Source organism: Oncorhynchus mykiss, chromosome 12 (assembly GCF_013265735.2).
Source record: "Oncorhynchus mykiss isolate Arlee chromosome 12, USDA_OmykA_1.1, whole genome shotgun sequence".
NCBI classification, from domain to species: Eukaryota; Metazoa; Chordata; class Actinopteri; order Salmoniformes; family Salmonidae; genus Oncorhynchus; species Oncorhynchus mykiss.
This window is the reverse complement of record NC_048576.1, coordinates 60,396,235-60,625,202: the sequence shown is the minus strand read 5'-3', so window position 1 is coordinate 60,625,202 and position 228,968 is coordinate 60,396,235. Positions and strand designations below refer to the sequence as shown.

General features: G+C 43.4%; 8 protein-coding genes and 1 non-coding gene across 20 annotated transcripts; 3 read left to right on the top strand and 6 right to left on the bottom strand.

Annotated features, from left to right (window-relative positions):
• Nucleotides 1-28,981: 28,981 nt before the first annotated feature.
• scaf1 (SR-related CTD-associated factor 1) lies at nt 28,982-48,242 on the bottom strand. 3 transcript variants are annotated; one of them, XM_021624377.2, is made up of 9 exons: nt 47,765-48,242; nt 46,843-46,957; nt 46,670-46,749; nt 45,735-45,838; nt 41,689-45,604; nt 41,466-41,548; nt 33,412-33,630; nt 31,889-32,017; nt 28,982-29,571 (listed from the first exon to the last, which is right to left on the bottom strand). In XM_021624377.2, the coding sequence occupies exons 5-9, from the start codon at nt 45,491-45,493 to the stop codon at nt 29,422-29,424; spliced, it is 4,386 nt and encodes a 1,461-aa protein (XP_021480052.2). In that variant the 5' UTR covers nt 45,494-45,604; nt 45,735-45,838; nt 46,670-46,749; nt 46,843-46,957; nt 47,765-48,242; the 3' UTR covers nt 28,982-29,421. The 3 variants fall into 3 exon arrangements, with proteins under 3 accessions (XP_021480052.2, XP_021480050.2, XP_036793841.1); XM_021624375.2 differs by having other exon boundaries at nt 33,412-33,696; nt 47,765-48,241; XM_036937946.1 differs by lacking the exon at nt 46,843-46,957 and having other exon boundaries at nt 33,412-33,696; nt 47,765-48,241.
• A 23,729-nt stretch (nt 48,243-71,971) lies between these two features.
• Nucleotides 71,972-78,853, top strand: si:ch211-195b15.7 (synembryn-A). 2 transcript variants are annotated; one of them, XM_036937944.1, is made up of 15 exons: nt 71,972-72,050; nt 72,345-72,441; nt 72,649-72,696; nt 73,535-73,552; nt 73,946-74,044; nt 74,139-74,881; nt 75,081-75,216; nt 75,377-75,565; nt 75,830-75,924; nt 76,171-76,321; nt 76,540-76,635; nt 76,876-77,020; nt 77,264-77,396; nt 77,615-77,749; nt 77,873-78,853. In XM_036937944.1, exons 2-15 carry the CDS (start codon nt 72,346-72,348, stop codon nt 78,000-78,002), a joined length of 2,214 nt encoding a protein of 737 aa, XP_036793839.1. In that variant the 5' UTR covers nt 71,972-72,050; nt 72,345; the 3' UTR covers nt 78,003-78,853. The 2 variants fall into 2 exon arrangements, with proteins under 2 accessions (XP_036793839.1, XP_036793840.1); XM_036937945.1 differs by having other exon boundaries at nt 71,996-72,067.
• Nucleotides 78,854-81,173: 2,320 nt separating this feature from the next.
• prr12b (proline rich 12b) lies at nt 81,174-111,956 on the bottom strand. The gene is made up of 17 exons (XM_036937942.1): nt 111,665-111,956; nt 105,596-105,750; nt 103,902-104,063; nt 99,363-103,762; nt 97,964-98,164; nt 93,460-93,534; nt 88,726-89,521; nt 88,087-88,625; nt 87,708-87,824; nt 87,365-87,498; nt 87,026-87,196; nt 86,145-86,431; nt 85,002-85,121; nt 84,594-84,691; nt 84,273-84,407; nt 83,357-83,452; nt 81,174-82,530 (listed from the first exon to the last, which is right to left on the bottom strand). Exons 1-17 carry the CDS (start codon nt 111,745-111,747, stop codon nt 82,396-82,398), a joined length of 7,704 nt encoding a protein of 2,567 aa, XP_036793837.1. The 5' UTR covers nt 111,748-111,956; the 3' UTR covers nt 81,174-82,395.
• Nucleotides 111,957-113,902: 1,946 nt separating this feature from the next.
• Nucleotides 113,903-123,501, bottom strand: prrg2 (proline rich Gla (G-carboxyglutamic acid) 2). Its single transcript, XM_021624373.2, has 7 exons — nt 123,252-123,501; nt 122,637-122,741; nt 120,125-120,288; nt 119,959-119,992; nt 119,651-119,777; nt 119,103-119,246; nt 113,903-116,277 (listed from the first exon to the last, which is right to left on the bottom strand). The coding sequence occupies exons 2-7, from the start codon at nt 122,719-122,721 to the stop codon at nt 116,205-116,207; spliced, it is 627 nt and encodes a 208-aa protein (XP_021480048.2). The 5' UTR covers nt 122,722-122,741; nt 123,252-123,501; the 3' UTR covers nt 113,903-116,204.
• A 1,208-nt stretch (nt 123,502-124,709) lies between these two features.
• On the bottom strand, nt 124,710-142,313 carry LOC110537905 (RAS related). Its single transcript, XM_021624371.2, has 6 exons — nt 141,419-142,313; nt 141,139-141,226; nt 130,021-130,123; nt 127,565-127,673; nt 127,183-127,301; nt 124,710-126,990 (listed from the first exon to the last, which is right to left on the bottom strand). The coding sequence occupies exons 1-6, from the start codon at nt 141,503-141,505 to the stop codon at nt 126,903-126,905; spliced, it is 594 nt and encodes a 197-aa protein (XP_021480046.1). The 5' UTR covers nt 141,506-142,313; the 3' UTR covers nt 124,710-126,902.
• On the top strand, nt 140,261-140,332 carry trnaa-ugc. The gene has a single exon. It is a non-coding gene; the product is annotated as a tRNA-Ala (tRNA).
• An 868-nt stretch (nt 142,314-143,181) lies between the features above and the next one.
• On the bottom strand, nt 143,182-146,758 carry si:ch211-195b15.8 (tyrosine-protein phosphatase vhp-1). Its single transcript, XM_021624370.2, has 5 exons — nt 146,459-146,758; nt 146,013-146,129; nt 145,682-145,841; nt 144,986-145,109; nt 143,182-144,882 (listed from the first exon to the last, which is right to left on the bottom strand). The coding sequence occupies exons 2-5, from the start codon at nt 146,112-146,114 to the stop codon at nt 143,625-143,627; spliced, it is 1,644 nt and encodes a 547-aa protein (XP_021480045.1). The 5' UTR covers nt 146,115-146,129; nt 146,459-146,758; the 3' UTR covers nt 143,182-143,624.
• A 14,749-nt stretch (nt 146,759-161,507) lies between these two features.
• ap2a1 (adaptor related protein complex 2 subunit alpha 1) lies at nt 161,508-210,160 on the bottom strand. Of its 6 annotated transcripts, XM_036937935.1 has the most exons (23): nt 209,325-210,160; nt 201,001-201,212; nt 190,377-190,570; nt 189,940-190,069; nt 189,049-189,150; nt 188,635-188,894; nt 182,860-183,028; nt 182,588-182,725; nt 178,096-178,278; nt 176,098-176,195; nt 175,573-175,804; nt 173,457-173,636; nt 171,397-171,551; nt 170,889-170,948; nt 170,264-170,335; nt 168,593-168,675; nt 167,835-167,924; nt 166,030-166,153; nt 165,752-165,868; nt 165,602-165,671; nt 165,365-165,499; nt 165,180-165,191; nt 161,508-161,674 (listed from the first exon to the last, which is right to left on the bottom strand). In XM_036937935.1, exons 1-23 carry the CDS (start codon nt 209,389-209,391, stop codon nt 161,597-161,599), a joined length of 2,961 nt encoding a protein of 986 aa, XP_036793830.1. In that variant the 5' UTR covers nt 209,392-210,160; the 3' UTR covers nt 161,508-161,596. The 6 variants fall into 6 exon arrangements, with proteins under 6 accessions (XP_036793830.1, XP_036793833.1, XP_036793831.1 ...); XM_036937938.1 differs by lacking the exon at nt 170,889-170,948; XM_036937936.1 differs by lacking the exon at nt 165,180-165,191 and having other exon boundaries at nt 209,325-210,159.
• Nucleotides 210,161-215,988: 5,828 nt separating this feature from the next.
• On the top strand, nt 215,989-222,003 carry LOC110537902 (protein arginine N-methyltransferase 1). 4 transcript variants are annotated; one of them, XM_021624365.2, is made up of 10 exons: nt 215,989-216,059; nt 217,162-217,248; nt 217,506-217,661; nt 218,018-218,081; nt 218,213-218,355; nt 218,892-218,979; nt 219,659-219,774; nt 219,964-220,114; nt 220,296-220,417; nt 220,647-222,003. In XM_021624365.2, the coding sequence occupies exons 1-10, from the start codon at nt 216,033-216,035 to the stop codon at nt 220,728-220,730; spliced, it is 1,038 nt and encodes a 345-aa protein (XP_021480040.1). In that variant the 5' UTR covers nt 215,989-216,032; the 3' UTR covers nt 220,731-222,003. The 4 variants fall into 4 exon arrangements, with proteins under 4 accessions (XP_021480040.1, XP_036793829.1, XP_036793828.1 ...); XM_036937934.1 differs by having other exon boundaries at nt 218,892-219,003; XM_036937933.1 differs by having other exon boundaries at nt 215,995-216,059; nt 217,153-217,248; nt 218,892-219,003.
• The last annotated feature ends 6,965 nt before the right edge of the window (nt 222,004-228,968 follow it).

Here is a 228,968-nt window from a genome sequence, read left to right as displayed (position 1 = left end):
TGTATTAAACACATATTTAATTATAATTCGGTTTATAGGATATTTGAAAACTAATCTGCAAACTGTAGTGTTCTGTAGAGCTTAGACCGACATTGGAGAGAAGACAACTTTTTTCTCACACCAACACATCAATGTTAATTGATTTTAGAAGGGATTTGGCAAACTGGAATCATGAATCAGCATTGAAACTGCAGTAGGCCTCCAACTGGGCACAAGCTGGTTGAATCAACATTGTTTCAATGTAATTTGTCAACTTATTGTGACGTGGAATCTACTTGGAAATTAAACTGGATTTGAAAAAAGTAGTCAACCCTTTGGAATTACTTCGTTTTGAGGGTGGAATTTCAACCAAAAGATTATGCCATTGTTGTAACCAGTGGCGACCCATCATTCTGGGCAGGTGGGGCTTTTGCCTGTTTTGTATGTTATTTTGGCATTAATACGTGTCACATATCAGTTTGCAAACAATGTAAAGAAATATATATAATTGAGTTATTAAAGCCGCATACAAACATGGTCTCTTTTTTTGCTTTCTTGAGTAAGGCAGCTCCAAAATGCAGGTGTTTCAGCCAAGCTCAGTGCTTTCTGTGGTGGGGCAGCCAGCGGAAAATACGAAGCGTAAGGGTTGGTCATGTTCTCTAGTTGCGCCATGATTGGCTCAGTGTTCTGTCACTCATGGGGGACACTACGTCACTGCAAAATCTACTGGGAGAACTCGGAGATTCAAGCCCCTTGGGTGCTGCCATAGATTTACATTAGATGTGCCCATCCAAGAAGGCTCAAGGTCATTGGCCACAGATAAAATGGCAAATCACGTTATATCTACCGAAGCTTTGATGGGACTGATCATGTCAACATCATACCTTCAAAATATTAGCTAGCAAGCTAGACAAGTAGTCATCATCATGAATCAAGTCGACAATCTACTGGCAAATCTTTTTCAATGCAGTAGTTGTCATATGAAGATAAATTATAGATCAAACGTATCGGTTCTCACAGTCCATTGGACAAACATTACACAACAAGTTGGAAATCGCAAATTCAATAATGAGTGGGTTGGAAGGAATCAGTGTCTATCCCCTTCCTGCTATTCAGTGGAGTGGGTTTGTGGTCCAAGTCTGGGGTTAAGGGTCTCTTTTCCAAGCTTAAAAGGATAAACATTCACATAAAAGGTTCCATACATTGGCCATGCAACATGACTTCTGCTGCTTTCAAAACAACTGGAAACTCGGGACTAGGACATCTCAGACTTCAGTGAGTTCAAGACAACTGGGAACTTGTGAAAAAAATGAGCTTTGACTGGGAAAATGTGTTTTGAACGGTCATCCAACTAGGAATTCCAAGTCCAGAATTCTGGTCTCTTCCTAGAGCTTCGACCAGAAGATCACTGACGTCATGATTTAACCTGGTTTTTGTCATCAAAGTCTGGCATTCTCTGGATTTATGGTGCTTTCAAGTTTGATGACAAAATCGGACCACAAGAAGAACCGCCGCACCACTTTCCTGTTCAAGTGAGCACAGAACAACAAGGTGAGTCCAAAAATGTCTTGTATGTTGCTGCATAATGATGTAATATGCCAGGGAGATATGTATACTGTAGCTAAGAAAGTAATACTAAGTGTGTGTTGTGTAGTAGCCCATGTGCCTCACCCTAATAATTTGGTCCCTTTCCCCTTCGTAACTTAGCCTACTGTTCTGACGTGGTGGTGCGCATGTAGCCTATAGCCTGTTTTAAAGAAATGTAATCATTGAATATTGTAAGAGCTTTCATTGCTTCAGTCTGGTTTTAGACCCCATCATAGCACTGAGACTGCACTTGTGAAAGTGGTAAATTACCTTTTAATGGCGTCAGACCGAGGCTCTGCATCTATCCCCGTGCTCTTAGACCTTAGTGCTGCTTTTGATACCATCGACCACCACATACTTTTGTACTTTTGGAGAGATTGGAAACCCAAAATTGGTCTACATGGACAAGTTCTGGCCTGGTTTAGATCGTATCTGTCGGAAAGATATCAGTTAGTCTCTGTGAATGATTTGTCCTCTGATGAATCAACAGTAAATTTCAGTGTTCCTCAAGGTTCCGTTTTAGGACCACTATTGTTTTCACTATATATTTGACCTCTTGGGCATGTCAATCGAAAACATAATGTTAACTTTCACTGCTATGCGGATGACACACAGCTGTACATTTCAATTAAACATGGTGAAGCCCCAAAATTGCCCTCGCTGGAAGCCTGTGTTTCAGACATACAGAAGTGGATGGCTGCAAATGTTCTACTTTTAAACTCGGACAAAACAGAGATGCTTGTTCTAGGTCCCAAGAAACAAAGAGATCTTCTGGTGAATCTGACAATTAATCTTAATGGTTGTACAGTCGTCTCAAATACAACTGTGAAGGACCTCGGCGTTACTCTGGACCCTGATCTCTCTTTTGACGAACATATCAAGACTGTTTCAAGGACAGCTTTTTCCCATTTACGTAACATTGCAAAAATCAGAAATGTTCTGTCCAAAAATGATGCAGAAAAATTCATCCATGCTTGTGTTACTTCTAGGTGAGACTACTGCAATGTTCTACTTTCCGGCTACCCGGATAAAGCACCAAATTAACTTCAGTTAGTGCTAAATACGGCCGCTAGAATCCTGACCAGAACTAAACATTTGATCATATTACTCTAGTGCTGGCCTCCCTAAACTGGCTTCCTGTTAAGGCAAGGGCTGATTTCAAGCTTTTACTGCTGACCTACAAAGCACTACATGGGCTTGCTCCTACCTATCTTTCCGATTTTGTCCTGCCGTACATACAGTGGGGCAAAAAAGTATTTAGTCAGCCACCAATTGTGCAAGTTCTCCCACTTAAAAATATGAGAGAGGCCTGTAATTTTCATCATAGGTACAATTCAACTATGACAGACAAAATGAGAAAAAAAATCCAGAAAATCACACTGTAGGATTTTTTATGAATTTATTAGCAAATTATGGTGGAAAATAAGTATTTGGTCACCTACAAACAAGCAAGATTTCTGGCTCTCACATACCTGTAACTTCTTCTTTAAGAGGCTCCTCTGTCCTCCACTCGTTATCTGTATTAATGGCACCTGTTTGAACTTGTTATCAGTATAAAAGACACCTGTCCACAACCTCAAACAGTCACACTCCAAACTCCACTAGGGCCAAGACCAAAGAGCTGTCAAAGGACACCAGAAACAAAATTGTAGACCTGCACCAGGCTGGGAAGACTGAATCTGCAATAGGTAAGCAGCTTGGTTTGAATAAATCAACTGTGGGAGCAATTATTAGGAAATGGAAAACATACAAGACCACTGATAATCTCCCTCGATCTGGGGCTCCACGCAAGATCTCACCCCGTGGGGTCAAAATGATCACAAGAACGGTGAGCAAAAATCCCAGAACCACACAGGGGGACCTAGTGAATGACCTGCAGAGAGCTGGGACCAAAGTAACAAAGCCTACCATCAGTAACACACTACGCCGCCAGGGACTCAAATCCTGCAGTGCCAGACGTGTCCCCCTGCTTAAGCCAGTACATGTCCAGGCCCGTCTGAAGTTTGCTGGAGAGCATTTGGATGATCCAGAACAGAAGAAGATTGGGAGAATGTCATATGGTCAGATGAAACCAAAATATAACTTTTTGGTAAAAACTCAACTCGTCGTGTTTGGAGGACAAATAATGCTGAGTTGCATCCAAAGAACACCATACCTACTGTGAAGCATGGGGGTGGAAACATCATGCTTTTGGGGCTGTTTTTCTGCAAAGGGACCAGGACGACTGATCCGCGTAAAGGAAAGAATGAATGGGGCCATATATCGTGAGATTTTGAGTGAAAACCTCCTTCCATCAGCAAGGGCATTGAAGATGAAACGTGGCTGGGTCTTTCAGCATGACAATGATTCCAAACACACCTCCCGGGCAACAAAAGGAGTGGCTTCGTAAGAAGCATTTCAAGGTCCTGGAGTGGCCTAGCCAGTCTCCAGATCTCAACCCCATAGAAAATCTTTGGAGGGAGTTGAAAGTCCGTGTTGCCCATCAACAGCCCCAAAACATCACTGCTCTAGAGGAGATCTGCATGGAGGAATGGGCCAAAATACCAGCAACAGTGTGTGAAAACCTTGTGAAGACTTACAGAAAACATTTGACCTCTGTCATTGCCAACAAAGGGTATATAACAAAGTATTGAGATAAACTTTTGTTATTGACCAAATACTTATTTTCCACCATAATTTGCAAATAAATAAGTGTACATTACAGGCCTCTCATCTTTTTAAGTGGGAGAACTTGCACAATTGGTGGCTGACTAAATACTTTTTTGCCCCACTGTATGTACGGCAGGACAAAATCGGAAAGATAGGTACCTACCTACACGTACGCTACGGTCACAAGATGCAGGCCTCCTAATTGCCCCTAGACTTTCTAAGCAAACAGCTGGAGGCAGGGCTTTCTCCTATAGAGCTCAATTTTTATGAAATGGTATGCCTACCCATGTTAGAGACGCAGACTCGGTCTCAACCTTTAAGTCTTCATTAGGTCCTATGATTGTGTGTAGTCTGGCCCAGGAGTGTGAAGGTGAACGAAAAGGCACTGGAGCAACAAACCGCCCTTGCTGTCTCTGCCTGGCCGGTTCCCCTCTTTCCACTGGGATTCTCTGCCTCTAACCCTATCACAGGGGCAGAGTCACTGGCTTACTGGTGCTCTTCCATGCCGTCCCTAGGAGGGGTGCGTCATTTGAGTTGCTTGAGTCACTGACGTGGTCTTCCTGTCTGGGTTGGCGCCCCCCCCTTGGGTTGTGCCGTGGCAGAGATCTTTGTGGGCTATACTCGGCCTTGTCTCAGGATGATAAGTTGGTGGTTGGAGATATCCCTCTAGTGGTGTGGGGGCTGTGCTTTGGCAAAGTGGGTGGGGTTATATCCGGCCTGTTTGTCCCTGTCCGGGGGTATCATCAGATGGGGCCACAGTGTCTCCTGACCCCTCCTGTCTCAGCCTCCAGTATTTATGCTGCAGTAGTTTGTGTCGGGGGGCTAGGGTCAGCCTGTTATATCTGGAGTATTTCTCCTGTCTTATCTGGTGTCCTGTGTGAATTTAAGTATGCTCTCTCTAATTCTCTCTTTCTATCTCTCTCTCGGAGGACCTGAGCCCTAGGACCATGCCTCAGGACTACCTGGCATGATGACTCCTTGCTGTCCCCAGTCCACCGTGCTGCTACTCCAGTTTCAACTGTTCTGCCTGCGGCTATGGAACCCTGACCTGTTCACTGTGATTACTATTATTTGACCATACTGGTAATTTCTTAATATTTGAGCATCTTGGCCATGTTCTGTTATAATCTGCATCCAGCACAGCCAGAAGAGGACTGGCCACCCCTCATAGCCTGGTTCCTCTCTAGGTTTCTTCCTAGGTTTTGGCCTTTCTAGGGAGTTATTCCTAGCCACTGTGCTTCTACACCTGCATTGCTTGCTGTTTGGGGTTTTTGGCTGGGTTTCTGTACAGCACTTTGATATATCAGCAGATGTAAGAAGGGCTATATAAATACATTTGATTTGAAAATTTGATTTGTTAGAGGTCCTGGATGGCAGGAAACTTGGCCCCAGTGATGTACCCTCTGTAGTGCCTTGCAGTCGGAGGCCGAGCAGTTGCCATACCAGGCAGTGATGAAACCAGTCAGGCTCTCAATGGTGCAGCTGTAGAACTTTTTGAGGATCTGAAGACCCATGCCAAATCTTTTCAGTCTCCCGAGGGGGAATAGGCTTCGTCTTGCCCTCATCACGACTGTCTTGGTGTGTTTGGTACATGATAGTTTGTTGGTAATGTGGACACCAAGTAATTTGAAGCTCTCAACCTGCTTCACTACAGCCCTGTCAATGAGAATGGGGGCGGGCTTGGTCCTCCTTCTCATGTAGTCCACAATTATCTACTTTGTCTTGATCACGGTGAGGGTGAGGTTGTTATCCTGGCACCACACAGCCAGGTCTCTGACCTCTTCCCTATAGGCTGTCTCATCATTGTCGTGATCAGGCCTACCACTGTTGTGTCGTCGGTAAACTTAATGAGGGTGTTGGAGTCGTGCTTGGCCATGCAGTCATGGGCGAACATGGAGTACAGGAGGGGACTGAGCATGCACCCCGTGTTGAGGATCAGTGTGTGTTGTTACCTACCCTTAACACCTGGGAGCGGCCCATCAGGAAGTCCAGGATCCAGTTGCAGAGGGAGGTGTTTAGTCCCAGGGTCCTTAGCTTAGTGATGAGCTTTGAGGGCACTATGGTATTGAGCACTGAGCTGTAGTCCATGAATAGCATTTTCACGTAGGTGTTCCTTTTGTCCAGGTAGGAAAGGGCAGTGTGGAGTGCAATAGATTGCATAATCTGTTGATCTGTTGGGGCGGTATGCAAATTGGAGTGGGTTTAGAGTTTCTGGAATAATGGTGTTGATGTGAGTCATGACCAGCCTTTCAAAGCACTTCATGGCTACAGACGTGAGTGCCAAGGGTTGGTAGTCATTCAGGCAGGTTACCTTAGTGTTCTTGGGCACAGGGACTATGGTGATCTGCTTGAAACATGTTAGTATTAGACTCAGTCAGGGACAGGTTGAAAAAGTCAGTGAAGACACTTGCCAGTTGGTCAACGCATGCTCGGAGTACACGTCCTGGTAATCTGTCTGGCCATAGGGCCTTGTGAATGTTGACCTGTTTAAAGGTCTTACTCACATCGGCTACGGAGAGCTTGATCACACAGTCGTCCTGAACAGCTGCTTCTCTCATGCATGCTTCAGTGTTGCTGGCCTCGAAGCGAGCATAGAAGTCATTTAGCTCATCTGTTAGGCTTGTGTCACTAGGCAGCTCGCGGCTGTACTTCCCTTTGTAGTCTGTAATAGTTTGCAAGCCCTGCCACATCCTACATGCGTTGGAGCCGGTATAGTATGATTCAATCTTAGTCCTTTATTGACGCTTTGCCAGTTTGATGGTTTGTCGGAGGGCATAGCGGTATCCCTTATAAGCATCCGGGTTAGAATCCCACTCATTGAAGCGGCAGCTCTACCCTGTAATCTTTACCCTAATGTTGCCTGTAATCTATGGCTTTTGGTTGGGGCATATACGTACGATCACTATGCCAGTGACTGATGTGTAGTTCTCCTCAATACCATAGGAAGAATCCCGTAACATATTCCAGTCTGTGCTCGCAAAACAGTCCTGTAGCTTAACATCCACCACTTCTTTTTTGGCCGAGTCACTGGTGCTTTCTGCTTTAGTTTTTGATTGTAAGCCGGAATCAGGAGGATAGAATTATGGTCAGATTTGCCAAATGGAGGGCAAGGGAGAGCTTTGTTTGCGTCTCTGTGTGTGGAGTAAAGGTGGTCTAGAGTTTTTTCCGTTTGGTTGCACATTTAACATGCTAGTAGAAATTAGGTGTGCCGCCTCTGGATGAGCGTTTTTCTGTTTGCTTATGGCCTTATACAGCTTAATGAGTGCCGGCATCAGGTTGTGGTGGTAAATAGACAGTTGTGAAAAATACAGTTGAAAACTCTCTCGGTAAATAGTGTGGTCTACAGCTTATCATGAGATACTCTACCTCAGGCGAACAAAACCTTGAGACTTCCTTAATATTGGATTTTGTGCACCAGCTTGTGTTTACAAATATACACAGACCGTCACCCCTTGTTTTACTGGAGGTCGCTATTCTATCTTGCCGATGCAGCGTAAACCCCGCCAGCTGAATTTTATCCATGTTGTCGTTCAGCCACACCTCTGTGAAATATAAGATATTACAGTTTTTAATGTCCCGCTGGTAGGATATTCGTGATCGTAGCTCATCTATTTTGTTATTCAATGATTGTACGTTGGCTAATAGGACTGATGGTAGAGGCAGATAGCCCACTCGGCGTCGGATCCTTACAAGGCACCCCGACCTAAGCCCCAGATATCTCTGACTCTTTCTCACGCGAATGACGAGGATGTGGGCCTTGTCGGGCGTCTGAAGTAAAACATTCACGTCTGACTCATTAAAGAAGAAATCTTCGTCCAGTTCGAGGTGAGTGATCGCTGTCCTAATATCCAGAAGCTCTTTTCGGTCATAAAAGATGGCGGCAGAAACATTATTTACAAAATAAGTTACAAATGACACAAAAAAAACTGTGATAAAACATTAAATTGTTGTATAAATACCAAATATCTGACATTGTATTCCCATTTTAACTTTGTTGTGCTTTTAAATGGTTGAAAGCACAGTGATAATACATTTAAATGACAAAGAAACCAACAATCAGACATTGCTTTTCCATTGGAATTTGGTTGTGCTTTTAGACAGTTGAAAGCACACAATTCAACAAACTTCTGGCTGTCATTTTTGAGTGGGTGAATAAAGGTTGTAATCTCATTGATCAAGGTCTCAACCAAATATTACCCACATTTCCACGTTGAAATGACGTGGGTGTGCTTAGTGGGCTAGGCCTATAGTTGTCAGGAAGTCTGTTGGCATAAAGGCAGGTCTCTATTTCAGTTAACACTTAATGTAGAAAGGTGTGATAGTGGATTGGAAGAGAAAGGGTGGGTCCGAGGGTGGAGGGGGAGCAGGCTGGGAGATAGAGAAGATTGTCCACCTGACTGAAACCAGTTGGGTATGGATGCACTTGTTTTCATGGGCTGGGTTCCTTCCATTCTTTATCAAACAGGGTCAACGTTGGGTGGGACCTCAGGCATCCTGCATTGTTAGTCGCTAACTCTGGACTGGTTCCTTTCCTTTGGCGCCAAGCTCTCTACCCTTTTCTGTGTTCACAGATCTGATAGGTAAAAGCAATGCAATTGGAACTCCACAGGCTTTTGAAAGACTAGTAGGGATCCTCTCCGTATATCTTAAATTGATCAAGTCCTCTAGCTCAGATCTGTGAACACTATAGAGGGTTGGCACTAAGGGAAGGGGATAGGGACTGAAAGGGAACTGGGCCTTAGTCACGTCTTGGAGACCCATTTGGAGTCGTGTTATTTCCTGAACTCAAGGAAGTCACAGTACAATCTCCTGACGTTCTTCAATACACACATGTACACCGGACACACACACGTACACCGGACACACACACACCCTCTGTTTAGCACAACACACATCCCGTTGCATTGATGAATCACAGATGCAGTACATTACAATATATAATGGCTGATCTCCTGTGAATAACTACAGTCGAGAATGGTCTTGAAAAATAAAACATAGATTTTCCTTGGAAATGATGCCCATACTTTCCAATGAACCCACCCCAATGTAAACCTCCTGTTACTTTTCCAGGGGAAAGGTTCATTTTCCATTCCATACACGACTGTAGTAGTTATTCACAGGAGAACAACCATCATGTATAGTAATGCAATGTGTGTTGTGTTGAATCAGAGGGAATGTGTGTGCCATTTCCAAGGAAATGTTTGGTATTTTATCGGTTGCCATCTAGTCTCCCCTGACCCATAGCATAGCACACAAACATCCTGTCATTACAACTAGCATACACAACCGGTGTGTGTGTGTGTGTGTGTGTGATCTCTGCAGGCTCTGGGAGGAGGCAACATAAAGACACAGTACAGGAAACTGTAGCCCTGCATTCTGACAACTCAGGAAACCCACTTCCTGACAGTCATGACTAAGATGGGTGTAAAAATGAAACTGTCTTGATGACCTCTACTAAACACTATGTACTGATTCAGGGATGTGTGACGGACCCCAGGGATGCCAGGGTAAACACATCATCATTTTAGGTATTTTTACAACAGGGTATGTGCTTTATTATTTTACGCACACAGTGACACGGAAACAACTTCTTTGTTGCTAGTTCTGTTCCCTTGTGTCCATCTCCCTCTTTTTCTAAACCGGGACGTTGTAAACAACAGCCAATTCCAGGACATAGACATGTCTTATATGACCAGAAAGCTTCAATTCTTGTTAATCTAAATGCAGTGTCAGATTTACAGTAGCTATTACAAAAAAACAATACCATGCTATTGTTTGAGAATAGTTCACAACAACAAAACACTTATCACGGAAACTGGTTTGATACATTCACCTCTAGGTAAATAATGTACTTACATTCAGTGATCTTGCTCTGATTTGTTATCCTGAGGGTCACAGAGAAAAAAATGTAGTGTAGTTTTCTTTGAAAAAAATCTATTTTTATATTCAAATGTAGGAACTGGGTTCTACAATTTGACCCCACTGCGGTCTCTGGCGCCACACCCACCCCCCGCCCGGCCATCTAGATGTGTGAAGGTTAGTGTCTTTTCTGTAGGGAAGCTAATGATCCATCATGTATGACATTCCTGGGAGTGTGTAAACTTTATTTTTGTATTATCATAGCATTTTTATATGTTCTCTATAGTTAAGTACTTGAAAATGTATAAATTGACCAATCCGACCCATTTGGGCAAACTCCTGGCAGACTTGATTCAAAATGTTGTGTTGTGATGTAATTCTTCACTGGATCAGTCTGAAACTTTGCACAAACAATGTTTTCTTGGATTTCAGTTCAGATGGAACATAAAATAGAAAACGCATGTTTTTTTGTTTGTATTATCTTTTACTAGATCTAATGTGTTAATTTCACATTTCCACAAACATCAGTGTTTCCTTCAAATGGTATCAATAATATGCATATCCTTGCTTCCTGAGCTATAGGCAGTTAGATTTGAGTATGTCATTTTAGGCTAAATTGAAAAAAAGGGTCTGATCATTATTAATAGATTAGCCATGCCCAGTAGGCGGGTACCAGCCAGGTAATTAGAGGACACAAGGGAGCAGCAATTTGTTCGTTGGCAGGTCAATCATAGTCTTTAAAGGCCTTTTTAACAGCTGCCCAAAAATGTACACTATACATTTTAACATCTTGAAAAAGGTCATAAAACTAGGGACAGCTGACAAAAGCCTGTGTTGGACAGTCGAATCAATGGCAATAAAAAGGTCTCTCAGTCTAGGACACCATGGAGGTGCCAGCTCAGCTGTGCCTACAGGGCTCGAGGGCCGCCCCGTGATGGAAGAACACGGAAGTCAAGGGCATTGTATTCGGTTACCCAGTAAGGAATGTACATAGTCAAAGGGCACAGCATTTAGCCGCCCCATGGAGGGCCCACGTGTGTGGTGAATGTCTCTGTGGCATGGCTGTAGGGTCGCTGGGGCCCACCAATGGGAGCTGAGTGAGGTGCAAGAAGCTGAAGGTGGTCTCCTGACCATAGCTGAAGGAGTGAGGCGTGCTGACCATGGCTGTTGGGTGGCTCTCCTACCACAACTGAAGGAGATTACACCTGTGCTGGTGGGAACCCCTGTGCTGGGTCAGACAGGGCTCCATAAACTGGGGGAGGCTTGGATCTTAAGGCATGACTTGCCTGGGCCCCAGAGACAAGTCAGGTGGTTCCCCAGGTGCGAGGGCCAAATGGTCTTCCAGCCCAGGAAGCGGGTAGACCCCCAGATCTGCAGACAGCAGGACTCTCAGGTCAGGGAATGGTGGGTCCCCCAGGTCAGGGAATGGTGGGTCCCCCAGGCCAGGGGCTGAGGGCCTAGCAGGGTATGAATCTCAGGGCCTGATAGGGGACTTAGAATTTACTACTAAGGCTTAGAACCAAGTATGGCAGGAGACTGTGAACTAAGCTGAGCAGGGAACTTGGCGCCTGGCGCTAGGACAGGAGACTGGGCTCTGGCTATGGCTTGGGGCTGCTAGAGGCATGGACTCAGAGCCTAGCAGCTAAACTTGCTAGAGGCATGGACTCTGAGCCTAGCAGAACAGGAGACACAGGGTGTAGAACCAGGGTAGGAGGTTTGGTGTGTAGCACTAAGGGAGCTGACTGTTTGCCGACTGAGGCTGGGGGCTGCGGACCAACTGAGAGCAGAGGCTGCGGACAACCCAAAGCCTGGTGGAAACTGAATCTGAACCTGAGAGGGAGAACGACTCTGGACCTGACAGGGAAACTGGCTCTGGACCGGACAGGGAAACTGGCTCTGGACCGGACAGGGAAACTGGCTCTGGACCGGACAGGGAAACTGGCTCTGGACCGGACAGGGAAACTGGCTCTGGACCGGACAGGGAAACTGGCTCTGGACCGGACAGGGAAACTGGCTCTGGACCGGACAGGGAAACTGGCTCTGGACCTGACAGGGAAACTGGCTCTGGACCTGACAGGGAAACTGGCTCTGGACCTGACAGGGAAACTGGCTCTGGACCTGACAGGGAAACTGGCTCTGGACCTGACAGGGAAACTGGCTCTGGACCTGACAGGGAAACTGGCTCTGGACCTGACAGGGAAACTGGCTCTGGACCTGACAGGGAAACTGGCTCTGGACCTGACAGGGAAACTGGCTCTGGACCTGACAGGGAAACTGGCTCTGGACCTGACAGGGAAACTGGCTCTGGACCTAACAGGGAAACTGGCTCTGGACCTAACAGGGAAACTGGCTTTGGACCTGACAAGGATACTGACACTGGAGCTGACAGGGAGAATGACTCTGAACCTGGCAGGGAAACTGATTCTGGACCTAACAGGGAAACTGGCTCTGGACCTAACAGGGAAACTGGCTCTGGACCTAACAGGGAAACTGGCTCTGGACCTGACAGGGAAACTGGCTCTGGACCTGACAGGGAAACTGGCTCTGGACCTGACAGGGAAACTGGCTCTGGACCTGACAGGGAAACTGGCTCTGGACCTGACAGGGAAACTGGCTCTGGACCTGACAGGGAAACTGGCTCTGGACCTGACAGGGAAACTGGCTCTGGACCTGACAGGGAAACTGGCTCTGGACCTGACAGGGAAACTGGCTCTGGACCTAACAGGGAAACTGGCTCTGGACCTGACAGGGAAACTGGCTCTGGACCTGACAGGGAAACTGGCTCTGGACCTGACAGGGAAACTGGCTCTGGACCTGACAGGGAAACTGGCTCTGGACCTGACAGGGAAACTGGCTCTGGACCTGACAGGGAAACTGGCTCTGGACCTGACAGGGAAACTGGCTCTGGACCTAACAGGGAAACTGGCTCTGGACCTAACAGGGAAACTGGCTTTGGACCTGACAAGGATACTGACACTGGAGCTGACAGGGAGAATGACTCTGAACCTGGCAGGGAAACTGATTCTGGACCTAACAGGGAAACTGGCTCTGGACCTAACAGGGAAACTGGCTCTGGACCTAACAGGGAAACTGGCTCTGGACCTGACAGGGAAACTGGCTCTGGACCTGACAGGGAAACTGGCTCTGGACCTGACAGGGAAACTGGCTCTGGACCTGACAGGGAAACTGGCTCTGGACCTGACAGGGAAACTGGCTCTGGACCTGACAGGGAAACTGGCTCTGGACCTGACAGGGAAACTGGCTCTGGACCTGACAGGGAAACTGGCTCTGGACCTGACAGGGAAACTGGCTCTGGACCTGACAGGGAAACTGGCTCTGGACCTAACAGGGAAACTGGCTTTGGACCTGACAAGGATACTGACACTGGAGCTGACAGGGAGAACGACTCTGAACCTGGCAGGGAAACTGATTCTGGACCTGACAAAGAAAACCACGGAGTGCTAGGAGTGCGTTAGAGCTCTGGGCCTACTCCAGGAACTGGTAACTCTGAGCCTAGCCGGGCAGCCACCTGATAACCCACCTGGGCTAGGAACTGAGGGCCGACTAGTGCTGGAGACAACATATCTAGTACAGCTGGACACTGAGGACCTAGTGCTAGGGACTGAAGGCCTAGGAGGGCTGAGGACTGAGAACCTAGCACCAGCTACTTGTGGCCTAGCAGGGCAGGAGGCTGAAAGTCTGGTGGGCTAGGGAGCTGCAGGCTGACTATGTTTAAAGACAGTGAGCCTAGTGCAGCGAACTCTGGGCTTAATAGGGCAGGAGTCTAAACCTGGTGGGCTAGGCAACTGGCTACCAACTAAGACAGAGGGCTGAGATCTGAGCAGGGCAGGAGACAGCAGACCTGAAAACAGGGCAGGTAAGCATGGCAGGGGGCTCTAAGCATGGCAGGGGGCTCTAAGCCTGGCAGGATAGGAAGCTGCATACCCAATAAGGTAGGAGACCCGATCCGTACAGGGCAGGAGACTGTAGACCTGCTGATGGGGCAGCTAACTTAGGGCCTGGTAGTGTCAATTTCCCTCTCTTCATCAGATTAGCCACACCCACTAGGTAATTAGAGAACACAGGGTTTTATTTTTTATTTTTGAACCTTTATTTAACTAGGCAAGTCAGTTAAGAACTTAAGAACAAATTCTTATTTACAATGACGGTCTACCCTGGCCAAACCCGGACGACGGTGGGCCAATTGTGCGCCGCCCTATGGGACTCCCAATTACGGCCGGATGTGATACATCCTGGATCCGATTCATCCTGGATCCGAACCAGAGACTGTAGTGACGCCTTGAGATGCAGTGCCTTAGACTGCTGGGCAGGTCAATCGTGGTCTGTAAGGGCGTTGTCTGGGACATATTTAATATTCATATGACTAAGGCTACATTACTTATTCGATTTAGATCCTATTGGAGTAAAGTGCCTCTTGTCCGCTTAAACCTGTTTTGAGTTCTGTTTCTTGATTTCGTTCCTGGTTGTTCATCTCAAATATTTCTCATATCGTATAAATTAGACATTTCTGAGACAAAGGTCTAGTTCTATTTAATTCAGTGCCTGGTCAGCTGATCAGAGCTGCTGATTTTAAAATACATAGTTATTAGGGCTGTCAAACGATAACTAAATGTCATTTTGTAACTTACAGGATTTTCTGTAATTTAAAGGACAACTCTGCCACTTTTCAACATTATATTATTTATCTCCAGCACCAAACCAGTATTTACATTTGCAAAAACGACGCATGTCTAAGTTATGTCAAAAAAATAGAACATTCAAAAGTTCTACCCGATGACATCATCAAAAGTTGTAATATTTTAAAAACATTGATTTTCAAACACTATTACATTTGCGGTGACGTGGGGAGAAAATACCGTCGCTCTGGCTAGAAACTCGATGCAGATTTTGAAAATCCATTTTTTCTTACTTTACAGAGAAGCATTTTTTAAGGACCTCGTCTCGTCTTCGTCTGATCTTTTTAACCACAAATCATAGAAACGAATGGCGTCAGTTCAGCTAAACCTAGAGTATGGCAAAGTGAGGTCGTGTTGGGGTGGACGTTGAAGCTCATTTACTGCATTTCTACACAATTTAAAAACTCTAAAATGCTATTTGGAGAACAGCAACAACAGTAAAATGACCCCAGCCATTAATTATCACTGCAATATTAGGTTTAAAGATCTGTAGAACAGCATGTACAATGTCAACCACTACTCAACCTCTTCATAAATGTACTCATTTACTTGTGGAACAGCGCATACAGTGCAACATGAAATAGATGCATAATACACGCTATTAAGTCACAACAAGGTCAACTTCAAATGCTGACATCAATGTGAAAGTAACCAGTGTGTAAAACAGCTTTTTTAAATGTATATTCCTTATTTTAACAGGTAAGTTGACTGAGAACACATTCTCATTTACAGCAACGACCTGGGGAATAGTTACAGGGAGAGGAGGGGGATGAATGAGCCAATTGTAAGCTGGGGATGATTAGGTGGCCATGATGGTATGAGGGCCAGATTGGGAATTCAGCTAGGACACCAGGGATAACGCCCCTACACTTACGATTAGTGCCATGGGATCTTTAGTGATCACAGAGAGTCAGGACACCTGTTTAACTTCCCATCTGAAAGACGGCACCCTACACAGGGCAATGTCCCCAATCACTGCCCTGGGGGGAAAAGTTGCCTCCTACTGGCCATCCAACACCTGATATCCCATCCAGGGACTGACCAGGACCAACCCAGCTTAGCAGAGGCAAGCCAGCAGTGGGATGCAGGGTGGTATGCTACTGGCCACGAATGCTAACTTACTTAGGCCTACAATCGACAAAAACGCATGAAGAAAAACAAACTCAAACAAAGAATGACGAAAATCATGAAATACATAAGGAAAATCTACACATGCCTTTCTAAAGGGAGCTTTACATGTCACCTTGTCAAACCTATCCCACTGGGCACAGATGTTAATTCAATGTCTATTCCACATTGGTTCATGTAATTTCATTGAAATTACATTGAAACAACGTTTATTCAACCAGTGTGTGCCCAGTGGGTATGTATTTCGGTTAGTCAAATGTTCTCTGATTTGCGCTTCATTCAGAGATGTTCCTCCTAATGTGTGCACCAGACCCAGCACCAGGATAAAGTAACTAAAGTGGGAGTATCAGAACAACGGACAGTGCTCTTCACACTTATGCAAGGCCATTTAGGTAATGAATATAGGCTACAAAATAGATAGGGTAATTCACCTATGACAAACAGCCTATGTGAATGCAGCCGTACACACAGCAAAAATAACGCAAACGAAATGCTGTTAGTAGCAGGCTAGTTATTCATGCATGCAAACAAAAATACTGAATAGCAGGTTGGCTTAGAATAACGACACAACTGTGAATGCGAACAATTGAATAGGAACAGTACATTTAGGATAATTACATTAACAGTAAACAAAAAGGTGAATGGAGATCCAAATAACCAAACCATAAACTACAGCCTACTACAGTGAGATGCAGCCATGCTGAGCTGTCTTGCCAAAAAATTAGGCCTATAGGACAGCTTCAAACATGGAAAATCATGCCGCTGATGAGTACAGCAACACGTTGTGATATGGCACAACACACTTCTCTGGATACAATTCTACCCGCATAATCAATTAAGCAATACCAGCCTGCCATAAACACGTTTCCAGTTCCATTTACAACCACAAAAACCAATAGGCTACCAAGAAAGAAATAGATACATTCTATTATGGTTAAGATAAAACATGTCCAGCGCTATTCAGAAAGTATTCATACCCCTTAACTTACTCCACATTTTATTGTGTTCCAGCCTGGATTCAAAATGTCTCAGCTTTTTACACACAATACATCATAAGGAAAAAGTGAAAACATGTTTAGAAATGTTTGCAAATTTATTGAAAATTAAAAGCTGAAACATCTCATTTACATAAGTATTCACACCCATTTGCTATGACCCTCCAAATTGTACTCAGGTGCATCCAATTTCCTTTGATAATCCTTGAGATGTCACTACAAATTGATTGGAGTCCACCTGTTGCCAATTTAATTGTTTGGACATGATTTATAATGAAACACCTGTCTATATACGGTCCTACAGTGGACAGTGCATGTCAGAGCACAAACTATACCATGAAGTCCAAGGAAATGTGGCAGATATCTGTGGAAGGGTATAAAACAATTTCTTGAGTGTTGAAAGTGTCCAAGAGCACAGTGGTCACCATCATTAGGAAATTGAAAAAAAATATGGAACTACCCGGACTCTACATAGAGCTGGCCATCTGACCAAACAGAACAACCGGGCAAGAAGGACCTTGGTCAGGGAAGTGACCAAAAATCCAATGGCCACTGACAGAACTACAGAGTTCCTTGGCTAAGGTGGGAGAACCTGCCAGAAGGAAAACAGTCTCTATAGCACTTCACCAAACTTGGCTTTATGCTAGAGTGGCCAAATGGAAGCCATTCCTCAGTAAAAGGCACATGACAGCCCGCTTGGAGTTTGCCAAAATGCACCTAAAGACTCTCAGACCATGAGAAACAAGATTCTCTGGTCTGATGAAACTAAGATTGAACTCTTGGGCCTGAATACCAAGCGTCACATCTGGAGGAAACCTGGCACCATCCCTACGATGAAGTAAGGGTGGCAACAGCATGCTGTGGGGATGTTTTTCAGCAGAAGGGACTGGGAGACTAGTCAGGATCAAGGGAAAAATGAATGGAGCAAAATACAGAGAGATCCTTGATGAAAACCTTTCTCCAAAGTGCTCAGGACCTCAGACTGGAGCGAAGGTTCACCTTCCAACAGGACAACAACCCTAAGCAGACAGCCAAGACAACGCAGGAGTGGTTTTGGGACATGTCTCTGAATGTCCTTGAGTGGCCCAGCCAGAGCCCAGACTTGAACCCTATCGAACATCTCTGGAGAGACCTGAAAATAGCTGTGTAGCGACGCTCCCCATCCAACCTGACAGAGCTTGAGAGGATCTGCAGAGAAGAATGGGAGAAACTCCTGAAATCAAGTGTGCCAAGCTTGTAGCGTCATACCCAAGAAGACTTGAGGCTGTAATCGCTGCCAAAGGTGCTTCAACATAGTACTGAGTAAAGGGTCTGAACACTTCTGTAAATAAAATCTGTTTTTTATTTTGAATACATTTTTATTTATTTTTTTCCACAAAATGTAGAAAAACTCAAGAGGTCTGAATCGTTTCCGAATACCCTGTATACCCAGGGTTGTTATTTGGGTTCTTGCATTGGAATTATATTGAATGGTGCTTATATCATGCTACACCACAATAAACATAACAGTTCAAATGACACCACCATTGAGTGCTTTTGATCAAGTGACAAGTGGGCGTGAAATCTCCACTGCGCTCTATTAACGCCATGGACAGCACCCTACACACTAAAGCAAAGCCGATGAAAACCTATGCTGGTGTCATGATGTGGCCCTTTCTGGGTTTAGATCGTGGCTTCCCCCTCTCTCACTCTCTCCTACACCCAGGTTCGGTTGTCTCAGGTCATAAATTCCTGGCGGAGAGTCTCTCCACCTGGTCATGCAGAGAGACAGACCACAGAGTGAACAAAGGATTTCACGTGGCCGAACTCCTAAATCCCCAAAATGGGAAAATGAAACTATATGTCCACTTGTGAGAATGTGGGAATGGTCCGTGGACACTTAAGGGACAGTTATGTTGAGTGTGTTTCATTTGGTGACCTCACAAAGGACAGGAAACACACAACTATATCTCTGAATGTGTACATTTCTCAATTATGGTGTTTGCATCTAATTCTTGTATAAAATGAATGAGTAAAGATTAAACTATTTGTGAAATTATGTAATGTGATGTTAACCTTTTTAAGTTTGAGAGAATTGTATTCCCTGTAAAGTTTAACTAGTCAGCGGCCACGCCCCCTTGAGCACAGACATGATCTGGCATCATGGAACCGCCTCTTCTACTGTTACGAATACAAGCCCCTCCTAAGAAAATCCACTCCAGACTAAGCAAACCCAAAGCGTGAGCTGTGATTGCGAATAGTTAAGACCAAAAACCTCAGTGTAAGCTAAGGTTGCGATGGTTGTTGAATTCTTAACCATACCATGTGGAGCATTGGCTACATGGCTGGAAATGGTTCAACTTTGAGACTATCGTTCCCTACAGAATACGAGCAAATCTTAGATACGAAGTACTAGTCTGCAGCTAGAAATTACATAAACCGAGGACGAGAATACAGACAACCGCTGAAACATCTATTCTATGAGAACATTTCTGAATGGTACTCTAACCACAAAATACTTTGATCTTCAAGAAAACAGAAAGAGAGAGAGACTCGGATGAACTCTCCAGCAGACGGACCAGATTCCAACAGAGAAGACAACAATGATATACACCGTAACTATGTACTTGCAATTATTCTCGAATGAGCGGATTAGCATTTCAATGTACAGTCGTGGACAAAAGTTTTGAGAATGACACAAATATTAATTTCCACAAAGTTTGCTGCTTCAGTGTCTTTAGATATTTTTGTCAGATGTTACTATGGAATACTGAAGTATAATTACAAGCATTTCATATGTGTCAAGGCTTTTATTGACAATTACATGAAGTTGATGCAAAGAGTCAATATTTGGAGTGTTGACCCTTCTTTTTCAAGACCTCTGCAATCTGCCCTGGCATGCTGTCAATTAACTTCTGGTCCACATCCTGACTAATGGCAGCCCATTCTTGCATAATCAATGCTTGGAGTTTGTCAGAATTTGTGGGGTTTTGTTTGTCTTGAGAATTGAGCACAAGTTCTCAATGGGATTAAGGTCTGGGGAGTTTCCTGGCCATGGACCCAAAATATTGGTTCAACAATTGCCGCTCTCCTTGAAGTTCTTGATGATCCAATAAATGGTTGATTTAGGTGCAATCTTACTGGCAGCAATATCCTTGCTTGTGAAGCCCTTTTTGTGCAAAGCAATGATGACGGCACGTTTCCTTGCAGGTAACCATGATTGACAGAGGAAGAACAATGATTCCAAGCACTACCCTCCTTTTGAAGCCTCCAATCTGTTATTCGAACTCAATCAGCATGACGGAGTGATCTCCAGCCTTGTCCTCGTCAACACTCACACCTGTGTTAACGAGACATGATGTCAGCTGGTCCTTTTGTGGCAGGGCTGAAATGTACTGTAAATGTTTTTGGGGATTCAGTACATTTGCATGGCAAAGAGGGACTTTGCAATTAATTTCAATTAATCTGATCACTATTCATAACATTCTGGAGTATATGCAAATTGCCATCATACAAACTCAGGCAGCAGACTTTGTGAAAATTAATATTTGTGTCATTCAAAACTTTTGCCACGACTGTATATAATTATAGACTGTGTCATGAATCAATGTTGTCTTCCTCGCTCTCTCAGTCCACACCCCCTTCCCTTTGTCCACCAAGCCGTCATATCGGTTTAGCCCACTAGGGAATCTTCCCCATCTTTGTTAGTAACCAATATCTACTGTTTGTTTGTTAATGCATTTCTGTGATAATTTAGTTAGTTAGTAAATAAATGATTAAGCCAATTGGTGTATGGATGATTTATAGTAAAGGCTGGGTTCGTTCAGATAACCAACAATTTACGACGTTCAGATGAGACTGACGTGAGGTAAAGAATAATTCATTAATAGAAGACTAATTGATGAGATAAACATTTCTGAAGAGTTAAATTCGTAAAATTATAACTTTGTAATCTAAAGATTTTCCGTGGTGCCCTGACTTCCTAGTTAATTAAATGTACATGATTAGTTTAATCACGTAATAATAATTACAGAGAATTGATTTGATAAAATAAGAATTTTCACCTTAAATGATGCCAAAGACACGACACTGGCTAAGGATGCATTTTGCCATTCCATACCCTACATTTTTGCTGAAATGACACCACTGGATGTGCCACCAAGATTTTGATCAAAACCAACCAGCTAGATTGTTTCTTACCTTTTCAGAGGAGTTCCAGCCTCCTTGATGCTTTGTGGAACTTTCATTCCATTCTCCCCGAAATCTTCTTGTAAGATCTCCCTCAAATTCCAGTTGGATTAGTTGAGCTTTCCTGGTGTAGCATGCTTCTTCTGTGCTGACTGAACAAGTTTGTAAAAGTGGAAAATTAGTTCTCGCATGTAGCTGAGGATGCCTCACTCCTTTCATTTTGAATATTGTGGGACGTGTGTGTGGCATTGTTGGGTATGGTGCTAAACACCTTGGCAAACTCCTTGTCGTTTCAGAGAGTATTTTTCATCATAGACAGAAAAAGTCCACTGCCCCCCTCCCCTCTTGACTCTCGTCCAATGTCCCCCTTGATGATTAACACAATCGCAGACAAATACATGTGATTTCTTGCCAGCTGCCCATCATTAATAAAAGTTGACAGCAATTGTCCCATAGCACTTCGAACTTGTTTTTCTTTCCACATTGCATTGCATTTCAAGCAAAACAACAGCAGACTTAACAAAAACATGAACAACAACAGAGGTGGGCTCAAGGAAGGGAAAGAGTGTGATGTATCTGTGTTTGGGGAGGGTAGGGTTGGGGTTTGGATACAAACCTGATTTAAGGTAAGGGGTGGGTTAGGGGTAAGGATTCAAACCCAGTTTTGGGTAAGGTAACGGTTTGGGTGGTGTTCAGTATGGTGCAGTGGGGTTGTGTCTTTATAGTGTATTGCTTTGCTTGTATGTATGTGTGTATGTGTGGGAGGGGGGCTTATGGGTTGGCCTTGTCAAAGAGGTGGGGCTTTAGGAGGAACTGAAAGATGGTGATGGAGTCAGTCATGGATGGCTGGACGAAGGGTGCTTGGACCTGGGGATGACATGGTGGCCTTCTGTGGTGGAATGGTGTGCTTGTGTGGGTTGGTAGGGGATAATAAGGTCTGAGAGGTGAAGGGCTTAGTAGGTCAGAAGGAGGATCTTGCAATCAATATAGATATTGCAACATAGTAGCAAACAAGGGGGCAGCTTGTGCAAATGTTTCCCAGGCCAGCTTGCCCACTTCCAATGCTCCCGCAAAGCTGTGGGCATGTGAATCCAGGCAGTAATACAGCGCAGCTCCCCGGGACTGCTGTGCATAGCACAGAAGAAATTTCAGCCAACAGAGAAAAGCACGAAATTGAACTTCACTGGAATATTCTCTGTTAGGTAACACTATCAACATTTCCCTTTACTGTGTCAATTGTGATAGAATCAAAGCAATATTAGCCACTTTCAATGCAACATACCGAAACAAAACTAAATGTGCAAGAGATTTTGTTGTAGGCAGAAGAGTAGGATTCTATTGTGCATGAATCAGCCCATACTCGACACAGACCTGTGCAGCATAACCAATCAGAGCTGCAGTAGGCCTATATGCAAATAGACCATTTCCACATATGGATCTGTGCCATTCACGTTGAACTGGACTGTGTTTACAGCTGTCATGAGTAGATGTGCTTGTTTTGAGATCAAAGCAAGAGCTGCATGTAGCCGCATGTGCACATTTTGTTTGCTAGTCCTTTGCTAGTTTGAGTTATTAGACCAGTTATAGATCATTTGTAGTCAGCAATAGAGGAATGATTGCTTCCTACAAGAGCAGAAAACGTGTACATCTCTAGATATCTTTGAAAAGCCAGTAAAGAGGGTTTTTTTGTCTTAAAGGGTCAGTGTTGTATTTTGAGACACGCGTAGCCAATAGGCAAAGGGTAGCATCATTTGTAATAATGGTATGGGAATAATAATGCATTCTATTTTGTAAAATGATTTCTTGCATCAAACAATACGACAACATTTTCAGTCACCTTGTCTGAAGAAGAAGTGGAAAACAGGTTAATGTCAAGCCCTGCATGTTTTTTTCAAGTCTCATGGAATTTAGGCCTACATTGAGCACCACACATTGGATGCCAAAATGTTTTGGGATGCATTTTCTCCATTGTTTTTGTGGTAGGCCACTGGTAGGCCTACATTACGATCAAATAGCCACAGCAGCCTACCTGGCCACTGTTAAAACTAACTTAAAGTGGGTACAGACTCAGTGTTCAAATTAAACGTGTGCTGGAAGTTTCACAGAATTTTTGCACTCAGCAGACCTGAAATTTTTTCAGAAACCAAAAAGAGGGAACATTGCCCACCTCCCAATTCAATTAACCCTTGGCTATCAGATTACAATAAGGTTTACGAGTTCAAATGCAGACATCAAATGCGAAGCAATTTGCGCACTGCCTAAATGGCTGAAAGGCAAAACAAACTGGCAATGTCTCTAATTTCTAAAAGTGAGAAAAAAGGCTGCAAGCTGGCAGCTGCTCTCCGAGCGATGCTTTGCATGGTCCTAAAGCCAGCCAATGCTAAACAGCCATTTCATTTTAATCAGGATTGGAATGATTTTAGTCTACTTTTTTTGTTGTTGCTTACTTTACATTTTTGTTCTTGAGCTAGGGTATGGCGACTGCCCCTGATAGAATTGTGCGACGTTTTCACAAACTCAGCAAAAAAAGAAACGTCCTCTCACTGTCAACTGCATTTATTTTCAGCAAACTTAAACTTCTTATGGCTTGGGGGCACTATTTCGACGTCTGGATGAGAAGCGTGCCCAAAGTAAACTGCCTGTTACTCAGGATATGCATATAATTGGTAGATTTGGATAGACAACACTCAAAAGTTTACAAACCTGTTAAAATAATGTCTGTGAGTATAACATAACTGATATGGCAGGTGAAAACCTCAGGAAAATCCATCCATGAAGTCTGATTTTTTTAAAGTGGGTATTTTCAATTGAATGCCTATAAAGTATCTAATGGGTTAGGACCCAGATTGCAGTTCCTATGGCTTCCACTAGATGTCAGGTCTTTAGACATTGTTTCAGGCTTGTTTTCTGAAAAATGAAGAAGAATGAGACCTTTCTGTCAGTGGACTGTAGAATCATTCAGTGCTGGTTTGCGCGCATGACCGAGTGCGCGCCCTTCATTGTTTTTCCTTTCTATTGAATACGCTATTGTCAAGTTTAAATATGATCGATTATTTAGACAATTGACAACCTGAGGATTAATTATAAACATCGTTTGACATGTTGAGACGAACTTTACCGGTACTATTAGGATGTATTCGTCTGCATGTTTTGACCGCCTTTGAGCCAGTGAAATACTGATGAAAACACGCCAACATAACTGAGTTTTTGGGATAAAACGGGGGACTTTATCTAACAAAACAAACATTTATTGTGTAGCTGGGACTCTCGTGACTGCAACCATATGAAGATCTTCAAAGTTAAATGATTAATTTTATCGCTATTTTTGACTTTGACTGTAATTCCTTTACTTGGATGTAAAATGTTTGTATGCTTTTGTAAGCGGGGCGCTGTCCTCAGATAATCGCATGGTATGCTTTTGCCGTAAAGCTTTTTTGAGATCTGACAAAGCGGCTGGATTAACAAGAAGTTAATCTTTAAGCCGATGTACAACACTTGTATTTTTTATGAATGTTTATTATGACTATTTCTGTATTTTGATGTTGTTGAGGTGGGTCGCTAGCGGAACGCCTGCGCCAGAAAGGTTAACATGTGTAAATATTTGTATGAACATAACAAGATTCAACAACAGACAAACTGAACAAGTTCCACAGACATGTGACTAACAGAAATGGAATAATGTGTCCCTGAACAAAGGGGGGGTCAAAATCAAAAGTAAGTCAGTATCTGGTGTGGCCACCAGCTGCATTAAGTACTGCAGTGAATCTCCTCCTCATGGACTGCACCAGATTTGCCAGTTCTTGCTGTGAGATGTTACCCTACTCTTCCACCAAGGCACCTGCAAGTTCCCGGACATTTCTGGGGGGAATGGCCCTAGCCCTCACCCTCCGATCCAACAGGTCCCAGATGTGCTCAATGGGATTGAGATCCGGGCTCTTCGCTGGCCATGGCAGAACACTGACATTCCTGTCTTGCAAGAAATCACACAGAACGAGCAGTATGGCTGGTGGCATTGTCTTGCTGGAGGATCATGTCAGGATGAGCCTGCAGGAAGGGTACCACATGAGGGAGGAGGATGTCTTCCCTGTAACGCACAGTGTTGAGATTACCTGCAATGACAACAAGGTCGGTCAGATGACGCTGTGACCGCCCCAGACCATGATTGACCCTCCACCTCCAAATCGATCCCGCTCCAGAGTACAGGCCTCGGTGTAGTGCTCATTCCTTCAACGATAAATGCGAATCCGACCATCACCCCTGGTGAGACAAAACCGTGACTCGTCAGTGAAGATCACTTTCTGCCGATCCTGTCTGGTCCAGCGACGGTGGGTTTGTGCCCATAGGCGACGTTGCTGCCGGTGATGTCTGGTGAGGACCTGCCTTACAACAGTCTTACAATCCCTCAGTCCAGCCTCTCTCAGCCTATTGCGGACAGTCTGAGCACTGATGGAGGGACTGTGCATTCCTGGTGTAACTTGGGCAGTTGTTGTTGCCGCCATCCTGTACCGGTCCCTCAGGTTTGATGTTCGGATGTACCGATCCTGTGCAGGTGTTGTTACACGTGGTCTGCCACTGCGAGGACGATCTGCTGTCTGTCTTGTCTCCCTGTAGTGCTGTCTTAGGCGTGTCATAGTACAGACATTGCAATTTATTGCCCTGGCCACATCTGCAGTCCTCATGCCTCCTTGCAGCATGCCTAAGGCACGTTCACGCAGATGAGCAGGGACCCTTTTTAGTGCCCTAAGTTTTCCTAATTGTGCCCTTAATTGCCTATCGTCTGTAAGCTGTTAGTGTCTTAACGACCGTTCCACAGGTGCATGTTCATTAATTGTTTATGGTTCATTGAATAAGAATGGGAAACAGTGTTTAAACCGTTTACAATGAAGATCTGTGAAGTTATTTGGATTTTTACAAATTATATTTGAAAGACAGGGTCATGAAAAAGGGATGTTTCTTTTTTTGCTGAGTTTATGTAGACACTGGTTTAGTGCTGGATATTATAAATGAGGTTGAAAAGTGGCCGAGGCCATACAAAAGTGAGGTCTTGAGTTTGCCTAAAGTAATGGTTAGCAAATTAGGTAAATTGAGAAAGCTCACTTTATTTCAAATCAAATTTGATTGGTCACATACACATGGTTAGCAGATGTTAATGCGAGTGTAGCGAAATGCTTGTGCTTCTAGTTTCCGACAGTGCAGTAATATCTAACAAGTAATCTAACAATTCCCCAACATCTACCTAATACACACAAATCTAAAGAGGTGAATGAGAATATGTCCATATAAGTATATGGATGAGCGATGGCTGAGCGGCATAGGCAAGGTGCAGTAGATGGTATAAAATACAGTATATACATGTGATATGAGTAATGTAAGATATGTAAACATTCAAGTGGCATCATTTAAAGTGGCATTGTTTAAAGTGACTAGTGATCCATTTATTAAAGTGTCCAGTGATTGGGTCTCAATGTAGGCAGCAGCCTCTCTGAGTTAGTGATTGCTGTTTAGCAGTCTGATGGCCTTGAGATAGAAGCTGTTTTTCAATCTTTCAGTCCAAGCTTTGATGCACCTGTACTGACCTCGCCTTCTGGATGATAGCGGTGTGAACAGGCAGTGTGGTGGTTGTTGTCCATGATGATCTTTTTGGCCTTCCTGTGACATCTGGTTCTGTAGGTGTCATGGAGGGCAGGTAGTTTGCCCCCGATGATGGGTTGTGCAGACCGCACCACCCTCTGGAGAGCCTTGCGGTTGAAGTCGGTGCATTTGCCGTACCAGGCTGTAATACAGCCCGACAGGATGCTCTCGATTGTGCATCTGGAAAAGTTTGTCAGGGTTTTGGATGACAAGCCAAGGAACTTAAAACTTTCCACCTTCTCCACTGCTGGCCATTCTATGTGGATTGGCGGGTGCTCCCTCTGCTGTTTCCTGAAGTCCAAGATCATCTCCTTTGTTTTGTTGACATTTAGTAAGAGGTTGTTTTACTGACACCACACTCTGAGTGCCCTCACCTCCTCCCTGTAGGCTGTCTCGTCGTTGTTGGTGATCAGGCCCACTACTGTTGTGTCGTCTGCAAACTTGATGATTGAGTTGGAGGCATGCATGGCCACGCAGTCGTGGGTGAACAAGGAGTACAGGAGAGGGTTGAGCACACACCCTTGTGGGGCCCCAGTGTTGAGGGTCAGCAAAGTGGAGATGTTTCCTACCTTCACCACCTGGGGGCGGCCCAGGACCCAGTTGCACAGGGCAGGGTTGAGACCCAGGGCCACCAGCTTGATGATGAGCTTGGAGGGTACTATGGTGTTGAATGCTGTGCTGTAATAAATGAACAGCATTCTTACATAGGTATTATTTTTGTCCAGATGGGATAGGGCAGTGTGCAGGCGATTGCGTCATCTGTGGACCTGTTGGGGCGGTATGCAAACTGAAGTGGGTCTAGGGTGGCCGGTAAGGTGGCGGTGATGTGATCCTTGACTAGCCTCTCAAAGCACCTCATGAGGACAGAAGTAAATGCTTACAGGGCAGTAGTCATTTAGTTCAGTTATCTTTGCCTTCTTGGGTACAGGAACAATGGTAGCCATCTTGAAGCAACAGACTGAGATAGGGAGCGATTGAATATGTCCGTAAACACACCAGCCAGCTGGTCTGCACATGCTCTGATGACACGGCTAGGGATGCCGTCCAGGCCAGAAACCTTGCGAGGGTTAACAAGTTTAAATGCTTTACTCACATCAGCCATGGAGAAGGGGGGGGAATGCAGTCTTTGTTAGCGAGCCGCGACAATAGCACTGTATTATCCTCAAAGCGGGCAAAGAATGTGTTTAGTTTGTCTGGAAGCGTGACGCCGGTGTCCATGACACATCTAGATTTCTGCTGTATAGATAATGTATTTTGGATGTTTTCAATGTATTTTCTACAATTTCAGAAAATATCATTAAAATCGTGATAAAAAGAAAGTGGTACACTAAACATTACAAAAGATTTATAAAAACTGATCAACTCTGACAGCCCTAATAATTATATACTTACATAGTTCTGAGGTGCTCTTGATGTTGCTTGGAGTTAACTCGTTTGGGACTATTCCATTGGTTCCAATTCTGACTGCCTGACTTGTCAAACACTTGTAGAGATAAACTGACTGGCGTGTTCACCCACTAAGAGATTACAGGAGACCTGACAATGAAAGGAACAAGCGCGTTGATACATGCAACACAGTTCACACATCCCAGGCACCCAACATGCATTGACTCACCGCATAGCTTCAACTTCCAATGTGTAAACCCATCAAGTCACAGAAGACTTCATTTTCATGGTTGCTTTTAACGTGAGCTCAGATGTCACAAGTCACATGCTTTCAATGTTTCATTTGATGTCCATTTATTGACGGATAATGTACTAGAAAAATGACTCACTAACACTAATATAAACCAATGAAGGCTAACCACAGAGTAGTAGTGTCAAATTGCATCTCAAAACCAATCTAAGTTTTGCAGTTCCCTACTTTAATGGGTAGGGTAAGGATTGTGTGGCGGATAAAACTGATCCTAGATCTGCCTGTGTGTATGACAGAAAGGGATACACAGAGATACACGCAATTACTTTAAGCTTCAAAGTAGCTCTTTTAACTAACATTACCTACAGCATTTAAGCCCGTATAAAGAATCCATTACAAACAGTTCACTCAGTCAGTGACATGTCTGCTGCAAGCCTGTAAATCCATAGCTTGTAGGACAGTGACACCCTGCTTTCATTTATTTCTCTCTCTGCCTAAGCACTGATCAGAGTACACACACCTTCAGGGTTGGTTTCCCGGACACAGATTAAGCCTGGTCCCGGATTTAAAACGCAAACTCGATAGAGAATCTCCTGTGCTCAGGAAACCACCCTTCAGAGTACAGACTTCAAATAAAAGACAGGGACAGAATATCAAGTGTCAAATCTCTATATTTAAACCATCCATCCATTCAACAGACCAACCACCTGACTATGACAGGTTTATACCACACAGAGAAAGGAGAGAGTCAGTGTAGTGTACTTACAGTATATACAGTGTGTGTGTGCGCGCGCATGTGTAAGTGTGTATACATGTATTCTGCAATCTCTCCCACAACATTGTACTTTTTAAAAAATTCATATACTGCGTGTGTATATTTCGCAGATATCTACTCAACATTTCTGTACAGCAAGACACACAGGAGACGGGGGGGTGGGTGTTACGAGTTTACATGGGGACAGCAAATAGGGAGGGGAATAAAACAAAATGTCACTCTACGGCCTCATTGGGCCCAGTCACGTGCAAGGAGTGCGGGGCTGGTCCTTGGGTGGCAGGACCAATGGAAGGAGGGGGAGTGCGACCCCTGGTCCAATCAATAGGAGGAATCCATCTCTCTGTCCTCCCTCTCTTCCTCGTCCATCTTTCGACCGTGCTTCCTGAAGTACTTGTACCTCTGAACATAAAGCTTGACCAGGTTGCTCACCTTGACCGGGTTGATCTCTCCCGTTCGACTGTGGCAGATCTGAGAAGCAGACACAGGTCGGTATTAGTCATAAACACACTATATATCAAAGCGTAATTATATATTACAGCGTAATTACTGTGTAGTTACAGTTTAACTAGGCTGTAATTACAACTTCCAATTGTAACTGCTGGAACATAGTAACATATTCTGCATTATACACCGGTTAGTTTGCGTCCTGGATGCTGATTGGCTGAAACAGCATTTCAGCCGTGTGTATATTATACGATATACCAATGGTATAATGCAAAAATACTCCTTTTTATGTTGGAAACCAGTTTATAATTGCAATATGGCACCTCTGAGGTTTGTGGTATATGGCCAATATACAGCTCCGTGTTGTGCATAAGAACAGCCCTTGGCCATGATACACTGAACAAAAACATTAAACACAACAATTTCAAAGATTTTACTGAGTCACAGTTCATAAGGAAATCAATTAAATAAATAAATTATGCCCTAATCTATGGATTTCACATGACTGGGAATACATATACGCATCTGTGTGTCACAGATAGCTTCTTTTCTTTTTAAATACACGTGGATCAGAAAACCCGTCAGTATTTGGTGTGACCACCATCTGCCTCATGCAGCGCCACACATCTCCTTTGCATAGAGTTGATCAGGCTGTTGATTGTGGCCTGTGGAATGTTGTCACACTCTTCAATGGCAGTGCGAAGTTGCTGGATATTGGCGGGAACCGAAACACGCTGTCGTAAACGTTGATCCAGAGCAACCCAAACATGCTCAATGGGTGACATGGATGTGCAGGCCATGGAAGAACTGGGACATTTTCAGCTTCCAGGAATTGTGTACAGATCCTTGTGACATGAGGCCGTGCGTTATAATGCTGAAACATGAGATGATGGATGAATGGCACGACAATGAGCCTCAGGATCTCGTCACCGTATCTCTGTCCATTCAAATTGCCTTCGAGAAAATGCAATCGTGTTACTTATGCCTCCCCATATTATAACCCCATTGCCACCCCGGGCACTCTGTTCACAACGTTGATATCAGCAAACAGCTCTCCCACACAACGCCGTCTGCCCAGTACAATTGAAACCGGTATTCATCCGTGAAGAGCACACTTCTCTAGTGTGCCAGTGGCCATCGAAGGAGAGTATTTGCCCACTGAAGTCAGTTACGACACCAAACTGCAGTCGGGTCAAGATCCCGGTGAGGACGGCGAGCACACAGACGAGACGGTTTCTGATAGTTAGTGAAGAAATTCTTCCGTTGTGAATACTCAGTTTCATCAGCTGTCCGGGTGGCTGGTCTCGGACAAAATAAATGAAAGCAGGGTGTCACTGTCCTACATGAAGCCGCCCGGGCTGGCGTGGTTACACATGGTCTACGGTTGTGAGGCCAGTTAGACATACTGTCAAATTCTCTAAAACGGCATTGGAGGTTGCTTATGAACATTACATTCTCAGGAAACAGCTCTGGTGGACATTCCTGCAGTCAGCATGCCAATTGCAAGCGCCATCAAAACTTGACATCTGTGGCATTGTGTGGTGTGACAAAACTGCACATTTTAGAGTGACCTTTAATTGTCCCCAGCACAAGGTGCAACTGTGTAATGATCATGCTGTTGAATACGCTTTTTGATATGCCACACCTGTCAAGTGGATGGATTATCTTGGCAAAGGAGAAATGCTCACTAACAGGGATGTAAACCAATTTGTGCACAAAATTTGAGAGAAATAAGCTCTTTGTGCATATGTTATTTTTTTTAAATATTTTATTTCAGCTAATGAAAAAAACACTTAACATGTTGTGTTTATATTTTTGTTCAGTGTATTGGCCAATATACCACACCGCCTCAGGCCTTATTGCTTAAATATACTACACTCCCTCTGGCCTTTATGAAGTCTACTGCCAACAACTGTTTGTGGAAATTCTTTAAACCTTCACAAACAAGCCAAAGTAATTGTATCGACACCACACCACTCAGTCTAGTAATTATGCCAATCTTTTAAATTGTGTGAGCCAATATTTTAAAATGTGCAAGTCACAAACAGGTTGAACAGCAATTGTTATTCCTATGGAACAAAATGCACCTACACTCCGTTACTGAGAGACGCTACAGCCTAAATCCAAAAGCCTGACCATTGCAGAGCAGACGTTTTTGTTCCAGCCCAGCACTAACACACCTGATTCAACTGTTTATCAAGTCATAGAATAAGGTGTTTGACACCCTCGAATAACAACGTTAAGAACTCTGAACAAAGCGTTCGTAACAACGGCGCACTTAAACCATGTAATAACAATGTAATGCAGCTAAAGCAGGTTTATGGTTAGAGAGCTGGGTTACCTTGTGTACTGCCTTCCTCAGGATGTCCTTGTAGTCGTCCTTGTTAATGTCTTTACGCTGGTAGTACGGCTTAATGGCTAGCTTCACCTCCTCCACCGCACGCTCCTGAGTGTGGAGCTTCTTCAGGTACTGAGAGCGAGAGAGAGAAAAATAAAATTAGAGGTGCAGTACTAGGGTTGAAAGGTATACCGAAATGTCAGTACTTTTTAGATACCAGAACATGCAAAACTGTTTTGCAGTAGAATGCCACTTTCGGTACTTCTGTCAAATGTCCCTCACGGATCAAGCCATTCTTATCAGCGCAGCCGACCCCTTACTATAGCGCGCACAGTGCCTGCTCCACTTGCTTATTTCTAGCCTGCACTGGGAGTCTGGGCAACATCATGTTAGCTCCTCACTCATGCTGCACAGAAGTTAACAGACTTGAATAATGCGACACGGCATGTAGATGTTGAAACTGTTAACTACTGTGAGCAAAACAATGTCGATACCCTTTACAATGGAAGAATATACCCAGTGTCCAAGCGTTGCAGGCTAACTTTCCTGGCTAGGTGACAGCTAAAGCTAACATCAATTCACTATCCAAGACTTACTTTGGGATATGCAAACTACAAAAGGCATATGTTCATTTCAAAGCTGATTATCAATAAAAACGTTATTGTTTTTTATTTAACCTTCATTAAACTAGGCAAATCAGTAAGGAACAAATTCTTATTTACAATGACGGCCTACCGAGGAATAGTGGGTTAACTGCCTTGTACAGGGGCAGAACGACAGATTTTTACCTTGTCAGCTTGGGGGTTTTGGGATTCGATCCAGCTCTAACCACAAGGCTACCCATTGACCCAAGTTCTTTGGTGTCCTGACTGCCTCATTATTAATGACATCGTTACTCGTTAGAGACAACGCACATTTTTATGAAAAAGCTACTTCTACGCAAATGTTGTTGAATACAATTTGTCATCTGTAGCCCCATGGAATCACCCAAGAACAAGCCCAATAACTCAATGCATGCACACACTCCTATTGAATATGCATTCACCTGTATTGTCCATGTGCTACAGATTTATTTACCCAACAGATTTTCCATTCAAATAAATTATTACCATTATGTAGTTAGATTGGTAAAAACAAAGTCAAACTGATTGCATGATTGTATAATTGATTAATTAATGCATACATGGCTGTCTCTGAAAAATTGTTAGTAAAAAAATGCAAATGTAATGATATTGAACTCAAAAGATGCCCAACGATTGAACAGAGCAGTAGCTGAGTATATCTGTCTGGATAAAGTGCCATTCGGTGACTTTGGCTAATATGCCTTTTTTTTGTGCCATGGAACCGTTTTGGTATTGAGCATCGTGATACTAAACCTGGTATCGGTAATGAAGTCAACATTCTGGTATCGTGACAACACTATGAGGTACTGTACTGACAGTCAGATGACCTTCCTTTCCACACACACACATCCGTAATTGGAAGATATGGGAGTGGTAGAAAGACATGGTTTTTAATGGTGCTACCTTGTCAGGGTCCTTGCTCTCGTTGTCCCAGCCTATGTCACTGGAGCCCCCGGACCCTCCCGAGAACCCAGAGGGCATGGGAGGGGGCGGGGTCTGGGCGCAGCCGCCACCCATAGACATGCCAGGGTGCAGGTGGCTGGGCGTGGTTTTGGTGCAGCCCACCATTGGGAGAGAGTTGTGCAGGATGAACTGGGCAGGGGTGGGGCCAGGGGGAGGAACCTGGGAGGAGGAAGAAGAGGAAGGGGCATGCTGCGATGAATGGTTCTGATTGGTTTGGGAGAGAATCTGCAAGAGAGAGAGAGACGGAAGGTATGATGAGAAACAGAAGTGCTTGGTCAGATATTGAACACCTTCAAAACAATCCAAGACAAATATGTAACACATACAGTTGAAGTCGGACGTTTACATACACTTATGTTGGAGTCATTAAAACTTGTTTTTCAACCACTCCACAAATTTCTTGTTAACAAACTATAGTTTTGGCAAGTCGGTTAGGACATCTACTTCGTGCATGACACAAGTAATTTTTCAAACAATTGTTTACAGACAGATTATTTCACTTATAATTCACTGTATCACAATTCCAGTGGGTCAGAGGTTTACATACACTAAATTGACCGCGCCTTTAAACAGCTTGGAAAATACCAGAAAATGTCATGGCTTTAGAAGCTTCTGATAGGCTAATTGACATCATTTGAGTCAATTGGAGGTGTACCTGTGGATGTATATCAAGGCTTTCAAACTCGGTGCCTCTTTTCTTGACTTCATGGGAAAATCAAAAGAAATCAGCCAAGACCTCAGAAAAATAATTGTAGACCTCCGCAAGTCTGGTTCATCCTTGGGATCAATTTCCAAACGCCTGAAGGTACCATGTTCATCTGTACAAACAATAGTACGCAAGTATAAACACCATGGGACCACACAGCCGTCATACCGCTCAGGAAGGAGACGCGTTCTGTCTCCTAGAGATTAACGTACTTTGGTGCGAAAAGTGCAAATCAATCCCAGAACAGCAGCAAAAGTCCTTGTGAAGATGCTGGAGGAAACAGGTACAAAATAATCTATAGACAGTAAAACGAGTCCTATATCAACATAACCTGAAAGGCCGCTCAGCAAGGAAGAAGCCACCGCTCCAAAACCGCCATAAAAAAGCCAGACTACGGTTTGCAACTGCACATGGAGACAAAGTTTGTACTTTTTGGAGAAATGTCCTCTAGTCTGATGAAACAAAAATAGAGCGGGCCTAAGAACACCATCCCAAATGTGAAGCACATGGTGGCAGCATCATGCTGTGGGGGTGCTTTGCTGCAGTAGAGACTGGTGCACTTCACAAAATAGATGGCGTCATGAGGTAGGAAAATGATGTCGCTTCAATATATCCACATCTTAAGACATCAGTCAGGAAGTTAAAGCTTGGTCGCAAATGGGTCTTCCAAATGGACAATGACCCCAACAAAGTCAAGGTATTGGAGTAGCCATCACAAAGCCCTGACCTCTATCCTATAGAAAATGTGTGGGCAGAACTGAAAAAGCTTGTGCGAGCAAGGAGGCCTTACAAACCTGACTCAGTTACACCAGCTCTGTCAGGAGGAATGGGCCAAAATTCACCCAACTTATTGTGGGAAGCTTATGGAAGGCTACCCGAAACGTTCGACCAAAGTTAAAAAATGTAAAGGCAATGCTACCAAATACTAATTGAGTATTGAAATAAATTGAAATAAATCACTCTACTATTATTCTGACATTTTACACTCTTAAAATAAAGTGGTGAGCCTAACTGACTTAAGACAGGGGAATTTACTAGAATTAAATGTCAGGAATTGTGAAAAACTGAATTTAAATGTATTTGGTTGAGGTGAATGTAAACTTCCAACTTCAACTGGAAACCGTGTCCCTTGACTTTTTCCACATTTTGTTGCGTTTGTAGAGCCTTAATGTAAAATGGATTCAATTGAGATTTTGTGTCACTGGCTTACACACAATACCCCAATAATATCAAAGTGGAATTGTGTTTTTAGAAATTAAAGGCTGAAGTGTCTTTAGTCAATAAGTATTCAACCTCTGTTATGGTAAGCGTAAACAAGTTCAGGACAAACATTTTTCCTTAAGTCACAATCAGTTGCATGGACTCACTGTGTGCCATTTTTGAATGACTCATCTCTGTAACCCACACATACAGATAATTGTAAGGTCCCTCAGCCGAGCAGTGAATTTCAAACACAACTTCAACCACAAATACCAGGAAGGTTTTCCAATGCCTCGCGAAGGACACGTAATTGGTAGGAAAAAAAGCAGACATTGAATATCGCTTTGAGCATGTTGAAGTTGTTAATTACACTTTGAACGGTGCATCAATACACCCAATCACTACAAAGATACAGGAATCCTTCCTAACTCAGTTGCCGTAGAGGAAGAAGGCCAAAGGTGATTTTTTATTCAATTTTATTTTCCCCCCAGTCTGCAGGCACCCGGCCCGCCACAAGGAGTCGCTAGAGCGTGATGAGCCAAGTAAATCCCAATCATGGCCGGTTGTGATACAGCCCGGGATCGAACCTGAGTATGTAGTGACGCCTCTAGCACTGCGAGGCAGTGCCTTAGACCGGTGCGCCACTTGGGTGGCCCAGCCAATGGTGACTTTAAAACAGTTACAGGCTGTGATAATCCATTCCTTACTTAGATGTACATGTATTTAGGGAATATGTTGTGAAAGTGTTAGATATTACTGCACTGTCGGAGCTAGAAGTACAAGCATTTCGCTACACCCGCAATAACATCTGCTAAACACGTGTATGTGACCAATGAATTTGATTTGATTTAAAGTAAAACTGCAAACAATGTGGCAAAGAAATGTACTTTGTCCTGAATACAAAGATTTATGTTGGTGCAAACACCACATCAGAGTACCACGCTTCATATTTTCAAGCATGGTGGTGGCTGCATCATGTTATGGGTATGCTGGTCATCGGCAAGGACCAGGGATTTTTCTAATATAAAATAAACTGTATAGAGCTAAGCACAGGCAAAATCCTAGAGGACAACCTGGTTCAGTCTGCATTCCAACACACTTGGAGACATTCACCTTTCAGCAGGACAATTATCTAAAACACCAGGCCAAATGTACCCTGGAATTGCTTACCAAGACAACATTGAATGTTCCCAAGTGGCCTAGTTACAGTTTTGACTTAAATCTGCTTGAAATTCAAATAAAATCTTAATTATCACATCCGCCGAATACAATGGTGTAGAACTTACAGCAAAATGCTTACTTACAAGCCCTTAACCAACAATGCCATTCAAGAAATAGAGTTGAGAAAATATTTACTAAATAAACAAAAGTGAAATATTTGAAAAAAGTAACACAAAGTAACAATAACAAGGCTATATACAAGGGGTACCAGTACCAAGGGATACAGGTTAGTAAAGGTAGTTTGCACATGTAGGTAGGGGTAAGGTACATAGATAATAAACAGCGAGTAGCAGTTGTGTAAAAACAAAGGGTCCGGGTGGCCATTTTATTAATTGTTCAGCAGTCTTATGGCTTGGGGGTAGAAGCTGTTAAGGAGCCTTTTGGACCTAGACTTGGCGCTCCGGTACCACTTGCCGTGCGGTAGCAGAGAGAACAGTCTATGACTTGGGTGACTGGAGTCTGTCCATTTTTTGGGCCATCCTTGGACACAGCCTAGTATATAGGTCCTGGATGGCAGGAAGCTTGACTCCAGAGAAGTACTGGGCTGTATGCACTACCCTCTGTAGCACCTTACGGTCGGATGCCAAGCAGTTGTCATACCAGGCGGTGATGCATCCAGTCAGGATGCTCTCGATGGTGCAGCTGTAGAACCTTGAGGATCTGGGGACCCATACCAAATCTTTTCAGTCTCCTGAGGGGAAAAAGGTGTTGTCGTGCCCTCTTCACAACCCTCTTGGTGTGTTTGGACCATGATAGTTTGTTGGTGATGTAGACACCAAGGGACTTGAAGCTCTCGACCCGTTACACTACAGCCCCATCGATGTGAATGGGTGTGTTCGGCCTTCCTTTTCCTGTAGTACCCGATTAGCTCCTTTGTCTTGCTCACGTTGAGGGAGAGGTTGTTGTCCTGGTACCACACTTCCAGGTCTCCAACCTCCTCCCTATAGGCGGTCTTATAAGGCCTGCCACGTGTCATCAGAAAGCTTAATGAGGGTGTTGGAGTCATGCTTGGCCACACAGTCGTAGTTGAACAGGGAGTACAAGAGGGGACTAAGCATACACCCGAGGTGCCCCCTGTTAAAGATCAGCGTGGCTGATGTGTTGTTGCCTAACCTTACCACCTGGGGGCGGCATGTTTAGGAATTCCAAACAACACTTTATTGGGCACAGGGACTATGGAGGTCTACTTGAAACACGAAGGTGTGAAATTACAGACTCGGTCAGGGAGAGGTTAAAATTGTCAGTGAAGACACTTGGTCCACGCATGCTCTGAGTACACGTCCTGGTAATTTGTCTGGCCCTGCGGCCTTGTGAATGTTGACCTGTTTAAAATGTCTTACTTGCATAGGCTATGGAGAGCTTGATCACACAGTCGTCCGGAACAGCTGGTGCTCTCATGCATGTGTAACAGTATAGCCTCCTTCCCTCTCCTCGCCCCTACCTGGGCGCGAACCAGGGAACCTCTGCACACATCAACAACAGCCACTCTCGAAGCATCGTTACCCATCGCGCCACAAAAGCCGCGGCTCTTGCAGAGCAAGGGGAACAACTACTTCAAGGTCTCAGAGCGAGTGACGTCACCGATTGAAACGCTATTAGCGCGCACCCCGATAACTAGCTAGCCATTTCACATCGGTTACACATGCTTCAGTGTTGCTTGCCTCGAAGCAAGTATAAAAAGGCATTTAGCCCGTCTGGAAGGCTCGTGTCACTGGGCAGCTCTCGGCTGAGTTTTCCTTTGTACAAACGTAATAGTTTGCAAGCACTGTCACATCCAACAAGCGTCAGAACCGGCGTAGTAGGATTCAATCCTAGTTCCTGTATTGATGCTTTGCCTGTTTAAATTATTAATCTGAACGCATAGTGGTTCTTATACGCGTGTGGATTTGTGTCCCGCTCCTTGAAAGCGGCAGCTCTAGCCTTTAGCTCAGTGCGGATGTTGCCTGTAATCCATGGCTTCTGGTTGGGATATGTACAGTGCCTTGCAAAAGTATTCGGCCCCCTTGAACTTTGATACCTTTTGCCACATTTCAGGCTTCAAACATAAAGATATAAAACTGTATTTTTTTGTGAAGAATCAACAACAAGTGGGACACAATCATGAAGTGGAACGACATTTATTGGATATTTCAAACTTTTTTAACAAATCAAAAACTGAAAAATTGGGCGTGCAAAATTATTCAGCCCCCTTAAGTTAATACTTTGTAGCGCCACCTTTTGCTGCGATTACAGCTGTAAGTCACTTGGGGTATGTCTCTATCAGTTTTGCACATGGAGAGACTGACATTTTTTCCCATTCCTCCTTGCAAAACAGCTCGAGCTCAGTGAGGTTGGATGGAGAGCATTTGTGAACAGCAGTTTTCAGTTCTTTCCACAGATTCTCGATTGGATTCAGGTCTGGACTTTGACTTCTAACACCATTCTAACACCTGGATATGTTTATTTTTGAACCATTCCATTGTAGATTTTGCTTTATGTTTTGGATCATTGTCTTGTTGGAAGACAAATCTCCGTCCCAGTCTCAGGTCTTTTGCAGACTCCATCAGGTTTTCTTCCAGAATGGTCCTGTATTTGGCTCCATCCAACTTCCCATCAATTTTAACCATCTTCCCTGTCCCTACTGAAGAAAAGCAGGCCCAAACCATGATGCTGCCACCACCATGTTTGACAGTGGGGATGGTGTGTTCAGCTGTGTTGCTTTTACGCCAAACATAACGTTTTGCATTGTTGCCAAAAAGTTCAATTTTGGTTTCATCTGACCAGAGCACCTTCCTCCACATGTTTGGTGTGTCTCCCAGGTAGCTTGTGGCAAACTTTAAACAACACTTTTTATGGATATCTTTAAGAAATGGCTTTCTTCTTGCCACTCTTCCATAAAGGCCAGATTTGTGCAGTATACGACTGATTGTTGTCCTATGGACAGAGTCTCCCACCTCAGCTGTAGATCTCTGCAGTTCATCCAGAGTGATCATGGGCCTCTTGGCTGCATCTCTGATCAGTCTTCTCCTTGTATGAGCTGAAAGTTTAGAGGGACGGCCAGGTCTTGGTAGATTTGCAGTGGTCTGATACTCCTTCCATTTCAATATTATCGCTTGCACAGTGCTCCTTGGGATGTTTAAAGCTTGGGAAATATTTTTGTATCCAAATCCGGCTTTAAACTTCTTCACAACAGTATCTCGGACCTGCCTGGTGTGTTCCTTGTTCTTCATGATGCTCTCTGCGCTTTTAACAGACCTCTGAGACTATCACAGTGCAGGTGCATTTATACGGAGACTTGATTACACACAGGTGGATTGTATTTATCATCATTAGTCATTTAGGTCAACATTGGATCATTCAGAGATCCTCACTGAACTTCTGGAGAGAGTTTGCTGCACTGAAAGTAAAGGGGCTGAATAATTTTGCACGCCCAATTTTTCAGTTTTTGATTTGTTAAGAGTTTGAAATATCCAATAAATGTCGTTCCACTTCATGATTGTGTTGTTGTTGTTGTTGATTCTTCACAAAAAAATACAGTTTTATATCTTTATGTTTGAAGCCTGAAATGTGGCAAAAGGTCGCAAAGTTCAAGGGGGCCGAATACTTTCGCAAGGCACTGTAAGTACGGTCACTGTGGGGATGACATCGTCAATGTACTTATTGATGAAGCCGGTAACTGATGTGATAAACTCCTCAATGCCATTGGATGAATCCTGGAACAGTCTGTAGCGTAGCATCCGCATCATTTGACCACTTCAGTATTGAGTCACATACTTCCTGCTTTAGTTTTTGCTTGTAAACAGGAATCTGGAGGATTTAATTATGGTCAGATTTGCAAAATAGAGGGCGAGGGAGAGCTTTGCATGCGTCTCTGTGTGTGGAGTAAAGGTGGTCTAGAGTTTTTTCCCCCCTTTGGTTGCACATATGTCATGCTTGTAGAAATAACGGAAAATGGATTTATGTTTGCCTGCATTAAAGTTTCCGGCCACTAGGCGCAACACTTCTGGATAAGCATATTGTTCTTTGCTTATGGCCTTATACAGCTCATTGAGTGCGGTCATAGTGCTAGCATGGGTTTGTTGTGGAAAATAGACAGCTACGAAAAATATTGATGAAAACTTGGTAGATAGTGTGGTCTACAGCTTATCATGGGGTACTCTACCTCAGGCGAGCAATACCTCAAGACTTTAATATTAAACATTGCGCACCAACTGTTATTGACAAATATACACATACCACCAGCCCTCGTCTTACCAGACATGGCTGTTCTGTCCTGCAGATGCCCGGAAAACCCAGCCAACTGTTTATTATCCGTGTCGTCCTTCAGCCATGACTCGGTGAAACATACGATATTACCGTTTTTAAATGTCCCGTTGGTAGGAAAGTCTTGAACAGAACTCATCCAGTTTATTCTCCAGTGATGTCACGTTGGCCAATAGAACGGATGGTAGAGGCAGGTTACCAAATAGGGATATCTTCTGTATACAACCCCTACCTTGTCACAAGACAACTGATTGGCTCAAACTCCACAAATTAACTTTTAACAAGGCACACATATTAATTGAAATGCATTCCAAGTGACAACCTCATGGAGCTGGTTGAGAGAATGCCAAGAGTATGCAAAGCTGTCATCAAGGCAAAGGGTGGCTACTTTGCAGAATCTCAAATATAAAATATATTTAGATTTGTTTCACACTTTTTTGGTTACTACATGATTCCATGTGTCATTTCATAGTTTTGATGTCTTCACTATTATTCTACAATGTAGAAAATAGTAAAAATAAAGAAAAATCCTGGAATGAGTAGGTGTGTCCAAACTTTTGACTGGTACTGTACACACACACACACACACAGAGGAATATAATTACTCAAAGACACACACACACACCTGGCTTGTAGCATGAATGAACTCTTGGGCTTTGGCTCTACTTGCGATATTGGCCTCTTCCATCTTAAACAGCAGAGCTGTCACTGAAATACAGAGAGCAAGGGGTTAGTAAAACCTTATAGATATTATATACGTCATAGTAGCAACAGGAATACCCCCCAAAAAATAACCAAAAATCTACTAGTTGACATTATTATAACGAATGCTCGTGACAAAGACTTACATGCTAAAACTCCTCCGGCTGTGCAGTCCACTCCTGTCTGCAGACTCCAGGGGAGGGTAGGGGCAGCAGGAGGGGGAGGAGGAGGCGGTGGCAGCTTGTTGGCTGAGGATGAAGAAACAGAAGAAGAGGAAGAGGAGGAGGGGTCTGTGGAGGAAGGAGGAAGGGAGAGAGAGGCGAGGGCAGAGCCAGATGAGGAGGAGCAAGGGGGTGAGGCCAGGGATTTGGAGGCTTCTTCCAGAGGGAGGGGCTTTATGCTGGAGGGGCCGTATTGTGAGATGCCTCCCCCCTGGGAGGATGGTACAGACGTGGGACTGGAGGGGGGCAGGTTGGGGGTGCTCTGGGTCTGAGCGGGGCAGTCCTCGGATAGGAAGGAGGGCTCAGGGGTCTTACAGCTGCTGTCCACAGTCTGCGAGTCGGGAGACGACTCCCGAGCATCACGCGAGGTGGTGAAGGAGGGTGGAGGGGTGTGGGGGGGTGAGGAGGACGGGGGGAGGACACTGGTGGAAGAGGAAGATGATGAAGAAGAGGAAGAGGAAGGGGTTGGACCGGCTGGACCAGAGTGTGGACTGGATGGTTTAGTCCCGACTCCTGATTGGATGTCGGAGGACGGTCCACCCCAGCTGCCGCCCTCAGAGCTACAGTTGGCCATGGCGCCATCCACGTCCGTCAAACCAGCGGCTAAGCTTTTCTCTCCCCGCGTCTTCTTCGCCAGCCGCCGCCTACGCTTGGTTGCCAGGGACGATGAGGGCGAAGACGCCGAGGAGGAAGTGGAGGTGGTGGAGCTGGGCTTGGCCTTCTTGGACTTCAGTGTTGCCACCGTGGGATTGGCCAGCGAGGAGGAAGGGGGAGCGGCCAAGGAACTGCGTTTGCCCACCTTCCCCAGGTCCTTGTTGCGTCCACTCAGCAATAGAGGCTCAGAGCAGGGCTTGAGGAACGGAGACCTGCTCTCATTGTCCCTCCTAAAGACCACCGCAATGGAACCTCCCACCACCGGCATACCAGAGCCCCCTACTGACCCGCCTGCCCCGAGGAGATCCATGCCCAGCTTCCCAGAGCCCACTGGGCCCCCCGTGGTGCTGCTCACGCCCTCACGCACAAGCACTGACACTTTGGATTGCAGCTTGGCTTTCCTCCCACCACCGCTTAATTTCTTGGACCTGCCAGACCGACCAGACTCTCTCTTTCCCCCTTTTTCCCCACGATCTTTCTCCTTCCCCATCTTCCGCCCTCGTTTGGCCGAGGGGAGGGTGGCTAGAGCGGCCTGGGTTGGGGAGAGTGAGGCAGTGGAGAGACCCTTGCCTTTGGGTCGAACCGAGGAGGAAGAGGACGACTCGGACTGACCAGCTTTCTTGCCCGTTCGGGATTTCTTCTTGAAGTGGTGGCGTCCAGGTTTGGTGGCAGTCTTGGGTTTGGCGCTGGGGGCAGCGGGTTCCAGAAGCTGGGGAGGGGGTGGGGAGTCTTCTATAGAGGGGTAGTCTGAGTCCAGGGCCTCCCCGTCCAGAGAGTGCATGTTTATCTCCAGTTTGTCTGAAAAGTGGTCCGAGTCATAGCTATGGTAATGTGACGGCGGCGAGAGGGAGCGGCTCCCACGCCGGCCCATGCCTTCTTCTAACTCTTCGTCCGAGCGCCGACGCCTCTTCTTCTTCCTCTTGTGGGGCTTGTCCGAGCCCTGGGGGGGGCTGTGGGGGGAGGATGGAGCCAGCGGGGGGGAACCGGGGAGAGTGGTGGTGGTGGTCGTGGTGACCGTGATGGTGCGCTTGATGGCGAACAGGTCAGAGCCATTGAGATCCTGGATGGACGGTGGCACCACGGGACGACCGTCTCTACGTCTTTCCCTGTTCCCTTCTCTGACCCTGTCCCCTTCTCTGACCCTGTCCCTTTCTCTGTCCCTTTCTCCGTCTCTGTCCCTTTCTCTGTCCCTGTCCCTTTCTCTGTCCCTTTCTCTGTCCCTTTCTCTGTCCCTTTCTCTGTCTCTGTCCCTTTCTCGGTGCCTGTCCCGGTGCCTGTCCCGGTGCCTTCGTTCTATGCTTCCTTTAGACCTCTTGGAGCTGCCTCTTTCTCGGCTGGTCGATTCGCGGATGCCGTCTCGCTCTCTTTCCCTCTTTATCCGGCTCGAGTCTCTATCCCTCTCCCTTCTCCGGGTGTCATCTTTCTTTCTGTCCTTGTCTCGATCTCCATCTTGTTCCACATCTCGGTCTCTGTACCGGTCTCTGTTATTCTCTCTGTCTATGTCCCTATCTCTCTCTCTATGTTGGTCCTCTGAAGTTTTTGACCAGGAGCGACCCCCGCGTATTTGCCGCACTGAGGAGTTTTGTGAGCGGGGGCGTGCTGAAGATTCCGGGGTGCTCCATCGTCTCTTCTTCCTCTTTCTGCTATCGCTTCTGCTGCTCCTCCCTCTCTCCTCCACCTTTGTTTTCTTCTCTCTCTCACTCCGCCGCCCCCTCTCCCTGTGTCTTTCCTTCCTCTCACCACTCTTCTCTCCTCCGCAATCCTTCTCTTTCCTTTTCTTCCTCCTCCTCCTACTCTCCTCCTCCTCCTCCCCTACCTTTCCCTCCTTCCGCTTGCGCCGCTCCCTCTCCTTGGAACTCTTGGAGGACTTGCGGCTCTTGTCCTTCTCAGCAGTGGAGGGAGGAGGGGGAGGCAGAAGGAGGGTGTGAGGAGACGATGGGAGGTGCTGAGGTGAGAGGGAAGAAGGGAAGGAGGAACGGTATCTCGCCTTACGCCGGCTGACCAGCTTCCTCCTAAGATCTCCCACCCCGACCACCACCTCTTCCTCTTCTTCTTCTTCCTCCTCCTCCTCCTCCATGGGCTCCCCATCCTCCCTGCCAGGCATCACCGGCCCCGCCCAGTCCCCATCAGCCCGCACCGACACAAAGCTATCCCCATCCAACACCCTCAGGATCCTCTCCGGCTTAGCTCCCCCGTGGAGGAAAGGACTGCCGGAGGAGATGGGGAGGACGAGAGGAACGATTCCTTCCCGGCCTCTCTCCTCCCTATTCCCTCCGTCCCTCTCGGTGGCCCCCACGATCTCACCCTCCTCAATTTCAGAGTGGTCCGAGTGGTCCGCCTTCTCTCTCCTGTCCCGTACTTTCACCCGGGGCTCTTTGGTTCGGTCCAGCCTCCTCCGGAGGGGTAGAGGAAGGGAGCGCGGGGAGAGCGGGGGAACAGAGAGAGTGTCCGTGGAGTCTGGAGGAGCATTGTCCTTCTCCTCTCCTCCTGTCCCCCCAGTCTCTGCCTTCCTTTTCTTCCCTCTGGCATCACTCCCCTTGCTGCTCACGCTGTTCCCTCTCTCCCTCCCTCCCCCCATTGCTCGCTCCTCCTCCTCTCTCTCTGAGGGGGGAGAGCCGGTCGGATCAAAGGGATCGTACTTTTCCCCTTCTTCCTCCTCCTCGGCCGCTCCTCCCTCCCTCTCTCCTTCCGTGGGGTGAAAAGGGTCGTAGATCTCCGTCTCGTCCTCTTTTTGTCCGTCGGTGCCAACAGGGGGTGGGGAGAGACATAACAAGGGATCAGAGGAGGAGAAAGGGGGGTCAGCGAGAGAGGAGGGGGGAGCCAGGGAAGCGGAAGTGGAGGACACTACGTCACCCATCATCACGCTGTTGGCCCTTCCCTCTTGGATGTCATTGTGGTAGCTGGTTGCCACAGCTCCAGGAGAGGAGGATGAAGAGGAAGGTGGGGAGGCAGGAGAGGAGGAAGGAGAGGAGGGAGATGTGGAGGAGGGCAGGGGGCTCTTGGCAGTCTCTATGATCCCATGAGGAGGAGGGACGGCAGGCACCCCTTTAAGGTCTGGGATTCGAGTTAAATCCATGGCCAGGATGTGAGCTGGGCTTGGGGCAAGCTGCAGTCCAGTCAGTACTCCCTGGAGCCTGGGGTTGTGGCTGGAGGAGGGATGCTGAGGGCCGGGGATAAAAGAGCAACCCTGAAAGATGAGACAAGAAATGTTAGGCATTAATCAACCACCTGGGGTCCACAATCTGTGAAGTGTGTGTGTGTGTTTGGGGGAAGTAGAGTATTGTTGATGTGTATTTGAGTCGGTACCAATAATTTACCTGACTTCCTGTTGCCTATACCAGCGGTGACAGTGGACAAGATACTGAGCAGTGACGAGCCTTCCACTCTCACCTCAGCTGTCAACTCCACTTCAAGGTCAGAACTGGAATACAAATACATCACTCTGAGACCACGCACAGTGGAACTGGCACATCTAAATTCCCTGTTATGTCATTTATTATATTGGGTGTCTCCCTCTCCCATACATTTCAGCTTACTTTTCACTCTGACATCCTCTCTTTAGCCAGGCATATGATTTTGGCCCCAATTTAGCTGTCCCTGACAAGTTTGAGATTGGAGACAAAATACACGTCGTTGCCTACTCCGGGCGCGTAGCTGTCACCGATGCTTGTTTAAATGTGAGCGGGTCAGAGAAGAAATCTGAGGCCTACCGATCCCATCTTTGAGACGTCCCGATATTTTCAAAAAAATCTACAATGCTCTTGTAGTGTGAGATGTTTATCGACAAGTTTTGAGAACGGTGATCAGCAATAGCCAAAGATATCCTACCAGTGATGATGATGTATCGCGTCTGCCAGAATGTGTACTCTTAAACAAGAGCGATGACTAATACTTGCAATGCATTTGTACTTGCCTTTAACCAAAGCGTAAGATCATCACAGCTCTGAAGTTGACAAGCAATGTTATTCAATCCAAAAACGTATTGGCTTGATATTTCAACTCTGCATGGCATGCGTGAATGTCTGACTGAAAAAGTTTATGAGGCGGCTTTGACCCACAGCTCATTCTAGCTCATCTAATTACATAATTGTTTTTGCGAGACAGCGTGGTATTGCGAATCCTCACCACCAAGGGAAGAATTGTATAGCGTGTGACCCCGGTCTCTGCCACATCGTTTAGAGTGGCAACACTATGTTGACAAAAAAAATTACAGGAAAGATTTTAAAAGTAATGTAGTGTACGCCGGCATTACCTATCAAGGAGATGCTGTGGAGAGCAGTGAAGATAGACCAGGCAGGGAAGCGTTTCGGGGGTTGCAGTAATGACAGCTCCCTATACGAAGGGGACAGACAGACGAACACACACATTAATAGCTGCTACAGTCGGTGGAAGAGCTTTAAAAAACACACACACAATCACACTCACCAGCTCGCTAGGCTCGTCATCTGGGCTCTCCCTATCGCAATTGGTAACACCTCAACCTCGTCCTACTCCTTTCTTCATCCTTATCTGTCTCCTCTTCGCTGGAGTCTTTCTCTGTCTGAAGCAACATAAGGCAAATCAAATTGTGTTTTGAAGAATCTTGTAGTGTAGTGCAGTGTGACCCTCCCTCTGTGCCACATCGCTTATCACTTCAGGTATATTAGAAAATGTAGACCGTGAATAAATGTAAGCATTCCTCAATTCAAATCAGTTGCAGCATAACCATAAACAAAATGATTGAACCAAAACCTTCCCCTTCTACGGTACCCCCTCAATTATTTGGGGAAGCACAGTTACAGCACAATCCTTTGTTTCTGGGATTCAGGCTGTCTCAGTTTCTTCCTCTATGGCCATCTATGTGAGAACAATAGTGAAATTGTAGTCTAGCTAGTCTCGACATCAAGCTATCATTACTGATCGGGGTTAGCCGTTTAGCTAATTTCACAGTTTCCTGCGAAAAAACACGAAAGATAGACGATAATGACATTCAGTAATTGGGTCGTAACTATGTAATGCTAGCTGGCTAATAAGACCACAGATCTATAATGAACTGCAGCCAGCGAACGAGAGCGCTAACTAATGCTAGCTAACTATCTAATTAGCCATTGCATTAGTTATAACTGGCAGTGGCTAGCTAACGTTAGATGTTGCAAAATACCTGGATCAGGCCGCACTATAGTGAGTTGACTAGGCTAACAAACTACATCAACTTAACATCAACTTAACTAGCAAATACACTTGATCACTGAAAACTAGTTACAATCGTCACATGTTTTCAATGGAATAGATTCGTAGCTAGACAGCCAGACCTGCCAGAAATAGCATTAACGTTACTAGCTGGCCAGGAATGCTAATGTTAGCTCACCTCCTAGCTACACCAGTCAAATACATGCGCTAAATTCCTTAGATCCAGTTATATGTTTTGTCCGTGTAAATCCACAATCTTCAACTACCCTTTATTTTCTAAAACATTAAATTTACGTTTAAAATACAGTATTAAAGGTTGAGATATTGTTATTTTAAAAGCACAATAAGAGGCCCATCCCATCCATCGCCGACATTTTACTTCCCTTCACTTGAAACCGGTCAACAAGGGCCGACGGGAAATTAAGTTTTTCGTTGATCGGGCTAATGTTGGGTACGACAACCTTCCAAATGCTATTTGAAAGATCCTGAACAAAATAAATACTTTTCCCGGCTATACATCTAGATGTGTATTTATTACTGAAGATTATATTTTTTCACGTTTCGATGACTGAATATCAAGCCTTTATTATAACAAATAATTGCAGCGGTCTTAGGCACTGCATTTCAGTGCTTGAGGCTGGTTCGAATCCAGGCTGCATCACAACCGGCCGTGATTGAGAGTCCCATAGGATGGCGCACAATAGGATGGCGCACAATAGGATGCAATAGGATGACGCCCCGCGTCGTCAGTGTTTGGCTGGTGTAAGCTGTCATTGTAAATACGAATTTGTGCTTAACTGACTTGCCTCGTTAAATAAAATACACGATTTTATTGTTTACGTGTGAATTGTCTTTCAAACTTTTTATCCTCATATGTCGACCCATATCCTTTTAGTGTATATACTTCAGAAAATGTGAAAACTTTCCACTGGTGTAAACCCATGCTAAATCTGTCTCAAAGTGTTGTAGTTTTGTGGTTCCCCAGATCTTTGCTTGTTGGCCAAGGAACAGCAACAGCTTTCCTAACTATTGCAGTAGTTTTCCAGGTCATAGTAGTTTCAGTAGCCCCTCTTTAACAGTCCATGGTCCTGATCTCTCTTCATTCTCCAGCATCACCCTGGTTTCCATTTGGAAATGGGCTATGTCATGATGCCAGTGGAGGCTGGTGGGAGGGGCTATAGTAGGATGGGCTCATTGTAATGTCTGTAATGGAATTAGTGGAACGGAGTCAAACATGTGATTTCTATATGTTTGATGCGTTTGATACTGTTCCATGAAGTTCATTCCAGCCATTACAATGACCCCATACTCCTATAGCTCCTCCCACCAGCCTCCACTGGATGATACCTGTTTGGGTTGAAAACAGGGTACCGTTACACAGAAACAGGCACCTATAGACACACACAAAAACATGCACAGGCCTATGTTCTCCTCTCTGACCCGTCTCTCTGACCCATTCTCTCCACAGACCAACAGCAGAGCTTCGACCAGCTGGATGCCACATGGACTGCGGATCTCAAACGCTCACACAGGGATGGCACAGGGAGCAGGGCCAGGACAGGGAGACCAAGAAGGTGCATCCTTCTGCTACAGAGGAGGAGTACAGAGTAGAGAGGAGCTACACGGTGGGGAGACAGTTTGTGAGAGAGAGAAAGAAAGAAAGAAAGAAAGAAAGAAAGAAAGAAAGACAAAGGACTAGCTAGATAGACGTAAGAACAAGAGAGGAAAAGATGGAGAGGAACAATTTGTTAGCAAGAAGTGACAGAAAAAAAGATTAAGCAAGAAAGAGTAGAAAAATAAGTAACCTGACACAGAAAGGCAGAGAGAGAGAAAAAGAGAGATGAGATTGAAGGTGAGTGACAAACGCTACGAAGAAAAAAGTTGATGTGAAGGCAAAGACGGAAATGCAAGTAGAGCTTTAAGTAGTTTTAAAGTAGAGTTAACTTACCCTGTTGACTGGCTGTTAGGGCTTTTTATTTCGATATTCTCTCGCCCTCTCTCTCACACACACTAACACACAGACACACATTTCCATATATTTTTTTATAATTAACTCTGCATTGTCAGGAAATAACCAGAAAGTAAGTATTTCCCTGTTAGTCTACAGCTGATGTTTACAAAGCATGTGACAAATACAGTTTGATTTGATTTGACAAACACACACACACACCCACACACTTCCTTTCTCTCCATCTACTGTACATTAACTAATGCATCATGTTGTCTGACCAATGTCCGGGTCCATCAGAGACCAAATACCAGAGGCCTTCAATTAATCATCACTAAGAGCATTCCTAATTACAAACAGTCCCTGAGCAACAATCATCAACATTTTAAAAAGGTTTTAAAAACAATTATAATAAATGAAACAGTTGGACAATGGATGAAGATATTCCAAACAATTTTTTTTAAATGTTCCTCATTTCAAAGCATTGAAAATAATTGGAATTGAAATTTCAGTGTACTTCCTGAATTGACTGGAATTGAAAGGGAATAGACCCACACCCTGATTTGGGTTTTCAATTTATTGTAAGATTTCAACAACAAATTGTATAATTATAATATAATTGTATATATGAGTGCATTCTATCAGTTATCTAAAAATATACACTTCCGTTCAAAAGTTTGGGTCACTTAGAAATGTCCTTGTTTTTGAAAGAAAAGCACATTTTTTGTCCATTAAAATAACATCAGATTGATCAGAAATACAGTGTAGACATTGTTAATGTTGTAAATGACTATTGTAGCTGGAAACAGCTGATTTTTAATGGAATATCTACACAGGCGTACAGAGGCCCATTATCAGCAAGCATCCCTCCTGCGTTCCAATGGCACGTTGTGTTAGCTAATCCAAGTTTATAATTTTAAAAGGCTAATTGATCAGTAGAAAGCCCTTTTGCAATTATGTTTTCACGGCTAAAAACCGTTGTGCTGATTAAAGAAGCTGGCCTTCTTCAGAATAGTTGAGAATCTGGAGCATCAACATTTGTGGGTTCGATTACAGGCTCAAAATGTCCAGAAACAAATAACTTTCTTCTGAAACTCGTCAGTCAATTATTGTTCTGAGAAATGAAGGCTATTCCATGCGAGAGATTGCCAAGAAACTGAAGATCTCGTACAACGCTGTGTACAACTCCCTTCACAAAACAGTGCAAACTGGCTCAAACCAGAATAGAAACAAGAGTGGGAGGCCCCAGTGCACAACTGAGCAAGAGTACAAGTACATTATAGTGTCTAGTTTTAGAAACAGACGCCTCACAGGTCCTCAACTGGAATCTTCATTAAATAGTACCTGCAAAACATCAGTCTCAACGTCAACAGTGAAGAGGCGACTCCGGGATGCTGGCCTTCTAGGCAGTGTTACTCTTGTCAATGTCTTTTGCCCATATTAATCTTTATTTTTGATGGCCAGTCTGAAATATGGCTTTTTCTTTGCAACTCTACCAAGAAGGCCAGCATCCCGGAGTCGCCTCTTCACTGCTGATGTTGAGACGTTTGTTTTGCGGGTTCTATTTAATGAAGCTGCCAGTTGAGGACTTGTGAGGTGTCTGTTTCTCAAACTAGACACTCTAATGTATTTATACTCTTGCTCAGACCCCTAAAGAGTAAGAGGACAATGAGAAATGTAGGCTCTTTCAGTTATGAAATCAAATGTGCAATATAACACTAATGAGATTATTATTTATTTTTTATTGAATTGAATTAATTTTGAGCAACAGACATATACAACAAAAAGTACAATGTGGACAGAGAATATCACATGAAAGTATTCATTAAAACGCTTATTCCAAAGTGGTCCTCGATGGTAAAAACAATAACACATAATGAATAAAAGACCAGACAAAATTACAAACAACCATAAATACATTCATTTATATTGACACCCTAAAAAGTGCCACTTTTCACTGCACTTCTCCCTAACCTTAAAACAATCTATTAATCGCACATCATACCGATCCTTCAAATAAATACACCTGACCAGCAGTAGGGGGCACAAGGGTCAGTAGAGTGGTTTCCCTTACTGAAACAACCTTGTCCAAATGAAAACCTTGGCCTGTTTTTTAAAGCTATTTTTACTTTTTATTTGCTTGATCTCCAAGGGAAGTCTATTCCATAGACAAATGCCTGTATGGAAAAACATGCTCCTCTCAGTACTGTTTCCTGTTGGGATTTTACAAGACATAACACTAGCTCTGGTATTGTGACTGTTGGTTATAGACCATATCAATGTTGGAAACTTAGGGAATAGTGGTTTAAGAATAAGGTACTAGGTGAGAGTAGGAGGAAATGGTAGGGTGTAGGGAAATACTGATATGTCACCTTTCTGTCCAGGAACTTCATGTCCTCCTCCCATGCCAGACGCCTCTTCTCAAACACTAGTTTATAATCCCTCAACTCTGACACACAACAAACATGTAAATAGGGGAACATTCCTAATAGTGTGTCTGTGTACCTGTGTGTACTTTTGACAGGAGCAGCAGGAGCCATATGTTGATGGGAGAGCCCACCTGCACTCAGGTGTCCAGGTGCCTAAACAGGAACAGGATGTGACATTACACAGGGAGAAAGTGATGGCAGAAGCAGTGGTGCCCTGTATGTTCCGGGTTCCTCTGGTGTAGGCCGGGTTACTGTATAAGCACTTTGTGACAACTGCTGATGTAAAAAAATTAAATAAAAAATAGGAAATAAAGTACCAGTCAAAAGTTTGGATACACTTACTTTGGATACACCTACTTTTTCTTTATTTTTACTATTTTCTAAATTGTAGAATAATAGTGTAGACATCAAAACAATGAAATAACACATATGGAATCATGTAGTAACCAAAATAGTGTTAACACCCAAATATTATATACATACAGTATATGAGATTCTTCAAAGTAGCCACCGTTTGCCTTGATAACAGCTTTGCACACTCTTGGCATTCTCTCAACCAGCTTCACCTGGAATGCTTTTCCAGCAGTCTTGAAGGAGTTCCCACATATGCTGAGCACTTATTGGCTGCTTTTCCTTCACTCTACGGTCCAACTCATCCCAAACCATATCATTTTGGTTGAGGTCGGGTGATTGTGGAGGCCAGGTCATTTGATGCAGCACTCCATCACTCTCCTTCATGGTCAAATATCCATTACACAGCCTGGAGTGCGTTGGGCCATTGTGCTGTTGAAAAACAAAAGATAACGCAAATCATATGGGATGGCGTAAACCATATGGGATGGCGTATCGCTGCAGAATGCAGTGGTAGCCATGCTGGTTAACTGTGCCTTCTAAATAAATCACAGACAGCGTCACCAGCAAAGCACCCCCACACCATCACACTGTCACGACTTCCGCCGAAGTCGGTCCCTCTCCTTGTTCGGGCGGCGTTTGGCGGTCGACGTCACTGGTCTTCTAGCCATCACAGCTCCACCTTTTATTTTCAATTTGTTTTGTCTTGTTTTCCGGCACACCTGGTTCACATTCCCTCATCAGACTAAATGTATATTACCCTCTGTTTCACCCATGTCTGTGTGTGGAATTGTTCTTTGAGTAGGGTGTTATGCTACAGGCTGGCTTGCGCTAGGTTTGTTTCAAACCTAGGTTTGTTTGTTTTGTTTAATCCGGTTCATGTTACCATGGTTGTGCTTTATGCTGCCTCTCCTGTGCCTTCGGGCCAGGGTGTATATTAAATTTCTCCTGTTATCACCCATCTCTGCTCTCCCGCGCCTGACTTCCCGGCAACCAGTCACTCATCCCGTTACAGAATTCCACACCTATCAATGGAGGCAGCAGGAGCGGGGGTAGAGGAGCACCTCCGGATGCTTCACCATCTCGGCGCTGTCATGGACCGCGTCGTCCAGACTATGGACAGCTGGGAGACACAGGGAGTCCCTCCAGTGCCCCCACCAGCACAACAGGGGTTTCCACTACTCGACTCCCCTGCTCTCGGTCCCAGTGGGATTCGTCTCGCCCTTCCCAGGGAGTTTGATGGGACAGCGGCACGCTACCAGGGGTTCCTGCTGCAGCTGGACCTGTATCTGGGGACCGTCAACCCAGCTCCTTCGGAACGTGAGAGGGTGTCCGCCCTCGTCTCGTGCCTCTCGGGGAAGGCCCTGGAGTGGGCTAACGTCGTGTGGGAAGAAGGAGATGCGGAGCTGGACCACTTCGAGGAGTTCACCCACCACTTCCGGGCAGTCTTCGACAACCCGCCCGCAGGGTAGAGCGGCGGGTGAACGTCTCTTCCACCTGAGGCAGGGGACAAGGAGCACCCAGGAATTCGCCCTTGACTTCCGGACCCTGGCAGCCAGAGCGGGATGGAACGACAGGGCCCTAATCAACCACTATCGCTGCAGCTTGCGCGAGGATGTCCATCGGGAGTTCGCCTGCAGGGACACCACCCTCACCTTTGACCAGCTGGTGGACCTGTCCATCCGGCTGGATAACCTGCTGGTCACCCACGGACGGTCAGACGCGGCTCTGTCGGTTCCATCTCCCAGTACCACTGCTCTGGTGCCTATGGAGCTGGGGGGTGCTGTGCTCAGGGAGGCCGGGGGGGGGGGCTTCACGTGCACCATCTGTGGCCGCAGAGGTCACGCTGCCGGTCGGTGTCGGGTTGGTTCCTCTGGGGGTCGAAAGCAGCAGGCAGAGCGCTCTGGCGTCATCCCAGGTGAGCTTGCACCATTCTCACCCAGAGCCCTCTGTTGCCCACCTGTTTGCAAGCCAACTTTCCTGAGTTTTCCCCGCATTCCCAGCATAAGGCGCTCGTCGATTCAGGCGCGGCTAGGAATTTTATCGACAGAGCAGTTGCCCATAGTTTAAGGATCCCCATTGTTCCAGTGGTTAGTCCCTTTCCAGTTCACGCGTTGGACAGTCGACCATTAGGGTCCGGCTTTGACCAAAGGTCACTCCTTTGGTCATGGTGACGCAGGGGGTCACAGGGAGAGAATCAGTCTCTTCCTTATTGACTCTCCTGCGTTTTCCGTGGTGCTCGGCCTTCCCTGGTTAGCCTGTCATGACCCCACTGTTTCATGGCAACGGAGGGCTCTCACGGGGTGGTAGCGAGTGTGCTCGGGAGGTGTTTGGGGGTTTCCATTGGTGCTACTACGGTGGAAAGTCCAGACCAGGTCTCCACCGTGCGCATGGTCTTCAGCTTATCATGAGGTACCCCATACCGCAGCCGAGCAAAACCTTGAGACTTCTTTGATATTACATTTCGTGCACCAGTTCTTATTGACAAGTAGACACAGACCACCACCCCTCATCTTACCGGAGGTAGCTGTTCTGTCTTGCCAATGCACGGAAAACCCAGTCAACTGTATATTATCCATGTTGTTGTTCAGCCACGACTCGGTGAAACATAATATATATATCTCCCGCCTGTCCAGTGCTGCCGGAGTCTCCCACCTGTCCAGCGCTGCCAGAGCTTTCCTCCTCTCCAGCGCTGCCGGAGTCTCCAGTCTGCCCAGCGCCGCCTGAGCTACCCATCTGCCCAGCGCCATCAGTGCCGCCAGTCTGCAAGGAGCCGCCAGTCTGCCAGGAGCCGCCAGTGCCGCCAGTCTGCAAGGAGCTGCCAGTGCCGCCAGTCTGGAAGGAGCCGCCAGTGCCGCCAGTCTGCCAGGAGCCGCCAGTGCCGCCAGTCTGCAAGGAGCCGCCAGTGCCGCCAGTCTGCAAGGAGCCGCCAGTGCCGCCAGTCTGCCAGGATCCGCCAGTGCCGCCAGTCAGCCAGGATCCGCCAGTGCCGCCATTCAGCCAGGATCCGCCAGAGCCGCCATTCAGCCAGGATCCGCCAGAGCCGCCATTCAGCCAGGATCCGCCAGAGCCGCCATTCAGCCAGGATCCGCCAGAGCCGCCAGTCAGCCAGGATCCGCCAGAGCCGCCAGTCAACCAGGATCCGCCAGAGCCGCCAGTCAGCCAGGATCTGCCAGAGTCGTCAGCCAGTACGGAGCTACCCCTCTGTCCGGAGCTACCCCTCTGTCCCGAGCTGCCCTCTGTCCCGAGCTGCCCCTCTGTCCCAAGCTGCCCCTCTGTCCCAAGCTGCCCCTCAGTCCAGTGGGTTCATTTAGAGGGGTCGTCGTGGTTAGGAGGCCACGGAAGCGGACAATGGGGCAGACTAAGAATATGGTGAAGTGGGGGCCACGTCCAGCACCAGAGCCGCCACCGCGGACAGATGCCCACCCAGACCCTCCCCAATAGGTTCAGGTTTTGCGGCCGGTGTCCGTACCTTGGGGGGGGGGGGGGGGGGGGGGGGGGTACTGTCACATCCTGACCAGAGTTTGCTTTGTATGTTCTATGTTTTGTTTGGTCAGGGTGTGATCTGAGTGGGCATTCTATGTTGGATGTCTTGTTTGTCTGTTTCTGTGTTTGGGCCTGATATAGTTCTCAGTCAGAGGCAGGTGTTAGTCATTGTCTCTGATTGGGAACCATATTTAGGTAGCCTGTTTGGTGTTGGGTTTTTTGGGTGATTGTTCCTGTCTTTGTGTTTGTTGCACCAGATAGGGCTGTTTCGATTTCCATGTTTTCTTATTTTGTATTATACATTGTTCGAGTTATCATCTTTATTAAAGATGTTTATAAATAACCATGCTGCGTTTTGGTCCGCCTCTCCTTCCCAGGAAGAATCCCGTTACATGCTTATCCAATAGAAATGCACTAAATCACAATTTTGGCACATCTTTGATCACATTTTAGGCTACACATTATGAAATATATTGAGACAAATTAGAAACAGTAGCCTACAAGTAGCAACATAGAACTCAATTGATTGAACATGAAATATATTTCTACATGATTTAAATAGGCATGCATAGCCTACTGTTTATATGTTAATGCAGTCATCTCGGTTTTCATTTGAAGCATTTTATGTCCTTTGTTTGTATCAAATGCAAAGGAATTGGCAATTTTGTATTTGTGGTCAACTTTGTTCTGAAGTTATCATGGTCACAGAGAAATGGATAAACCATGTGATTCTATGTATAGCGGAGATCTTCTGGGAAAAAAGTGATGAGGGGGGTCAAAAAAGCATCTAACTACGTACTTAGCTGTTCTACGAGTGGTTGGACACGGAACCCAAACCGGCTGCGCGCGTGCACCATAGTGCATAAATGTATTTTGTCCACCCACAACAAACGCGATCATAACACGCAGGTTAAAATATCAAAACAAACTCTGAACCAATTACATTACTTTGAGGACAGGTCGAAAAGCATTAACCATTTATGGCAATTTAGCTAGCTAGCTTGCACTTGCTAGCTAATTTGTCCTATTTAGCTAGCTTGCTGTTACTAGCTAATTTGTCCTGGGATATAAACATTGAGTTGTTATTTTACCTGAAATGCACAAAGTCCTCTACTTCGACAATTAATCCACACATAAAACGGTCAACCGAATCGTTTCTAGTCATCTCTCCTCCTTCTAGGCTTCTTCTCTTGACTTTATATTGCGATTGGCAAGTTTCATAAATTAGGTGCATTACCGCCACTGACCTCGTTCATCTTTCAGTCACCCACGTGGGTATAACCAATGAGGAGATGGCACGTGGGTACCTGCTTCTATAAACCAATGAGGAGATGGGAGAGGCAGGACTTGCAGCATGATCTGCGTCACAAATAGAACTGACTTCTATTTTAGCCCTTGGCAACGCAGACGCTCGTTGGCGCGTGCGAGCAGTGTGGGTGCAATAATTGAATAATATAGATTTCTAAATGTATTTTGCAATGCTCACGCACGCAACGCGAGCGGTGTAGTCAGCATGTGAGGCAGACGTTAGATTACAAGTGTTTTCAAGTGCAACGTTAATAGCCTTCGCATATCTATTAGTGATCCAGACTGTTACAGAGTCTAGTTGATAGGTAATCGACTAGCCAAACTGTTCCCCGAACTCTGCTGTAGAGATTTTGTACAATGCTTGAACAAGGCTGTTGAACTTGACATTGGTGTCTGTCTTTATTCCTTTATCCAACATATCATACTGAAACACAGACCACTCGTAGAGCAGCCAAAGTGCATCTTTAGGCTTACTTTCTGCCTTACCTCACAATGATTCTAAAACAATTGATAAGTGTTTTGTGTGAATGTGTATGATCATACGATGATAAATGTTTAATTTGTGTAATGTATAGAATTGTATGTAATATTTGAAATATGTAGCCTTTGTAACATTTAGTCTAGATTCGTTTTGTCCCAAGCTGAATCTTATCCGGCGAAAAAAAATTGGCAACTCCTGGAACAATATAAATACAAAGCCATTGTCAGCCGTCGGAAGTATAACAATAAAACAGCTGCTTATTCAGCATATTGTATCTCTCCAACATCACCCGGGCAGCATCCGCCGCGCAGACGGTTGCATATTCTATAATGCTGCATATTCACAACAACCTGAGCCCCGTTGCAGACTCACAGTGATGGGACTATCCTTCTGAAATACAGGATCTCGCGAGAGGAGATACTCAGACCGCTTGACCTTTTCTTCCTCAATCAGCCGGCCAACCCCTTGCAACTTTGCGCTGAGTGCTGAGGTGCTGTTTCTTCCAGGTCCTTGGGGATGGACACGTATTCAGATGTATTTGTATTTTTTGAATGAAAAAACAAAATGTGTGCAGTAGAGGGTTAGTTAGTGTATATATTTCTGACCTGAAAGGAAACTATCTGAGACAGATATTGATTTCATTTGTACGTTTATTTGGCATTTGGCGTTTACAATGCACAACAAAAATATAGGCTAAGTCAAAGAGCACTAAGAAAGCATGTGTTGTACCACATTTAGCTGACAGCTAATTTCCATTTATAGTCCCTAAAACATATACATATGTGAACATCTAGACATGGAAACATTATATACAAAACAGAAAAACATATATACATTATACAGTAAAAAAATAAATATAGATCAGGGCAGGGTTTCCCAAAATCATCATAAGGCGTAGTTCACCATTAGAACCTTCGTAGGAGCATCATTAAATCTCAGCTGTTTCTGAAAACCATCAGTATTATGAGCCACGTTACTAACGAAGACTGGGAAACACCTCGGCCTACTAAAGATCCATCGTAAGACCGTTCTAACAATTATCTTAACACTACTAAGGCTTAGGAAAACAAAGCCTAGGGCCCGGTTTCCCAAAAGCATCTTAAGGCTAAGTTCATCTTAGAACCATAGGATGGGGAACCGTGCTCTGGTCTTTACGCACGGTTGCGCATCAGATAGTTTCAAATTACATTTTGTGCGCTTTGGACTGTAAACAGAGCCTAGTTTCTATATCATATGTTATTATTTGATGTAGCATATAGGCTTATCACAAATGGCCAGATCCTGACATAGGAAAAATTTGAAACCGTTCTCCTTGGGTCATGACTCATGAATTTCACCGGACAGCGGCTGCCTGCCCATATGGTTGTTGTCTAATCGGCTACCTGCCCATGCTCTAAACTAGTAGGAACTGAAACTTGTGGTAATTGGTGGCAAGTTATTGAACCTATCCACAATTACGTAGGCTACAGTTTAGTGCTCTTGGTGGTAACAGTGGTGGAAGTGACTGTCTAACTGACCTAGGAGAATTTGAACTCAGGACATGACCCAATACAGTGAGTGTCCATCATCAAATCATTGGAATGAGAAACAAAAAATATCAATAAATAATGTTTCTGTTTATTCGATTACATATGCAGATCAAAAACATGAGAAACTAAACATTTATCATTGTATGTGTTGTCAGGATATTAATTTGCCAAAACGTAAGGTGCAAGGGTTCAACCAGAACGAACCAATCATTAAAATCACAACATTTGAATAATCAAATCATTATTCCGTTTGCAATTATTTAATATTTCCTTCGGACAATAAAAACTCAAAACAGTTCAAATAAACAAGGAATGATCTTTTACTCGTTTTTTATCTGGTTATGTAATAGGAAATAATAATTGACCTCCTACAACACACCGATGAGAAGAAAAAAGCCTGTCCCATGACTGTAAGTATGCATATCTCGCTAACTCTGCTGTACCCTACTTTGCTGAGACAATCTGACACCAGAACAGTATTACACTATTTTTAAATTGAATGCTTAACAGTGATAATTGATCTCTCTCTCTCTCTCTCTCTCTCTCTCTCTCTCTCTCTCTCTCTCTCTCTCTCTCTCTCTCTCTCTCTCTCTCTCTCTCTCTCTCTCTCTCTCTCTCTCTCTCTCTCTCTCTCTCTCTCTCTCTCTCTCTCTCTCTCTCTCTCTCTCTCTCTCTCTCTCTCTCTCTCTCTCTCTCTCTCTCTCTCTCTCTCTCTCTCTCTCTCTCTCTCTCTCTCTCTCTCTCTCTCTCTCTCTCTCTCTCTCTCTCTCCTAGTTGATGGCACCTACAGGCCAGTTTGAAGGACAGCTGGACAGAACATACCATAATTCTTGGACCTCAGCTGAGCTCCTCCTCCCCTTTTCCTTCTTTCAAGGAAAGCCCCTTCTTTATGCTTCCTGATTGGCATGATGCTCTCAATGTGTGTCTCTTTCTCATGCTGTGTGGTATTACCTATAGATGACTCCTAGACACTTTCACATACACTACGTAATCAAAAGTACAGTTGAAGTCGGACGTTTACATACACCTTGGCCAAATACATTTAATCTCAGTTTTTCACAATTCCTGACATTTAATCCTAGTAAGAATTCCCTGTTTTAGGTCAGTTAGGATCACCACTTTATTTTAAGAATTTGAAATGTCAGAATAATAGTAGAGAGTGATTTATTTCAGATTTTATTTCTTTCATCACATTCCCAGCGGGTCAGAAGTTTACATACACTCAATTAGTATTTGGTAGCATTGCCTTTAAATTGTTTAATTTGGGTCAAACATGTTGGGTAGTCTTCCACAAGCTTCCCACAATAAGTTGGGTGAATTTTGGCCCATTCCTCCTGACAGAGCTGGTGTAACTGAGTCAGGTTTGTAGGTCTCCTTGCTCGCACACTCTTTCAGTTCTGCCCACAAATTTTCTATAGGATTGAGGTCAGGGTTTTGTGATGGCCAATCCAATACCTTGACTTTGTTGTCCTTTAGCCATTTTGCCTCAACTTTGGAAGTATTCTTGTGGTCATTGTCCATTTGGAAGACCCATTTGCAACCAAGCTTGAACTTCCTGACTGATGTCTTGAGATGTTGCTTCAAGATCCACATAATTTTCCTTCCTAGTGTTGCATCAATTTTGTGAAGTGCACCAGTCCCTCCTGCAGCAAAGCACCCCCACAATATGATGCTGCCACCCCCGTGCTTCACGGTTAGGATGGTGTTATTCGGTTTACAAGCCTCCCCCTTTTCCTCCAAACATAACAATGGTCATTATGGCCAAACAGTTCTATTTCTGTTTCATCAGACCCCGTGTGCAGTTGCAAACCGTAGTCTGGCTTTTTTATGGCTTCTTCCTTGGCGAGCGTCCTTTCAGGTTATGTCAACATAAGACTTGTTTTACTATGGATATAGATACTTTTGTACCTGTTTCTTCCAGCATCTTCACAAGGTCCTTTGCTGTTGTACTGGGATTGATTTGCACTTTTCGCACCAAAATACGTTCATCTCAAGGAGACAGAACACGTCTCCTCCCTGATCGGTATGACGGTGCGTGGTCCCATGGTGTTTATACATGCGTACTATTGTTTGTACAGATGAATGTGGTACCTTCAGGCATTTGGAAATTACTCCCAAGAATGAACCAGACTTGTGAAGGTCTACAATTATTTTTCTGAGGTCTGTAAACAATTGTTGAAAAAATGGACTTGTGTCATGCACAAAGTAGATGTCCTAACTGACTTGCCAAAACTATAGTTTGTTAACAAGAAATTTGTGGAGTGGTTGAAAAACGAGTTTTAATGACTCCAACCTAAGTGTATGTAAACTTCCGACTTCAACTGTATATGGAAACCTGCTCGTCGAACATCTCATTCCAAAATCATGGACATTAATATGGAGTTGGTCCCCTCTTTGCTCCTATAACAGCCTCCACTCTTCTGGGACGGCTTTCAACTAGATGTTGGAACATAACTGCGGGGACTTCCATTCAGCCACAAGAGCATTAGTGAGGTCGAGCACTGATGTTGGCCGATTAGGCCTGGCTTGCAGTCGGCGTTCCATGTGTCTTTTACTGAGGCCACCCTACCATAAAGGCCTGATTGGTGGAGTGCTGCAGAGATGGTTGTCCTTTTGGGAGGTTTTTCTATCTCCACAGAGGAACTCTGGAGCTTGGTCAGAGCCACCATCGGGTTCCTGGTCACCACCCTGACCAAGGCCCTTCTCCCCCAATTGCTCAGTTTGGCCAGGCAACCAGCTCTAGGAAGAGTCTTGGCGGTTCCAAACTTCTTCCATTTAAGAATGATGGAGGCCACTGTGTTCTTGGGCACCTTCAACGATGCAGACATTTTTTGATACCCTTCCTCAGGTCTGTGCCTCGACATAATCCTGTCTCGGAGCTCTACAGACAATTCCTTCAACCTCATGGCTTAGTTTTTGCTCTGACATACACTGTCAACTGTGGGACCTTATATAGACAGGTGTGTGCCTTTCCAAATTATGTCCAATCTATTGAATTTACCACAGGTATTATTTCAATGTTTTAAATTTGTAATACATTTGCAACATTTTCTAAAAACCTGTTTTTGCTTTGCTTTGTCTGTGTGTAGATTGATGAGGAAAAACATTTATTTCATCCATTTTAGAATAAGGCTGTAATGTAACAAAATGTGGAAAAAGGGAAGGGGTCTGAATAGTTTTCAAGTGCAATGTATAGTGTAGTTTGCCTCTGATTTTGTTGTCCACATCAGGTTATTTACTTGTTACCTGTGTGTTAGAATGCTGTGTCCCTTTCACATAATTTGAATGATCCCTTCACTGCCACGTTCTCTCTCTCTCTTTCTCTCCTGGATATACTAGGGGAAGTTACTTTGCTGTTGGCACCAATCCCAGGCTGTCAGACGACATCAACGACTTTATCCCCCTCATCCTAAACTTTACTGACTCTTGTTCAACTTTTCTTGAATTAAATCGGTTATATTGCGTGTTTACATTCGCTTCAAGTGGGCTTTTTTTTACTGAAGGTTGACAGATGACACTTGTATGGAGTATGACATTTCAAAGGGTAACTTGAAGCATAAAAGCCATTTTCCAGTTGGTTTCCTGTCCTAATTTCAACAGCGTGTACCAATGTGGTATATCTGGTATTTTTTTTGTAGTAAATCTCACTCATTTGTGCCCCTGGTCTGGAAACTCAGTTATATTTTAAGACCTATTTTCAACTTCAGTATCCAAATTCCTCTAGCTGCTCCCATAGGATATAGTAATTACAAAAGTGTACAACACAAAATTAGGGCTTAGTTACAAAAGCTCTCATATGGTGTTTTATCATTTGCATTTTAGTGGGCACTATGCTGGCCCAAACGTTCCATTGCCCCAATAAAGCTAAATTATGAATCAGAATGTCATGGGAATTTTCTACCACAAATAATTTGACTAGGATAACAGGGACCGACTTCCTGATGCCTCTGGATCTGGAGATAGATACAGAGAAGATATTGGCTCAATACTCCCCTTCCAAGAAATGACATCCTTCAAGTACTGAGCAAATGTCAAAATTAATGAAATTCCCTTAATTTGAATTCCGAATGTTACTTTGATGGTTGTGATCAACAGTATGACCGTAAGTGTTAATGAAATGAATTACAGCAGCAGTAATTTTATGATCCAGCAGGTGGCTTTACTGAGCAGCCCAAATGAGTAGGGGCAGAGAGCAAGGTGCAGGAGATTAAGGCCATTCTACACAAATCTTTGAGTGATATCAATGCTGTGAGAATACATCTTGATATGGCCTATAGTGGTGACAGACTGTACTGTCAAACAAAGCTGAGAGAGAGTGAAAGACTACTGGAGATGTAGCTTCATCCAAGTCACTGTAGTTAGCCAGTAAATTTGTTAATTGTTGTTAACATTGTTAATGTCACATGCACATGTAGTGAAATGTCTTCCTTGCAAACTCAAAACCCAACAATGCAATAATCAAAAACTATGTGTTACTAGAAAAAAATAGGGGGAAAAATAAATAAGCAATACACAATAAAGTAAGTATACTATATACAGGAAATATTTAAAAAGTAAGTTCCAATACTAACTGTAACTGTGCAGGGATACTGGAGTGACGGAGGTAGATCGGTATAATGGTAAGGTGACTAGGCAACAGAATATAATATAAAAAGAGTAGCAGCAGCTTGCATGTGAGTGGGTGTGCGGGTGTGTAAAGTCAGTATAAATGTATGTGCATATTATGTGTGAGTGAGAAAAATGAGTGTTTGTGTGTGTGTGTTGGTGTGACAGTGTGTAGGGCCCTGTGAGTGTGCATAGAGACAGTGCAAATAATGAAATAAAAGGCCAATAAAGATAAGGTAAACTCGGTCCATGTAGCTATTTTGTTAGCTATTTATCAGTCGTATTGCTTGGGGATAGAAGCTGTTCAAGAGCCTGTTGGTGTCAAACTTGATGCACCTATACCTCTTGCCATGCGGCAGCATAGACAGTCTATGGCTTGGCTGGTTGGGGTCTTTGACAATTATCCAGACCTTCTTTGCACACAGCCTGATATTGTGGTCCTGGATGGCAGGGAGCTCGGCCCTAGTAATGTACTGGACTGTCCGAGGAACTTGAAGTCATGCGTCCTCCGATACACAACCCAACCAAGCCGCACTTAACACAGCGCCATCCAACCCGGAAGCCAGCCACACCAATGTGTCGGAGGAAACACCGTGCACCTGGCAACCTTGGTTAACTTTAAGAAACATTAACAACGGAAAAAATGGTTTCTAAAAATGTCAAGGTAGGAGATCGTTCATCACCGCCAGGGCTTCCCCCAGAACCGACCACCCATTGGGTTAATGGTGGACCCTCTGCCCTACTCATTGCAGGGTTTTTTCTTTATTTTCACTATTTTCTACATTGCAGAATGATAGTGAAGACATAAAAACTATGAAATAACACATATGGAATCAGGTAGTAACCAAAAAAGTGTTAAACAAATCAAAATATATTTTATATTTGAGATTGTTCAAATAGCCACCCTTTGCCTTGATGACAGCTTTGCGCACTCTTGGCATCCAGAAAGTGCCTATGTGGTCCCAAGTCTAAGATTAAGGGTCTCTTTTCCTAGTTTTTTCCTAGTCACGCTGGTATAAAGGATTCGGAGACAGGCGCAGGAATACACAATAGGGGTTTTTAATACACCCAAAATAAACACATATACAAAAACACTGGGCTGTACCCAAACAAAAGAACGAGGGTAAACCTTGTTGAATGACACGGGACAATACCCGTAATACACAATATATAAAGCACACAGCATAAGAGCTTCACCAATGCATAGGTACTCACACGACCAACAGACATGGGAACAATAACCGACAAAGACAGAGTGAACAGAGGGCACATATATAACATGCTAATCAGGGGAATTTTTTAGAGAAGACAGTCCGGGGTTGATGATATTGAATCCCGTTCAGTGAAGCCTAGAAAGCTGGTGACGTAGACCTCCTGAACTGGTGAACAGCATGAGCAGCAGCGCCGGGGGGATCCGTGACAAACATTGGCCATGCTGTCAATGAAGCATGATTTGTGCCGCACTCAAGACAACTGTTAACTTGGAACTGCAAAATCTGACTTTGGTGAGTTCAAAACAACTGGGAACTCTGTAAAAACGAGCTACGACTGGGAAAATAAGTTTGTTGAACTTTCATCCAACTTGGAATTGTACATTTGGAACTCGGGCCTCTTTCTAGAACTATGACCTGAAGATCACTGACGTCATCACGATTCTACTTTTTCCCCCAGAGTTCCCAGTTGTCTTTAAAGCACCATCAATCCAGAGAATGCCAGACTTTGATGACAAAGTTGGATGACAAAATTTGTCCACGAAAGACCACCGCACCACTTTCCTGTTCAAGGGGAGTCCAAAAATGTCTTGTATGCTGCTGCATAAATGATAAAATATGCCAGGGAGATATGTATACTGTAGCTAAGCAAATAATACTAAGTGCATGTTGTGTAGTAAGCTGTTAGTAGCCCTTGTGCCTCACCCTAATAATTTTGTCTATTTTCACCTCTTAATTTCGCCTACTGTTCTGACTTGGTGGTGCACATGTAGCCTTCCTGTTTTTGAGAAATGTAATCATTGAATATTGTAAGAGCTTTCATGGTCTGCTTATATGCCCCCTTTATTTATCTTACGAACGGTTCTGACTTGGTGTACAGGGAGAACACTGTAAGAATTCAGAGTTCTGAATTCTGTTGCTGTACATTTCAAAAGTGCTGAACAAATAGTTATATTGACTATGTTCATCCTAGCTCGCTCATTTATGCCTAATCGAAATTACGGATTGACTCATCCGCTCGTCGTCCCCTTATGCCATAATTTGTACATCTCAGCCATATCAGCTGTTTTTAAAAGGCAGTAAATGAGGCTGAATGAACTGTTTCACTGCCCGACAAGGCTCCGCTGATACCAAGGCGTAGTAGTGGTAAGGTGTTGGGACTTCTATTGTGACTGCTGTTGGGAAAGCTTTATTTAGGCCATAACAGTTTGTGGGCACCGTTTGTCACCGTTATAGTGCAATTAATGTATTGTTTAGTGTTGTGTAGTGACTTTGCTGGCATACATCCCACATTCTCTTTTTTTTGCCCCACCAAGATTTACATGCTGAAATCAACACTGGAGCCATGCCTGTTAATGGTCCATTAATAATGGTCCTGTTAATAACATACAAAAAATCATCCATCTACCTTGCGTATCTATTTGGACAATTTGCACATGTGGATCAAAATTATTGTAATTAATATCATCACCCCCTTTTGAGTTTCTTTGCCCATGGCAGAAGTATATTTCACCTCACCAGTCCTTTTTCCACACAAGTTCTTCTAAAATGGTTGAATAAGACTTTCTCCATATCATTGATTTTCAGCCACTCTGAAAGGTGGTAGATATACATTTCAGAAAAGTAGGCCAATTGTTGTAGCAATTCATGTAGTATCCTCCCCATTATGCCTTTTCCACATTTGCCTTTAAGTAAGCAGGAAATGAGGTTTCAAATCAAAAGCAAAATCGACAATTATCGACAATTTCCTCCTGAGACTAGAGTCCTTTTGGATACATTTCTTCAACACTGTCATCAAGAGGTCTTAACAAGGGTCTAGAAATAAAACCTTTCCATAAAATGTGTTCTGCTCATAGGGGGCTGCTGTTTTCCCATTTTCGTCATCATATCATATACAAAACGATTGATGCATTTGTCTAACCCATATTGTATTTATTGCACACCTCCAGTGCATTCGGAAACTATTTAGACCCCTTGACTTTTCCACATTTTGTTACATTACAACCTTATTCCAAAATGTATTAACTTATTTTTTCCCCCTTATCAATCTACACACAATACCCCATAACGACAAAGCAAAAACAGCTTTTCATACATTTTTGCAAATGTATAAAAAAATGAAATAACGGAAATATCACAATTGCATTAGTATTTAGACCCTTTACTCAGTAGTTTGTTGAAGCACCTTTGGCAGCGATTACAGCCTTGAGTCTTCTTGGGTTTTGCACAACAAGCTTAGCACAAGTGTATTTGGGGAGTTTCTCCCATTCTTCTCTGCAGATCCTCTCAAGCTCTGTAAGGTGTTTCATCGGGTTCAAGTCTGGGCTCTGGCTGTGCCACTCAAGGACATTCAGAGACATGTCCCAAAGCCACTTTTGCGTTGTCTTGGCTGTGTGCTTAGGGTTGTTGTCCTGTTGGACGGTGAACCTTCACCCCAGTCTGAGGTCCTGAGCGCTCTGGAGCAGGTTTTCATCAAGGATCTCTCTGTTCTTTGCTCCGTTCATCTTTCCCTCGATCCTGACTAGTCTCCCAGTCTTTGCCGCTGAACAACATCCCCACAGCGTGATGCTGCAGCCACCATGCTTCACCTTAAGGATTGGTGCCTGGTTTCCTCCAGACGTGACACTTGGCATTCAGGCCAAAGAGTTCAATCTTTGTTTCATCAGACCAGAGAATCTTGTTAATCATGAGAGTCCTTTAGGTGACTTTTGGCAAACTCCAAGCCGTCTGGCCAATCTACCATAACGGACCGATTGATGGACTGCTGCAGAGATGGTTGTCCTTCTCCCATCTCCACAGAGGAACTCTGGAGCTCTGTCAGAGTGACCATCGGGTTCTTGGTCACCTCCCTAACCAAGGCTCTTCTCACCAAGGCTCTTCTTCTCTCTCTGAATGCTCAGTTTGGCCAGGCGGCCAGCTCTAGGAAGAGTCTTGGTGGTTCCAAACTTTTTACATTTAAGAATGATGTTCTTGGGGACCTTCAATGCTGCAGAATGTTTTTGGTACCCTTCCCCAGATTTGTGCCTCGACACAATCCTGTCTCAGAGCTCCATAGCTACTGTCAGCTGTGGGACCTTATATAGACAGCTGTGTCCTTTCCAAATCATGTCCAATTAATTAAATGTACCACTTGTGGACTCCAATCAAGTTGTATAAACATCTCAAGGATGATCAATGGAAACAGGATGCACCTGAACTCAATTTTGAGTCTCATAGCAAAGGGTCTGAATACTTATGTACAGTGCCTTGCGAAAGTATTCGGCCCCCTTGAACTTTGCAACCTTTTGCCACATTTCAGGCTTCAAACATAAAGATATAAAACTGTATTTTTTTGTGAAGAATCAACAACAAGTGGGACACAATCATGAAGTGGAACGACATTTATTGGATATTTCAAACTTTTTTAACAAATCAAAAACTGAAAAATTGGGCGTGCAAAATTATTCAACCCCCTTAAGTTAATACTTTGTAGCGCCACCTTTTGCTGCGATTACAGCTGTAAGTCGCTTGGGGTATGTCTCTATCAGTTTTGCACATCGAGAGACTGAAATGTTTTCCCATTCCTCCTTGCAAAACAGCTCGAGCTCAGTGAGGTTGGATGGAGAGCATTTGTGAACAGCAGTTTTCAGTTCTTTCCACAGATTCTCGATTGGATTCAGGTCTGGACTTTGACTTGGCCATTCTAACACCTGGATATGTTTATTTATGAACCATTCCATTGTAGATTTTGCTTTATGTTTTGGATCATTGTCTTGTTGGAAGACAAATCTCCGTCCCAGTCTCAGGTCTTTTGCAGACTCCATCAGGTTTTCTTCCAGAATGGTCCTGTATTTGGCTCCATCCATCTTCCCATCAATTTTAACCATCTTCCCTGTCCCTGCTGAAGAAAAGCAGGCCCATACCATGATGCTGCCACCACCATGTTTGACAGTGGGGATGGTGTGTTCAAGGTGATGAGCTGTGTTGCTTTTACGCCAAACATAACGTTTTGCATTGTTGCCAAAAAGTTCAATTTTGGTTTCATCTGACCAGAGCACCTTCTTCCACATGTTTGGTGTGTCTCCCAGGTGGCTTGTGGCAAACTTTAAACAACACTTTTTATGGATATCTTCAAGAAATGGCTTTCTTCTTGCCACTCTTCCATAAAGGCCAGATTTGTGCAGTATACGACTGATTGTTGTCCTATGGACAGAGTCTCCCACCTCAGCTGTAGATCTCTGCAGTTCATCCAGAGTGATCATGGGCATCTTGGCTGCATCTCTGATCAGTCTTCTCCTTGTATGAGCTGAAAGTTTAGAGGGACGGCCAGGTCTTGGTAGATTTGCAGTGGTCTGATACTCCTTCCATTTCAATATAATCGCTTGGGAAATCTTTTTGTATCCAAATCCGGCTTTAAACTTCTTCACAACAGTATCTCGGACCTGCCTGGTGTGTTCCTTGTTCTTCATGATGCTCTCTGCGCTTTTAACGGACCTCTGAGACTATCACAGTGCAGGTGCATTTATACGGAGACTTGATTACACACAGGTGGATTGTATTTATCATCATTAGTCATTTAGGTCAACATTGGATCATTCAGAGATCCTCACTGAACTTCTGGAGAGAGTTTGCTGCACTGAAAGTAAAGGGGCTGAATAATTTTGCACGCCCAATTTTTCAGTTTTTGATTTGTTAAAAAAGTTTGAAATATCCAATAAAAGTCGTTCCACTTCATGATTGTGTCCCACTTGTTGTTGATTCTTCACAAAAAAATACAGTTTTATATCTTTATGTTTGAAGCCTGAAATGTGGCAAAAGGTCGCAAAGTTCAAGGGGGCCGAATACTTTCGCAAGGCACTGTAAATAAGGTACTTCACTTTGTTATTTTTAAAACATTTGCAAAAAATTCTAAAATAGGCATTTTAGCATCATAGATTTAGCCTGTGGTAACCAATCAGCATTCAGGATTAGAACCCCCCATTGTATAATTAAGCAATAAGGCAAGAGGGGTTGTGGTACATCGCCAATATAATTTTTTTGTTATTATATATATTTTTTCTTCTCCCAAGTGTCGCAGCGGTCTAAGTCACAGCGGTCTAAGGCACTGCATCTCAGTGCAAGAGGAGTCACTGCAGTCCCTGGTTCGAATCCAGGGTGCATCACATCCGGCCGCGATTGGCCCAGGGTCGCCCTGGTTTGGCCGGGGTAGGCCGTCATTGTAAATAATAATTGGTTCTTAACTGACTTGTTTAGTTATATAAAGGTTAAATAAAAAATGTAATAATAATTAAATATACCACAGCTAAGGACTGTTCTTATGCGCAACGCAGAGTGCCTGGATACAGCCCCTAGCAGTGGCATATTGGCCATATATCACAACCCCCCCAAGGTGCCTTATTGTTATTATAAACTGGTTACCAACGTAGAGCAGTACAAATAAATGTTTTGTCATACCCGTGGTATATAGGTATATAGTCTGATATACCACAGCTGTCAGCTTTCAGGGCTGGAACCACCCATTTATAATGCGGTTTTGATCCTCTTGAACAAGGCCAACATTTGCGAGCAATGCAGTGCTTTGCGCTCTACCATGAGAAAAATATTTATATTTGGGCAAACAGAGATGTGCAAGCAAGGAGAGGGAGACTTGGACAATAGCTTCCAAAAAAGTTTTACAAAGGGCAAAAAAGCTGGCTAACTAGCCATATAAGAAAGACATTTAAACTTACCGCAATGACAAGTAACAGCTGCACTTTGGTGGACATTACGCAAGTGGTAACCTGGTAACGCACGTCTCGATTGACAGGTGGTTGCGCCAGACCACACGCCCATGTGAGCTGTAACCAACCAGATTAGAGTAGCCAAACTGGTCTATTAAAACCTAATCTGATTGGTTAGAAGACACAGGTTCCACTTCCAAGAGCTCCTGCTCTCTCTCTCTCTCAATTAAATGAAATGAAATGAAATGCAAAGGGTTTTATTGGCATTTGGAATCGTATTTTTACATTGCCCAAGCAAGTGAAATGGATAATAAACAAAATAATCAACAAAAAATAAACATTACACTCAAAACGTTCCAAAAGAAAAGGGACATTTCTCTCTCTAGCTCTCTCTCTCTCTCCCTCCTTCCTTGCAAATCGCTGTTTGCACCTCTACACATATTTTTGTCATGGTAAAATGCACTTTACCTACATATGTTCTTCTCTTTCGTGTAATGTAAGTTTCAAGAAGATGTGTTAAATCCTCAATGAAGCATTAGCGTTCTTGGATGCAACGGAAAGATTTCCACGGTCGTATTAGTTAACAGAAAAAAACGACAGGCACATGCAAGAGTATCAGACTCACAGGACTAAAATGAAAGCAAGCAATCTATCAAGGTTTACGTGACAAGTGGATTTTGCGCCACTCAAACACAGGAAATAGATGGCTGAAAAGGACAGATCACTAAGATCTGTCCTTTTCACTAAGAGCATTTATATTTCCCCTCATCCCTCCCTGCACCTATCCATGCATTTTTTAATTACCCTTATTAGTAAATAGGCTCACAGGCTTTCATCTCTCCAACTCCCTCTTTCCACAACTCTCTTTTCATCTTCGCCATTCTTTAACAGGTATGACAAACATCAGTACCTTGTCAACATGCACTCCTCTCGTTTTTTTAATTGTCTTTTCTCTTTTTCTCTGTCTTCCCTCTATCTCTTTGATGGTGACCACTTACTCTCCCAAAAGTCTGCCTGCCTGTCTCTCATTGCATGTCTGTCTGTTTGTCTGTCTGCCTGTCTATGAGGAAGATAAAATATTCAAACATTCTCATTTGTGAAGCATCTCTTCATTTCCTCATGTTTTTGCTTTCCTTTCACTACCAGGCTATCTTCTCTGTATTGTTCCTATTTCTAATCATTGAAACATTCCTTATTTTGCTGTATATCTCTGTCCATTTACTAGTCACTGTTCACAATATAAGCCATGGCCTATTGCACTGTGAAAAGAGAGAGAGGGGGAGAGAGAGAGAAAGAGGTGAGGGAGATTAGATTAGATTACATACAGGGTTTAGGAGACAGAAACTGCACAGAGAAACACAGGGAGACAAAGAGACAAGACCAAGGTTGCTGTATCCTGCCATTGTAGGGACACCAGGTTTGTGGGGTGTAGATGTAGGTAGAATGTGTGCTGCTATTGCATGACTGAAGGTGTTATTATTGAATATTGTACGTTAGGATGAAAAGTAATGCTTGATCACTCTGCATTGTAATTGTGTGTGTGTGTGTGTGTGTGTGTGTGTGTGTATGTGTGTGTGTGTGTGTGTGTGTGTGTGTGTGTGTGTGTGTGTGTGTGTGTGTGTGTGTGTGTGTGTGTGTGTGTGTGTGTGTGTATGTGTGTGTGTGTGTGTGTGTGTGTGTGTGTGTGTGTGTGTGTGTGTGTGTGTGAAAGCATGGATATGGATATGGACTTGGAGAGGATCATTCAGTGCATCAAACAAGGAGACCAGGACAGTGTCCAGATACACCTGGACCACTACAACACTCAGGTACTACACTGCCTGTGTTACTATGACTACCACACTACTGTAAACAACTGTCTGTAACCATGACTACCACACAGTGTGGCTGTCTGTTTCCATGACTACAATTCTCCACGACTGCACCATGTATCCTTGACTGTTTTCTTATACCCTCTCCTTCTCTTTCTCTTTCCAATTCTCTTTCTCCCTCCCTCCCACATATCTTCTCCACAGTATGCTGAATGCTTCTTCTTCAATATTGAGGAGAGGGAAAGAAGAAAGGTGAGGATGAGGAAAAGACTTGAACTACTCTTTATTTCTGTCATTCCTTTGCATCTTTTCTCCGTTGCATCTCTATTTCATTCTTCCATCATCCCTTAATTTCTATTTCTTTCGCCCTCTGTCCTTTCCCATCTCTCTCTCTCTGTCTATTCCCCTGGCCTGTCCCTGCCCTCTCAGTGTCAGGCCACCAGAGGCTCAGATTAACCATGTAATTAGACAAAATCCTGCTCATCCCCCGCCACTCATCTTTATCTCTCTCTTTCGCTCATACTCCATCCCTGTCCTTCTCCTCCCCTCCCTGTCTCGCTGTCCTATCTATCTCATGTCCTCTTTTTTTCTTTCCTTCTTTCTTTCTCTCTCTTTCTCACTTCCAACTGGGCACAGACGTCATTTCAATTTCCAGTTTTGATTTACATTTGGTTGTGTTGTCAAATAACGTGAATTGAATGTGACATCAACAAAAAAGATCACCATCTCATTGAGTTGGGTAAAAGAAAACACAAAATTCCCTTATGTTGATGACTTCTTGAAAATCCAATCAGTTTTCCATGTTGATTCAACGTTATCACATTGAATATTTTTTTTTAATGAAGTAGAAACAATGTTGATTCAACCAGTTCTTGTCCAGTGGGATGGTTCTTTTCCACCTCCCTCCCCTACAGTAATCTTCTCCCTATCATCCCCTTCTTTCCCTCTCTTCTGTCATCCCCTTCAGCTCCTCTCTTCTCTCTCTGTCGTATCTCTTCATAATGTTAATGATGTCATTATTCATCATTTCTATGTCTTCTTTCTTCCACCTATAATGGCTCTACTATAATGGCTGTGCAAATGACTGCAGCAAAAAGAGCTGGATGAGGTAAAAAAGACAAACTCATTACACCATCAGAAAGAGAGAGAGATAGGAATACAGGGGGGGAGAGAGAGACCGAGAGAAAAGAATAGAGAGAAAAGGGAAGAGAGAGGGAGGGGGAAGCTGAGCTGACAGGTCCTTACTCAACATTACACTAATCTCCATTCAGCGCAGTGTTTCATTAGTGGGTGTGTGTGGGTGGGTGTGTGTGAGTGCGTGCCTGTGTGTGTGTGTGTGTGTGTGTGTGTGTGTGTGTGTGTGTGTGTGTGTGTGTGTGTGTTTGTGTGTGTGTGTGTGTGTGTGGCCTACGCAAGTGTGTGTGTGTGTGTGTATGTGTGTGTACTCCAAAGCTAATTGTGTGTAATGACTCAACCTACTCCCCCCATTAACCCTCACCAGTTCAGGAAGAACAAAATGAGGGACTTTGTTCCCGACTCTGACTCTGATTTCAACTCAGACTCAGATGACGCTGAGGACCAGGATCTCCTTCTCAGACGGGTGAGTCAGGGTGTGTGTGTGTGTGTGCATGGATTTCTCTATTTCTACCTGTTGCTCTTTTCAGTTAAACTGAATTCTCCTCTCCTCTCCCCAGAGGCTGGCTGCAGCCCTGGTGTGGTTTATCCGTACCCAGCTCCAGCCGGGGGTTCTGAGAGTGACCCTGCGTACGCTACGTATCCTGTCCCGCGACCGGCAGGCTCTGGCGCCCCTGGTGACCGACACCGCCCTCCTCACCCTAGCCCACCTGGGCGGCATAACCTCCCTGCCCATCCCCGAAGGCCAGGAGGAAGACGAGGAGGAAGGTCATGATGCCGAGAGAGAAGATTACGGCTATGTCCCCTGTGACATCAGTTCGGATGCCTGTAAACAGAGCGACACAGAGGCCAGTGAGTGCAGTAGAGGCGCTAATGCTAATGCTAGCTTGTTAGCAGTTAGCAATGTGGATGCTAACGTTGTCGGTGCTAGCCCGACCCAGCACTCCTTGGCCCAGGCTTCCACTCAGACCTGTCCAGCCCTGGATACGGCCAACAACAGCCAAGGTGGAGCAACGACATCGCCATCAGTGACCAGGGACCCCTGCTGCACCCTCAGTACAGAAACCTGCCATGACAACCTGCGCTCTGTCTCCACGGAAACCTGCACTGCCGAACACCACTGCTCTCCGGGTCATGGAGCTCTGGTGCGCGGAAAGAAGGATGCCCGGGAAGAGATGGATGAAGAGGAGGACAAAGAAGATAAAGAGGAAGATGACCAGGTGGGGAGGAGGGAGGCCCTAAAAGCCCTTTGTAATATAATCTACAACAGTCAGAGGGCGCAAGAGAGGGTCAGCGCTCTGAGGTGAGGGAGAGCAACTGTTGGAGTACAGCAAAAACTATATCTAGTATGGCATCACTTCCCTCATCTCTCTCGCTCTCTCGCTCCCTCTCTCTCTCTCGCTCTTTCTCTCTCTCTCTCTCTCTCTCTCTCTCTCTCTCTCTCGCTCTCTCTCTCTCGCTCTCTCTCTCTCTCTCTCTCTCTCTCTCTCTCTCTCTCTCAGACTGCTCTCTGGTCTATCTGACAAGCTGAAGCAGGGGATCAGTACCAAAGCTCTTCCCAGTGGTCAGTTTTATGAACTACGGCTGCTCTTTCTGCTGACGGCTCTGAGACCAGAGCTCAGGGTGCAACTGCAGCAGGTAACAGCCTAGAGGAGGATGGAGTTGTGGTTTCCCTGCTAATGGTTAGGCGTATGATTTGGGATGGGTAGGTCTACTGTATGCCCCTCTCTCCTGCCATCTCTCCATCTCTCTTTCTTTTCTCTCTCTCTCTCCATATCCCCCTGTCTCTCTTTGTTAGGAGCGAGGGGTGTCCATGCTGACTGCAGCTCTGGAGCAGTGTCTGTCTGCGCGGTGGGGGGAAGAGTACGAGGTGCTGAGTGACCACAGTGCGCCCCCTATCTCTAAGGAGGTGTCACAGCGAGCTGTGGAGATCCTCAAGACCCTGTTCAACATCACATTCAGCTTCCACAGACAGGAGCCAGACGAGGTGGGTGGAGGAGAGTCCTATAGAATTAAAATGTGGCTTTGTCCCAAATAGCATGATCTATTCCAATATCTGTACCTTGTCCGTCTTCTATGGGGCATCCTTGGCTTTTAGTTTGTGAGTAGGTAAGAGTAGGTAGCTAGGAGCTATCTCAAAATACTAATCCAGTACTTTTTAAGCTAAGACTGGGGGTTAGTTTAAACTGATCCTAGATCTGTGGTCAGGAGGCCTTTTTAAAGTCACCTCTTTTCTTTGTGTCCCTCTCAGGAGGATGCAGCTCTCTATCGCCGCCTGGCTGCAGTGCTACGTCACTGCCTGCTGCTGACCTGTGACGGAGAAGAACTCACTGAGGAGATACAGGGGTATGCACGAGGGCTTCTGCTGTCCCCTCTTCTCTTGTATATCCATGCATTTGTATTTGCATCTTTATTTTGAAAGTAATGGTGGCCATTCTAGGTGTTGTCAAAATGTTTACTTTTTCATGGCGAAGTAGAAAAGATATGTTCTGAATAATTTTGAAATGGGTGCCATTTCAGGTTTGCCCCATGTCTCCTTACCTCTGATCCCTGACCCTTAACCCTTGACGTTTAACCTATAACCCTCCATAGGCACACAGTGAATGTGCTCTCTGCCCTACCCCTACAATGTCTGGACGTGCTGCTGTCTGTGCGTCTGACGGAGGGTTCACAGGAGTGGGAAGGGGTCAACATGGACACTGTCCACACCCTACTCACCTTCATGGAGAGACGCCTGGACAGGGTGAGGCAGAGGAAGAGGGAGGAAGGGACTGAGAGAGAGAGGAAAGTGGGGAGGAAACGAGGGAGGAAAGGAGGCACCTATCTCATATGAGGATGCTGTTTGCTTCCACATGGTGTACAGTGGAGGGTTGCATCTCAATAGAGCATAGCTATGGAAGCATACCGGGTGTGTATAAAGGGTCATAAGCTGACAAAATCACCTATGAATTTGTTATGAAGGGTCAGAAGTTGAAGGAGAAACTGACTCCAGTCCTGAATCTGTTGACTGAGAGCTGCCGCGCTCACCGCGAGACACGCCACTACCTCAGACAACAGGTACTGTTCTCAACTGTTGGGCTGAAACTCCAACTGATTATTGTGGCTTTAATACGGTATGAAAATGTTAGTCTGATGTTCGGTTTACATTGTTGTGTTGGAGAAGCCTGCTTCGACTTGTGATATTGGGGCCTCTGTCTGTCCCCTCCCTACATGGGTTCTGGATAGCAGCTAACTGGTTGAGCAGGTTTCTGCTCCCACCCAGCACTAACACCTGCCTCTGCCTGTCCACCGCTACAGATCCTCCCCCCTCTGAGGGACGTGGCCTTGAGGCCGGAGCAGGGGGCCACAGTGAGGGGACGTCTGGTGCGCCTGATGACCCACATGGACACGGACATCAAGCACTGTGCTGCCGAGCTCCTCTTTGTGCTCTGCAAAGAGAACGGTGCCCACATCATATCACACACCTGTCACACTTACTAGCTCCTCATTTCAAAGTAACTCTTGGTTAGAAGGACCCACTCGTATCACAGCATACTTACTAACCCCTCATAGCACATGTAGTAACTCATATAAACCCCCCCCCCCCCCTCCCCGCTTCATCTCCGTTTCAGTTAGTGACAATCCAAGTGTGTGAAATAGATGGATGTTGCCATCTTATGTTTCTCCCTCTCTGTCTGTCTCTCAGTGAGTCGTTTTGTGAAGTACACAGGCTACGGTAACGCAGCAGGTTTGCTGGCAGCGAGGGGCTTGCTGAGTGGAGGTCAGGTGACCCACGCCCAGTACTCTAGCGACTCAGACTCTGACACAGAGGAATACAGGTGTGTAAAACAACCATTGATAATGTCACAAACACAACACTTTGTAATACTGTTTAGGGACACAATGCATTTTTAGGCTTGTGTTACATTACTCTGACTGATAGATTGGACTTGGAACTATCAAAACGGCATAAATCGGAGTATGCAACAGAAGCAATTTTAGATTGTTAGGAGTGGACAGTAATTACAAGGGAGGTGTTTGTAACTGTGTTCCACAGGGAAGCTAAGAGGCGCATCAACCCAGTGACGGGGAGGGTGGAGGAGGAGCAGCCAGACCCCATGGAGGGAATGACGGAGCAGGAGAAAGAGCAGGAGGCACTAAGACTCATCAGCCTGTTCAACAGGCTCTCACGGTGTGTGTATTTGTGTGTGTGTGTGTGTCTGTGAGTACATATCTGTTTCAGCTAGTGACTATCCAAGTGTGTGATATAGATGGATGTTTCCAATTTCTCTCTTTCTCCCACTGTCTCTCTCAGGGACAAGATCATCCAACCCGTGGGAGTGATGACAGGGGGGGGACTGGAGCCCCTGTGTGGTCAGATGAGGGGGAGCACTGTAGAAGAGGTGGAATCAGAGGGAGAGAGTGAGGAAGAGAGGGAAAAGTAAGGAGGTTAGAAAATAAAAATGAGAGATGGGAGGGTGATTACAAGAATTTACAGCATAGGATGGTGAAGAGACAGAAAGAGTAAGAGAGATAAGAGGTTGGTTTGTATTTATATAGCACAGTTGTGGAAAAAGTACCCAATTGTCATACTTGAGTAAAAGTGAAGATACCTTGAAATTGACTGAAGTGAAAGTCACCCAGTAAAAAGTATCTGGTTTATCAAGTATCCAAAGTAAAATACAATGCTAAAAATACACTTAAGTATCAAAATTAAAGGGAAATGTTATAAATCCTTTCAAATTCCTTATATTAAGCAAACTAGACTGAACAATTGATTTGTATTTATTCATGGATAGCCAGGGACACACTCCAACAATCAGACATCATTCACAAACAAAGCATTTGTGTTTAATGAGTCCACCAGATCAGAAGCTGTAGGGATGACCCACTTATTTTCTTGATAAGTGTGTGAATTGAATTAGCATTCGAAATGTAACAAGTACTTTTGGGTGTCAGGGAAAATGTATGGGAGTCAAAAACTACATGTTTTATTTAGGAATGTGGTGGAGTAAAAGTAAAAGTTGTATTAAAATATAAAGAATAAAGTACCGATACCCCCCCCCCCAAAAAAAAATACTTAAGTAGTACTTCAAAGTATTTTTTGCTTAGTTACTTTACACCACTGATATAGCACCTTTCCTCCATTTACCTGAAAGCACTTTACTTTGGAGCGTGTGTCTGTACCCCACCTCATCTGTCACTATGTGTAGCGCTAGTCTGAATATACTGTATGCGGTAGCATCACCCACCAAAACACAACTCTTAGAATCACTGTTTAGCCAGGTACATTCCCTGAGAAGAAAATGTCAATTAAAAAAACACTAGAAAAGGGACAAGAAGCAGAGAATAGAGCCCTCAGATTCCTTGGCAATCGTAGTGTTGTTTTAGCTTCCATATCCTATATTTTCCCACTCTGGTTCCTCTCCTGGAGATACCCCCACTTATGTTCAAGGGTGCAATGCCATTTGCTTGTAACAGGGGATATATCTGGTTGAGTGTGTGGTATGTTTGTGTTCCTGTTCCTGTACCTGTACCTGTACCTGTACACTCCACCCAGCCAAGGAGCCAATCCACTCTGAGGACATTAATCCCAATGTGGAACAGATATCACAATTGGACTGAAGAGGGAATAACAGGTCCATAATGATTGTAATCAATGATGTGGGAGCAGTTATTGTGCAGGTGTCTGTCCCTGTCATGTGATGGTGAAAGGGTATCACTACTTTTGAGTAACATGCTTTTTCCTCGTCCAACATGTTGTCATTCATTCCTCTGCGTACAGACTTCCTTTCCCCTCCCACATTTGCTGTAGTGTAAAATGCATATGGTTTCTCATGTTGAAATATAAATAAACCATTCCTGCTGTACTGCACTGTCACCGTGGTCTGCCTTGGATAGGAAAAATAATCAATAGGGTTAAAAATCCTCTGAAACTCTTCTGGGGCAGTCAGAGAGAATATGTTTTGTCAGCATTTTCACGCAGAATAAAATATTAACTTGATTGGATCAGAAACTTCACAGGCACAGACTTTTAACTGACGGAACCGGGAACATTGCCGGAACATTAGCTAAGATTCCCATTAAGTTCTAGTTAAGATTTGATCTAACATTAGGATGATAACATACCAAAAGCATTCAAACAATGTTTTTGATAGCAAATTATTTTTGTCTTCCTTTAAATGTTTTAAATGAAATATCCTTGGAATGTTCTCATTCACTAAAATGTTGTGCACAGCAATCTGTAATCACTACCACCAAACATTCCCATTAGGTTACCAGTTCATGTCATAACACAATGTAGCAGTTACATCTTTAGAACATACTGCCGCAACTAAATGTGAAAGGGAACGTTAATGCGACATCAGGCAAATGTTTTAGACAAACATTGTATAATCATCCGCACAACTGGACAGTTTCTGATATGAGAACATTTGCCTCAACGTAACGAATGTTCTGGGAACTTTCAAATAACCAATTTTGGTTTGCTGGGGACTCACTCATACACAGCATCTCCTTTTACAGATTTTTTTCTTCTGTCTTTATATTCCTTTCTCTTGGATCAGTATGTACCTCTGAACTCCTACCCATTTTATTATATCCCCTCCTGCCCAATCTGAGCTGTTTCATTACTCTGTATTTTTTCAGACAATTTCAGGTCAACATACACTACATGACCAAAAGTATGTGGACACGTCAAACATCTCATGCCAAGATCATGGGCATTAATATGGAGTTGGTTCCCCTTTACTGCTATAACAGCCTCCACTCTTCTGGGAAGGCTTTCCACTAGAGATGTTGGAACATTGCTGCGTGGACTTGCTTTAACTCAGCCACAAGAGCATTAGTGAGGTCGGGAACTGATGTTGGGCGATTAGGCCTGGCTCGCAGTCGGCGTTCCAGTTCATCTCAAAGGTGTTCGATGGGGTTGAGGTCAGGGCTCTGTGCAGGTCAGTCAAGTTCTTCCACACAGATCTCAACAAACCATTTCTGTATGGTTTGGAGCTCTGTAGTGAGTGTTGCAACCGAGGACAGACACTTTTTTACGCGCTTCAGCACTTGGCGGTCCTGTTCTGTGAACTTACGTGACCTACCACTTTGTGGCTGAGACGTTGTTGTCCAAGACATTTCCGCTTCACGATAACACTACTTACAGTTAACTGTGGCACCTCTAGCAGGGCAGAAATTTTACAAACTGACTTGTTGGAAAGGTGGCATCCTATGACGGTGCCACGTTGAAAGTCACTGAGTTTTTTAGTAAGGCCATTCTACTGCCAATGTTTGTCTATGGAGATTGCTGTGTGCTTGATTTTATACACCTGCCAGCAACAGGTGTGGCTGAAATAGACGAAGCCACTAATTTGAAGGGGTGTCCACATACTTTTGTATATATAGTGTACTTAACAATAGTACATGTTGTCCAGGGTTGGGAAAATCCTATTTCCAGCCAAATCAAAAGGACACCAAATGTCCCTCATTGGAATTGCAATTTCAGTGTACAATTTTAATTGACTGGAATTGAAATGGATTTGACCCCAACCCCGATATGTGGTCAACCACACCCTTACTATAATGCATTCTCTTATAAAGTTGTAGGAGGAAAAACAAACATTTTCGCTGTCATTTTCACATTTTTATTTGCTTTTGTCAAATACAGGAATAGCATGTACAGAAGAGGAACTGGGCTTTAGAGACTCAAGTAACTGTACAATATTTACAGATAAGAGAGCTTGAACAAATAGGTAAACCTCCAAAATAATAATTATCATAAACAACAAACAGATCAAATAAAAACAGTCAACACAGATTTTATACGCGTTTTAACAGTTACACCTCCCTAAAACCACAGAGCTTTCTTTTAGAAAGCGAACAGATATTTATTTTAATTTATTAACTTCAGGTGTAAACTCTGCTCTCATTGTCTTTTGAAGAACAAACATAAAGAACACAGTTTGCTTAGGTTTTAAATACATTTTTCCCCCTCACAATTTATTTAGGCAGACAGAAAAAAGGGAACATCACACACTCCTCTAACCTCCCTCCCTCCCTCCCTTCACCTCAGTTTTTCTCCCCTCCACTCTTTTATACCTTCAGCAGTAAAAGGGGGACTGAGCAAAGGATTTTGGGCAGGCCATTTCATGTATACCCTAACAAAACATTATTATTTAAAATAACAACAGCAAACAATCCCAGCTAGGGAGGGTCATTTCCTTGTATAAATAATACAAATCATAATTATTAATACATATACGTATATATATATATATATATAGTGTTTGTATGTTGGCGTGTGTGTGTGCCCGTGCATGTTTGGATGTAGATCGCAATCGTTTCTGTAGTGCTGACTGATTCACCGTGGTCCCCTGCTTTCCCTGTTCAGGTCAAGTGGCAGACGTCGTACCCTTTCACACATTCACTATTTTCAATCCGCCTCCTCCGCTCTCCTCCGTCTTTCTCTTTTCTTTAGTCAAGAGATACTTTGTGAGAGAAAAACTAAACAAAAGCGCTAAAAACAGTTCATTGTAGCATCCATTTTAAGTTAAAACTCAACCGTACTCAAAGACTGAACATTGACTGTTCGGTCTTTCTCACTGGGCAAGAACTAGAGTGGTAGGGTCTGAACCCCCCCCCCCCCCCCTCTCCATCTTGGTACAGTCCAGTGTTCTCCACTCCAACTCTCTTGCTATGTCTCCCAAATACTGTATACCTCCTCCCTCCCCACCCCTCCCTTCTTCAACCCACATTCTGCTTTCCAAATGGCACCCTATTCTCCATATAGGCCCTATGGCTTAGGCCAATTGTAGTGCACTATTTCGGACTGTGCCCCCTCCTCCCTCATCAGGCTTTGGTGCTGAGGGTCAGCAGGTCGATGAAGGAGTTGAAGAGGGTCTCCAGCCAGCCCTGGTTGGCCATACACTGCTGCACCACCTCCTCCTGACCAGGGTCCTCCGCTGCCTGCTCTATACTGTCCGTCTGGAGGGAATAGAGAAAGAGAACAGATAATGTTTCTATTGAAATTAATTTGCTTATTTACAGTATATATACAAAAGTATGTGGATCTTCAAATTCAAATTAGTGGATTTGGCTATTTCAGCCCCACCCGTTGCTGACAGGTGTATAAAATCGAGCACACAGGCAGGCAATCTCCATAGACAAACATTGGCAGTAGAATTTCCTTACTGAAGAGCTCAGTGACTTTCAACGTGGCGCCGTCATAGGGATGCCACCTTTCCAACAAGTCAGTTTGTCAAATTTTTGCCCTGCTAGAGCTGCCCCGGTCAACTCTAAGTGCTGTTATTGTGAAGTGGAAACGTCTAGGACAACAACTCCATATGAATGCCCATGATTTTGGAATGAGATGTTAGACGAGCAAGTGTCCACATAATTTTGGTCATGTAGTGTATTTTACCATAGTACAAAACCTTTATTCTCAATTCTATTTTCTCTAAAGCTGTAAATAGATGTACTCCGTCTTCTAGGCCAGAGTATAGACATGTTGCATATACATCTAACATTAATCGATGTTATGCAAGTCAAATATCCACTCTAGGATGGATAATAAAGTTATTATTTTTATATAAGCACAACACAGCCACTCACAAATGACAGCCAACCTTCCACAACAAAAGGACTGAATACACAGTGCTCCATTTGAATTATTCTGACCACAATGGAAACAGAGAGAGGGGGGGGAGAAAGAGAAACAGAAAGAAAGTAGAGAAGAACAACAATGCCGTAGAGGAAAGAGGGGTGTCGGAAGGTCAGTGTTGTGAAAAGCGATTGTGCTACTGAGTCTTACCTCCTTCTTGCAGTTCAGGAAGGTGTGATACTTGTAGTGATGGAGAGAATGATAAAGGCTATAGACACGACACGTCTCTGTGGACAGCTTGAGGTCCTGAGAGTCGCAGAGAGACGGGAAAAGGGGATGGAGGGAAAGGAGAGAGAGGAAATAATTTATTAGGGAATCTCGCCGGTTCTCTTTGGCTAAGGAGGAACAGGGAAAAGGCCCAGTCTACTATGTATTCACAACTTCACACACTTTCAGAGGACCACTAAAAATACAAATGCACTTGAACAACGCTAAAATAAGAAAAATAGCCTCGTCGAAAAGCCGGTTTCCCTGATCGGGAAGCCTGGTGAAGTCTATGGCCGAAAGTGGCTAAATACGAGTGAAGACCCCGGTGTAAATCAGTGGCGCCTTGCAACACGTCAAACCCATCGAATGCATTGCTTGGGCGGGGCTTAACACACAGCACTCCTTCAACGGGCACGTGGGGGGGAGGGTTCTTGAAATGTAAAATCCCTAAAAATGTAGCCTCCGGAAGCCAATGGACCATTCAAACCGTTTCCAAAGGACGTGACAACAATGTTTTTTTTTGGGGCGGTGTGGCTACGCGAGACGAAACGAGACAACTCAAGAGTAAATAAGGATGGTGTCATGGTTTAGCTTTGTTTGTACACGGGGCAAACACCATCCGGGCCGAGTTAAACCCACCGAGATACACGTTTATGTACAAAGCAAAGTGACAAACAGGTCCGGACTTTATTACTCCAGTTTTTGTGAGACAGAATGGTCTCTTCTACTCGGCTTCTACAGCACCTAGACACAATTGTTCGAGGCCAGGGTTAGCCACGGTGCAGCGGATTGGATACACTGGCGTCAGCGGCGGGAAACTAAAGTCAAGGAGTTTCATGACTGGGCGTGGTTCACTCACCTGCTGTTTGGGCGCGGTGCTCTTCTTGACGCGGTTGAGGGTTTTACGGTTGTAGCACTCGCCGCCGAGGTGCAATTTGACCGCTCCAGAGTCCAGGGGGTCCGCCGTCATTTTGGGGAACGTATGTAGAGTCTCCTAGAGAAGAAACATGTAAAAGATGGAGGGAGCGAGAAGTAGTCATTTCGACTGTTTTCACTTGCCAATATGATAGTGAGAAAGTTGGATGAAGATTGGAATTGTACCATATCTCCCCTTCCAAACACATCAGGTACTTTTCATAATCAGGTTTCAGCATTTTTACAACTAAACAGACAGACGTACCTGGTGTTGGCCACTCATGTTGACTCTCCTTAACAGTCTCCTCTTTTGTTCGTTGAGGAGGCTGTCAATCTTCCTCATGGGCGGGAGGTACAACTCGTCTGGGGGCCAGAGTGGGAGGGACATAGAGTCCGTATGACTCATCTCATGACATCGTTCTTCCTCAATCCTATTCTCAATCCTTTACTTTTGATCAATACTCTCTTTCTCTCACTCCCAGGGCTGGGGCCAATTCCCTCGGAATTCAGTCAATTCACGAAGTAAACTGAAATTCTAATTCCAAATTATCATAGAGAAGCATAGCGATTGATTGATTTTTTTATTTTACTTCTTGAAATGACTGAATTGACCCCAAACCTGACCAAATCATCACCCACTCATTTGCTCACACCACGACCCCATCCCTCTCACCGTCTGTGTCCTCCAGGGCTTGAATCATGTCGGGGTCAAGTGCTGTACTGACCAGCATCTCTATGTAACTCCTGAACATCTCCCTCATGGCTCGACTGTTCATCCCCCCTCTCACCGGGGCTACAGGGGAGAGAAACAGAGATAGAGAGAGAGAGAGAGAGAGAGAGAGAGAGAGAGAGAGAGAGAGAGAGAGAGAGAGAGAGAGACATAGAATATGTCACTGAGTGGGTTTGAACCTAGAACCAAGGCATTACATATAAATATACAGTGGGGCAAAAAAGTATTGGGAGAATGTCATATGGTCAGATGAAACATAAATATAACTTTTTGGTAAAAACTCAACTCGTCGTGTTTGGAGGACAAAGAATGCTGAGTTGCATCCAAAGAACACCATACCTACTGTGAAGCATGGGGGTGGAAACATCGTGCTTTGGGGCTGTTTTTCTAAAAAGGGACCATGACGACTGATCCGTGTAAAGGAAAGAATGAATGGGGCCATGTATTGTGAGATTTTGAGTGAAAACCTCCTTCCATCAGCAAGGGCATTGAAGATGAAACGTGGCTGGGCCTTTCAGCATGACAATGATCCCAAACACACCGCCCGGGCAACGAAGGAGTGGCTTTGTAAGAAACATTTCAAGGTGCTGGAGTGGCCTAGCCAGTCTCCAGATCTCAACCCTATAGAAAATCTTTGGAGGGAGTTGAAAGTCCGTGTTGCCCAGCAACAGCCCCAAAACATCACTGCTCTAGAGGAGATCTGCATGGAGGAATGGGCCAAAATACCAGCAACAGTGTGTGAAAACCTTGTGAAGACTTACAGAAAATGTTTGACCTCCTGTCATTGCCAACAAAGGGTATATAACAAAGTATTGAGATAAACTTTTGTTATTGACCAAATACTTATTTTCCACCATCATTTGCAAATAAATTCATAAAAAATCCTACAATGTGATTTTCTGGATTTTTTTCTCTCATTTTGTCTGTCATAGTTGACGTGTACCTATGATGAAAATTACAGGCCTCTCTCATCTTTTTAAGTGGGAGAACTTGCACAATTGGTGGCTGACTAAATACTTTTTTGCCCCACTGTACATACCAAAATTGTATTAACACACAGTTTCACACACACACACAGTCCCTCACCTTGGTCCTCACTGGGCCCATCAGTGGAGGAGTCTGAGTCAGAGGGGACTTCCTTCTGCCACTTCTTCCTCTTCTTGGGTGGAGGCTCTGCCTTCACTGGCCTAGCCCTCGAAGGGCGCTCTGTCTTCTTCTCTCCTCCTCCTCCTCTCTTCTCCTCCCTCAGTCTCTTTCGGTCCTCTTCACTGCTCCTTCTCTCCACCTTCTCCTGAGGTGGTGGATGCCTCTTCTCTTTTTCTTCTCTCTCCTTCTCCTCCTCTCTCTCCCTTTCTCGCTGTTTCTCTTTTTCCCTCTCCCTCTCTCGCTCCTTTTCTTTTTCCCTCCTCTCTCGCTCCTTCTGCTCCCTCTCCTTCTCTTTCGCTTTCTCCCTCTCTTTCTGCTCTCTCACTTTGTCCTTTTGCTCCCTCTCTTTCTCCTTCTCTTTGTCCTTTTGCTCTCTCGCTTTGTCCTTTTGCTCTCTCTCTTTCTGCTCTCTTGCTTTGTCCTTTTGCTCTCTCTCTTTCTGCTCTCTTGCTTTGTCCTTTTGCTCTCTCTCTTTCTGCTCTCTTGCTTTGTCCTTTTGCTCTCTCTCTTTCTGCTCTCTTGCTTTGTCCTTTTGATCTCTCTCTTTCTGCTCTCTTGCTTTGTCCTTTTGTTCTCTCTCTTTCTGCTCTCTTGCTTTGTCCTTTTGCTCTCGTTCTTTCTGCTCTCTCGCTTTCTCCTTTTGCTCTCTCGCTTTCTCTTTTTGCTCCCTCACTTTTTCCTTTTGTTTCCTCTCTTTCTCCCCATCTTTCTCCTTTTGTTCCCTTTCTTTCTCTTTTTGCTCCTTTTCCTCTCTCTCTTTCTGCTCCTTCTCTTTTTCCTTTTGCTTCCTCTCTTTCTGCTCCTTCTCTTTTTCCTTTTGCTTCCTCTCTTTCTGCTCCTTCTCTTTTTCCTTTTGCAACTTCTCTTTCTGCTCCTTCTCTTTCTGCTCCTTCTCTTTCTCCTTCCGCTCCCTCTCATCTCGCTCCAATCGTGGTGGAGTTTGACTGATGGCAGGGGGAGGTGGCTTGGGGAGCGATGGGAGTGATTGACGCCTGTCAAGGTACAATTTTTGTTGTTGTAATTTTGCAGGTTATTGCTTACAGTTAATATTTTCAGATCTACACAAGTGCATGGGCGTAGGGGCTTCAGCTCTACATTGGGTTGGGCACGTATGAATCAAGATCCAGAGGAGTACGGCAAACACGCAGGGACAAACCTACCTCAACATGAGTCCAGGTCTGTGCCAGGGTTTACGTGAGCACACACGGACATAATCCTTTTTATTGAAATTCTCCAGGAACTTGACATAGAGACGTTGGTACCGCATCTTGGCATCGCCAAAGTAGCCCAGGTACTGTGAGAGAGAGAAAGGGAGAGAAATATTTATAGAGACATAATAATTTGAGTCATTATAAACAAACAATGTGTAGCTTCAAAATGTGTACAACTATCATGACGATCTCATGCTGGATTGTAAAATCCTTGCATCCATTGCTGGATTGTACTTTGAGATGAAAAAGAAGGAGAGAGTCTCCTGTCTTAAAGGGGATGTGAGTAACTCACATTGCTGGTGGCACAGAACTGCCTCTGTCCGTCTTTGATCTCGGGGCTGAACTTCTGCAGCAGGGCTTTCTGCACTCTCCAGATGGGTGGTGGCTCGCGGCCGGTCTGCAGGGCCATCTTGAGAGACAAAGAGAGTATGCACAGGGCCTTCAGAAAGTATTCATACCCCTTGATTTACTCCACATTTTGTTGTGTTACAGACTGAATATTCAGGATATTAACTTAATTTCTTTGCCACATTATTTGCAGTTTTACTTTCGTGTCTTACTGCAAACAGGATGCATGTTGTGGAATATTTGTATTCTGTACAGGCTTCCTTCTTTTCTTTTTGAGAAGACAAGACATACCACCTCCCACAGTAAATGCCAGAAGCCCTCACCTTGAGCGTGCCAATGTCCTCAGTCCGCACCACAAACTCATCTCTCTCCCGGAAGATGCCCTCGCCGCCACTCTCACTGTCCTCCTCCTCACTCTCTCCAGCAATGGCCGCATTGTCCTGCTTTTTGGCCAGGTGCAGAGAGGTGATCTTGGGGGCTGGCGCATCCTCAGGGGTGGGGGGTGAGTGTGGGGAAGAGGAGGGTGAGGAGGAAGGCTGGGCCAACTCTGGAGCATCCGAAAGGGGAGGGGAGGAGGAGGGAGGGGGGGTAGTGGAGGGGGGCATTGCAGGGGAAGGGGAGGGTGGAGAGGGCAGGGCAGGGGGAGAGGAGCTGGGGGGAGGAGAGGCGGAGGGGTGGTGGGTTTGTTGGGGGGACGGCTCCTGCTGCTCCTCTTCATCATCCTTATGCTGGAAGGGCAGAGGGGAGGGTGGGGAGAGGGGTGGGGGAGATAGGGGGGAGGGGGAGGAAGAAGTGAGAGGGGACGGGGAGAGGGATGGGGGCGAGGGGGGTACGGGGGCGAGGGGAGGCCCGGATGGAGAATCTGGGGGGGGGGGGGGGGGGTTCAGAGTATATTACATCTTTGGAAATGAACAACTGTTTGTCAGACCATTTCAGAACATCTGGGATTGTAGGCTACTCACCTTCCACTTTTGGAGCATCCAGCATCTCAAACTCAGGCTCTCTCTCCTCCTCCTCTTCCCTCTCCTCTACCTCTTTCTCCACACCCCTGCACTCTACATTCAGGTCTTCCTTTACCCTCTCTTCTTTCTCCATCTCCTCCTCTTTCTCCATCTCCTCTTGTCGTTCGTCCTCTCCGTCCATCCCTTTCAGTCCTTCCTGTTCTGGGGGCGGTGTATTTGGCTGTGCGTTGGCCTGTGTGTTGTGAAGTTGCATGTTTGTCTCTACGTCATCGTCCTGCTCCTCCAGATCGGCTACGTCCTCCTGCATTTGGGCCACGGGCGGCGGCGTTGGTGGCAGCGATGGGCTCTGGGGCGGAGATGGGCTGGGTGGGAGCGGGGCCACGGCTGCAGCCAGCGTATGGGGCGTGTCGTAAAGGGCAGATATGGCCGAGGAGATGCTCTTCTGCAGGTCCTGGTTCTTACTGACAGAGTCCTCCTCCTCGTCGGAGGAGAAGGACGGCAGCGTCTCCAGGTTCCTCTTCAGCTCGTCGTCCAGACGCTTACAGGGGCTCAGCCCGTCCTCGCCCTCGCTACTGTCCCCAAACGGAGGGGGTGGAGGAGGGGGCGGTGGAGGGGGAGGCGGGGACAGGATCCTACCCTTCAGGGAGGAAGAGTCTGTGGTTTCAGCTCCTTCCACTGGCCCTCCGAGGTCTTGGGGTCCACCAGGTCCAGATTCAGGCTGCTTCTTCCCCGTCTTGAGGAAGTCCAGGAAGGAGGCCATGAAATTAGACTTCAGCTCCGGGGGCTTGTCCTCCGTCTAAGAGGGAGGAGGGGGGGAGAGGAGATAAGGAGAGAAGAAAAAAGAGGGGAGAGGAAAGGTGAGGTGCAGATAAGACCGGGGAGGAAAGAAATAAGAAAATTAATAGCAGGAGAAATGAGAAAAGGGTGTGAATGGGAAAAGTGAAAAAAAAAGGGTATATAGGAGGGTGATTTGTATATATTATAATAAAGCTTGGACAGAAACCAATGGTAAAATCTCCCTAAATGCTATATAACTGTATTTTTCCATGCTTCGTGTTGGGGTGTACCTTTAGAAACCTTTCTCTTCCTCTGAATAGAGGTAGTTCACCTTACCAACAGCAGGGGGGGTCTGAGGGTGGTAAGAAAATATAATTGGGTAACCATGGCAACAGCTACCCTGGCAACAGCCTTCTCTCTCCTCTCTCCCTTTCTCTCCGTTTTATTGTCAGTCAGAGAGGCTGGCTGTCAATCACCTCAGACTCACGTCTCCGCTCCGCCCTCTATAGGCTGCCGATATGCGCACACACACACACAGCATTACACAGCCTCAAAAACACAGCTCTATGTTGATACACACACACACAGCCTCACATACACACAGTTCTAATGCATCTTCAAAGCAAAGCCAAATGGAGAGGTCATCTGTTTTGGCTGTCCTGACATTTTAAAAAAAAAATCACTTTGGGACCTTTTTCAGATGTAAGCGGTATCCCTCTGGGCACACTGCGTCATTTCAACGTGGATAATTGGCTAATATTTGGTTGAGACGTTGATCAATGAGATTACAACCTCTATTCACCCACTCGAAAAATAAATAAAAAGTTTGTTGAATTTCCAACGTGTTATCACCATCCTTTCAACCATCTAAAAGCACAACCAAATTCCAAAATAAAAAACTGTCTGATTTTTGGTTTAGTCGTCAAACAAATACCTATCCCCGCGCTTTCAACCATATAAACTGCACAGCAAAGTTCAAATGGGACTACAAAGTCAGATATTTTGTTTATTTATACAATTGTGATATCACTGTGCTTCCTCTAATGGCAGAACCAAATGACCTGGATTGCAGTTGAGATTACATTAAAAGTACATGGTGCAAGTGCTCAATGCCGTTTGAGATTCTGCTGAGATTATTACAGCAATCTCCACGGACGTGCAATGACCTATGCATGCCATCTTAAACATGCACACTTTATATGACTACGTAAGAAGAAATGTATAGTTAACCTCAACATTTGGCCATGGATGGAATGATAGCAACGGTGACTATTTAGTTTTTAAGCAGAGATCTCTCAACAATCACTCACAATAGCACATTGTTAATAGTCAGTGACAAATATAATAGCTGGGCTTTGTTAAAACTTTGGATGGGAGGGTAGCTGTAGCTAGAGCAATTCTCCAGTAGGAGGTGCTGCCCAGTCTATTGTTTTGTTTCTTCTGACAGTGGATATAACAGTGAAAATCTGACGTTGTTTTAAAGTTGCAAATTCAACATAAGGTTTGTCTATGTTGAAATGTGGTTACCATGATGACATAATCCTGTGGTTGATAACCTCAGAACAATAGTTGTGAACCTTTTTCATATCCATTGTATTTTCCACGTAGATTCCACGTCACAATACGTTGACAAATGACGCTGAAACAACGTTGACTCAACCAGCTTGCACCCAGTGGGATATTTTCAAAACTCTAAGTACAAAACTAAACTGATAACACTTGTATCTTATGTTCAGAACATTTGATTGTTCATTCATTGATGTCTCACGGTTTCATTAGTCTTACAGTCCCATTATCCTTGCACAGTACATATGTTTTGGCTCTGTACTCCAGCACTTTGGATTTCAAATGATACAATGACTACGAGGTTAAAGTGCAGACTGTCAGCTTTAACTTGAGGGTATTTTGTTTCATTTCTATTTTGTGCCCAATAGAAAGAAATGGTAAATAATGTATTCTGCCATTTTGGAGTCACTTTTATTGTAAATAAGAATATGTTTCTACACACTTCTACATTAATGTCGATGCTACCATGACTACGGATAGTCCTGAATGAATAATGATGAGTGAGAAAGTAAGACTCACAAATATCATCCCCCCCTCCCCCCACACACAAAAAAAATACTAACCTCCCTTGTTATTTTAATGGTGAGAGGTTAGCATGTCTTGGGGGTATAATATTTGTGCGTCTGTAACTTTCTCACTTATCATTACTCGCAATTCATTCAGCACTCTCCGTAATAATAGCAGCATCCATATTAACGTAGGATTGTTTAGAAACATATTATATTCTTACTTGTATTTACAATTAAAGTGACTCCAAAACGACACATTATTTACCAGTCATTTCTATTCGGCACAAAATAATCTGAAACAACAAAAAACAAACAGCAAATGCGTCCAACAAGTTTCTAGAGTCCCAAGCTTGATGTACACATTGCGTGCTAGGACTATGGGACCAAATACTCATCTTTTGACTACTTTAACACACATAAGTGAATCTGTCCCAATATTTTTAGTCCCCTAAAGGGGGGACGATGTACAACAAGTGCTGTAAATTCTAAATGGTTCACCCGATAATGATGAATACCCTCAAATTAAAGCTGATTGTCTGCACTTCATAGTCTCATATTCATTGTATCATTTCAAATCCAAAGTACTGGAGTACAGTGTGTAACTGTCCAAATAGCTTTGGAGCTCACTGTATATTGTTATATACAACCCAGGTATTTCAGCAGTGCATTGTACACTACACTATAATTCCAAATGGTAGCACAGAGTGACTCTTTCTACTTTGTCCTATTGAAGCACACTGGCTGATGGAATATGATGATGTAGTATTTACAGCCACATCCATATATATGATTCGGTTTTACCTTCCAACATAAATTTATGTCAAATTTGATACATTTATGGAGGGGAAAATATAGAAATGTAGTGCTCAGAAGTTATCAAACTATATACGTTACAGTAAGCAATCTTTTGGTTCAGTAGTTACGTTTGGAGCACTTCGATTAAGTGATAGTTGTATTGTTAAAAAATGACAAGAAAATCATTATCTAAAGGCAAGTGAACATTGCATTTTGAAAACCAGATACTTAGATTGAATGTGTCCAAATTGAAAGACTGATTTGGTGCAGTGAACAAGTGACTTTGTGAAGGTCTGTGTGGGACTCAGTCAATCAAAAATGCCTAGAGTTGTGAAAATGCCCCACATACTTGTAGAAAATTGCACCAAAATGTTGAAAATAAAACTAACACACGCCAATGTGTTCTCTTTTGTCTTTCCCCGACTTGAAATATCACTTGTGGAGCCTTATGCCCCTCTATCTTATTCGCCCCACTAACCACAAACTCTAACTACACACACAAGCTCTCCTCTGGATGTTTGTGTTCCAGTCAACGTTAGCCTACCACTGTTGTGACTGAGGTAGAGCCTACCCTGAAGCCTTCTTGCCTGACGAGTTACCCTGAAGCCTTCTTGCCTGACGAGTTACCCTGAAGGCCTTCTTGCCTGACGAGTTACCCTGAAGCCCTTCTTGCCTGACGAGTTACCCTGAAGCCCTTCTTGCCTGACGAGTTACCCTGAAGCCCTTCTTGCCTGACGAGTTACCCTGAAGCCCTTCTTGCCTGACGAGTTACCCTGAAGCCCTTCTTGCCTGACAAGTTACCCTGAAGGCCTTCTTGCCTGACGAGTTACCCTGAAGCCCTTCTTGCCTGACGAGTTACCCTGAAGCCCTTCTTGCCTGACGAGTTACCCTGAAGCCTTCTTGCCTGACGAGTTACCCTGAAGCCTTCTTGCCTGACGAGTTACCCTGAAGCCCTTCTTGCCTGACGAGTTGCCCAGCGCTGAAGGGATCTCTGAGTTAAAGGACTTGTGAAATATGAGTAATGAATTATAGATGACACTGTGAGTTATTTCGGAGGCGTAGGTAGGAACGGATTGAGGTTTCTCACCGTGTTGGAGAGCTTCTGCATGGCAGCCCAGGCCTCTGGGGTCAGCTGCTCATCCATGTCCCTTTCCCACGTCATCTGTGGCGGCCACAAAGCAAAGACATTAATCACATGTTCAAAAAACGAAACCCCACAATCAATTAAAAGCAGTGGTCCGGCCCGCTTGTTTCATGGGGCAACATTTACATTTCTGGCATATCGGCTCTGCTGTGTGCTACAAGAGAGGTTTAACGAATGATTCAATTGATGACTGATGAATTGATTGATTGATTGACTTTGCATTGTTGTTTAGTTGAGGTTATATTCCCTGTTCTATAGAGTGATGTGAGGAAACCGGTCGCCACCGTTTCGGCTGTTCAACATCAATATGGACATCTGAACACATTTGAATAAGACAAAACAACAGTCTCTGTTGCACCCCTGTGAAAATGTTCTCTCTCGTCAATTAAACTTACTGCATTATGTTAAAAGGGCATTACAGTCAATTGATACCAGTATATATTTGTAATTACAACCGCTTTACAATGAGTAAAAGGCAAGTGATGAGAGTTAGGAAGGGATTGAATTAGAAAATCGCACAGAAATCTACACTGTTCATTTCATTGGCCACTTTCCTGTGTCCACACTCTCCCTGTTGCTGAGGCAACAGCCGCCATTTTACTTTTACCATGACCAACCAGCAGACATCAACAGATGGAATCCAGAACATCAAACTCACACAAAAAGACTCCATCTTATCTATCTCAAGCCCAACATAAGAAATACATTCAAAAGCCCCCCCCCCACCCCCCCACAATACCATACATGGCTGGCAGCTGTTACACTTAACGCTCAGACTACAATCACATATTGATAGAGGATGAGGTGACTAAGTGCTTTGAGCACCGGGAAAAGGGCAGTGTACAATCTTAATGATTTCCTATGAGATTCCGACTATTATTATACAAAATAACGAATATAAATAAATATACAGTGCCTTCAGAAAGTATTCACACCCCTTGACATTTTGTTGTGTTACAGTATGAATTTAAAATTGATTCAATTGAGATGTTGTGTCACTGGCTTACCAACAATAACCCATAAAGTCAAAGTGGAATTGTGTTTTTCCGAAGTGTTTACAAATTAATAGTCAATAAGTATTTAAACTCTTTGTTATGTCAAGCCTAAATACTGCAAGTTCAGGACTACAAATGTGCTCTAAAAGTCACATAAGAAGTTGCATGTACTCACTCTGTGAAATAATAGTGTTTAACATGATTTGGAATGATTACCTCATCTCTGTACCCCACACATACAATTATCTGTAAGGTCCCTAAGTCGAGCAGTACATTTCAAACACAGATTCAACCACAAAGACCAGGGAGGTTTTCCAATGCCTCGCAAAGGAGGGCACCTATTGGTAGATGGGTCAAAATAAAATAAAAAGAAAGCAGACATTGAATATCCCTTTGAGCATAGTGAGGTTATTAATTCCACTTTGGATGGTGTATCAATACACCCAGTCACTAAAAAGATACAGGCATCCTTCCTAACTCAGTTGCCAGAGAGGAAGGAAACCGCTCAGGGATTTTACCATGAGGCCAATGGTGACTTTAAAACAGTTACAGAGTTTAGTGGCTGTGATAGGAGAAAACTGAGGATGGATCAACAACATTGTAGTTACTCCACAATACTAACCTAAATGACAGAGTGAAAAACAGGAAGCATGTACATAATAAAAATATTCCAAAACATGCATCCTGTTTGCAATAAAAGTTAAAGTAAATTAAAGTAAAACTGCAAAAAATGTGGCAAAGAAATTAACTTTAAGTCCTGAATACAAAGCGTTATGTTTGGGGCAAATCCAACACATCACTGAGTACCACTCTTCATATTTTCAAGCATAGTGGTGGCTGCATTATGTTATGGGTATGCCTGTCATCGGCTAGAGATTTCTTGGGGATAAAAATAAATGGAATAGAGCTAAATACAGGCAAAATCCTAGAGGATAACATGGTTCAGTCTGCTTTCCAACAGACACTGGGAGACAAATTAACCTCTCAGCAGGAGAATAACCTAAAACACAAGGTCAAATCTACACTGGGGCTGCTTACCAAGAAGACACAATGTTCCTGAGTGGCCGAGTTACAGTTTCGACTTAAATCGTCTTGAAAATATGGCAATTCTTGAAAATGGCTGTCTTTCCCAGAAAGACCCACAGCTGTAATCGTTGCCAAAGGTGATTCTAACATATATTGACTCAGGGGTATGAATACCTAATATAAATTAGATATTTCTGTATTTCATTTTCAATACATTTACCAACATTTCTAAAAACATGTTTTCACTTTGTCATTATGGGATATTTTGTGTATATGTGTGAGATTTAAAAAAAAGATTTAATCCATTCTGAATTCAGGCTGTAACACAACAAAATGTGGAATAAGGGGCATTAATATTTTCTGAAGGCACTGTAAATATTGAATACTATATATGCTGAATTTAAATTATATAAAGTCAGATGCAGATTAAAAACATACTCATTATCACATCTGGCAGATGTCCAAGTTATTTTTTGGGCCTAGTTGTTCATATCAGAAATATTTCAGTTTTCTTTGCAAAATGTTTGTCAGTTTTAATTTCCCCTCTGAAAGAGAGACAAGTGATCCATCCCTCCCAAGCTGCTGTGTATAATGTGACAGGAAAGAGGAGAAAACTCTCAGGTTTAGTCACACACCACAGAGCATCAATCCCCCAAAACACACATCAAATACCTTTGTCATTCTCAGAGACGAATCCCAAATTCACCACTTTGAAGTGAGAAGCTCTGCCGAACATGAATAATTTAAAAAGATATCAGGTACACCCACTAATGAGAAGGAATCTCTTTCGAAACCTCAGATACTGTAGCTACAGTGCATAACAACAAATCAACAGTGAAGTACTGACCAGGGAGTTCAGTAGAAAAATAAACATCATTGCTGATGAAATATATTTAAAAAATATATATTTTTTTTAATCAAAGCAATGCATCACTACTGATTCTCTGAAACTATCCCTTAGTGTCTTATAGAGAGAGGCCTACCTATCACCCTTGCCCAAGGATGTACATGTAGTGGTAAATAAGTTTGGATAAAGCTGAACACTGGTCAAAATGACAGATGGTGAGTGACGTAAACATTAAAGCAAACAATAACGTAATAGGTACTGTCATGACGTTGGCCTGGGGGTTGGTTTATGACAGTCATAAATACCTCTTCCCCCCTTTTTCCTCTCTCTACCCTACTAAGGTTACATTTGCAAAACCCCTTGGTTAACATAGAGATTCTGGGAACGTCAGAAGGTGGGGGGGAAATGAACTATATTCTGGTAATCCGAACAATTGAACATATGCAGTGGTACTTAATGAATATGATGTCAGTTTCGTTTGTCATCTGAGACATTCTCATCAATGATAAGATGACATAAGCTCTACAGTGGAAAGTCTATACATCAGAGTTATCAGAGTCACATGGAATTGTTGTTCAATTTAAATGTTTGAATATGAAATTATTTGTGATGGGATGAAATGTGATTTTAGCTTCTAAAATGTGAGATGTGGGTTTTCATTAAGTTAGGGCTGCTCACTCAGAGACAGAGGTAATAAAACTTTTCAAACACACCCTCCTCTTCCTTCCTATATAAGCTCTTGACGACAACAATGTTCCAATGAGGTAGGCTGATGATCCTATGTCAGAATGGTTCAGATAAAACTACAGAACGAAGCCAACGAAGCCAACATCAGCATGAGCTTTGGTTGCGAATGGTATGAACTTTGAACTCTTATTCACGACAGAAGTGATACCTCCTAGCCGTTGAGTTAGCGACCGCAGCTGCAAACGCAGGTTAGGAAGGAACAGACAGAGTATCCTTTCCAAATGGGAGGGTAATTTAGAATGCATAAGATACTGTATTTACGATAGCACAGCTTCTTCCCTTTGTTCCCCAGTCTCCCGCTCTTTCACTCAAACCCCGCCCCTTTTCCTTTGGGTAACAAGCTGTCATATCTGTTCCGCCCGCTAGGGACATTTTCCTATGACGTAAAGAATTATCTAGGTATAATTCATTCTTTGTATATGTAATTCTGAGTGATTAGTTAGGTATTTAGTAAATAAATAATTAAACCCAATTTTATATTGCTGATTCAAATTGTTAGCCAGGGTTCTTCAAGAATTTACAACTTTCAGATTATGAGACTGAAGTAAGATGACGATTAATGTTGACTGCTATTGATGTAAAATATTACTAAATCTTTAAGAGTTTATTCGGAAGATAACAGCTCAATAAATATTCTTTCATGATGCCCGTTTCTCTAGTTAATTACATTTACATGATTAGCTCAATCAGGTGATATTAATTACAGATAAATTATTTTATAGAATAGCATGTTATAGCAATTAATCCGGCATAGCCAAAGACACGACAGTACGATTTACCAAATAAAAAACAGCAGGTAGAACCCAAAAAAGACAAAGGCAGATGCACTTACCTCCTGGGCTTGAGCTTTCTGCTTCATCTTCTCCTGGCTCCTGGTGATGTTCATGTCCATCCCAGCAGTGGGTCCAGGACTCAGGCCCAGGGAGGGAGCCGAGCCCACCGACCCGTCAGAGAGAACCGGGTCGGTGCTGGACAGGGAGTCTGTCCTTAGCAAGGAGTCCGAGGGAGACATAGAGGGGATAGGCAGCTTGATCTGAGAGATGTAAAGAGGGGATGGAGGAGAGTGATGGGTGTAGGGAAAAGAGGAAAAGAGAGAAGGAGGAATGAGGGTATTAGGGGAATGGTGAGGGGAAAAAGAAAGGGATAGTTGAAGAGAGGGGTATAGGGATAGTAGTAGTATTGAGTTAGTGGGGTAAGAGAGGAAATAACACAACTGATTACTTACAGTGCCTTCAGAAAGTATTCACACCCCTTGACCTTTTAAAATGATGTTGTGTTAAAGGCTGAACTTAAAATTGATTAAATTGAGGTGTTATGTCGCTGGCCTACAGACAATACCCCATAAAGTCCAAGTGGATTTGTGTTTTTAGACATATTTACATATTAAGAAAAAATGAAAAGCTGAAATGTCTTGAGTCAATAAATATTCAACCCCTTTGTTAAGGCAAGCCTAAATTAGTTCAAGGGTAAAAATGTGCTTAACAAGTCACACAATAAGTTGCATGGACACAACACATCACTGAGTACCACTCTTCCTATTTTCAAGCATGGTGGTGGCTGCATCATGTTATGGGTATGTTTGTCATCGACAAGCACTTGGAGTTTTTTTAGGGTTAAAAATAAATGGAATAGTGCTAAGCACAGAGGAAAACCTGGTTTGGTCTGCTTTCCAACAGACATTGGGAGACAAATCCACCTTTCAGCAGGACAATAACCTAAAACACAAGGCCAAATATTTCCTGGAGTTACTTACCAAAAAGACATTGAATGTTCCTGAGTGGCCCAGTTACAGTTGACTTAAATCGACGTGAAAATCTATGGCAAGACTTGGAAATGGCTGTCTAGTAATTATAAACCAATTTGACAGAGCTTGAAGAATTAAAAAAATAATAATGTGCAAATATTGTACAATCCAGATGTGCAAAGCTCTTAGAGATTTTCCCCAAAAGACTCAGATGTAAACCTTGCCAAATGTGGTTCTAACATGTATTGACTCAGCGGTGTGAATAGTTATGTAAATTAGATGTGTCTGTATTTCATTTTCAATACATTTGCTAAGATTTCTAAAAACATGTTTTCACTTTGTCATTATGGGGTATTGTGTGTATAATTCAGGCTGTAACACAAAATAAGGAATAAGTCAAGGGGTATGAATACTTTCTGAAGGCACTTACGGAGTCCATACAACTCGCTATCTAAACATGATATCACTCTGCTCATGTCTCCCTTACCTTGATAGGCTTGAAAGGTTTCTGGTGCTGTGGATGCTGTTGATGAAGGTGTTGTAGGTGCTGCTGCTGTTGAGGTTGTATATTTTGCTGCTGTTGGAGGTGATGGTGTTGGTGCTGCTGTTGTTGAAAGTGCTGTTGTTGGTGAAACTGCTGCTGCTGTTGTTGTTGTTGTTGTTGTTGATGATATTGGAGGTCGGGTACTTTGTTCATTTCTCGGTGCATCTCTATCATCCCTTCCTCTTTCCTGCCACGCCCCCTACCCCGCCCACGACCCCTGCGGGTCTCCCCGCCTACATTTCCCATCAACCCCCTACAGTAGGGCGGCTCCGGGAGCGGGCGGATGCGAGGGCGCCCTCTGGGCCGAGGCGGCCCTTCACGTTTGGGTTTGGTCGGTTTTCTGCCCCTCTTCTTGGGCCCGTCGTGGGGTAGGAGCTGGGGAGGGGGGCCAAGGGAGGGGTAGCCGGACGGGTGGCAGAAGTCCAGGTCGCCCATCAGAGGGCTGAGGGAGCCCACCCCTGAGGCCCCTCCTCCTCCAGCCTTCCTGCAGCTGGACACCAGGTCGGGGAGGAGGTCAGGGAGCCGCCGGCTGTTCAGGCGGATGTCAGCGGGAACATCAGCCTTGTCCTCGTCATCCTCGAACTCATACTCCTGGGCGTAGTTCTTCTTGGCCTGCGGCTGCGGGTCGCGGCGCTGCTTCAGCAGGTGGAAGGAGCTGGTCTTCAGCAGCTTCTTGGGTCGGGAGGAGCAGAAGATGGGTGACGTCAGCCCGGCCAGACCAGAACCTCCACCCACGCCCGTACCCCCAATCATCTTGTTGGCGGAGCCGTCCCCAGGAACTCCCCCTGGAACCCCCAAGCCAAGGCCTGGGGTCTGGGACTGGATGAGGCCGAGCTGCTCTGTGTTCACAGTGGACGGGAGCTCATGGGTTTTCAGAGAGTCCAGGTCCAGATGCATGGTGCTGTTTTCTGTTTCCGTGAGGCTGTGGCAGTACCCATACCCCTGGTCGCCATGGTGACCCATCATGTCATAGCCACCTCCTCCATCACTGGTCTTGACGTCCTCCATGCTGTCTGGTCCCTGTACACGTGCCTCAGACATACCTTCCTGCACCCCTTGGCCTGCCCCGGGAACCCCGGCGCAGCTCGACTTGGAGTAGTCGTCAGAGCAGAACATATCCTCCATGCCGGGGAAGAAGGAGCGATCCTCATCCTGTAAGAGGGAGTCTGGGAAACAGATGGAGGTCAGAGGCACAAACCTTTGCTGCTGGCCTTGGATCTGGCCCGCTTTCCCCACAGGGCTCACAGTGTCAAACTGGTGCTCTTTGAGCTGGTCCAACTGGGATTGACAGAGCTGGGGCTCCTGGTCCCTCTGATGGGGCGGAGGCTGCTGCTGCTGGGGCCCTGCGTTGGTTGCCAGGTGGTGGGAGTGGGGGTGGGCATGGGTGTGCGGGAGGGGGTGGTGCGGGTGGGTCTGCTGTTGGTGATGTACGTGGGGGTGGTGTGGGTTGAGGTGGTGCAGGTGGGAGGTCGTGGTTATTCCCAGGTCTGGCTCGGAGAGGAAGTCGTGAAGCTTGGAGGCAGTTTGTTGGGAGTGGTGATGAGACGGCAGCCTGTGCTGCTGCTGTTGTTGCCTGTGTCCGTCACCACTGCCCCCATCTCCTCCCCCCACCCCACTTCTCTCCACGGCCCCTCCACTGTCTCTGCTGTTGGCACGAGACAGGGTGCGCTCCAGCATGTCCAGCGGAGAAACCGAGTTCTGGCTGGCCTGGCTGTAGTGGGCCTCCATAGCCTGGGACTGGAGTTGGAGCTGCAGCTGGGATTGAGACTGGGGCTGGGGATCCACCCCTGCTTGTCCCCCAGGCTCTGCCTCTCCACCTGCCCCCATCATGGCCTGCTGACTCATGGAGTGCTGCTGCTGCTGAGAAGCAGCTTGCTGGGTGTCCATCTTGTTGCGGGTAGTGTGGGACAGAACAGACTGGAGCATGTGGGCAGAGGGAGGCTGCTGGGGCTGGTTTGGAGGGGAGTCCATGAGGGAAAGGGAGGGCTGGGACTGTCGGGGCTGCTGCTGCAGTTCGGGTGTCTTCCGCAGGTATGGCAGCTCGGACGAGTCGGGAGGCTTTTTGAGCTCCATGTGAGGGTGGCCATGGGAGTGGGGGTGGGCGTGTCGGGAGTGCTGGGTGTGTTGGGGGTGTGAGGGGGCCTGCGAGGGATGGTGGGGGTGCTGGGAGTGAGGGTGTTGGGAGTAAGGGTCGCTCCTGCCGTAGTGCACCACTGAGCCGAGGGAGTCGTGTTGCTGCGGATAGGGGACGTGCGGGTTGGGGTGGGAGAGGGAGTCTGCCCCCCCCCTTCCTCCGCTGGCTCCTGCTCCAGACAGCCCACGTTCGTTCTTGGCCTGCTGCTGCTGTTGTTTCTTCAGCGACATCTCCAACTGGCTCTCCAGGCCACCTCCGCTGACGTTACCTGCAGTACCGGGGACCGAGCTGTTGGTGGCGCTGTTGGTGCGGATGACACTCTGCAGGTGGTAGCGCTCCTCAGAGGCCTTACTCAGGTCGTAGGCCAGACCTTTGCCCCCATCCCTGGCCTGAGGGATGGACTGTGGCGGCTGCTGCTGGGGGTGGTGCTGGGACGGGTGAGGCGCAGGGCTCTGGGCATGCAGCAAGTGCTGGATCAGGAAGTCATCGTCATCGTCATCCTCCTCGTCTTGAGAGCGCTCCACTCCCAGCATATCGGTGTCTGGCTTGGGCTTGGGGGGCGTGGGGTGGTAAGACTGAGGCTGGGGGCCTCGGGTGTCGGGGTAGCCCTGCGGAGAGGACAGGAAGGCAGGGGAGAGGACGGAGGATAGGTATTTGTTCCCCCCGGCTCCCCCGGGGGACTGGGCAGGGTGGGCGGGAGCAGGAGAGTGCAGCCCAGGTCGAATGATGCCAGAGTTGCTGGAGGGAGAGGGGCTGGAGTCAGGGAGGTGATATGAGCTGCCTCCTCCAGCTCCACTGCTACCACCTGATCCTGCACCCCCACCTCCTGAACCACCACCAGCCCCGGACCCTGCCCCGCTGCCGGCTGACCCTCCACCCCCCCCAGACCCCAGGTGGGCAGGGGAGTGCCTAGGGCCACCGTACCCCAACGAGGGACTGCCTGCTCCCCCGAGGGAGGTAGGCAGCGAGCTGTATCCTGAGTCCGTCCCGTAGACCACTTCGGCAGAGAAGGAGCGGCCTCCTGGCCCCAGTCCTCCATACCCTTTCCCAGAACTCCCAGGGCCAGAGGTCAGGTCCTGGGCCTGGGGGGAGCTGAAGCCCCCATAGGGCTGGTGAGAGGGGAGGTGTGAGGGAGGGGGCTGGCTGGGGGAGTAGGACTGCTGCTGGGGAGGTGTCTGTCCAGGGAGGCCTGCGGTGGGCTTGGCGGGGGCCACAGGGGACCCGTATGCTGACAGGCAGGGTTTAGGAGGAGGCTGCTGGGCCGGGGCGGAGGACACTGGAGGGGGAGGTGGGGGAGGGGGCGCAGACTGAATTGGGGGCTGCTGTCTGGATGGGGCTGACGAGGAGCTGGAGGAAGGGTTAGGGTTGGAGTTTGAGGAGGACGAGGAGGCTGAGGGCGGGGTGTGGGGGGTTCGGGAAGACGAAGAGCCCGAGGAGGAGTAGCCGCTACTGGAGCTGGAGTTCTTAGCCCCCTTCCCTAGACCTCCACCTGATCCTGAGGAGGAGGCGGCTGAGGAGGTGTACGGGGTCTGGATGATGGGGCGGTACACTTGGTCTGACCGGGGGGAGGGTTTGGGGTCTGCTGAAGGGCTCTGCTCTCCCAGCGGACTGCAGGACACCCCTCCATGCCGGTGGTGGGAGATCTGCTGGTAACCCGATGCCCCACAGCTGAGGTAGTGCTGCAGGGGGTGGGGGGCTGAGGAGGAGAGCTGGGACTGAGCCGGAGAAGAGCGCTGGTAGTGCTTGATCACACTGTCCTGCCGGGGGATGGCCCTTTCCTGGGGTGGCTGGGGCGGAGGGGGGGCGGGTGCCGATGAGAACACAGAGGCATTGTACAACTGGGAGGACTGGTCCTGGAGCTGGGAGGACAGCAGGTTAAACTGGGGAGGGGGTAAGTGGCGGCCTGAGGAGGAGGAGGAGGTTTGCGGCGGGCCTGTGGGGTCCTGCGACCCTCGGTAGGCGGCGCCCTGTGAGGAGAGTAAGCGGTCGAAGCCCAGGCTAGACTGCGAGGGCGTCTTGATGTGCAGCAGGGGGTCATGGGGGGACAGGAGGCCGTTGGACGTGGGGCTGAAGGTGGGGGAGTCCTGGAGGGAGAGCGAGGCGCCAGGGAAGGACCGCCCAGAGAAAGAGGCTGGGTGCTGGTAGGCCGAGAGGGAGGAGGAGGGGAAGGAGCCAGACCCGATGAAGAGCTCTGGCTGAGTGTGCATCGCTATGGGAAATGGAGATAGAGAGAAAGACAAGTAACAGATATTATTATAAATGTGCTGCTGTCCTTCATAACACTTAGAAAATGATGAACACGACTCAGTTGTACTTGAACATGACTCAAGACTGGCTCCTGCACTCACCAGTCTGCCAGGAGGGTGTTCGGAACTGGGAGAGGAGGGAGGAGGCTGAGGGGGGTGGCTGCCGACCCTGGGACTCCAGTGCTGAAATCAGGTTCATGACAGATGGGTCTGGACCAGAGGGACTGGCATGGTGTAGCCCAGTATCAAACAGCCCAGATAAGCCTAGAGGACACAGACACAAAAGCATTTACTCAACCACACACATTTTTCTGTTTATAGTGACTCATCTAAACAACAGTCTAGTCTAAACAAAAACACTTTGATAGAGAGAAAAATGTACATGCTCCCTGACTAGAGGTCGACCGATTAATCGGAATGGCCAATTAATTAGGGCCGATTTCAAGTTTTCATAACAATCGGAAATCGTCATTTTTGGGCGCCGATTTGCCGATTTTTTTACACCTTTATTTAACTAGGCAAGTCAGTTAAGAACACATTCTTATTTTCAATGACGGCCTAGGAATGGTGGGTTAACTGCCTTGTTCAGGGGCAGAACGACAGATTTTCACCTTGTCAGCTCAGGGGATTCAATCTTGCAACCTTACAGTTAACTAGTCCAATGCAATAACGACCTGCCTTTCTCTCGTTGCACTCCACAAGGAGACTGCATGTTACGCGAATGCAGTAAGCCAAGGTAAGTTGCTAGCTAGCATTAAACTTATCTTATAAAAAACAATCAATCATAATCACTAGTTAACTACACATTGTTGATGATATTACTAGATATTATCTAGCGTGTCCTGCGTTGCATATAATCTGACTGAGCATAAAAGCATACAAGTATCTAAGTATCTGACTGAGCGGTGGTAGGCAGAAGCAGGCGCGTAAACATTCATTCAAACAGAACTTTCATGCGTTTTGCCAGCAGCTCTTCATTGAGCGTCAAGCATTGCGCTGTTTATGACTTCAAGCCTATCAACTCCCGAGATGAGGCTGGTGTAACCGAAGTGAAATGGCTAGCTAGTTAGCACGCGCTAATAGCGTTTCAAACGTCACTCGCTCTGAGCCTTCTAGTAGTTGTTCCCCTTGCTCCACATGGGTAACGCTGTTTTGATGATGGCTGTTGTCGTTGTGTTGCTGGTTCGAGCCCAGGGAGGAGTGAGGAGAGGGACGGAAGCTATACTGTTACACTTGGCAATACTAAAGTGCCTTTAAGAACATCCAATAGTCAAACGTTAATGAAATACAAATGGTATAGAGGGAAATAGTCCTAGAATTCCTATAATAACTACAACCTAAAACTTCTTACCTGGGAATATTGAAGACCCATGTTAAAAGGAAGCACCAGCTTTCATATGTTCTCATGTTCTGAGCAAGGAACTGAAACATTAGCACATATTGCACTTTTACTTTCTTCTCCAACACTTTGTTTTTGCATTTAAAATAAGTATTCATTCAGTATTGTTGTAATTGTCATTATTACAAATAAATGTTTTTTTTTAAATTATTGTTATTTTTTTTAAATTGGCCGATTAATCTGTATCTGATTTTTTTGGTCCTCCAATAATCGGTATCGGTAGCGGCGTTGAAACATCATAATCGGTCGACCTCTATCCCTGACTGTGTGTATAGGTTAAGACAATATTGTACTGTAATAACAGGTATTCTAACATTCTATATGACAACCTTTTGGCATCATGCAGAGACCTCAATTTCACATATGAATCAAGGTTCATATTAGCCCTGCCCCTTACCTAGACTCCGCCCAGCCCCCCATGCCCCGCCCTGTCCAGAGCTGCCAGGGTGGTGATTGGTTGCGTAGCCCTGCAGAGGGTGGGGGGTGCCATAAGCCTGGCGATGGAGCAGCTCTGAGTCCGGATGGGAGGACCTAGAACTCCCATACACCAGGCTGAGGAAAAAGGGAGGAAGGGGTGAGAAATCATTAATTAATGAAAAGTTGGATTATTCTTCTATATCGGGGATATCTAAATCGAGATCTGCAGTACAGCTGTTTTTCTTGTCTCTTTGGTAGATAATTGATTGATTAATGTAGCCTAATTGATTGGCCAGAGAGTCCACTCACTTAGGTTGGAATTAGTCTCTGATTATAGGGTGAATGTATGTCAATTTGTCTCAGGCAGCATTGACTTTATATTTATTTTCAATCGTCAAATAGTCATTCAATCAATCAATTATGAAAACCAGAAGTGCTGCAGACTTGATACATCCGAATTGGGACGCTCATGTTGTATACCAGGGGTATTCAAATCTTACTCTACGAAGTCCAGAGTACTGCTGGTTTTATTGTCTACCTGATTGCACCGACCTGATGTCCCAGGTCTAAATCAGTCCCTGATTACTAGGAGAAGAACAACAAAAAAGCAGTAAAACTGACTGAGGTCAAGATTTGAATTTGCGGGTTGTATACGAATAGTGAGGCAAGAGAAGCATTGTGCATACAGGATATTACTGATAAACCCATCATCGTCAATTAGGCCTAGATAAGGCTATTTTCTTGAAAGCCTACAGAATTTTACATAACACATCCTGTTATCAAATAACAAAGAAATAGTTAATTTCCCAAACAAAACAACTGTCAACATCTAACAAAATGGTAGTAGTGTGAGGGAATCAGCAAATGCAAGGCTTTCTGCATCGATAAAATCCTGTTCTAACCACAAAGCCTAAACAACAACAATGCATTCTAGTCCGGTTGACAGTGTCTCCCAGGCTTTGGTGATGGATTACCTTTCTAATCTACCTATACTCTCTTGTAGAGTTGTTTACTTAGGTATACTCCATACTGTATAAGGTCAATATCGCCCTTTCCAGCCCACACCATAAAATATGAGCCAGTCTTGCACTTTACACAGGGCAACCTAACACTCAAAATAAGGTATTGCTCATCAATATCAGCCGCTAAATAGAACTGGGAGCAACATTCACATGAAAGTCTGAATGAAAAGAAAGATTTTCAACAATCACCCCCACTTCTAATCACTTACTCGCACAGAGGGGAAAAACAACACCCAAACAGAGACAGTGTCCCAAATGGCCTGGTCAAAAGTAGGGCACTATGTAGGAATAGGGTGCCATTTGGGATGCAGTAGGGTACCTTTTAGGATGCAGTCAGTGTCGGAGAACAGAAAATCTCCATAGAGTCAAGAAATCAAAGGTTGGGCAGTCACCACACTACAGTGCAGTGTAGTCTCTACATTTAAATTATGTTATTTCCTTAATTCATTCATGTGGAATACACTCAAAACGATTATGCATAAAGACAGTTATTATTAACTGTTTACTTATGAAGTCCTGTGATTCTATTGTTGAACTGCCCGATAACCATGGTCTTTTATCAATTAGATGTGCTCGCCTCCTGCGTCCTCTCTCTTCTGTCCTCTCTCGCCAAAGGTAATTGAGGAGAGGCGGCAAGGAGATGGAAAGTCGACGAAAATGGCTTGTAATGAAATGAGACTCCTTCTCCAATCGCACGTCATCAGGCAAATCAAGTTTACAGGTTGGAATCCGGAATCCCAAATCAAATGTATAAACTGACCAAAACGATTAAGCTAGTGCACAACCTTTTATCAATAAAAGGATAAGTATCATATTATTTTTAAATGTTTGCATGCTTTTTCTTAAAGGGGGTTTGGCAGATTTCAAAACATTTCCATGAAGGACTCAGGTAGGATACACTTGTGCTTCCTTGCCAAAAGGAGGACATCAAGGAGGGGAGGACTGTATTCTGTTTGCTTGCTAACGAATTTACACACTCTTCGACCACTCATCGGTTTCCGGGTCACGGAGGAGAGAGGACAGTCTTTTTTGCTCCAACGAGAAAACCGGCATATCACCCTTTGGTTATCTTCAGTGTAATGTGATGTTGATTGGCCACCACTCTGTCACCATTCAACCAATCATGTGACTGTGACTAGCCACCTTAGCTGATTGGAATTGCTGTTCCCCAGTCATGCATAGAAAGCTAGCAGCAGAGGCGAGCGGTTATGACTGGACAACAAAGGCGAGATGAGGCGAGACCCATAGTGGTTTCATTGATAAAAGCGTGGTGACTGTCTGAGTGTATCGGTCGCTGACTCCTCCTCCTCCTCTGCAGCCGTGCTAAGTTTAGCCACGGCTCGGTTAGCATACGCCTCTATCTGACTCAGGAATCAGGGGTAATTTTCTCTGAATATGACGCGTCAGCGTGTTCAGCATTCTTGAGTTTGACACATCCATATATTCTACTGAAATCTTTATAATATGTTAACAATTGAAATATTTATGGCTAAGAGCTAAAATATCAAACTAAACCATAATCCCTAAATGTCGATTTCTATGTTTAAGAAATTGGTTCCATTGAAAAGAATGGTTCTGGAACTAGACACTATATTCTAGAACCAGACGCAGTCAGGTTCAGTACTTCCACTTTCCCAGAATATATGTACATTGAGAATTCAATGGGCTAAGCAAATGAGTCAATAGTATGTATTTAGTTGAGTGCTAATCTCTTGTACTGCTCAGATGCAATTTTCAAATGAGCGCACCACCTCTCCATCTCTTCCCATCCTGTTCTCTCTCCATCACCTCCTCTCCTCCTTCAACCTGTCATCTTCTCTCCTCTCCACATCTCCTCTCCTCCAAATTCAACCATTCCTTCCTCCTTTTCTTCTCTCCTCTACATCTCTTCTCCCACCCCCTCCCCTCCTCTCCAACTCTCTGTCGGGCCATATAACCATGATGGAGTGAGCTGCAGTCCTCAAGATTGTGAAAGAGGGGATGAATAAAGGAGGGGGAGCTATTAATCCTTCATTAAGACTGCTTTCGCAATCAACCACTGTTCATTTCACCCTGCCTTTCCGTCCAGGCAGGTGTATGATGATAATAGGCTCAGTAGTTTAATACACTAGACATTTGTCTTCTACAGACATGCCTGGTACTAGTAAGAGCTGGTAAGAGCTTGGTATGGAGATTCTGAGCTAAACAAATGTATTCTACTGGTATTATTGCTATGGTTAGTTGAGTGCAGCAGAGGGCATTTTTTGGAACTCCGCTGTATTTACAATACAATATGATTCAGACTATAAATGGGCAAGACTACCAAAATGTGTCAAGGCTACCTGCAAGCATGTACAGGTATGATACCAAAATAGATGTAACCACTATACAGTCTCATATAATCATACAACTGATTAAATGACTCATACATATTGGAATATGTTCATTAATTGCACATTAAAATAAAAGGTTTCTATAAACGTTTTCACTTCAATTAATATGGCTGAAGATAAAATATTTTGTAACTGTCATCCAATGTTGGTTAGGTTCATTACCCTAGAACAGTAGTAGAACAGTAAAGTAGTAGTAGTTTCTGTTAATTTACCTTTTTCAGTAAAGGCAGCCAGACAATCCCACATTAAGGAGCATGAGGTCATCATAAGAACACCAGGACTACATCAATCTGCCTGTGGGCTTGGAGATGCCCTTGACTCTGGGATTCAGCCATCAAAAAAAAAAAAAACTGCTGGCTAGGCTAGATCAGCTGACCCACAAAAGAACATATGTGTGTGTGTGTGTGTATATATATATATATATAATATATATATATTATTTTGGGGCCTAAATACTCCTTGGTTTAAAGATAAAATACAGTAGTAGACTACATAAAACATTGTATGTATCTCAAAACTGTCAGTTACCAAGGTTACAGGTCTTGGTACAATAGTCTATTCTGCATAAGCAATTACTATAGCTTTGAAATAGTTTTTGCAGTGATTTGATCATTTGCATCTTTGTGGAACCAATGAGTATTCAGGCCCAAAATAGAAAATATGGTAACACTTTATAAGAACAATATAATAAGTGGCACTACCAGTGAATGACACTGTAATAGAGGGCACGGTTAGGGCTTTATGCAATTGCTCCATGCACACGCTCAGTCAGAATGCAACATTTATTTGCCTGTGGGACTAATACTTGAGAGTTATGTCCCTTACAACCATTATGCAATGGTATTTTGCTCATATTAAATCTTATCGCCAATCGGGAATTTCACAGTATCTGCGTTTTAAAAACAAATTATCCAAATAAACTGGTGTTTACTGCGAGCTACACTGTTGCTACATGTAAACGTACTCAGTAGCAAGATTGATTTGGTTGTCCCGGCGACGACTGGTAATGTGCGTAGCCTTTGAAATGTAAGTAGGCCCCAATTCATTAAAAACACAGGAGACGGGGCATTTTAAGACACACAATGTCAAACATGGTAACATTTCGTTACATTAATAACGTTCTTACATGATATATCATTCCCGTTTTAATTCATGCGTTAACGGAAATTAGAGATGATTTGAGATATTTTACCAGTTGCTAACGCGTTAATGTTATCTGGCTAACGTTCGGTTAAGCAACTGTCTCTCAATACCGCATAACATGAGTTAGCTAGCTGGGTAGTGAGTTCTGGCAAACATCACACAAGCCATAATTTTAGCTAATGACATTCGTTGGTGTTTATGTTCGATTCTTATACATTTTACTTTGTAGCCAAAGACCTGCAGCATTGAGTCAATGCAGAATCATTTAACTTGAACAGACCAACTAACGTTAGCTAGCAAGGACAACAGTTACATGTAACCTTTAAGCTAGCTAACTTTACCCCAAAATGGCTATAGCTAGTAGAGGTTTTTCTCGCATGAATGAAAATGCAGTTGGTGCACACAAAAAAAGTAATACACCTATCATTGCACCTGTTAATAATACGCCTATCACCTAAACTTGAGAGTGAAGTTAGACAGTTACTGTATTACTGTATTACATACCGTTACCAATTTATTCAAGTTTCCATCAATACAATTTCTAGGCTTAAAGCTATCTTGGAGTTATTACCCCTATATAGAAAAACATTTGCACTAACATCCATGCTGCAACTGCTGCTGCTTTAATAATGGGATTTAATGTACTCGTGCTTGCAGAGTGAGTTAATTAAAATACCTTACAATTCACTAGCTAGCTGTCACTAAATTGTCACTGTTATTAGCTTAAGTTATGAAAAGTGTTTACTCTTAATTGTTTGATGATAGCTGCATATCTTTATTTGATTTAGCCTACACTCATCCTACAGTGTATTTGCGAGAATGCGAGACGATGAAAAAGCAACCCTGCAGCACCACCATTTCTAGCATAAAGGCAATTTCATTTGTAGACAGTGTGCTAGCTACAGTAATCTGCCGACAGTAGCCTAGCTACAAACATTGCATTTTGCATCGTCAAATGCATTTGGTTTGTATAGCTAATTAGCACCAACCATTGCTTTGTAAACGTATTACGCAATCAATGCATTAGTAAAGACAACACCGTATGCATTCATATAATGATGGAATATTGTGAAAAATGCAAAAGTTCTTTGCAAATATCATTACATGATTATTTTTCTTCATTTCTGATTATTCACTAGCCAGCTAAAGCTAGCTGTATCCTCCCAAGCACAACCCATCCCCCCTCTTTTCGCCCCTCTCCCCCCTCTTTTTTTCTGTCTCGGTCTACCTTCCGTATCGCGTATTAACTCTCAATCGCGTTCCTTGCATCCTCAAGACCCCCCCCCCCCCCCCCCCCCCCCCCACACACACACAATCTTGCTAATGACAATACTGATAGCCTTGCTATAGCCTATCTGGCGCTTGCAAACAATGTAATCTATATATATAATCGGAGCGATAGAGGGAGCACAGATTGCATTGCCTCTATCGGCATGGGCATTGTTACAGCAAGCTAAGCATATTTATGCATCCAATGTATGAGGGCGCACATGTACGGGTACAAATGCTTACCTTGCCTTGGCCGATCTCTCGTAACTCCATCCCGTACCAGCGCCCAAATCACCGAACCCTGTACCAGGATAATTTCTTTCCATTAAAGAAAAGACGAGAGATGAAGATGGAGAGATAGTGAGGGGGTAGGGGAGGGAGGAGATGTCTTAAATTCTCGCACGCTATCACTCCCTGTGTCCTTTTTTCCCCCTCTGCTCAGTGTCTGTTTATTTCTCCCGATTCACTAGCAAGTCCTCAAGACTGAGACCAGCACGGAGGGGGAGAGGAATGGAGGGGAGGAGAAGGAGGAGGGGGATATGGAGGATACAGAGGGAAGGAGGGAGTGGGTGGGGGGGTCACACCAACCACCACCACAAAAATCCGGTTTCTTCCTTCCCTCCCCTCTTCAACTCGCTATATATTTCAATGTCTATTGTCCTTCTCGGCACCACCAGCGATTCAGCTGATGCTAGCGCGTAGCCTAAACCAGTCTGTGCAAAGCTAAATATTTGGTGCCCATGTTTCACTCTAGAATGATGTACGCTCTCTTACAATCCCCTGTCCCCTACGTTGTTGAAGTATTGTATTTCTAAATTTATTTGGAGGAAAAAAAAAAATATATATATATATATATATATATATATATAAAATGTGGCGATTCTATTATAGCGACAGTGTCTATTGTTTATATTTTGGCATGCCAGTTCCCTCTCCAAAATACATTTACACACACCCCCTCCCTAATATTGGTAGCATAGGCAGCCGATAGTGGGCGCTAGATCTGCACTATTGTGTAGAATTTATGTTCCCAGACCGTAATGCACTCGTATACACCGTGCGTGCCTGACGAATCAAATGGAATTATTTGACTGGTCTCTATTCGCAGCATACTTCAGTCGGAGACTGCCAGGCGTGATGGACAAAAAGTAATCAGCGATTGGATCATCTCTAACCGGCTCAGAAAGCCCGCCTACACGACCAATCAGATGAAGGACGGTGATAACCAAATACACAACGTCACTCAAATGCATAACATTGAGAAAGGACAAAAGTTTTGGGCAAAAGGGTAAATTGGCTTTTCTTTTTTAGATAACTAGTAGCTAACTTTTGTTACGCTCATGTAAAATGAGCTAGCTAGCAAGCATATGGAATTCCCTTCCAAGCACATAGAAGTTATTCTATTTGATGGAGTAACATTGCTAGTTTCCCTACAAGCCTTTCATTCTAATATTCTTGAGCTTCAACAGATGCACAGCCTTTGGCAGGGGAAAAAAAAACTCAGTTGGGAAAGTAAAAGTCTCCCAACTTGAAGTTGTGAGCACAAAGACATATGAATGCCACCATGGAAAAGACAGACAAACAAAAGCCAAATATAAATATGCTGCTGAAATGAACATGAAGGCAGTAAGTTCAAGGACCGATCACTGTCATTTATACCATACACTTTTACATTAATTTAATTTTAATAATGTTAAAGTACCAACCAACCAACAATGGAGTGTACCGCAATAAAATGTAAGATGGGGCTTTATGTAATGATGAGTACCATTTTATGTGTAATGTGTATATAAAACTGTATTCCTATCATGTTATACTGTGTATAAAATGACCATGTATATAAAGTTTATGAATAATGTACAGTATATGAAAGAATATCTGTACAATTAAAGTACAATTAAAAAGAAAAACAAGGTTACCTTTGTCATCCAAAGAGGGGAGTGGATGGGCCAATAAAATAAATACAAATAAAGAGTATGTACAGGGCCTTTAGACAATATTCACACCCCTTGACTTTTTCCACATTTTGTTGTGCTACAGACTGAATTTAAAATGGTTTAAATGTAGACTGTGTCACTGGCCTACACACAATACCTCATAATGTCAAAAGTGGAATTATCATAAATATATATTTTTTTACAAATTAATAAAAAATGAAAAGTTAAAATGTCGAGTCAATAAGTATACAACCCCTTGATTATGGCAAGCCTAAATAAGCTCAGTAGTAAAAATGTGCCTAACAAGTCACATAATAAGTTGCATGGACTCACTCTGAATGCAATAATAGTGTTTAACATGATTTTTGAATGACTACCTCTTCTCTGTACATCATATATACAATTATCTGTAAGGTCACTCAGTCGAGCAGTGAATTTCAAACACAGATTAAACCGCAAAGACCAGGGAGGTTTCCCAAAGCCTCGCAAAAAAGGGCACCTGTTAGTAGATGGGTATAAAAAAAAGCACAACAAAATGTGGAATAAGTCAAGGGGTTTTAATACTTTCTGAAGGCACCAAGTGGGGTTAGGGTGGTGAGTTTCCCCTTACACTGTAAAGAGCTTTGGGTGTCTAAAGTGCCATGTAAGTCCAATTAATCATAATAATTATTACATGTTTGAAGACCATGCCTTTGTACTGAGACAGAAACAGGTACAAAATACCAAAAAGGTGTACTGTCAAGTTAAATAAATGACTATAGTAAGTTCCTAGGTGCCAAATAAAGTAAACGGGTTGAAGTTTATCTTAAATCAGGCAGAAATAAACACATTTAAAATGAAAATAAACATTTATGTGAAACTGTGTACGTTTTCAAGGTGTGTCAATTTGTCTGTCTTACATGCCATTTTAAAAACAATGCTGATATTGGAGTAAACCTATTTTGGGTTAAAACAAGTAACTGAGTAAGGGAAAACATAATGATAAGCTTTCATGCTGAGTTTGAAAAAGACATCCGATTACCACTTTACATTTAGAACGGTTGGTTTTATTATAGCTAATAAATAAAGAAATCATTGTGATAAAAATGGTGCCGCGTTCACTTACTAGTCGGAACTAGAATTTCCGACTTGATGATTCGTTGAACGCGGCACGTGCAGAACTACAACCATTTAGCAAGCCAGAAATGTCAGTATCCTAGATCCGACTACCATTTGAACGCAGCATAAATGCATGTCTCTCGTCTGCCCCTGCAAACTGGTCAGCATACGCGTGATCCACTCCCTCATCTGATTGGTCAAGTAGGCGGGCCTTCTGACTTTGGCAACGACTACAATATTCGTACCGCGCAACATATATTGTATTGTTCCTCGCGTTCTTTTGTAAAAACCAATTACAAATAGACCTGAGAGAATTGAAGAGAGGTTTCGCGGCCATACTAGAATCTTGATGTGAGGGTTACACGTCATTTTCTTCTTAAGACGCCATTTTTTTAGAGCGGCTGGTTGGATCGCATGTTAGCACACTCCCTCCCTCTCCCCACTTCCTCGCTTTCTCTCCCTCTCCAGTGCGCACACACACACACATACGCAGTGTCTGCTAATCCAACTCTTTCTAAAAGCCAATTTATGTTTGATCCGAAATGTGGTCAGAGACTTCGTATGACGGGTGTGACGCAATTGCGGAGCCACCAGAGGAATGCAGAGGCCAAATCATGCGCTGTACCACATCGCCGTGCGCCTCTCAAATTTTGTAACAAAGCGAAGGGCTCTGTATAGCTCCGCATTGACAAGATTGGTTGAGGGTAGGTGGGAGCGGGAAGTCTAGTATAAACACTAACTCACTTCCTTGACAAATTCCTTCACAATAGCTCGGCTCAGCTAAGTACAAGAAGTATGAAGGCCCTGATGTCTGCGGAGGCAGCATCGTAGTAAATGCTATACGGCCACCTCAGATGCAGACTGACCAGCCTTTAGTCATATACACAGAGAACATTCTCAGACAGAATACAGTGTAGCACAGGCCAAAAGGGTACATTTGGGAGCAATGCAAGATACATTTCGATTAAAGAGTGCAGATATATGCAGGGTTGGGCGGATTACTTGAAAAATGTAACCGTTACCGTTACTCAATGCTGCAAAAAATAAAGTAATCAGTACCGTAACATTTTGGATTACTCATTTCTGAATCGGGAGAAATAAACAGACCCTGAGCAGAGGGGGAAAAAGAAACGTGCAACTCTATGGAATCTAGATGACTGTCTGATTGACCAGTGGGCTAGGTGCAAAACGTTTTATTCAAATGTTTTGACTAAGAAATGTGTATAAATATAGACTTAATTTCAGAGCGGTCTGTCATGTACCAATACAGATAAAAACAACCGAGATAAAACAAACATTAGCCAACATGTTGACCTAAATTCTATACCATCTGCTAGTTTATACATATTAAAGGACATTCCATTAGCCCATTGTTGAAATAGTCCCAAAATGTTTTGCTTGTCATCAATCAAGTTGTCAAGATATGTAACTTTGCAATCAAGGGATTGCTTCTCTTTCTCACAGGTAACCTCTTAACAAGTCTTCATCCCATTCCCTTAATTTCTCTATCTATAACATCCTTCAGCCTTGCCCCCCCTATGAACTCCCCTCTTCCCCCGAATAAAAAAAAAAAGAAATGCTCTCCTATTATATGGACATTTCCCGTATCTATTTCAACAACTCACAGGAGTTAAAATGTTCACAGCTGTGCTCACTTATAACTGTCCAGAACTCCAATTGATGCTTGTAACACACACACACACCCACTCTTCATGAATGGCCCTTTTTAAAATGTCCTTTCCTCCTTTTCACTCTGTGTCCACAGTATTTGCAGTAATCTCAGTATTGTCAGCTGGGTCAGGAGGTACTGATGGTGCCCCCCTGTGGAAAAAAGAGATAAAAAGAGAAAAAAAACGAGAAATAGGTTGTGACATGAATGAAAGATGCAGACAGACCAGTGATCTAAAGTACCCCTTAATTCGTTTTTGGGGGGGTATCTGTACTTTACTATTAATATTTTTGGCAACTTTTACTTCACTACATTCCTAAAGAAAATAAATGTACTTTTTACTCCAAACATTTTCCCTGACACCCAAAAGTACTTGATACATTTTGATAGGAAAATCGTCCAATTCACACGAGTGAACAGCCCTGGTCATCCCTACTGCCTCTGACCTGGCAGACTCACTAAACACAACTGCTTTGTTTGTAAATTATGTCTGAGTGTTGTAGTTTCAACTGTTCTGCCTTATTATTATTCGACCATGCTGGTCATTTATGAACATTTGAACATCTTGGCCATGTTCTGTTATAATCTCCACCCGGCACAGCCAGAAGAGGACTGGCCACCCCACATAGCCTGGTTCCTCTCTAGGTTTCTTCCTAGGTTTTGGCCTTTCTAGGGAGTTTTTCCTAGCCACCGTGCTTCTACACCTGCATTGCTTGCTGTTTGGGGTTTTAGGCTGGGTTTCTGTACAGCACTTTGAGATATCAGCTGATGTACGAAGGGCTATATAAATCAATTTGATTTGATTTTGATTTGATAGTGTGCCCCTGGCTATCCATCAATAAACATTTTTTAAATTGTGCAGTCAGTCAGTTTGCTTAATATAAGGAATTTGAAATTATTTTTACTTTTGATATTTAAGTAAATTTGAGCAATTCCATTTACTTTTGATACTTAAGTATATTTAAAACTAAATACTTTCAGACTCAATTAGTATTTTACTGGGTGACTTTTACTTGAGTCATTTTCTATTAAGGTATCTTTACTTTTACTCAAGTATGTCAATTGGATACTTTTTCCACCACTGAGACAGACACAGTTGACAGACATGCATATTACACATAGTACACAAAGCTGGAATACATTCACGCACAGTACACATTCTTAAACTGTGGTGGCACATACAGTGGGGCAAAAAAGTATTTAGTCAGCCACCAATTGTGCAAGTTCTCCCACTTAAAAATACGAGAGAGGCTTGTAATGTTCATCATAGGTACACTTCAACTATGACAGACAAAATTAGAAAAAAAATCCAGAAAATCACATTGTAGGATTTTTAATGAATTTATTTGCAAATTATGGTGGAAAATAAAAATTATGGTCAATAACAAAAGTTTATCTCAATACTCTTACCCTTTGTTGGCAATGACAGAGGTCAAACGTTTTCTGTAAGTCTTCACAAGGTTTTCACACACTGTTGCTGGTATTTTGGCCCATTCCTCCATGCATATCTCCTCTAGAGCAGTGATGTTTTGGGGCTGTTGATGGTCAACACGGACTTTCAACTCCCTCCAAAGATTTTCTATGGGGTTGAGATCTGGAGACTGGCTAGGCCACTCCAGGACCTTGAAATGCGTCTTACGAAGCCACTCCTTCATTGCCCGGGCGGTGTGTTTGGGATCATTGTCATGCTGAAAGACCCAGCCACGTTTCATCTTCAATGCCCTTGCTGATGGAAGGAGGTTTTCACTCAAAATCTCACGATACATGGCCCCATTCATTCTTTCCTTTACACGGATCAGTCGTCCAGGTCCCTTTTTAGAAAAACAGCCCCAAAGCATGATGTTTCCACCACCATGCTTCACAGTAGGTATGGTGATCTTTGGATGCAACTCAGCATTCTTTGTCCTCCAAACACAGCGAGTTGAGTTTTTACCAAAAAGTTATATTTTGGTTTCATCTGACCATATGACATTCTCCCAATCTTCTTCTGGATCATCCAAATGCTCTCTAGCAAACTTCAGACGGGCCTGGACATGTACTGGCTTAAGCAGGGGGACACGTCTGGCACTGCAGGATTTGAGTCCCTGGCGGCGTAGTGTGTTACTGATGGTAGGCTTTGTTACTTCGGTCCCAGCTCTCTGCAGGTCATTCACTAGGTCCCCCTGTGTGGTTCTGGGATTTTTGCTCACCGTTCTTGTGATCATTTTGACCCCACGGGGTGAGATCTTGCGTGGAGCCCCAGATCGAGGGAGATTATCAGTGGTCTTGTATGTCTTCCATTTCCTAATAATTGCTCCCACAGTTGATTTCTTCAAACCAAGCTGCTTACCTATTGCAGATTCAGTCTTCCCAGCCTGGTGCAGGTCTACAATTTAGTTTCTGGTGACCTTAGACAGACAGCTCTTTGGTCTTGGCCATAGTGGAGGTTGGAGTGTGACTGTTTGAGGTTGTGGACAGGTGTCTTTTATACTGATAACAAGTTCAAACAGGTGCCATTAATACAGGTAACGAGTGGAGGACAGAGGAGCCTCTTAAAGAAGAAGTTACAGGTCTGTGAGAGACAGAAATCTTGCTTGTTTGTAGGTGACCAAATACTTATTTTCCACCATAATTTACAAATAAATTAATTAAAAATCCTACAATGTGATTTTCTGGATTTTTTTTCTCATTTTGTCTGTCATAGTTGAAGTGTACCTAAGATTAACATTTACAGGCCTCTCTCATCTTTTTAAGTGGGAGAACTTGCACAATTGGTGGCTGACCTGATACTTTTTTGCCCCACTGTACATACACACCAGTGGAGGCTGCTGAGGGGAGGATGGCTCAATAATAGCTGGAACGGAGTAAATGGAATGGCATCAAACACATAGAAACCATGTGTTTGATACCATTCAACTCATTCTGCTCCAGCCATTACCATGAGCCCGGCCTCCCTAATTATGCTGCCACCAACCTCCTGTGATACACACAGACCTACCCAGAGTAAGGTGGCGGGGGCGCGTCATGCTGCCCACTGCGTGTCAGGGCTTCGCCGTAGGAGGGCAGTCCTGGAGCGATGATCCCAGCCAGAGGCACTGTCTCTGGGGCAGGCTGGCCATCCACAACTATCCTCACTGGAGCACTGAAACATTACAGAAAAGTCATACTAGGTTAGGCTACACACAAGTAATTTTGCCCACACACACACACCAAATAATGGGAAAACTCAGGGTCCATCGTTCATTTCTGAAATATTGTTTCTGCTATGTAGGGCTATCCAGGATTACATATGCCTATTTTATCATGTTGCTACCTTATATTGGCTACTGTAATTAAAAAATAATAAAATACAATGTACTTTATCATATATGTTGCTACAATGTAGTGCTACCAGGGATTACATAGGCCTACTTTATCATATGAAATTTGCTGACAGGTAGGGCAACCAGGCAGATGCCTTAGGTTAGGTAGGCTATACTATACAGACTTACACTCTAAGATCGACACAATAACATACATAGACACAACACACACACTCAATCTTACCTGCCTGCTGTCCTACCAGCTTTGTTCTTGTAACAGTAGCAGCCCAGCACCGTGGCTATGACAGCAGACACTAGAACAGCCAAGATTCCTGCCACTAGACCAGACACATCCACTCTGGGAGCTGTATCTAAAGAACCAACACAATAAATACATTTGCAATGTACATTATATTAATATTATAGCCTGTGCGATGATAAATCATCAATGCTAGCATCATCCATCGAAAAACACGAGGACAGTAGTGAGAATGTAAATGTCAACATTGACTTCGTATAGGTTTATAAATGACCCCCCACAAAATATCTTACTGTGACTGCTGGAATATGTGTTCCAAAATACATTCTGGGGAAAATAGAAAATTCAATTAGTCAATTAATTGAACAAGCTTACAGTATTCTTAATGTGTGTAAATAAAACAATTTCCAACAGACTTTCATGAAAGGTACCAACACATTCACTGCCCCCTTCCCTCACCGTTTGGGGTGTGTCCTCAAACACCTCCCTGGCCTCCTCGTAGGTGCACACCTCCTCTATGCACTCCCTCTCAAGGCTGTCTGGCGTCACCAGCTCCAGGTCCCATTTGTTCCAGAGCAGCGAGCGAGACAGGTACGAGGACGCAGACTGTTGTCCCAGGAACACTGGACCCAGAAAAAGAGAGAAAAAGAGAGAGAGACATTGTGCGAGAGACAGAGAGGGAATAAGACAGACCGAGAGAGGATATTCATGAGAATAAGATTGAGGTTGATATAATCGCAATGGTGTCAGAGATAGAGACAGAGCCTCTTTCTCACACACACACACTAGCAATCATTTATCACAAGTCTGACTTCGACAGACAAGAGAAAAGTCAGTATTGAATGGATAACCTCACAATCAGATGGAAATAGAAAGAGTGAAGCAAAAGAACAATTGCCTAACACAGTGGTTCCCAAACTGTTTCACTCTTCTATCATTGGGGAACACCTCCTCCCCTACACTGTCCATGACACAAACTGGTCACACCCCTCTTGTTTGAGAGAATTTTGCACATTTCAAACTTATTTCCTGTAATTCTATACATTATTCCATGGGGTGGTGACTTTTTGGACATTTTAAAGCACATTCTTGCAATTCTACACATTTTGCCATGTGGTGGAGAAAACATTTATGAGTTTTAAAGCAAGTTTCCTGCAATTCTACACATTTTGCCATGTCTTGTATGTGTTCATGTGATAACTGAGTGACAAACATTATAACAAAATCAATGGGCAAAAAAACCCTGTTTCTGACAATTTATAAATAGCTTTCTAAAGGTTTGCATGACTGACATGACAATAGGACAATTGCTGATTCACTATCCAATCACAAAATTGCACATTTTGCATTCTACCATGACAACTTTCAAGAGTAAGTTGAAAGCCCAACATAGTTCCTTAATGCCTCACAGCTTGGGAACCACTAGCCTAATATGACCCTACATGAAAATAAAGTGAAAGGGGGTAAACTTGCCTCCAAAATAGTTTGAACTGAATGCACATTTGGACAGACACATTCTCTCCCTCTCAGTGCTAGTGTGCACACTTGAGAGTGTTAAGGACAAACAGACTCAGTGGCATGTATTCATGGATGCCAAGGGAAACCAGGCAATCCCCCCCCAAAAAATGGACAAAAAAAAAATAAACATTAAATAATTCACCTTTAGTCTCTCTGTGTTTCATAATTCTTTCAATTTTGCAAGAAGAGGCTGAATGTACATCATCGGAGAAAGCATCAGAAACAGTGCCCCTTTGTCTCTGTATGTGATGCCCATCTATTTGATGCTGTCTGGTCAAAAAGTGTATGACATTGTTGCCGCCCGTAGCATTGAACGCAAGGGAAGCCAGCAAACATTTGTCCTCCCTTGAAAAAAAAAAGTTGTATAAAACAATAACAAATCAGCGCTAAGCTAAACTGAGTGAGATCAATTGTGAATGGTCCTGGCACACAAAAAAAGTGTCAAGGGAAGCCAGTTTGGATTTGGCTTCACACCAATCACTGACAGAAAAATGTGAATTGTTGTCGTTGTCCTCCAGTGGCTAGCTAGCTAAAATTGGCCCTTTCCTAACTTACCTATTGATGGAGAAAGGGATTTGGACTTGTGGTTTTACTTCATTCTCCGTACTGGCCAATGATTATGACAGAGATTCTGATCCAACTATAAATTCATACATTGTGCCCCTGGTCCGAGAGGATGAAAGTTCAATATGTAGCTAGATGTAGTAGGCTAATGTTAACTAGCTGGCTCATTGTTGCCCATGAAGTTAGCGAGCAAGCATTTTAGCCAGGTAGCCTAGAACAAAAACTAAAAATGTGTAGTGTATGACAAAGTCATAGACAATATCATCAACATCAAGGATGGCATTTTTCTACAAGTAGGGTGAGTCAACATGTTTTTTCTACTTACACCACACACACACACACACACACACACACACACACACACACACACAAATCAGAACCATCATATTTAGCTTACGTTGATTGAACAAAGTTGTTTATTGTTATCTTTTAGTTGTCACTGTATTAGACTAAGCATAGGTGATTTGATGATATTGAAGCTGAAATGGGCAGCTCCTGTTTCTTTGCAACTTGCGGTAACTGTTCGTGGTTCTAAATCAATAGTTGTTTAGTAGTCAGAAAATGTCGGAAACATTAACTTGCTTGACGATGCTGTAGGTCATGTAACTGTTTGTTACATGCAATATGCTTTGTGGACTTCATCAGACAGAGGTTACTCTCCGGGTTTGTGATGAAACAAAAGGTGTGGTCGAATTTATTCTGTCACTGTCTCCTTATTGTCTCAGCCCTAAGCCTATGTATCACGGTGGCAAGGCATATGAACTAACAGGTTATACAGCAAACAACACAATTATCACAACACATAGGTTGTAATATGGATTTTTTTTTTCTGGCTTGGCTTCCCCAGTGATTTTACCCACACACTTGTACTGAACAGATGTGTGTTTACCTTCATTGTGGCTGTAGACTACTCTGGCCCAAGCCAGGGGGAGCAGCGACAGCATGCCAATACATATCTCTGCCAAGCCTGGCATTTCTCAAGCAGGAGCGACAACTGAAACAACATGTATTTATTAATTATTGCTCTAAATTAATATCCAATACTCAACACATTATTCAGTGATTTTTTTTTAATGTAAAAAGGGCGCACACACACACCAGAAAAAGGTGATACTGAAAATCAGCCATTTTGTTTGACTATGTCGCCCTCTAGAGGCGCAGTTTAAAACGAAACAAGAGCTACTTTTAGAACGTTTCTATGTAACAAAATTGAATCACATAGGAACAAAAACCTACACTATAGCGTATCGTAGCCCTACTTATAGTAGGTAGGCCTACTTAATAATAAGAAATATAAAGAAATCACATTTTATTTTTCTATTTTAACAAAATATTTGTTCGGCTGCATTGGGAAAAGAGAAAGTACAATTAACGATAATTAACTAGCATAGCTGTAGTCATATCGATAATAAACAAATGGCCAGTGATGTCAGCCCAATAATTTTGGTCGAAAATAATTGATCGTTTAGCCTAATTCGTTAAAACAAGAAAATATTATCCTTACCTTGTGTCTTTGGTGTTTCCGCCTCGAAGCTTGTGAAAAACTGAATATTTAATCCTCTATTTACAACTCGCTCACCCAGGCTTTCCTTGACTTAAACAATTACTATGAGCTATTATATGCTAATTAAATTGTTTATTATAAGGTTTTTTTTTGTGCTAATTTACGACAGGTAAAACATCTACCCAAATGTACCTATCAGGCAAACACCCTGCCAAAACGTCACACGACATGACATACCTGTTTTACAACATGCCTTATGCTCATGGGGGTGTGAGGGCAGAAAGGGGGAGTTTCCTGAAATTGTGTGAGCGTCAGTGTGTGAAAGAGAGGAAGAGAGATCAACCAGGATCTTGGGTACACATATCCCACATGCAAACAGTTGCCATCATGTCACCTTAGCCTATGATAAAACTATAATTTTCTGTAAATTAAAACGTTACAGATTTGTTATGTTTACTATTGTAACGACATTCAATACTATGCTATAGCCACAGGCAGGGGGCTAAGGTGAGAAATGTATGACACCTGGGCCCTGTCATTGAAACAGGAGCCTTATCATCCATTCATGGGTATGATGGTAAAATAGATAACCCTTGGGGCAGTGGACTTTGGTATTGTATACTTAATACTTAGATGTTGACTTATATAAATTACAAGCAATATACAGCATACATTGTTAATATTTGACATTTACCTCGGCTTGATTACATTTATCAATAAAAGCAGCCTCTAAATGGCATAAGCTGCTCATCAACAGTAATGTTGGGCCCGGCGTTATAAAACAGGGGAAGGTGGTCAACCCCCTTGTCCCCCACTGACCTGATTGCAGCAAGCTTGTCTCTTTGCTGCAGAGCTGGTCTGGTGTCTCGATTATCAAAGCGGATGATCCTGGAAAGAATGGGGAAGTTTTCCAGAGACATTGTTGCACAGAAAAGTTCTCTGCCAGTTTCTGCATCCCACAGGGTTTCTGTGGATTCCCCACTGGATCTGAAAACACCAGCAAGGATAAGAACCCCAAAGTATGCATGTAAATGGTCCATATCCTTCCATCTCTCTCCAAAAACATGCCTTCCCTCCAAATTAGTGCAGTCCAGAAGTACAGAGTGCGAGAAAAGCGGGAGACAGACAGGTTCTTGGTGCTATGTTGAAACAGCAGGCCCAAGGAGGAGGAAGACAACCTTCTTGTTTAAGTATTACTTGTTTTCACCTACACACACCTACACTTTTATTACCCTCGGGTCCAGTGGACCCCAACACCACATATGTAATATAAATGTGCAGGGGGGTGCACTCAATGAAAATTTGTTATTTTGCATGTTCTTCATAGAAAATGAGCCAAGGTCAATGAGTCTCAGGTTGAAAAAATAAAAATGATACAATTAATTATTTTAGTAAACATGGAAAAATTCATCCCACAGACCCAAACACTACAAAAGGGTTAAAAGGTATTGTATTTGATATATTTGTTTAGCTTTTATTTAAGCATAGAACAATGTTGGAAAGACAGGGAAGATGGAGGGCGAATCAAAGGGCAATGGGCTGGATTCAAACCCATGAACCCCACAGGCTAACATACATCATATTTTTGAGCATGAACATCCCAATTCAAACAGTCCTTTTTATTGATCTGTACATTTACATGCTCCTTTTTCTCATTGCTTTCCCCTCGCTACTTTCCTGTCACCAAGCGTTCACCAATACTGTTGATGAGAAATAGTAAAGTAGAAAAATAAGTTGTGTCCAGACTTGATTAGAGTAATAATGTTTTTTTAAATTGTGACGTGTACAAAAGGTATTTGGTTTATTTCAGTACAAAATACACATGGCAGATACCGATGGATTACAGGGTGCAAGTTTGATATAGTTTGAGATTCATTGGTATAAGAATACAAACGGCTTTCTGCTGTTAAAAATAACTACATAACAGATTTAAGTACAATACTTTTTTGTGGTTTATTACACTGCATTAATAGCACTGAGTCAATGCATTATTTTATAATTAGGTAAAGAACAACGTGGGACAAATGTGGATCCAACATCAACACGGTTCTCGTTCACAAAGAAAATAAGATGGTCAGCTTTGAGAACCAATCATCAATAACTCAAATTATTAATCAAAACAGCTCAAATATTTTTAGGGTCAGAGTTGAGTCCGATTCAACTCACAAATTTGGAGCAGATTCAGAATATTTCAGAACGTTAGATGGCTATCCTGCTTTGTGTGAAATATCGCACAAGGGATAGTCGTATGTTAATTACATCTATATGAAGGTTTGCAAGACCAGTGCTACATATCCTCTCTAAACAAACAAGTTATTTCATGACAGACACATGCAGTTTACAGAAGTTAAATCAGGAAGGCTGGTCTGACTGTTCGGGTAACTTCAAGTAAGCAAAACATAACTTACTTAGCTTCCTATTATATGGACATAGTGGGAATGAATACGAACGTATTATCGTCAGCATAGCGTCATCTCTTTCCTATTAGCCACGTCCGGAATGTAATTCAACCATTTACCGTATAGCCTATCAGCACCGCACAGTAATGCCCATTCCACATGCTTGCTGTTCAGCCTATGGGCTCACTCTTGCAATTATCACCATCATCTCTCTCAACCAATGGGCGTAAATCTTGGGATGTATTTATATGTCAACTTACCCATGTTCTGTCACTTTCTGTTTTTCATCAACAGTTGTCGACAGTTGATGCCTTGTCTGAAGCTTTAACTCATTCATTTAATACCATTCAAAAACGAACTCATTGATGTACATGGTTGGTAGCGATGTGACATTTAAACATTTGCAAAGAGCATAACAATAAAAATGACTTAAAAAGCAGGTCTACACCTGAATGCATAGACAAAAGTACCTGGACATGCCTAAACATCCACCCAGTCATTTTAAAATAAACAATAGCACTTTAGTGTCAAACTACTTTTGCCTACGTTGAAGTTGTGCAAAAAAATATGATATATTCTGTGGTCATGGATACCACACTGTGAAAAGTACCAGTCTTTCAAACACATCGTTTCACTCTCATTCTGCTTCAGCTCTCCCTCTTTTCCATGCAGTCTTTTAAAAATCTAATTTGTCGATTCAGTTTAACCGGGCTTCTTTCATTTTCTGTTGTAGGTATGAATGATAGCGCCCTCTAGTTCCTAAATTATCCATTCCTTCCAGCAATGTCAAATCAGTGACTTCCATCAGGTTGACCCAATGTAGGAAGCTACCCAAAACACAGTATCTGTGAGATCTCACTCTTTACCATCCCTACTCTTTCTTTCTTCAGTCTGTAGATTCATCTCTCGCTCTCTTCTCATCTAGCCCAAGGCCTCTCCCTTTACATCCTTGCACAATGAAATAATACCACAAATACAAAAAAAAGTATATAAAAAAAGTTTGAAGACGCTAATTTATAAGTGTGAATGAAAACACATCACTCCACCACTTTGCCCACCATTGCCGTAAGCATCCCTGCCCAATTCCCCAAACCTCACCATACAGTTTTTGCATTTCCAAGTGTATATCTCTCCCCTCCCTTGCCAAATCCTCCCATTTCCCTCCAGGTAAGTCAGACAAGACTTGTATCAGTGGTGAGGTGAGGGGGTTTTGGTCTCTGTGACAACAGCGCTATGCCATGGAAGGGGGCAGTTAAAGGAGGGTGCAGGGGCAGCCACCGCTCTTCCGTTTTCCTGTGTGGTTTGCAGGTAGAGGGGGACTCTCAGTCTCCTGAAACTTTCTGTGTTTTTAAAAGAGAGAGAAAAAGAGAGAGAGAGAGCATTGGATACTTTGACTCAGGAGTAGGCTATAATGGACACTAAAATGTCTGTCCCTCAACTCTGCCTCTGGTCACCAACTCTTCTAATCATCTAGCTATAAACATGATGACCTATAATAAAGTAGCTTACAGCTTTCTAGCTGTTAACGTTACCTTATAGCTCGCACCACCTCCAGGAAGGCTTCATCTACGTTGTAGCGGTTCTTAGCCGAGGCCTCCATGTAATGGATCCTGTTCTCTCTGGCAAAGCCCTGGGCCTCCTCTCTGGAGATCTACAGACAGTACATGCACTCAGGTTAAAAAGCACCTGCCAGGCCAGCAGCAGTTTCATTTCCTTATTCCGGTAAACTGAGTTAAGAGTAAGGTGGTGGTATTTGATCTAGCCAAAGAAACACTTGTAGCCACTCGCCACCTGTTGGCAACTCAAAGGTATTTGAGGCTGGAGAATTTGAACCAGTAGGATCTAAATTGGCATTATTATAGCTAGCAGAAGATCTCCTTTAACATGACTGAGAGTGAGAGTGAAAGCCAGTACCGCTCTCGACTGGTCCAGGTCAGCCTTGTTCCCCACCAGCACCATGGGGAAGTCATCCCGGTCCTTCACTCTCAGTATCTGGGTGTGGAACTTGTGGATCTCATTGTAACTGAAAAAAGGGAAGGAAAGTGGCCGAAACGAGAACACATTAGGAACTGATCGTAAGTGCTTTATGTCCTTAAAAAGGTACTATCCATTAGTTCAATTTACTGTTAAAAAAATCATAATAAAAAAGCAGCCTTGTGGAGGACTGTCAGGAGAGACTCTTTGCGAGTGTATATGCCCCTTAAAGCAAATGGGCATATTCATTGGCATAAATCCAACTACTGAGTTGTTTTATTGTATACTCTTATTTTAAATGTACAAAGACAACAGCACAGTAACAAACATTCATTCAAACATGAAAACAAACAATAGAAGTGAGAGGGGTAGACTGGGTCCTACCAGGACACAAAGGACACCCATCGAGCCCTACCAAAGCAAGCCAGGCATCCTGTATAATCTGTCAGGAGTCAAGACTTGGGGGGCTACAGTTCATAAATATGGATAATTGTTAAATTAGGCTATGCTCTATGGTTTACATATGTTCTTAGAATGTGAATTCTGTTTAGGTGCAATTGCACCAATCCACCTTTCAATTCATAAAGAACTACTACAGCAGCTCATTATGCTGCCTGTATTTGACACCGTGTCATGAATGCAACTCTTATGAGGTGAATGCCTATAACAAGTCTCACATCCCCTAGTTACTGTAGCATCACTCTGTGATTAGGGTTGCACACAGAAAACACTAGTGTAATACTGACCATGGCTTGAACGCCTCGACACTTGAAGGAATGAATGATCATGAGCGTACCGCAAATAGGGACTTTAACGGTTAACCGTTATATCGGTTAGCTGACGAAAATTCATTTGACAAGGTCATGCTTATCAGGGATCACCAATTTCATCTTGAGTGGATGGTCGGGGGGACAGAACATAAAACATTTAAAAAGTTAGACTGCAAATTGATCACAAGAAGCCAAAACAGATATGTTTGACTAAAATAATAATTTCAAACCTTGATTACATTAGGGAACATTGCCCTGCGTAGGGTGCAGTCTTTTGGATGGGAAGTTAAACGCGTATCCTGACTCTGTGGTTATTCAAAATCCTTTGGCGCTTATTGTAAGAGTAGGGGTGTTCACCCTGGTGTCATGGCAAAATGTTCTACCTGGCAACACTCCATCATGGCCAACTAATCATCCCTTTCATTCCTAATTGGCATATATCACTCCTCACCTGATGTGTAGTGAGAGTTCTTGTACAAAAAATGGTCGCCTTGCATCACTGAGGTGGATGAGGTGAGTTTCCCCCTACTATAAAAAGCACTTTGAGTACCTCAGTTGGTAGAAAAGTGCTATATAAATCCAATCAATTATTAGTCATTATTATTATTTGAATACGATAACATATGTCTCTATAATGCAAGAGAATAGATTTCCAAAATTAAAAATCACTTGGAGCTGATTTCCTGGTGTTTTTACAGTCATGTCCAACAAAGATTTTTTTTTTTAAATGTATTTTTTTCTCAGAAAACTTGGGGGTGGGCAAATAAAAACACCCACAGGCCAAATTCAGGCTGGCAGTTTGGGAACCCAGGTGTTTAGGTTACTTTGCGTCATTTTTCTATATTGAAATTGTGCATGTGTATTTTCATTAGTCTTCACGCATTCTATTTATTACAAGTGCACAGCAGAGAGCCTACTTTGAGGAGAGGAATAGCCTACCAGACAGCGCGAGTGTAACTCCTCAAAAAGCCTGTAGGCTACTGGAGTGAAACCTGCTTTTGTGAGCCCAGTCAATGCACAACAAATAACATTTCTAAATGCAACCGCGTGTTAAAAACTTGTGGCCATGATTAAAAAGGAGATATTCTTTATTTCTCAATCTCAACTTGTAAAGCCTCCCATTCGCCATGAGTTCTTAATGAAAAATGCCTGTGTATGGTATGCATGCATGGTATCAGAAGAGGCGAAGCGCCAAAATCTGTCCAAAATACTGTCCAATGCATTTCTATGGGCTTATTTTGGGCCTAAGCTTGTCGCCTGCCTTCCTGGCTTGGGACGACTCCCCTTGTTAAAACAGAAACATACGCATCTCGTCATTACATACATAGATACTGATAGTTTCTGTTGGTCATTTTACTGTTTGGAAAAAATGTAACCGTTCGTTGACCGGTTAATGAGGGTCAGTTAGTCGGCAACTAAATTTACCAAAATGTGCATCCCTAATCACAAACAGTGACGTTGCCTTCCTGAAACCTTGATTACTGTAGCCCTGACAAATGCTTTAGCTCTGAGGACTTCAGAGTATGTTGTGTAGTTGGGAACACTGGTTTGAATCTACAGTTGCCTGTGACTTGAGATAAACTGTGTACATGCATCCACCCAAACAGACACACACAAAATTCTTACCTGCCAGTGTCATTCAGAGCGAACACCAGCAAGAAGCCTTCCCCTGAACGCATGTACTGCTCCCGCATTGCCCCAAACTCCTCCTGACCTGCTGTGTCCAATACTGACAGACACACACACACACACAAAGAGATTCAGATGTACATACACGGGGATGAATATGGATAGTGACAAAACAGTGCATTCTGAAAGTATTCAGACCGTTTCAACATTTTTGTGTTCCTCAATCTACACACAATACACCATAATGACAAAGCAAAAACAGTTTTTTTGTTGTCCTGTTGGATGGTGAACCTTTGCCCCATTCTGAGGTCCAAAGCAGGTTTTGATCTAGGACCTCAGTACTTTGCTCCATTCATCTTTCCCTTGATCCTGACTAGGTCTCCCAGTCCCTGCTGCTGAAAAACATCCCCACAGCATGATGCTGCCACCACCATGCTTCACCGTAGTGCCAGGTTTCCTCCAAATGTGACGCTTGGCATTCAGGCCAAGGAGTTCAATCTCGGTTTCATCAGACCAGAGTCCTTTAGGTGCCTTTTGGCAAACTTTTGGCAAACTCAAAAAAAGTCTGTCATGTGCCTTTAACTGAGGAGTGGCTTCCGCCTGGCCACTTTACCATAAAGACCTTTACCATTGGTGGCATGCTGCATTGTTGTCCTTCTGGAAGGTTCTCCCATCTCCAGAGAGGTACTCTGGAGATCTGTCAGTGACCATTGGGTTCTTGGTCACCTCCCCGACCAAGGCCCTTCTCCCCCGATTGCTCAGTTTGGCCAGATGGCCAGCTCTAGGGAGAGTTTTGGTGGTTCCAAACTTCTCCCATTTAAGAATGGAGGCCACTGTGTTCTTGGGGACATTCAAATGCTGCAGAGATTTTTTGGTACTCTTCCCCAGATATGTGCCTCGACACAAGCCTGTCGTCTCGGAGCTCTACGTACAATTCCTTCGACCTCATGGCTTGGTTTTTGCTCTGACATGCACTGTCAACTGTGGGACCTTATATAGACAGGTGTGCCTCTTACCAAATCATGTCAAATCAATTGAATTTACCACAGGTGGACTCCAATCAAGTTGAAGAAACATCTCAAGGATGATCAATGAAACAGGATGCACCGGAGCTCAATGTCGAGTCTAATAGCAAAGGGTTTGACTATTTAAGGTATTTCGGTTTAATTATTTTTTTTTATACATTTGCATAAATGTCTAAAACCTGTTTTTGCTTTGTCATAATGGGGTATTGTGTGTAGATTGATGAGGAAACAAAATAATTTAATACATTTTAGAATAAGGCTGTAATATAACAAAATGTGGAAAAGGTCAGGGGGTTTGAATACTTTCCGAATGCACTGTAGACGTGACATATTTGTTCCAGTGGAAATTACACTGACTCAGATTTTCACTTTAAAATGTATGCCAAACAACAGCCATTGATTTCAAAGTTCAAACAATACAACTCTATGCACAATTTACACAGAACATTTCATAAAAACACATTCACTGAAAGAACTGTGCGGATGCAAAGTTTCTAAAACAATTATGGTAAATCTGTTTTATTATGCAAATACGTTTTCCAAAAACTGTTAAATATCTGCTTCCAATTAAGATTCAAAGATGTCGGCTGAAAGAGTAGGGTGTCAAGTTATGACATGACACCTTGAGTTTAAAATAAATAAATAAATATTCAGGTTATTGAACTACAGTAGAATTTGATGTACATGTTTTAAAATGAACCTTTACTTAACTAGGCAAGTCAGTTAAGAACAAGTTCTTATTTACAATGACGACCTACACCGGCCAAACTCGGATGACGATGGGCCAATTGTGCGCCGCCCTATAGGACTCCAAATCATGGCTGGTTGTGATACAGCCTGGAATCGAACCAGGGCGTCTGTAGTGACGACTTTAGCACTGAGATGCAGTGCTTTAGACCGCTGCACCACTTGGGAGCCCTCTGATCTGTACTATACAGAAATACATAATTATGGATATAAATATCATTCTCTTCATAATGATGTATCCTGAACCACTCAGAGGTGTGGGGAACAAATATAGAACAAAGTGAGGATAAAACAACAGAAGAGGACATAGAGCGACAAAAGAACAGATCAAAAGAGGAAGAGCTTGTATGCAGTGGTGGAAAAAATACCCAATTGACATACTTGAGTAAAAGTAAAGATACCTTAATAGAAAATGCCTCAAGTAAAAGTGAGTCACCCAGTAAAATACTACTTGAGTAAAGTCTAAAAGTATTTGGGTTGTAAATATACTTAAGTATCAAAAGTAAATGTAATTGCAAGTATAAAAAGTAAAAAATAATTTCAAATTCCTTATATTAAGCAAACAGCACAATTTTCATGTAAAAAATAAATAAACGTATAGTGCCCCTGGCTCTCTCCAACACTGACATAATTTACAAACGAGGCATTCATGTTTATTGAATCCGCCAGATCAGAGGCAGTAGGGATGACCAGGGGTGTTCATGATAAGCGCATGAATTTGAACATTTTCCTGTCCTGCTAAGCATTTAAAATGTAACGAGTAATTTTGGGTGTCAGGAAAAACGTAGAGTAAAAGGTACATTATTTAAAAGTAGTCAAAAATATAAATAGTGAAGTATAGATACCACCAAAAATTAAGTAGTACTTTCAAGTATTTTTACTTAATTACTTTACACTACTGCTTGCGTGAGTGATTCCTGTAGCTGCGAGCCAAAGCTAATTTTTGCGATTTTCGAAAGGATCTTTGGTTTGTAAGTGTAGTGCTCTGAACCAGGCTTGGATATTGTTTCCCCTTTCTTGAAGCGGCTGAGCGCCATTCGATGAACATTAAATATAATTTAGATTTTTCAACTTAAAAAGCCAACTCTTCCTCTGTTTACACCACCCCTCGCTGCCGCATACATCGGAACCCCACTGGATCGATCACAGTGGTGGAGAATGCGGGCACCAGAAGTGGTGACAAATTGTTAAAATGGATGGCTATGTGCACCATTGCGCAAAAGGAAAGCACAGACATCGCGAATTTAAGTGGCCATGCTGGCTCAGGCAGGGCTAGGCTACAAGAATAGGATGATGACATTGAGGCCTATCTGCTTTCATTCAAGGAGGTCAGCAGTAAGAGGACTATGGGCCCCCGGAGCGGTGGGAAGGAATGCTGGCCACATTTCTGTCCGGGTGTGCGCAGGCTGCATATTTCAACCTGGATCCTGCAGAGGCAGAGGACTAAGAAACTAAAAGCCAAAGTCTTATCCCGGGTACTGTCTGAATCCACAGGCCAAGCGTTTCTTATCCCGGGTACTGTCTGAATCCACAGGCCAAGCGTTTCTACGAGTGGACCTTCGATAGCAACGAATCAGCAATAGCCCAAACGTACAAACTAACACGGCTGACCAAGGGTTGGCGAGAGATGGTGTTTCCGGTGCTGGGAGCTTGGGCATACATCATGGCAGTGTCCATTTAATGACGAACCCATGCCCACCAAGCCTTACTCCGGATCAAGGGGCGCACATCCATGTAATCTATCCCCGCAGTGTTGGACCATAGAGGGAGCCCCGGCCATAAAAGTCCAAGGAGAGGATGCAGAAGCAATGCTCGACTCGGATAGTAAGATTACCCTAGTTCGGTCACAGGAGGGAGATGTGTCAGGAACAGATGTCAGTCTCCTGTATCCATGGGGACGCAGTGGAGCAGGTTAAGTTAGTTACGCCGAGGCAAGTAGACTATGAAGGTGTGGGTGGTGAATCACTTACTGATATCGGTACTGCTATGGAGAGACAAATCTGTTTGAAAGTTCGTTGCGGATTAAACAGAACCGCCCCAAGCCCACACCGGCGAGCATAAGCAATGTGAAGCAGTCACTGGCACACTCATAGAAAACACATCCCCAAAAGGCGCACACCCGCCGTGCCCGACTGGCACTACTGGGAGAAGTCTCTTTCACCCAGATCGAGTGCAGGGGAGGAAGAAAAGGAAATTCAAAATCAGAGGCTCAGGCAGCTGTTTCAAGAAAATACAGAGGATACATGCTCAGGTCTCTCAACAGAGAGCGGAGGAGAACAAGGTCCTGCACGGGCCCTGGTAAGAATAGACAGACAATTCTTTCATTTACCTGATGAGTTGACAAGACCGCACAGCTGGCACCGCACAGCTGCAGGACCCGGTCTCAGCACAGCGCAGAGTGAAAGTGACGGATGGGAAGCACATGGAGGACATCAATTCCCCTTATTACTAGAGGGCTTACTGTACTGGTGGTTAAGAGAAGGGGCGAAGTGCTAGAGCTACGGTACTGTACCTGGCACATTCACGTGTTGAGAGGCCACTTGGCAGTAGACAAAACTAAAGAGCACATTATGAGTAGATTCTACTGGCCCTGCATTACAAGTGATGTAGAGAAATACTGCAAGTCATGTGACAAGTGCCAAAAGAATGCCCCCAAAGCCAATTACAGAAACACACTCATCCCACTCCCCATCATTGAAACGCCCTTTGAGCAGATAGTCATGGATCTGGTAGGTCCTATTTTGAAAATATCCTGGGGGCACAATTATATACTAGTTAGAAGTCGACCGATTAATCGGAAAGGCCGATTAATTAGGGCAGATTTCAAGTTTATATATATTTTTTTAAATACACCTTTATTTAACTAGGCAAGTCAGTTAAGAACATATTCTTATTTTTAATGACGGCCTAGGAACGGTGGGTTAACTGCCCCGTTCACGTAAAAAAACAAAAAACTGCATAGTTTCCTAGGAACGCGAAGCGAGGCGGCCGTCTCTGTCGGCGCCGGAAGTGTGCCACTTCTCTTGCGTTCATTGCACACAGAGTCAGTGTGTATGCAACAGTTTGGGACGCCTAATTTTCCAAAATTTTACGTAATTATGACATAACATTGAAGATTGTGCAATGTAACAGCAATATTTAGACTAATGGATGCCACGGTTAGATAAAATACGGAACGGTTCCGTATTTCACTGAAAGAATAAACGTCTTGTTTTCGAGATGATAGTTTCCGGATTCGACCATATTAATGACCTAAAGCTCGTATTTCTGTGTGTTATTATTAGAGGTCGACCGATTAATCGGAATGGCCGATTAATTAGGGCTGATTTCAAGTTTTCATAACAATCGGAAATCTGTATTTTTGGGCGCCAATTTGCCGATTTGTTTTATATACCTTTATTTAACTAGGCAAGTCAGTTAAGAACACATTCTAATTTTCAACGACGGCCTAGGAACAGGGGGTTAACTGCCTCGTTCTGGGGCAGAACAACAGATTTTCACCTTGTCAGCTCGGGGGTTCCAATCTTGCAACCTTACAGTTAACTAGTCCAACGCAATAACGACCTGCCTCTCTCTCTCTCCTTGCACTCCACAAGGAGACTGCCTGTAACGCGAATGCAGTAAGCCAAGGTAAGTTGCTAGCTAGCATTAAAAACTTATCTTATAAAAAACAATCATAATAACTAGTTAACTACACATGGTTGATGATATTACTATATATTATCTAGCGTGTCCTGCGTTGCATATAATCTGACTGAGCATACAAGCATCTAAGTATCTGACTGAGCAGTGGTAGGCAGAAGCAGGCGCGTAAACATTCATTCAAACAGCACTTTCGTGCGTTTTGCCAGCAGCTCTTCGTTGTGCGTCAAGCATTGCGCTGTTTATGACTTCAAGCCTATCAACTCACCTGGTTGAGGCTGGTGTAACCGAAGTGAAATGGCTAGCTAGTTAGTGCACGCTAATAGTGTTTCAAACGTCACTCGCTCTGAGCCTTCAAGAAGTTATTCCCCTTGCTCTGCATGGGTAATGCTGCTTCGATGGTGGCTGTTGTCGTTGTGTTGCTGGTTCGAGCCCAGGGAGGAGCGAGGAGAGGGACGGAAGCTATACTGTTACACTGGCAATACTAAAGTGCCTATAAGAACATCCAATAGTCAAAGGTTAATGAAATACAAATGGTATAGAGGGAAATAGTCCTATAATAACTACAACCTAAAACTTCTTACCTGGGAATATTGAAGACCCATGTTAAAAAGGAACCACCAGCTTTCATATGTTCTCATGTTCTGAGCAAGGAACTGAAACGTTAGCTTTCTTACATGACACATATTGCACTTTTACTTTCCTCTCCAACACTTTGTTTTGCATTATTTAAACAAAATTTAACATGTTTCATTATTTATTTGTGGCTAAATTGATTTAATTGATGTATTATATTAAGTTAAAATAAGTGTTTATTCAGTAGTTGTAATTGTCATCATTACACATTTTTTTTTTTTTAAATGTAATCATCCAATTAATTGGAATCAGATTTTTTTGGTCCTCCAATAAATCGGTATCGGCGTTGAAAAATCATAGTCGGTCGACTTCTAATACTAGTGGTAATTGATTTTGCCACATGCTACCCCAAAGCAATACCCCTGCATAATGCTTTGCGTAACTTTGGGTCTGCAGGTCGTCTAGAGTTAGAGCGTAGGGCCAGTAACCGAAAGGTTGCTGGATCAAATCCACGAGCTGACAAGGTAAAAATAAAAATAAAAAAGTTGTTCTGCCCCTGAACAAGGCAGTTAACCCACTGTTCCCCGGTAGGCCGTCATTGTAATTAAGAATTTGTTCCTAATTGCCTAGTCAAATAAAAAGGTTATATTTTAACATTAAAAAATTTAATAAAAATTAAATAATGTCTACTAAAAGGTATTGCTAAAGAGTTGTTTGATGTTTTCCCGAGTCGGCATACCCTCCTCTATTTTGACCGACCAGGGATTGTGTTTATGTTCCGCATAATGAAAGACTTTTGTGCCTTGTACCAGGTTAAACAGATACACACAAGCATATCACATCCTCAGATGGTTTATGCGATGTGATGGTTTATGCGAACGCTTGAATAAAACTGTAAAGTCGATAATAAAGAAGGTTGTGGAACGGGACGGGAGGAACTGGGACATATTATTACCTCACTTGTTTGCTCTTAGGGAGGTGCCCCAGTTTCCAACGCGCTTCTCCCTGTTTAAACTGTTATATGGGAAGCCGTGCCGAGGGATTCTGGACCTCGCCAAGGAGGCGTGGGATGCCCAGCCGTGTCCCCACAGAACTGATTGAGCATGTCATCCTAATACAAGAACGGATGGCCGCGGTGTAGCCAATAGTGGAGGAACACATGGAGAGCGTGCAGCAAGCGCAACAAAGAGCCTGCAACAGGACTGCCAGACCCAAAAGTAATGCAGGAGATAAGGTACTCCTTTTAATTCCGACAGCGGAACATCGGCTCTTTAGCGCACTTGAGGGGTCCATACGAAGTAATGGCAAGTGTATGCCCTGTAAACTACAGTTAGGCAGCCAGGTAAGAGAAAACCTGAACAGCCATATCACATCAACCTAGAGTACCATGAGATAAGTTAAGATGTGATGTTCTGCTCCCTACCCGCAGCCCAACAAGATCAACCCCCGCTAGAGGTGCAGGTAGTGAAGTCACTGACTCACCAGCAAGACCTATGGGCCCTTGTGGTCTGACACCGGGAAGTATTCTCTTCCCTCACAGGGAATATAAATCTCCTCCAGCATCATATATACACAGAGCCAGGCAAGAGTGAACTTAAGGCCTTACAGAATCCATGCTGCGGGACAAACAATAGTCAGAGGTGGTGAGAGAGATGCTGGGTTAGGGAGTTAGAGGCATCTCACAGCGCCTGGTAAAGTCTGTTAGTTCTCGTTCTGAAGCCAGAAATTCTGTAATCTGTAACGACTTCCGAAGCCTGAACAACATCTCCAAATTCGAACACAATGCCCAGGGTAGATGAGCTGATAGAACGATTGGGAAAGGCGAGCTACAAAACTATGCTAGATCTCACGAAAGGCTATTAGCAGGTGCCCCTGGCCACAGAAGACAGGGAGAAAAAGGCGCTCTACACCAGACGGACTTTTCCATTACACTAAATTACTCGTTGGGTTTCATGGTGAGGCCGCCATGTCACAGAGGTTAATGGAACAGCTACTCAGACCCCACCAAGCCTACGTGGCCACTTACATCGACGACATAGTGAAGAAAGGGAGATGTACCTACAACAGGTATGGGCCGTGCTGGGGAGCCTAAGGAGAGCAGGCTTGACAGCTAACCCTAAGAAATGCAGGTTCGGGTTAAGTGAGGAAGAATATCTTGGGTACACTATTGGGAGTGGTGTCATTCACCCCCAGACAAAGAAAGTGGCGGCTATCCGGGAGTGGCGAACGCCGGTGCGTAAAAAGTAGGTGCGCTCCTTCTTAGGGCTCACAAGTTACTATCGGCGCTTTATACCCAACTATGTCTTTATAGCCGCTCCATTGTCCAACCTGACCATGAAAGACCTACCCGCACAGGTGAGATGGACTCAAGCAGCAGAGCTAGCTTTCCAAAAGCTAAAAGAAGCCCTGTTTGCAAAACAAGGACTAAGAGCACCAGACTTTGGACTTCATTGTCCAGACGGATGCCTATGATGTCGGCATCGGAGCGGTGCTCTCCCAGGGAGTGGGAAAGGTCAAACACCCAATAGACTACATCAGCTGTAAGTTCCCAGAGAGGGAAAATAAGTTGACCGAGAAGGGCTGGCTATAAAATGGGCACTCACCTACCTCAGATATTATCTGTTGGGAAGAATATTCACTCTCGTGACTGATCATGCGCACTCACCTGGATGGCAAGAAACACAAAGAGAATAACAGTAGGGTATCTAGATGGTTCTTGAGCTTGCAATCCCTCCATCATCCACAGATCCGGGGTCCATCACGGAAATGCATGCGCGCTATCCTGCCGCAACACAGTGGATTTTGAACCGGCCGAGTGCCATTCGGGGAACATTAAATATATAATTTCTATTTTCGCAACTTACAAAGCCAACTCTTTCTCCATTTACACCACCCCTCGCTACCGCATAGATCGGAACTCGACTGAACCGATCACAGTACACAAAAAGTAGAAATATTCAATATCCTTATTTTGCATTGTTGGGTATTATCCTACACACTGGGTATTATTCTAATGAGCTCTACCCCCCAAACAAGACCAGATTTGATTGGTCCGGACCAGACCAAATCTGAACCAATCATAGACGTCTATTTTTCTCAAGTTTGGACATTATGGTACAGCACAGTAGATATGTTCAGTACAGTATACAGTACTCTAGTGTGCTCTGCTGTACTAACTTTTCTGTACTGTACTGTCAAAACTTGTGAAACATAGACGTCTATGATTTGTTCAGATTTGGTCTGGCCAGGGTGGACTGACCAAATTTCAATTACTTTTCAACATCCACAAAGGTCCGATATCAGTTGGTGTTCAGTGGTTGAGGATGCTTGTTACAGTATATGGAAAGAGGGTAGGTGGTTAGGTGTCAGTAACATGCTGACCAGACCGGACACATCGCGTGCGTGACCATTGCAAAATAAATATACACATACATGTTATTCAATCATTGCACCCACACTGCTCGCGGGTGTCAGAGAGCGGCTGGGTGGCCAGGCTCCAAAATAGAAATTGGTTCCATTTGTGACACTCCCATCTCCTCATTGGTTTTTAGAAGCATATACCCACGTGCCATCTTCTCATAGGTTTTTAGGAGCATATACCCATGTGGGTGATTGAAAGATGAACTTAGGTCCACACTCCAGTAGGTTGTCGTAATGCTGTAAAGTTGGTTGCCAAACGCGATATTAAGTCCAAAATAAGAAGATGCCTGAGGAAGGAGGAGAGATGACGAGAAATGAATTTGGTTTACTGTTTTATCTGTGGACTAATTGTCGGAGTAGAGGACTTTGTGCATTTCAGGTAAAATAATAACCCAACCCAACACAAATTAGCTAGCAACAGCAAGCTAGCTAGCTAAATTGCCATAAATGGTTAATGCTTTTCGACCTGTCCTCAAATTAATATAATTGGTTCAGAGTTTGTTTTGATATTTCAACCTGCATGTCCTGATCGCTTCTGGTGTGGGTGAACAAAATCAACATGCGTGCGATGGCGGACGTACACGCAAGCCCAGTTTGGTCAGCATGTAAGAGTTGTGAGAGGTGACATTAACTGTAGAGAAAGAAGAGAGAGTGTGGCAGAAAGATAGAGAGAGAGGGGTTGTCCAGACTGTTTACACAGTCTTGCTTTGACCACCAGACAACAGAAAGAGAAATAAAACAGTTGAGAAATAAAACATCAGCTGAAGATAACAGTATGCCAGTGGAAGGGAGGACAGTAGCAGGTGACCCAAATGTGGACCCAAATGTCCCGTGTGGCTCAGTTGGTAGAGCATGGTGCTTGCAACGCCAGGATTGTGGGTTTGATTCCCACGGGGGATCCGTATGGGAAAGGATAAAGAACGTCTGCTAAATGATTCAAATGTGAAAGGTTTGTGACTTCTATTACTTCCCATTTTAGCCAATTCAATCGCAGTAATTCAGTTACTGATTGTTCGGATTTGGTAACAGAATTACTAGTTTGAATCAATTAATAATTCATAAACAAACTTGATAGCAGTAAAACCCCAATAACTCATTATTAGGTCTACCTCTGCTTGTTACTTATGTGAACTTTCATTATCCTCCTTAGAAAATATCTTAAAGATATGTGGGTTTCTGGTAACGAAATTACAAGACAAGGCAAATAATTTATTGTGAACTAAATATAATTGTTGATATTAGTTAGCAGGGGTCTTTACTTCAACGTTATTGGGTTTTGATATATCAATAATACCTTTAAAAAAATCTGGTAGATGTTGTTTAAGACCCCTTTTCCATCTGTTCGACCAGAAATCAAAGCCTTGAATATTCCTTATTTTTAGGAAAATAGTTAAATGTGTATATGTCTTCATTCAGAAAAAAAGATGTAAATGCCCAGGGTTAACTGACTCGACAGAGGCCATAGTACACTTACATTGTTATATCCCTTGAATATGAACACAAACACTTTTTCTATGGCATAGTGAAAAGACTACACCTTGGCTTAGAGCATCAACATCTGCCAACTGCAAGTTATAACAGAGCAGATGTGGGTGAATCGTACAGACAGATTTGGCCTTGCTCGCTCACTGGCTCAAGTAGTTTACGCTTTCCCTCTATTCTTGGAGCAAAGAACGTCAGTAAACCTACATACAGTATGACTTACTGTCTAATCGTGTCTCTTTCCCATCCACTGTGCATATTTTGGTGTAGGAGTCCTCGATGGTGGGGTCATAATCCGATACAAAGTATGACTGCGAAAGAGATAGGAGAGCATGGGTGAATAGCCTACACAGCCAGAATAGTTTACACTATTTGGCCTATATGGGTTAATATGCACATATTCAATTACCACTATAACATACTCGTCATGTCAGAAGATATGACAAATTCAAGACAAACAACACACAGTTGACAATGTCCAAACTGTTGGGGGATTCTCTCACCTGAATGAACTGTATGGTCAAGGCGCTTTTCCCCACACCGCCCCCGCCCACGACGACCAGTTTGAATCTCTCCTCCTCAGCAGACATGATTAGTTTCGTAAAATACTTTCAACGGTTGTCTATCTTTTGAAAAACGAAATGATAAAACTGAGTAGCTGATAGGATCTATTTATGACGTGAAATTTTGTAATACACAGGGGGGGAAAAAAATGAAAGTCCACTTCAACGATTGAGCAAACTACTTTTATCAAAGTAGCTCAAGGAAAAGTCCGAGAAGGAAGCAGAGTTTGGTTTTACCTCGGTGTTACGCCAATATATTTAACTTGAATTACCTACGATAGGTTTACAATATCTCAAATGTAAAAATGTATAGTTAGTTTTCTGATACTATTTCATAACATTGAAAAGCTTACGGTTGTAGTCTGGCCCAGTGTTGTAAACTATCCTCAAAAGTAGTCTAACCCCAATAGAGTTTCGTACCACTGCTCCTAAAATGTATAGGTCGCTACATAACCCGGTAAAATATAAATAAAGTATTATTGTTAAAAAATCTAATGGTTTATCGGACTCTTATAATTTTTGTCGGGTGAAAAGCCTTCCGCACCCGCCTCAAGTAAATTAGGCTATCGATGCCAACTTTGACTCCAGAAGAAGAAAAAAAATATGAGCTTGATTATCAACTACCCCGTCAAACTTTAACACGCGTGTCTAACTTTCATTATCTCTAGATTGATTAATCTACATATCTCTGCAGGAGCATTATATAACAGCTTTTGTGATATCTAAGTTACTGGGTTATTCTTGGCGACGTCTTCATTTGTTCCTCGTCTTCACTGACTTATTTTTTCATCGCTCCAAGGCAACTTTTTTTTCTCAACCAAGAAGGGTTTCTCGAAATCTCATGCGTATGTAAAACCAGGCGTGTCTTAACGACACAGTTTCCTCATTGTATACATTTTCACGCTTCTCCCTCTTTTCATTAATTAACAAAGGCTCTATTAGAATGAGATACATTCTAAAATGTGTCTTTAATCAACACTGCACGTTTATTCATTAAACTGAAACAATATGGTTTAACCAGATTTTAAATGAGTGAACCATAGTATTCATACATTGTGTACTACCTTATTTGGCCATTGAGCCCAGTTGTATGTAGGTCTAGTCAGTCATTTGATTAGTGGGGAATTTTACAGCAGGGTGGACATATAGCTAGCTAGAGCAGGGGAGTAGACCTATAAAGCTACTTTTGCAATGTATTGTGGGGTGTATTGATCCTTGGCACATGGAATGTTTTATAACCCCTTTATTTATTTTTCACGTTTAGTACTTTAGCTTATGCATTTGAGTGTATTGTATGATTACCCTCAAACGACTTTAGCCTACCTGTTGAGAATATGAGGAGATATTGGAGGGAAAACTCCTAGTGTACAGTATTTTATACTAATAGTTTATGACAGGTAAAGCATTCTTGTCTTCCTTTCTCTTCCTGATTTGCCCATCCCCTCAACCGGATGTGACTCATTTACATGGGCATGTTGCTCATTTTTACCACACCCACATTCACCCACAACCCCTCCTTATTAACCCAAACAATTTGTTGATGTTCAAGGGCAGACTGCATTCTTGTAATATTTTATAAAATAAGTGAATAACCATATCAGTCTGAATTGTGAATCAGATGTTTTCCTCATAGGTCTAAATATTGTGAATGTCTGGTGAAATTCATCGGAGATTAGTCAGAATAGAAAAGCCAGGAGAGAACATGAGTAAAATATGTACTTTAATGAACACTATGATCCCATTACAAACAACAGTGCCAAAATACCATCCTCAAAATATTCATTTTATAAATAACAACAATAAACTGATCACTTTATTCACATCAATCAATAAATAAAAATCAACATAATCAAGCCGAAATCCATGAGCATTGTGTTGGAGGCATAAACTGCTCCTATATGTAATATATATAGTGCTTTTGAAGGAAGTCAACAATAAATTGGTATTTATAGGACAAAGCATTCACTCAGAGCTCTGTGAACATGGTATGGGCAGACAAATATTTTACATGCAGTTATGTTCTTCAGTTCCTCACATGCATGCGCACACACACTCACACACACACACACACACACACACACACACACATCAATCTCCTGGCATTTACCAGCCCTCTCTCTGTCCTCACCAGTGGTCTCTTACCGCATCAGCACCTATAGGGCAGAACAGCCTGTCCCACTTTGATCCGGGGGCCAAGCAGAACCCCCAACAGCATCTTCTCCCCCCAGCCCAGCAGCTTGTTGACAGTCAGGTTGAGAGGAGACAGGAGGCCCTGTTCAGCATCCACTCCTTCCTCAGCCTCCACTGCAGATGCAGACAGTTTAGCTGCTGGTGACACCTGCTGGTCAACTATGATACTGAGCTGATTCAAAACAGAACTGCTGCTCAGGCTCCCAGTTAGCGTCTCCCTCTCTGCTCTTCCCTTGCTGTGGTCCTTCCCTGTCTTTGGAGTTGAGTTAGGCCTCCCCTTCTCCACGCTCTGACTGCGGCTGGGCTCTCTTTTACCCTGGCCTCTTCCAGCTCTCTCTACTTTCACCTGGGTTCGGGAGGAGCAGTGATTGGGCCGACCTGCTGCTTTGCCACAGGATGTGCTCCTCTCTCTCTGTTGTACGTCTGTCTGTGAGGAGGAAAGGGCCACCCCCGAAGGCTTTCTACCGTGCCTTTTTGAACCACTGGTGCCTTCTGACTCCCTCTTGTGGATGGTGTTGGAAGCGCTGGAGCGTGTTGGCTTGTGGCTAATGCTTTGCCTGTTGTTGCTTTGTGGCTCATTCTGGTGGGGGGTTGGGAGAATTGCACCAACGGGAGACAGGGAGAGGGTGAGGCTCTTGCGCTTCTCAGAGAGAGACGCAATGCCTGTTGGGATTTGTAGTGTGTTGGGCTTTGGTGTTGGTGTCGCTGGTTCGTTGGGGCTTGGAGTCATTGCTCCACACGAGTTCTGGGCCTCCCTCTGGTTCTGGTTGTGGTTATGGTTCAGGTTGAGAGTGAGCGTTCTGAGTTTGCTGGAGAGAGACAGCGTCAGTTGTGAAGGCACACTCCTCTGGTCTTGCTGTAGCTTCTCTGATAGACTCTGAGTTTCACATGAATATGAGCACCTTTGCTCTATGTTCTCTGTGTTACAAGTGGAAATCTCATTGTACATATTATGCACTTTAGCAACCCCTAAAAAGTCCTTAGCAACATAGCCATTGTCCTGAATATTCATGATCTGATTGGCTGACAGGGGGACAGAGGAACCGCAGCTAATGTTTTCATTGCTTGACTGCAGACATGTGTCCAGTGATCTGATTGGCTGGATAGTGGGGTTGCCATTAGAGGCCTTCTGAGCGAGGGTTCCCTGGAAGTGTTGTAGCTGACCCAGAAAATTGAAGTTAGGGGAGATTGAAGGCCTGCGCTCTTTCACAAACCTGAAAGTGAGGAACAGACAAGATTAGATTTGGATGCTTTATATACGCATACACACACACAATCATTAAAATGCATGAATACATATAGCACAGACAAACACACCTGTAGGCATGGTCAAGGTCCATCCCCAGGTTGTACATAATGTAGGCCACAGCCAGGGCAGGGGAGCGAGAGATTCCTGCAGCACAATGAACTATCACAGATCCACCTGATGACATAGCCCCATCTGAGAGAGCGAGAAGAGATAGATAAGGATTTTTTTTTATTTTTTTAAATCACCCATACTGTATTGCATGACATCATTAAGCCAGACTGCAAACTGTGCAAAGGACACACAGCTTATATCAACTGTCATGAATGGGCTTCCTGCAACAGTAGGCTTGTATCAATTGTCCGTGATACTGAATGGGCTGTAACAGCATTCAATATTTCTGAAACCATAGGAGCATAACTGGCCTGCATGAAACCCTGATCAATAACTGCTCATCACTTGAACTGAGTCATCTGCGTTTCTTCCAGACAGACAGTCGCCAGTGTGTAATGCATCCATGATGATGCAGACTGTGGCATAATGATGACATGCAGGAATGTCCTATCACCTAACCTGTAGGATTTGCCCTGGTAAAATCTCCAATGACGCCTATATGTTCCCCTTATAGTGCACTTTCCCCTTATAGTGCACTAGCTCTATAGTGCACTAGCTCTCTGTCTTGTCGAAAATAGTGCAGTTGTACTATATGGGGAATAGGTTGACATCCATTTGACACATAACTGACCCAATCTCATCACTATTCTCACCGATAAAACGCAGTGCCTCCGGGATATGGGGCAGCAGGTCATCTCGGAGAGAGTCGTCGATGGGGATGCGAAGGTACTGGGAACGGGGAAGGAAAGTAGGCTGCGGGCTGCAGCGGCTCACGCTTAGCACGTAGGAGATCCCGCGAGCGCCGAGGCAATCCTGCAGCCGAGCAGGGATAGCACGGGGAAAAGACAGGCAATATTAATACATTCTAGTCCTCTGGAAGAGCTGCATTTTCGGTGCATTGTGAAAATACAACGCTTTGGCCAATGACGAGAGCTAGGCTATCAATTATATAGACTGACCTACTGAATGAAAACAGTATTATACCTGCGTGACGTCCGTCTCTGCACCTAGGTAAAGATGCGGTAGGATGAGAGACAGCGGTGGACGTTCGCGTGTCCCGTTCTCTCTCTCCCTGTAGAACACCATCTCTGTTCTTTGTGTCTGGAACCGAAACATGAGAGAAAACTTTGCTCATTTCAATATCAAGGGATTACAATTATGTATTAGGGTACAATACATAGGAATCGAAAAAAGAATGCATGTAACTTTGAAAATCATTTTAACAGTTGCATGAAATATATTAGCATTATTATTGCCATGAATGTTAATTAAGAAAACATTACTTTGGTCAATTGCTGCTGCAGAATGATGTTGTCTTTGCATTACGTCATGGCTTTTGCAAGTTCACATACATTAGATGATCATAAGAGAATATAAGATCAGACATAAATGATGCAAGCAAAATGCAAAAAATATTACATTGTACTTACAGTGACGATTTTCAATCCAAACGAAGATACTGGAAATATCGCACAAATCAACTTGCACACCAAATAATATAATCAAACGAATGGTCTCAAAGCAAATGGATGAAGATTCCAAAAGGATATGTTATGCTTAACTAATAATCAGTAGAGTACAGCTCTCTCTCTCTCGACTTCTAATCCCGTCCTCGTCCTGTCTGCGACTGTAACATTATTTGTTGTTGTATGTCTATACCTGCGCGAGAGGAAAAGGATGAGGTAATGCGTTTTCTACAAGCTAAGAATAGTACAATTGTATGTGATGTCATTTTCAACCAATCAGCGCCCATGCCGGACTCTGACGCGTGCGCGCGCACGCGCTCCATTTGTTCATCATCATCAATTCGCCTGAAGACCTTGGCTTTTTATTGTGATGAATCGTACCTTTTCTGACGCTATTGTTGCAGAGCCGTTTAAAAACAACACGCAGCTGCAATGTGTGTGCGAAAAGCATTTATTTGTCCAAAATCCTATAATCTCATCCAGTGGCGATTTTAGCATGTACATCTTGGTGTGGCAAAAAAAAAGTGGGATGCATGCCAGCAAAGCCACTACACAACACTAAACAATACATTAATTGCACCATTACGGTGACAAACGGTGCCCACAAACGGTTAGGTCCTACATAAAGCTGTCCCAACAGCAATCCCAACACATGTCCACTGCTACACCTGGCTATCAGCGGAGCCGTCCTTGTCTGGTAGCGAAACAGTTCATTCAGCCTTATTTACTGCCTTTAAAAAAAACAGCTGATATGGCTGACTTGCTTAAATAAATGCTGTTTCTAATGACAATTGAGATGTACAAACTATGGCATAAGGGCACGACAAGAAGAGGCAATCCGTAATTTCGATTAAGACCTTAATGAGAGAGCTAGGACGGACGCAGTCAATATAACTATTTGTTCAGCACTTCTAAATGTACAGCAACATAATTCAGAACATGGGCGATCTTACAATGTGCTCCCTGTATACGAAGTCAGAACCGTGGGATAAATAAAGGTGGCACATAAGCAGACAATGAAAGCTCTTACAATATTCAATGATTAAATTTCTCAAAAACAGGTTATAGGCTACATGTGCACCACCAAGTCAGAGCAGTAGGCGAAATTAAGAGGTGAAAATATACCAAATTATTAGGGTGAGGCACATGAGCTAATAACAGCTTACGACACAACATACACTTAGTATTACTTTCTTTGTGGGCACCGTTTGTCACCGTTATAGTGCAATTGATGTATTGTTTAGTGTTGTGCTGTGTTGTGGCTTTGTTGGCATGCATCCCACTTTTTTTTTGCCCCACCAAGACTTACATGCTAAAATTGCCACTGCTTTTAGAACTGCCCCAGTCAATTGTAAGTGCTGTTATTGGGAAATGGAAACGCCAAGGAGCAACAACGGCTCAGCCGCGAAGTGGTAGGCCACACAAGCTCAAGCTCACAGAACTGGCGGATGCCAGGACAATGCTACCTGCCCGAATGCATAGTGTCAACTGTAAAGCTAGTTTGAGGAAGAATAATGGTCTGGGCTGTTTTTCATGGCTCGGGCTAGGCCCCTTAGTTCCAGTGAAGGAAAATCTTAATGCTACGGCATGCAATGACATTAGACGATTCTCTGCTTCCAACTTTGTGGCAACAGTTTGGGGAAGGTACTTTCCTGTTTCAGCATGACAATGCCCCCAGTGCAAAAAGCAAAGTCCAAACAGAAATAATTTGTAGAGATCAGTGTGGAAGAACTTGACTGGCCTGCAGAGAGCCCTGACCTCAACCCCATCAAATCTTTGGGATGAATTGGAATGCCGACTGCGAGTCAGGCCTAATCGCCAAACATCAGTGCCGACCTCGCTAATGCTCTTATGGCTGAATAGAAGCAAGTCCCGCAGCAATGTTGCAACATCTAGTGCAGGGCTGCCCAACCCTCTTCCTGGAGATCTACTGTCCTGTAGGTTTACAGTCCAACCCTAATTTAACATATCTGATCCAGCTAGTTAAGGTCTTGTTGAGCAGCTAATTAGTAGAATCAGGTGTGTTAAATTAGGGGGGGGGGGGGGGGGGGCAACCCCATATTAATGCCCATGATTCTGGAATGAGATGCTTGAAGAGCAGGTGTCCACATACTTTTGGTCATGTAGTGTATGTGCGAAATGCATGATAATGTATGTGCTATCAACAGAAAGTTATATTTTCTGGGTGACATTAATATTGATTGGCTTCCATCAAGCTTCCCACTCGAGAAAAAGCTTCAAACTGTAACCAGTGCCTGTAATCTGGTTCAGGTTATCAGTCAACCTACCAGGGTATTTACAAACAGCACAGGAATTAAATAATCAACATGTATTGATCATATATTTACTAATACTGCAGAAATCTGATTTCAAGCTGTATCCATATCCATTGTATGTAGTGATCACAATATAGTAGCCATATGTTGGATAACCAAAGTTCCAAAGGCTGGGCCTAATATAGTTTATATGAGGTCCTACAATATGTTTTGTAGTGATTGCTATGTTGATGTAAAGAATATTTGAAGGTCTGTGGTGTGTAATGAGGAGCAAGCAGACACTGCACTTGACACATACAGTGCATTTGGAAAGTATTCAGACCCTTTTACTTTTTCCACATTTTGTTAAGTTACAGCCTTATTCTAAAATGTATTCAATTGTTTTTTTCCCCTCATCAATCTACACACAAGCCTTATTCTAAAATGTATTCAATTGTTTTTTTCCCTCATCTATCTACACACAATACCCCACAAAGACAAAGAAAAAACAGGTTTTATACATTTTTGCTAATTTGTAAAAAAAATAATTAAAAAAAACAGAAATATCACATTTAGATAAGTTTCAGATGCTTTACCCAGTACTTTGTTGAAGCACCTTTTTCAGCGATTACAGCCTCGAGTCGTCCTAGAGCTGGTCCTCCGGCCAAACTGAGCAATCGGGGGAGAAGGGCCTTGGTCAGGAAGGTGACCGATGGTCACTCTGACCGAGCTCCAGAGTTCCTCTGTGGAGATGAGAGAAACTTCCAGAAGGACAACCATCTCTGCAGCACTCAACCAATCAGGCCTTTATGGTAGTGTCCAGACGGAATCCACTCCTCAGTATAAGGCACATGACAGCCCGCTTGGAGTTTGCCAAAAGGCACCTAAAGACTCTCAGACCATGAGAAACAAGATTCTCAAAGTACAGAGAAATCCTTGATGAAAACCTGCTCCAGAGTGCTCAGAACCTCAGACTGGGGCGAAGGCACACAGCCAAGACAATGCAGGACTGGCTTCAGGACAAGTCTCTGAATGTCCTTGAGTGGTCCAGCTAGAGCCCGGATGACGATACAAGCTTGGCACAGCTGTATTTGGGGAGTTTCTCCCATTCTTCTCTGTAGAGCCTCTCAAGCTCTGTCAGGTTGGATGTGGAGCGTTGCTGTACAGCTATTTTCAGGTCTCTCAGGAGATGTTTGATCGGGTTCAAATCCGGGCTCTAGCTGGACCACTCAAGGACATTCAGAGACTTGTCCTGAAGCCAGTCCTGCATTGTCTTGGCTGTGTGCCTTTTCATCAAGGATTTCTCTGTACTTTGAGAATCTTGTTTCTCATGGTCTGAGAGTCTTTAGGTGCCTTTTGGCAAACTCCAAGCGGGCTGTCATGTGTCTTATACTGAGGAGTGGATTCCGTCTGGACACTCTACCATAAAGGCCTGATTGGTTGAGTGCTGCAGAGATGGTTGTCCTTCTGGAAGTTTCTCTCATCTCCACAGAGGAACTCTGGAGCTCGGTCAGAGTGACCATCGGTCACCTTCCTGACCAAGGCCCTTCTCCCCCGATTGCTCAGTTTGGCCGGGCGACCAGCTCTAGGAAGAGTCTTGGTGGTTCCAAACTTCTTCCATTTAAGAATGATGGAGGCCAGTGTGTTCTTGGGGACCTTCAATGCTGCAGAAATGTTTTGGTACCCTTCCCCAGATCTTAGCTCTACTGAGAATTCATTTGGCCTCATGGCCTGGTTTTTGCTCTGACATGCATTGTCAACTGTGGGACCTTATATAGACAGGTGTGTGTCATTCCAAATCATGTCCAATCAATTGAATTTACCCCAGGTGGACTCCAAACAAGTTGTAGGCACATCTCAAGGATGATCAATGGAAACAGGATGCACCTGAGCTCCTTTTTGAGACTCATAGCAAAGGGTCTGAATACTTATGTAAATAAGGTATTTCTGTATTTTTTTTAATACATTTGCAAACATTTCTAAAAACCTGTTTTCGCTTTGTCATTATGGGGTATTGTGTGTATATTGCTGACGGTTTTTATTTATTTAATCCATTTTATGACAAGGCTATAACGTAACATGTCGAAAAAGTCAAGGGTTCTAAATATTTTCAGAAGGCACTGTATATGAAATTGCTTATTCCAGTAACTAATAAGCATGCACCCATTCAGAAAATGACAAATAACTGCTAAATCCCTGTGGATTAATGAGGAATTTAAAAATGATATGGTGGAGATGGATGAGGCAAAAGGGATGGAAAATAAGTCTGGCTGCTCGACTGTTTGGCAAATGTACTGCAAATTGAGAAATCATGTGACTAAACTGAATAAAAAGAACGTCACAAATGGAGGAAACCTGGCACCATCCATATGGTGAAGCATGGTGGTGGCAGCATCATACTGTGGGGATGTCTTTCAGCGGCAGGGACTGAGAGACTTGTCAGGTTCGAGGGAAAGATGAACAGAGTAAAGTACAGAGAGATCCTTGATGAAAATCGGATCCAGAGCGCCAACGACCTCAGACTGGGGCGAAGGTTCACCTTCCAACAGGACAACGACCCTAAGCACACAGCCAAGACAATGCAGGAGTGGCTTCGGAACAAGTCTCTGGATGTCCTTGAGTAGCCCAGCCAGAGTCCGAACTTGAACCTTTTTTTTAACAAAAATTATTTCAGGTAAGTCAGTTGAAAACAAGTTCTCATTTACAACTGCGACCTGATAAGATAAAGCAACGCAGTGCGACACAAACACCACAAACAACAGAGTTGTTACACATGGAATGAACAAACATACAGTCAATAACACAATAGAAAAATCTACATGCAGTGTGTGCAAATTAAGTAAGATTAGGCAGGTAAGGCAATAAGTAGGCCATAGCGGCAAAATAATTACAATTTAGCAAATAAACACTGGAGTGATAGATGTGCAGAAGATGAATGTGCAAGTAGAGATACTGGGGTGCAGAGGAGAAAAAAATATATATATACAGTGCCTTGCGAAAGTATTCGGCCCCCTTGAACTTTGCGACCTTTTGCCACATTTCAGGCTTCAAACATAAAGATATAAAACTGTCTTTTTTGTGAAGAATCAACAACAAGTGGGACACAATCATGAAGTGGAACGACATTTATTGGATATTTCAAACTTTTTTAACAAATCAAAAACTGAAAAATTGGGCGTGCAAAATTATTCAGCCCCCTTAAGTTAATACTTTGTAGCGCCACCTTTTGATGCGATTACAGCTGTAAGTCGCTTGGGGTATGTCTCTATCAGTTTTGCACATCGAGAGACTAACATTTTTTCCCATTCCTCCTTGCAAAACAGCTCGAGCTCAGTGAGGTTGGATGGAGAGCATTTGTGAACAGCAGTTTTCAGTTCTTTCCACAGATTCTCGATTGGATTCAGGTCTGGACTTTGACTTGGCCATTCTAACACCTGGATATGTTTATTTTTGAACCATTCCATTGTAGATTTTGCTTTATGTTTTGGATCATTGTCTTGTTGGAAGACAAATCTCCATCCCAGTCTCAGGTCTTTTGCAGACTCCATCAGGTTTTCTTCCAGAATGGTCCTGTATTTGGCTCCATCCATCTTCCCATCCATCTTCACCATCTTCCCTGTCCCTGCTGAAGAAAAGCAGGCCCAAACCATGATGCTGCCACCACCATGTTTGACAGTGGGGATGGTGTGTTCAGCTGTGTTGCTTTTACGCCAAACATAACGTTTTGCATTGTTGCCAAAAAGTTCAATTTTGGTTTCATCTGACCAGAGCACCTTCTTCCACATGTTTGGTGTGTCTCCCAGGTGGCTTGTGGCAAACTTTAAACGACACTTTTTATGGATATCTTTAAGAAATGGCTTTCTTCTTGCCACTCTTCCATAAAGGCCAGATTTGTGCAATATACGACTGATTGTTGTCCTATGGACAGAGTCTCCCACCTCAGCTGTAGATCTCTGCAGTTCATCCAGAGTGATCATGGGCCTCTTGGCTGCATCTCTGATCAGTCTTCTCCTTGTATGAGCTGAAAGTTTAGAGGGACGGCCAGGTCTTGGTAGATTTGCAGTGGTCTGATACTCCTTCCATTTCAATATTATCGCTTGCACAGTGCTCCTTGGGATGTTTAAAGCTTGGGAAATCTTTTTGTATCCAAATCCGGCTTTAAACTTCTTCACAACAGTATCTCGGACCTGCCTGGTGTGTTCCTTGTTCTTCATGATGCTCTCTGCGCTTTTAACGGACCTCTGAGACTATCACAGTGCAGGTGCATTTATACGGAGACTTGATTACACACAGGTGGATTGTATTTATCATCATTAGTCATTTAGGTCAACATTGGATCATTCAGAGATCCTCACTGAACTTCTGGAGAGAGTTTGCTGCACTGAAAGTAAAGGGGCTGAATAATTTTGCACGCCCAATTTTTCCGTTTTTGATTTGTTAAAAAAGTTTGAAATATCCAATAAATGTCGTTCCACTTCATGATTGTGTCACACTTGTTGTTGATTCTTCACAAAAAAAAACAGTTTTATATCTTTATGTTTGAAGCCTGAAATGTGGCAAAAAGTCGCAAAGTTCAAGGGGGCTGAATACTTTCGCAAGGCACTGTAAATAAAATCAATAACAATACGGGGATGAGGTAGTTGGATGGGCTATTTACAGACGGGCTATGTACAGGTGTAATGATCTGTAAACTGCTCTGAAAGCTGATGCTTACAGTTAGTGAGGGAGATATGAGTCTCCAGCTACAGTGATTTTTGTCATTCGCTCCAGCCATTGGCAGCAGAGAGCTGTAAGGAAAGGCGGCCAAAAGAGGAATTGGCTTTGGGGGTGAATAGTGAAATATACCTTCTGGAGCGAGGGCTATGGTGACCAGTGAGCTGAGATAAGGCGGGGCTTTACCTAGCAAAGACTTATAGATGACCTGGAGCCAGTGAGTTTGGCGACGACTATGAAGCGAGGGTCAGCCAGCATACAGGTCGCAGTGGTGGGCTGTAAATAGGGCTTTGGTGCCAAAATGGATTGCACTGTGACAGATTGCATCCAATTTTCTGAGTAGAGTGTTGGAGGCTATTTTGTAAATGACATCGCCGAAGTCAAGGATCGGTAGGATAGTCAGTTTTACGAGGGTATGTATAGCAGCATAAGTGAAGAATGCTTTGTTGCGAGATAGATTTAATTTTGGATTGGAGATTACAAGCATTTCATAAGTGTCAAAGGCTTTTATTGACAATTACATGAAGTTGATGCAAAGAGTCAATATTTGCAGTGTTGACTCTTCTTTTTCAAGACCTCTGCAATCTGCCCTGGCATGCTGTCAATTAACTTCTGGGCCACATCCTGACTGATGGCAGCCCATTCTTGACAAACTCAATGGAATTTGTCAGAATTTGTGGGTTTTTGTTTGTCCACCCGCCTCTTGAGGATTGACCATAAATTCTCAATGGGATTAAGGTCTGGGGAATTTCCTGGCCGTGGACCCAAAATATTAATGTTTTGGTCCCCGAGCCACTTAGTTATTACTTTTGCCTTATGGCAAGGTGCTCCATCATGCTGGAAAAGGCATTGTTTGTCACCAAACTGTTCCTGGATGTTTGGGAGAAGTTGCTCTCAGAGGATGTGTTGATACCATTCTTTATTCAGGCAAAATTCTGAGTGAGCCCACTCCCTTGGCTGAGAAGCAACCCCACACATGAATGGTTTCGGGATGCTTTACTGTTGGCATGACATAGGACTGATAGTAGCGCTCACCTTGTCTTCTCCGGACAAGATTTTTTCCGGATGCCCCAAACAATCAGAACGGGGACTCAGAGAAAATGACTTTACCCCAGTCCAATCCCTGTATCTTTTGCAGAATATCAGCCTGTCCCTGATGTTTTTCCTGGAGAGAAGTTGGTTCTTTGCTGCCCTTCTTGACACCAGTCCATCCTCCAAAAGTCTTCCCCTCACTGTGCGTGCAGATGCACTCACACCTGCCTGCTGCCATTCCTGAGCAAGCTCTGTACTGGTGGTGCCCTGATCCCGCAGCTGAAACAACTTTAGGAGACGGTCCTGGCGCTTGCTGGACTTTCTTGGGCGCCCTGAAGCTTTCTTCACAACAATTGAACCACTCTCCTTGAAGTTCTTGATGATAAATGGATGATTTAGGTGCAATCTTACTGGCAGTAATATCCTTGCCTGTGAAGCCCTTTTTGTGCAAAGCAATGATGACGGCACGGGTTTCCTTGCAGGTAACCATGGTTGACAGGGGAAGAACAATGATTCCAAGCACCACCCTCCTTTTGAAGCTTCCAGTCTGTTATTCGAACACAATCAGCATGACAGAGTGATCTCCAGCCTTGTCCTCGTCAACACGCACACTTGTGTTAACAAGAGAATCATTGACATGATGTCAGCTGGTACTTTTGTGGCAGGGCTGAAATGCAGTGGAAATGTTTTTTTTTTTGGATTCAGTTCATTTGCATGGTAAAGAGGGACTTCATCTGATCACTCTTCATAACATTCTGAAGTATATGCAAATTGCCATCATACAAACTGAGGCAGCAGACTTTGTGAAAATAAATATTTGGTCATTCTCAAAACTTTTGACCACGACTGTACACACACATAGATTTTGTATTGTAGATATGTGGTAGAGTAGTTGCCTGAGGGTACACACTTAATGTATTGTGAAAAGTGTTATGAAATGTAATGTCATGTCATAATGTGTATAACTGCCTTGGTAGCTGCTAATAGGATCATAATAAATACAATTACAAATAACATAATCATTCAATCATAGCCTATATTTAAAGAGGGGAGAAAAAGGGGAGAAAACTCACATAATATTGCACAACTCAAGATAAATGGGTTAACATGGGAAGTACATGGACATGTTATATTTAGTTAATGTTTTATTTCTGCATCAAGGCTGATCTTTGCTTTGCAATGTTCACTGTAGCCTAGGAGACGGCCTAGTTCGTTCCATTGGCGCAATGGATGAGTTACTCTTCTCCCTGAAGCCCTATATTCCCATTTGGGGCAAATTAAGAATAAGAAATAATTAATCTAATCTGATCTCAATCCAGTTCTGCATTAACCCTGTTAAAAGTTCAGGTTTATGACTGGGGGAAGATTTGCTGATCCTAAACCTGTGCTTGAAGGCCATTTTAACATGGTGTTGAATTAGGAAAATAGAAATATGACTCTAGAACTTGTCTGTTGTTGTTTTGATTATTGAGGGATAAAATGCCGCTTTCTTTGGCGGAAGCTCGTAATATCAAATCAAATCAATTTATAAAGCCCTTCTCACATCAGCTGATATTTCAAAGTGCTGTACAGAAACCCAGCCTAAAACCCCAAACAGCAAGCAATGCAGGTGTAGAAGCACAGTGGCTAGGAAAAACTCCCTAGAAAGGCCAGAACCTAGGAAGAAACCTAGAGAGGAACCAAGCTATGAGGGGTGGCCAGTCCTCTTCTGGCTGTGCCGGGTGGAGATTATAACAGAACATGGCCAAGATGTTCAAATGTTCATAGGTGACCATAGGTGGCCAGTCCTCTTCTGTCTGTGCCGGGTGGAGATTATAACAGAACATGGCCAAGATGTTCAAATGTTCATAGGTGACCAGCAGGGTCAAATAATAATAATCACAGTGGATGTCGAGGGTGCAACAGGTCAGCACGTCAGGAGTAAATGTCAGTTGGGTTTTCATAGCCGATTCAGCGTATCTCTACCGCTCCTGCTGTCTCTAGAGAGTTGAAAACAGCAGGTCTGGGACAGGTAGCAAGTCCGGTGAACAGGTCAGGATTTCATAGCAGCAGGCAGAACAGTTGAAACTGGGGCAGCAGCACGGATTAATCACGCCAGGTAGTCCTGAGGCATGGTCCTAGGGCTCAGGTCCTCAGAGAGAGAGAAAGAAAGAAAGAAAGAGACAGAGAGAGCATACTTAAATTCACACAGGACACTGGATAAGACAGGAGAAATACTCCAGATATAACAGACTGGCTCCTATAGAGCTCCATTCCATAAAAATGGAGCTCTATAGGAGAAAGCCCTGCCTCCAGCTGTTTGCTTAGAAATTCTAGGGACAATTAGGAGGCCTGCGTCTTGAGAGATAGGTAGGAGCAAGCCCATGTAATGCTTTGTAGGTTAGCAGTAAAACCTTGAAATCAGCCTTTGCCTTGACAGGAAGCCACTGTAGGGAGGCTAGCTTTGGAGTAATATAATACTTTTTGGGGGTTCTAGTCAGGATTCTAGCAGCCGTATTTAGCACTAACTGAAGTTTATTTAGTGCTTTATCCGGGTAGCCGGAAAGTAGAGCATTGCAGTAGTCTAACCTAGAAGTAACAAAAGCATGGATTAATTTTCCTGCATAATTTTTGGACAGAACGTTTCTGATTTTTGCAATGTTACGTAGACGGAACCTTGAAACAGTCTTGATATGTTCGTCAAAAGAGAGAGATCAGGGTCCAGAGTAACGCTGAGGTCCTTCACAGTTTTATTTGAGACTGTACAACCATTAAGATTAATTGTCAGATTCAACAGAAGATCTCTTTGTTTCTTGGGACCTAGAACAAGCATCTCTGTTTTGTCCGAGTTTAAAAGTTCAAAGTTTGCAGCCATCCACTTCCTTATGTCTGAAACACATGCTTCTAGCGAGGGCAATTTTGGGGCTTCACCATGCTTCATTGAAATGTACAGCTGTGTGTCATCCGCATAGCAGTGAAAGTTAACATTATGTTTTCGATTGAAATCTCCAAGAGGTAAAATATATAGTGAAAACAATAGTGGTCCTAAAACGGAACCTTGAGGAACACCGAAATTTACAGTTGATTTGTCAGAGGACAAACAATTCACAGAGACAAACTGATATCTTTCCGACAGATAAGATCTAAACCAGGCCAGAACTTGTCCGTGTAGACCAATTTGGGTTTCCAATCTCTCCAAAAGAATGTGGTGATCGATGGTATCAAAAGCAGCACTAAGGTCTAGGAGCACGAGGACAGATGCAGAGCCTCGGTCTGATGCCATTAAAAGGTAATTTACCACCTTCACAAGTGCAGTCTCGGTGCCATGATGGGGTCTAAAACCAGACCAGCATTTCGTATACATTGTTTGTCTTCAGGAAGGCAGTGAGTTGCTGCGCAACAGCCTTTTCAATTTTTTTTGAGAGGAATGGAAGATTCGATATAGGCCGATAGTTTTTATGTTTTCTGGGTCAAGGTTTGGCTTTTTATTTTTTGTGTGTGAATTTTACCCCTTTTTCTCCCCAATTTCGTGGTATCCAATTGTTTTAGCAGCTACTTTCTTGTCTCATCGTTACAACTCCCGTACGGGCTCGGGAGAGATGAAGGTTGAAAGTCATGCGTCCTCCGATACACAACCCAACCAAGCCGCACTGCTTCTTAACACAGCGCGCAACCAACCCGGAAGCCAGCCGCACCAATGTGTCGGAGGAAACACTGTGCACCTGGCAACCTTGGTTAGCGCGCACTGCGCCCGGCCCGCCACAGGAGCCGCTGGTGCGCGATGAGACAAGGATATCCCTACCGGCCAAGCCCTCCCTAACCCGGACGACGCTAGGCCAATTGTGCGTCGCACCACGGACCTCCCAGTCACGGCCGGTTACGACAGAGCCTGGGCGCGAACCCAGGGTCTCTGGTGGCACAGCTGGCGCTGCAGTACAGTTGTTACAGGTTAATAACATGCAGTGTTTGGGAAGCTACTCTGAAAATCTAGTTCACCAAGCTACCAATTACTTCACACTGGAAGTTAAGCTACACTAATGCTACCCTCAATAAAAATATAGTTTACTTGACTAAAGTTACTTTGAAGAAGTAGTACACTATATCCAAACTACATCATGAAAAAGCATCAAATGTAAATCCAACATGTCAAATTACAAATCGCAAGAACAGTTCACTTTGGGGTCATATGTTAACAATGTGTTATTTATCCAATTAAACAAACAGTTTCAAGTGAGAGTTAGGCTAGTCTGATGCCGGAAAAGGAACTTATTGCCTACTTCACCCACATTTTATTTTTGCAAAATCAGAAGTGTCTAGTTCCAGTAGTTAACTTGTTTGCCATGCAGCGGTGTAGCTAAAACACTACCTAGATTTGAATTTAGTTCAACTACCACCAAGCTACTGGAAAATATAATTAAAGTACTAGTTGAACTACAACAGGATCTTTATTTAATGTTCAATGTTTATGCAATTATTCACATTACATCTACTACTTAGTCAATGTGATGAGTTCTTATTGATAGGACTATGCGATACATCCAACTACAGTTCTGGAGAGCTGCTGTGTGTACAGGCTTTTGTTCAAGCCCAGCACTTACACATATCAGTTTCTTGTTGCGGACGTGGAACTGTGGTGAGCTTTGGAAAGAATTTCCTCTTGACGGACATCATAATCACCATCACACACAGACACACACTTTCCCATCAAGAAAAAGAGAGCCAGTGGTAGAGTATATGGCATAGTTTTACTTTCACATTATTCAGTACAGAGTAAATCTTAAATCTAACACAGGTATCTCACAGGTTTAACACCGATACACGAGGCTGCATTAGCTAGCGGATACTGCATAGACGTGCACACACACACACACACAATGATTCTACAGTTTCCACTACAATGATCAGACTGTTCCACCAATGCTGCATGGGTTAGACGTATAAGTGACTCCTGCTGAAACTAATATGACCATGTCTCAAAGATAATTTAGGATATTTTTATCACGTGATACACCGACACACTCAAACACACACACACGCGATGCCCACCCCTGATGACTCGATCCCGGTAGTTGTGATTGACAGTTGGTCTTTGGAGTTCTCTCCTCCTCCCTCTCATCTCTAAGAATGGACATGTGGGTGCGTGTGTCTGAAATGTGAGTTTACAGATAAGTGCTGTCTAGTGTCTTTGTTGTTGGTTGTGTTTTCAAAGATTAGAATCAATCTATCTGCAGATTGCAATCTTCTCCCAAGTAATACCACAAGGTAAGTATTTGTGATGTGTGTGTGCACAAGCCTGTGCGTGTTTAGAGATCAAGTTCTGAGGTACTCCTCTTTTTTCAGTCAATCCCAGTATCAAGCAGCACTCTACTCTCCAATCCCATCCCTCTTTTCAACACGGAAAAATAAAAAATAACAAATACTAGGCCTCTGCTCTGCCGCTTCACTCTTCATGTGAACACGGACTGGCCCACTGCCCTCTAACTCCTTCCAACTACCACCTGAACTCCCCATCAATGGGGCTTGCTCAATGCTTACTTATGCACGACATAAACATTTCATAAGCCATCGTAAAACACCCCATGTCAGCTCTCAACCAATGTTCCCTGCCTCAAGTGTCAAAAAACATTGCTAATCTGAAATAAACAGTTTTAACGACATCTTATAATTCCTTATCTGTTGTCATACTGACGGTGGTGGTAAGTAGGATTTATGACAGGTTTAAGTCAAGTATCAACCTCATCGCTGTCTGATTAACATTGTAAACAAGACCAGCTACCCTGCTACTCTCCTTCCATCTCGCTCTCCTTTTAGCTGACCCCTCTACCCTATTCTTGGGGTACACACTGCTGGCCCTACTTTCTCAGACTACCTTTCACATACATACACACACACACAAACAGAAGCAACACAACATTACACCATTAAAGAAACATACAAAAACTTCAATAACTCCACTACTAATAAAAGGAAAGATGAGACAATAAAAAAAAAGATAAAAAGGGATATATATATATATATATATATATATATATATATATATATATATATATATATATATATATATATATATATATATTCCACAAACAGGTACAGAATCATTTGAGTTTATATATAAAGTATGGTTACAAGCCAGAAAGATGGGGTAAGTGTGAGGGGGGTGGTGTGTTTATGTGTTTGAGGGGTATTGATGGACTGAGGTCTCTTGGAACCACCTAAAGTGCACTGGCCATTTCCACTGGAATAAAGAGGGAACTGTAGACTTGGGAATGTGCCGGAATTATTTTATGGAATATTATATCTCAGGGATTATACTGAGAGGCCCTTTGGATGTATAACCGGTGGGGGTCTGGGACAGCAGAGGGTGGAGAAGAGATGGGGTTAAGGTGAAGGCGGGGGTTTAGAAGAGTCCCATTTCTTTAGTGATTTCGTTTTACCCCTCCCTCCCACTAAAGGAGGACCCTATTCAGATACTTTACACAGACACTTAAGCATGTACAAATATACGCATGTATGTGCCTACATGTGAGAGTATCTGGGTGTGTATTACACATGAATGCGTGTGTGTGTATGTAGAACTGGTCCTCCCATGCAACTCCTAGGAATAGTCTAAGGTTGAAATGTTGCGGAATCGATGCACAGAATTTCCCACCCTTCCCCATGCATCACACACGCACGGACACACACCAGCTGTCATCACAAGTCCATGAGCAGTCGGGGCTTAAATAGACAGGACGGAGAAAAACAGGACACACACACCAGCACGATTCTGAAACACACACAGTCATACACTTACGTTCACAGGTAAACACAGAAGAAAAATAAAGAATTGTAGCGCCGATGATAATAAACAGTAATAATAATAAGAATTGGAATTATAATCGTGACAATAATAATAAATGTCAATGATTGGGCAGTCGTGTAAGTGGCAACGACTGCTTCCCCCCCCCTAGGTATTTTTCGTTCTCGTTGATTCTTTGTTCTTGGCAACCTCAGGATCGGGGAGTGGGGGGGGGGGATGAAGTGGGCGGGGGGAGTTGAAACGCTAGTCTCGGTGTGTTGGGTGTCTAGAGCGTGATGATGATGATGGCCTGAGACTCGTTGGGTGGGTTCTAGACTCAGGGTTTTAGAACTGTTCTGCCAGGAGGTCGCAGACACGCTGGGAGACAGTGTCCTTGCTGCTGCGCAGAGTCAGCCGGTACATCTGACAGAGAGAGCAGACAGATTTAACATGGGTAAACGTAAACACACATACACCCTTAAACATGAATTAACATACAGGGGGGTCAGTAAAGTTCAAACCACATAATATATATATACAGTGCCTTCAGAAAGCATTCATACCCCTTGACTTACTCCACATTTTGTTGTGTTACAGCCTGAATTCAAAATTGATTAAATATTGTTTTTTCAAACCTATCTACACACAATACCCCATAATGAATTTTAAAATATATATATATAACAAATGTTTTAAATGTTTGCAAATTGATAGAAAATGAAAGCTCTCACTTATATAAGTATTCACACCCCTTTGCTAGGACACTCCAAATTGAGCTCAGGTGTATTACATTTCCTTTGATCATCCTTGATGTCACTCCAACTTGGTTGGAGTCCACCTGTGGCCAACTCAGTTTGGACATGATTTAGAAAGAAACACTCTATACAAGGTCCCACATTTCACAGCTCATGTCAGAGCAGAAACTATACCATGAAGTCCAAGGAACTGTCCGTAGATCTCCGAGACTGTGATGAGGTATATACAGTGCTTTGCGAAAGTATTCGGCCCCCTTGAACTTTGTGACCTTTTGCCACATTTCAGGCTTCAAACATAAAGATATAAAACTGTCTTTTTTTGTGAAGAATCAACAACAAGTGGGACACAATCATGAAGTGGAACGACATTTATTGGATATTTCAAACTTTTTTAACAAATCAAAAACTGAAAAATTGGGCGTGCAAAATTATTCAGCCCCCTTAAGTTAATACTTTGTAGCGCCACCTTTTGCTGCGATTACAGCTGTAAGTCGCTTGGGGTATGTCTCTATCAGTTTTGCACATGGAGAGACTGAAATTTTTTCCCATTCCTCCTTGCAAAACAGCTCGAGCTCAGTGACGTTGGATGGAGAGCATTTGTGAACAGCAGTTTTCAGTTCTTTCCACAGATTCTCGATTGGATTCAGGTCTGGACTTTGACTTGGCCATTCTAACACCTGGATATGTTTATTTTTGAACCATTCCATTGTAGATTTTGCTTTATGTTTTGGATCATTGTCTTGTTGGAAGACAAATCTCCGTCCCAGTCTCAGGTCTTTTGCAGACTCCATCAGGTTTTCTTCCAGAATGGTCCTGTATTTGGCTCCATCCATCTTCCCATCAATTTTAACCATATTCCCTTTCCCTGCTGAAGAAAAGCAGGCCCAAACCATGATGCTGCCACCACCATGTTTGACAGTGGAGATGGTGTGTTGCTTTTACGCCAAACATAACGTCTTGCATTGTTGCCAAAAAGTTCAATTTTGGTTTCATCTGACCAGAGCACCTTCTTCCACATGTTTGGTGTGTCTCCCAGGTGGCTTGTGGCAAACTTTAACCAACACTTTTTATGGATATCTTTAAGAAATGGCTTTCTTCTTGCCACCATAAAGGCCAGATGTGTGCAATATACGACTGATTGTTGTCCTATGGACAGAGTCTCCCACCTCAGCTGTAGATCTCTGCAGTTCATCCAGAGTGATCATGGGCCTCTTGGCTGCATCTCTGATCAGTCTTCTCCTTGTATGAGCTGAAAGTTTAGAGTGACGGCCAGGTCTTGGTAGATTTGCAGTGGTCTGATACTCCTTCCATTTCAATATTATCGCTTGCACAGTGCTCCTTGGGATGTTTAAAGCTTGGGAAATCTTTTTGTATCCAAATCCGGCTTTAAACTTCTTCACAACAGTATCTCGGACCTGCCTGGTGTGTTCCTTGTTCTTCATGATGCTCTCTGCGCTTTTAACGGACCTCTGAGACTATCAAAGTGCAGGTGCATTTATACGGAGACTTGATTACACACAGGTGGATTGTATTTATCATCATTAGTCATTTAGGTCAACACTGGATCATTCAGAGATCCTCACTGAACTTCTGGAGAGAGTTTGCTGCACTGAAAGTAAAGGGGCTGAATAATTTTGCACGCCCAATTTTTCAGTTTTTGATTTGTTAAAAAAGTTTGAAATATCCAATAAATGTCGTTCCACTTCATGATTGTGTCCCACTTGTTGTTGATTCTTCACAAAAAAAGACAGTTTTATATCTTTATGTTTGAAGCCTGAAATGTGGCAAAAGGTCGCAAAGTTCAAGGGGGCCGAATACTTTCGCAAGGCACTGTATCTGGGGAAGGGTATACAACTATTTCTAGGGTGTTGAAAGTTTGCAAGAGCAGTGGTCTCCAACATTGGGAAATGCAAAAACAAATATTGAACTACCCAGACTCTGCCTGAGCTGGCTGTCCGACCAAACTGAGCAACTGGGCAAGGGAGGTGACCAAGAACCCAATGACCAATCTGAAAGAACCACAGAGTTCCTTGGCTGAGATGGGAGAACCGGACAGAAGGACAACAGTCTCTACAGCACTACACCAATCTGGGCTTTATAGGAGTGGCCAGAAGGAAGCCATTCCTAAGAAAAAGGCACATGAGAGCACACCTGCAGTCTGCAAAAAGGCACTTGAAATACTCAGAGCATGAGGCAAAAGATGATTCTGATGAGACAAAAATATATATCTCTTTGGCCTGAATGGAAAGTGTTATGTCTGGAGAAAACCAGGCAGCATCATGCTATGCGCATGCATTTCAGCGGCATGGACTGGGAGACTGGTAAGGATAGATGGAACAATGAATGGCGCCAAATACAGGAAAATCTGATGAGAACCTCGGGGCGAAGATTTACGTTCCAACAGGACAATGACCCTAAGCATTCAGAGAAAGCAACACTGGAATGGCTTCAGAACAAGAATGTGAAAGTCCTTGAGTGGCCCAACCAAAGCCTAGACTTGAATCCCATTGAAAAGCTGTGGAAAGACTTGAAGATTGCTGTTCACCGCAGCTCCCATTTAATTTAAGAGCTTGAGAAAATCTGCAAGGAAGAATGGGAGAAAATCCCCAAATACTGATGTGCAAAGCTGATGACATACCCAAGACGACTCAAAGCTGTAATCGCTGCTAAAAGTGCTACTATAAAGTAGACTCAGGGGTGTGAATACTTATGTAAATTAGATATTTCTGTATAAAAAAATAAAAATATATAAATTTAAAAAAATGTATATATATTTAATCCATTTTGAATTCAAGCTGTAACAATAACGTGTAGGATAAGTCAAGGGGTATGAATACTTTCTGAAGGCACTGTATATTTTGGATCATCTAAAAGTTTTACACGAGACGAGGGTAGAATGAAGTTACACTGATGACACATTATAAACCTGGAGTCTAACACTGGAGAGAGAGAGAAGAGAGAGAAGAGAGAGAGAAGAGAGAGAAGAGAGAGAAGAGAGAGAGAGAGAGAATGTGGAGATTCAAGTGTTCAATTTTGGGGTGTCAGTGAGAAAGTGCAGAAGAATCAATGTGGAGGGAAAAGTGAATGAGAAAGTGTAAAGGGTGTGAAAGAGAGAAGAGGGGAAAGAGGAGAAAGAAAGAGAGCGAAAAAGAACAGGGACAGTTGTGTGTTACCTGCTCGCCAGGCTTGATTTGCAGCAGCACACAGAAAGACACAGACAGCAGTGAGTGATGCAATGAGAGCAGCACAGAGAAGGACAGACGGACTCTGTGTGTGTATATGCATGTACATTTGTGTGTGTGTGTGTGTGTATGCATGTACATTTGTGTGTGTGTATTGTGTGTGCGCGCGTGCGTACCTGGGCCTGCGCATTGGGTTCCAGTCTCAGCAGGCAGCCGACCTGTTGGGCCTTGGTCTGGATGACTCCGGCACACACATAGTTCTCTGGGTTAGGATCCACATTCTCCAACAGGGCTGTCCCCAGGCCCAGCAACTAGAGACAAGAGAGGGGAGGGGGAATGGGAGGGAGTAGGATGTGGTAGACATTCAGTAAGAAAGGGAATTAAATGAATATGCCTCAAGTGTATGTGTCTACCTTGGCTTTGAGCACTTCTGTGTCCATGCCATGGCTGGCCTTGAAGATCTTTTGTGCTTCTTGCTGGGGCCTGACAAGAGAAGAAAAGTCAGAAACACACACACAGAACCCCCTTAAATGCTCGCACCCTACACACACAATCTCACTCACTGGCTGAGTTGTTTCCAGCGCTGGAAGAAGTCTGCGGCGGCCATCTCTGTGGGTTGGAAGAACTTGTTGATGGTGACAGGTAGCTTGAGAGAAATGTTCTGCAGGGCTCCCCCATACCTGAGTGGAACACACACACCTTTATAAACTGAAGACGACAAAACAAAATGTGTGTGTGTGTGTATATATGTTTGGGATACTACTGATCTTGAGTGCGTGATTGCGAGGTGTTTGTATTGTATGTCCTGTGTAATAATCTGGTTGCGTGCGCGCGTGTGTACCTGAACTTGATGTTGAGCAGCGGAGCATCAATAAAGTCAGTCAGACACTCGATGTTGATGACCTGCTGCACCTGTGCTCCTCCCTCCACTAGGGGTTCCACTGTTTTGGTCTGCACGTTGAGCTGTGGGAAAGCCAGTCAAGGAGAGGAACAGAGCCGGGACTAGAGACCACACAGGGGGGACTGCATATTGAATATAGCTATGCGTGTTAAATACATGCAAGTATAGTCTGCAACCCAAGGGACACACATAGTAGTGTTGCACAGTATAAGGAAACTTTGATACTAGAACATGAAAAACGGTTCAGTACTAGAATATGATACTTTACTGGTTAAAGAGACAGCTTATTTTATAAAAAAGATGCGCTACTTCTATGCAAGTTTTGTTGATCAGTACAATAAGTCCCAAATGTAAGGAAAACAGATTGTTTATCATCTGTAGCCTCATGAAATCAGCCAAAACAAACTCGACAACTCAACGCACGCACACACTCATTTTGAATACGCATTCCCCTGTATTGTGAATAGGCTACATCATGATTTACATCAATCGAGATTTACCATTCAAATAAATGATTACCATTACGTCGATATGTAGTTAGATTGTTTTTACCAATGTCACATTCATGTATGATTGTGTAATTGATTCATTAAAGGGGAATAACACTAAACACTAAACATCTGCATTTAACATGGAAACATCTCTACTGTTAGGATTTTGATCTTGAACAATGTTTATTAGAGGTATGGGTAGGCCTAGGGCTGTGGCAGTCATGACATTTTGTCAGACGGTGATTGTCAAGCAAAGAACTGCCGGTCTCATGGTAATTGACACCTTTAGCACCAAAAATCTGAAATTTGGACTCATCAGACCAATGGACACATTTCCACCGGTCTAATGTCCATTGCTCGTGTTTCTTGGCCCAAGCAAGTCTCTTCTTATTTTTTTGTGTCCTTTAGTAGTGGTTTCTTTGCAGCAATTTGACCATGAAGGCCTGATTCACGCAGTCTCCTCTGAACAGTTGATGTTGAGATGCGTCTGTTACTTGAACTCTGTGAAGCATTTATTTGGGCTGTAATTTCAGAGAGGCTGTTCATTCTAATGAACTTATCCCTCTACATTTTCCAGATTGACTGACCTTCATGTCTTAAAGTCATGATGGACTGTCATTTGTCTTTGCTTATTTGAGCTGTTCTTGCCATAATATGAACTTGGTATTTTACCAAATAGGACTATCTTCTGTATCCCACCCCTACCTTGTCACAACACAACTGATTGGCTCAAACGCATTAAGGAAAGAAATTCCTCAAATGAACTTTTTACAAGGCACACACACCTGTTAATTGAAATGCATTCCAGGTGACTACCTCGTAAAGCTGGCCAATAAATTCAGGAATTCCTGCCAGTGATGCAACAAAAATGCCAATATGGCGATTTACAGTTACAGTTAGCTGGTGTTCTAAAGCCTATTGTTTCCATTCAAAAAAAAAATACAAATACAAATGTAATGAAATTGATCTTAAAATGTGTCCTAACACTAACTCTGCTACTGCTTTGTTCAATCTGTCTGGATCAAATGAAATTTTGTGACTTGAAATTGTGACTTTTTTTTAGCTGTGGTATCATTTTGGTATCAAGTATTGTGATGGTATCGCGTATTGTGATAATAAACCTGGTATCAGTATCTAAGTCAAAATTCTACTATCGTGACAACATTAACACATAGTGTGCAAGATATGTGTGTGTGTGTGCACATGTGTGCCAGTGTGTGTGTGAGAACAGTAAGTGAATGCATTGAAGGATATGAGACTGCAGCTCCCCTGGGCAGCTGACTATGGTGCTAAAGCTGACAAACTGCACCGAGGTCTTATTGCCATAGAACAGATACATCCTCCCTAGAAAAAGCAAAACACACACGTTAGAAGATAATATGTCAAGTGGACACATTTAGGTGACATTTCCAAAATAACACATACATGTTAAAATGCATTATGTATTGTTATGTATACTCCCTCATTCAGGTTATAATGCAGCATTACACACCAACTCATTCCAGTTTATAATGCATTATAATTCATAATTCTTCACACCTACAGTACAACATGTATGGATACAGTCGGTAACTCACCCATCCCATCAGTACAAGCACTGTACACACACAGTAGCCAAGTTATGCATTATGCTCACTCACCCAGCATTGAATGCATTATAGAAACTGAAGCGTACCTTACCACTGAATAAAACATTCTGTATACTAAAATGGACATGACAAAGCTAGGATGTGAACACAAATACTAAATGACGCCATCTATTACATTCTGTGCACGCTCAGACGTACTTACCAAAGCTATAGAATAGAACAGACATCAGTTCAATAAGGTTACAGCATTTAGGCTAACGTATTTCACATGGGACTGATCTGCATGAAAAGGGTTCATACTTCAAGGGAAGAATCCTAACTTGAAACCCACACATAATGCAATCTCCCAGAACTCACATCAATGTGACAAATGTGACTTAGGATTCAAGCATCTCCCCGCATTGTCTAGTAGCCCAAACTCACCCAGGTTCTGGCGGTACTCAGACTTGATGCCGATCTGAAGCAGCTGGTTCTCAAACAACACACCGTTGTTCTTACACACAAATCTGACAGGAGAGAGAGAGGGAGAAAGTGAGTGTGTGCGTGCGGGAGGGAGAATGAAAGTGTTAGGATTTATCATCATGTGTCATTAGCCGTTTATAAAATGTCAATCATGTGGTGGTACATACACTATGTATAAGTTACTGTAACTCTTCAGTCATGCCACGCTATCGCAATATCAATTCACTTTGTAGGCAAACATATACAGTTGAAGTCGGAAGTTTACATACACCTTTGCCAAATACATATAAACTGAGTTTTTCACAATTCCTGACATTTAATCCTAGTAAAAATTCCCTGTTGTAGGTCAGTTAGGATCACCGCTTTATTTTAAGAATGTGAAATGGCAGAATAATAGTGGAGAGAGTTATTTATTTCAGCTTTTATTTCTTTCATCACATTCCTAGTGGGTCAGAAGTTTACATACACTCAATTAGCATTGCCTTCAAAATTGTTTAACTTGGGTCAAACGTTTCAGGTAGCCTTCCACAAGCTTCCCACAATAAGTTGGGTGAATTTTGGCCCATTCCTCCTGACAGAGCTGGTGTAACTGAGTTAGGTTTGTAGGCCTCCTTGCTCGCACACACTTTTTCAGTTCTGCCCACAGATGCTGCCACCCCCTGCTTCACGGTTGGGATGGTGTTCTTCGGCTTGCAAGCCTCCCCCTTTTTCCTCCAAACACAACGATGGTCATTATAGCCAAACAGTTCTATTTTTGTTTCATCAGACCAGAGGACATTTCTCCAAAAAGTACGATCTTTGTCTCCATGTGCAGTTGCAATACTATAGATACTTTTGTACCCGTTTCCTCCAGCATCTTCACAAGGTCCTTTGCTGTTGTTCTGGGATTGATTTGCACTTTTTGCAACAAAGTATGTTCATCTCTAGGAGACAGAACGCGTCTCCTTCCTGAGCACTATTGTTTGTATGTTTATACTTGCGCACTATTGTTTGTACAGATGAACGTGGTACCTTCAGGCATTTGGAAATTGCTCCCAAGGATGAACCAGACTTGCGGAGGTCTCCAATTTTCTTTCTGAGGCCTTGGCTGATTTCTTTTGATTTTCCCATGATGTCAAGCAAAGAGGCACTGCTTATCAGAAGCTTCAAAAGCCATTACATAATTTTCTGGAATTTTCCAAGCTGTTTAAAGGCACAGTCAACTTAGTGTATGTAAACTTCTGACCCACTGGAAATGTGATACAGTGAATTATAAGTTAAATAATCTGCCTGTAAACAATTTTTTGGAAAAATGACTTGTGTGGATGTCAAAATGACTTGCACAAAGTAGATGTCCTAACCGACTTGCCAAAACTATAGTTTGTTAACAAGAAATTTGTGGAGTGGTTGAAAAACTAGTTTTAATTGACTCCAACCTAAGTGTATGTAAACTTCCGACTTCAACTGTAGATGTTCTTACCACACGTGAATGACTTAACATAACAAATGTAATTGACATCTACACAGTTTATGTTTTGTCAATCCAGTAGGTTAGATACATTTGCTCAAGAGTGATAGAACCAAAAACAAGGTAGCCCCGCCGGAAAGAGAGAGATAGGGAGAGAGGAGGAGCGAGCGAGCAAAAGCTCTTACTTGTTGAGAAGCTCGTCTGACTCGGGCAGAGGAGGGGCAGGATCCTCAGAGGCCGCAGAAGGGGGAGCAGAGCTGAGAGGAGGAAGGAGGGATGGAGAAAGGATGAATAAGGAAAGGTGGATGAGAGCACCAACAGAAAAGACAGGGGTGTGATAGAAAGTCAAATGTGTTTGAAGGGGACAAAATGATTTACAGATCGAAAAAGGAATAAAGAGAGAGGGTGGAAGAGAGAGACAGGGAGTGTGTCGAGGGAGACCCAAAGCAGTGAGGCATGACAAACAAAATGGAGGAAGAAGGAGAAGAGAAAAAGCAGAGGTGGGTTAGTATGAGCACTTAGATCCAATTCACCAAAACTGACAGCATTAACATAAACAATGAGAAGTATTTTGCTGGTAAAAAAAAGTGTGGTACATGTATGTTTGAATAAACACACAGCATAGGTAGGCTACAATAACATAATCCAACAACCCACATGCAATAGAGGGTGTGTGTGTCCATGTGACTAGTCTAAGGTTGAGTTGCCCATGCAGCCTCCCTAAATAGCTTTAGTTTAGATAAGAACGACAGTGTTCATGTGTGTTTGGGTGCAACATGACATTCAGCCATCTTATTACTGGCCCCTTACTCCGAGTCACCAGGACCCTCCACCAATGGGGAGTCAGAGGCCTCGGGAGCGTGAAGAGCGCTGCCAATGTCCAATCACAATCGAAGACAAGAGACACACAAGCACGCACATTGCCGGACCAAGCGCGCGCACACACACACGCACGCAAAAACACAGAGAGTGGGAAATAGAAAAAGGGAAGGAGAGAAAGTAAGAAAAGAGAAAGACAGTCACATACACAGCAAGATAAAAAGAGAAGACAAGATTACACATATAAGACACAGAAGAAACAAGAAGAATGACTGATAGAAAGACCAAGACAGAGGACCCGCACATATCACAGACTGCAAGCACCACAAGAATAAAACAATGCTAATTTTCAAGAGCTAGCTTCATATTCTACCACAGTGCATCTGGATAACTAAGAAACATAACCACACCACAAACATCAAGTTGCCACTAATCCAAGGTCCGTTTTGAATTTCTCCCCCATGGAGGGGAGTCTTCTAGTCACAGGGTGAACATTCACCTCAGGAAGCCGTCGTCGTTCACGCCGGCAGAGGAGGCAGCAGGCCCAGCCTCTGAAAACACATCAACCAATAGGCTGCCTGCACTGGGAGCGGTCCCACTAACGGGAGCGGCCGAACGAAGGCCAAGCAAATCCGCTGAAGGGGATGGGGTGGACTGGAAGACAAAGAGAAAGATGGAGAGAGAGAGAGGGCGAGAGAGAGCGAGAGAAACAACAATTGTATAATAGCAATGCTTTGAGAATATATTGCTCAATATTAAACTAAATCCATGACAGTGATTGTTTTTTCTAAAGCGATCACCATCTCTTTCAACTGCTGCCAGTTTTTTGAAACCAAGTGATTTATGTCATTGTGCTGCGTTTTGCAATTGCTACAAAACTAATTTTCCCTTCATAGAACAACAAAGACGACAAGGGCGAAGGGGTCTACTAAGCTATCTATTAAGATGGTCAAACCAAGGATCATTGACCTATTTGATTTTGAATTTTAGGACCCCTTTAGGTATAATTATTATTGGAAATTATTTTTTGAAACATTGAATTTGGCCTTACTGCTATTAGCCCATAGAAACACATTGAATAACAGATTAATGCATGGGGGGAAAAAACTTCAAAATGGAAATTTGTTTAAAAGTGTCTGTCTTGTATCTGAGAGATAGGTGGACACCTGCTTGTCGAACATCTCATTCCAAAATCATGAGCATTAATATGGAGTTGGTCCCCCCTTTGCTACAGCCTCCAGTCTTCTGGGAAGGCTTTCCACAAGATGTTGGAATATTGCTGCGAGGACTTGCTTCCATTCAGTCACAAAAGCATTAGTGCGGTCGGGCACAGATGTTGGGCGATTCGGCCTGGCTCGCAGTTAGCATTCCAATTCATCCCAAAGGTGTTTGATGGGGTTGAGGTCAGGGCTCTCTGCAGGCCTGTCAAGTTCTTCCACACCAATCCCAACAAACCATTTCTGTATGGACCTTGCTTTGTGCACGGGGGTACTGTCATGCTGAAACGGGAAAGGGACTTGCCCAAACTGTTGCCATAAAGTTGGAAACACAGAATCATCTAAAATGTTAATCGCATTAATATTTCCCTTCATTGGAACTAAGGGGCCGAGCCTGAACCATGAAAAATATCCAAGACCATATTCCACCTCCAACAAACTTTACAGTTTTCACTATACAGTCCGGCAGGTAGCATTCTACTGGCATCCGCCAAACCCAGATTAGTCCGTCGAACTGCCAGATGGTTCATTACTCCAGAGAATGTGTTTCCACCGCTCCAGAGTCCAATGGCGCAGATTTTTACACAACTCCAGCAGACGCTTGGCATTGCACATGATGATCTTAGGTTTATGTGCGGTTGCTCGGCCATGGAAACCCATTTCATGAAGCTCCCGACGAACAGTTATTGTGCTGACGTTGCTTCCAGAGGCAGTTTGGAATACGTAACTGAGTGTTGCAACCGAGGGCCGACGATTTGTTAGAATTTTTTGGGGACGAACTGACTTGGAAAGATGGCATCCTATGCCAGTGCCACATTGAAAGTCACTGAGCTCTTCAGTAAGGCCATTCTACTGCCAATGTGTGTCTTTGGCGATTGCATGGCGGTGTGCTGGATTTTATACACCTGTCAACAATGGGTGTGACTGAAATAGCCGAATCCAATAATTTGAAGGGGTGTCCACATACCTTTGTATATATAGTGTATAAGAAAGATCAGGATTTAGTATTTATTTATTTTGACCCATATTTAAGTCTCATCTTTCCGTAGAGTTGTTCGGACTCTACAGACGTTTTCGGGGTGTCTCATGGTCTGACAAACACCGCTGTAGCTTGGCCACCTTCCACTGCAGAAGGCCGCCATTGGCGGATGCGGTGGATTGAGACGCAGCCCATGCAAAAAACTTAGACGGATTTTGATGGGGGTTTAAAATAAAAAGCTAATTAGATTTCCCGAGGGTGCGTGGACATCAACTCTAGGGGGTTAATGCACTTTTTTTTGTAGAGAATTAGGTGTCATTTGGGATGTAGATGTAGATACAGTATATTGAATTGGATGCTCACAGCGTTAGAGGCTGCGATGGCAGCGTCACCACCCCTGTCCCCTCCACCGTTGAGCTCTCCTCTCTCCTTGCCGTCCTCCAGCTCTACCGACACGGCACCAGGACCCTTCTTCTTCTTCAGCTTGGCCAAGATGGATGACTCCCTCTCTGGGAAGGGAGGCATCTCCTCCAGCACAGTAGCCTAAAGAGGGGGAAGGAGGGAGAGGAAGAGGGGAAGGAGAGAGGGGGAAGGAGAGACAAGATTATTTGACCAGGCAAGTAAATAAACAAGGCTAATGGTAGCTGTTGTTATGTGGTTACAGTTACGACAATGTGACTAAACCAGTCACAGTTATGGTTTACATTTGGAACACAACCACAGCTGAACACTGCAAGGTTATATTGTTGCTGCTCTGTGGCCTGAAATGTATTCTATAGTGCCTTCAGAAATTATTCATAACCTTTGACTTTCTCCACATTTTGTTGTGTTACAGCAACATTCTTACAAAATTAATTAAAAGTGAAAAGCTGAAATAACTTGAGCCAATAAGTATTCATACCTTTTGTTATGGCAAGCCTAATTCAGTTCAGGAGTAAAAATGTGCTTAACAAGTCACATACTGAATTGCAAGGACTCACTCTGTGTGCAATAATTGTGTTTAACATGATTTTTTTGAATGACTACCTCATCTCTGTAACCCACTCATGCAATTATCTCCAAGGTCCCTCAGTCGAGCAGTGAATTTCAAACCTAGATTCAACCACAAAGACCAGGGAGGATTTCCAATACCTCGGAAAGAATGGCACCTATTGGTAGATCTTTAAAATGCAGACATTAAATAAATGCATTCTGTTGGCAACAACGCACAAAAATAATACTGCAAAAAATGTGGCAAACCTATAAACTTTTTATACAGAACACAAAGTGTTTTTTGGGGGGGCAAATCCAATAATACACATTACACAGTACCACTCTCCATATTTTCAGGGATAGTAGTGGCTGCATCATGTCATGGGTATGCTTGCAATCATTAAGAACTGCAGAGTTTTTCAGGATTAAAAAAGAAACGGAATGTAGCTAAGCACAGGCAAAATCCAAGAGGAAAAGCTGTTTAAGTCTGCTACCCAGTTCCACCAGACAGGACAATAACCTAAAACACAAGGCCAAATCTACTCTAGAGTTGCTTACCAAGAAGACAGTGGCCGAGTTACAGTTTTTACTTAAATCTGCTTGAAAATCTATGACAAAACTTGAAAATGGCTGTCTAGCAATGATCAACAACCAATTTGACAGAGCTTGAAGAATTTTGAAAAGAATAAAGGGCAAATATTGTACAATCCAGGAGTGCAAATATCTTACAGACATACGCAGAAAGGCTCACAGCTGTAATCGCTGCCAAAGGTGATTCTAAAATGTATTGACCGAGGGGTGTGAATTTGCAAAGATATATAAAAACATGTCACATTGTCCTTATGGGGTATTGTGTGTAAATGGGTGAGAAAATCCATTTTGAATTCAGGCTGTAACAACAAAATGCGGAATAAGTGAAGGGATATGAATACCTTCCGAAGGCACAGTAAGTGCATTTTAAAATGCCAACATAATTTGCAGTAAACAATAAAAAGTGAAAGAGATCAGTAAAATAACAAAAACACATGCAGAGCTGTGGTAGCCTGACGCCTCACACTAAATTCTTCCTCTGCTCTGTTCGCTACAGAGAGTCTGAAACTGCTACTGTAGAAGTCGATTGTATGACTTTAAAATGAGGGCCGTTGTACAAAACTAATTCCTCAGCGATTGGATAGTGTAACAAATCTAACCAATCAGAGTATCTAAGTTGATAACAACATCTTGTAGACCGGCTCTGACCCAACACATCAGTTTCTAGGACCAATCAGAACGTGTTCACATTCTAGAAATCATCGGGGAGAGTGGCAAATCCAGACTCATTTTGGAAAATAAACGTCAGTTGGTCAGAGCGATATGGAGGGGTAGCCAGGCAAGAGCTGTGTGTGCAGTGGTAACACTCCCTGGCACAGTCACATATACGTCTCTCCACTGGAGACCAGGGTTCAATCCCCGTGCCTACCCTTCAAAACTGTCTCAATAAACCTGTCTCAAAATCCCCAGTCCTCACCAGGACGTCGGTGCTGGCGATGGAGGAGAGCTTGAGGTACTCCACGGCCCTCTGCTGCAGCTCCACGTCAGAGTTCCTGATCTGGCTGTCGGAGCGAAGCACCTCCTGGATCGTGGCCTTGGTCTCGGGGAACAGGTTGATGAACTTGATGTAGGCGGAGAGCAGCAAGGCGCGCGTGGGCACCGAACACAGGTGGAACTTAGAGTGGAGCAGGTTGAACTGGACCAGAGGGCTGGAGAGAGGGATAAGACAGAGGGAGGAGAGAGGAGAGAGGGATAAGATAGAGGGAGGAGAGAGGGATAAGAAAGAGGGAGGAGAGAGGGAGGGAGGAATGAGAGAGAGGTAGAGTGAAAGTGAGAGGAGTGTTAAAGAGTTAAAATGATAGTGGGAAGAGAGGATGACAAAAAGGTAGAACCATAAAAAGAAAAGGGAAAAACCTAATTAATACATCAGAAAATAAGAGCAGCCGTATATTTGTGCGCGTCTCAGGTTGATGTCACTGGTGTGGGAGAGGTCACCACTCACCTGGAGCGGGGGTCCCCGGCAATGAGGTTTCCAAACTCTCCCAGGATGTACCCCCCCACCTTCACCATGTTCTCATGACAGGCTGGGGCCTGTAGAGCCTGGAGAGGGGGACAGTTAAAAACGTAAGTATACTGAACAGATTTTATGATAGCCAAATGCAATGGGTCTTCAGAGCCGTGTTCATTAAGCACCAAACAAAAACAAATTCCTCAAACAGGGAGAACTTCACACACACACACACACACACACATATATATACACACACACATATACACATACACATATATACACTGCTCAAAAAATAAAGGGAACACTTAAACAACACAATGTAACTCCAAGTCAATCACACTTCTGTGAAATCAAACTGTCCACTTAGGAAGCAACACTGATTGACAATACATTTCACATGCTGTTGTGCAAATGGAATAGACAACAGGTGGAAATTATAGGCAATTAGCAAGACACCCCCAATAAAGGAGTGGTTCTGCAGGTGGTGACCACAGACCACTTCTCAGTTCCTATGCTTCCTGGCTGATGTTTTGGTCACTTTTGAATGCTGGCTGTGCTTTCACTCTAGTGGTAGCATGAGACGGAGTCTACAACCCACACAAGTGGCTCAGGTAGTGCAGCTCATCCAGGATGGCACATCAATGCGAGCTGAGGCAAGAAGGTTTGCTGTGTCTGTCAGCGTAGTGTCCAGAGCATGGAGGCGCTACCAGGAGACAGGCCAGTACATCAGGAGACATGGAGGAGGCCGTAGGAAGGCAACAACCCAGCAGCAGGACCGCTACCTCCGCCTTTGTGCAAGGAGGAGCAGGAGGAGCACTGCCAGAGCCAGAGCAAAATGACCTCCAGCAGGCCACAAATGTGCATGTGTCTGCTCAAACGGTCAGAAACAGACTCCATGAGGGTGATATGAGGGCCCGACGTCCACAGGTGGGGGTTGTGCTTACCAGCCCAACACCGTGCAGGACATTTGGCATTTGCCAGAGAACACCAAGATTGGCAAATTCGCCACTGGCGCCCTGTGCTCTTCACAGATGAAAGCAGGTTCACACTAAGCACGTGACAGATGTGACAGTCTGGAGACGCCGTGGAGAACATTCTGCCGCCTGCAACATCCTCCAGCATGACCGGTTTGGCAGTGGGTCAGTCATGGTGTGGGGTGGCATTTCTTTGGGGGGGCCGCACAGCCCTCCACATGTGCTCGCCAGAGGTAGCCTGACTGCCATTAGGTACCGAGATGAGATCCTCAGACCCCTTCTGAGACCATGTGGTTGGCCCTGGGTTCCTCCTAATGCAAGACAATGCTTGACCTCATGTGGCTGGAGTGTGTCAGCAGTTCCTGCAAGAGGAAGGCATTGATGCTATGGACTGGCCCGCCCGTTCCCCAGACCTGAATCCAATTGAGCACATCTGGGACATCATGTCTCGCTCCATCCACCAACGCCACGTTGCACCACAGACTGTCAGGAGTTGGCGGATGCTTTAGTCCAGGTCTGGGAGGAGATCCCTCAGGAGACCATCCGCCACCTCATCACGAGCATGCACAGGCATTGTAGGGAGGTCATACAGGCACGTGGAGGCCACACACACTACTGAGCCTCATTTTGACTTGTTTTAAGGACATTACATCAAAGTTGGATCAGCCTGTAGTGTGGTTTTCCACTTTAATTTTGAGTGTGACTTCCATGGGTTGATACATTTGATTTCCATTGATAATTTTTGTGTGATTTTGTTGTCAGCACATTCAACTATGTAAAGAAAAAAGTACTTAATAAGAATATTTCATTCACTCAGATATAGGATGTGTTATTTTAGTGTTCCCTTTATTTTTTTGAGCAGTGTATTTTAAACAAGGTTTTGATTTCCTTTGCAATAGTTTTAAAAACGTTTTCACCCTAATGTACTCAACCAGGGAATATGATTGAGGAATTTCCAAGTTGAGACAAAAAGAGCACATTGGATCCAGACGTATCCGGCTTGGGCAGCCCCTACCTCGAAGACGGTCTTGGCGGCGTAGCCCTGCACATCGTCGCGGTTGATGACAATCTGGATGACGCGGTACCACACCTCCTCACTGACGTAGTCCCCGGCAATGCGGATGAGGTTAAGGATGGTGTCAACATACCATGAGTAGTCCACTGCATACTTCTCTGCCAGGATGGCCACCTTCAACACCTGGGAGAGAAGGGAGCAGAGAGGTTACACCAGGGGTTCTCAAACTTTTTTGGCCCATGACCCCATATTGATATCTGAAAATTCTCGCAGCCCCACCCATGTGATTTCTAAAATGTTTTATTAACAGCCAAGTTTACTTTTTATTTGGAGCTATGGCAGTCACCATCACATACTTTCAATGTAGAGCAGTCAATTGCAAATTAGTCTGACAAAATGCTTCTCGTATCACCACCACTAATGAGATGGGTGTGCTTGTTCATACTTGTATTTATTATGGATCCCCATTAGCTGGCTTCCATTAAAGAACACCCTCTGTGTTGCATGTCGCGTCGGAACTTCTCAAAGTCAAGGGGCGTGGTTGACAGTACGCACCTCATCTCTGCTTTCACATCCAACCTGGATCCATATTTGGTTTTAATGCAGAAGTAGGAGAACTCAATCCAGCTTCACACAGATATGAGCTGGCGAAGGGTAGTCTACCATGAGTTTTATGGTGCTTTCAGGACAACTGGGAACTCGGATCATGACGTCAGTGATTTCTCTGATAGAGTTCAGAGTGTCAAATCGGAGGGCCTGTTGTCCGGGCCTCTGGCAGTCTCTATGGGGGTGCCACAGGGTTCAATTCTTGGACCGACTCTCTTCTCTGTATACATCAATGATGTCGCTCTTGCTGCTGGTGAGTCTCTGATCCACCTCTACACAGACAACACCATTCTGTATACTTCTGGCCCTTCTTTGGACTCTGTGTTTATAACCCTCCAGATGAGCTTCAATGCCATACAACTCTCCTTCCGTGGCCTCCAATTGCTCTTAAATAAAAGTAAAACTAAATGCATGCTCTTCAACCGATCGCTGCCTGCACCTGCCCGCCCGTCCAACATCACTACTCTGGACGGTTCTGTCTTAGAATATGTGGACAACTACAAATACCTAGGTGTCTGGTTAAGACTGTAAACTCTCCTTCCAGACTCACATCAAACATCACCAATACAAAGTTAAATCTAGAATTGGCTTCCTATTTCGCAACAAAGCCTCCTTCACGCATGCTGCCAAACATACCCTTGTAAAACTGACCATCCTACCGATCCTAGACTTCGGCGACGTCATTTACAAAAAAGCCTCCAATACCCTACTCAATAAATTGGATGCAGTCTATCACAGTGCCATCCGTTTTGTCACCAAAGCCCCATATACTACCCACCACTGCGACCTGAACGCTCTCGTTGGCTGGCCCTCGCTTCATACTCGTCGCCAAACCCACTGGCTCCAGGTCATCTACAAGACCCTGCTAGGTGAAGTCCCCCCTTATCTCACCTCGCTGGTCACCATAGCAGCACCCACCTGTAGCACGCACTCCAGCAGGTATATCTCTCTGGTCACCCCCAAAACCAATTCTTACTTTGGCTTCCTCGCCTTCCAGTTCTCTGCTGCCAATGACTGGAACGATCTGCAAAAATCTCTGAAACTGGAAACACTTATCCCCCTCACTAGCTTTAAGCACCAGCTGTCAGAGCAGCTCACAGATTACTGCACCTGTACATAGCCCATCTATAATTTAGCCCAAACAACTACCTCTCCCCCTACTGTATTTATTTATTTATTTTGCTCCGTTGCACCCCCATTATTTCTCTCTACTTTGCACATTCTTCCACTGCAAATCTACCATTCCAGTGTATTTTTTTATTTTATTTTTTTACTTGCTATATTGTATTTACTTTGCCACCAAAGCCTTTTTTTTGCCTTTACCTCCCTTTATCTCACCTCATTTGCTCACATTGTATATAGACTCATTTTTCTTCTATTATTGTATTCTATTATGTTTGTTTTACTCCATGTGTAACTCTGTGTTGTTGTTCGTGTCGAACTGCTTTGCTTTATCTTGGCCAGGTCGCAATTGTAAATGAGAACTCGTTCTCAACTTGCCTACCTGGTAAAAATAAAGGTGAAATAAAATATAAATAAATATCTCAGAGATCTGTGCTTAGCTCTTCTGCCGCCATTTGTGCTCAGTGTATCATACAATGTGTCCATAAGGCAGAGGGAGACACATTACTAACTAGAGTGCAGAGGCCTGACCCCTGTTCCCTGATAGACGGAGCCCCATCTGTGCAAAAGCCCACCATTCGATCCCATAGGGAATCTGTTTTTGGTCAAAAAAATAGCCACGCAGCACACTGAACATCCCCTATGCTGTTTCATGTTTGGGAATTGAGACAGAAAAATATGTCCTTGTGAATAGCATCCCACAACATGTATAGCGAACAAAAGTCAATGCATGGGCATCTCAGCCCTCACAGCTAAAGTCCATTTGTAAAACATAAGCTTGGGAGTTTGAGTCGTTCAGTCAGTTTCCTCTTGATTGCTAGCAAAAGCATAAATTCTTAATTTAACAGTGTTATCTGACAAAGGAATTGATGTGAGTTTCTGTGCCTCCCCATATACTGTTTTTATTATATCAATTGTAGACGGTACAGTTGAAGTCAGAAGTTTACATACACTTAGGTTGGAGTCACTAAAACTCATTTTCCAACAACTCTACCAATTTCTTGTAAACAAACTATAACTTTGGCAATTCAGTTAGGACATCTACTTTGTGCATGACACAAGTAATTTTTCAAACAATTGTTTAGAGACAGATTATTTCACTTATCATTCACTGTATCACAATTCCAGTGGGTCAGAAGTTTACATACGCTAAGTTGACTGTGCCTTTAAACAGCTTGGAAAATTCCAGAAAATGTATTTCAAGACCTACCTTCAATCTCAGTGCCTCTTTGCTTGACATCATGGGAAAATCAAAAGAAATCAGCCAAGACTTCAGAAAAAAAATTGTAGTCTGGTTCATCCTTGGGAGCAATTTCCAAACGCCTGAAGGTACCATGTTCATCTGTACAAACAATAGTACTCAAGTATAAACACCATGGGACCACACAGCCGCCATACCGCTCCAGAAGGAGACGCGTTCTGTCTCCTGGAGATGAACGTACTTTGGTGCGAAAAGTACAAATCAATCCCAGAACAGCAGCAAAGGACCTTGTGAAGATGCTGGAGGAAACGGGTACAAAAGTATCTATATCCACAGTAAAACGAGTCATATATCGACATAACCTGAAAGGTCGCTCAGCAAGGAAGAAGCCACTGCTCCAAAACCGCCATAAAAAAGCCAGACTACAGTTTGCAATATGGGGACAAAAATCGTACTTTTTGGAGAAATGTCCTCTGGTCTAATGATGCCATAATGTCCATCGTTATGTTTGGAGGAAAAAGGGGGAGGCTTGCAAGTCGAAGAACACCATCCCAACCATGAAGCACGGGGGTGGCAGCATCATGTTGTGGGGGTGCTTTGCTGCAGGAGGGACTGGTGCACTTCACAAAATAATGGCTTCATGAGGGAGGAAAATTATGTGGATATATTGAAGCAACATCTCAAGACATCAGTCAGGAAGTTCAAGCTTGGTCGCAAATGGGTCTTCCAAATGGACAATGACCCTAAGCATACCTCCAAAATGGCTTAAGGACAACAAAGACAAGGTATTGGAGTGGCCATCACAAAGCCCTGACCTTAATCCTATAGAAAATGTGTGGGCAGAACTGAAAAAGCATATGCGAGCAAGGAGGCCTACAAACCTGACTTATTGTGGAAGGTTATCCGAAACGTTTGACCCAAGTTAAACAATTTGAAGGCAATGCTACCAAATACTAATTGAGTGTATGTAAACTTCTGACCCACTGGGAATGTAATGAAAGAAATAAAAGCTGAAATAAATAATTCTCTCCACTACTATTCTGACATTTCACATTCTTAAAATAAAGTGGTGATCCTAACTGACCTAAAACAGGGAATTTCTACTAGGATTAAATGTCAGGAATTGTGAAAAACTGAGTTTCAATGTATTTGGCTAAGGTGTATGTAAACTTCCGACTTCAACTGTATCAGTCTCTGCAATAGTGTGTGGTTTCATAGCGTAGCGTGCCCAGCCATTAATGGTGTGAATGATTGAAGTGCAATGAGCAAGTGCAGCCTTTTCCCATGATCTAAGGGCGCTCTCTAGTTTAATTTTATCTTTTAGATTCTAATAATTTCTATTTAGATTAAGGATAACCACATTATAATGATTTTGAGACATTGAATTTAGGATTTTAGAAATTCTCCCGACGACACCATTTTCACGTCAAGCGACCCACAGTTTTGGGACCGCTGGGTTACACACTAACACAGACACATAAGCGCAAAGACACACATGCAGGCATAAACCCAGAGGCACTCAGAGGGGGAAAACATACAATATACACACAAGCAGACACGTACCATCTCCTCTCTGATGGAGTAATCGGCTGTCTCCAGGTAGCTGAGCATCTCGGCAACTATCTGCTTGGCGTTGCTACGGTCACACATGGCGTAGAGCAGGTCAGCAGCCCTCTGGCGAACACTCACATCCCTTTCAGTCTGGAGAGAAAAAGATGAGGTATAAAATGTGTTACAAACACCAGCAAAGTACTTAAAACAAAGTGTAATTATTTTTTTTTAAAAGCAGTGTCTCGTCTGAGTGTGCGTGTAACGTGTGCATGACAGAGACAGACCTTGAGTGCGTTGATGACGGTCTCGATGTGGGTCTTGACGGCCTCATGGGAGAACTCGGAGCTGGCCAGGGTACACATGCTCTCCAGAGCCAGGTAGCGCAGGTTGGTCTCTCTGTGCTGCAGGAACTGACCCAGCTGGTTACAGGCACGCACCAGCAGGTTGGGCTCACTGGAGAGGGGGAAGTTGAAGGAGGGAGAAATTAAGAGTAAGCCACACCATAATCAAATCAAACTTAATGTTCCACTTGCGCCGAATACAACAAGTGTAGACTTTACTTACTGTGAAATGCTTACTTATAAGCCCTTAACCAACAGTGCAGTTCAAGAAGAAGAAAATATTTACCAAGTAGGCTAAAATAAAAAGTAATAATAAAAAGTAACACAATAAGAATTACGAGGCTATATACAGGGGGCACTGGTACTGAGTCAGGTTGCAGGGGTACAGGCTAGTTGAGGTACTCTGTACATGTAGGTGGGGGTAGAAGTGACTATGCATAGGTAACAAACAAACAGCAAGTAGCAGCAGTGTACAAGAGGGGGGGGGGGGGGGGGGGGGGGGGGGGTCAATGTAAATTGTAGAAGCTGTTGAGGAGCCTTTTGGTCCTAGACCTGGCGCTCCGGTACTGCTTGCCGTGCGGTAGCAGAGAAAACAGTCCAATTGCCACTCTTTAGGTTTAGGGAAGAGAGAAACAGAGACCGAGACACACAGAGAGAGAGGGAGAGAGTAGAAAGAGGAATATACTGTGTGTGTGTGTGTGTGTGTGTGTGTGTGTAAAAGTATTCCACATTATGTTGCGTTACAGGCTGAAAATGTATGATACATACAGTGCCTTGCGAAAGTATTCGGCCCCCTTGAACTTTGCGACCTTTTGCCACATTTCAGGCTTCAAACAAAGATATAAAACTGTATTTTTTTGTGAAGAATCAACAACAAGTGGGACACAATCATGAAGTGGAACGACATTTATTGGATATTTCAAACTTTTTTAACAAATCAAAAACTGAAAAATTGGGCGTGCAAAATTATTCAGCCCCCTTAAATTAATACTTTGTAGCGCCACCTTTTGATGCGATTACATCTGTAAGTCGCTTGGGGTATGTCTCTATCAGTTTTGCACATCGAGAGACTGACATTTTTTCCCACTCCTCCTTGCAAAACAGCTCGAGCTCAGTGAGGTTGGATGGAGAGCATTTGTGAACAGCAGTTTTCAGTTCTTTCCACAGATTCTCGATTGGATTCAGGTCTGGACTTTGACTTGGCCATTCTAACACCTGGATATGTTTATTTTTGAACCATTCCATTGTAGATTTTGCTTTATGTTTTGGATCATTGTCTTGTTGGAAGACAAATCTCCGTCCCAGTCTCAGGTCTTTTGCAGACTCCATCAGGTTTTCTTCCAGAATGGTCCTGTATTTGGCTCCATCCATCTTCCCATCAATTTTAACCATCTTCCCTGTCCCTGCTGAAGAAAAGCAGGCCCAAACCATGATGCTGCCACCACCATGTTTGACAGTGGGGATGGTGTGTTCAGCTGTGTTGCTTTTACGCCAAACATAACGTTTTGCATTGTTGCCAAAAAGTTCAATTTTGGTTTCATCTGACCAGAGCACCTTCTTCCACATGTTTGGTGTGTCTCCCAGGTGGCTTGTGGCAAACTTTAAACGGCACTTTTTATGGATACCTTTAAGAAATGGCTTTCTTCTTGCCACGCTTCCATAAAGGCCGGATTTGTGCAATATACGACTGATTGTTGTCCTATGGACAGAGTCTCCCACCTCAGCTGTAGATCTCTGCAGTTCATCCAGAGTGATCATGGGCCTCTTGGCTGCATCTCTGATCAGTCTTCTCCTTGTATGAGCTGAAAGTTTAGAGGGACAGCCAGGTCTTGGTAGATTTGCAGTGGTCTGATACTCCTTCCATTTCAATATTATCGCTTGCACAGTGCTCCTTGGGATGTTTAAAGCTTGGGAAATATTTTTGTATCCAAATCCGGCTTTAAACTTCTTCACAACAGTATCTCGGACCTGCCTGGTGTGTTCCTCGTTCTTCATGATGCTCTCTGCGCTTTTAACAGACCTCTGAGACTATCACAGTGCAGGCGCATTTATACGGAGACTTGATTACACACAGGTGGATTGTTTTTATCATCATTAGTCATTTAGGTCAACATTGGATCATTCAGAGATCCTCACTGAACTTCTGGAGAGAGTTTGCTGCACTGAAAGTAAAAGGGGCTGAATAATTTTGCACACCCAATTTTTCAGTTTTTGATTTGTTAAAAAAGTTTGAAACATCCAATAAATGTCGCTCCACTTCATGATTGTGTCCCACTTGTTGTTGATTCTTCACAAAAAAATACAGTTTTATATCTTTATGTTTGAAGCCTAAAATGTGGCAAAAGGTCGCAAAGTTCAAGGGGGGGCCGAATACTTTCGTAAGGCACTGTATATACACATACATATATATACATACATACATATATATACATACATATATATATATATATATATATATATACACATACATATACATACATTATATATATATATATACACATACATACACATACATATACATACATACACATACATATACATACATATATATACACATACATATATATATATATACATATATACATATATATACACATACATATATATATATATACATATATACATATATATACACATACATATATATATATACATATATACATATATATACACATACATATATATATATATACATATATACATATATATACACATACATATATATATATACACATACATATACACATACATATATATATATACACATACATATATACATATATATATATATATATACATACATATATATATATATATATATATATACATACATATATATATATATATATATATACATACACATATACATACATATACATATACACATATATACATATATACATATACACACACACACACACACACCGAGTACACAAAACATTAGGAACACTTTCCTAATATTGAGTTGCAGCACCACTTTTGCCCTCAGAACAGCCTCATTTTGTTGGGGCATGGACTCTACAAGGTGTACACTGAGTATACAAAACATTAGTGACACCTGCTCTTACCATGACATAGACTGATCAGGTGAATCCAGGTGAAAGCTATGACCCCTTGATGTCACCTGTTAAATCCACTTAAAATCAGTGTAAATGAAGGGAAGGAGACAGGTTAAAGAAGGATTGTTAAGCCTTGAGACAATTCAGACATGCCATTTGGAGGGTGAATGGGCAAGACAAAAGATTTGCATTTGAACTGGGTATGGTAGTAGGTGCCAGGCGCACCGGTATGTGTCAAGAACAGCAACGCTGCTGGGTTTTTCACGCTCAACAGTTCTCCGTGTGCATCAACAATGGCCCACCACGTAAAGGACATACAGTCAACTTGACACAATTGTGGGAAGAGTTATGGTCAACATGGGCAAGCATCCCTGTGGAAAACTTTCAACACCTTGTAGAGTCCATGCCCCAAAGAATTGAGGCTGTTCTGAGCGTACCTCAATATTAGGAAGGAGTATATATACACATACCGAACAAAATATAAATACAAAGTGTTGACCCATTGTTAGGGAAGATTCAGAATTTGTTGGTAACATATGTAAGATGTTTTATATTCATCAAATATGTGTAAGTTAATTCTCATCAGAATGGTATTTTTGTGTAATTCTGTGGTGAGGTTGCAGTTATCTGTTCTATGTCAAAACTAAGTTGCCTGGGCCGCTGAGAGGGGAGAGGTCAAAGTGTCATCATGTGTAAACATATCTTTCACTATCTACCTTTCCCATAGTGGGGAAAGGAAGGTTGCAGTGTCTGGAATCATTCTATGCTCCCTCTTATGTTGTTTCTATCTTAACCTATAGCCTCACCCTCCTCTCCGTGAGTTTGTCCAGGAGTTTGTATTTAGAGTGGGTTGTATCTAAATGACAATTTGATATATGCCTGTTGTAATGGAGGATTGGTATATGGTTCTGGGTTTGGGAAAGGAGACAAAGCTGAACGATGAGTTATGTCTATGCTGTCTGACTATGTGTGTCTTTGCTATTAAAGGAACTCAGTTGCATTGTAAGGGGGCTCTCAGAGGATTCACTGGGAGACACTGAATCAATCTGAGAGTCACAGGGTTGTGATAGAGCTCATATAATTAAAGATGGACTTTGATAACTAACTCTGACTTGTGTGTGTGGTTTGCTCCCATGATTTGGTAAATAGAGGAAATTTCCACGACACCATGTGTTTCATGAACTGAAAGAAAAGATCCCAGACATTTTACATATGCACAAAAAGCTTATTTCTCTCAAATTTTGTGCATCCCTGTTAAATGAGCATTTCTACTTTGCCAAGATAATCCATCCACCTGACAGGTGTGGCATATCAAGAAGCTGGTTAAACAGCATGATCATTACACAGGTGCACCTTGTGCTGGGGGCACTAAAAGGCCTCTCTAAAATGTACAGTTTTGTCACACAATAATGCTACAGATGTCTCAAGTCGAGGGAACGTGCAATTGGCATGCTGAATGCAGGAATATCCATAAGAGCTGTTGCCAGAGAGTTTAATGTACATTTATCTACCATAAGCCGCCTCCTACATGATTTTAGACAATTTGGCAGTACGTCCAACCGGCCTAACAACCACAAACCACGTGTAACCACGCCAGCCCAGGACCTCCACATCAAGATTCTTCACTTGCTGGATCGTCTAAGACCAGCCACCTGGACAGCTGATGAAACTGTGGGCTTGCACAAACAAAGAATTTATGCACAAACTGTTAGAAACAGTCTCAGGGAAGCTCATCTGCGTGCTGGTCGTCCTCCCCAGGGTCTTGACCTGACTGCAGGTCTGGCGTCGTAACGGGCAGAAGGAGGACAGCGTCTACAGCGTCGTATGGGCAATATAAAGGTTGTGAACAGAGTTCCCCATGGTGGCGGTGGGGTTGTGGTATGGGCAGGCATAAGCTACGGACAACGAACACAATGGCATTTTATCGATGACAATTTGAATACACCGATATACCATGACAAGAACCTGAGGCCCATTGTTGTGCCATTCATCCGCTGCCATCACCTCATGTTTCAGCATGATAATGCACGTCCCCATGTCGCAAGGATCTATACACAATTCATGGAAGCTGAAAATATTCCAGTTCTTCCATGGCCTGCATACTCACCCATTGAGCATATTTGGGATGCTCTGGATAGTGTACAACAGCGTGTTCCAGTTCCTTCCAATATACAACAACTTCGCACAGTCATGGAAGAGGAGTGGGACAACATTCCACAGGCCACAATCAACAGCCTGATCAACTGTATGCGAAGGGGATGTGAGGCAAATGGTGGCCACACCAGATACGGACTGGTTTTCCGATCCACGCCCCTATCTTTTTTTTTTTTTAAGGTATCTGTGACCAACAGATGCATATCTGTATTCCCAGTCATGTGAAATCCATAGATTAGGGTCTAATGAATTTATTTCAATTTTCTGGTTTCCTTACATGAACTTTAAGTCGGTAAAATCTTTGGAATTGTTACATGTTGCGTTTATATTTTTGTTCAGTGTATATATGAGAAAGAGAGAAACACACACACACACACACACACACAGAGAGAGCAAGAGAGAGAGCTACTGAAAGAGTGAGAGAAAAAGAGATACAGAAAAAGTGAGAAAATGACAGAGCGAGAAGATTAAGACAGACACCGAGAGTGACAGATATCCTCCTCACCTGTCGTAGTGGATGATGAGTGAGATGGCCTCGAACAGGATGGCGTTCTTGGCGTTGGAGTGCTGAACCTTTTTGGACTTGGGTGGTTCCTGGGCCTTGTTCAGGATGGTCTCCAGACACTCCACCAAGCGGCCCTTCACGGCGCCATCCTCTGGTGGTGGGTAGCACTGCAGCAGGCGCAGCAGTTTACAGGACAGCCACGGGGCCGGGACAAAGTAGTAGGTGTAGTCCTGCAGGTCAGTGGAGGCTGAAGACACAATCTGGAGAAGGAGAACGGGAGGAGGAGAAAGAGAGATGGGTTGAAATCCTGGAGATAGAGACAGTGAGGCAAAGGGAGAATGGATCGCTGGACTGACATGCATGATTTTATAGGTATACATGAACACGTGCGCACATACACACGCACACACACACCCTGCTCAGACGAGAAACAGCCAGGGACACACAGGTTTTGAACTCATCTGGGTTCTTCGAGCTGAGACAGGTGATGAGGGAGATGGCTGCCGTGACAACACCCTGCGAGAGAGAGAGAGAGAGAGACACACGCTCATCATCAGAAACAACAGTAACACCTAAACGGCATAACCTTAGTCTCAATGAAGTCAGTAGTTAGGTTCCAACATCCATACCAGCAACCGAATGCATACAGTTTTTAGGCGAAATGGAAGAGAGCCTGTTGCGTTCAACATTAGCTTTTGGACATTAACAAGGCGACACTCTATCTTAACGCCTCCTCCACATTTACTGGACAGTGCAGAAGATAACCTCTCCTAACAATGTTTTTTTTTCTCGTCAAGACCAGTATCTGAGGCATCTATTTTCAGGCATTTTCTTTACGTTAGGTTACACTGGCTGCATTTAGACAGGAAGCCCAATTCTGCTTTTTTTCCCAGCAATTTGTCTTTTGGCCAATCAGATAACCTCTGAAAAAGATTGATGTGATTGGTAAAAAGAGTAATTAGTGTGTGGGGGGGGGGGGGGGGGATCTGAATTGGGTTGACTGTGCCTAAGAGTGGTATTCTAGACTAGTGTGGATATTGTAACAGAGCCAGCTAGCGCCACCTATTGGCCTGGAAGATAAATGCACTAGCATAACTGATAAATCAGGGGTGTATTCCTTAGTGTAACAAACTGCTTTGCAATGGAAAACGTATTGCGAAAGCAAACGTTTTGCAACAAAAGCAAATGTTTCTAATTAGACAATTCAGTTTAGTCGCTCCCCGTTTTTACTGTTGGCTTCCTAGTGAATACACCACAGGTGTGCTAGTGTTGGTCTAGAGCAGAAATGTATGGCCTGTCTCTTACCATGTGCTGGTCGTTGAGGAGGTGCACCACTCGGGAGGTCCACTCCCCCATCAGAACCAGGTCTGGGGAGGCCTTGTACAGACGCAGAAGACACAGGGCAGCAGACTGCTTCACACTGTCCATGGTGTCCCTGGCAATCACATCACAAACACAATGCTCACTATAAAGGACTTACCAGTCTGCAACAACTCTGGTCATGGAAAGATATTGTCTGTCCCGCAGATTTAGTCTAATCATGCTGTTATAACATATTAATACAAAGAAAATCATGTCCTCAGTCCCTCTCCCCTTTCCTTTCCTTCATCCATCCTTCTCTTCCCAACCTCTCCCTTTGACAAATGTTGTTGTAAAAAGGCCTACAAGAATACAATTTGACTGACTAATTGCGCTCTCCCTCTCCCTCATTACTCCTCCCTCTCCATCCCCTCCATTCTTACCCAGCCACCAGAATGCGTGGGATCTCTCCAGCAAAGGCCTCGGCCATCTCACGGCTGCCCACGTTGGCGATGCAGTGCAGGGCCAGGCACATGAAGGTGGGGTTGCGGCTAGACAGGTCGTTCTTGATGGCGTTGTTGATGAGGCGGATCAGCTCGCTGTTGCTGTTCACCAGCACCGAGATGAACAGGTAGCCCTGAGAGGGGAAAGAGAGGGAGAGAGGGAGGGAAGAGGGAGAGATCAGGCAATCATATTTTATTTGTATAGCCTTTATACAACAACATTTGACACAAAGTGGTTCATGGTAACCCGACAAGCAGCAGCACAGTGGCGAGGTAACGTGTTAATTCCTAAAAGGAAGAAGCCTTGAGAGGAACCAGACTCAAATGGGGGGAGGGAGGGAGGAGAGCGGGGGTGAGGCGATATTTTAGAGGGATGAGGTGTAGGGGACAGAGGATGCAGGATGGAGGTAAAGGAGGGAGTTGCGTCATCGGAAGAGAGGTGAATATGATGAAAAGCAGAGCAGGCGGGGAGTGAAAGAGGAAATGTGTGTAGGGAAGCAGACAGAAAGAAGGGAAGGAGGGGAAGGGCAGAGAAAAAATAAAAAAATAATAGAAAGTGAGCTGTAGGGAGTGATGGCAGGATGCATTGTGGAGGGTTCATCCCTCCCTACAGTATTCGTCTGCGTCCCAAATGGCACCCTATGGGCCCTGGTCAAAGGTAGTACACTATATAGGGACGCAATTGAGACACTCTTTCATGTGGCTGAGACTCAAAGACGGACTGGGCCATCATTACGATGCAGTCGCACGGCCTGAGCCTGAACCGTGGCTGCCTGCCACTACCTCTCACATCATATTCCTTCCCCTTTACTTTTTCCACACTTTGTTATGTTACAGCCTTATTCTAAAATGGATTTAAAAAATAAATCCTCAGCGAAATCCAAGCCATTAGGTCGAAGGAATTGTCCGTAGAGCTCCGAGACAGGATTGTGTCGAGGCACAGATCTGAGGAAGGGTACCAAAAAAAGTCTGCAGCATTGAAGGTCCCCAAAAACAGTGACTTCCATCATTCTTAAATAGATGAAGTTTGGAACCACCAAGACTCTTCCTAGAGCTGGCCCCCCAGCGAAACTGAGCAATTGGGGAGAAGGGCCTTGGTCAGGGAGGTGACCAAGAACCCAATGGTCACTGACAGATCTCCAGAGTTCCTCTGTGGAGATGGGAGAAAGGCACCTAAAGGACTCTCAGACCATGATAAACAAGATTCTCTGGCCTGATGAAACCAAGATTGAACTTGCGCTGCTGCGCCTTCTTCACCACGCTGTCTGTGTGGGTGGACCATTTCAGCTTGTCTGTGATGTGTACGCCGAGGAACTTAAAACTTTCCACCACTGTCCCGTCGATGTGAATAGGGGGCTGCTCCCTCTGCTGTTTCCTGACGTCCACAATCATCTCCTTTGTTTTGTTCACATTGAGTGTGAGGTTATTTTCCTGACACCACACTCCGAGGGCCCTCACCTCCTTCCTGTAGGCCGCCTCGTCGTTGTTGGTAATCAAGCCTACCACTGTAGTGTAGTCTGCAAACTTGATTATTGAGTTAGAGGCGTGCATGGCCACGCAGTCATGGGTGAACAGGGAGTACAGGAGAGGGCTGAGAACGCACCCTTATGGGGCCCCAGTGTTGAAGATCGGTAGGGTGGAGATGTTCTTACCTACCCTCACCACCCGGGGACGGCCCGTCAGGAAGTCCAGGACCCAGTTGCACAGGGCGGGTTTGGTTAATGCTTAATGACGAGTTTGGAGGGTACTATGTTGTTAAATGCCGAGCTGTAGTCGATGAACAGCATTCTTACATAGGTATTCCTCTTGTCCAGATGGGTTAGGGCAGCGTGCAGTGAATGGGAGAAACTCCCCAAATACAGTTGTGCCAAGCTTGTAGCGTTATACCCAAGATGACTCGATGCTGTAATCGCTGCTTCAACAAAGTACTGAATACTTAAGTAAATGTGCTATTTACTTTTTTTAATTGTTTAGCAAAAATTTCCCAGAACCTGTCTTTTGCTTTCACATTATGGTGTATTATGTGTGGATTGATGAGGGGGAAACATTTTTTAATCCATTTTAAATTCAGGCTGTAACATAAGAAAATGGGGGAAAAGCCAGTGGTCTGAATACATTCCGAAGGCACTGTATACAGCAGTTTTCAAAGGAAACAGCCTTAAACTTAAACTAACCAGTTATATAAAATAAAACTTGTTCCCAAATGTGTTACTTGATTGTAATAGAATTAAGTATTTCTATATATCTATTTGCTCATCTATCCATTCACCCATCCCTCCCTTAATTAGCCAGAAACCCTCTCCTCAGACAGAAAACAATTACACAGCAGAATAAACTGCAGAGGAGAGGCATTTCATTTTGTCGAGCAGCAGCATAGAAAGACGTGACCCAGAATGTTTGGAGTGTATTGTGACTGTAGGCTAATGTACTCTAATGCTAAATATGGTCCTGATTGAGTGAATTGCTATGCTGTTGGGGGCCTAATGCTCATCTCCTGTGTCACTATGGCTACGTCCCAATTCTCCACTCTTTTCCAGAAATGTGCACTTGCACACTCCCCGTCACTGATTTAAAAGCATGGAATTGGTGTACGCATTGGCTGGAGGGAGTTTCCACTATTGTCAAATCCATGTGAGAAACTGTGAAATTGCACACTTTGGGAGAAGGGTAGAGAATTGGGACGTGGCCACATTTTGTTTCGAATGCTGTCAAGCCATTTATTTAGAGAGTTAGAGAATTAGAATCCAAAATACTTGTCATGAATTGATCAATTTAATGTGCAATGGCGCAAACATGGCAGAACTCCCTACGGCTCTGTCGACTAGTGCCTCCCACTGGCTGCCACTTAATGTATGTTCTACATTGACGAGGGTGAGAAAGTTCAATAGCACTTCATTTGTAGTGATTGCTATCACAGACTTACATAATAGTGTTAGGGGCCTACATATATCGTCACTGGATTGATATTGGCCCAACCTGATGCATCTGAAGGCCTTATTACAAGGCTTCATTATGCCTCATAAAGATATACTTTGTGAGCCTTTACATGCAACCACAAAATCATCATTATCAAGGTTATTCACTTAGATTATTGATCAACTTGAGTGATGCTTTGATACAGATTTGATCAAGTTGAGTACTGTGCACTAAGAAGATTCTGACTGACCTACTTGGATGCAAATTATTAGTCGTATTTTCCCTGGGCTATATGATGACAGATATTTGCATAGCTTTATTAACAGGGATTCTGTTAATAAAGCTATATGATTCTCTGCCACTCTACTCTCTTCTCTCTCAAATTCTCCTCTCGTCCTCTTCCGAATAGAAAGTCTTCTCAAATGCTTTCACATGGAGGGCCATTCTAGTCCAAGAGGCTTGTGGTCCTTTAGAGTTGGGTACAGAAGAAAGAAGGAAACAGATACTGTAACAATGACCCGAGGAAAACGAGAGACGGAGGTAGCCTATACATGCCTCCACATCATGACAAAGTTGTGTTGTGTAGCCATTGTCCATGTCCCAAATGGCACCCTATTCCTTATACAGTACACTCCTCTTCACCAGGTCCTCATTTCCCAGAGCCTTTGTGACATTAAGATCATCGTTAGAACCTTCGTACAATGTAAATTTAGTATCGAAGGTGTTTCCCAGAGCCTTCGTTAGTAACTTTTCAGTAAAATTCCGGAAACTTTCCGGTAAATTTTCCAAAAATGTTCCATGGGAAGTGAAGCCTGGGAATTTTGCTTAAATTCTTCAAAAAGTTAGCTTATAACAGTGAACCTTTTTTGAGAGATACACATGAGGTAATACCAGGTCTTGTGGCATATTTTGGTTAAACTATGCCCAATTCAATAGAATTGCAACTAGAGGTCGACCAAAATAATTAGGGCCGATTTCAAGTTATAACAATCGGTAATCAGAATTTTTGGACGCAGACTATGGCCGATTACATTGCATTCCTCGAGGAAACTGCGTGGCAGGCTGACCACGCGAGTGCAGCAAGGAGCCAAGGTAAGTTGCTAGCTAGCATTAAACTTATCTTATAGAAAACAATCAATCTTCACATAATCACTAGTTAATCTAGTAATATCCTCAACCATGTGTAGTTAACTAGCTTGTCCTGCGTTGCATATAATCAATGCGGTGCCTGTTAATTTATCATCGAATCATTGCCAAACGGGGGATGATTTAACAAAAGTGCATTCGTGAAAAAGCATACCATACCTAACCATAAACATCCATGCCTTTCTTAAAATCAATAGACAGAAGTATACATTTTTAAACTGCATATTTAGTTCAAATAAATTAATGTTAGCAGGCAATATTAACCAGGGAAATTGTGTCACTTCTCTTGCGTTCATTGCACACAGAGTCAGGGTATTTGCAACAGTTTGGGGCGCCTGGCTCGTTGTGAACTAATTTGCCAGATATTTACATAATTATGGCATAACATTCAAGGTTGTGCAATGTAACAGAAAATATTTAGACTTAAGGTTGCCACCTGTTCGATAAAATACGGAACAGTTCAGTATTTCACGGAAATAATAAACATTTTGTTTTCAAAATGATAGTTTCCGGATTTGACCATATCAATGGCCAATGGATCGTATTTCTGTGTTTATTATGTTACAATTAAGTCTATGATTTGATAGAGCAGTCTGACTGAGCGGTGGTAGTCGGCAGCAGGATCGTAAGCATTCATTCAAACTTTACAGCGTTTGCCAGCACCTCTTAGCAATGCTTGCTTCACAGCGCTGTTTATGACTTCAAGCCTATCAACTGCTGAGATTAGGCTGGCAATACTAAAGTGCATATTAGAACTTCCAATAGTCAAAGGTATATGAAATACAAATGGTATAGACAGAAATAGTGGACGCGTCAACATTCCTATAATAACTACAACCTAAAATGTTGTAACTGGGAATATTGAAGATCTGGGAATATTGAACCACCAGCTTTCATATGTTCTCATGTTCTGAGCAAGGAACTTAAACGTTAAACGTTACATGGTACATATTGCACTTTTACTTCCTTCTCTAACACTGTGTTTTTGCATTATTTAAACCAAATTGAGCATGTTTCATTATTTATTTGAGACTAAACAGATTTATTTTAACTTAATATAATATATAAATACAAAGTGTTCATTGTTCATTCAGTATTCTTGTAATTGTCATAATTACAAATATATATATATATATATATATATGGGAACACTAAAATAACATCCTAGATCTGAATGAATGAAATATTCTTATTAAGTACTTTTTTCTTTACATAGTTGAATGTGCTGACAACAAAAATCACAAAAATTATCAATGGAAATCAAATGTATCAACCCATGGAGGTCTGGATTTGGAGTCACACTCAAAATTAAAGTGGAAAACCACACTACAGGCTGATCCAACTTTGATGTAATGTCCTTAAAACAAGTCAAAATGAGGCTCAGTAGTGTGTGTGGCCTCCACGTGCCTGTATGACCTCCCTACAACGCCTGGGCATGCTCCTGATGAGGTGGGGGATGGTCTCCTGAGGGATCTCCTCCCAGACCTGGACAAAAGCATCCGCCAACTCCTGGACAGTCTGTGGTGCAACGTGGCATTGGTGGATGGAGCGAGACATGATGTCCCAGATGTGCTCAATTGGATTCAGGTCTGGGGAACGGGCGGGCCAGTCCATAGCATCAATGCCTTCCTCTTGCAGGAACAGTTGACACACTCCAGCCACATGAGGTCTAGCATTGTCTTGCATTAGGAGGAACCCAGGGCCAACCACACCAGCATATGGTCTCACAAGGGGTCTGAGGATCTCATCTCGGTACCTAATGGCAGTCAGGCTACCTCTGGCGAGCACATGGAGGGATGTGCGGCCCCCCCCAAAGAAATGCCACCCCACACCACGACTGACCCACCGCCAAACCGGTCATGCTGGAGGATGTTGCAGGCAGCAGAACGTTCTCCACGGCGTCTCCAGACTGTCACGTCTGTCACATGTGCTCAGTGTGAACCTACTTTCATGTGTGAAGAGCACAGCGCCAGTGGCGAATTTGCCAATCTTGGTGTTCTCTGGCAAATGCCAAATGTCCTGCACGGTGTTGGGCTGTAAGCACAACCCCCACCTGTGGACGTCGGGCCCTCATACCACCCTCATGGAGTCTGTTTCTGACCATTTGAGCAGACACATGCACATTTGTTGCCTGCTGGAGGTCATTTTGCTCTGGCTCTGGCAGTGCTCCTCCTTGCACAAAGGAGGAGGTAGCGGTCCTGCTACTGGATTGTTGCTCTCCTACGGCCTCCTCCATGTCTCCTGATGTACTGGCCTGTCTCCTGGTAGCGCCTCCATGCTCTGGACACTACGCTGACAGACACAGCAAACCTTCTTGCCACATCTCGCATTGATGTGCCATCCTGGATGAGCTGCACTACCTGAGCCACTTGTGTGGGTTGTAGACTCCGTCTCATGCTACCACTAGAGTGAAAGCACGGCCAGCATTCAAAAGTGACCAAATCATCAGCCAGGAAGCATAGGAACTGAGAAGTGGTCTGTGGTCACCCCCTGCAGAACCACTCCTTTATTGGGGGTGTCTTGCTAATTGCCTATAATTTCCACCTGTTGTCTATTCCATTTGCACAACAGCATGTGAAATTTATTGTCAATCAGTATTGCTTCCTAAGTGGACAGTTTGATTTCACAGAAGTGTGATTGACTTGGAGTTACATTGTGTTGTTTAAGTGTTCCCTTTATTTTTTTGAGCAGTGTAGTAAAAATAAAGAAAAACCCTGGTATGAAAAGGTGTGTCCATCTTTTGACTGGTACTGCATGTAATGAGGAATTGAATGGGGAATTGATAGACACTAAGGCAAACAATTCAAACAATGAAGTTATGAAACAATGAACGTGCAAAAATTCACAGGAGAGAGCGCATTCTGGAGAGAGACGTGCATTGTGCATTTTAGCCACATTGACCTTCTTGGACTGTGCCATCCATGCAGCCTCTGCAATGGATTAGTTCACTGAGATGGGCGTGAATCAGACAGGTGTGCCATAAAAAAATACATATATACATATATATATATATATATTTGCTACTGCTCAACTAAAAACAAATCTCGGTCTACTAACAGCCCATCAACCAAACAATTGACCAGTCGACTAGTTGGGGTCATCCCTAAAACGTTGTCAGCCGTAATTTGAGACGTAAACATTGTTTTGTCTTAAGGTGCATTGGAGAGTTCCTCCCCCAAACACGAAAGAGGCATAATATAATCATTTAAATTATATCCCCCTGAACCTGGGTTGTGTTAGAGTGAACAGAGTTAAAGTGATCACCTTCTTGCACCTGCTGTGCCCTGGACACCATATGTGAATTGATCGCCCCCCATCTATATTCAGAGCCCGTGCTGTTAGGATATTGACCTCATTCTGTCAGTAGAAGATGCCTGGTTATTCTTTAAAAGTGCTTTCCTCACCATCTTAAATAAGCATGCCTCATTCATTTTTTTTTAACCAGGAACAGATATAGCCCGTGGTTCACTCCAGACCTGACTGCCCTTGACCAGCATAAAAACATCCTGTGGTGTACGGCACTAGCATCAAATAGCCCCTGCGATATGCAACATTTCAGGGAAGTTAGGAACCAATATACACAAGCAATTAGGAAAGCAATGGCTAGCTTTTTCAAACATAAATGTACATCCTGCAGCACAAACTCCGAAAAATTCTGGGACACTGTAAAGTCCATGGAGAATAAGAGCACCTCCTCCCAGCTGCCCACTGCACTGCGGCTGGTAAACACTGTCACCACCGATAAAGCCACCAAAATTGATCATTTCAATAAGCATTTTTCTACGGCTGGCCATGCTTTCCACCTGGCCACCACTACACTGGTCAACAGCCCTGCACCCCCCACAGCAACTTGTCCAAGCCTCCTCCATTTCTCCTTCACCCAAACCCAGATAGCTGATATTCTGAAAGAGCTGTACAATCTGGACCCCAACAAATCAGCTGAGCTAGACAATCTGGACCCTCTCTTTCTACAATTATCAGCCGAAATTGTCGCAACCCCTATTACTAGCCTGTTCAACCTCGTTATCGCATCGTCTGAGATACCCAAAGATTGGAAAGCTGCCGCGGTCATCCCCCTCTTCCAAGGGGGAGACACTCTAGACCTTAACTGCTACAGACCTATATCTATTCTGCCCTGCCTTTCTAAAGTCTTCAAAAGCCAAGTTAACAAACAGATTACCGACCATTTCGAATCTCACCCTACCTTGTCCGCTATGCAATCTGGTTTCTGAGCTGGTCATGGGTGCACCTCAGCCATGCTCGAGGTCCAAAACCATATCATAACCGCCATCGATAAGAGACAATACTGTGCAGCTGTATTCATCGACCTGGACAAGGCTTTCGACTCTGTAAATCACCACATTCTTATCGGCAGACTAAATAGCCTTGGTTTCTCAAAGGACTCTCGCCTGGTTCACCACTACTTCTCAGTCAGAGTTCAGTGTGTCAAATCAGAGGGACGGTTGTCCGGACATCTGGCAGTCTCTATGGGGGTGCCACAGGGTTCATCAATGACACATCAATGATGTCGCTCTTGCTGCTGGTGATTCTCTGAACCACCTCTACGCAGACAACACCATTCTGTATACTTTTGGCTCTTCTTTGGACACTGTGTTAACAAACCTCCAGATGAGCTTCAATGCCATACAACTCTCCTTCCGTGGCCTCCACCTGCTCTTAAATGCTAGTAAAACTAAATGCATGCTCTTCAACCGCACCTGCCCGCCCGTCCAGCATCACTACTCTGGACGGTTCTGACTTAGACAAATACCTAGGTGTCTGGTTAGACTGTAAACTCTCCTTCCAGACTCACACTAATCTACAATTAAATCTAGAATTGGCTTCCTATTTCGCAACAAAGCATCCTTCACTCATGCTGCCAAACATACCCTAAAACTGCCTATCCTGTCGATCCTTGACTTCAGCGATGTCATTTACAAAATAGCCTCCAACACTCTACTCAGCAAATTAGATGTAGTCTATCACAGTGCCATCCGTTTTGTCACCAAAGCCCCATATACTACCCACCACTGCGACCTGTATGCTCTCATTGGCTGACCCTCGCTTCATATTCGTCACCAAACCCACTGGCTCCAGGACATCTATAAGTCTTTGCTCGGTAAAGCCCCGGCTTTTCTCAGCTCACTGGTCACCATAGCAGCACCCACCCGTAGCACACGCTCCAGCAGGTATATTTCACTGGTCGCCCCCAAAGCCAACACCTACTTTGGCTGCCTCTCCTTCCAGTTCTCTGCTGCCAATGACCGGAATGAATTTCAAAAATCACTGAAGCTGGAGACCCATATCTCGCTCACTACCTTTAAGCATTATCTGTCAGAGCAGCTCACAGATCACTGCACCTGTACATAGCCCATCTGTAATTAGCCCATCCAACTACCTCATCCCCATACTGTTATTTTTTTGCTCCTTTGCACCCCAGTATCTCTACTTGCACATTCATCGTCTGCACATCTATCACTCCAGTGTTTAATTGCTAAATTGTAATTATTTTTGCCACTATGGCCTATTTATTGCCTTACCTCCCTTATTAACTTACCTCATTTGCACACACTGTATATAGATTTTACTTCTCTATTTTGTTATTGTTGTTCGTTCATTCCATGTGTAACTCTGTTGTTGTTTGTGTCGCACTGCTTTGCTTTATCTTGGCCAGGTAGCAGTTGTAAATGAGAACGTGTTCTCAACTAGTCTACCTGGTTAAATAAAGGCAATTTTTTTTAAATAGATGACATATTTCTTACTGTAAACAGAGGCAAGTCTCCACAGTATTTTTCTATGAGAATGTTCCACAATGTTGTACCCAACTGAATGTGCAATGTGGCATGTAAAAATGAAACCACTATTCTGACATGGCTAGAGTGAATGTGTGGTTTCCACAAGATTATCAAGGAAGGAAAGGTAGGAAGGAGGACGCATTTTCAAAGTACTCAAACCAGACCAAAGGCTACCATTGTGAAAGAGTTTGTACTGAAACACAGTAGGTCAACCTTAGACTTAAATATTTGTATATACATATCGTATAACACAATAGTCATACAGTCGTACATACAGACATTTGTAAGACTACTTATAAGACTTTTAAAGTCTTTGATCTGGCAATTGAATGTTCAGGTCAGAATAGCTGAATACCAAAGCAGAGCTTGACATTCGAATGAATGACACTAAGTTCAATGATCTGTTGCACTGCAAATATAGACCCCAGAATGGGTTCAGTAAATGCACCAGTGTAGGTTTAGTATCAACATTGACAGAACAGTTTAAGAGAAAAAGAAATACAGTGGCAGGCAACCAGTACAACCAACTGACAAAACAGAGACTGGGATATCAAGATAGAGACAGACAGACAATGAGAAATGGAGTGCCACAAACTGAAAATATACAGACAACCCACACACAGACATAGCCACAAGGGCACAGCACACATACATTTTTCATTCATACAAGTTGGGTGCTCTCTCTCACACATGCACACTTCACTTACGATCTGTTTCTCTGTGTACTTGTTGGAGCTGAGCAGGTTGACAGCCTCCATGTGTCCAAAGTCGATGTCATGTCCCAGCAGGAAGATGAAGAGTAGCTTGCAGACATACTTCTTCTTACTATAGCCATCCAGTGCCTTGTCCCCCTTGAACTTGGAGCGGATGTTGGCCAGCTCCTTATTGATCCGCTTGATCTCCGCCTCCTTGCTCTTGCCTGGGGAGGAAGTAGGGTAGCAATTTAAGTTTGGATTCAAGTTAATACTTTATTGCCATACCAACCAAAGTCGTAAGGAATTAGATTTAATGCAACTCATTAAAAACAAGGACAAAAAAAATACACATATACATACCAGGGATTGACATTCAGGTAAATTTGCCAGTGGCACACCACGAGAATGTGAATAACGCGAGTAATTTCAATAGCAGGTGATTTTAATCTTTAATTTCTGGGCTGATCAAGTAGTCTATAGAGTTCATACAGACATTGGCAAGTCAAATTGAAGGACTTTTTCAAGTGCTTCATTGTAATTTTCAAGGACCTAAATTATATATTTAATTGTTTTACTAGCCTATAGAACCCCCCCCCCCCCCTACATTCGTATGCATTACAACTAAAAACATTTATTAGGCCTTCCCAATGGCATTATGAGTTGAAATTCACATTTTTTATATTCTAGAATGTCAGAACAATGTGGGCATAGCCTGGCTAAATAAACAGTAGGGCTGGCCCCATTTAGTCGACTGGTCGATTGTTTTGTGGATAGGCTGTGGGTCGAACAAGATTTCTTTAGTCGAGCGGGCCTGATTATATTTCTTTAATGGTCAGAAAATACACCGGTATGATTTGCGCCTGTCTCAGTGGACTAATCCATTGCTGAGGCCACGGGGATGGCACAGTCACTCGAAGTCATGTGATACTGAAATTGTATTTGGTTATTATGTAAAAATAATGGTGCAACACTAATCAATCTAATATTATTGTATAACAAATGCGCTTTCTCCCGAGTTGGATACGGTCGCTGTTCGCGGTTCAGAAAGAATCTTCAGTGCACCGTAGAATTGCTGCCTTTCCCTATGTTGCTATTTGCATAATAGCAAAGTTAACCATCATATTGGAATTGAGGACAACATGTCGGAGGCAGAAGCAGCAGAAACGAGGAAACAGCCCTTGCCTTAGCCTAATTGTCTAAGAAAGTTCAGGAGATAGGAAACCCCAATTGAATTAGGTCTATAATCAATATCCTAACAATTAAATATGCCTGGCTTTATAAATCATCCATATACAGCATATTTGGAAAGTATTCAGACCACTTCCATTTCCACTTCACTTCCACTTCCATTCCACTCCCCATTCAACCTGACAGAGCTTGAGAGGATCTGTAGAGAAGAATGGGAAAAACACTGTTTGTGTTACTTCCCAGTCCCTGCTGTTCCATAAGGTGTATTTTTACCTGCCACCTCTGGTGGCATGTCTTGTGGGGTATGCATGGGTGTCCGAGCTGTGGGTGTCAGCTTGTCAACACCTCTTACAAAAATAAGTCAATCTCTCTTCCACTTTGAGCCATGAAAGATTGACATGCATGTCATTAATGTTAGCTCTCTGTGTGTACTTTTAAGGGCCAGCCATGCTGCCGTTCTGAGGCAACTGCAATTTTCCCAAGTTCCTCTTTGTGGCACCTGACCACACGACTGAACAGTAGTCCAGGTGTGACAAAACCAGGGCCTGTTGGACCTGCCTTGTTGATAGTGTTGTTAAGGCAGAGCAGTGCTTTATTATGGACAGACATTTTAGCTACTGTTGTGTCAATGTTTTGACCATGACGGTTTACAATCCCGGGTTACTCCAAGCAGTTTAGACACCTCAACTTACTCAATTTCAACATCAATCATTACGAGAGGTAGTTGAGGTTTAGGGTTCACTGAATAATTTGTCCCAAATACAACACTTTTAGTTTTGGAAATATTTAGGACTAAGTTATTCCTTGCTACCCATTCCAAAACTAACTGCAGAACTTTAAGTGTTGCAGTCATTTCAGTTGCTGTAGAAGCTGACGTGTATAGTGTTGAGTCATCCGCATACATGGAAACACCGGCCTTACTCAAAGCCAGTGGCATGTCATTAGTACAGTAGCCTTGCATAACCACCAGCTGTAGGCCTAAGAGTGTGTCCTGTTTAGTATTAACACCATAACTTACTTAGGGATATATTTAAATATATAAACTACTGTATCAATGAATCATTCATTCATGGTCAGAACATTTTTTTATATTGTAAACTAACAGCAACTGTTTGGCACACACAATACTTGTAAACATTTCGACCTAATGATGAGGACGATCTTGCACTCAACACAGACACACTTTTGAAGTCTGTCCATGTGGTGGCTAGTCAATCTCTCAATTTGAGATGCTGAAGAGTTATTGAGGGGTTATTGTATTATGTTTTTAAACGAGAAAGCAAACAAAAATCTGATTACCTTTGTAATGGAACGCTTTGTATGGAAAACCTAGTTGAAGCCAACAAATCAAAATCAAAATGTATTTTATTGGTCACATACACATATTTAGCATATGTTACTGTTGGTAAAGTGAAATGCTTGGGTTCCTAGCTCCAACAGTGCAGTAGTATCTAACAATTCACAACAGATACACACAAATCTAAAAAAATAAATAATAATAATAATTAAGAAATATATAAATATTAGGACGAGCAATGTCGGAGTGGCATTGACCAAAATACAGTAGAATAAAGTATATACATATGAAATTAGTAAAACAGTATGTAAACATTATTAAAGTGACTTGTGTTCATGAATTCCGATTGGTCCGACTAGCGTTGAATAGACATTAGCACGGGTACCATCTGTTTCAGTTTGTCTATAAGAAGCGATGAGCAGAATGGATTCCCGATCCGATTTTCTGAATGGAGGGCAGGGGAGTGCCTTGTAGCCATCTCGGAAGGAAGAGTAACAATGGTCCAGAGTTTTTGAACGGCGAGTACTACAGGAAATGCGTTGATAGAACTTCAAGTAGCCTTTTCCTCCAATTTGCTTGGTTTAAAAAACTTCTTACGGCTTAGATCCCACTAATGGAATCGATATGACAACAGCCAGTGAAAATGCCGGGTGCCAAATTAAAAACAGAAATCTCAAAATTAAAATTCCTCAAACACACAAGTATTTTACATAATTTTAAAGATAAACTTGTTGTTAATCCCACCACAGTGTCAGATTTCAAAAAGGCTTTACGACGAAAGCACACCAAATGATTATGTTAGGTCTGCACCGGGTCACAGAAAAACCCAGCCATTTTTCCAGCCAAAGAGAGGAGTCACAAAAAGCAGAAATAGAGATAAAAATTGATGACTAACATTTGATGATCTTCATCAGATGACACTCATAGGACTTCATGTTAGACAATACATGTATGTTATGTTCGAAAAAAATCTCAGTTTACATTGGCGCGTTACATTCAGTAATGTTTTGCTTCCAAAACATCCGGTAATTTACAGAAATACTCATCATAAATGTTGATGAAAATAGAAGTGTTGTGCATGGAACTTTAGATAAACTTCTCTTTAATGCAACCGATGTGTCAGATTTCAAAAAAGCTTTACCGAAAAAGCACTCCCAGGAATCCCAGTTCCATAATAAATGTTTGATTTGTTCGATAAAGTCCATCATTTATATCCAAATACCTCCTTTTTGTTTGCACGTTTAGTACACAATCCAAACTCAGGAGGCGCAGGCAAGTCCAGGCAAAAGTTCAGACGAAAAGTCGTATTACAGTTCGTAGAAACATGTTAAACGAAGTATATAATCAATCTTTAGGATGTTATCATAAATCTTCAATGTTTCAACCGGAGAATTCCTTTGTCTGTAGAAATGTGATGGAACGCAGCTAACTCTCATGTGAGCGCGCGTGATCAGCTCATGGCACTCTGCCAGACCCCTGACTCAATCAGCTCTCATTCCCCCCTCCTTCTCAGTAGAAGCGTCAAGCAAGGTTCTAAAGACTGTTGACATCTAGTGGAAGCCGTATGAAGTGCAATATGACCCCATAGACACTGTATATTCGATAGGCAATGACTTGAAAAACTACAAACCTCAGATTTCCCACTTCCTGGTTGGATTTTTTTCTCAGGTTTTTGCCTGCCATACGAGTTCTGTTATACTCACAGACATCATTCAAACAGTTTTAGAAACTTCAGTGTTATATAATATGCATTCATTAGCAACTGGGCCTGAGTTGCAGGCAGTTTACTCTGAGCATCTTATTCATCCAAGCTATTCAATACTGCCCCCAGCCATAAGAAGTTAAAATCCCCAGCTACAATAAATGGGGCTTCAGGATATGAGGTTTCCAATTCTTACGATATGGTTATTGCACGTCAATATGGCAATTTCAAATCTGAATTCGATTAATCACGCAGCCCTGTAATCTAAGGTTGTGTTGTGCCCATAAATGTACTAACATTTGAATAAAAATGTACATTTCAACTGGTACCACAAAGATGGTTGAGCACATAAGAGAATGTTGACATGAATGGGAATATGTCATTTTAAATTATACAGTCAAGCCTCCATAGGAATCCTATTGAAATCATAGAAATATAGATAATTGAATAGACATGACCATTAAGTTTACATTCGACGGTGGGTGGACCGGCAGTTTGTGGTTATAATAAGAAGTTAAAATGTCAGTTTATTTTAATGTCAATGGTGTACCAGCCGAATTCCAGTGGTCTGAAAGGATAGGTCCATTCTATGAATTACATTTCTATGACTGAAATGACACCCACCCTGTATTCGAGAGCATGTTGCGTCTCAACCGATGGCAGGCACAACACAAATACCTATGAGTTTATGCGTTTTTAGATAATTGTTGTTAAATCAATAATTGTTTATTTTAATGATATCAAACTCAAACGTTTATATTTTCCAGGGATGAAGACATGGATGTCTCATGGTATGGTGGGGTATGCAAAATGAGTAAACTTCAAGAACCTTTAACTGCTGAATGTATTGGAATTCAGGTCCAAAAAGTCGCTGACAACTTCTTCCACTGGCAAACATGTATGGAAAGTTGTGTTTAAATGATAAGGGGTGCTGTCAAAAAGTGATTGAATTCAATTGGATTCATGGTTTATTGGATTCTTCTTAACAGATCCAAGTCACAGAATCTGCATTTTATATAGTAGGCCTATATAATCCAAGGTTAATCTAAAGGTTTAGCCTACATTATTTGACTAAAACTGACTCACAAAATGTCTGGAAACAATAATAATATGCTGCATAGAACATGAGCAAGTGGACACAAATGTACAGGTCCCATGCATGACCAATAAGGTTATGAGGAAACCACACCGTTCATAATTTGAGACGTAAATTTAAGGAACGCTAATAACAAAAGAAAAGTTGTGTCAAGAGGCCACTGTTTTCAAGAGTGAGGGTGGGGGGGGGGGGGGTAAAATGCTCTTGGAGCCTCTTCACACTTCCTACAATGTTCATAAAAAATAACATTGGCTACACATATTACTCAAATGTAAACTTGCATACTTGCTACATCTTAACCTCTACCCCCAGAGGTAGCGCACGACACTCGCCCGACAGTTGCCACCATGAAGCAGGGCAGTGTAAACATTGTTTCCTTGAGCCAACACTCCTACAGTCTAAATGGTAATAGCAGAACAATATTTTTGAAACGGTTGAAATGTGTAGGCATTATCCTAATATGAGACTTGTTTTATTGAGTTTTACCTGAAATTACAGTAACAGCCCATTCAATTTTTTAAATTGTGGCAGCAGCCACCAGCTGCACTGAGCCACATAAAACTATCAAAGCCCATCCCCACCACCAATGTATGTAGATCATACAAACAGGATATGTTTTTTCATTTGTAACATTGCGTGATGATTTCAGAGGTGGCACCATAGGTCCCAGGGTGGTTAGGGGGAAATTGTTTTCCTTGGGCCCAGTTTTTACTGATCCGGTCAATGAATGAAATGTTATTTTGTGTCAATTCGCCAATTGGCAACCCATCCCTTATGGGATTAATTGACACAAACAAACATTACAATAATTCACTGTGGTAATTCAGTGACAATTCTTCTTCTGGTGTTCTCTGCAGTGTGCATTGCATAAAGAGTGAAAAAATGTAAAGGTATAAATCAATACATTATAGTAAATTAAGGCTATCCAAACAATAATTATATCCCTAGAGCAGTAAAAGAATATACATATATATATATAAATACAGAAAAATTAAACAGAAGGCATTTGAACCCAGTAAGCTAGTAGGCTAAGATAACCAACTCTGGACAGTAGTTGTAGCATATGTCATAGTAATAAATCAGCTGTAAAAAGTGGTTTTATATGAGCTATGATGGGACCAGATTTTTTCTAATTATGTCATATGGTAAAACAAAAACATGGACAAACTCCTGGCCCTAGGGAGGATGAAAACATTAAAATCCTTTACATAGACAACAACTGCGATTGGACAATAAAACTATCATGGCTGAGCTAGCTTTATACAGGGTTGCATTGTGTAGGCCTTTGCATCTGTAATTAAAATGATACTCATACACTATGTCATTACTATTGTGTTGATTGTGTTGAAGAGAGAAAAGCCATACTGTACAAATCAGGGGGACTGATGGGAAAAGGTCAAGAGGTGGGACAGAGGAGGGACGGGGAGGGTGTGAATAAGGGTGAAAGTCAAGATATTAGTGTGTGACTGTGTGTCCATTTCAAATAGAGGCAGTCCTTGCCATTGCAGTTTAGACACTAGACTAAGTGTGTGCTGTTTTGAGTTTTCCAACTTTTTGATCTAGACTACTATGTCATATTGTGATCTCAGACAGCAGTCTATTCCAAATTAATATCATGTTAACCCCACAACAACACTAGCAGTCTTGTAACCTTTTCAGGTCCCGTTTTTGGTTTTCTGTTGTTTATCATGTTTGAAAGAGGAGGGGCAAGGTACCCTAAATGCCCCCTTACGAAAAAAGATTGCAGTCAGAGCACAGTATAACTGCAGTATACCACATCCAAAATAACATTTTTATTTACTGCAATAATTTTGATGTATAACTGCGTCCAAAATACCACAGTTGACTGCTGTCACTGCACTTGTTTTGTAAGGGCCAGCTTTACATGAAACAGTTGGAGGCTGTAAGCAGACACTGTCTAGTATTCTAAACGCTTGCATTTTCCCTTACAAAAAAAGATTGCCGTTTTGAAACTGCAGTAAAAGTAAACTAACTGTAGTCGACTGTGGTATTTTTATTGCAGAATAACTGCAGTAAAAAAATATATTTGACCCAGTATTTGCAGCATAATGCAGTTATATTGCACTCTTACAGTTATACTGCACTCTGACTGCAATCTTTTTTCATAAGGGTTAATGTGCACAAGGTATATCCCATGGATATATTGGTTTCTCTGTCCTCCTATTCTCTGTCCTCACAATTCATGTGTGCTGTTTGTGTGTGTATTTTGAGTGAGTGAGAAAGAGTCTTCTGCCCCGTCATGACAGTGGCTATGAAAAATGGCAGTGTCACGCACAATAAATGTATAATGTATGGATCATGTGTGTATGTGTGCGCTACGACAGACAATGCACTCAGCATAGGCCAGGCCTATAATTAGAAAAACTGGATTAGCAACATGTGTATATTATTCCAACTATTAACTATACATTAATGGAATTAAACTAGGTAGGCGCAAACACAAGATCGACTACTATGCTGCGAGTGGCGACCAATTCTAATCGACCCAGTCGTTCAACTGGCCGGTTTAGCTACTGTAACGTTATATCTGAACAGCGATACAATATAACTGTCCATCCAGTCCTGCTTCATTTCGCCCTATGCGACTGCCTGATAAATGTATTATCACAAACGGGGTGGCCCGTCGCGATATCAACAGTCAGCTACCCTGCTTCTGTTCTGGTGCAGGTGACGTGAACAGCAGTGGCAACATCTAATGAGTAGCGGCCTAGTAGTATGCTACGAGTCGGACACACAACACATCATCACGGTCGACCGTGTATCATCACAAGCACACTAGTAAGTAGGCAGCGCAAATTGAAAAGGGATGAGGTGCAGCAGCAACTGTGACCGCGAATGACCTCTCCATAGCAATAACCCCCTCCTATCTCCTTACCATCTAGGTTAGCAAGATGTTTCACTTTACACCACTACATTTCAGGGCACACTTGCAAACAAATGTCTGTAGACCAAATGTCGTCCACCGTGCAAATGTTTATAATAACATGGCACGTTGAAAAGCTAATCAATGATGGGAAAAAAAATACACTTACAATTCCGTATGTCCGAAATGAACACCGCTAATCCGCGCATCCCATCTCCCTTCGACACAGCCGGCATTTTTACTCGTTTCTCTGTCCTCACTCCGGCCTTTCTCGTAGAAAATGAATTGTCGACGGTCAGCTATCAGTACAGTGTATGTTACCTTGTTTCCTAACTAGTTAGCCAGCTAACCAACTCAACAGTTTCTTTCCTTGGCGTTTTACCAAAGACAGCACGTTTATAATAGCTTGCTAGCACATTTGCTAGCTATGTAGATTAGCTAGTTTGGATGACCGTGCCGTGGATCAACTCAGCAGGTTAGCAGTATTGGTTACTCCAAATGTATCCGTGTTAACTAGCCGACGTTTCCGCTGGCTAGCAAATTCATTCAACCCTTCCCTTCGTTCACGACCAAATGACCGTTAACGTACACTCAGATGTAACAAATATATTTACCCGCTAAATGTATTAAAGTTATATATAAAAGGTATCAAGAGTAAAAGCAGAATGCCCAAAAAATAGCGACTCGGTCTGATCTTTGACTGTCAGTGAGTCACGCACGGCAAGCTAGCTAAACAGCTAACGTTAGCTGGCTAGCTAGCTATATCAAATGTTGGAAAACATCACCAGTTGACGGTGATCAGTCAGCACACAATCGTATTTCCACTATGTATCTATTCCAATAATGACGTGTGTCTGATGGCTAAACGAAGAGAATTCGATGTCGTCAATAATTTATGTCAATTCGCTACTCGGTAGCCTTGGACAAGGCTCGTGACAGCACAAGCAGCGCGACCACTAGAGACGTGTTCGTTTTGCGCAGACTCTGGCGCTTCTTTTTTCTCTTGTCTCGTACTCACCAGTGTGTTGTGAACAACATTCGCGTGAGCAACAATATTGGAATCAGCGGTTCGCCTTCAAAATAAAAGTCCCCCATTGAAACTGATGAAAACAGATACAAATTGTCAAATCATGCCTCAGTTATGGACTAGATAATGCTAAACAAGGTCGGAATGTTGTTATATAAATTCAACAAAAGACAATTATTAGTTCATTTGACCCCAAAAAGTTGACAAAAATATTAGCATCTTAGCTCTTATTGTGGGACTCTGAAACCAGTGAAATGAGCAACATTAAGCTCACTAGTCAGCCTGTATAATGAAAATTCATATTGCACTGTGCAGCCTAACCTATGGATTGTACACCCATGAAATGGGGTATCACCATAGTGCCCTCTAAGCTCACCACAAAGCTCACAGCCCGGGACTGAACTCTTCCCAATGCAACTGGGTTCTGGGCTTCCTGGCGGGCCGTCCCCTGATTGTGGTCTTCAGAAGGAACCAGGCTGCTCCATCCTCATCAATGAAGCCACCTAGAGATGGTCAAACATGTGAAGTTCCTTGACATACAAATCTCAGAGGAACTGAAACGGTCAAACCAGACGGACATCGTGGTTAAGAAGGCGCGACAGCGACACTTCAACATCAGGAAGCTGAAGAAATTTGGCCTGTCCCGAGGGCCCTCACAATTTTCTACAGGATCTCCATCGAGAGCATATTGTCGGGCTGCATCACAGCCTGGTACGGCAACTCTACTGCTGTTGACCGCAAGGATGTACAGAGTGTGGTACGCTCAGCCAAATGCACCATTGGGTGCGCATTGCCTGAACCTCCAAAACCCCTACAACACCAGGTGTCGCAGGAAGGCAAAGAAGATCATCAAGGACCTTAAAACCCAAGCCACAGCCTGTTCCATTACTCAGATGTGGGCAGTATAGTAGCATCATGGCAAAAACTGTAAGACTGGCCAATAGCTTCTACCCCCAGACCACCAGGCTGCTGAATAGTCACCATTAGGCAGCTACATGCTCCCCCTGTCTCCCTCCTGCCCCCCAGACTTCCTGTGCATCTGACTAATAAACTAATGTAATCTAATCTATCAGCCTACTCAGTGACACTCACAGAACACAACTGGGTAGAGTTTACACAAATATTAGCGTCTTAGCTCTTATTGCAGGACTTTGAATGTGGGAAATTAACTTCCCAGTCTGTCTATTGTGTGTATTGGACATTCATATGCAATGTACAGCTGGAACCAGTGGTCATCAATTACCTTATCATTCTTCAAGGCATTCCTAGTCGATCATCAAACATTTCTGTAGAAAAGCCAATGATAAAGGCTTGCGCTCCTTCTTTTTCTTATTTGTGTTTCACTGTTGGCGGTCAGTGCACTTGATTCAGAAGCCCTGGCACCAGGTAGGCAAAGTGTTCCCATTATTTAACCATTTCATTTGTCTGAAAATACTAACTCTGCCTGCCTGGAGGACCGGGAGATCTGTGGGTAAATCGAGTGTGCCTGCTGCGTTGGCCAATCGCATAGCTCAAATCACACTGCCTACAGCTTTTAAAACAATGACCAGAGGGAGACTGTCAAAGAATACAGCAAGAGCTGCTGTTTTTATGAGTGAGTTCATGTTTAAGTTTCTATTCAGCACTGTTTTTATTCAACACTATTACAAAACATATGTCCTTACTTCCACTTGTGTTGCAGCTGCATTGAATGAGTAGCCAAGTGTATCAATAGCCATGCATTTTTATTATTATTAGCAGCTTGTTGTATCCATTTTAATACTGAAGAATATTAGCATTCTTTGGTTGTAGGAACAACATGAATTTGTGCTTGAGGCAGATACAGAGCCAGAGCGACTCGAGTTTCGCCATCAGGTGAAAAACGGTGTTCCCTCTCTCTGTTCAGTCTCACCTGAGGAAAGGAAGGAGAGAGCATGGACCATGTCTCTCTCCCTCCGCTGAGATGTATGGTTCAACTGGGAACACAGAAACAAACAAGGTCAAATCATGATGTCAGTGATCTTCAGGTCGGAAAGTCGGAGCTCTAGAAAAAGGCCAGAGTTCCCGACTTGGAATTCCGAGTTTGATGATGATCGGAGATAATTTTTTCCCGGGTTCCCCAGTTGTCTTGAACACTCGGAAGTCTGAGATTTCTTGAATGCGGCATAATGCTGGACATTTCCGACTTCCGAGTGATCAAGACAACTGGGAACTCAGAAAAAAACTAGATCCAACTGGGAAAAATTGCTTTAAATGGTCATTGTAAACTCTACATAGTTGTGTTCTGTTGCTGTCACCGAGTAGGCTCATGGTTGCACAATCTGTAGCTTAGGCTATACAGTCCAATATGAATGTTAAATAGGCACAATAGGCTGTATAGTGAGCTGATTTCCCACAATTAACATTCCCCAATAAGAGGTAAGACGCTAATATTTGTATAAACTCTACATAGTTGTGTTCTGTGGGTGTCACCGAGTAGGCTGATACCCCATTTCATGGGTGCAAAATATAGGTTAATCTGTACATTGCAATATGAATGTTCAATAGACATAGGTTGACTGGTGAGCTTAATGTTGCTCATTTTAGTGGTTTCAGAGTCCTGCAATAAGAGCTAAAACTCTGATATTTGTGTAGACTCTTAACAGTTGTGTTCTGTAAGTGTCATTGAGTTGGCTGATATCCCATTTAATGGGTACACAATCCATAGGTTGGGCTGTACAGTTCAATGTGAATGGCCAATACACACAATAGACAGACTGGAAAGGGGATTTCCCACAATCAAAATCCTGCAATAAGAGCTAAGATGATAATATTTGTGTAAACTCTACATAGATGTGTACTGTGGGTGTCACTGAGTAGGTTGATACACCATTTCATAGGTGCACAATCCATAGGTTAGGCTGAACAGTATATATAAGTATGCCCCCAATGCAATTCTGAATTGCAATTTTATATATATATATATATATATATATATAACAGTGGCCTCCCAAGCGGCGCAGTGGCCTAAGGCACTAGCTGTTCCACTAGAGAACCTGGTTCGAGTCCAGGCTCTGTCACAGCTGGCTTTGACCGGGAGACCCATGGGGCGGCGCACAATTGGCCCAGCGTCGTCCGGGTTAGGGGAGGGTTTGGCCGGCATTGATGTTCCTGTCACATTGTGCACTAGCAACTCCTGTGACGGGTCGGGCGCAATGCACGCTGACACGGTCATCAGGTGTAAGATGTTTCCTCTGACACATTGGTGCTTCCGGGTTTTGCGGGCGTTGTGTCAAGAAGCAGTGCGACTTGGTTGGGTTGTGTTTCGGAGGACGCACGGCTCTCAACCTTTGCCTCTCCTGAGTCCGTACGGAAGTTGCAACGTTGGGACAGGACTGTAACTACCAATTGGGAGAAAAAGGGGTAAAAAATAAATACAATTATATATAGATATATATCTATATATACATAACATCATTCCAACCTTTTTTTGTTCAATTATCTAGTCCAATTGTGCCATGACTATACTATTTTTATCAGTTTGAATCAGTTTCAATGGGGGACTTTTATTTTGATGGAGAACCGCCGATTTCACTATTATTTCTCACACTAATGTTGTTCACGACAAACACAATACCTGATTGGTGGAATGTTGACGATTTGCTCATCTCAAAGTTGGACCCTTGGGTGGCACAAAATCTGCCATATGTAAATTAGTTTAAGTGCATTTTTTACATGGCATATTAATTTAATGACAAAGATTTGAGAGAAATAATACAATTGTTTTATAAATGTAGTCTGGCTTTTTAACTGAAGTAAGTTGGTTTCTTGCCCCCCCATATAAATGTGTCCATCCTTTGCCTTTCACCTTTTTAAAAATCTTATTTAAGTTTTATTTAACTAGGCAAACCACTTAAGAACAAATTCATATTTACAATGACGGCCTAACTTTCCTCTAGTCATAGCAGTAAGCTCAATGTTACTAGCTAGTACTACTGCTAAGCCTCATCAATAATGTCTGCTCTGCACTTTCTGCAAATACTTAACAAATGAAGCACTTGGCTAAAGCCTAATATTGAGGATACCAATGAAACCCATTTTTTAAAACTTATATATTACCAATTGTAATGTGAAAGACATTGATTTGATGATGTGTCATGGTCAGGTTAATTATCTATTTTTGTGAGTGTTATCGTCCTCTGGGAAAGGTGGTGGTCAATATTTCCATCTTTCAGGCTCCAACTGAAGATCTGTTCTGACTCTTTTAGGGCCAGTTTTCCAGAGCATTGTTGGACTTAAAATCCCTTGACCCCCCTGATACCATATTTGCTTCAGTGTCCCTAGCCTGTTGGCTCCACTGCAACGCTTCCCTGTTCAAATAAAGCTGCAAAAGAACATTTGCAATTGCAAGTGGGGCTCCGGAGTGGCGCAGCGGTCTAAGGTACTGCATCTTAGTGCTAGAGGCGTCACTACAGACCCTGGTTCGATTCCAGGCTGTCTCACAACTGGCCGTGATTGGGAGTCCTGTAGTGCGGTGCACAATTGGCTCAGTGTCATCCGGCTTAGGGTTTGGCTGGGGTAGGCCATCATTGTAAATAAGAATTTGTTCTTAACTGACTTGCCAACAACTGAGACATATGTGACTAACAGAAATTGAATAATGTGTCCCTGAACAGAGTACAGGCCTCGGTGTAACGCTCATTCCTTAAACAATAAACATGAATCTGACCATCACCCCTAGTGAGACAGTGTTTGCCAGTCCTGTCTGGTCCAGCGATGGTGGGTTTGTGTCCATAGGCAACGTCGTTGCCGGTGATGTCTGCCTTACAACAGGCCTACAAGCCCTCAGTCCAGCCTCTCTCAGCCTGTGGCGGACAGTCTGAGCACTGATGGAGGGATTGTGCGTTCCTGGTGTAACTCTGGCAGTTGTTGCCATCCTGTACCTGTCCCGCAGGTGTGATGTTCGGATGTATCGGTCCTGTGCAGGTGTTGTTACACGTGGTCTGCCACTGCGAGGACGTTCAGCTGTCCATCCTGTCTCCCTGTAGCGCTGTCTTAGGCGTCCCACAGTAAGGACATTGCAATGTATTGCCCTGGCCACATCTGCAGTCCTCATGCCTCCTTGCAGCATGCCTAAGGCACGTTCACACGGATGAGCATTTCAGAGTCAGTAGAAAGGCCTTCATAACTGTGACCTTAATTGCCTAAGCTGTTAGTGTCTTAACAACCGTTCATGCCTCCTTGCAGCATGCCTAAGGCACTTCACACGGATGAGCATTTCAGAGTCAGTAGAAAGGCCTTCATAACTGTGACCTTAATTGCCTAAGCTGTTAGTGTCTTAACAACCGTTCCACAGGTGCATGTTCATTAATTGTTTATGGTTCATTGAATAAGCATGAGAAACAGTGTTTAAACCCTTTACAATGAAGATCTGTGAAGTTATTTGGATTTTTACGAATTATCTTTGAAAGACAGACAGGGTCCTGAAAAAGGGACGTTTCTTTTTTCTGGGTTTATTTTGCACAATGGCACTGTCGGTGTGTTCGAAGCGTAAGACCGCTGCGCCACTCGGGAGCCCCTAGTGGTCATATACTTAGTTATTGACGAGCACTGCCTACATTTTGTTTGTTTGATCGATTAAGCAAAGATCTTAATCCAATAACCTTTCCCGAGACAGAATTGTAGCAGTTTTAGCCAACCACAATCATAGCTGAATTTGAGGTTAAAGTGTGAACCAATGAGACATATTTATGCGAAACTGGGGCTGTCGTTTGGGAGGTGCCTGCAACACGGATCCAATCAGGAACCGTATTTTGCGTCAAAGGGTGGGGGCTCAGAGGTGTGCGTTTTAATACCACTGTACGTCTGCGTCCATGCCCACACGGAATTGAAATGGCGGAGACTACGGACAGAATGGAGGTAAGCGCAGTGGTGTGGTCGAGTAGCGGTGTAACACGTTTTAAACTACGTATAATTTGTTTCTGTAGCTTGAAATCTAAGTATTTTCACTAAGCTATAGTAACTATATTTCTAATGTCACTGTAGGCCGCGGCGCCTGTTAGTTCAGAGAACACACGCACTTCACTATCAAAGCATCCATTTTAGCCAGGCACCCTACACCGCAAGGCTCATTCATTTGTAGTCACGTGTTTGCTAGCACAGCAAACTCTTACTGTCTATACGCGGTTGTCATATAATTCTAGTCACTGAATTATGAATTATTTTGGGAAATTGATTAGTAATGACAGAGGTATATGTTGTGTGAGCCATCGCTAGCTCGCCCTTCGGGGTTAGACCGCATGGGTGCTAGGTTAGCAATGCTAACTAGCGTTTCACAAAGCAAATCTGGCTCACTTTGCCGGGATTTTATTTATGTAGCCCAAGGTCCGTTTTAATCCATCAAATGCGTTTCGACAACTACATACATTAATAATTGTTAGTCGTTGGTGTTAACTAGTTAGTTCTAATCTGTGCTTCTAACGTTACCTAGCCGGCAGCCCGGGAGGAGTTATTAACCACTACTTTAATTAGATTTAGCTAGTTTGTCCTGCCAATCCTTGAATAAAGCATAGCTCATTTAATTAGTGGAGCTCGCTAGTAACGTAATGTTCAGTGCGCCCCATTCGATTACCTGTTTCTACCTTTTAAAGTTTTTGACTCAACGTTATATGTAGTAAGTGAAGGCCTAAATCACCATGTGCTTTCTCCCCCCCTTTGTGCTCGGAAAAAATAATACTTCATGCACTACACTGAACTTGGGCTTAGCTACAACTACGTGAATTTAACACCACACGCTTACTCGCAAATTAAACTAAATCGTTTGAAGTATTGTCCAATGAACTTAAGTTAATTTTTTGAGCAACTTAAAGTCAATACTAAACACCATCTATTCAATTTTATATCGGCATGTTCTGCCTGGCTGTATTAACTGGTTCGGCTGGACAACCTTCATACATGTCAAATGGTCATTGCCAGTCTGGGGTTGGTTGTGACTTGTGTCTCTTTTGGTGAGATTTCTCAGGGGGAGAGCTCGGCCAAGCCTGCAGCAGAAGACATGACTTCTAAGGACTACTACTTTGACTCCTATGCCCACTTCGGTATCCATGAGGTAGGTATTTTCTAAAAAAGAAGTAATTTAAATGTTTATTTGGTGAGGAAATTGGTACCACAACCAAGATGGTTGAAATGTAAAGACCCATGCCACTCTGCTATAAACCGAATTGTGGTCAGCACATCTGAAAAATACAATGATGCCATTGAGATGGGTGGTACATTGTCAAATGTTCAAGCAGGTGTATATATCCCAGTTGGAGTGACTCACTTCAGTAAGCGTTGCCTTAACTAATCTCATGTCCTGCTCTGTAGGAGATGCTGAAAGATGAGGTGCGTACCCTGACCTACAGGAACTCAATGTTCCACAACAAGCACCTGTTCAAGGACAAGGTGGTGTTGGACGTGGGCAGTGGGACTGGCATCCTCTGCATGTTTGCAGCCAAAGCCGGGGCTAAGAAAGTCATAGGTGTAAGTACCCCCACCTTGTTTGTGAACGGGGAGGAGACTCAAACCTCATTTACTGCCATGCACTGTCAAGTCTGTAGTACTTTCAGAACTTGTGATGCAGCATCACCAGTCTGTGTGACATGTCCCCATTGTCATACCATATTGTGTAAGGCATACCTGTTTTTATCTCACAGATGTGAATGTTTTGCATCAGGACCTGTTTTATTTGCTTTATAATGAACACCTAGAAAGCCCATGAATTCCCAGTAGGCTTCAGTTGCTTTGATGGGTTCACAAAAGGACACAATGGTTCTGGTTAGTTGTCATTACTTGAGATACTCAAAGGCCTGCTCTCATCTCTGCTTTTGAATTTTCAGATTGAGTGCAGCAGTATTTCTGACTATGCTGTGAAGATCGTCAAAGCTAACAAAATGGACCACAGTAAGTCAATACTTCCCCCTGCCACTTCAGTTTTCAGTCACCCATGTCCTTTACAATGGTTCAACCTGGCTTGAGGTAATGGTATGGCTATTTAGTTGTAAATCATCCCTATTTCTCCCCCCCCCATTCAGTTGTGACCATCATCAAGGGGAAGGTGGAGGAGGTGGACCTCCCTGTAGAGGGAGTGGACATTATCATCTCAGAGTGGATGGGCTACTGCCTCTTCTATGAGTCAATGCTCAACACTGTCATCTACGCCAGGGACAAGTGGCTGGTATGTTCCTGTCAGTATATTTAATTAGTACTTTTTGGAATAGACTTTAATGCTTGTTTGAAAGGCTTAATTGTCGTCTTTCTCTATATTGAAATCTTCAGGAACAAGTGGCATGTGTTAAACTGTTTGGCCATATACCAAGGCTTGCTGTGGAATTGACCATAAAGGAATCCTCATTCCAGTGGGTCTCACCAAACACCATGCTGGGTTGACTTATTGGGAACATTTCAGATATAGCACTGGTGTGAACTCAACTGTTTTCCTTACCATGGATAAATGCGTGTGCTGTAACAATATTCAGTCGGATCAAATTATTCCGTTTTGAAGTGTATTGGATTAGTTTCTGTCTGGAGTTGACTTCCTTCTTTGGAGACTCAACGCCCCACGCAGACTGACGTGCACATGCCACAAGCAGTCATTGTGCCCTGATTCCACACAGCCACTAAATGTCAGGTCTTTGAATAGCTTGCTAATCTGTCATTCCTAAGTGTATTAACCTGCCATGCTCTTTTTCCCTCTCTCTTTCTGTCTCCCAGAAACCAGAGGGCCTGATTTTCCCAGACAGGGCTACCCTGTATGTCACAGCCATTGAGGACAGGCAGTACAAGGACTATAAAATCCACTGTGAGAATTCCTCTAAATTTTGGGGTAATGTAGTTGGTGTGAATTGGCCAGCGTTGTACCCATGTTTTTGGTTCGAGCGGAGATAGTAAAGGGACTTTGTCATTGGTTTTTGTGGTGGAGTGTCGCGGCCCTTATCGAAGCAGATTCAGAACGCTCACAGTTGAGTCAGTCAAAGGAGCCAAAAGCATATTTTCTAGCAAAAATTCTGGAATTAACATTTACTTGTACTGTGCTTTTTTAAAGATAACTATATTGGTCAATTGCACAAGGTCCAACCCAAATTTCACTGTCGCTTTTAATCCAACTGCTCCAGAAGATGCGTTGGTTTTGGAGAGGTGTGGGGGGGGTGCCACACGTGGTCTCTGGGGAGTTAAGTGCCTTGCGCAATGACATCTAGGATTTGATACCAGCAACCCTCCAGGAATCGAACTGTCAACCCTCCAGTTGCGGATTTGCCTCTAATCGCTAGGCTACCCGCCACCCCCTGTTATAGTTATCATGTCAGCTCTGCTCTAGCTAACAAGTCTGGACTTTGAAGTGTGCACTTCTAGACCTAGCAAAGCTAACCATGTTTTTTTGAAAGGAAAGACTAATGCCCAGACAATTTAATATCAAGTTCATTTTTTAAACTTTCCATCTGCCCAGGTGTGGTGGTAACCCCATATCTTCTCTGTAACAGGGTGGGAGAATGTGTACGGTTTTGATATGTCCTGCATCAAGGAGGTGGCCATCAAGGAGCCCCTAGTGGATGTGGTGGATCCCAAACAGCTGGTCAGCAGCGCCTGCCTCATCAAGGTGAGTCAATCACACTCAGCAGCCTCCCCCAATATACACAGTTCTGTGACCCCACTTGGAATCTGATTACTTGACTGAACCTATTGTGACTTTTCGTGTCGGCTCCACTTAATCCCACCAGTTCAAACAGGATTTTGCCTTGTCATCTGAGTCTCATGTTGTCGCCCCCTCCCTCTACATTGTACCCAGGAGGTGGACATCTACACAGTGAAGATCGACGACCTGTCCTTCACCTCGCCCTTCTGCCTGCAAGTGAAGAGGAATGATTACATCCACGCTCTCGTCACCTACTTCAACATCGAGTTCACACGCTGTCACAAGAGGACAGGCTTCTCCACCAGTGAGTCTAGGCTCAACCCCCCCCGTAAACTGTCTGCACCACAGTAATAGATTTGTTCACTGAATCTTTATAAATGTCTATAGTAAATGACAGCGTAAGTCATCAATAAATGCATTTCTGATTTAAGGGATATTTTTTTGGTACCTGAAGTCATTAAACCTGTCCTGTTTCTCTTCCCCAGGTCCGGAGTCCCCCTATACCCACTGGAAGCAGACTGTATTCTACCTGGACGACTATCTGACAGTGAAGACTGGAGAGGAGATTTTTGGCAACATCAACATGAAGCCCAATGTCAAAAACAACGTAAGAGGAAAAACCTCCCTGTCTAAGTTTGTTTACCGTCTGTTGGTTTGAGTGTCTTGTAAGTCTGTTTACCCTTCCCATTTTTCCTGGGTATATTTTTCCCAAACTAGAAATTATTTGTTTTCTCTGTTCTGTCTCATGGTGTTCCGTACTGTTCTTTGGTTTAAAGCTGGGTGTTTATCCAGTGTCCTCCTTTTAACCTGTTTCTGTATATCTTTGTCGTTTGCAGAGAGACCTGGACTTCACCGTTGATATAGACTTCAAAGGTCAGCTCTGTGAGGTGTCCAAGACCTCAGAGTACAGAATGCGTTAGGTGCCCTCTTCTCCCACACCCCATTGTGTGTTTGTGAACGGGGGAGTGCTGAAGGAAGATCAGGGGTCAGTGTGTGTGTCTGTATGATCACTTAATTCTCATCCTCCAGAACTTGACTAGTACTCCTAAGCAATGTTTGAAATATTCTGTCTTGCTTTCTTGCAATGTTTGATCAGATGTTCTGAGGTTTAAAATGACTAAAAGAACAGTGGAAAGACATGGCGACTCATTGTGCAATAGTCACTGAAATCATGTTTTTACATGTGCTTATGTCTAAGTTCAGCTCTTGATCTTAGCCTGTGCTTAAACTCAACGCACACACACTGACCCCCTCACCTGCCTGTACATAGTGTTATTGTTCAGTCACATTTGCCTCTGTTGTACAGTCACGGATCTTGTTGACATGGCAGACCCCCCCCCCCCCCCCCCCCCCCCCCCCCCCCCCCCCCTCTGTTTTCATAAGAAGCGCCTCCTGTGACAGGTTTGTCGTCCCCCCCCGCCAGCCAATTATATTGTATGTTGGGGGGGGTGCAAGTCAGCCATTGGTGTATTTTAAATTCCAAATGAGCGTGATTAAAGGAAATCCTCTCCAGGCTGTAAAAATCAGTTGTAGCTGTGATGACTACCATTCAGCTCACCTTGAATCATGTCTGATTGGATAGCTCTGTGCTGATGACCTCCCCTTTCACGAGACTGACCGTAAGCAGTTTGTTCTCATACAGCAGGTGTGGGTGATGTAGTCTAACCATGGAGCAGTTATAATTTTCCCAATTCAGATCGGTCTTTGCTCAACCTGTTCCCTGTTCTAGCAATCAGAATTCATAAGAGCCCCCTACTAAGAAAAGCAAATTAGAGGAGAGTTAGTGATAGACCTGGAGATGTATGTTTTATTGGGACCACAAAGCATCCACTCTTGCCAGTGCTGGACTAAACGAGATCCCTCTAACCTGTTGTCGTCCCTGCCTGGATTGTTGCATTTGTTTAGCCAATCCCAGGGGCCCTTGTTTGCTGGATTATCTACCTGGTTTGCCCTCTAGCGCAAAGTGCAGCACATCTGAAACAAGTGTATGGCCAGACCGCCAGCCAGAAGGAGTTGATGGCAACCTCTGAGATTGGTAATCTCCAGTGTGGGCCATGCAGGGTGGAGATGAGTTAGACCGGACTGTTTCATGTTATGTTTTTGTCCTTGCTGCTTTATGCGACTTCTTGAGTGTGGACCATCACTTTTTTTTATTCATCTTTTTAAAAAATAAAGTAAAACTGGAAAATATAATTTTGTCTTGTCTTTTTTGCACTTCTGTTCAGGTAAAATTGACAGTCTTTGTGGCAATTGGGATATAGTTGGCTCTGAAGAAACATTTTCATAAATAGTCTTTGCTTAAACCTTTCAAGCTTTGTAGAGTCACTGATTAAACTACTTGGCTTATCTGAGTCCATTTGTCATCGACACGGTGGTGATTTGTATGAGAATAATTTAGTTAATGCCATGCAACGGAGTCTTTAAGCAGTGGATGTCTCAACCTGCTCTTCTAAGCAAATAAATGTGTTAACTTCAAAGATTTTACTGAGTTAGTTCATTGAAGGAAATCAGCCAATTGAAATAACTGTATTAGGCCCTAATCTGTGGCTTTACATGGTTGGTCAGGGGTTGGCCTGGGAGTGCATAGACTGGATCTAATTCCCCCGTGGGTAGGTCTATCAGAATGCGTTCTCCCCCACAAGGGCTTTATTACAGACAAATATTCCTCAGCACCGATCCTGCAGGTGAAGAAGCCAGATGTGGAGGTCCTGGCTTGACTTACTGCCAAACTCTAAAATGTTGGTTTATGGTTGGGTAATGAACATTCAATTCTCTGGCAACAGCTCTGGACATTTCTGAAGGCAGCATGAAAATTGCACACACCAACTTGATTTGTGACAACTGCACATTTTAGTGGCCTTTTATTGTCTACAGCATAGGGTGCACAGGTGATTTTAGCATGTGAATCTGGGTGGGGCAAATTATTTTTAATGCATGCCTGCATAGCCACTAAATACATTAATCGCACTGTGATAAACGGTACACACGTTAGGGCCTACAAATCTGTCCCAAAGGCAGAGCTTTCTTCTCAGCACCATGGAGTGAATCCTCACACTCCTTCCTCTGGCTATTAGTGGAGCCTTGTCTGGCAGCGAAACAGTTCATTCAGCCTCATCTACTGCCTATACATTTTTTTTTAAAGAAACATGGCTGACAAGTGTGGTTTCTTCTGACTCCTTGTGGATTTGTTTAAGTCGATAAGAACCGCATTCTCGTTCAATAAATGCCTAAATGAGTTTTGAACAATACACAAACATTATTACACTTATGTTCAGTAAATTCATGCTTATTCTTAATTAACTCAAAGTATAAGCACGAGCTGCGACAAGGTAGACCTATTCATTCAGCACATTCAAAATGGGGACTTGACAGGTTCAGATGTTAGTTCAGATAAATTCAGCTTGAAGTTACCACAGAAAGACTCACTTAGCTTACCATTTGAAGTATTTTATTAGGCCTATGTGGTCTAAAAAGGACGGAAAATATAAATGAGGATACACTTTTATATAAAATATACCAACCAACAGCGCATTGCGCAAACAAAACAAAACTTGCGATACAGTAATTAAGGGGGTATATAAGCAGACAATGAAAGCTTTTACAATATTCGATGATGACATTTCTCAGACTCTGGGCTGTGACCTAATTATTCGGGTGAGAGACATAGGCTACTAACAGCTTACTACACAACATACATTTAGTATTACTTTCTTAGCTACACTATACATATCACCCTGGCATATTACATAATTTACTTATTCATCAAAGTCTGACATTCTCTGGATTTATGTTGCTTTCAAGACGACTGGGAACTCAGAAAAAAATGAGATCGAATCATGATCAGTGATCTTCAGGTCAGAGCTCCCAACTTGTAATTCTGAGTTGGATGACCGTTCAAAACCTATTTTCCTAGTCGGAGCTAATTTTTTCAGAGTTCCCAGTTGTCTGGAACTCACTGAAGTCTGAAATTTCCCAATTCTGAGTTTCCAATTGTTTTGAACGTGGCAAAAGTCATGCTGGATTGATAGCATGGCCAATGTGTTCAACATTTTCTGGCCCATGGTGTTGCGTGTGAATGTTTATTTTAAGCTTGGAAAAGAGACCCTTAAACCCAGACTTCGACCACACACCCTCTCCACTGAATAGCAGGCAGGGGAAGCAAAATAGTGATTGCTTTGCATCACTTGCAGTTAGCCACTGATTCCTTCCAAACCACTCATTGTTGAATTTGTGATTTCCAACTTGTGTGATGTTTAATGCAAGAGGACTGATAAGTTGTATCTATAATTTCTCTTCATATGACAAGGATTGAAAAGGATTTGCAGGTAGATTGTCGATGTGATTCATGATGATAACTGCTTGTCTGGCTTGCTAGCTAATGTTGACATGATCAGCCAAAGCCCGGACCTGAACCCGATCGAACATCTCTGGAGAGACGTGAAAATAGCTGTGCAGTGACGCTCCCCATCAAACCTGACAGAGCTTGAGAGGATCTGCAGAGAAGAATGTGAGAGACTCCCCAAATACAGGTGTGCCAAGCTTGTAGCGTCATACCCAAGAAGACTCAAGACTGTAATCGCTGCCAAAGGTGTTTCAACAAAGTACTGAGTAAAGGGTCTGAATATTTATGTAAATGTGATATTTCAGGAATTGTATTTTTAAGAAATTTGCTAAAATTTCGAAAAACCTGTTTATGCTTTGTCATTATGGGCTATTGTGTGTAGATTTTGGCTCACGAGTGGCGCAGCAGTCTAAGCCACTGCATCTCAGTGCTAGAGCTGTCACTACAGACCCTGGTTCGATTCTAGGCTGTATCACAACCGGCTGTGATTGGGAGTCCCATAGGGCAGCGCATAATTGGCCCAGCGTCGTCAGGGTTAGGGTTTGGACGGGGTAGGCCGTCATTGTAAATAAGAATTTGTTCTAAACTGGCTTGCCTAGTTAAATAAAGGTTAAATAAATGTATTAAATAAAAGATTGATGAGGCAGAAAAAACTATTTAATCCATTTTAGAATAACGCTGTAACGTAACAAAATGTAGAATACTTTCTGAATGCAATGCATATATACAGTACCAGTCAAAAGTTTGGACACTGTGGTGGCTAATTTCTGTTTTATCAAATGAGGAGAGACAAACTTATCACACAAGTCAGTTATACTTAAACTGAATCTTTATTAGTGAGAGCTTTGCAATAGCGATGGCTGGTCGACGAATCACCCTCTCTGATGATTCGTTGAGAGCCCTGAGACAAAAGTACAAAGGTATTTTATAGCCAAGAGACACCCCTTTCAATCTACATGACCGAACAACAGATATACAGTTGAAGTATATATACTGTCCCGGGTGGAGATCACAGTGGTTGTAGGGGGTGCAACAGGACAGCACCTTATGAGTAAAAATGAACAGTTTAGGGTTCCATAGCCGCAGGCAGAACAGTTGAAACTGAAACAGCGGCAAGGCCAGGTGGACTGGGGACAGCAAGGAGTCATCATGCCAGGTAGTCCTGACGCATGGTCCTAGGGCTCACGTCCTCCGAGAGAGAGAAAGAGAGAATTAGATAGAGCAAACTTAAATTCACACAGGACACCGGATAAGACTCCCATTCAGTGTCACTGTGAAAGAAAATGTTCAGTTAGAATAGTTTCACATATGAGCCCTGTATCAACAGGTATAATAAACAGATATACATAGAGAGTTGAAGGTTGGATATATTATTATATTATTATTATTACCTGCTAGATCTACTGTCTCTTTTATATTATGACAGACCAGCTAGATCTACTGTCTTTATTATATTACAACAGACCAGCTGTATCTACTGTATCTACTATTTCACTTTGGCCATTGATTTCATGTGGGTTGGTTGGGGTGGGGCGGCAGACACACGCATCTCACATTTCATGACATTAAATGTTTATATATTGCTTCTAAAATAAAATAAAAATCACAAATAATATGTTATATTATTAATTTCAAACAAGGGCATTAGCATGATAACAATTTACCAGTCCTCTCCCTTCAAAAAAATATTCCTCCACAATCTCTATCTCACCTTCCCAATCAATTTATTCTAAAGTTGTGTTATCTGTATATCTAGACTTGATGATTGATGTATAAACAGCTGAATCTGCGCGTTCACCAAACAATGCAATGCGTTTCTCCTTCCGGTATGAAAATTCAATAGCGCATGACTCTTTACGCTGGACCTCCCGGTCGCGGCCGGTTACGACAGAGCCTTGGCTATCTACCCAGATAGATTTCAAGACGATCAGTCTTGGGTTAAAAGAATCAACGAAAGCCACAGGAGTGCGATGAGACAAAGAGATCCCTACCGACCAATCCCTCCCTAATCCGGACGACGCTAGGCCAATTGTGCGTCGCCTCACGGACCTCCCGGTCGCGTCCGGTTGCGACAGAGCCTGGGCGCGAACTTAAGGAATGATTTGTTCCAAATACAATGCTCTTAGTTTTAGAGATGCTCAGGACCAGTTTATTACTGGCCACCCATTCCAAAACAGACTGCAAATCTTTGTTAAGGGTTTCAGTGAAGTCATTAGCTACGGTTGCTGATGCATAGATGGTTGAATCATAAATATACATGGACACACATGCTTTGTTTAATGCCAGTGGCAGGTCATTGGAAAAATAGAAAAGAGTAAAGGGTGTAGAGAGCTGCCCTGTGGTACATCACACTTTAAATGTTTGACATTAGAGAAGCTTCCATTAAATAAAACCATTTGAGTTATATTAGATAGATAGCTCTGAATCCACGTTTTTTTCAACAACAGGTTATGGGGCAGCAGGGTAGCCTAGTGGTTAGAGCATTGGACTAGTAACCGAAAGGTTGCAAGTTCAAATCCCCGAGCTGACAAGGTACAAGTCTGTCGTTCTTCTAACAAGGCAGTTAACCCACTGTTCCTAGGCTGTCATTGAAAATAAGAATTTGTTCTTAACTGACTTGCCTAGTTAAAAAAAAAGGTCAATAATATCAAAGGCTGCACTGAAATCTAACAGTACAGCTCCCCCAATCTTCTTATTATCAATATCTTTCAACCAATCATCAGTCATTTGTGTCAGTGCAGTACATGTTGGGTGCCCTTCTCTATAAGCATGCTGAAAGTCTGTTAAAACTTCTTACGGCCGAAATCCCGTTAACGGGATTGATGTGACAACAGCCAGTGAAAGTGCAGGGCGCCAAATTCAAAACAACAGAAATCTCATAATCATTAAAATTCCTCAAGCATACAATTATTTCATTCACCATTTTAAAGAAGCTTGTACCAATGTGTCGTTAATCCAGCCACAGTGTCTGATTTCAAAAAGGCTTTACGGCGAAAGCACACCAAACGATTATGTTAGTCACAGAAAAACCCAGCCATTTTTCCAGCCAAAGAGAGCAGTCACAAAAAGCATAAATAGAGATAAAATGAATCACTAACCTTTGATGATCTTTATCAGATGACACTCATAGGACTTCATGTTACACAATACATGTATGTTTTGTTCGATAAAGTTCATATTTATTTCCAAAAATCTCAGTTTACATTGGCGCGTTATGTTCAGTAATGTTTTGTTTCCAAAACATCCGGTAATTTTGCAGAGAGCCACATCAATTTACAGAAATACTCATAATAAACATTGATAAAAGATACAAGTGTTATGCATGGAATTCTAGATAAACTTCTCCTTAATGCAACCGCTGTGTCAGATTTCAAAAAAGCTTTACGGTAAAAGCACACCATGCAATAATCTGAGTACAGCGCTCAGGCACCAAAACAAGCCATCCGCATGTTGTGGAGTCAACAAAAGTCAGAAATAGCATTATAAATATTCACTTACCTTTGATGATCTTCATCAGAATGCACTCCCAGGAATCCCAGTTCCACAATAAATGTTTGTTTTGTTCGATAAAGTCCATCATTTATGTCCAAATACCTTCTTTTTGTTTGCGCGTTTAGTTTACAAATCCAAATTCATGAGTTGCAGGCACTTAGTCCAGACGAAAAGTCAAAAAAGTTATATTACAGTTCGTAGAAACATGTCAAATGATGTATAGAATCAATCTCTAGGATGTTTTTTTGTTGTTTTTTTACCCCTTTTTCTCCCCAATTTTGTGGTATCCCAATTGTTTAGTAGCTACTATCTTGTCTCATCGCTACAACTCCCGTACGGGCTTGGGGAGACGAAGGTTGAAAGTCATGCGTCCTCCGATACACAACCCAACCAAGCCGCACTGCTTCTTAACACAGCGCGCATCCAACCCGGAAGCCAGTCACACCAATGTGTCGGAGGAAACACCGTGCACCTGGCAACCTTGGTTAGCACGCACTGCGCCCGGCCCGCCACAGGAGTCGCTGGTGCGCGATGAGACAAGGATATCCCTACCGGCCAAACCCTCCCTAACCCGGACGACGCTATGCCAATTGTGCGTCGCCCCACGGACCTCCCGGTCGCGGCCGGTTACGACAGAGCCTGGGCGCGAACCCAGAGTCTCTGGCTTTAGGATGTTTTTAACATAAATCTTCAATAATGTTTCAACTGGACAATTCCTTTGTCTTTAGAAATGAAAAGGAAAGCAGCTAACTCTCACGGCCCCCAGCCATAAGAAGTTAATTTGTTTACAGAGAAATAGCACTGTATTTGGTCAAACACAATTTTTTCCAACAGTTTGCTAAGAGCTGGCAGCAAGCTTATAGGTCTGCTGTTTGAACCAGTAAAGGCCACTTTACCACTCTTGGGTAGTGGAATTACTTTGGCTTCCCTCCAGGCCTGAGGACAGACTTTCCTCTAGGCTGAGATTAAAAATATGGCAGATAGGAGTGGCTATAGAGTCAGCTACCATCCTTAGTAGCTTTCCATCTAAGTTGTCAATGCCAGGAGGTTTGTCATTATGGATTGATAACAATAATATTTCCACCTCTCACACTCTAACTTTACAAAATTCAAACTTGTAATGCTTTTCTTTCATTATTTGTTTTTTTTATGCATGAATACAATTGATCACTGTTTGTTGTTGGCATTTTCTGCCTAAATTTGCCCACTTTGCCAATGAAATAATCATAAAAATAATTGACAACATCAAATGGTTTCGTGATGAATAAGCCATCTGATTCGATGAAAGATGGAGTTGAATTTGTCTTTCTGCCCATAATTTAAT

Bases quoted from the DNA above. Each gene is read 5' to 3' on its own strand.
- si:ch211-195b15.7 (XM_036937944.1), top strand. From the start codon at position 72,346: ATGGATATGGATATGGACTTGGAGAGGATCATTCAGTGCATCAAACAA. The intron at 75,566-75,829 runs GTGGGTGGAGGA...TGTCCCTCTCAG, and splicing joins ACAGACAGGAGCCAGACGAG to GAGGATGCAGCTCTCTATCG. The intron at 77,750-77,872 runs GTGTGTGTATTT...TGTCTCTCTCAG, and splicing joins CTGTTCAACAGGCTCTCACG to GGACAAGATCATCCAACCCG.
- prrg2 (XM_021624373.2), bottom strand. From the start codon at position 122,721: ATGCCAGGCTTGGCAGAGATATGTATTGGCATGCTGTCGCTGCTCCCC. The intron at 120,289-122,636 runs GTAAACACACAT...TTCTGGGTCCAG, and splicing joins AGTCTACAGCCACAATGAAG to TGTTCCTGGGACAACAGTCT. The intron at 119,993-120,124 runs GTGAGGGAAGGG...TATTTTCCCCAG, and splicing joins TTGAGGACACACCCCAAACG to AATGTATTTTGGAACACATA.
- si:ch211-195b15.8 (XM_021624370.2), bottom strand. From the start codon at position 146,114: ATGGTGTTCTACAGGGAGAGAGAGAACGGGACACGCGAACGTCCACCG. The intron at 145,110-145,681 runs GTGAGAATAGTG...TCGCTCTCTCAG, and splicing joins GGAGGCACTGCGTTTTATCG to ATGGGGCTATGTCATCAGGT. The intron at 144,883-144,985 runs GTGTGTTTGTCT...CCTCACTTTCAG, and splicing joins GACCTTGACCATGCCTACAG to GTTTGTGAAAGAGCGCAGGC.
- LOC110537902 (XM_036937933.1), top strand. From the start codon at position 216,033: ATGGCGGAGACTACGGACAGAATGGAG. The intron at 217,249-217,505 runs GTAGGTATTTTC...CCTGCTCTGTAG, and splicing joins CCCACTTCGGTATCCATGAG to GAGATGCTGAAAGATGAGGT. The intron at 219,775-219,963 runs GTGAGTCAATCA...CATTGTACCCAG, and splicing joins GCAGCGCCTGCCTCATCAAG to GAGGTGGACATCTACACAGT.
- LOC110537905 (XM_021624371.2), bottom strand. From the start codon at position 141,505: ATGTCTGCTGAGGAGGAGAGATTCAAACTGGTCGTCGTGGGCGGGGGC. The intron at 127,302-127,564 runs GTACTGGCTTTC...TACTGTCTGTAG, and splicing joins ACCTGGACCAGTCGAGAGCG to ATCTCCAGAGAGGAGGCCCA. The intron at 126,991-127,182 runs GTAACGTTAACA...TTAAAAACACAG, and splicing joins GAGGTGGTGCGAGCTATAAG to AAAGTTTCAGGAGACTGAGA.
- prr12b (XM_036937942.1), bottom strand. From the start codon at position 111,747: ATGGAAAGAAATTATCCTGGTACAGGGTTCGGTGATTTGGGCGCTGGT. The intron at 88,626-88,725 runs GTGAGTAGCCTA...CCCCCCCCCCAG, and splicing joins GGATGCTCCAAAAGTGGAAG to ATTCTCCATCCGGGCCTCCC. The intron at 86,432-87,025 runs GCAAAAGGAAAA...AGAGAGGGAGAG, and splicing joins AAGGAGCAGAAAGAGAGGAA to GGAAAAAGAGAAACAGCGAG.
- ap2a1 (XM_036937935.1), bottom strand. From the start codon at position 209,391: ATGCCGGCTGTGTCGAAGGGAGATGGGATGCGCGGATTAGCGGTGTTC. The intron at 173,637-175,572 runs GTGAGGACTGGG...CCCCCTCTTTAG, and splicing joins TCGCCAGCACCGACGTCCTG to GCTACTGTGCTGGAGGAGAT. The intron at 171,552-173,456 runs GTGAGCATCCAA...TTTGTCTTCCAG, and splicing joins CCATCGCAGCCTCTAACGCT to TCCACCCCATCCCCTTCAGC.
- scaf1 (XM_021624375.2), bottom strand. From the start codon at position 45,493: ATGGATTTAACTCGAATCCCAGACCTTAAAGGGGTGCCTGCCGTCCCT. The intron at 41,549-41,688 runs GTAAGTCTTTGT...TCTGTATTTCAG, and splicing joins AGCCGGAGGAGTTTTAGCAT to TGACAGCTCTGCTGTTTAAG. The intron at 29,572-31,888 runs GTAACCCAGCTC...TCTGCTTCTCAG, and splicing joins TGAGGAAGGCAGTACACAAG to ATCTGCCACAGTCGAACGGG.